At 43.8% G+C, this 288358-nt stretch overlaps 1 pseudogene; it reads left to right on the forward strand.

Moving 5' to 3' along the window:
* Window positions 1-14860: 14860 nt before the first annotated feature.
* LOC124614156 lies at window positions 14861-14978 on the forward strand (annotated as a pseudogene).
* Window positions 14979-288358: the final 273380 nt, after the last annotated feature.

Consider the following 288358-nt stretch of genomic DNA (forward strand, 5'->3'; position numbering starts at 1 on the left):
GTGCACAAATGCTGCGCAGCTAGCGCCATTCGACGGCCAACACTGCGGTTCCTGGTGTGTCCGCTGTGCCGTGCGTGTGATCATTGCTTGTACAGCCCTCTCGCAGTGTCCGGAGCAAGTGTGGTGGGTCTGACACACCGGTGTCAATGTGTTCTTTTTTCCATTTCCAGGAGTGTATTATACATGTGGTGTCTGTTCTTTCGAACATGTCCAAAAGAACAGACACTAACGTGCTTCTGCAGCCACTATGAATTAAGTCACAAAGGAGTTAATGACTTCAGATGCATGTGGGAACTGATTTAAATCAATGGGAAAAGCTGAAAATTTGTGCCGGACCAGGAATCAAACCCAGGTCTCCTGCTTAGTAGACAGATGCGCTGACCCCTTCTTTTCTTAATCTCATTTTCTTCGTTATTGTTCGTTGCATTTGTTCGGAACGTACGTCCCATGACACCTGTTCAAGTTCACCGTTGATTCATTCACAGAGTTTTTTTTTCTTCAGAGGGCAGCTGACCCTGTGACCGAACGTGCTGAGCTACCGTGCCGGCGACGACTGAACGATCCAGACACAGTGATCATCGCAACTGCACGAACTACACTAGCACGCCTCCCGTGAGACTCAAACTTTCATCTTATCCAAACACTACTGATGTTGTCCCACTTGCCCGTTATTGGACATTCCGAAAGAACTGACACCACATACGTCATTAACGCAAGGACGACCAATGGTCTCTTCAAACCGGTTGCACACCACGCTCAAACTCTTACGGGAATCGGCAAAATGCCGCGAGTAATGAGGATAAGGGGCAAGGGGGATCAGCTGTGTGTGTATAAGTTGAGAATTTGAGTCTGACGGGAGGCGTGCTAGGGTATTTCGTGCAGTGGAGGATGACCACTGTTTCCGGATGGAGTGGTAAGCGCATCTGCCTAGTAGGTAAGAGACCTAGGCTTCGATTCCCAGTCGAGCACAAATTTTCAACTACTCCGTTGATTTAAATCAGTGCCCACTGGCAGCTACTGTCATTAATTTCTTTGTGTCTTAACACTGTATACTGTCGACAACGAGACCTGATTTTAAAAGAAAATTAATATTGTGGGACGAGTCGGAAGCTTCGTGTTTGCTGCCGCACTCTTTGTTTTAGTTCCATCAGTTTAGTTGCAGTGTCCTCTTCGTTCGTAAGCACACATTCTTTTCCCTTATCTCTGAAAATTTGCTGCCGGATACCCATCCTGCCAGTGCAGTTACCTTACCTAACGCGGAGACGTTGTGTGCTCCACCTGTCTCTGAATATGTAACTTTGATTATGTATGTGATCGCACTTCAATTGTTGGTGTATCGTATTTTATGATGCAGACATTGCGACTTAGTCCAGTATTTGCCTGAACGAGCGTAAATCCATACTCATACTCGCCAGTGCATCACGCACGGTCGTTAATCTGGTGTGCATGTTCGGTCCGGATTTTGCTAATCTTCCTCTCCCGACAGCTAGCGCGCTGCGAGTAATGCTAAACGAGTAGGTCAAACATCTTTTTCCTAGTAAAACAAATGTTTCACTGAATATAATACGGAGACCAGGATCCCAAGGCACAACTAAGTATTCCAGGAGAATATGAGCGGCCAGAATGACAAGTTGGTGAAACTGGAGTAGACTTAGCCCATGCCTGGAAAGAGGAGAGATGGAGTGCTACAATATCATAATTTACTATCTTAATTACAGCAACTCGTAGTTTCCACAATTTACTTAGGAGGGCAGTAGCAAGTTCAGTCTTATATTCAGGCAGTAAGTATTGTGAGGCTCTTACATTGACTCACAGCGTCCTAATGGATGTAGTTTGCCCGTTTTCTGCCTGGTACGACATCGTATCAAATCATAACAATGTAAATGTATATTACATCAACAACTGTGTAATGAATGTTTGTCCACAACTGTGTTACAGAATGAAATGAAGACAGACGCTGGATCTCAGTGGCCTGACGTACCTACGCAAATAGCTTGTTTCTACAGTAGCATACGCACGCAATTCATGTGACACAATGAAGTGTTTCGCAATTTAACGCAGGATGTTGGTGCTTTGGCGATAAAGAACTTTCCATGACCATTAACGCTCGCTTTCCTTATTATACGCTGGAGACGAACGTTCTTTCCGCCTCCAGAACTCGAATTTGTCAACACCAGATGCGACATAACTTATGTACGTTAATGAGTTAGCTTTCGAAACTTGTTTTAAAACTACTCCCGAACAGACCATGAAGGCCCTAAGGGGCATCGACCGGCTGCCGTGTCATCCTCAGCCCATACGCGTCACTGGATGCGGATATGGCGGGGCATGTGGTCAGCACACCGCTCTCCCGGCCGTATGTCAGTTTCCGAGACCGGAGCCGCTACTTCTCAATCAAGTAGCTCCTCAGTTTGCCTCACAACGGTTGAGTGCACCTCGCTTGCCAACAGCGCTCGGCAGACCGGATGTTCACTCATCCAAGTGCTAGCTTCGGTAATCTGACGGGAACCGCTGTTACCACTGCGGCAAGGCCGTTAGCTAACTTGTTTTAAGATTAAGGTCAAACAATATCGGGAGGGATAAGGGGCGATCAAAAACTTTCTTTTCGAAGGCCGTGCAGTCCAGAAACAGTACGCCAGTGGGGCGAAAACGCCGCGAGTACTGAGGCACTCATCCCACTGATGCAGCAAGTTGAAGCTACCCTTCAGCTAAAACACCGTATCCTGTTGCGTGAAGAAGTCCCCAACTCGCTGCTGCACATCTTCATCCGACAGGAATCGTCGACCCTTCAAGTCGAAAGCGTGGTAATCGTGTGGGGAGAGATCAGAACTATAGGTGGGGGGGGGGGGGGGGGGGGTGCTCGGGTGCCTCCCACTTGAGTTGGTGTAGCTTTTGCGTTACGACACCTGCAGTATGGGACTTGCGTTATCACGAAGCAGCAGCACTCCATGTTCACAACAGTGGTTTTCGACAGACATGCTGCCTCATGCGTATTCTTCATTCTCCGATGAACGTCTGCCCACGTTTGTCCATCGCCAGCCAAGAAAAGAATAACTCCAAGTTGGTCGCATTTGGACGGATTTGGTAACAGCGTTACCATTTAGTTCACATTTCCGCATTTACAGCACGCTCGTCTGAAAGAGATGAATGCCACACTAATCCCTTCCTTACATGTCGGTGCTTACATACGCGCTTCGGAGTAGCGCTACGTTGCAAATACGCTGCAGCAACGCCCTCAAACCAACTTTATGATCGCTCCTTATACATCCAGCTAAACAACAAATAAAATGTGTACCACTTGCCAGTAGAAGTAGTCGCGTGATGCATACTGAAGTAGTTTTGTTAACATCTCTGTCTTCACAAAGTATTCAAATACTGTTAACTGCATCTTCCGTCGGTTTTTGACAGAACAACGTTATAACAAATGAAAAGCACTAGTTTGCTTTTGTCCTACAGTATTAGTTTTATCGTGTTAACCGGTTTTCGGCTTACAAGGCCATCTTCAAATATTGTAACTTCCATGGTGTCAATACTCAGTAAATGTCTGAAGATGGGCTTGTAAGCCGAAAACCGGTTAAAGCAATAAAACTAATGCTGTAGAACAAAAGCTGCTTCAATCACCTCCGAGTAACTTCTGCAACCTACTACAATCACTTGAACGCGCAGATTGTCGTTTCGAGGAGATCAGACATGTTTGACAAACACAGTTGAGACTGCGGTTTATAGTTCCGCAGAGCTGTTCCTCGCGTTGGTCGGAGTCACGTCACTGCCTGGCGAATGTGGAATCGGTGAGTTACTAAGGACCATACTGAAAGATAAGCTGGATCTTGCTGATCTTACGCGATTATCACCCCATAGGACAGACACACTGTTCGCTCGGTCGTGCAGAATAGTACAGTAGTATCACGTACCTGGAGTAACGATGTGGGATTGGTTGTAGCAAGACGTGTAATGAGGTCTGGAGCACCTCTATAAAAGCCGTGTGGCTGGGTCCTCCCGTCGGGTACACCGTTCGCCTGGTGCAAATCTTTCGGGTTGACGCCACTTCGGCGACTTGGGTGTCGATGGGGATTAAATGATGATAAGGACAACACAACACCCAGTCCCCGACCCAGCCGGGAATCGAACCCGGACCGTTAGGCATGACATTCCGTCGCGCTGGCCACTCAGATACCAGGGGCGGACGGAGTACCACTGAGTCAGCAGGACAACTGTTGTTGTGGCCTGGCGAGACAGCAAAAGAGAGTTTCTCAACTATAATTTTTACAGGTGGTCGATTCCACACTTGATAATTAAACACTTGTATGATAGGGCGTACTGCAACATAAATATAGCAACACAATACGAAATAGTAAATAATATTTATCAACAGTAATAAAATGCTGTTTAACTTTGTTAAAATCTGATGTGTGACATTTGATGTCCTAAGCCTAATACAATGAAATCCAAGAAACTTTTCTGTCTCTCGTCAGTCTATGATTGTCACTATAATTAACAGTAGTGTGTGGACACTCTGTTAATGACCAACCGGCCGCGATGGCCGAGCGGTTCTAAGCGGTTCAGTCCGGAACCGCGTGACTGCTACGGTCGCAGGTTCGAATCCTGCCTCGGGCATGGATGTGTGTAATATCCTTAGGTTAGTTAGGTTTAAGTAGTTCTAAGTTCTAGGGGACTGATGACCTCAGATGTTAAGTCTCATAGTGCTCAGAGCCATTTGAACCATTTTGTTAATGACCCCAGTTGCTCGTAAACAGCGACTGCTGAGTGGGAAAGTAGTCTTCAGAATACTGTATAAGCCGATTGCAAGCACTCAATGGAACTGTCTAACTGCTGGTTCGTAACTGTCTCAATACCCGTTGTGTATTGTGTTTTGGTGCTTGCCAATGGGAGGGTTTCAAATGGTTCAAATGGCTCTGAGCACTATGGGACTTAACACCTATGGTCATCAGTCCCCTAGAACTTAGAACTACTTAAACCTAACTAACGTAAGGACATCACACAACACCCAGCCATCACGAGGCAGAGAAAATCCCTGACCCCGCCGGGAATCGAACCCGGGAACCCGGGCGTGGGAAGCGAGAAGCTACCGCACGACCACGTGATGCGGGCTGGGAGGGTTTCTATGGAGTTTCAGTACAAGGTGAAAGCAGTGTGGTTCGTGTGTGGCAGCACTCTCTGTTGACGGCTGTCCACACTATCGGCGGACGTATACAAGGCGCTGAAGGAAGTGATGCGGAAGCAGGGAGAGATCAGGGTTTGTGAGAACCGTCTGGAGGCTGCTGCCGGGATCTGAGAGACGCCACGCGAGTGACTGTGCCAGTGTGGTGGCAGCCTCTCGCGGTGTTTGTTCTCCAACCCCTTGCTCGAGACACAACGCAATTTAATACATTAAATGTATTCGCAATTGCGAATATGGGCGACAGTGAAAATCTGTGCCAGACGGGGGACTCGAAACCGGGTTTCCCGCTTATCGCGAGCGGTCGCCTTACAATTTGGCCATCCGAGCACGGCCCACGGCCACGTCGAAGCATCGATATGTCTTCAACCATGTGTCTACAGCCTCTAGCTGTGCATACATTATGTACAGGGGTCACATTTTATATGTAATTCGCTTGCCCGGTGTCGGCGGATAAATTCTATATTGCCATGTCTGTATTACTCTGAATTAGGGCGCAATGTTTCTTCGGACATGCATGCAAGTACAGGGTGATTCAAAAAGAATACCACAACTTTAGGAATTCAAAACTCTGCAACGACAAAAGGCAGAGCTAAGCACTATCTGTCGGCGAATTAAGGGAGCTATAAAGTTTCATTTAGTTGTACATTTGTTCGTCATTTCAGCCAATAAAGTTTTTGGTCCCTTTTTCTTCGAAGGTGCTACTGTAACTGGACTACAGTATCTGGAGATGTTAGAGAATTGGCTGTTCCCTCAGCTCGAACAAGAAGCACAACAATTCATATTTCAACAGGATGGAGCGCCACCACATTGGCACTTATCTGTCCGTAACTACCTGAACGTGAACTACCCGAGGCGATGGATCGGCCGCCAGGCAGCCCGTGACAGAGCACGTCATCACTGGCCTCCAAGAAACCCTGATCTTACCCCCTGCGATTTTTTCTTATGGGGGTATGTTAAGGATATGGTGTTTCGGCCACCTCTCCCAGCCACCATTGATGATTTGAAACGAGAAATAACAGCAGCTATCCAAACTGTTACGCCTGATATGCTACAGAGAGTGTGGAACGAGTTGGAGTATCGGGTTGATATTGCTCGTGTGTCTGGAGGGGGCCATATTGAACATCTCTGAACTTGTTTTTGAGTAAAAAAAAACATTTTAAAATACTCTTTGTAATGATGTATAACAGAAGGTTATATTATGTTTCTTTCATTAAATACACATTTTTAAAGTTGTGGTATTCTTTTTGAATCACCCTGTATAATGTCTCCCCTGTCCGGGGACATATATAAAAGATGTACGCGTACAGGTTGTAGACACATGGTGGACGACATAAAAAAAAAACTGACTGAAAGGATCAAGAACGAACTTCAATGGATGTCATGTGAACTCCGCCACGACCAAATACAACGAACACACAAACATACACACACACAATGGTAAGGCGACCGCTCACGATATGCGGGAAATCCGGGTTCGAATCCCCGACTGGCACAGATTTTCACTGTCGTCATTCCATTCTACAGGTGATGGTCGTCCATATTCGCAATTGCAAATACATTTAACGCATTTCAGAACGGCTATAGCCGCCGCAGTGCCTATTCCTTTCGACATTGTTATTTATTTATTGCCAAATTATAGACCTGTTATCTGATGTTGTAATATAGATTGTACATCTTACAATTTTCGTTTTTCATCTTTTCAGTTTTCTTTTCTTTTATTTTAGCCGCGCGGGATTAGCCGAGCGGTCTCTGGCGCTGCAGTCATGGACTGTGCGGCTGATCCCGGCGGAGGTTCGAGTCCTCCCTCGGGCATGGATGTGTGTGTTTGTCCTTAGGATAATTTAGGTTAAGTAGTGTGTAAGCTTAAGGACTGATGACCTTAGCAGCTAAGTCCCATAAGATTTCGCACACATTTGAACATCTTTTTAAATTTTATTCATAGCATTTAGAGGGCGCACGATATCGCGTTCCGCATCATCAACAATCAGCCGCGCCGCGACGGTTACGCGCACGCTCGTACAACTGAAGAACTGTGAACTGTAAATTTAACCCTGTGAACAGTGATAAAATTTATCACTAGTGTCCAGGACGACTAGTACCAAATATCTGTGTATGCGTGAGGAGCGTAAGAACTTTCGTGCGACCATTCGGCTTCCTCTTCATCAACAATCATCCGCGCCGTGTTCGGTACGCGTACGCTCGTCCAACTGGACAGATAATCATCAAGAGTGCCAGTTGGGATAAACATTTACGACTTATAGTGTAAACAGTGCAACCTGTGATTTCCATATCGTCTCAGAATATAGACGTTCACACCAGATGTAGAACAGTGTTGTGCTTAACGTTCGATAAATAATTTCAGGCAAGCCAACAGCAGTTTGGAGCAGAACAGTACGACCGCCGCGGGATTACGTGGTGTGGACAGGGCGCACGGTCAAGAAACGGTCACGAAACGAGAAGTCAGTTTAAAAGCACCCCCCACCCATTAGTACACCCGGGCGTGTTACAATATTCCTTTGGACATGCATGCAATAGTGAAAATAAGGGTAATTACAGTCGGAACACTAAGCAGACTCTCTGGGCGGATTCTCTGTTGTAAACAGAGTATCGCCGCTTAAGGTCCCTTTTTTGTGGACGGTTGCGCCGTGCTTGCTACAGAGGACGTGCGAATTTATGTGGTTGCGCCGCTGTTAGGAAGCCCACGACGTCCCCAGGGGCACTTTCAATTAATTTCACGCCGCCCGGATCGTCGCGAATCGCAGATCCTGCCGCTGCCCCCTCCCCTTCGTCACAAGGGGAGCTCCGAGCGGTGATGCGACAGGCGATACGCGGCGCGCCGGCCCGGCCCGTCTCTAGGGCACGTCTCTGCGGATACCGGCGTGCGGCGCTCTGCTCACAGGAGCCGCCCTCTTACACATACGAGGCTGTGCTTGTGTATGGCACTGCTAAACGGGGAACCGAACTACATCGCACAAGAGCGGCAATGGGGCACGTCGCTGTGCATGACACGAGATACTCCTTACCAGCATTACCTGCTTTCTATCTTACTACATTGGCGAAATGATCGAGGGAAAAGTTACTGTCTACATGCCACTGTACGCATGCAACCCTCTCATATCTTATTTCCATCATTCCTGCGCAAGATGTAAGAAGGTGGCAGCGTAGTGGACGAGCATGTCTTCATTGAATGCAGGTGATTTAAATTTACCAAGCAGGGTTTCCCAAAAACTACATAGTCCTCTTCACGTGAGATATACCAAATACATAGAATACACTGCACATAGAGAGGCTGTGCCACGTTATTTAGCTCTCCCTGCAGTGCCACGCTGTACTACTGGCAGCCCTGTTGTGCAACGGCATTCTGCGGTCCATCTGAAAGCTAGAGAGTATACTTGCGAACTTGTAACATAAGCAACTGCCGAATTTCTTTAAGGAATCATGCCTACTGTTCGCGCGACGTGTAGCTGCACGCACGGGAGCAGCAGAACTACAAGTAGTTCTTATTCCAAGCGAATACTGTATCAAAGTATTATCTGTTAGTGATTTTGTACATTAGTCTTGCACACCAGCACAGAAAGAACTTTCACTTGTTTATCTTGAAGTGAGTACATGAATTTATTATTTTATCCTAGGTTTCCGCTGAAAACCAGGCTACTGACGAAGAAATCCGACTATTGCGATGAGAAGAGAAAATTGGTTTCCGATAAAACAGGCTCGTAATTGTCCTTTACATTTTGAAAAAAAATTTACGTGTGAAGTGAATGAGAGAAGACCACTGTATATCAGTGTTGTGTCTAGTATTTCCAAGTAATTTGGAAAAAAGTGATGTGCAGATACGGTCACCTGCAGAAAGAGCGTCAAACCAAAGGTGTTTGCAGGAAACTCACGCCAAGGTAAATATCTGTACATCGAAAGCATTGTCAACATCAACCTTATGTTGTAAGTAAAATAGTTTTGTATCCGTAGGTTTTTATAAATGGCTGCCACATTTTAATGCTGATATGTGTTCGTCAAATTGGCAGAATGGATCAAAGCATTAGAAACTTAGTCCTTCGCTCGTTACATATTCAGTTCTGCACAGCTAGAGGCACTACACCAATGACAAGTGTAACACATGCCGAGAAAATAATAAGTAGGATTGAAACTTCAAAATTCTTATGTATCCATATTGATGAAAATTTAAATTGGAAAAAGCACATTTTGGGACTTCTAAAACAACTTAGTTCAGCCACGTTTGCTCTTAGAATCACTGTAAATCTTGGGGAGAGATAAAGCAGTAAGTTGAATTATTTTGTATTTTCATTCAATAACGACGTACAGATTAATGTTTAGGGATAACTCATCTTTAAGCAAGAAAGTCTTCATTGCTCAAAAACGTGCTTCAAAAATAATGAGTGGTGCTCGCCCACGATCATTTCATGGACTTCTGCCTAAGGACTTAGGCATTATGACTACTACTTCGCAGTACATTTATTCCCTTATGAAGTATGTTGTAAGTAATCTGGTACAGTTCAAAAGGAACAGTGATGTGCATAATTACAATACTATAAGGAAAAATGATATTAATTACTCCTCATTAAGGTTGTCTTTATCATAAAAAGGGCGGTACAATGTCGCAGCTAAGACTTTTGATCACTTTCCCGGTGTTACAAAATGTCTGGCAGACAGCAAAGTAATATATGAAAACAAATTGAAAAATTTTTTCTTGACAACTCCTTCTATGCCGTAGAACAATTTCTGTGGTTGTATGGTTGTAATGTGTAAAAGGTGGTGGGTAGGAGCTACTAACTCACATGTGTATATTTAGTACTACTACTACTGTTACTAATAGCAATAATTATAATACAAAATACTTATAACTGTTCAGCGTGTAGCCAAATTTACACGCTAATTTGTGATGTGAATGTAAAACGACTTGTTGCACAACATTACGATTTTTCGTGAAATTGATCCCATACTAAATTTTCCGTAGCGTGTCTTCTACTTGCAAATGCTCCGCTACTGATCGTCTGGGGTTACAGGAGAACTACTGACACTGCCGAGAGACGAAGCATATAGTGTTTCATTGCGCTGTACTTTTAGACAGGTAATATTGTTTCTGGCTGTAATATTGATAAGCGCTAACATTAAAAGTTTTTTCCTGTTTTCCTTATGCGCTATCATGTGTCACGCTCAATTCTTTTTCCTTCACAAAACATTATGGAGAGTTGTTCAATCCGCTTCACTCTGGTCTCGGTGTTGCCTTTATGGTACTCTAACTAAACAGACCTGTTATGATCCTGGTAGTGCGGCTGTGAATTGTAGTGCCTTCATGATAATGATGTGAAGAGCTCAACACGTCCACTACTAATCTTGAAATCTAATACTTTTTCTTTCGGTAGGCGTTGCCCTGCATTTAACCACGGTTAAATGCCGTTCATTACATGCAGAGGCAATTTGTGCATCACACGAATGGCTTTTCTTAAATCCATGCTGGGTCCCTGAGAGAAATTTGTTTTCTACCAGGAATGTCTCACAAGGGAACCTCCCCATCGCACCCCTCTCAGATTTAGTTATAAGTTGGCACAGTGGATAGGCTTTGAAAAACTGAACACAGATCAATTGAGAAAACAGGAAGAAGTTGTGTGGAACTGTGAAAAAAATAAGCAAAATATACAAACTGAGTAGTTCATGGGAAGATAAGCAACATCAAGGGGACAAGGAACGTAGGAGCGCCGTGGTCTCGCGGTAACGTGAGCAGCTGGGGAATGAAAGGTCCTTGGTTCAAATCTTCCATAGAGTGAAAAGTTTACTTTTTTATTTTCAGTTTATGTGACAAACTTATGTTTTCATCACTTTTTTGGGAGTGATTATCACATCCACAAGAAAACCTAAATCGGGCAAGGTAGAAGAATCTTTTTACCATTCGCCAAGTGTACAAGTTAGGTGGGTCGAAAATATATTCCTGTCATGTGACGCACATGCCGTCACCAGTGTCTTATAGAATATATCAGATGTGTTGACCTATGACCTTGCGATCAAATGTTTTCGGTTCCCATTGGAGAGGCACGTCCTTTCGTCTACTAATCGCGCGGTTTTGCGATGCGGTCGCAAAACACAGACACTAAACTTATTACAGTGAACAGAGACGTCAATGAACGAACGGACAGATAATAACTATGCAAAAATAAAGAAAGTAAAATATTTACTGCAGGGAAGACTTGAACCAAGGACCTCTCCTTCTGTTGCTGCTCACGCTACCACGAGACCACGGCGCGCTCCTGCGCTGACGTTCTCCATGATGTTGCCTACGTGCCCCATGGACTACTGAGTTTGTATATTTTGCTTATTTTTTCACAGTTTCACACAACTTCTTCCTGTTTTCTCAATTGATCTGTGTTCAGTTTATCAAGGCCTATCCACTGTGCCAACTTATAACTAAATCTGAGGGGGGTGCGGTGGGGAGGTTCCCTTGTCAGTATCAAGAGGTTAGAACATGCTCTGTAAGGTTCCTGCAACAGTGGTCAGCGATACGGTCGGTAATTTTTTACACCTCTCTAAAGAGGAATGACCTGCGCACTTTGATAATCACAATATGGTCCTCGCTGAGCAAGAGGATAAATAATAGCCAGAGAAGGACGTAATTCCTGAGCGTAAATGCAAAATCTAAACGTACAGGCGTGCTTGTTTCTCCTATTTGATTGATACCCCTGGTCTTGTTGATACCCATGCGTTTTCCTAACTCTTTTTCTGATGTACGAAGTAAGTGCTTTATGAAGATATCAGATTTATGCACTGCGGATTATATCATATGTAGGAGATACAAATATGAAAAAACTTGCAAACTTCGCTTACTTTCATTCTATTATATCATATGGGATCATATTCTGGGCTAACTTGTCAAACCAAGCAAAAGCTTTTAGATTCCAAAAGCATTTAATAAGACTCATTTGCAGTTTAAACATAAGACATCGTGTAGAGACCTGTTCGAGGATCTGGGTATTCTAACAACTGCTTCTTCGTATATTTATTCCTTAACGAAATTTGTTGCAAATAGTATGTCTCTATTTCCAAACAATAGCTCAATACATAATCTACATAAAGACTTAAAATCCCTTACCTTGGTCCAAAAAGGAGTCCAATATTCAGGAACATACATTTTCAATAAATTGCCAGCAACCATCAAAAACTTGGTTTCAGGTAAAGCATAATTTAAAGAGAATTAAAAGACTTTTTGGTAGACAACTCCTTCGCCTCTATAGATTAGTGTCTTAACAGGGACTATTGGACCAGTTAAAGTAAAAATGTGTGTTAGATTGCAGTTTTGACAGCACTTGGTCACAACAGTCAAGATTAGGTATTTTGTGTACGATAATGTTATTAAAATTACATAATTATGTTTCATTCTGGCAGTATATTAATTCTGAAAATACTAGCAGTTCCAATTTACTGTAACATATTCACATATCTTGACAATATCCTGACAAACGGTCAGGGACGTGAGTATTATATTCAAATGTTCTATGCTTTTTATGTTATGCTTTCTGACTTGTTCAAACCCACAGAATAATCTCATTTTTTAGTCTATGGAACGAAATTTGTATCTAATCTAATCTAATATAGATGACGAAAGTGCTACAAATTTGATGGAATTACATATCAACTTTTCTCATAACTTCTCGCTGGCCGAGAAGTTAGTACTGTGTCCTGTGCTACACGTACGTGACAGCAAAATACGGTCACTCTCTTTGTGGAGGTATCATTGGATGTAGCTGATCAACTCAGAAGGAATGTACCTGACACCACCAGTCTTTTCATCTTTAATAGTATTTCTGAGATGTCTACCAAAAATTCGTTATTAGGGGTTGGCTCCATGGTTCCAAGTATCATATGGATCGCTGAATGATGGGACATCTACCGTATACAAAACCTATTTTGGTTTTTAGCCGTATACGGCTGTGGTGGCTTCTAGAGTGTATTTGTGACACATAGCGAGATTTTTTTCACCCCCACATGGGGCAGTTGACTTATTATATGAGCGTACTTTAGGAAGCTATTTATGTGGTATTGTTCTTTTACGTTATATAGCTTGAGAAGGTAATTTCCATTAATTTCATTTATTAATTATAAACAAAGCAATTAATGCACCATTTGAAATCAGTAGAAATAAACGGAATAGGTGCTCCACTAAAAGGAATAAAATTAAGACCCACTTATTTTTATATGAAACTGATCGATGTAAGTTAGTCGTCACGAAGCTGCTTACACTTGTAGTTTACTCTGAAGTGTTTGAAGCAAAACAATGAAAATCTTTCCATCACAAAGGATAGGCCTACATTAATATTCCTATTCTTTCAATGATAATCTCAGGATTGCCTTCCTGGCTATTAGTTATCACTTTAAAACAAAAGAAATATTGACCGGCGACCGAAAGTGACTTGTGTCTTTCAAGGTGCACTTAAAGGACGGAAGAATGTCAGGGTATGGGGCTTCTTGTGGGAAAGGTGCTGTCAGATTTCTGTGACTCGTGTGTCTTTGAGCAATAACTGGTTGACTGTCATTTACGCTCATTACCGAAGTTTTGAGCGATCTATCAGCAGTAGCTGAAATGCTTCACTAGCCAATTAAGATACTTTGTGCTACAATTCGAATTATTTATTAGCAACTTTCGTTGTTCTCGAGTTACATTTTCTTTTTTCTCAGGCTAGAGCAAACGAACAATTGCCAAGAAAAATTCCTTCTAAAGGGATTTGGGAATAATGCTTAATTTGGTAATATCTCGCTCATAATATGCATTTTCATTGTCCTGTTTTGCTGTCCAACGATTAATAGCTCCAATGTGCTTTTCATCTTGAACTACAGATGAAATAATCGAGAGTACTATACGATAAATACTACGGGCAGGCTTGACATAGTATCATTGTCTGGCGAGGTGGCTTCTTTCCCGAGTCTTTGCCCCTCCCCCATTCATGTACGGACATATCACAATCTTGTAATTTTTGATTGTTTGGTCGGTTCTTGGTAGAATATTTTATACATTATGGAATCAAAACACAGACGACACTGGTGTAATATTCTACAATATTTATTATTTCTTTCACCAACCGGCTTTCGGCTGATACGCCATCTTTAGGTACAAAGATAAAAATGAAGCTGATGATGGCATAACAGCAGAAAACCGGTTTGTGAAATCAACAATGAATATTCAGTTATATTACACCGATATTGTGTGTGTTTTCTTCCATAAAATTCACAAAATAATAATTCATATATCATGTCATTGATTCTCAGGCCGTCTCCTGTGGGCAAATGACTATCGATTCCATTGAAAAGGTTAGCTAAAAAGGCATAAAATAGTTGATGACGTGTTTCTGGTTTTTTAGCTGAGGTGAAGATTCCATTTCTGTCCACGATATTCTGACAACTTACATGGTCGTCTTCTAAGTGTACTCCGAACAATGAGCTTAAATGTTTTCGCTATCACTACTCCAAATACTGACGGTACACCATTATAATCAGGACTGGTTTGAGGCCAACGAGACCCGAGCCTCCGCTTGGGGCGCCGAGCTGAGAGGGGCGGCAAGGGTACTACAAATGTGAGATTTCTGTACTGGCCGTTTCACAATTAATAGTGGCCGATTGGAACGCCATGCTGAGAGTGGCGCCCGGACACAAGATTTGTTTGTAGTATGTATCAAAACTGCCAACGGCCTTGCCGCAGTGGTAACACCGGTTCCCGTCAGATCACCGAAGTTAAGCGCTGTCGGGCTGGGGTAGCACTTGTATGGGTGACCATCCGATCTGCCGAGCGCTGTTGGCAAGCGGGGTGTTCTCAGCCCTTGTGAGGCAAGCTGAGGAGCTACATGACTGAGAAGCAGCGGCTCCAGTCTCGGAAACTGACATACGGCCGGGAGAGCGGTGTGGTGACCACATGCCCCTCCATATTCGCATCCAGTGACGCCCGTGGGCTGAGGATGACACGGCGGCCGGTTGGTACCGTTGGGCCTTCATGGCCTGTTCGGGAGGAGCTCAGAGTTCGTGTATCAAAACTAGTAGCAAAAACTGACACTGGTGGTAGGTTTTACACCTGGCTGATGAGCCGGTACAGTTACGGTAACAGATCACTCCTCAGGAGCCAGTTCTGATTAATAAAATTCCGCAACAGAATTTAATAAAAACGATGTCTGTTATGGGGCTCTGAGAACTGTATCCTGAGTGGTTCGCACTGAACTTTCTGTTACTTAAATCTATGGACATGGGATTCAGTGGTCACGAAAGTAAAATAACTGAGTAAAAGAAATTCAGAATTTATTTCACAAATGACATAATATTAAATCTTCAAGGGTTTAACATTCATTACTAACAGTTTCAATCCAAATAGTACATAGATGGTCACATTAATGGCGGTCACAGGTTGCTCGAAACATTCTGAGATGGATGGGGCCGGCTTACGATGATTCACTATCAGCGTTATTAAATTGCTAAGTTATGTTATAGGTATGAAGTGATTGATTGTAAGGCGTGAGGCTGACAGTGAATGAAGTCAAATATCCTACTGGGGCAGAGCTATCGTTAGAGAGATCACTGCTTCCATCCAAATTAACAAGTTATTGCGCCAATCCGTTCAATGCTGATGCTGCAATGTAGTCTTACCATAAATACCTATGGTCAACGTCAAATTTTATTGCCATAACTCGAGGGGGCCCTCCATCTCTGCCAGTCATTTGTACGCTCTCTGAGTATGCCTGTCTGCTAATCACAAGATCAAAGTCTGACACAAAATATTCCACTTGAATCTCACTCATCGAATCCTCGGACCCAAATGTTTCTACTCCAACACCAAAAACACAAATGTTTAGAAAGTGCCCTCCTTCACGCCTAGCGTCAGTTTTGTGTCCACGTAAAATCTTCTAGCCAATCACCCAATTTACCACCAACACTGGCCAATGGCATGATTTTGTAATGTCTTTTCACTCTCCTTCCAGCTGCTCAGTAAAAACTCTTCTCCTAATCAACTTCTTTACCATCCTTCTCTATCTAGAAGGTGAACTCAGGACTTACCAGTAACAGACGGTACTTTTCCCACCACAGCGGTTCCCCCAATACAGGAAAAGAAGAAGAATAAAACGGTCGGTTCTTTTGACGTGATCGTGGCGGGCCACCAGCCAAGCAACAAACTCACAGTCAGTGGCGTCTTTTGATAGGCTTTCTAAAGATGTTATCTGCGGCTAGAACTTACGCTTCTGCAGGCCCAGAATAAGATTTCCGTGAAGTCCTTCACAACATCAACAAGTTTTTCTCGTGCGTCTCAGGGCGCGCTATGTGGCCCACAGGTTAAACTCGGGGGGAAAATTGCGTGCTGTCCTTTTGTCTTAGCCCTTGCCGGTCTGTGACACGGCGCTGGCCTGTCGACTGTCCGTGCGCCTGCACAAACCCTGTTCTCCAGCTTTTCCTCATCCATGTGTTCACAGTCCAGCTTGTTAAAAGACACCGCTGACTGCGTCTCAAGGGAACGACGCCTGTGGCGGTCCCTCGCCCCCTATCGCTCGCCAACTCTGGGTGGCACAGTGTCCACCTCCAGGAATTTTGATATGACACGGATGAAATCCCAACAGAAAAAAAGCACAGGAAGTTAATACTGTCCGTGCAATCACTGCCATGTGCCTCCTTACGATTTTAAGTGCAATTGTCCCATTATAACCGTCGTTAGCATGCTACTCCGTTCCATCTCCACTTACACGGATGAAATGTGGTTAGTTGAGAGGGTTAGCCACCTCTAAAAGTGTACGAGGGAAGAGTGAGGGAGGGGGTGCCAAATGATAACTTGCTTGTGTGGAAAAGTGTTCGCAAACTGGCCCTGCTTATTTTGTGACATTCTACGAGTTCCTAAACAGGAGCTAATTGTATACTTCCATCTGTGTGCTTGAGTTTCTGCTCGTTAGTTTCCTACCTAAGAGACACAGTTCTCGAGTTTTCGTTTGTGTCGGAAAGTAAACCGATTTTTTGACCTATTTAAACTTCTTAATAAGGAGCGAATTACTAAGTCTCACCTGAGCGCTTTGTTAGTTCAGTTTTTGAATCTCTGCGCGTTAAACTAATTTGTTAGACACGGTTTATGTGTTTTCGTCAGTATCTACAGTAGAGCTCGTAGCGCGTCTTAATAGTCCTTTTTTTGTCTACGTAGTGTAGTTTACAAGATCTTTACTATGGACAGGGGCTGTGATTGCTGTGGGCGGATGCGAGCTGAGTTGGTGACTTTTCGCTCTCAGCTCCACGCTGTGATTTCTTCGATTACACAGCTTGAAGCTGTGTAACCACGGATGTAGGCTGGCCACGGGGATCCAACGGACGTCCAGCACGTCTGAGTCCACTGATCGGTCTGCACTGATGGCCAGACCAGTTACTGCTTTCACTCAGGTTGAATCCTAACACGTGGACGAGTGGGAGGTCGACTCGCGGCGTGGCAGGCAGCGAAAGACTTCCCAGGGGGCCGCACGTAAGGCCTCCCCAATAAGACAAACAGGTTCCAGGTGCTGTCAGTGGCTGACACTGTCCCTCAGCCAGATGTAGTCGCTTGTCCTGCTTTAGAGGAAACCTTTCAGCCTGCATGATCCAGGCAGTCACAGAGGGTGGGAGTATTGATAGTTGGGAGCTCCAACGTTAAGCGTGTTATGTGTGCCCTTAGGGACATGGCTGCCAAGGAGGGAAAGAAAACCAATGTGCTCTCCGTGTGCATACCGAGCGGAGTCATTCCAGAAGTAGAAAGGATCCTTCTAGATGTCATGAAGAGCACACGGTACAGCCAACTGCAGGTGGTGGCCCATGTCATGATGTGTATCACTTTGGATCGGAACAGATTCTCTCTCGTCTAGAGCGGCTAACAAAGTGGTAAAGCTGCCATTCTTGCTTGCAAGATGAATGCAGAGCTCACGATTTGTAGCATAGTCGACAGGACCGATTGCGGACCTCTGATACAGAGACGAGTAGAGGGTCTGAATCAGAGGCTCAGAGGGTTCTGCAACCATGTAGGCTGCAGATTCCTTGACTTGGGCCATAGGGTGGTTGGGTTTCGGGTTCTGCTGAATAGGTCAGAATAGACTACACGCAGGAGGCGGCTACAAGGGTAACAGGGACTGTGTGGTGTGGACTGGGTGGTATTTTTTTAGGTTGGAGGGTCTCAAGGAAACACAAAAAGGACATCAGTCTCAAAGGATGCAGGCCAGACACAGGAAGAATGCAGATACAGGAACCATTTGTATAACAGTTGTAAACTGGTGTAGCTGTGTTGGCAAAGCACCAGAGCCGGTCGCAGTGGCCAAGCGGTTCTAGGCGCTTCAGTCCGGAACCGCGTGCCTGCTAGGTCGCAGGTTCGAATCCTGCCTCGGGCATGGATGCGTGTGACGTCCTTAGGTTAGTTAGCTTTAAGTATTTCTAACTTCTAGGGGACTGATGACCTCAGATGTTAAGTCCCATAGTGCTCAGAGCCATTTGAACCAAAGCACCAGACTTCCAAGCGCTAATAGAAAGCACTGATGTTCAAAACGTTATAGGTGCCGAAAGCTGAATAAAGCCAATGATACATTCAGCCGAAATTTTTGCAAAGAACTTAATGGCGTTCCGAAAGAATAGGCTAAACACAATTAGTGGAGGCGTGTTTGTTGCAGTTAGAAGTACTTTATCAGTAGCGAAATTGAAGTAGATAGGTCCTGTGAGCTAGTATGGGCATAGGTCATTCTTGGCAACCAGAATAAAATAATAACTGGATCTTTTTGTTACTGACGTCCTAACTCAGCTGATGTTGTGGTGTTCAGTCCAAAGACTGGTTTGATTCAGCTCTCCACGCTGTTCTATCTTGTGCGGGCCTCTCCATCTCTGAGTAACTGCTGCAACCTAAAGCCTTCTGAATCTGCTTACTGTAAGTATTGGGACAAGAGCTATGCTACCCCAAAGTACCGTTATCCAAGAAGGCAGCGATTACATCATCCAAGATGGCGTCTGTGACATCATCCAAAATGGCAGTTTTTGGCGGGAAGTTTGAATTTTGGCGGGAAAATAGGTCTCAAAATTAACCCCCCTCCCCTGCCCCCGAAAAATTGCGGGAAGTTCAAATTCCATCAGGATAATGCATCACACCATGGTTATTTCTACTAACCTAAGAAAATCGAGGGTAGATAGATCACTTGGGCTACCCCTACTAACCTAAGTCACCTGACCGCCACCTTTTCCTGGGAACTGGCGCCAAGTTCTAATTTTGGTGGTAAAGAAAGGTCAATTCACGTATCTACTAAGATAAGAAAATGGCGCAAAAGAAAGGACACTTGTACTATCTCCACTAATCTAGGTCACCCAATCGCCACCTCCTCCTAGGAACTGGCGCCAAGTTTGAACTTTGGTGGTAAAGAAAGATCACTTGGGGTTTCTCTACTAAGCTAAGAAAATGGCGCGAAAGAAAGGACACTTGGACTACCTCCACTAACCTAAGTCATCCGACCACCACCTCTTCCTAGGGATTGGTGAGAAAAGGACAGCCTGCACTGGGCTGGTGGAGAGAGGAACAATTTATTTAGGGATGGAGAATATTTATTACACTGATACAAAACACACACTCTGACATGCCTGGGGTCACATCACACAGCCTACAAACATGTGAACCACTAAGTGACTCTGCAAGCATGCTTGTAATTGTCAACTGTCGAAATCATGCACCAGTCTTTATTTAAACAATTTGTGCCACTACCACAATCCAGTGTGTTCACCTTGAGGTCCAGAGCCACCACCAGAGGACACTGTCGTCCGTTCTGTGATGTAATCCAAGATGGCAGCTATGACACCAGCTGTTGACCCAAGTACCATTATCCAAGATGGCGGCAAACGATCTGTTCACCACGAGGTCTAGACCTAGTACACAGTACCACCACCAGAGAGTGCTGTCATCCATTCAGTGATGTAATCCAAGATGGTGGGGGAAATGGCTGGAAAATGACTGTGCTTGTGCTGGACATAAGTCTTTACTTTGCAGGCAATGTCTCCATCACAAGATCTAGACTCCAACTGACTTAGTACACAATACTGCCACCAGAGGGTGCTGTCATCCCTGTTGTGGCCTAATCCAAGATGGTGGTCTGGAGGGGGAAAATGGCGCGAAAATGACTCAGCCTGCGCTGGGCTGCTGGGGAGAGTAAGGAGGGAGTGTACTCTATTTATTTTGAAACATTTTATAAAGGGATGGAGTGTATTTACCGCACTGACACAAAACATTCGCCCTGATGTGCTTGGGGTCACAGTACACAATCTGCAGACCTGTAAACTACTCCTAAATAGCACTCTGCGGACACGCAAACAGCTCCTAATTTACCGAAATAATTTCAGTACAGACCTGCAAACTGCTCCTAAATAATGCAGCACAGTAATGTGTAGACACGCTCAGTACTCACAAACTGTCCAAATGAAGCATAGTGCAGCCTACAGACCTGCCTGCAAAATAATGCAACAGACACGCAATCAACACGCACAAGCACTGCCCCCCTCCCACACCCTGTCCAGTAGAGCGCATAGGAGGCTAGTGACAGCTCCTGCGAAGTGACGTGGCTGTCAGCTGTCAAACCATGTACAGTTGCCCTCAAGCATAATATGGCGACATCCCTTTCCTACTTGGTACCTGAGAAATTCCTCTCGAAATATGTGATAACCTAGGTGCCGTTGACAAGCGACTGGACAGGAGCACGGGCGCTCCAGAGATGCACGCACCGTCACAGCCGTGAGCTGCCACCGGACGCAGGTGAAAGTTGCCTGTATTTTCGGGTGTACAATCAGTTTTATACTGACGTCACAGAACTCTAAGGCGCACTCACGCAGCTCTCATATACAAGACACCTGTGGGCAGCACTTGTCTTTACCGTTGATGACAGAGTAGCACAGGGCGCATTGTTCCTATTGCAACATTAGAGACGTGTCTAAGAGCACTTAACCGCACAGCGTGTCTGACGCTATGCCGCAAAGTGCGCGGAAATTCTTACCCTAACAGAACCTGTTTACGAAAATAGCGTGGAATAACGCCAAATTCAGTCTTCCTCGCGGGTCTAACGTGGTACCCAGTCCATCATATGTTACCCTTCCTGCTTTCAACACACACAAACGTTCCTTCCGCTATGTAGAGGCTCCTATATCCCAGCACAAAAGATGTGAATGAATTGAGCATTATGATTGGCTCTTATCGAATTTACCCACCGAATTACTGATGTTGTCGGTATCATAGCACTGTCTGCCTTTTTTCCTTCTGCAGACGAGACATTCTGCAGTTATTTTACACAGATCGCCATATTGCACTGGCATAAAATCTTACTAACTACCATACATATAGTCAAATACGGAAATACTCCCACTCAATTACACTGCTCTCCTACCGAGGACAGGAGCTTGAATATTAGAACATGAAAACGACCTGCAGCTCATCAATATATCATTGCGTACCCAACATAACATCAAATACGGAAAGACTCCCACTCAATTACACTGCTCTCCCACCGAGGACAGGAGCTTGAACATTAGTGCGGAAAACCAATCTCCAACTGAGCAATACATCACCGTGTACCATGTCGATGTAGTAAACATACAACTGGTATCCTGAACCAAACAAAATCATCCCTTTTATATTTTTAGTGCATATACCACGAAGACAGACAGTACCATATATACACTCCTCACAGCATTAGATATTTTCCCGCAGCTGACGATCACAAATCACAAATCATCCAGCGCATGATCAGTGCACCTCCAGCGGACCGAAGTCGCTCTCAGAACTGTTCTACAAATTGGGGATTGTTTCCCCTCAGCACAAACACGATGATGTTTCTGCTCCAAACCTGCTTCCTTGCTTGCTCGCTTTTCTACACATGTCTTCAGACTCGGGGATTACAAGAACACACGCATTTTCGCATGGTTCGCCATAATATTATACCATTTTCGCGGTACTTCTCGATATCAAGCACTGGGCAGCATCCTACCGATCGCTCACGCAACATAATTCCGAAGATACAGACTGGGAATTATTTCTATACAAACCCGAAACTTTAGCTAGGTGGAGGGTGCTCTAGACCACTGAGTAACTTGAAACAAACAGACGAAAAATGATATTTACACCTGCGAATACCGATCTCGGTGCTGTAAGAGATTCGAAATCATCCCAACAATTTACAAGGTCAACTAAGGTGTTTCTCATGTGTCTTCCACATGCTAGATGCACGTCCCACAATCGATCTTCTCTCAACTAAGTAAAGGCGCGAAATGTGCAGAAGCAGTCAACCGAACAATATACATGGGAGGGAATAACGGTCCAGCACAAACGCACCTCCATACACAATCTTCTCAAATTTCCACTTGATCACGAAAGCCGCTCAACACATACTAAGTATTATTTCGCTATTCGGTCGTCTAGAGGATGGCAAAGGTAACTCAGATACATTCCTACACTTCAACAGGCCTCTGCATTCGGACGGCTGCTGCCGTTAATGGGAAACGTGAATCATTCACGCACAGGTCACCGGCGCTGCAGGCCGAGCATGCACAGGTAGAATCAACCATCCTAAGAAATCGATCACATATATATTTTACCCCTGTACTTACAAGTAAATATTACGATCGCGGTCTCAATTGAATGACATTAGACAATGAGCGAAGTGTTGGAAATACACCCTGCTGAAGGCTGTGGCTCTGGTAATGGAAATATCTGTACCTTCCTTACGACTGCACATAGTCATTTCCTTTACACAAGTCGGAACACAAACACATACATTATAAGCCTCATGAACAAATGCGAACATATCACGCACCCCCCACTACTACTATAATACTTGACCAATAAATGATTCCACACAGTGCAAAATAATACTGACCGAAAATGAATGATGGGTGGACATTTCTCTCAGGTTTTTCTTGCGAGTGCTACTACTGTGTCTTAGAAAGAGAGACATAATCGGCCAGATGTTAAAAAATCGAGATCGCAACAACTACTGTATGCTACTGTCACAAGCAGATGCACACAAGTAAGCATGTTAAAAGCTATACCCGCTTTACAACTCGTGGTACGAGCTGGTTTTTTCTGGACTATACCGTGACGGTGAACATAGGAATGTCTATTATCAGACCAATACGTAGCCCACAATGCAGCCTCGTGATAAAATTAGCACATTTTGAAAGTGATTCGGCTAAGGAACGTGGTATGTAAGCATTATTTGCGACTCCCTCACACCGCCCCAGCTAGACAATTCTATTGTATTTGTAGCTCATTCTGTCTTGATACCATATCAGAGGTTCCGCAATATATCCACTGAGTTATAGGCGATGACTGGTTGAGAAGGAACATAAACAGTAGTAGTAGATGATGTGCTGATTGAGGTCGTAGGAAAATGTACACTAGCTTGCTTCTCAGATATCTAGTGTTATGCTATCCGCTATAAATGATGTCCATGATTTCGAATCAGGTCTTTCCCGAATCAGGTCTTTCCATTCAAGCACATACCTGCGTTGGATACTACTGACAACTCCTTTAATGATTACAACCACTACTCAGTCATATTTCTGGTATTCTCATATCTCGCAACGAGTCACCTGCCTCGAACATGTCTGCTACAGTAAAATTACAACCTGGCTTTAGTCAGTCCCTAAGCATCTTGCAACTGCTCCCATTTCTACAGCTTTGCGCATGTGATCGTTCCACTTTAAGTCAGAACTGAGCAGAAGTCGGAGAAAACCATATCCACCACCTTCTGCAACCCGTGTAGAAACAGAGCGACCTGAGTTAGTGCGACAGGAGCATGTTTTGACTATTAGGTGGAAATGTGCGCATTGTGGTGCGTCCCCATACTACATACAAGTACTACAGATCCACGTCCATTCAAATCTATCAGCCTAACATGCTATCATCGTTATTCTCTACCACCAAACAGAGAAAAATTAAGAACTATAGAAGCTCCACTAACTTCATCCAATATAGAAGCCACCCAGACACCGATGCTGGCGCAATGGCGCATAGCTGCGGTGCGGTCCAGCGCGGAGAAAGAGATTTCGCAATGCTCCCCAGAATAGCATTCCTAACGGTATACCCGTCCCTCACCGAATTTAAACCTCAAACTTCTGCTGCTACTGCTGCCTGTGTGGCACGATCCTATTAAATATACAGGCACTACAAAGGTCACTTAAAAGTTTGATCACCTATACCTTAGGCGAATGATGTATCCCACAGACTATACTAAATCGCAAGAGACGCTCCCTCTCGTCCTGTTTAGATGTTTGAAACACAGTTTTCTAACACGCTTTTGTACAATGCCAAACATTTCGTGTTTCTGCCACAACTTCTAGGAATGTGCCAGGCTCTAAATTGACATTAAGAAGTACTGTTCCACGGCGGCCTTTGACAGGAAACTAGGCGTTGCGCGGTGTAAGTCATGTTCTTATGGTGGATAACATAACACGCCATACATTGGCTGATTTTAAATAAAAGACAGTTACAACATAATCAAACTGGAAGAGTTTTATGGGGTTGGCGTAGGTTTCCAAACTACAGTCAGAAGGTGATTCACGAGCTCTACATTTAGACTCTCACACTGATGGAATAGCTGGTGGCTCTGCATTCCCTTTCGACTGATTCCTCATATTGCACTCACATACGCCATCAGTGTTTCGGTGCTATCCACCCCAGAAGGTGCTTTCCATCCACCAAAACTCTTTCCCCAACTCAAACAAGCGATATCAGTCAATCATTATGTGGTAACCAACAGCGTGTCAGTGCACGGATGGGATGGAAAAGACACCATCGATGTACTCTAATAATAAGCATCACAGTTGATAGCGCGAACAATTTTAGCAGTTTTACAGTAACTTCAACACCGGCCAATGATGTGACAGCACGTTTTCCCAATTTCAGTATCATAGCTAAACCACCCCTTCTCCACTTTGCAAGTATCATTGTGAACATGGACAGATGACTGTGCAGTATGTCCATTCAGTGTTAATTCCAGAACACATAAATCATCAAAGTATACCAGGCAGCACCCCACATATTTCTATCACCTCGAGAATAGTGCTTAATTTACGATCTATGTCTCTGCGTACGGGAGTCACAGAGCATTCTCGCTGCCTTAGGGCAAAACTAGAGAGTGAAAGACCCTCCTCACACTGTCATTGACCAACCCACCCTGCAGCACCGTTACCGATTTAATCTGCGTCCGACCAGAAATAGACCGCTACATTCCACATCTCGCGAATGAACGGAACTTACCGAGTCCTCACCCATCCAAGTGCTCAAGATTCCTCGAGATGCGCCCATGTCGAGGAGCTTTGCACTCCTTATCGATGTATAGCAACATTTCAGTGTCGTGATGTAATAGCAGACGGTTAAGAAGAACAATAAACGACTGATTTTTATGCGCGATGGAGCTCCAGGCGGATGGAGCTCGACGCATTTTTACGTAAATCAACGAAGCTATCAACTCTAAAGTATTGTTATAGAGTCTAGGATCAGTACCTGGAAGGTATTGGTAAGAGAGAACATAAACACATACACTCCTAAGGTTACTACGTTCTGCACTGAAAACGGGCTACAATGTTAGATCGCCTGCGCTTCCGACCTATCAGTTATATGGAATGTAGCACTGTTAATATTCCAATGTAAGAAATATATTTCAAGCGCATGACATACATCCTTCTTCCCGGTTTCTCTACGATAAACAACGGTATCGATCCGTAAAACGAGAAAACTACTTCCTTAAAACACTGGCTATGCGTGAAACATGCACAATATAGTTTTCCAGAGATGTATTGTGTCCACTGTTCAAATCCGATCACGGTTCAGAAATTATACAATGCCTGCATCAGGACTATATAAAATGATCTTTAGTAGAGGCGGATACCTCCTACAAGGAACCACATAAACACTTAGCAACAGTGTCCGACATGTGAAAATTACAAATGAAGCTGAATTCTCGATTTTACACCCAAGATGCGACAGGGGGGATAGAGTACATCGTATAAATCAAAGTTCGTTTAGAGAAATGTGTCAAGTTTCATCACACATAAGATGGAAGTCTTCTGATGACCTTGAGGTTTACCGTTAACGACCGCAAGTTGACAGTGTGTAACCTCCCCCTCACCTATCGACCTTAATGACAGTGAAAAATTAAACCGCGTCACTCAGCACACCTGCTCCACCGCCCTTTTCCAGCCAGACTCTCTCTGCCCGCGCTCTATGCGGCAGAGTTCACTACCAAAGATCCTAAACACTTTGGTTCTCCACACGACCTATCGATGTAATCGTTCGAGAGCATAGTTTTCCCTAGGCCAGACCCAGCGTAAAAATACAAATAATATTTACAAAACAAACCAAGTATACATCGACACAAAGGGAGACGAAAATTTAATAGTCATGGGTGACTGGAATTCGACAGTAGGAAAAGGAAGAGAAGGAAACGTAGTAGGTGAATATGGACTGGGGGTAAGAAATGAAAGAGGAAGCGCCCGGTAGAGTTTTGCACAGAGCATAACTTAATCGTAGCTAACACTTGGTTCAAGAATCATGACAGAAGGTTGTATACATGGAAGAATCCTGGAGATACTAGAAGGTATCAGATAGATTATATAATGGTAAGACAGAGATTTAGGAACCAGGTTTTAAATTGTAAGACATTTCCAGGGGCAGATGTGGACTCTGAGCACAATCTGTTGGTTGTGACCTGTAGATTAAAACCGAAGAAACTGCAAAAAGGTGGGAATTTAAGGAGATGGGACCTGGATAAACTGAAAGAACCAGAGGTTGTACAGAGTTCCAGGGAGAGCATAAGGGAACAACTGACAGGTATGGGGGAAAGAAGTCCAGTAGAAGAAGAATGGGTAGCTCTGAGGGATGAAGTAGTGAAGGCAGCAGAGGATCAAGTAGGTAAAAAGACGAGGGCTAGTAGAACTCCTTGGCTAACAGAAGAAATATTGAACTTAATTGACGAAAGGAGAAAGTATAAAAATGCAGTAAATGAAGCAGGCAAAAAGGAATACAAACGTCTCAAAAATTAGATCGACAGGAAGTGCAAAATGGCTAAGCAGGGATGGCTAGAGGACAAATGTAAGGATGTAGAGGCTTATCTCACTAGGGGTAAGATAGATACTGCCTACAGGAAACTTAAAGAGGCCTTTGGAGAAAAGAGAACCACTTGTATGAATATCAAGAGCTCAGATGGAAACCCAGTTCTAAGCAAAGAAGGGAAAGCAGAAAGGTGGAAGGAGTATATAGAGGGTCTATACAAGGGCGATGTTCTTGAGGACAATATTACGGAAATGGAAGAGGATGTAGATGAAGATGAAATGGGAGATACGATACTGCGTGAAGAGTTTGACAGAGCACTGAAAGACCTGAGTCGAAACAAGGCCCCGGGAGTAGACAACATTCCATTAGCACTACTGACGGCCTTGGGAGAGCCAGTCCTGACAAAACTCTACCATCTGGTGAGCAAGATGTATGAGACAGGCAAAATACCCTCAGACTTCAAGAAGAATATAATAATTCCAATCCCAAAGAAAGCAGTTTAATAAGTCACAACTGCAAAATACTAATGCGAATTCTTTACAGACGAATGGAAAAACTAGTAGAAGCCGACCTCGGGGAAGATCAGTTTGGATTCCGTAGAAGTATTGGAACACGTGAGGCAATACTGACCTTACGACTTATCTTAGAAGAAAGATTAAGGAAAGGCAAACCTACGTTTCTAGCATTTGTAGACTTAGAGAAAGCTTTTGACAATGTTGACTGGAATACTCTCTTTCAAATTCTAAAGGTGGCAGGGGTAAAATACCGGGAGCGAAAGGCTATTTACGATTTGTACAGAAAGCAGATGGCAGTTATAAGAGTCGAGGGGCATGAAAGGGAAGCAGTGGTTGGGAAGGGAGTGAGACAGGGTTGTCGCCTCTCCCCGATGTTATTCAATCTGTATATTGAGCAAGCAGTAAAGGAAACAAAAGAAAAATTCGGAGTAGGTATTAAAATCCATGGAGAAGAAATAAAAACTTTGAGGTTCGCCGATGACATTGTAATTCTGTCAGAGACAACAAAGGACTTGGAGGAGCAGTTGAACGGAATGGACAGTGTCTTGAAAGGAGGATATAAGATGAACATCAACAAAAGCAAAACGAGGATAATGGAATGTGGTCGACTTAAGTAGGGTGATGGTGAGGGAATTAGATTAGGAAATGAGGCACTTAAAGTAGTAAAGGAGTTTTGCTGTTTGGGGAGCAAAATAACTGCTGATGGTCGAAGTAGAGAAGATATAAAATGTAGACTGGCAATGGCAAGGAAAGTGTTTCTGAAGAAGAGAAATTTGTTAACATCGAGTATAGATTTAAGTGTCAGGAAGTCGTTTCTGAAAATATTTGTATGGAGTGTAGCCATGTATGGAAGTGAAACATGGACGATAAATAGTTTGGACAAGAAGAGAATAGAAGCTTTCGAAATGTGGTGCTACAGAAGAATGCTGAAGATTAGATGGGTAGATCACATAACTAATGATGATGTATTGAATAGAATTGAGGAGAAGAGGAGTATGTGGCACAACTTGACAAAAAGAAGGGACCGGTTAGTAGGACATGTTCTGAGGCATCAAGGGATCACAAATTTAGCATTGGAGGGCAGCGTGGAGGTTAAAAATCATAGAGGGAGACCAAGAGATGAATATACTAAGCAGATTCAGAAGGATGTGGGTTGCGGTAAGTACTGGGAGATGAAGAAGCTTGCACAGGATAGAGTAGCATGGAGAGTTGCATCAAACCAGTCTCCGGACTGAAGACCACAGCAGCAGCATATATACAAACAGTAAAACAATTACAATATATAAAGGCACAGAAATGTCATATCTTGAGGTAACAAAACAAGGAAAAAAATTATAGTACAATAGATGGAAGTAAGAGGATATGCATTTCCGGCGTTACAAGTGCTTGAAACCACATACAGAGCACGCGGCTGTAGACGAGTAGAACTCAGGCTATGTCACACGACTGATGCATTCGGACAGAACACTGGAAAAACTGACCTGCAGCAACTTCTCCTTCTCTAGAATGCATCAGTCAACCATTAAATCGTACATCATTACAGCTCCATCTCAATCAACAATTTGTGGTCCTTTAACGCAGATGCAAGTAAGTTTAGAGGTGAATGGTTATCTCTCTTACTGAAAAGCATCAAATACAGTAGTCAACTCGCGTGTATCACTGGTGCCTCAATAGACGTACAGTATAATGCTGCCTCGATGGAAAAAAAATAGACTGCCTCCCTGTTTCCCTTCGCTTCGAAGTCGACGTTTTCTCTGATTCCTCTTGTTGCCGCATACTTGTTCCCATGTACAAATTGTTCGGCGCGAACCAGAAGATATGCAAGTACTTCATCAAATTCCCCACATTTCGGTGTATATTCGGTCAATTTATATCTATTCCCTCGTCATTTTTCGAGATTCTACCGATTTTATGTCAGATCTATCCGTGCGATCATGACATAACCTCTAGTTGTGTGTTCTAAAATTGCTTGTAAATGTAGCACAGCTGCCAACACCTAGCCCAAATGCACTGGTCGGGAGGCGTAATATAGGACTGTCCGCGACTTTGTCCAGTCACTTCCACATTTGGAGAGCGTTTGCTCTGTTTTCTGTATGTCTGAATATGCATGCCTCGCAGAAGGCTCCCAGGACCTGCAATAGACCCGAGTTAGCGTTCGAATGTGGATCCGCCGCGCGTTATATCCGGAGCGATGTTGAGATGCGGATCTACAATATGCCACTCACGGGATAGGGTTTGGAGGTGGATCCGCTACGTGCACTGTACGAAGCGGTGTTTGGATGCAGATCCACAATATACCACATCCGAGTTAGCGTACGAGTGTGTATCTGCTGTAGACTATATATCCAGCGGAGTTCAATACTTTTACGAACACTCAGGGAGTCGGACACGATTAATATATTCAAGAAGGAAGCAGAAGACACAAACTTAATTGCTTCCAAAATTGCCATAGTCTCTGCTATAAAAATTGAAGCACTTTTAGACAGTTTGTAGGCCTTATTGATTTGGATCTGAGGGCATGGAAAAGCACATCCAGTACATTCCTCTTGTGGAATTTTGGATCCATCAGCATATATACCGATATAACCAGGCTACTGAGCTTCAATGAGACAATTAAATCTGAAATTTTCTGTCACACTCGGCGAGGTTGCCATATTATAATAGTAGACTGAAATGTGGCAGCTGAGAATGTCAAGATCATATTCAAATAAACGAAAAGGTGAAGAGCATCGCATAGAACGTGTGACAGGATACCAAGAGTCAAAGCTTATGCAGATGGCCGGAATTATAGTTCTTCTGTTGGAGACATTTCGTAATTGGTAAATGCGGTCTTGTGTAGACAGGACTTTCCATGAAAGCCATTACTTGAATGAAAAATTAATGTGACAGCATTTGACGTCTAATGCTTACGGACATCTCTCCTGCCTCCACCGAAAGAGCATTTGTGGGTGTCGAATACTTGGCACCAAGGCAGGTACGAATGGCTCTGAACTGAAGAGTATCCGATTTGGAGGCGTAAGTCTTAGGAGCATTGTGATACAGCACACAACCACAGTATAGTCTAGATCGACTAATCCCTCGATACATCATTAGAAGAACACTTTGATCTGCTCCCCACCACACACGAATGAGAGAGCGCTTTACACTGAATCCATTCTCGCATTTATCAACTATAGATTGTATGTAAGGTGCCCAACTGAGCCCAAATGACATACCGAGGAATCGAGCGCGAGATTTTATCTGGAAAGCATACTATCGGTATGTGGCGTGATCAACAATGCAAACAGTGTTCGATTTATAAAAATGTACGACCACCGATTTCTGAGCCGAAATCTCTAACCCATTGTTTGCCAGCCCTTCTTCGATGTGTTCTGTAGCAGTGGGTAAATCCGTTTTAGCCTGAACATATGAGTCTGCAACTGAAGAAACACAAACATCGTCTGAATATTGTAAATTTTTTGTCGACAGAGTGATTACCCTTTGTAAATCATAAGTGTACAGAGTATACAAGAGGGGGCTTAAAACTGCGCCCTGGGGCAGATCCTGAGAGACAAGAAACGGATCGAAGATGATTCCTTTAAACGTGATATAGACTGAGCGACCAGATATGTGACTCCATGTATAATCCTCGAAGGAATACCAAGCTCCGTCAGCCTGTTGAAGAGAATCGGTGTCTGCCTGTGATCATAAGGTGCCTTAACATCAAGAAAAGCGACCACAACGTTTTTTCTTCGTATGAAAGACTGAGATGACGTCCATTGCAAGCAAATACAAGTTGTCAATAGTCCCTTTGGATTTCCTAGTGTTTTCCCAATAAACCAAAGACGACCATTTCCTCCCCTACTGCAATCCTCATATGCTCATTCCATTTCATACTGTTTTGCAACGTTACGCCATGGTATTTAATCGGCTGACTGTGTCAAGCAGCACACTGCTAATGTTGTACTTATACGTTATGAATTTGTTTCTCCTACTCTTCCCCTTGCATTTAGAGCTAGCTGCCATTCGTTAGACCAACTAGAAATTTTGTATAAGTCATCTTGTATCCTACAACAATCACTCAAAGGCGACACCCTCCCATACACCACAGCATCATCACCAGACAGCCGCAGACTGCTGTTTACCCTGTCCACCAGATGATTTATGTACACAGAAAATAACAGCGGTCCCATCACACTGCCCTGGGGCATTCTTGACGGTACCCTTGTCTCTGATAAACACTCACCGTCACGGACAACAGGCTGGGTTCCGTTACTCAAGAAGTCTTCGAGCCTCTCACATTCATTGGGAAGGAGCGCCTGGTGCCGGCACGAATCAGGCCGGCGGACTTGTGTCGAGGTATGGTGAGCCGGCCAGTCTGTGGATGGTTTTTAGGCTGTTTTCCATCTACCTCGGCGAATGCGGGCTGGTTCCCCTTATTCCACCTCAGCTATACTATGTCGGCGATTGCTGCGCAAACAAGTTCTCCACGTACGCGTACACCACCATTACTCTACCACGCAAACATAAGGGCTACACCCGTCTGGTGTGAGACGTTCCCTGGGGGGAGGGGGGGGGGGGTTCCACCGGGGACGAACCGCACAATAACCCTGAAAGAGTAGTTCGGTGTGGGGTGGCGGAGGGGTGAAGTGGACTGCGGTAGTGGCTCTGAGCACTATGCGACTTAACTTCTGAGGTCATCAGTCGCCTAGAACTTAGAACTAATTAAACCTAACTAACCTAAGGACATCACACACATCCATGCCCGAGGCAGGATTCGAACCTGCGACCGTAGCGGTCACGCGGTTCCAGACTGAAGCGCCTTTAACCGCACGGCCACACCGGCCGGCACTGCGGTAGTCATCGTGGGTTTGTGGACCACTGCGGCTGCTGCAGCGGCAGGGACGGAGCCTCTCCGTCGTTTCTAGGCCCCCGGTTGACATACTGTACAATACAATACAATATTCTGTATGCTTGTGCCTTCGTCAACGGTCGGCAGTGTGGTACCGTGTCAAATGCTTTAAGGAAATCTAGGAATATGGAACCCACCCTTTGCCCTTGTAACGTCTCCTGGAAAACATTAGTGCAAAATATAAGTGAACTGTGTCAAAATGACGTAAGAAACACAGATACAGGAAATAGGAATTTTATCGGAGTTTGCAAATGGATACACAAATCGCATCGCTGATGCAACTAAACCAAAGAATACTTAAAGAAAATTGTTTCTTTTGTAATGCAAGAGACTATGTTCTTGCTTGTGATCATTCTACTTTGTCTCTTATCGCTTATTTATTTCTCTCGGCTGATAAAAGGTCTGTGCTGGAGGAAAGTATGTCTTTGTTATCTTTAAAATATAACTTTGTTTGTTGAAATGATATGGATTTTATTTATGCAAAGTTAACATCCTCTCCCCAAGTATTGCCAGAATTGATTTCAGATGGAGGTATTCATTGTTGACGGCCATTACTGCCTGGATTACTAATTTGTTTAAATACGGATGCAGTGGACAGCTTATTCAGAGAATAACTACGTCGTTACTCACGAAGAGTTATTACGCAAGTACTACTATCCATATTTTCCAGAATGTCAGTAAATTTTAGGTGCAGTAGACTGCAGACTAACGAGTATGTTTCAGCACTGACGCAGCTGACACTTTTCCCTTCTGTCAAAAGTATTAAACATTCTCTTTAGGTTTAAACAAAGCTACATTATGTCAGCAACGCATATAAAAAACCGTATTTTCCTGTAAATAAGAGAACTGTAAGCTCACGACAGAAAAACTGCTGTTATGTGAAGAGAGCAACGTCTCACTTATAATAGATCATTGCTAGCCATTCTTTAGGAAATCATCCTTACCGTGAGACGAACAATATTATATTAAGAATTGATATAACAGTGTTGTGATTGTATCTCTCATGTAACTAAGCGGTCGTAGACTGTTGGCGCTTCTTGTTTAAAAGCATACATCTACAAATAACGTTAAACTACACGAGGAATATCTTTTTATATTATAACATTGGTAAAAGCATTTTTAGAATTACGCCCTTCATCCATGATTTTCACAGCCTATTGTGAGTAAAGGGCAAGCTGAGTTTCGCACGACCGGTACTTCTTTACGCCGTGCTTATTTCTGAACAGAAACTTTTCTCTCAAGGAATTTTTTTGTATTCAAACTGAGAATATGTTCAAGGATTCTGTAAGAAACCATGTTAAAGAAATTGGTCAGTAATTTTACGCGTCCGTTCTTTTACCCTCCTTATACACAGGAATGAACTGCGTTTCTTCCAGTAGCTTGGGACTTTGCACTGGACAAGAGATTCGATAAATGCAAACTAAGTAAGGGGCCAACGCTGTAGAGTAATCTTTGTAAAACCCAATAGGGATTCCATCAGGATTTGATGACTTCTTTGCTTTCTACTCTTTCAGCTGGCCTCCATACGTCAGTCTGTGCGATAGCCAAATGACGGTAGGTTTCTACGTTTCTCCTGCGTGATCGATTTCTTAAATGCGAAATTTAAAACTTCGGCTGAACTTTTGCGATCTCTACTGCGATACCGGACAGGTCAGTGAGGGACTGGATAGAAGCCTTAGATCCGCTTAGCGATTTTACGTGGAATCAGAATTTTCTCCATTTCTCGGTAAGCTCCTTTGCTAAGGTATGACGGTGGTAGCTGTAAGCTTCGCGCATCGATATTTTTACAGTTGCAGGAATTTCTATTAACTTTTGCCTGTTGTCATTTGCACGTGCTCTTTCGAACCGAGATTGTGACTGCCTTTGCTTCCTCAGCATTTTTCGAATTTCGTTGTTAAGCCACAGTCGGTCTTTTCCGCCCTTAATCCACTTAATCGGCACATACGTCTCCATAGTATAATTTACAGTCCGTTTAATCCTTCCCCATTATTTTATCGCAATGGAACTAATTCATGTCAGCTGTCTAAGTGAAATGCTAACAACTGCCATTCTGCTCTTTCCAGCAGAAGAACTCGTCTAGTATTCTTGATTGATTTATTAACATTAGTAACTGTTGTGGCGTAACAAGACAGCCACGCCACTCGGAAGTAGCCGAAAGGCACGCGTTAACTCACGCAGGCTAGAGATAGGTCTGAAACAGGATACGTAATGAATGCTATAAAGAAAAGTACGTAGCTTCTGGAATACTTAACTTTAATCCATCATTTGTATACATCGTTCTTGATGAGACATGCTTCATACGATAACTATCAACTGCTATGGCGCCTTGCTAGGTCGTAGCCATTGACTTAGCTGAAGGCTATTCTAACTATCTGCTCTGCAAATGAGCGAGGCTTCGTCAGTGTGCATCGCTAGCTACTTCGTCCGTACAACTGGGGCGAGTGCTAGTACGTCTCTCTAGACCTGCCGTGTCGTGGCGCTCGGTCTGCTATCACTGAAAGTGGCGACACGCGGGCCCGACATGTACTAATGGACCGCGGCCGATTTAAAGCTACCACCTAGCAAGTGTGGTGTCTGGCGGTGACACCACAGTAACTAAAGTAGCTATGATGACATTAAGGTCACTAATCCCTGTCTCTATATTGACGCCGTCAATTAGGTCACCCCTGTTCGCAGATAAAATATTTCCATTGCTGCGGGCTGTCGAACTAACTGCTCAAGACTGTTTTCGGAAAACATGTTCAACAGAACTTCGCCGTGCAATGAATCGATAGACGTGCCAGTCTATACTCGGTAGGTTAAAGTTAAATCTAACAAGTATTGCATGGATTGGGTATTTCCGCACTACTAACCTTAACTTTCTGTCGTTGACTCTGACCTGTCACAGTGGAATCTGGTTGCCGGTAAAAACATCCAACTTGATTTCACCTAGAGCTGTTGTACACAATCAGATAACTTCAGTGTCACACTCAAATTCGACCTCAGCAGAGACAATAATGCTGTCAATTGCACCATTACAGAGGGAAGGTTGCAGGCACCTTTGAGCCAAATTTCAAACTTACGTGTCACAATGGGAGACAACTACAAGGTTTCGAAAAAGTGATCCGTTAATTTTGTTGCACAGTGTAACTGCTTTCTGCAGTCACGTCACTGTGAACTACCTTCTTTCGTCAGACCGACAATGCTACTACATTTATTTGCGCATTCTCAAAATACTTCATTCAGTTTTCATATTCGGTGATGGTTGTATCAAAGTTGAGGTCTGTGAATTTTGTGTCAAAATAGGATTCGTTATAATTTACACACACTTTTTAATCGCAATGGCAGAGAAATCTGGACGATAAGAAACCGCTATCTCGGTCAAAATGAATATGGAGCTCCTTAACGTACTTAAATGAAATACGATGGTCAAAAACGCAAGTGTGTAAAGAGTTGTTAAGTCTACATTGTCGACGATTGTTGAAAATATGTATCAAGCAACGGCAGTTTTTGAGTGGCGTCTGTTGAAGACAGTGAGAAAATGAATAGGGATGACTAAACACGAAACTCGGAGATTCTGTAGTTTGTTTGGTTCAAACGTTGAGTTAAAACAAGCTAAATCTCAGAGTGCTGGAATGGGCTGATGAACTTGCAAAACAAATGGCTATAGAATTTTCTGCAAGTCCTGGATGGTGGTTGTAACGTTTGAAGTAAAGGATTGGCGTAGTATTAAAAGATGTTTCCGCTGAACCTAAACACCTTTTGCAGATTGTGGTTAGGATTGGTCGTACTTTAAATTGTCTTCAGTAATTGAACTACATGACGCATTCTTACCCAGTAAAACTTATATATTTATATACTTGCATCATCTGCAAAAAGGCCGAAATTTCAAGTTCAGAGAATCTAAGTGGAAGATCATTTACGCGTGTCGCGTGCAGCAGAGAACCCAAAATAGGAATCTGTAGTATATAATCTCTGACTGCTTCAGATTCTGAGTGCCTCTTGCTAACTGATGGACACGACATTGATACACTCTACCTTGCTCGTGCAAATAAGTTAGAAAACCATGAACTACCTGTGTCCAGTGTTTCATAATATTTTAGCAGTTGTATGAGGACGTTGTGTTTCAACCAAGCCTTGGCCGAGTCACCAAATCTTAACTGGCATACAAAAGTGCCATCATGGAAGTTAGCGCAACCCGTGGGACCGTTCCGTAAACTCTTTTGTGGTTGGGCTGGTGATTTGTGAGAGTGTTGTAACACTTCTCCCTGTTCACTATATTGAGTTGTTAATTCAGTGGTCGTAAATTTCAGTTAAAGCCATCGGAAACTACTTAGTTGGTACTGAGGAAGTTACACATACGTGAATAAGAGAAGGTTAAGAGCCTTGATAACCTGTTACCAATCCCGCACCGCTATTTCGATCTTTTGATATACACTCATGCTCATAAATTAAGGGTAATGCTGATACATGGTGAAACAACGCTCTGGTGGGCGGTTTGCGGGTTTAAATCACCTCGGGGTAAGTCCATGCGATGTATCTGACTTGCGGTCGTCGCACGGTGGCGCTGGCAGCAGTCCACATACACAGAGGTGTGTTGGTGCATGTCAGAGTATGGCACAGCGAGTAAATGTGCAGACATTATCAGCCGTGTTAATGGTGACTGTGAGTTGAAAATGGCTCAAAGAACACATATTGATAACGTTATGAGGGGTAGAATACTAGGGCGACTGGAGGCTGGTCAAACACAGCAGGTCGTAGCACGGGCCCACCGTGTGCCACAAAGTGTGATCTCAAGATTATGACAACGATTCCACCAGACAGGAAACGTGTCCAGGCTCTACAGTACGGGACGCCCACAGTGTGCAACACCACAAGAAGACCGCTATCTCACCATCAGTGCCCGCAGACGGCTACGGAGTACTGCAGGTGGCCTTGCTCGGGACCTTACCGCAGCCAATGGAACAGTTGTCTCCAGACACACAGTCTACAGACGACTGAGCACGCCTGGTTTATTCGTCCGGAGACCTGCAAGGTGCATTCCACTCACCCCTGGTTACAGGAAAGCCTGTAAAGCCTGGTGTCAAGAACACAGTACATAGTCATTGGAACAGTAGTCCCAGGTTATGTTCACGGACGAGTCCAGGTATAGTCTGAACAGTAATTCTCGCCGGGTTTCATCTGGCGTGAACCAGGAACCAAATACCAACCCCGTGAAAGGGACCTGTATGGAGGTCGTAGTTTGATGGTGTGAGGTGGGATTATGATTGGTGCACGTACACCCCTGCATGTCTTTGATAGAGGAACTGTTACAGGTCAGGTGTATCGGGACGTGATTTTACACTAGTATGTCCGCCTTTTCAGGGTTGCAGTGGGTCCCACTTCCCTCCTGATGAATGATAACACACTGCCCACCGAGCTGCCATCATGCAGGAGTACCTTGAAACAGAGGATATTAGGCGAATGGAGTGGCCTGCCTGTTTTCCAGACGTAGACCCCATCGAGCACATCTGGGATGCTCTCGGTCGACGCATCGCTGCACGTCTTCAAACCGCTACGACACTTCAGGAGCTCCGACAGGCAATGGTGCAAGAATGGGAGGCTATACCCCAGCAGCTGCTCGACCACCTGATCCAGAGTATGCCAACCCGTTGTGCGGCCTGTGTACGTGTGTATGGTGATCATATCCCATATTTATGTCGGGGTGCATGCGCAGGAAACAGTGGCGTTTTGTAGCACATGTATTTCGGGACGGTTTTCACAACTTATCACCAATACCGTGGACTTACAGATCTGTGTCATGTGCCTTCCCTATGTGCCTATGCCATTAGCGCCAGTTTTGTGTAGTGCCACGTTGTGTGGCACCACATTCTGCAAGTATCCTTAATTTATGAGCACGAGTGTAGTTTGCAGCATTGCTCATTGTAATTTTATAGGCTTGAATTAATTTCATAAATAATATAAAGTACTTGTACTTAATATCACTGCTTAGTTTTCTCATTGTAAGTTTTATCATAAATTTTCAAAAATTGAAACTGATATTTGTAGCTGTGAGGGAAGGGAGGGGGTTATGATCGTTGAGATACGTTCAGGCACGCAAAATCTTAGAAATCAAGTACTATTTTTAAGAACAACAATATTCAATCAAATTTTCTCTCACTCATTATTCAGCTTCCTCTCGCTTCACATTTCTATACTCGACCCTCGGTTAACTCTCTCGCAGCTACTACTGTATCCGCCCACACGCTCAAGGCGAGAAAATGGCGTTGTCGATACAATGGTCACCGAATGTACATGGTACCCCTGGTCGACAAGGTACTCTCACCGTGTGCGAACATCTGCCCTGAGCTTAATGCAAGCAGAGGAATTCCCGAGTCCTCGTAGGGCGTCAGGGTATTTGGCGACGCATTAGCCTGAATAATTTAATTAAATTGAAAGAATAAATGCGGCACACCCAGACGAAACGACGCAAGGAGAAAGCTGTCAGAGTCCATGTCACTTGTTAGAGACCGTTAGCGCGGGGCCGCCCTCGCGGTTCATTTGCGCTCAAATAGAGCTTGCAGCGTCGCCCGCCGGTGGCGGCAATGTCTCGCTCCGCCGCTTCCCAATGGGCGGCGCCCGTGTCGCAGGGGGAATCCCCGTGGCAGTGGTTGGCGGGACCAGGGGTGGGGAGAGCCGACGGCGCGTGCGCGCGCGGCTTTAATAGCGGTTTCGCACTTTACAATGTCTGAACGCGGTGCGAGCACGGCTTTAAAAGGCTCTTCCCTTATCAGCGCGCGCCAGAATGGGAATTTTATGCAGACGTGATTGGCTGCTTTGAATCTGTTCCATTTTACACCCCTCTTTCTCTTTCGCGCGCTGACTGTGAAATTGCGCGGCGCGTCTTTTATCGGGGCGGGCGCGGCGGCCCTCGCACGGGGCGCCTTATCAACCCTCCCACCCCCGTCCGCCCCCACACCGCGCGCTGCGGCCGCTCCGCCACACGACCGCATGCAATCCTCGCCCCCTGTCTTCTCATTTACCGGGACTGCAATACAATCGTGGCGCGCAGACCCGTGCAATCTGCAGCGCCTAAACATTGCAGCGCCTCTGCCGGCGGACTAAATCCAGAACAGGGGCGCTTCGCACGCCGTGTAGCAGCGCGCTGATAAAACAGAAACACTCTATCGCCCCTCGCTGCTCACTTCCGCTCGACGATGGCTGCATCTCTGATTTGTTTAGGAAATTGTCCTTACAGTTGTAAGCTGTTGCTCATGAAATGACCTAGTAGATAACGAATCTTCAAGTGACAGTAAATGAAGAGAGGAACTTCTCTCTTAATACACTTAACAACGTATCTATAAAGGTCGCAACTTTTCGCCTAACTCGAACGCCGCGTGCTGCTGTTACCGTTCGATTACACTCACATGCTATAAAGTATTGTGTCACGGCATTCGTAAATTCGTTGTGCTAATCCAACAGGGTAAACTGAAGCAGTTTTCAGGAGTGCTAGACCTGCAAGGTTCGCAGGAGAGCTTTTGTTAAGTTTGGAAGGTAGGAGACGAGAGACGGGCAGAAGTAAAGCTCTGAGGACGGGGCGTGAGTCGCTACAGTATAGTTCATATGGTAATCAAAAGAAATACACAATGGCCGGCCGAAGTGGCCGTGCGGTTAAAGGCGCTGCAGTCTGGAACCGCAAGACCGCTACGGTCGCAGGTTCGAATCCTGCCTCGGGCATGGATGTTTGTGATGTCCTTAGGTTAGTTAGGTTTAACTAGTTCTAAGTTCTAGGGGACTAATGACCTCAGCAGTTGAGTCCCATAGTGCTCAGAGCCATTTGAACCATTTGAAATACACAATGAAACCAACACAAATGACACTTTTATCAATTGCCAATAATTACATTGTAGACCCCTGGACATTACAAAAGGCGGGACATAGTCATTAATACGGTGTGTCACCGGCCACCACGGACGGCAATGCGTGCTCTGTAATATGCTCCAATGTTGGCCACGAGGTAGGTAAGCTAAGCAGTTCTTGTGGTAGCGCACTCTATTTCTCCACCAGTGGTGTTGACACTTGCTGGAATGTCGTTGGTGCATGTGGACGTGGTGAAATATACCTCTCCAACGCATTCCACAAATACTCGATGGGATTCAAGTCGGGGGAACGGGCAGAGCTCCTCCAACTGCGCTGATCGATTAGGTCTGGAGACATCCCCCAGGCTGTGGCTAAGCGACATTTCCGCAATATTCTTTCTTGCAGGAGTGCTAGTCCCGCAATTTTCGCAGGAGAACTGTGAAATTTGCAGGGTGGGAGATGAGGTACTGGCGGAAATAAAGCTAGAGGAGGGGTCTACAGTCGCGCTTAGGTAGCTCAGACGGTAGAGCACTTGCCCGTGAAAGGCAAAGTTCCCGATTCCGACTGTCGCTCCCGGCCACAGTTTTCACCCGCCAGGAAGTTTTGTCCGTTAGTTTGTTACGCAAACAGCAAAATTCGTCTACTACTTTTGGTGTCTCATATCCTAATCTAATGTCTTCAACATCAGTTGATTTAAGTAAATTGTAATAACCATGTTTGTTTCATGTTCATAATACACTACTGGCCATTACAGTTGCCACACCAAGAAGAAATGCAGATGATAAACGGGTATTCATTGGACAAATATATCATACTAGATCTGACATGTGATTACATTTTCGAGCAATTTGGGTGCATAGATCCTGAGAAATCAGTACCCACGACAACCACCTCTGGCCGTAGTAACAGCCTTGATACCCCTGGGCATTGAGTCAAACAGAGCTTGGATGGCGTGTACAGGTACAGCTGCCCATGCAGCTTCAACACGATACCACAGTTCATCAAGAATAGTGACTGGCGTATTATGACGAGCCAGTTGCTCGGCCACCATTGACCAGACGTTTTCAGTTGGTGAGAGACCTGGAGAATGTCGCGCTTAGGTAGCTCAGACGGTGTTGCCCTAACAGACGAACACTTTTAGTATCCAGTAAGGCCCGTACAGGACCTGCAACATGCGGTCGTGCATTATCTTGCTGAAATGTAGGGTTTCGCAGGGATCGAATGAAGGGTAGAGCCACGGGTCGTAACACATCTGAAATGTTACGTCCACAGTTCAAAGTGCCGTCAGTGCGAACAAGAGGTGACCGAGACGCGTAACCAATGGCAACCCATACCATCACGCCGGGTGATGCGCCAGTATGGCGATTACGAATACGCGCTTCCAATGTGCGTTCACCGCGATGTCGCCAGACACGGATGCAACCATCATGATACTGTAAACAGAACCTGGATTCATCCGAAAAAATGACATTTTGCCATTCGTGTAGCCAGGTTCGTCGTTGAGTACACCATCGCAGGCGCTCCTGTCTGTGATGCAGCGTCAAGGGTAGCCGCAGCCATGGTCTCCGAGCTGACAGTCCATGCTGCTGCAAACGTCGTCCAACTGCTCGTGCAGATGGTTGTTGTCTTGCAAACGTCCCCATCTGTTGACTCAGGGATCGAGACGTGGCTGCACGATCCGTTACAGCCTTGCGGATAAGTTGCCCGTCATCTCGACTGCTAGTGATACGAAGCCGTTGGGATCCAGCACGGCGTTCCGTATTACCCTCCTGAACCCACCGATTCCATATTCTGCTAATATTTATTGCATCTCGACCAACGCGAGCAGCAGTGTCGCGATACGATAAACCGCAATCGCGATAGGCTACAATCCGACCTTTATCTAAGCCAGAAACGCTATGGTACGCATCTCTCCTCCTTATACGTGACATCACAACAACGTTTCACCAGGCAACGCCAGTCAACTGCTGTTTGTGTATGAGAAATCTGTTGGAAACTTTCCTCATGTCAGCAAGTTGTAGGTGTCGCCACCGGCGCCAACCTTGTGTGAATACTCTGTAAAGCTAATCATTTGCATATCACAGCATCTTCTTCCTGTCGGTTAAATTTCGTGTCTGTAGCACGTCATCTTCGTGGTGTAGCAATTTTAATGGTCAGTAGTGTATAAGTTCTTTTCAAGACACTGTCCATTCCACTAAACTGCTAATCCAAGTCCTTCGCTGTATCTGACAGATATTACAATGTCATCGCAAACCACAATATTTCTATTTCTTCTCCCTGCAATTTAACTCCTATTCCAATTTTTTTTTACTTCTTCTCCATGACTTTCAATTTCCTTTTCAAATTTCTCCTCTGTCTCTTCTACAGCTTGCTGAATGTACAGAATGAATAATGTTACGGAGAGACTGCAAACTTGTCTCATCCCCTTTTGATTTACTGCTTCGCTTTGATGTCCTTCACCTCTTATAACAGCAGTTCGGTTTCTTTACAAGTTGCAAATAACCATTCACTCCCTGTATGTTATTACTGCAATTTTCAGAATATCAAAGAATGGATTCCAGTTACAATATTGTCGAAAGCCTTCTATAAATCTAAAAAAATTTTAAAAGTGAATTTGTCATTCTTTGACCAGTATTCTGAGCTAGGTCGTAGGTTCAATATTGCTTCGCTTGTTTCTGTGTTTCCCCAGGACGCAAATTGCGTTTCACCAGGGTCGGACTCTACCAATTTTTCACCTTTCTGTAAAAAATTCGTGTCAATATTTTGATTGAATGACTCATCGAACTGATGGTTCAGTAGTACTCATGAGTATCAGTACCTGTCTTCTTTGGAATTGGAATAATTACATTCTTCTTGAAATCTGAGGGTATTATACCCGTCTCATATATCTCGGGCATCAGCTGGAATAGTTTTGATATGGGTGGCTCTATCAAGAATTTCAATAGTTCTGAGGGAGTGTTGTCCACTCCAAGGATCTTGTTTCGATTTAAGTCATTCAGTGGTCTGTCAAATGTTTTTCGCGGTACCATATCTCCCCTCTCATCTTCACCTACTTCCTCTACTCTCTTTATAACATTGTCCCCAAGTATTTTTCCATATACAGACACATTCCATTGTTGGCGTAGTACTGGTCTGTCATGTCGACTCTTAAAATTAATTTTGTTTACGAAGATAAAGTATTATGCCAATTGAAGAAGGACTAAAGTCCAAAACGCGTCTTAGCGTAAATAAAACTGAACAAGTGACTGGTTGCTCTATTTCTTCAAGTAAAGCAAAACTTAAAGTAACCAGAATATGTATAACAACTTTAAGAACGTAAGACTGGACATTAAACAGCAGAATGTTAATGCATTCAGAACATATTTCAGCTTGAAACATTTAACCACATGACATACGCTCTCCAGAAAATCGAAACTCAAGGCATACGAGTATAACTCATTAGTAGTTCCAGAGGCGTTACACGGAACAGATAACTTTAGTAGCACAAAAACGGCTTATGTGAAACAGGATCTCAACAAAAAATCTTGAGGAAGGCATTTGGCCAGCTGCAAGATGCGGATGGCTGGAGATCAAGGAAGAAACATGACGTGTGCGAAATGATACAGCACGCAAAATGAAGACACGATTACTTCGGCTGGCAGGAAATGTAGCTCGGATGCCTGAACTCCGCAGAGCCAAAGCAGTGTTGGTGCGAAGACATGAACGAAATCTTGAAAGACCTACGATAGACATAGGTTGAATTTGATTTAATGCAAACAGTTCAAGAAAGCAATCACTAGAGGTAGGTAGCCAAATGACCTGCAACGTGAACAAATTCTATAATGTTACTTAAAATCCGTCTTGATTGCAAATTTTTTTAAATTCATATGACCGGTTTCGGTTCATTCAGAACCATCTTCAGATCTGATATTACAGTTACAGGAGTAACCCGTCCAAATCCAGCAACTTTCACATATGTGACGTAGCATGTGAAAGTTGCTGGATTTGGACGGGTTACTCCTGTAACTGAAATATCAGATCTGAAGATGGTTCTGAATGAACCGAAACCGGTCATACGAATAAAAAAAAAATTGCAATCAAGACGGATTTTAAGTAACATTATAAAATCACTGATTGCTGTTATCCCATAAGACATTATGTCTGTTTTTGCAAAATGAACAAATTCTGGTAAATAAATACTTATACGTAACACTGCTGTTCGTGTCTGTCAGTATTAGTAGTGTGTCACTTTTGGACCAAATTGTATTCACTGTTATATGACGATACGAAATGTCAAGTAATGGAAGTTGTTTCGGGAAACAACTGGTAACAATTACCGTTGCCAGAGACACAGAGCACAAGCTCGGGACAAGACAGGCAATCAGCTTCGGACTTTTAGGGAAACCACGCGAAACACACCTCAGGATGAGCTTACAGAGATTTAAAACTCATTCAAGTCTATTTTCGAAGCACTACAGCACATCACTGTGTCTTCATGGTTTTAATGTTAGTGGGCGCGATTGGAAATGCTATGTACTCTGAACGGCAAGACAAGATTCTGTTTTTGCAAGCAGAAGGTGTTATGCCATGTCACATCCATAAATCACTTGTTTATTTCTGCAGCGAATGTGCTACGAATCTGATGAGTGTTAGGAAGCGTTGCTTGATGTTTAAACGTTAAACTCGACTGACAGACGGTGATGACAACGCGAGATCTGGGTGACCCTTCGTCGTCACGGAAGCACTATGAGAAAATGCCGATCTCATTACATCACCTTTCTACGATGGACTCATCCGGCTGGTATATATTTTGTGGATGATAAGTACCTGTAGACCTCTTCGGACGAGAAACCGCTTGAACTAGTAGCTACCTCTGAAACTTACCTCAATCTTCAAGCCAATAACGCTGAAAAATGTCACGCGATAAATGACGTTATTCTAAATACTATGGTGTGATACGTGTAGTAATGTTGTATTGTTAAATTGTATATTTGTGAGGGGAAATTTTTTTCAAAAAAATGGTTCAAATAGCTCTGAGCACTATGGGACTTAACTACTGTGGTCATCAGTCCCCTAGAACTTAGAACTACTTAAACCTAACTAACCTAAGGACATCACACACATCCACGCCCGAGGCAGGATTTGAACCTGCGACAACTTAGAACTACTTAAACCTAACTAACCTAAGGACATCACACACATCCACGCCCGAGGCAGGATTTGAACCTGCGACCGTAGCGGTCACGCGGTTCCAGACTGTAGCGCCTATAACCGCACGGCAACTCCGGCCGGCAAATGTTTTTCCTTTCTTGAGTAACAAACTCTTCAAAAAAAAAATAAAAAGCGAACGTGTGTGGACTTAGATTCAAGTGGAGGAAAGAATGAAAGAACAAACCTAATGAAACTTAAAGAAAGACCTTACTGCCAAATGAAAACGAAACATTAAACAAGATACACGGATTGTGTTGGAAATTAAAATGCTTGCACATCTACAAAATCAAAATCTGCAGTTGTATAACATTCAGTAAGAGAGAGAATTGTACGTTGGTACGCGCAACCGAATTTCGCCTCTAGAAGTTAAATATATTCTCAGTTTCATTTTAAAACGATGGCATTCACTTTTTAAGTGCTGCTGTCTATTCCTGAAAGAACAAAAATTACCCTGGAAAATTAAGGTTTTCCACACGTGAAAACATGTTCCGAGGTACGACATGAGCATACACCTAAGAACAAATATTCTATTGAATATTAAAAGAGTTGTCAATACCGTATTTATTCGTCTATCTGTTGCATTATTACTCGACTACACACACATAATCATCAAGAGAAATAAAATTAAAAAGAAACATTATCAAAAACCATTTACAAGTTAAATACTTTTTCATACAGAAAACACAAATTTCCATGTTCAAGAAAGGTAAATTTGCTAATACGTTAAAGAAACTCCGCTCATTTGGAAATATCAAATGTTTCCCTGGTAAAAGCCCTTATCTTTTAAGGTACAAGATGAGGCACGACGGATGAAGTATGGCCTAACTGCCCATATGGTATGTAAACGTTTCTAAAAATGGATAGCATTTTACTCATCAGAAAATTTTGTAACTGAAAATATAACTATCTATTCCAAAGAGGTTTAATATATTATATAGCCCTTAAATATGTAGAACGCGAAATTATTTACAAATGCTGTATAATACACAGCCTCATGTCTGACAACAGAAACTGTATAACATGGCGCAAGTTGCTTATGGCCGTATCTAGTGCGCCCTCTTTCACGTGATTCTAAAATCACCCAGCAGACTGAAGTCCCAACCAAAAAACAACATGTCTTGCTCGGTACACAATCCTATAGGTACAAGACTTTCCCCTAACGTTTAATGGAAGACCTTCTGGTATTTACCATAGGTTGTACCCATAAAATACCTTTATTTCATTGGAGCTCGAACAGTTTTTAGCCCCAAGTGCGTTCCATATTGTCAACCACATCAAGAACAATTACTATAGCCAAGTAACACGAATCAGTCACGAGACTAGGTAACAGTCATTTTACTTTGTACCTGATACTGACAGAGAAGATCGAGACCGTTTGTGCTCTAATGAAATACAAAAGTTTTGTGTGTACAGCCTATGATGTATCTGCAGAAAAACCTTCCTGGCAGATTGAAACAGTGTGCCGGACCAAGACTCGAACTCGGGACCTTTGACCGCGAAAGGCAAAGGTCCCCAGTTCGAGTCTCGGTCTGGCACACAGTTTTAATCTGCCAGGGAGCTACTTATCAGTGCACACTCCGCTGCAGAGTGAAAATCTCATTCTGGTATCTGCAGAATGTCTTTCATTAAAAGCATTATGACTGGTAGAGAGTGCTGTCATGAAACTTTTAACTCAATACTGCTTTAATCCCACTCGTTCGTTGTAATGTCGACATTCTGTGTAATACTATACACAAGGTAGCGGAGATGATGACTCTCAGATGTGTTCCAGCCTTTCATGGGGGCTCTCGTGAGGGGGACAAGTGTATGCGATGCGATGATGCGCTGCAAGCGCCAACAGATAGCGCAAGCCACTGCCTCTACGTGTGGTGTACTCTTCTTGAAAAACTATCCTACAGCAAAGTGCTGACTGAAGGACTGGACACTAGGTCGGAGGAACCCTTCCAAACGCTGCAGAGCACTGAATTTGTCATTTGTAGCGATAAGAGGCGCCCGACATCCGTACACGATGCTGGACAAAAACGTAACTGTCGGCAAGGGAAATTGGCAGAAATGGCGGGCCCCACCGTGATCTCCGAAACGGATTTGCCCCCTCGGCCGCGTCCGCAAGCCACACTGTCCCTACCACAATTGGAGAAACAGTGGAGCGTGGGTGGTGGGCACTGGAACATGCTGGATGTTTTTATTGGACAATGTTACGAACTATCATTTATTAATAAACGTAATAATCATGTTACATTTGGTGACAAGAGCATTTTACAACCATAAATCGTGACCACACTGAACCGACATTTGCATCTGGTCACCTTAGCGAATAAGTGAAACAATTTTGTGATATTGGGAATAACCAAAAACATTCATCTTAGCGGTTCATGCTTTTAGCAAAAAACTTTTCAGTACCCTTATTAAAACATATGAAACGCCCGCTAAGCCCGCTGGGCAGAACAGGTGATTAGGATTGTGGAAAGGGTCAAAATTGTAATTTATTGTAACTTAATAACACTCTACACCAAAACGGCACATAGCTGAACCTTTAGAACCACAAGTTTCAAAAAGGCAATTATTTCACGGCTGAAGGCGTCCAAACAAGAAATCTTAAAGCCACAAGATAAATCTCATGTGGTAAAATGCAATACAGCGAGGCTGAGAGCCTCAAGGCAAGGTTCAAAAATGGGTACAAATGGCTCTGAGCACTATGGGACTTAACTTTTGAGGTCATCAGTCCCCTAGAACTCAGAACTACTTAAACCTAACTAACCTAAGGACATCACACACATGCATGCCCGAGGCAGGATTCGAACCTGCGACCGTAGCGGTCGCGCGGTTTCAGACTGTAGCGCCTAGAACCGCTCTGCCACTTCGGCCGGCTCTCAAGGCAAGGGTGAATAGACGAACATAAACAAGATGCATTACAAACGGCTGAAGGCCCACAATAAAATTTTCAAGATTTTATGATAAATTACCGTAACCTTTCAAAGGCAGAAGGCTGCATTTTTGTAAAGAATAATTGGCTGTGATAGACAATTAAACACTGGCGAGAGGACAATAAAGAAAGCGGCCCTCAGAAGCCTCCAGGGAGGTCGGTCTGCCCTCGTTCACTTAGGTGCGATAGATGGTGAGCCCAGCTACACTTGATCCGTCAGAACCCAACCAGAGGACGGCCACGGACCGACCGATAAAACGACTTGCTTGCCACCAATCGGTACACGAGAACTCAAACACAAAAGGTTACGAACGTGATTATCCGCAATGAAATATGTATTAGCTGTCAAAACTACACACCATGTTGGACAGCGACAACAGGTGAGGAAAGGACACTGTCTGAAATTACGTTAGTGGTCAGGGCAGGTAACCGGAATACTAACGGCCACAAGGCAGAAAATTCCGCTGGTGCACTTGAATTGTAGTCAACCAATATAGCTAATTGAGCCACATGGTGGCTAAATTTCAGCAATAGAAACACTTGGTGTTGCTCACAGGAAAACCTCCCCAACAGCGAACCACCGAAACGAACCACACTCAACCACTACTCAACTTTGACGTCCTGGGTTGGTGAACCACGAAGCTCGTAGCGATCGGACAGCTCCACACTGGCTCCGACACTGTGCAGAGACCACCAGTGGACCCAGCCGACCGCACCGCGCGGAGATAACTTGCCTGGTCCGCAGCAACCGAGCGACTGACTGCAGGCCCCCTAGCCGGAAACCATTTGCACAAAACCAAAGATGGTACATGGTGCAAATATCGATACACGTCGCTGCTGGCACATGTAGAAGGAAGAAGAAACACGACGTAACCGCAACAAGTGCGGAAAACCAAACACAGATAGACAGTGAAGTTCACGAAAACGCATGGTTGGGAGTGAGCACGGCTCAACATACATTAGAAAAAAACTATGTCAAATTACTTCGCACAAACGCTTCACATTGCAAACAGTCTAAAAACTTAAAAGAAGCAGATGACTAAAAATAAAACATAATAACTATGTTACATCTGGTGACAAGAGGATTTGACAACCATGAAACCTGACCACATTTAACTGACATTTGCAACTGGTCATCAAATTAAACTTTGAATCGATAGCATTCTCATATATGTGCTACCATCTGTATCCATTCTCCGCCCTACCAGAGTACACAACACTTTCAAACAACCAACTAGAAACTGCGTCCACTATGCAAAAACGTCAGAATTACTTACGTCATCCCAAACATACATAATGAATGAAAGAGGAGCTGAACTTAATATTAATTAAAATTGGGGATGGACGAGGAAAGGTCTCGTCATTACAAAGAACGCCACACTTGCGCTAGACACAATTCCTGTAACATACATAATTAAAAAGACGCGAATCGACAGTAGAAAAGAACTTCAACGCAACGATTACTTAACACCAACGTGATAAAACGACACTACTGACAAGGACAACAAGACAATTTAAAACCATGTCACTCGCACACTGACGAACCGAAGTACGTTTCAAGCAACGTGAGCCGGCCGGTGTGGTCGTGCGGTTCTAGGCGCTTCAGTCTGGAACCGCGTGATCGCTACGGTCGCAGGTTCGAATCCTGCACCGGCATGGATGTGTGTGATGTCGTTAGGTTAGTTAGGTTTAAGTAGTTCTAAGTTCTAGGGGACTGATGACCACAGATGTTAAGTCCCACAGTGTTCAGAGCCCTTTGAACCATTTGAACCAAGCAACGTGACTCAACACTGCACCACAATAATTACCCACAACAATGCTTAAACACTGTTACCACTTACTTCAAGCACACGGCACACTGCTGCAGCAGCATGCAGTGGTAAAGACGAACACATACAAGTAAACTCTCGCTGAAGATACGCCGGATGCAGCACAACAAACTGAACATGAAGTCACTCTGACGATCACTGGCATTGATTGGCGACTCCATGGCGTGTTTTGTGCATGTAATATCTCTTTATATTCGATGAATTATTCTGATACAATTCTACCCTTGAATGACGTTTACAAATTTTCTATCTTCATACTCGCAGAATCAATGCGAGAAGTAGTTCATACAATAGCTATGCCATGAGCGCATAAGTATTCTTTGTAGTACTCTCTCTGGTGGTTGTTAGAAATAAAAGAACGAGAGGTAACTAATCTGAAGAGAGATTCGGTGCCCATAGTAAAAGATTGCTGATACCAAGAAACGATTTCAACTATTGGAAAACACCGAGACTACAGAACAAGGCCAGAGAAATCTAATTTTTTTATCCTGTAGTTAAAATAGTTTGAAATCAATTTAGAAAGAACTTTTTTCCAGATAGTAGTTAGATTGTAGAACTGTATATTGTGTGATTTTCGTATCTGGACATTGAACTTTATGCCATCTGTGAAGTAATTTGAAAGTTAAGTGTGTCTACGACAGACAAATGTCATATCAAAGAGGAGTAACAGAAGCGAATCCGAGCTGCAACTCGAATGGGAATGGCAGTAATGGTAGCAGTAACAATAATCATAACCAACTACACTCTCCGAGGAGACTTAGAAATGGACAAAATGCAAACAATAATTATTACCATAATGGAAACTTTAGTAATGGTGCAGCGAGGGGCTATTTTAGGAACAATAGTAATTTTAATCGGTATAATCCAATGTATGGCAACACAGGACAGTTCTACCAACACCAGCAAAACAACAACAATAATTACACGAATCAAGCAAGGCAATATAGTCAGAATTCACCACAACAACCGATAATCACTGAAGTAGCTGAAGAGACAAATACCAATCAGACCAATAATCAGTCAAACTAAAAGTGACCGCATCGTGCCCCAGAGGAGCGGTCAGGGGATCTGTTAGGGGCGAAACTGTAAAATTACAATTGTTAAGATATAATGATGGTGAGCTGTTGACTGAAGAGTTAACAAAGGATTTAATAACGTGTCATAATGACAGATCGAGTGTTCCGGTATCGGAAGTATGTGTTGAAATAGAGGAAGTTCCAACGAATGTGATATTGGACACCGCCGCTTCCGCCAATGTCATCTCAGGCGCTCTTTTTCGGAGAATTATTAGGAAGAAGAAGGTACCAATTTTGCCAGTACAGAACTGCAAAATCATCGGAGCTGTTGGAGCACGCTCTCCCAATGTCAAAATACAAACACAATTAGAGATGAAAATGGGAAATGTAGCGATAAAATGCACGTTCCTTGTAGTGGAGAAGTTATTAGTGGACTGTATTCTTGGTATTGGGAGTATGCAGGAGTACGATTGTCAGATAGATATTTTGGAAAGGATTTTTGCTGTTTTCAAGAAAACCGGAATTACAGTAAACTTACTAAAGTCTGATTTTGCTTTATCACAAATTAAGTTCTTAGGACATATGATAGATGCGAAAGGTATCCTGCCTACCGAGAAGAAGATAAGTGCAATTCGCAATTTTCCATCACCACGGAATAAAAGACAGCTGAAGGGATTTATAGGTATGGCATCGTTCTTCCGTCGTTTCATAAAGACTCAAGCCAAGAAATTCTGAGGCATTAAACCGGCTTCTACGGAAGGATGTGCCATGGCAATGGACTGAAGAATGTGAACTAGCTTTTCGAGACATTAAAGACCAACTCGTTAACGCATCCTTATTATATCACCCTGATATGAATTGTGAGATCTGTCTGTCCACAGATTCATCGGATCTTGGATTAGGTGCTTGTCTCTTCCAAATAAGGAAAATAAAAGGGGTACCAACATTCTGTCCGATAGCATTTGCTAGTCGAGTGTTATCGCCCTGTGAAAGAGCCTATACGACCACAGAACTTGAAGCACTTGCGGTTATCTGGGCATTCAAGAAGTTTAACTATTATTTATATGGTTCGAAAACGATTGTGTATTGTGACCATCAATCACTAACCTTTTTGCAAACATGTAAATTATTACATCCTAGACTGTCACGTTGGACAATGACACTACAACAGTACCAATTTAAAATTATTCATGTGTCTGGCAAAGAAAATATTATTGCGGATGCGCTGTCAAGATCCCCAGAAGGTTTAACGCCGGAAATAGAATCAGTAAATACTTCGGATTTTCCAGTATTACTGTTGCAGGACAATATCTACAAGACTTATTATGTACATCTTTGTAGAGATATGGGAAATTTACAACGAAAAGACCGTCGATGGAAGAAGATAATTCAGCTAAAGGAACAACAAAATTCAAGGGCTAATTTAGATCATTATAAATTAGTAAATGGAGTATTATTCTTCAGACGTGGGAAGGACAACAATCCACGGTGGTGTGTATGTATCCCGAAGGAATATGAGGAAAAATTAATTTGGTTTACCCACTTATCATGGGGACATTTTGGTGTAATTAAATGTGCCAATAAAATAGGAGCATACTGTTATTTTCCGAATATTCGGAGAAAAGTGCACCAAACAATACAAAACTGTTTACTCTGTCAAAAGGCAAAACCGGATAATAGAGGTAGTAAGCATGTTCTGCATTCAATTATTCCACGAGAGCCAAGGGCGTTAATTTCGTGTGATATCTGCGGCCCTCTCCCACGATCAAGAGGAGGAGTAAAATTCATTGTTGGATTCTTTGACGTCTTTACAAAATATGTAAAACTATACCCATTAAAGTGTGCTACTGCCAGAGCTGTTGTAGTGAGATTGGTGCGTGACTATCTTCCGCATGTAGGTTTACCGAAATCCATAATTACAGATAATGCCAGAATTTTTACTGGATTTAAATGGAAGCAAACACTAACACAACTTGGTATTCAACAAATTTTGACATCATGTTACCATCCACAAGGTAGTCCAATAGAACGAGTTTTTCGAGAATTAAACCGATTTATGCGTACATACTGTCACAGTAAATAAACATCATGGGCTGATTATTTGTCAGAATTTGAACAAATATTTAATAATCTGACACATACCTCAACTAACTTTACTCCAACAGAGCTTATGTTTAGTCAGACTGAAAAGAACTTCTGGATAAACCATCTGCCAAAGTATGAAGACCAGAATTTAAAATGGGAGGAAAAGATTCGACTCGCACTTGTCAATTTAACTAAAAAGGCAATACAACGGAAATTGACATATGATAAACGGATTCACCGGATTCAGACGTTTCATCTTGGAGAAAAGGTTTTATTGAGGCGACACATCCATTCCTCGAAACTGATGAAGAACATAAAGAAATGGAATCTTATTTATACCGGACCATATGTTATTGTACATATACCAAATCCTGGATCATACTTGTTGGCATATCCCGAATCGAAAAGGATAAAGGGATTATTCCCGCATAATGATATTAAGAAATTTAGTGAAGGATCGTAGATCTGTGATACCAAATATGGAGAAGAATTTAGTGTGGAATTTGACTATGAGTCGAATGTATATATAAATATCAAGAAGTTTATGTTGTCTAGAGGTTAAGAGACAGTGAGATTGCTCTTGTGGTAGGTTAAGAGACTCTTGTGGTAGGTTAAGAGACAGTGAGATTACTCCTGTGATAGGTTAAGAGACAGTGAGATTACTCCTGTGATAGGTTAAGAGACAGTGAGATTACTCCTGTGATAGTTTAGCACAAAATTTTTAAGATAGGTAGAAGAATTTGTTAATTACTAGTGTTTGTAAGTGTGGACTATGAGCAGAAGCCACAGTGATATACAATGAAAGTGCATCTACATTTCCTCAAGACACGGCACTTATGTGAGAATTGCGTGTGAAACTTGAACAGTGTGTATGATGTGCGCTGTTCGCGCAAGAAAACAAATGAACTGTGAATTGAAGCAACAGTCGATAATGTCACTGTTGCAAACAATTGAAGAAACTCTCTGGTTGCGCGAGAGAAAATTATTATAATATTTAGATTTTTTCATTATGCCTTCTTTACCAGGAGAACTAATTTAAGAATATTAATTAACTTTTTAAGAATAGCAGTTTGTGTGTTTCATATTATGGACATAATTGTTGAAATATATTTCCATAAATGTTCATGAGAGGATGAAGAAGATTCTGCGATTGGATGATTTGTTAAATGAACATACATCATCATTAATGATATTTATTTGCAAGTGGATCTATAAATCAATTAATTATAAGAATAATGAAAATTTTTCAAATTATTCCTTTTGTGGAGTCAGTGTCATATGCCTATGTTTAAAATTTTTCATCAGGTGTAAACTTAAATTTTATCCATAATTTCGTAATTGAAAGCAAACCTCGGACAGATTCAATGCTCTACTTCCACCTGCACTATAACAAAACGAAGATTTCATTAAAAAATTTTTTGAGAGGAATACATTCGATATGAGCTACAACAAAATTTAAATGCCCACGGTCTATATGGCAATGTTTTGGACAATCAGCAACTTTGGTATTGAGGACTATAAAAAAAAAATTCGCGATTGTCAGGACTGATGGATGTTCCAGTCTAGTACAGATGGAAGAATGTAGGGATCCACTCCGATTTTGAGTTCAACGATGAAATATGGACTTCGTTGCCTTAATCCACTCTCTTCCATGGATTTATTCAGTCAGAACCATTTCTTATTCCACATTAAACCTGTTTCATGTTCACGTCCCGGGCCATCTGTTCCTGAGATCATCTTCCTGTTTCTACGGCACATTACCAGCTTCTATCCTGTACCATCGCCTGTCCTCTGTACCGCCTCCACCAAACGCTGTACGTCGCCTACCCGGTGTCCGTACCCAGTGTTCCTGTTCCATCGACTTCACAACGAGATCGCCGGCTACATCGTCGAAAGAAGAATTTTGAAAATTTTTTTTGAGCAATATTGTAAAATTTTTTTTGGCTATGAGGCACTTTTCCTTCGATCTAATCTATAGAGCTTCTATATATTTCAAAATTACTGGATTTAGGTTTTCCTATCTTCTTTAATACCTGAGCTGGGGTCTATTCTTCCGGGTTTTCCAGGGTTTCCCTGTGAAGGCCAGTTCCCAAATGGGTAGACCTTTTTCGTAATTACACCAATCTACATCTTCCCTGGTTATGTACTCGGGATGCGGGTATACCCCGGTACATGTAAAAGCTACAGCTTAGGTATTCCCGTAACTTATTGTCTTAACATGTTACCCATACTCTCTACAGTAAAATTCTACTAATTCAAAATATTCCTCTTTTGAATAAACAACCCAACAAATTTTTTCTGTTAGCTCGCAAAGTGTATTATCATTAACTTTGCTCGCTGCGAGGGGCAATTGTAATATCTCTTTATATTCGATGAATTATTCTGATACAATTCTACCCTTGAATGACGTTTACAAATTTTCTATCTTCATACTCGCAGAATCCATGCGAAAAGTAGTTCATACAATAGCTATGCCATGAGCGCATAAGTATTCTTTGTAGTACTCTCTCTGGTGGTTGTTAGAAAAAAAGAAAGGGAGCTTCCGAGTTTGTCTTCGTGCCGATTAGCCGGAGCTTGGTTTGGAAGAACTGTAATCTGATTATTGAGATTTATGACAGAAGATAACTGAGACGAAACTGTACGATTAAAAAGGAAATATATATAGATTGCTCCTTCAAATAAAAGGTGTGTATTGGAAATTTGAGAATTAATGATATTTATCGATATATTGCGTAGTTCTCGTTATTTATCAAATTTATTTCGAGTGACACTTATGAGAAATTCGTTGAGGAGCATGCTGGTGTGAGACCATTTCGTCGTAATGATGGCAGTATTAGCAATGTCCAAATCGTGCCTTCGGGATACGGAGTGAGAACCGTCAGGGTATTTAATGTGCCACCTGAGTGCCCTAATGACCTGATAGCACGTTCTCTGTCACTGTACGGCGTTGTTTTGTCAGTTACCAATGAAAAATGGTCGAGTGCATATCGCTACCAAGTTAACAGCGGGGTGCGAAGTGTACGTGTGGACTTAAAAAAGCATATACCTTCGTATGTTGCCATTGGCGGCTGTCATGCACAGGTAACTTACATTGGACAACCCCCTACCTGTTCGATCTGCCATTCAACAGAACATCTGCGGATGAACTGTACACGTCGACGTCCATTTCAACTTCCACGGGAACATCCTGCAGACGGTAGTGAAAAGCTTGTTCCGCTATTGAGTGAGGTAGTCGCGGGGACGGTACCACCACCTCGGCAGCCGGAACGTGTTAGCGAGGCGGAGATGCCAGTTCAGATGGAATGCAGTGACCAAGACATTTGCGGTAGGACGGACGTCGATCCGGCACCGTCATCCTCACCGGGGCAGTTACCGCTGGATAACAACGATGCGCCAGCCACCTCTGAAACTAAGTCGTGTGAGATACAGGAGCGGGTGCAGATCAGTTTGCCTGAACCGCCCCTATCGGTAGAGACTGCAGCAGAAACGAAGAAAGGCCGCCGCAGGAGAAGCAAAGGGAATAGTAGCAAAGAGGAAAAGTCGGATGATTTGAAACCCGTACACATGTCAGAAAGTGGCAGCGAGACTGAACCTCAATCTTCTTGCTCCGTGCGCTGCGAGGACACCGCGAGGCAAGAACGCATTCGTGAACAGACCAAACACCTGAAGGCACTACTGAGCGCTGAGAGGGAACCGAGCACCCTAACGGCTAAGAGGAAGAGCGAACAGAGTAGCGAGCAGCTGCAGCAGCGCTCCCGCAGGAACTCGCTGACGTCAGTCGCAGCCCCGCGTGGTGGCCAGGCGGATGCGACCACGTTGACAGACTCAGCCGGCGGTGGCGGGCAGGGCGGCGCGCGCACCGCGAAGCACCCCGACAGCAATGAGCCGTGGTGGCAGCAGGACGAGGAGATGCAGCAGTAGCTGCTCTCGCGCATGACCATCGCGCTGCGACATTTCCACTCCCTGAGTACTCCAGACGTTCCCAACGAGTTTGATTCATAGACGTCGAGAAGGACGATCCAACACAGAGCTCATTGTCCTCTGAACCATCATGTGCGATAGCCAAACCTACAACGTTACCACACTTAACGTCAACAGAATTCAAAGTGCGGTGAAACTTCCGTTCGCTAACTGATTTCTTGTATGGTACCAGCGTTGACATTGCCCTCCTACAGGAGGTAGTCACAGTCTTAGAAGTGCCCGGTTACGTTCTCATTGATAACATCAATCTCCAGGATGCTGTAGGCACTGCCATACTTCTGCGCGACGGTATACCATTTACGGATGTGCAGCGGCTGCCTAGTGGTCGTGGCATTTCTCGTCGAGTGAATGGTGTGCAGATTGTTAACGTGTACGCTCCCTCAGGTAGCACTCATAAGAGAGATCGCTCAACATTTTATAAAAACGAGGTTCCCATTCTTCTTAGCGCTTATCGTGCACATCTCATCCTCGGTGGTGACTTCAGTTGTGTGCTTAACGACAGAGACCAAACTCCTAACACGAACAGATGTATCGAACTTGAACATTTAATTCATGGCATGCGTCTTCACGATACATGGCAACAACTGCACGGTGAACGGGTAGCGTACACCTTCGTAACCAGTCATTCTGCCAGTCGGCTGGATAGGATCTATGTGTCCGAGGCCCTCCAGCGACACGCTGTGAACTGTGACATAGCTCCTGTCAACATCTCCGACCATTGTGCGTATCAGTGTTACCTTAACCTACGCCGCCAGCAAATATACCGCGGGGAAGGCTACTGGAAATTGAATGTCAGCCTTCTGCAGGATGCCCAACTTGAAGAGGAGGTGAACATAACGTGGCAACAGCTCCAGCGGCAACGACGTCGTTACGATAGCGTTCTCCAGTGGTGGACTCAGTGTGCTAAGCCTAAATTACGCCTCACCCTCATGAGTTACGCCCGACAAAAAAGCTTTTGGCAAAAACAGACTATTGAGTTTTATTATCGCTGTTTGAGAGAACTGCACAGTCGCGCTAACAATCCTTCTCGCGATATCGACATAAAGATCACACGATATAAAGCGAAAATCACGGCGATACAACGCCAACGAATGCAAGGCATCATAGTGCGAGCCCACCCCAAGGACGTTGCCGCCGAAGAACGGGCCTCTCTGTACCACATCCTGAGAACGACGAAACGGTGTAAAGCCATGTTGATTGAAGCCGTCGTTGATGACGCTTAGAATGCCATCACGAAGCAACGTGACATCATCTCGCACGTCTACGACTATTATAGTCAACTTTACAAGAAGCAAGCCGTTGATGAACACTCGTGCGACGATTTTCTTAGGACCTTGAGCTGTCGCTTGTCTCAACAGGATACTGCAAATCTGGAATCTCTTTTCACAGAGGACGAAATCCGACTGGCGGTCCACAGTGCAAAGAAAGGGAAGTCACCAGGACCCGACGGTCTCAGCGCTGAGTTTTACCAGCGTTACTGGAACCTCCTCGGTCCGACACTCCTCGAGATAGCGAATGAACTCTGGCACCTGGAAGTTATACCCAAGGCATTTACGGAAGGTATCATCCTGCCCTTACCGAAAAAAGGGAACAGCAGGAAGGTCGAAAACATGCGACCCATCACACTCCTGAATGCCGATTTCAAAATCATCACCAGATCGATTAAGTTAAGGATGCAAACCGTTATGTACAAGGTTTTGGGCAGTTACCAGTACAGTGCAGTGCAAGGCCGAAGTGCAATCTCAGCAGCCTGCGATTTGAGGGACATCATCTGTTTGTATGCTGAAACCAAAGGACAGGGCGCTCTGATCTTTCTAGATTTTGAGAAGGCTTATGACCGTGTACGTCATGACTTCCTCTTTAAAAGCATGAAGAAACTGGGTTTTGGACTTCATCTCATAGAATTAATTCGCAAACTCACTACAAACGCCTCTTCACGGATTCTCATTAATGGCCACTTTACAAAAGAAGTTTCCATTGAGCAATCCGTCCGCCAAGGATGTCCTCTGTCAATGATTTTGTACGCCATTGCAGTGGAGCCCCTACTGAACAACTTGGCGCATAGCGGGATCGGACTTAGCGTCGAGTCTGTCACTATCCCATGCATTGCGTATGCTGACGATGTATGCGTAACTGTGTCATCATCGCAACAACTTCTGTCAGCGGAAACTCTTTTACAAACATTCACGTTTCTTTCAGGAGCAATACTCAATAGAACTAAAACCACAGCTTTGCAGATCGGTGGCGGTATCGGAGACATATCCCATGTTACTTGGTGCAAGGTCAAGGAATCTCACACAACCCTCGGTGTTACTTTTGAGGCCAAACCAGACAAATTCCTCACGAAGAACTGGTCACACATGCTTAATAAATTACGTGCTGCTTTGATACTTCATTCCGACCGTGACTTGAACATACTACAGAAAGTTAAGACCATCGAGACGCCATTATGAGCAAGATGACTTATTTGGCGCAAATTCTTCCAATCTCCGACCATCTAGCCAAGAGTATACAACAAGCGTTATGTTGGTTTCTTTTTCGGGGGCACATTTTCAAAGTTCAATTCGATACCTTAACCTTACCTTCGTTCAAAGGTGGCCTTAACCTCATTAAAGTACACAAAAAATGTGTCACCCTGCTCCTAAATCGCATCAGGAAGGAGTTCCGTACCCGGAGGACCAGTATCATCACAAACCTCATTCAGCGGTGGAAACCTCATAGCCTTGACCCACCCGTTCATATCGCCGGCATTCCACTTTCTTACGGACATGTGCGACTGTACTACATGGAAATGAGCTACATTCGACACAACATCGTCGATAACGGAAGCCTGACGAACAGGAAGCTTTATGGCCTTCTCACGACAACAAACCACAGGAATCGTCTCGAAGAAAAACATCCACTTACACATTGGAGTATAGTATGGCGGAATGTGCACAGCGACGTGTTGCCGTCACGCGTCATAGCCGACTGGTATCTAACAGTCAATGATAAAGTAGCAACGAATGAAAAGCTACATAAAATTGGCCTTCATCCAACGCCCAACTGTGACGCATGCGGAAGGGTCGATACGCTTCTTCATAGGTTCACGTGCGGACATGCAAAAGAAATTACTACATTTCTTCGTCAACAATTGTCGGTGATAGACCGTACGACACCCTGTGGTGTAGATCTTTTAGAGATCATTCAGCCACAAAAACTGAGATATCCACGAGCAAAAAACAACGCTGCAATGTGGATCATGGGCCACACAGCATCGTTTGTTATGCAGAATAGGCATGCTACTTTCCTCGACTATTATTCCTACATAGAAATTGAACACTTTAAAATGAGACAACACTGTGACTACAGGAGGATATTTGGAAATATGCTGAATATCATAATTAACGGTTAAATGCTTCAAATACAATATTTCGGATCGCAGAGGTTGCCAGTGACCTGTATGTATGAATCCCATTTGCTTCCTGGGACTTTAGTACTTGTCGGAATTTTACGATACTATTCAGATGCTCACCAATGCAGAAGGCATTGTTTCTTTCCCGTTTTCGCTTTCACATTTCCCTTCTCTCGCAGAGCGGTGGAGCAACCTTCCTTCAATTATGGAGTGATAGTCTTTTGTGCACCATAAAAATTTCTGTTTACTACTTGGACAAAAAAAAAAAAAAAAAAACCCTCAAGAAGACATTTCATTTCTAATATTGCGCTACGGCAGCCTAGCAATGATATACACTTTGTTCATTCTCTTCTTATTACAATTTGGCGCAAATGTCAAAAAAAAAAAAAGTTGGTAGAGCACTTGCCCACAAAAAAAAAAATGGTCTAGGGGTAAAAACTAAAAAAAAAAACAAAAAAAGTGGTCTAGGGAAAAAAAGTGGTCAAGAGGTAGCGTCTTTGATTCATAAACAAAACGTCTTCGGTCCCGGGTTCGATCCCCGCCGCTTCCAAAATTTTGATAAATAATCAGCATTGGCGGCCGAAGACTTCCGGCATAAGAAGTCAGCCTCATTCTGCCAACGGCCTTGTCAAAGAGGGCGGAGGAGCGGATAGAGGTTCAGGGCACTCTCTTGTCCTAGGGGTGAGAAATTGCCCCTAAAGGCGGAAGAATCAGCAATGATCAACGACATGAGGATACAGAAGGCAATGGAAACCACTGCATTAAAGACACGTAACGTGTATCCACAGGACATGTGGCCTGTAATTGAAGAAGTGTCATGATGATCTCTCCATTGGCAAAAGATTCCGGAATAGTCCCCCATTCGGATTTCCGGGAGGGGAATGCCAAGGGGGAGAAAAAGATTGAATAATCAGCGAAAGGATAACGTTCTACGAGTCGGGGCGTGGAATTCAGAAGCTTGAACGTGGTAGGGAAACTAGAAAATCTGAAAAGGGAAATGCAAAGGCTCAATCTAGATATAGTAGGGGTCAGTGAAGTGAAGTGGAAGAAAGACAAGGATATCTGGTCAGATGAGTATCGGGTAATATCAACAGCAGCAGAAAATGGTATAGCAGGTGTAGGATTCGTTATGAATAGGAAGGTAGGGCAGAGGGTGTGTTACTGTGAACAGTTCAGTGACCGGGTTGTTCTAATCAGAATCGACAGCAGACCAACACCGACAACGATAGTTCAGGTATACATGCCGACGTCGCAAGCTGAAGATGAACAGATAGAGAAAGTGTATGAGGATATTGAAAGGGTAATGCAGTATGTAAAGGGGGACGAAAATCTAATAGTCATGGACGACTGGAATGCAGTTGTAGGGGAAGGAGTAAAAGAAAAGGTTACAGGAGAATATGGGCTTGGGACAAGGAATGAAAGAGGAGAAAGACTAATTGAGTTCTGTAACAAGTTTCAGCTAGTAATAGCGAATACCCTGTTCACGAATCACAAGAGGAGGAGGTATGCTTGGAAAAGGCCGGGAGATACGGGAAGATTTCAATTAGATTACATCATGGTCAGACAGAGATTCCGAAATCAGATACTGGATTGTAAGGCGTACCCAGGAGCAGATATAGACTCAGTTCACAATATAGTAGTAATGAAGAGTAGGCTGAAGTTCAAGACATTAGAAAGAATCAATACGTAAAGAAGTGGGATCCGGAAGTACTAAGGAATGACGAGATACGTTTGAAGTTCTCTAACGCTATAGATATAGCAATAAGGAATAGCGCAGTAGGCAGTACAGTTGAAGAGGAATGGACATCTCTAAAAAGGGCCATCACAGAAGTTGGGAAGGAAAACATAGGTACAAAGAAGGTAGCTGCGAAGAAACCATGGGTAACAGAAGAAACACTTCAGTTGATTGATGAAAGGAGGAAGTACAAACATGTTCCGGGAAAATCAGGAATACAGAAATACAAGTCGCTGAGGAATGGAATAAATAGGAAGTGCAGGGAAGCTAAGACGAAATGGCTGCAGGAAAAATGTGAAGACATCGAAAAAGATATGATTGTCGGAAGGACAGACTCAGCATACAGGAAAGTCAAAACAACCTTTGGTGACATTAAAAGCAACGGTGGTAACATCAAGAGTGCAACGGGAATTCCACTGTTAAATGCAGAGGAGAGAGCAGATAGGTGGAAAGAATATATTGAAAGCCTCTATGAGGGGGAAGATTTGTCTGATGTGATAGAAGAAGAAACAGGAGTCGATTTAGAAGAGATAGGGGATCCAGTATTAGAATCGGAATTTAAAAGAGCTTTGGAGGACTTACGGTCAAATAAGGCAGATGGGATAGATAACATTCCATCAGAATTTCTAAAATCATTGGGGGAAGTGGCAACAAAACGACTATTCACGTTGGTGTGTAGAATATATGAGTCTGGCGACATACCATCTGACTTTCGGAAAAGCATCATCCACACAATTCCGAAGACAGCAAGAGCTGACATGTGCGAGAATTATCGCACAATCAACTTAACAGCTCATGCATCGAAGCTGCTTACAAGAATAATATACAGAAGAATGGAAAAGAAAATTGAGAATGCGCTAGGTGACGATCAGTTTGGCTTTAGGAAAAGTAAAGGGACGAGAGAGGCAATTCCGACGTTACGGCTAATAATGGAAGCAAGGCTAAAGAAAAATCAAGACACTTTCATAGGATTTGTCGACCTGGAAAAAGCGTTCGACAATATAAAATGGTGCAAGCTGTTCGAGATTCTGAAAAAAGTAGGGGTAAGCTATAGGGAGAGACGGGTCGTATACAATATGTACAACAACCAAGAGACAATAATAAGAGTGGACGATCAAGAAAGAAGTGCTCGTATTAAGAAGGGTGTAAGACAAGGCTGTAGCCTTTCGCCCCTACTCCTCAATCTGTACATCGAGGAAGCAATGATGGAAATAAAAGAAAGGTTCAGGAATGGAATAAAAATACAAGGTGAAAGGATATCAACGTTACGATTCGCTGATGACATTGCTATCCTGAGTGAAAGTGAAGAAGAATTAAATGAACTGCTGAACAGAATGAACAGTCTAATGAGTACACAGTATGGTTTGAGAGTAAATCGGAGAAAGACGAAGGTAATGAGAAGTAGTAGAAATGAGAACAGCGAGAAACTTAACATCAGGATTGATGGTCACGAAGTCAATGAAGTTAAGGAATTTTGCTACCTAAGCAGTAAAATAACCAATGACGGACGGAGCAAGGAGGACATCAAAAGCAGACTCGCTATGGCAAAAAAAGGTATTTCTGGCCAAGAGAAGTCTACTAGTATCAAATACCGGCCTTAATTTGAGGAAGAAATTTCTGAGGATGTACGTTTGGAGTACAGCATTGTATGGTAGTGAAACATGGACTGTGGGAAAACCGGAACAGAAGAGAATCGAAGCATTTGAGATGTGGTGCTATAGACGAATGTTGAAAATTAGGTGGACTGATAAGGTAAGGAATGAGGAGGTTCTACGCAGAATCGGAGAGGAAAGGAATATGTGGAAAACACTGATAAGGAGAAGGGACAGGATGATAGGACATTTGCTAAGACATGAGGGAATGACTTCCATGGTACTAGACGGAGGCTGTAGAGGGCAAAAACTGTAGAGGAAGACAGAGATTGGAATACGTCAAGCAAATAATTGAGGACGTAGGTTGCAAGTGCTACTCTGAGATGAAGAGGTTAGCACAGGAAAGGAATTCGTGGCATCAAACCAGTCAGTAGACTGATGACAAAAAAAAAAAAAAGAGAGTAATAGATAGCACAAAGCACATCTGATGTGTCTTTCACTATTGTTATTCTGACGACAGATGACTTCGAGATGAGCTTACTCAGCTTACAAACTCCCAGGGTCCAAGATGACACAGGACCCGTGAACCAAGGTACAAAGTACCCCTTCACATTTAGCCGGATCGAGACAACTATCAGCCTGCAGATACAAGTCGGAGTGAGTAAGCTTCCTACACACAGCATGTTCCAATGTATCGTCAACCTTCCTCCTGACCCACACATCAGGGAACGGAAGACAGCCGTCCTATTCCACCTCCGTCATGAAACAGATATTCTAATGGATTGACTTTAGGTATTCTAAAAAGTTGTTTCATGTTGGAGGTGGAAAAGTATGGTTGTCTTCCCTTCCCTGATGTGTTGGTTAGGAGGAAGGCTGATGATGCGGTGGAAAATGCTGTGCGTAGGAAGCTTACTCACTCCGACTTGTATCTGCAGGTCGATAGTTGTCTCGATCCAGCTCAATGTGAAGGGGTTCTTCGTACCTTGGTTCACAGCACCGATGTCATCTTGGATCCTGAGAGTTGTCAGCTGAGTTAGCCCATCTCGAAGTCATCTGTCGTCAGAACAGTGATAGTGAAAGACACACCAGACGTGCGTTGCGCTATCCAATATTCGTATACCGGGTTCCGCAAAAGATGATCTTAGTTTGTTTAAGGCCGATGTCTACCGTATTCCTTGCAGTTGTGGTTTGTCATATTATGGTCACATCCTCAGGTCTTTGGAGGACCGGTGCACTGAGCATAAGCGGCAAACACGCTTACAACAGCAGAGTAAATTCGCCGTTCCAGGTCATTGTCCTGGCACCGGTCATCCTCTGGAATAGAACGACTCGGATATTCTGTGCCACACTTCCTTCTATTGGGATAGTATTGCTAAGAAAGTTGTTGAAATTAAATTAGCAAGTGGCCTTATAAATAGAGATGGTGATTTTTGTTTAAATTCTGCATCGAATTCTGCTCTCTCTCCCTTCTCAGAAAACAGAGTGGCAGAGTTAATGCTACCTCGCCCGTTGATAATTAATTTTACCAACGATAACTTCTTACTTCTGTTACTCTTGATTTGTGATGGAACGAGCATTTAGTGTGTGTGTGTGTGTGTGTGTGTGTGTGTGTGTGTAATCTTTCTCCTTTCTCCGAAAACCTCAACTCAGCCCAGCCGAGCATGTTCTTCCTAATCCGTAGGCTAACTATGACTGACGGTCTGCACTAGGCAAGGCTGCTCCACTTACGCCTGGGCCACTATGCAGTCGACAAGCGTGACGCGAAACGTTTTTCAGCAGTTCGTGTACTTTCGGCATTTACGCTTTTTTTTGGTCAAACCCCGGAAACTGGAGTTATCTATGAGGGGCGTGAATTCGAAGATTGGAGCCCCTCAGCAAACCTGCTGAACGCTGTTTGGGATACGCCTTGGGTTTGTACATTTGGGACACTAAAATTGTGTCATCTCCGCCGTCTTTCGTCTGTCTCGCTCATTTTGTTTAACATCGTCACTGCCAAGAGCGCTCATCTCTAGTTCATCACATCTCAATTCTTCCTTGCCTTTCCGGCGAGCACTGTTATTCGTATCCGACCGATCAGCTACTGCTGTCGCTGATCCGTCGTCTATGCAGTCACCTCCAACGCAAAGACGGCACTCGCTTTCCATTCCACCATCGTGTATGATCGTAACTGTCTGCCTTTTTTTTCTCAGCGGACTTCGGTACGCACCTCGGTACTAGGAATGGCGGATATCGCTGAAACAGCCGGTTTTCAGTTATAGCTGCTTTTCTCCACGACAATATTACTGTTAAACCGCTCAGAATCACCAGTTTCTGAAGTAACCGCGTTTCAGTTTTTTATTCCTTTTGTTTCCTGTAACACACGTAGAAATCGAATAAAGACTGAAAAATTTTGGCTCACTCAGTTTCAAGATATACAGAATCAAAATATTGAATTAAAGAAAACTCAGTCTGTCCACCGCTCGCCACTTTTCTAGAAAAGTGATTAGTGGTTGAAAACTACAAATAATCACCAGTACTCCCCTACTGCTTCTAATGTTGTGAAACTCCGCTCTAAAATCTTGCAGTAATTGGGGATCATACCGCTGTTTGGCGTTACGAATACTCAATGCTAAAGAGAGAAAACTGAGGTTGAAGAACTGTTTTTCATGTTAACTTCTCCGTTCTCAAGGGCTACAAGCCGATGAAGAGTAGAAACAGGCAGCTGATCAACTACTTTACATTTTCATTGTGTACTATGAACGATTTGTTGTTAAGTTTTTAATTTATCATTCTTGCATACTGTTACCTTCCTCGTTTACTATTTCATAGGAATGGCGGACATATCTTTAATCCTTTAAAGCAAATGAAGCATTGCACTTCATTGCTACGTCACTACGTAAAAATATTTTCAGACTAGGGTTGGTGCCATTCTACAGCGCAATTGATGTCCAACGACAACGGCGAGAAACTACCGTATAAACGGCAGCAACTACAGGCACGACACACATCAACAAGGACATTATTATGTAAGTCTGAAGCCTTTCGTGGCCGTTGTCACTGAAGTTAAAATCTTCTGGGTTGTTAGCTCGCGTCATATTTCTTCAAACAATCGACGTTTCGACCCCTCTGCTGGGATCTTCTTCAGGATCTTGTGGAGTCTACTGCAGATTGAACACTCTACACTGGCCACCACAAGATCCCGAAGAAGATCCCAACAGAGGTCTCGAAATGTCGATCTTTGGAAGAAATATGACGCGGCCTGACAACCCAGAAGATTTTAACCTCAGGGATATCGTTGTCTCAGCTATGCTGTACCAGTTGTTATGCCATGTATTAGTTGCTCGTTTCAGTCAGCATTGTTATTAAAATAGCAGTGGGTGCTTTTCTTGTTTTGACTAATAACGCAAAATTTCAATGTAATGCAAATTTTACGAATGAAAATCACTCCTTTTTAAAGAAAGGCTTACTTAAAAGCGAAAAATTTTAGCACTGCTGCTATGGCTAATTGATAATTTCGTTTTATTAGTAAAAAACTCCTTTTCTAACCGAGGATAAATAAATACCGAAAAATACCGGTTATTCAGAACTAAAATGCAGGAATCGGTTTTAACCGACCGGTTTTTTCCATGCCTTCTCAGCATCCTCGTATTTTCTGCTCTTGCCATCTGCCATTATTTCTACCACCCCTGCTTCATCAGAGACACCAGCGGAACAATATCCACCTAGACAGTTAATCACTGCCGTAGTTTCACGGACCACGGCGTCACTGTTGAAACTGCCACACACCGACGCTCTGATATTTCAGCCGCCCTGCGGCCTCCCCCTCACCCACCCATCAATACTTACGTATTATCTTCTTCTGTCCGGGCGTGTACATCTAAACTCTCTTCCTCCAAAACTCTGCAGGTTTAATTACCTTCCCATTGCACAATAATAGATCTTCCGCTGTGCAAAGAAATTCCATCCGTGGGCACATGAAGAAATCTTCTGTGGTTCTCCACATTCACGATGGTCATCTTGAAAGCAGCCCCACTTAACCATGTTTAGTTTGCATTTAGCGACTCCGGTTCTTAATCTATTCAGCGCTCTCCGTATACCATGTTATGTCATGTTATGTTAATCGGGGACCTAGAAACGATGGAGAGGCTCCGTCCCCGCCGCAGCCGCAGTGGTCCGCAACCGCACGACGACTACCGCAGTCCACTTCACCCCTCCGCCACCCCACACCGAACCCAGGGTTACTGTGCGGTTCGGCCCCCTGTGGACCACCCAGGGAACGTCTCACACCAGACGAGTGTAACCCCTATGTTTGAGTGGTAGAGTAATGGTGGTGTACGCGTACGTGGAGAACTTATTTGCGCAGCAATTGTCGACATAGTGTAGCTGAGGCGGAATAAGGGGAACCAGCCTGCATTCGCCGAGGCAGATGGAAAACCGCCTAAAAACCATCCGCAGACTGGCCAACTCACCGGACCTCGATACAAATCCGCCGGGCGGATTCGTGCCGGGGGCCGGCGCTACTTCCCGCCCGGAAAGCCGTGCGTTAGACCGCACAGCCAACCAGGCGGGCTTCCGTATACCATACTGCAGTTGCTGTCCTTGTGTGTTATTTTTTTTCGGGGTGCAGGTCTCAGTAGGCTTTCTAGCGGTACTGTTCGTTGGATAATGCTCTTCCTTGACTTGGACGAGTTGGAACTGTTTAGTGATTGTACATTAAGCTCCGCGGATCGATTTACCCATTTTTCTATCTATTTCAGTGGCTACTTTGCGTCTGGTATTTGGTGATGCTGTGGCCGTAAGTGGGTAAATTTTGTGGACAGGTGTAGGCATCAGGCATTTGGTGACAATCGAGACAATCTCATTTAGAGCGACGCCTACTTGTCTGGAGTCGCTAGACGCCTCCCACACTAGTGCCGCATATTCTCCGGCTGCAAAAGAGTGTCCCACTGCTGATGATCGAAGAACCTTAGGCTGTTAGGCGATGCTCGCCATATTGGACCAGTCAGTTTACGTATAGTGTTGTTCGTTGCACATATTTCTTCTGTCTAGAACAGTGCCGTGTTCTTCAAAGTACGGTGCACAGTCTAGGGAGATTCCTAAGTATTTTTATTTGGTGCAGTCTAACCCCCCTCCACTAAATTACAACTATCTTGAGGCTTCTTTATTACACAGGTGGAATGCGCATATTTGTGTTTATTCTGGATTAGGCCGCAGATGATTTTTTTCATTGTAATTCCCCAAGGTATGCAAAGCCTCTGTCAGTTTGCTTTCAAAGCCTCTTTCATTCAACTTTAAATCTCTTCAAATATTATTTCTTGAACAATAAGGGCAACGTTGAAACTTCCTGGCAGATTAAAACTGTGTACCCGACCGAGACTCGAACTCGGGACCTTTGCCTTTCGCGGGCAAGTGCTCTACCATCTGAGCTACCGAAGCACGACTCACGCCCGGTACTCACAGCTTTACTTCTGCCAGTATCTCGTCTCCTACCTTCCAAACTTTACAGAAGTTCTTCTGCGAACCTTGCAGAACTAGCACTCCTGAAAGAAAGGATACTGCGGAGACATGGCTTAGCCACAGCCTGGGGGATGTTTCCAGAATGAGATTTTCACTCTGCAGCGGAGTGTGCGCTGATATGAAACTTTCTGGCAGATTAAAACTGTGTGCCCGACCGAGACTCGAACTCGGGACCTTTGCCTTTCGCGGGCAACTGCTCTACCATCTGAGCTACCGAAGCAGGACTCACGCCCGGTACTCACAGCTTTACTTCTGCCAGTATCTCGTCTCCTACCTTCCAAACTTTACATAAGTTCTTCTGCGAACCTTGCAGAACTAGCACTCCTGAAAGAAAGGATACTGCGGAGACATGGCTTAGCCACAGCCTGGGGGATGTTTCCAGAATGAGATTTTCACTCTGCAGCGGAGTGTGCGCTGATATGAAACTTCCTGGCAGATTAAAACTGTGTGCCCGACCGAGACTCGAACTCGGACCTTTGCCTTTCGCGGGCAACTGCTCTACCATCTGAGCTACCGAAGCACGACTCACGCCCGGTACTCACAGCTTTACTTCTGCCAGTATCTCGTCTCCTACCTTCTTCAAGGGCAACGTTGTCTCTATATATGAATCTTTTTATTTCCAGCTGGTGTGGCACATCACTTTTATACATATTGTACAAAATAGAGGACAGAGCAGTGAACACTCCCTTGTGGTAAGCAATTCTTTTGGTTTCTCCATGTACTTTTCATCCCTTGAAGGGTTACGAAGAATCTTCGATTCTTCAACACGCGTCGTTAACATTTAACTCAGATGAATGTCCTTTGTTATTTCGTACATCTTAATGAAATGTCGTTGGTGGTTTATGGTATCACACACAGAAGAAAGGTTAACAAAGACAGTAGCAATTGTCAGTTTCCGTTAAACATCCTCACTAGCCGTTCATTAATTTTGGTCCAAACTGCTTTATTTGTTCATCTCGTGTGTCATAAGGACCTGCGGCTTTATTTTCTTTCAGTTCTTGCACTGGTCTTCCCAATTCTTCAGGTGAGAATGGAGCATCTAGAGGTTCGCTATCTCCTTCTATATTTCACTCGAGATATCAACCTAGACGCCTTCTGTCATGTTTTTCCGTTCAGTAGCAGCTGATGAACAATTCCATCGATAAGAAATACGATAAGCGCCACAACATTGTTGTCAAGTCATAGGCTCAAAGAAGCAATATACAAATAAATGGCTGGCAGTTCAGAACATAAAGCCACTACACTTTCTTCTCAGACCTACTCTACTGGATACCGTCAGAATAAAAACTCTCAGGTTCGTCTCAACACCCAAATCCTTCAGAAAATGCCTCATATTATGACTGCTCCTAGCGCAAATTCAAACTCTTTTTACAGATGCTTGTACTAATCAATCCCATCGTTCATGCCGGCCGCGGTGGTCTAGCGGTTCTAGGCGCGCAGTCCGGAACCGCGCGACTGCTACCGTCGCAGGTTCGAATCCTGCCTCGGGCATGGATGTGTGTGATGTCCTTAGGTTAGTTAGGTTTAAGTAGTTCTAAGTTCTAGGGGACTGATGACCACAGATGTTAAGTCCCATAGTGCTCAGAGCCCATCGTTCACATTGTCACGCTAGCCTCACAACTGATTAAATGTACACACGCCAACGTAGCTGCAGAAGCAGGCGGATTCTGATTCGAAATCCCAGTCCAAAATTAAATAAATTCAAACTTCGTACCAAACTAACTAGTACGAATATCCACAGAATCTTCGTCCACAATATTTCGCTCGATAGTTCATAATGCCCCGATATATTACCACATATATTAGCCACATCTTACAAATACCATTGCTCCCACTGAAAAAATACGTCACATATAGGAGTCAACTGACAATCTCCATCTACATCCATACTCTGCAAGCCACCTAACGGTGTGTGGCGGAGGGTACCTTGAGTACCTCTATCGGTTCTCCCTTCTGTTCCAGTCTCGTACTGTTCGTGGAAAGAAAGATTGTCGGTATGCCTCTGTGTGGGCTCTAATCTCTCTGATTTTATCCTCGTGGTCTTTTCGCGAGATATACATAGGAGGGAGCAATATACTGCTTGACTCCTCGGTGAAGGTACGTTCTCGAAACTTCAGCAAAAGCCCGTACCGAGCTACTCAGGGTCTCTCTTGCAGAGTCTTCCACTGGAGTTTATCTGTCATCTCCATAACGCTTTCGCGATTACTAAATGATCCTGAAACAAAGCGCGCTGCTCTCCGTTGGATCTTCTCTATCTCTTCTATCAACCCTATCCGGTACTGATCCCACACCGGTGAGTAGTATTCAAGCAGTTGGCGAACAAGTGTACTGTAACCTACTTTCGTTGTTTTCGTATTGCATTTCCTTAGGATTCTTCCAATGAATCTCAATTTGGAATCAGCTTTACCGACGATTAATTTTATATGGTCATTGCATTTTAAATCACTCTTAATACGTACTCCCAGATAATTTATGGATTTAACTGCTTCCAGTTGCTGACCTGCTATTTTGTAGCTACATGATAAGGGATCTATCTTTCTATGTATTCGCAGCACAACACACTTGTCTACATTGACACTCAATTGCCATTCCCTGCACCATGCGTCAATTCGTTGCAGATCCTCTGCATTTCAGTACAATTTTCCATTGTTACAACCTCTCGATATACTACAGCGTCATCCGCAAAAAGCCTCAGTGAACTTCCGATGTTATCCACAAGGTAATTTATATATATTGTGAATAGCAACGGTCCTACGACACTCCCCTGCGGCACACCTGAAATCACTCTTACTTCGGAAGACTTCTCTCCATTGAGAATGACATGCTGCGTTGTTATCTATCACACAATTGGTCTGATAGTCCATATGCTCTTACTTTGTTTATTAAACGACTGTGGGGAACTGTATCAAACGCCTTGCGGAAGTCAAGAAACACTGCATCTACCTGTGAACCCGTGTCTATGGCCCTCTGAGTCTCGTGGACGAATAGCGCGAGCTGGGTTTCACACGATCGTCTTTTTCGAAATCCATGCTGATTCCTACAGAGTAGATTTCTAGTCTCCAGAGAATTCTACAACTGATCGACGTTAGAGATAAAGGTCTATAGTTCTGCACATCTGTTCGACATCCCTTCTTGAAAACGGGGATGACCTGTGCCCTTTTCCAATCTTTTGGAACGCTACGGTCTTCTAGAGACCTACGGTACACCGCTGTAAGAAGGGGGGCAAGTTCCTTCGCCTACTCTGTGTAAAATCGAACTGGTATCCCATCAGGTCCAGCGGCCTTTCCTCTTTTAGCGATTTTAGTTGCTTTGCTAACCTTCTGTCATCTATTTAAATACCTACCATTTTGTCATCTGTGCGACAATCTAGGGAAGGAACTATAATGCATCTGTGAAACAGCTTTGTAAAAAGACATATTTAGTATTTCGGCTTTTAGTCTGTCTGTAGAACCACTCTCATCAACTCCCCCCCCCCCCCCGCCGCACTATTCAGTGACTGCCTAAAACAACGCCACAGTCTCACCTCTCCCCCTCAACCTTACATTTAGATCTGGCGTATTTCTCAAAATTTGTGTGCAGAAACCCCATTAGCCAAACCAGAACTAATAGCTGACGGAGGATGTAAGGCAACATGCATGACTGCCTATGCTTTACAATGTTTGTAGAATTCCAGAGATGTAGAGATCCAGGCAAAACACAGAAAATTAGGTTGGGACAATGAGACATTGTAGGTAAGCATAATAGCAGAAGGATGTAAACAGAAGGTGCGGTCTGTTAATGCACTGCTTGGGAAAAAAAAATATACACCGTTTTAGACTCAGGATCTACACCACTGGCCATTAAAATTGCTATACCAAGAAGAAGTGCAGATGACAAACGGGTATTCATTGGAGAAATATATTATACTAGAACTGGCATGTGATTACATTTTCACGCAATTTGGGTGCATAGATCCTGAGAAATCAGTACCCACGACAACCACCTCCGGCCGTAGTAACAGCCTTGATACCCCTGGGCATTGAGTCAAACAGAGCTTGGATGGCGTGTACAGGTACAGCTGCCCATGAAGCTTCAACACGATACCACAGTCCATCAAGAGTAGTGACTGGCGTATTATGACGAGCCAGTTGCTCGGCCACCATTGACCAGACGTTTTCAGTTGGTGAGAGACCTGGAGAATGTGCTGGCCAGGGCAGCAGTCGAACATTTTCTATATCCAGAAAGGCCCGTACAGGACCTGCAACATGCGGTCGTGCATTATCTTGCTGAAATGTAGGGTTTCGCAGGGATCGAATGAAGGGCAGAGCCACGGGTCGTAACACATCTGAAATGTAACGTCCATTGTTCAAAGTGCCGTCAATGCGAACAAGAGGTGACCGAGACGTGTAACCAATGGTACCCCATACCACCACGCAGGGTGGTACGCCAGTATGGCGATGACGAATACACGCTTCCAATGTGCGTTCACCGCGATGTCGCCAAACACGGATACAACCATCATGATGCTGTAAACAGAACCTGGATTCATCCGAAAAAATTACATTTTGCCATTCGTGCACCCAGGTTCGTCGTTGAGTACACCATCGCAGGCTCTCCTGTCTGTGATGCAGCGTCAAGGGCAACCGCAACCATGGTCTCCGAGCTGATAGTCCATGCCGCTGCAGACGTCGTCGAACTGCTCGTGCAGATGGTTGTCGTCTTGCAAACGTCTCCATCTGTTGACTCAGGGATCGAGACGTGGCTGCACGATCCGTTACAGCCATGCGGATAAGATGCCTGTCATCTCGACTGCTAGTGATACGAGGCCGTTGGGATCCAGCACAGCGTTCCGTATTACCCTCCTGAACCCACCGATTCCATATTCTGCTAACAGTCATTGGATCTCCACCAACAAGAGCAGCAATGTCGCGATACGATAAACCGCCATCGCGATAGGCTGCAATCCGACGTTTATCAAAGTCGGAAAAGTGATGGTACGCATTTCTCCTCCTTACACGAGGCATCACAACAACGTTTCACCAGGCAACGCCGGTCAACTGCTGTTTGTGTATGAGAAATCAGTTGGAAACTTTCCTCATGTCAGCACGTTGTAGGTGTCGCCACCGGGGCCAACCTTATGTGGATGCTCTGAAAAGCTAATCATTTGCATGTCAGAGCATCTTCTTCCTGTTGGTTAAATTTCGCGTCTGCAGCACGTCATCTTCGTGGTGCGGCAATTTTAATGGCCAGTAGTGTATTTTTGCGACTGCATACGGAGTAGATGAAATGATTACATGATGAATAGCACAAGCGGTTCTGAGGTACCAGGCGTCGACCCATGCTGATACACCCTTATTTGTGCGTGGTGTACCTCCGCCCATGGCAGTGCAGGCGTTGATTCTGGCATCCAGTCGATGGTACAGGTGACGTATACCATTATGCCACGCCTGCTCGACCTGTTCACGTAAGGGTTGTTGGTTGACGAGTCCCACGAGACACTTCTCGTCCCATCATATCCCACACGTGCTCGGATGGAAACAAGTCCAGAGATCGTGCTGGCGAGGGAAGTTGCTGCACGTCTTAGTTTCACGGGCGGTGTATGGGAACAACACATCACCTTCCCGTTGCAAGGACAGCTAAAGAACGAGTCTATCATTCTGTATGTAATGAACGCTGGTTAGCGTCCTCCTCCAGAAACACCGAAGGTGATGGAGAGGTGATGCTTGATTCATCCCAGACCATAATGCTTGGAATGGGGCCAGCGTGTCTTGGAAGAGTGCGCTCTACGAGACAGGGCTCAAAAGCTCTACTTCGTAGGTGCAAAAGACCATCACAGGCGTGCAGGCAGAATCTATTGTCATCACTGAAGACTATGATGTGCCATTCCAAATGATCCTCTGACGGCACCAACAGAGCTGTGCACGTCGATGCTGTGACGTGAGTGGGAGACGAGGTAATATGGTGCGTGCCTACGGGCCGCTGCTAATAACCGGTTCGCAAAATTTCGTATTGACACGTCTGGGCCCACAAGCCCTCTCATCTGTTCTGCGGTAGCTGTACGGTCTGCCACTGCTGCCCTTATAATACGAGGGGCGTTTGAAAAGTCCGTGCAAAAATAAAAACTACTTACGTGTTTGGGGTAAACTTTTTTCGTTTTTCGACATAGACTTATACACTTCGTGTAGCGCTCTTCTAATTTGTTGATCCCTACCGAATAATAAGAACTGTCCCAGTCTGCAAAATAGCTATTAGTTGCTGCAATCACCTCCTCGTCTGAATAAAATCTTTGTCCCACCAGCCATTTCTTCAAATTGGGGAACAAATAGTTGTCCGAGGGATCCACGTCTGGAGAATAGGGGGATGTGAAACGAGTTGAAATCCTATTTCCATTGATTTTACGACCACAACTGCTGAAGTGTGTGCTGGTGCATTGTCGTGATGGAAAAGGACTTTTTTTGCTGTCCAATGCCGGCGTTTTTCTAACAGTTCGGTTTTCAAACGGTCCAGTAACGATGAATGATATGCTCAGTTTTACCCTTTTCCAGATAGTCACTGAGAATTATCCCTTGTGAATCCCAAAAGACAGTCGCCATAACCTTTCCGGCCGAAGGAATGGTCTTCGCCTTTTTTAGTACAGATTCTCCCTTGGTAACCCATTGTTTAGATTGTTGTTTGGTCTCAAGAGAATATTACTGTATCCAGGTTTCGTCCACAGTGACGAAACGACGCTCAAAGTCCTGCGGGTTCTTCCTGAACAGCTGCAGGCAATCCTTGCAACACTTCACACGATTCCGTTTTTGGTCAAGCGTGAGCAATCGCGAAACCCATCTTGCGGATAGCTTTCTCATGCCTAAATTTTTATGCAAAATATTATGTACCCGTTCATTCGAGATCCCCACAGCACTAGCAATCTCACGCACCTTATCTCTTCTACCATCCATCACCATATCATGGATTTTAACAATGATTTCTGGAGTTGTAACCTCCACAGGGGCTCCAGAACGTTCACCATCACTTGTGCCCAACTGACCACTCCGAAAATTTTGAAACCACTACATAAACTGTTCTTAGCGAAGGTGCATTGTCACCGTAATGTTGATCAAGCTTCTCTTTAGTCTTCTGAGGCGTTTTTCCTTTCATAAAGTAATGTTTAATCACCATACGAAATTATTTTTCGTCCATTTTTTTACAATCACTCGACTTCCTTGATTCACACGAATGCCAAACACAAAAAAATAGACCAATATGGCTGAAACTTGGTGTACGTTCTTTCCAAAGACGCTACTACCTAAACATGACCTCGATACGCGCCGGTGGTGCCATCTCTAGGACTTTGCACCGAATTTTCAAACGCCCCTCGTACGACGATACTGGCGGGTGTCCGTGCTGCGTGGACGTCCAGACCCACATCCGCGGGAGTGAGAAAGTTCACGTGACCAGCATCATTGCACAGCTGACGCAGCACGTCAGACTCGTGTGTTAGTTCACCAAAAGGAGCATCCCGCGACTCGGAAGGCCACAATTTGACCCCTTTCAAACTCGCTCAGTTGGCCACAGAAAGTCTGGGCGCGTCTCCGTGGCATGGTTGCCTGCTTGCTACACATGTTTGCGCCACACTGAGCCTTCTAGCTGCGAGTATTCTCTATTAAAGGGTAGACACAAATGGCGATCTGGTTGCTGTTGGTGGACGACGTTGAAACCATTATCAAAATATCTACTATCCATCAGGTGGCATGTATCATCATCGGATCAAAATCGACGTCGTCTTTCAGGTATAATAATTTTTTTCGGGCAGTGTAGTTTTATGCAATGTAGAGATTTATGTTGAAAAGGAGATATGAAATGCAGCTTAAAGATGTGACTGACTTAATGAGGAATCGGTTGGTTGTAGATGGATAAAGCTAAATCGTAGTGGTGGGATCGTAAATGAAAAATCACAGTTGATAGTGTATGTCCCATACAGATTAATCTGTAGTTCTTGGGTGGTACATCACTCAACCAAAAGAACAAGATATGAAGGAGAGTGTCGTGGGACAATTGATGGAGAAGAGCAATGAATAGTTAAACTGGCGGTGTTGCAAAAAAATATGGCGGAGGCAGATGGAAACTGGGTGCTATGTACGTCTGTAGTGAAGAGGCAAGTGCTTCAGGTAAGCGGGTACTGAAGAGTATTAAAGAGAAAACGTAAATAGGCGAACAGCAACTGGGAAAGATATTGTGATCACTTAATAACGAGTCATCGAACAAGTAAGAAGGTGGAACAGGCATTGAATGAAAAACCTATAAACATAGATCACTTTTATACGCATCACATGGGCCATTACAGCAAGACTGTGTCAGACAATGAAACATTTTGCAGCAAAATGGGCGAGTCTTTAATGAGTTAACCAGAAAGTAGCATTTGGATTCCCACCTGTCTTTTAACGATAAGAATAGCAGAATTTTCTTGCGGGAAAGCTATCTTTAAGAGGCGCTTCAGTCTGGATCGCGCGACCGCTACGGTCGCATGTTCAAATCCTGCCTCGGACATGAATGTGTGTGATGTCCTTAGGTTAGTTAGGTTTAAGTAGTTCTAAGTTATAGGGAACTGATGACCTTAGATGTTAAGTCCCATAGTGCTCAGAGCCATTTGAACCATATCTTTAAAAACGTCGTTGTTGGCCGAAGAAATCTGACGCTCACTATCGTCGTCGCAGGACATTTATTAAAACATTCGACCAATCTGACAACCATTTCAGGGTAGTCTACTCTTACAACTGTACCACAGGACGAAACAAGCAATAAACTTACATCTGAGGCGTATGGGTGTACGTCCTATTATTTCTGAACGTTACTGTAGCCGACAAAATGACTTTCCTACAACGGAATGTACGTGCATTGTGCAAAATACCGTTGGCATAAAAAATGATACAACAAGTGGATACCAATTTCGCTTTAAATATCAGATGACACGTGAAATTGCGATGCAGTAGTTATTTAGCGAAAAATATTTGTATTTTAAATAAGCCACGTTGCTCGTTTCGGGTGGATTACTTTGCGTAACACAGAAATTACTTTTTGTTATTGCTTCCCACAATTTTTGAAAATTTTCTGATTAATATGACAACATTTAATTCTTTAATTATGTAAATGTATTTGACATGTACAGCGTGTGACGTTTCAAATATTATTTCCCAGGGAAAAATACACTAAAACCTCTCTAACTTTTAATGCCTCACACTGAATTACATCTGGCATAATTCAATAGACACTGTTTTTAGGACAATAACTCTTTCATGTAAAACACTTGCTGCATATCCAACAAAGTTTCTTGATTGTCAAGTACCACAATGCTGGACGTGACCAGACATCTATGAACGAAGTCATCGTCGAAATATATTAGACTTGACACCTGAGTTATATTACCACGTCTAATATATTTCGACGATGACTTCGTTTATAGATGCCTGAATGCCTGATCATATCCATTATTGTGCTACTTGAAAATGGCCAGACGACGAAATCATGATTGTACAGTAGAACAAACGATATACAATGAAATGGCGGAACTTTCATTTAAAAAGATACTGTCCTCGTTAGCGATGATTACAGGTGTTCGCTGATTACATGGATAATAGGCGATTACATGGAGACGGGGCTAAAAGGCACTGCGCTCGGACATAAATAACTTTCCAGCTGCTGCGGCGTAAGGAAACGCTTAGGGTGTTTCTACGCCGGCGTCTCCGATTCGATGCTGCGTTTGGCAGCGAATGTCTTTACTTGCGGGCACCGTCGTGATGTACAAACATTTGCGTGAGACCTCGTTCCGCGGAGAAAACATTCTGCAGTGACGGTATCAACGAATGTGTCTCTTCGTGGGAGAAGTGTGTTAGTCGACAGGGTGACTATTTTGAGAAATGAATAAGTGGACATGAAAAACAGAGATGTAGAATGTTAATAACGTTTCTTTTATTTATAATTATGTAAGAGTTTCCACATAAAAATTCGGAGGAGTTACTTCTCAGCACGCATTCGTGTAACGCAATCAAGCAGTTATTATCTGGCCCAGGGGTGGGCAACCGGCAGCTCGCCGGCCGCATCCGGCCCCTGATTGGTTTCAGTCCTGCCAGCAGTAGAAATTCGTGGATGCACCTCAGACCAGTAAAAGTTTTGCTTAGTGCCATCTCTCCGCCGCTTGATTTTAACAGTAAAGAGAAACACCTTTCCCGTCTGAACGTGAAATTAGGATGGTATGTTCTAATGTGCGTGCGGAGATTAGGGGAAACAGCTCCTTGCTGAAAAGGGTTGGTGGGGAAGTACGAGATGTGTTCAGTAAGAAACCTTTTCAAATAGTGCGCCAACCGCCAGAGGGAGTACGCTGCGGCTGGTTTAGACAACAAAACAGCTGTTTGCCGCCTTTTACTCTGTCCGTTAAGGCCCCTGTAAGCGGGAAAACTTGTTCGTCAAATTCCCCCTTCTCTAGCAGCGGATTTGACAAAAAGGCGCGTACACGTATAAACAAAGCTCGTCAGTTCGTACTTTGAAGCAGACGCTGTTCGTGAGTATTTTGACAGTAGTGAGAATGGCCAAAAATGCAAAACACTTCTGCCATTGGCTTTGTCATTTTTTTAAAGAAGAAAAAGAAGAGAACAAGACACTGGTCTAGAGATTGGCTTCGAACGAGAGAGAAATTTCCCCGTGAAACTCTACTAAAAGAAATATTTCAGCGCCTGATGGTTATATCAACTTTTTTCGAATGATCAGTGAAACTTTTAATAACTTGTTGAGGCCCTCGTAATAGAGCAAATTTGTTTGTCAGATCCGCCTTTATCTAGCCACGGATGTGACAAACAAGCCCGCACACGTACCAACAAAGATTGTCAATTTATCTTTACTTTTGAAGCACACGCTTTCGGTGTTTTCTGCATTTTGGCACTGATTGGACGGGCTACATACGCAGATAAGATATTTCTGACATTGACTTTGACATTTTGTTTAAAGAACAATAACTAAGCATGACACTGGTCCAGGAAATGGTTTAAAATGAGAGAGAAATATAAACGTGAAAGTCTGCAGCTCGTGGTCGTGCGGTAGCGTTCTCGCTTCCCGCGCCCGGGTTCCCGGGTTCGATTCCCGGCAGGGTCAGGGATTTTCTCTGCCTCGTGATGACTGGGTGTTGTGTGATGTCCTTAGGTTAGTTAGGTTTAAGTAGTTCTAAGTTCTAGGGGACTGATGACCATTGATGTTAAGTCCCATAGTGCTCAGAACCATTTGAACCATTTAAAAACGTGAAAACCTGTTAAAGGAAATGTTACACTCATAATCTGATAATTACATCAACTTTCTGTGGACGACAGCGAAACGTTTAATGACCTGTTTAGAGTTACTTTTCCCCCACAATGAAAAAGAAGAAGCAAGTATGTGAATATTTATTCTGGTGTAATTGGTCCTATAATGGCAGTTCATTAAAAACCACGACTTGGAAACACAAAGCCCACATTGTCCGTGGAAGAACCGGAAATTTCTTTTTATTTCATTCCATTTCCACTTGTATGTTATATGTGGAGTAGTGATTTTCTTCTTAATCTCTTCCTGCATAATACACTGAAGCACCAAAGAAACTGGCATGCGTATCCAAATACAGAGATATGTAAACAGCCAGAACACGGCGCTGCGGTCGGCAACGCCTATATAAGACAACAAGTGTCTGGTGCAGTTGTTCACCCTCGACCGTCGCCTCTCCTGGACTCCCCATCTCCGTACAATCCAAGCCAAGGCACGTTCCCGACTCCATCTCCTCAAGCTCCTTTCCGGCCGTACGTGGGGTCTGGACCCTTCCACAATCCTCCACACCTATAAATCCCTCATCCGCCCTATCCTTTGTTATGCCCATCCAGCCTGGATCTCCGCCCCCCCTACCTTTTATAAATCCCTCCAAATCCTTGAACGCCATGCTCTCCGACTTGCCTATCGCATCCGTCTCCCCTCCCCCACGCGGATCCTGTATGATCTCATCCCCTTCCCCTACCTCCTCCTTTTCCTTGAAAGGATACGGATCCTGTACACCTCCCGTAAACTTGATCCTCCTCACCCACTCGTATCCCCGATCCTCTCCCATCCCCACCCGCTGCCGCGCCTGTATTCCCACGTCCCGCCCGGTCTCCATCTCTCCACCCTCCTTACTCTCTCCCAAGGTGGCTTCCGCCAGCTCCCCCTCCCTGATGATGTCCTCCTCCCCTCCATCTACCCCTCCTATCAACTTTGACCCTGCCCCCCCACGTCCGGTGTCCTTTCCCCTAGGCACCCTCCCTCCCTTCTCTTCCCCTCCCTTCTCTTTCCTTTTCCCCCGTCCCCTCCCTCCACCCCTCTTCCCCCGGGCTTCCCCTCCCCTTCTTCTCTCCCCCCTCTCTCCCCTGCCTGTAGCGTCTCTGCTCTCCCCTCTCGCTCTCCCCCTGCCCCTCCTCCTCCTCTCTTGGCAGGTCCCCGGACTCGCACACGCATTGTGAACATTCGCGCGCCAGAGATCATCGCCCTCGGTTTAGTGTCTGTGCCGTCGTGTTTGTGCATCAGTGTTTTTCGCCGTCCACGCTCCTTCGTTCACATGTGTCGTCTAACTCGTCAGTGTTTGTGCATAGTGCCGACAGTTTTCTTGTTTGTTTCGTCGAGTGTGAACAGCTTCATGTTTTTTAATTATTGTATCTACTGTTTTTTAAGCCGCCAGTCTGTTACTTTTCTGTCTCCATTTCACTTTAATTGTACTACTTATGGCTGAAGAGCGGAGTACACTTTTCCGCTGCCAGCCCACCTTGTATGGGGTGTTCAAATTACAATAAAGAAAAAAAAATGGTGCAGTTGTTAGATCGTTTACTGCTACTACTGCGGCAGGTTATCAAGATTTAACGGAGTTTGAACGTGGTGTTATAGTTGGCGCACGAGCGATGGGATATAGCGTCTCCGAGCTAGCGATGATGTGGGGACTTTCCCGTACGACCATTTAAAGAGTGTATTATGAATACCAGCAAACCAGTGAAACATCAATGTCCGACATCTCTGCGCCCGAAAGAAGATCCTGAAAGAACGGGACCATCGACGGCTGAAGACATTCGTTCGACGTGACAGAAGTGCAACCCTTCTGTAAATTGCTGCAGATTTCAATGCTGCGCCATCAGCTAGTGTCAGCGTGCGAACCATTCAAGGAAACATCATCAATATGGGCTTTTGGAGCCGAAGGCCCACTATGTACCCTTGCTGACTGCACGACACAAAGCCTTACGTCTCGCCTGCGCCTGTCAACACCGACATTTGACTGTTGATGACTAGAAACATGTTGCCTCGTCGGACGAGTCTCGTTTGAAGTTGTATCGAGCGGATGTGTACGGTTATGGAGACAACCTCACGAATCCATGGATCCTGCTGCATGTCGCGTTAAAGCTGGTGGAGGCTCTGTAATGGTGTGAGGCGTGTGCAGTTGGAGTGGTATTTGACCCCTGATACGTCTAGATACCACTCTCATAAGTGACATGCACGTAAGCATCCTGTCTGATTACCTGCATCCATCCATGTCCATTGTGCATTCCGGCGGACTTGGGCAATTCCAGCAGGCGACGCCCCACACGCCCAGAATTGCTACATAGTGCCTCCCGGAACACTCTTCTGAATTTAAACACTTAGCGCTGGCCACCAAATTCCCCAGACATGAATATTATTGAGCATATCTTGGATGCCTTGCAACGTGTTGCTCAGAAGCGATCTCCACCCTCTCGTACTTTTACGGATTTATGGAAAACCCTACAGGATTCATGCTGTCAGTTGCCTCCAACACTACTCCAAACATTAGTCGAGTCCATGCCACGTTGTGTTGCGGCAATTCTGCGTGGTGTTGAGGGGTGGGAGGAGCTACACGGTATTAGGCAGGTGTACCAGTTTCTTTGGCTCATCATTGTACACTCCTGGAAATTGAAATAAGAACACCGTGAATTCATTGTCCCAGGAAGGGGAAACTTTATTGACACATTCCTGGGGTCAGATACATCACATGATCACACTGACAGAACCACAGGCACACAGAGACAGGCAACAGAGCATGCACAATGTCGGCACTAGTACAGTGTATATCCACCTTTCGCAGCAATGCAGGCTGCTATTCTCCCATGGAGACGATCGTAGAGATGCTGGATGTAGTCCTGTGGAACGGCTTGCCATGCCATTTCCACCTGGCGCCTCAGTTGGACCAGCGTTCGTGCTGGACGTGCAGACCGCGTGAGACGACGCTTCATCCAGTCCCAAACATGCTCAATGGGGACAGATCCGGAGATCTTGCTGGCCAGGGTAGTTGACTTACACCTTCTAGAGCACGTTGGGTGGCACGGGATACATGCGGACGTGCATTGTCCTGTTGGAACAGCAAGTTCCCTTCCCGGTCTAGGAATGGCAGAACGATGGGTTCGATGACGGTTTGGATGTACCGTGCACTATTCAGTGTCCCCTCGACGATCACCAGTGGTGTACGGCCAGTGTAGGAGATCGCTCCCCACACCATGATGCCGGGTGTTGGCCCTGTGTGCCTCGGGCGTATGCAGTCCTGATTGTGGCGCTCACCTGCACGGCGCCAAACACGCATACGACCATCATTGGCACCAAGGCAGAAGCGACTCTCATCGCTGAAGACGACACGTCTCCATTCGTCCCTCCATTCACGCCTGTCGCGACACCACTGGAGGCGGGCTGCACGATGTTGGGGCGTGAGCGGAAGACGGCCTAACGGTGTGCGGGACCGTAGCCCAGCTTCATGGAGACGGTTGCGAATGGTCCTCGCCGATACCCCAGGAGCAACAGTGTCCCTAATTTGCTGGGAAGTGGCGGTGCGGTCCCCTACGGCACTACGTAGGATCCTACGGTCTTGGCGTGCATCCGTGCGTCGCTGCGGTCCGGTCCCAGGTCGACGGGCACGTGCACCTTCCGCCGACCACTGGCGACAACATCGATGTACTGTGGAGACCTCACGCCCCACGTGTTGAGCAATTCGGCGGTACGTCCACCCGGCCTCCCGCATGCCCACTATATGCCCTCGCTCAAAGTCCGTCAACTGCACATACGGTTCACGTCCACGCTGTCGCGGCATGCTACCAGTGTTAAAGACTGCGATGGAGCTCCGTATGCCACGGCAAACTGGCTGACACTGACGGCGGCGGTGCACAAATGTTGCGCAGCTAGCGCCATTCGACGGCCAACACCGCGGTTCCTGGTGTGTCCGCTGTGCCGTGCGTGTGATCATTGCTTGTACAACCCTCTCGCAGTGTCCGGAGCAAGTATGGTGGGTCTGACACACCGGTGTCAATGTGTTCTTTTTTCCATTTCCAGGAGTGTATATGGCAGGGAAAGATGCGTCACCTCTACCGTTTTGGTAAATGCCACTGATATTTTGTTTATATCATAGATCGTAGTTTCCGTAGTTGTGGAAACTCGCGATACAATCAGATAAATTGTAAGAAAACTATTTCTCGCTAAACATATGCGCCGGAAACATCCACACAAAAGACGCCCAGTATCTTGTCAAACTTTCTGACAGTTAAAATTTCTCGCAAACGCGGCAAAAACGATCTAAGCTTGACAAGCACGTCAAACAGCACCGTACAATGTCAGATGTCTGGCAAACGTAGTAAAATTGGAGGAAATGTTTGATCGTGTGGGGGGTCTTTAGTAAGCGAGCAACTGCCGCTGAAGTGAGTATGAGCACAAGCTGCTCGTCGGATTAGTGTTAAAATGATAATGGGAGAATATTAAGAACAAAGTGTACGTTTGAAAGCCAAACATACCGGGAGGACTGCATGAGTCGCACGCCGTGTTATGAATGGTTAAGCGTTTTCACCAGGGCAGAGTGTCGGTCGGTGTCGATCGCAAGCCTCGACCTTCCACATCAACAGATGTAGAGCAGTTTGTACGAAGTGATCAGATGGTAAGCAAGAAAGTCTATCAGGGAATCCTTGCGAGCGTGAGAGGTGTCGTGTGCAGGAAGAGCCCTGAATTGTGGGAAAACCAGTCTTGGATATCACATCACAACAGCGTGCCGGCTCACGCGTCACTCCTTATCCGCAGCTATCTAGCAAAACATCACATTCACGTCGTGCCCCGTCCACTTTATTCTCCGGACCTAGTTCCAGCAGACTCTTTCCTCTTTCCCAAACTTAAAACCACACATTCAAGACACTGCAACAAGAGACCTCGGCGCCGCCCCAGAAATTGCGTTCCAGGAGGCTTTACAAGTGGAAGAAACTGTGCATTGCCAGTAGAGGGAACTGTTTTTAGGGAGACAGTGCTTAAAATGTACAATAAGCAAGAACGGAATTGTAGCGGAAGTTCGATTTCTTTGTGAACATACCTCGTATTTTCGCCTCTGTATTAGTACTGACAACACGAACGCTTTATTTATTGCTTACTACGACTTGCTTCTCATTGATAGATCACAAACGTAGTCGACAATGGGACGAAAATTGCCCTGTAGGTACTCGCCAAATGTGCCTAATTGAACGACGACAGCAGGGGCCATAATTTGGTGAAAAAATTAGTTATTTGCTGTCGGTCCACGCGTGAAGTTCTGTGTTAGTTATTTGTTAATTTCGTGCAAGGGTTTCTGTGCGTCTTTGCTGAGTTAATTCGAGAAACGTTTGACATTAAAATAAGAAAAGTAGATGCTGAGTGTTGTCAGTTTCAGGAGAAATGGACGGAGCGGTATTTCACTACCAAGTACAACGATGAATCGTTTTGATTTGTGAAGGAGTATAATATAAAGGCACTTCTCTACGAAACACATTGTTCAACAACAGCTTACTGGACAACTGCAGAATAACAGAGTTAAAGTATTAATTTTCAATTTTGACAGTCAGCAGAAAATTTTGACAAACCGATGTTACAGTGCGAAAATTCGGTTAAGGCAAGTTTTGTAATAAATTGAACAACAGCGGATCGTTAAAGCTTTCTGCTGAAAAAGTATTTGTAAAGGAGTGTCTCTTGGACACCGCAGATGCACTATGAGCCCTTAGAGAAAAAAAAATCGAGACGAACATTTATTCGACGTATTGTTGTGATGACTGTCTGATCGTGCTGACACATTCGAAGCATTTGAAACCCGTTTGGACGAGAGCACTGATTTGTCACACACAGCTGTTAGTAATTTGCTTTCATGGTGTAGATGTGGAGTGCAGTGTAACAGTAGAATTAATAGCATTACAGCCATTAAAAGAAGCCACTTCCGGTGAAGATATTTTTGAAGAAGTGAGAAAATCATCGAAATGTCCGTCTGCAGTGAAGTGAACCCTCTGGAGTTTGTTCTGATGCAGCACCTACCACGGTCGGTTATCGAAAACGTTTTATTAGCGTATTAAATGCAAAATCTGCTTAATTAGATACTGAGAAACCCAATTTAACAGTTCTTCACTGCCTCATTCACCAACAATTTTCGTGCGCGGCCTGCGGGTGTAAGGAAATACGTGGATCAGGCCCGCGGCTGATATAAGGCTGCCCATACCGGGGCTATAGCCGATCATTCCAGTCGCAGGTTAAACTAATATAAATGTCATAACGAATGGAATAATTCTCTCAATTATCCCGACGACCCCTCATGTCATAAAAATGCAGTAACCAACGATATTTTGCGTAAATTTGGCTTCCGTATTTCACGTGGATACCCACTTCCATATACGTTCCTAGAGAGTGGTCTCGATTTGAATGCGCTAGCATAAACGTCAGACAGAATATTGGATATGTACCCGGTAACGCAACGGTAACTGCTAAAGTGGGAAATTCAATATTAGTATTACATGCAGAAGTACGAGATTAGCTGTTGTAAGTTTACAGACGAAACCACCGAGCTCACCGCACGTACTACGACAACTGCATAAAACGTGTATTAGGTGCACGAGTTTGCTTCCGTTGTTTTGCAATAAATGGCAGTAGTGGCAAGTGCTGGTGCCGGTGGTAGGTCGCAAGTAAGCTAAGGCATAAAAAAACTAGTCGATTTACGTTGTAATCATAAAGTTATATTCGATTGAATATGGCAGCTTACGATCCCAGTTCACGTCATTTGCGGGAATTTTTAATTTTCTGCTTAAACACGAAAAAATATGCAGCTGAGGTTCATGAAATGTTGGGTAATACCTATGGTGAGGCGCATATTACTGAAAGAGTATGCAGAGAATGCTTTCAACGCTACATGAACAGTGTCTTTGACGTCGAAGGCAGACAGTTTTCTCGAAGCTGCTGAAACAGACGGAAATAATCACAGGAAGTCGGAAGCAACTGATGCGTTTGAGCCGATCACTGAAAGAAAACCGACCATCATACAGCGATAGACATGCAACGGTGATTTTGCAACGTGATAATGCTCGATCCCATGTCGCAGAACCATAAAAACATATCTGGGAACGTTGAAATGGGAAGTCCTAACCCAGCCGCCGTATTCTACAGATATTGCTCCCTCTATCACCTTTTTCGATCAATGGCGCACTGCCTGGATGAATAAGTACAACATTCGATCGATTCATGGGTCTCAAAAGACGCCCACCTCTTCCGTCGCGGGGTTCCTATGCTGTCTGGAAGATAGCAGAAAGTAGAGGCCAACATGGCCGAAACTTGCATCGGAAACTTTTTGTAAGTTTTTCACAATGTAACCTCGAATTTTGAGAAAAAAGGGTAGAAGCAAAGTTGTAGACCTAATATGTTGATACCACAAAAGATTTAGCAACAAGCAACTCAGTAGGACAGCCGTCGAAGGTTTATGACAGGTCGTATTTTAAATACACCGCTTCTGATGGACACGGGTAAAGACGCATAAGTGTGCTCTGGACCTGAACCAAAGGAAATTCACTTGCAGTTGTTTCCAGTATGAACTTTCATTCTGCAGCAGACTTTGTGGTGATTTGAAACCTCACGACAGATTAGAGCTGTGTGTCTGGGACCTCTGCCTCTCGCGGGCTCTACCGACTCATGACATCTCCCAAATTACGATGAGAACCTTACTAACTTGTTTTATTACAGAGGGAAACCAGTCCCCTGACCTAATACGGCGAGCTGTCGCACCAGCACCAACTTACGACCCGCGGTCCCTCACAGTTTTCACTTCCGTCGGTACTGCAACACTTCTCCTATCTTCCAAACTTCACACAAGTTCTCCTGTATGCACTGCGCGACTAGCACTCTTAAGAGAAAGGATATAGCAGAGAACTGGTTTAGCCACGAGATTGGGGATTGTTTCCAGAACGAATTTTCATTATGCAGCGGCGTGTAACATAGGTCCCAGTTTTAATCTGCCATGAAGCCGTAGGTCCATTTTTTAACTTGCCACGAAGCTTCACCTGCTATCGTCGCAACAAACACCAACATAATATTTCACACGAGAGATGGTTTACGCGTTGGGTTCAAACCCAGATATTATTGACTCTAAAGGGGAAATACTGGTGCTATAAATAAATGCCTTGTGGCCAGGGCCTCACGTCGGGTAGACCGTTCGCTTGGTGCAAGTCTTTCGAGTTGACGCCACTTCGGCGTCTTGCGTGTCGATGGGGATGAAATGATGATGATAAGGACAACAAAACACCCAGTCCCTGAGCGAATAAAATCTTCGAACTAGCTGGGAATCGAACACAGATCCTTAAGTACGATATTCCGTCGCGCTGACCACTCAGTTACCAGCGTCGGACAAATACTGGGGCTGACATTTTATAATTCGTTTTCTAATATCGAACTTCTTCGATATAGGGGAGAATTGCCTGTGTTGTACCGGCTCTTAATTTGTACCACTGCTATAAAATTCATACCTCATGTACTGTCCGACATTTAGCGAGGTCATCGTGAACTATGTGCTTCTTGGAGCCTCATTATAAGCTATGAGTTCTGCATGTTGAGTAACAGATAATCTCAAGAAAGCATTGAATTTAGTGGTGTTTTCACCTAATTTTTTGTGTACGTGGGAAAGAGAATTACTGTTAGAAGATACGTGGCAACATAATGTTTTATTTATGGGTGAATATACATTAAATAACCTTAGTTTTCTGACAGTCATGAATCCATATTCGTTGTGGTTTGTTTATAGGAAACTGACAAAGAGAAAATGCCTGTAATGTACCGCTATGAGTTACCCATATTGTACCAGTACAATTTAAGAAACTTTCTAGTATTATGAGCTTTAAAAATGCATTTCGCTTTTATTAGTGCAGCATAAGGTTTTGAAGTGATGTAAATTTCCTTATGGGTTCTTTATCCTAAGTTATTAATTAAATAATTATTTTGTATTACATTACGGCAAAAGAAAGGCGTAATGGAAAGTGGAGCACAGATGGATTGCATTTAGCTGTAAGAGTATATCTAAATGAGGAGCATAGATTAAATTAATGTGCATGTATATAAAATGTACGTAAGCAAATAATTAATTATTATGCTGAAAATAAAAACAAAAACTTTAAGAACGATACAAAAACTTTTAGGTTCATTAAAGTTTATTTCAACGAAGCTGAAAACGAACTGCAAGAGCATATTCTTACATCCAAGAGACTATGTTCGTTTTAAGCACGTCGGACGTAAGAAAACTTAAGTGTAACATCGCTGAAGAAAACAGAGTACCCCATAATTTCGACGCAGAAGAAGTCATGGCAGGCACAAGGTGGGATGGTATCCAACCAAGAAATATCACCGAATATGAAACAAATGTTGAAAGCTCCATGTGAAACGTGAAGGCCTAATCCTGGGGGCAGGCGAATAATGCCTATAAATAAAACCTAACAAGCCAAAGGAGAAGAAATCTGGAACAATAGCTCCACCTGAGAAAAGGAAGTGTTTTGGAAACTCAGCGGGGAGTAAAAGAAAGAACGGTATAGAGATCTGTGCGAGGAACATCGTATAGAAAAAATGATTACATGTCTGAAGTACAAAATGTGGATTCATACAAAGTTTACACGGGTGGGTTATGAAGGAATAAGTTGTATTGCACGCCTGCAGATAGTAGTACATATATTTAAGCTCGGGGGAAAGTTTATGGGGGTGGTACAATTTACGCATCCTCTGATACAAATTAGGAAACCAGATTCCTAACTTGCATCACTTGCAGATCTTTAGCAAATTACGTGTGTTGTGTTTATTTTCCTCAAATTTTCGTTTCCTTAAGTCAGTTGAGGAAGGTTTTGCTTAAATAATTTTCTAACTTACTGTTTAGCCTATAATAAATAAAATCTCAAAAGTGGAACAACTTAGGCAACTTTCCCCCACTCTTTGGCTTTTTGTCCTCCTTCTGTTTACCTTCTGTGTTTAAATAAAGATTCTTTTTTCTCTTATTTATGAATTGCAATGTATAGCAGTATTTAATTTTGAAATTAAATAATCGCTCTGACTATTTTGTAAATCCCAATGCAGCTACGCTTACTTTACTAGATTTCGTCATCGTATATACGCTGCTACGTTTCCTGGCAACCGCCGGGGTTGGGAAGCCTCGGGTAAATAGCTGCGTTAGTGATGTTGTCGAATGAGTAATACGGCAAGCTCAAATAACGCTGGTCAGAGGAAATATTGACCCGGTGCAGCGCGGTGGTAAATCTTCGGGTAAGCCGACAACGCAATGAATGGCTAAAGAGAGGCAGCATACCTCGCGACTCACAGAGGTCGTCTGGTCAGAACGCAGCGAAACGTTAACGAACAGGAGAAGGGCTTTGGTTCACTGTTCGATCTGCGGAGAGAAAGAGTCCATTAATGCCGTTAAGATTCCGGCTTATTGACAAGCTGCCTCAGCGTTGTGAACTTCTGAAATGTGTTTTATTGTTTTATTTAGTGATTTAGTTTGTGCGCGGAACTAGTGATATTTAAGTAAATTCTATGGCAGGGGGACGTTGTGGTATAACTACGAGGATGGAAAATCACGAACTGTGATATCCTACGTCCATTACACCACCAACCCACTCCCTTTTTCTAAAATCGTTAAAACGACATACGACCCCCGTTTTCTATTCGATTCAACCATTTTTATTGTGAAAAGAGTCCATAGCCGCCAATACTCGTTCCACGTTTAATGTACTTTTCGTTATAAATAGGCGAATTTGTTACACAGAACAGGAATCTTTGATGATTGTTTTGGTTGATATTATGTAAATATGCCCTGTCTAAACCATGAAAACTAAAAGGGGACCGGAGCGAGAGAGGGGCCACAAAGTAATTCTTATCAACGCACTTGAAATCCACAGTCAATGTTACTCTTGTTCAATTATTTTGCAAGATCTCATAACATTTAATAACAGACATCTTACTTCAAATTAAATAACACGGAACTAGTTCACGAAGAATCATTTGTAGAAACACATGAGTAAGCAGAAAAAACTGACTACCAGTATATTTCTCATAATGAACGAGCAAGGATCTCAAGGCAAATAAATACTAGTACTTCATAAGACCGATATGGAAATCACAGGCCGCCGGCCTGTGCACAGCTCTGGCAGCTGATAAACCCATCCTATTGGCAGGTCTAAGGTAGCAGGTCAAGTCCGACCTCACTGCTTGTTCTGAGGAATATTTATCAGTGTTGGGTAATAAGTATACTCTGCTGATAACCTCGTCAAGCACACTATTCTTTAAGAGAAACGGTTTTCATGCGTACATCTAAATGTCATGTACAGTCTACCGAAGATGACAAAAAAGTTGTGACAATATTCGAGAGGTGATATAACTGCAGGTACTGAGAGTACTGTCTAAATATCTGTTATAAAATCCGTACTGCGGACACAGGCAAGTTTGCAGATTGTGCGGCGTTGAGTTCGGTGCACGTTTGGTGGCTATCAAGGAGTTTTGACATTACCTGATATGTCTTTGCGTTTCTTAGTGATGTGTGTGAGTGTCTCGATCATGAATGTATAGTAATAAATTACATGAGACAGTATTTGTGGAGAACAGACAGAGCAGTTATATTCTATACATGTCCATGTGCACTCCACAAGCCAGTTTGCAGTGATGCCAAAGAGTACCACACGTAAACATTAGCCATTCTCTTGTCTACTCAGTTCACGTTTGGAACAAGGGAAATATGACTTACTGTATGTCTGCACATGTATTCTATTTCCTCTTATCGTATTTTCATGTGTCCTACGCAGGATACACGAAGGAGTATTTACAATTTTTGCACGATCTGTCCTCAGTGCTGTTTTTATTACTTAATTCGACTTTGTGGAAACAGCGTAGTCTTTCTTTAAGAGACTCCCCTTTCAGTGGCAGACTCTGTAAGAGAGGCGCTCTGCATCGCGGTGTAGCTTGCTGTCCAGGTTTCGAGAGGGTGCGTTTCTGGATGAGGTATCGAATATATTGCGAATATATTGCTTCCCCCTACTTATACCTCCCGAGGATATCACGAATGTAAAATTAGAGAGATTCGAGCGCGCATGCAGGCTTTCCGGCAGTCGTTCTTCCCACGAACCATACGCGACTGGAACCATCAAGGGAGGTAATGACAGTGGCACGTAAAGTGCCCTCCGCCACACACCGTTGGGTGGCTTGCGGAGTATAATTGTAGATGTAGTAAAGGCTATGACATCCTGTTTCTATTATACGTTGAATCCTATCAACGTATGTTGTCGGGCCTAACTTGACAAGGACCCACAAATATTCAAGCAGTACTCAACAACAATTCGCAGTAGCGTCTTACGTGCTGTTTCGAGCAATAATACACTGTACTTTCCTAAAATCCTACCTATAGATCTTAGTACTGCATTTGTCTTCCATACTACTGATTTCATGCGCTCGACACATTTCATATTGCTATGTAGTGTTGCCTCTAGGAATCTAAACAATGTCACGGGTTCCAGACTTCTATCACTAGTAATGCAATCAAATACATATCATAGCATTTTTCTCTTGTTATGGTCACGATTTTACATTGATAAAGGTTTAGAAAGATCTTTCTTTCACCACATCAGGTGCAGATACAGTCCAAGTCGTTCTGCATTCACTTAAAATTATCAAACAACGATTCACACAACAGTGTCGTCAGCAAGCAGATTGAGATGGCGTTTATGAATACTGAGGCCATTAGCGTCTTTCGTTTTCTTGCAGCATATTTGATGCTATTTTGTTTCTGTTTCAAATTAGCTACGTGACGCTTATGTACTGGGTTCTGCTAGTCAAAAATACGTAAAAGTCAATCACGTATTTGTAAATACACTCCTGGAAATTGAAATAAGAACACCGTGAATTCATTGTCCCAGGAAGTGGAAACTTTATTGACACATTCCTGGGGTCAGATACATCACATGATCACACTGACAGAACCACAGGCACATAGACACAGGCAACAGAGCATGCACAATGTCGGCACTAGTACAGTGTATATCCACCTTTCGCAGCAATGCAGGCTGCTATTCTCCCATGGAGACGATCGTAGAGATGCTGGATGTAGTCCTGTGGAACGGCTTGCCATGCCATTTCCACCTGGCGCCTCAGTTGGACCAGCGTTCGTGCTGGACGTGCAGACCGCGTGAGACGACGCTTCATCCAGTGCCAAACATGCTCAATGGGGGACAGATCCGGAGATCTTGCTGGGCAGGGTAGTTGACTTACACCTTCTAGAGCACGTTGGGTGGCACGGCATACATGCGGACGTGCATTGTCCTGTTGGAACAGCAAGTTCCCTTGCCGGTCTAGGAATGGTAGAACGATGGGTTCGATGACGGTTTGGATGTACAGTGCACTATTCAGTGTCCCCTCGACGATCATCAGTGGTGTACGGCCAGTGTAGGAGATCGCTCCCCACACCATGATGCCGGGTGTTGGCCCTGTGTGCCTCGGTCGTATGCAGTCCTGATTGTGGCGCTCACCTGCACGGCGCCAAACACGCATACGACCATCATTGGCACCAAGGCAGGAGCGACTCTCATCGCTGAAGACGACACGTCTCCATTCGTCCCTCCATTCACGCCTGTCGCGACACCACTGGAGGCGGGCTGCACGATGTTGGGGCGTGAGCGGAAGACGGCCTAACGGTGTGTGGGACCCTAGCCCAGCTTCATGGAGACGGTTGCGAATGGTCCTCGCCGATACCCCAGGAGCAACAGTGTCCCTAATTTGCTGGGAAGTGGCGGTGCGGTCCCCTACGGCACTGCGTAGGATCCTACGGTCTTGGCGTGCATCCGTGCGTCGCTGCGGTCCGGTCCCAGGTCGACGGGCACGTGCACCTTCCGCCGACCACTGGCGACAACATCGATGTACTGTGGAGACCTCACGCCCCACGTGTTGAGCAATTCGGTGGTACGTCCACCCGGCCTCCCGCATGCCCACTATACGCCCTCGTTCAAAGTCCGTCAACTGCACATACGGTTCACGTCCACGCTGTCGCGGCATGCTACCAGTGTTAAAAACTGCGATGGAGCTCCGTATGCCACGGCAAACTGGCTGACACTGACGGCGGCGGTGCACAAATGCTGCGCAGCTAGCGCCATTCGACGGCCAACACCGCGGTTCCTGGTGTGTCCGCTGTGCCGTGCGTGTGATCATTGCTTGTACAGCCCTCTCGCAGTGTCCGGAGCAAGTATGGTGGGTCTGACACACCGGTGTCAATGTGTTCTTTTTTCCATTTCCAGGAGTGTATTTGAGGGCTGAGTTTTAGGATGTTACAAAAATAGTTAAAGAAAAACATAGTTTGGCACAAAACGTTTTGTTGATTCTCAAAATTTTTTTTCATGTACCGATACTGATTTCTCTTGCGCAGAATCCTTTTCTTTAGAAATATCATGATGTTCGAACTTAGAATGTATCGTACGATTCGGTAATACACACATGTTATAGATATTGGTCTGTAATTCTGTGCATATTTTTATCCTTTTTGTTAACAGCACATCATTGAGGAACAACAGCCGTTGTACTTAATACTTCAATGAAAAGCAATCCAGATCGAAAAAAAGTTTTATTTTTAATTCTGGTTACCGCTTTTAGTCTATAATACCGTTCCTAGACCAAGGCCTCAGATGATATGAGGACCCAGTATGCAGTTCCGGCTGGTACTTGTAACAAACTTTGTGTTCTGGTTGGTTAGCTGTGGTTTTCGCTTTACAGTCTCGGGGGTAGTTGCGATGGATTATGCTCATGCGGCAGACTTCACAGCGGTGCTGTGCGCGTCATCTGGAGTCTTGGTCTGAGGATGCTCTTACAGACCAAGACAGGTAACCAGAATTAAAAGTAAAACATTATTGTGATCTGAGCCACTTTTTGTTAAAATAAAAAAAAATTATTGACAGGAATGACCCGCTCACTTTTCCATTAATGCAGTAGTATTCTCTACAAATAAGAGCTCGGTTGGAGACTAATTCCGCACAGTATCCGGTGCAACATTTAAAAGAAATTCTGTCTGGATCTAGCACCAAGCTCTCTTTGTGCCTGTAATTCCTCGATATCAATACAGTCGCGATATCGGAAGGTTAAGGATTGGCTAGCGTTGTCGGTATTAACCCTACGAGGACCAGTGGTACCCAACTGATACCACTATTTTATTTAGATTTTCCTGAAGTACCAATGCCTTTTGCATAGAACCAGTAGAACCACTGATGATACTGAAAGACATAGACATCTAGTGACACACTGAGGTACACTATCTGGTCAAAAGTATCCGGACACGGCCAAAAATATATGTTCTTCATATTAGGTGCATTGTGCTGCCACCTACTGCCAGGTACTCCATATCAGCGACCTCAGTAGTCATTAGACATCGTGAGAGAGCAGAATGGGCGCTCTGCGCAACTCACGGACTTCGAACATGGCCACGTGACTGGGTGTCACTTGTGTAATACGTCTGTAAGCAAGATTTCCACACTCCTAAACATCCCTAGGTCCACTGTTTCCGATGTAACACTAAAGTGGAAACGTGAAGGGACACATACAGCACAAAAGCGTACAGGCCGACCTCGTTTGTTGACTGACAGTGACCGCCGACAGTTGAAGAGGGTCGTAATGCGTAATAAGCAGACATCTATCCAGACCATCAAACAGGAATTCCAGACTGCATCAGAATCCACTGCAAGCACTATGACAGTTAGGCGGGATGTGAGAAAGCTTGGATTTCATGGTCGAGCAGCTGCTCATAAGCCACACATTACGCCGGTAAATGCCAAACGATGCCTCGTTTGGTGTAAGGAGCGTAACCATTGGACGATTGAACAGTGGAAAAACGTTGTGTGGAGTGACGAATCACGGTACAAAACGTGGCGATCCGATGGCAGGGTGTGGGTGTGGCGAATTCCCGGTCAACGTCAACTGCCAGTGTGTGTAATGCCAACAGTAAAATTCAGAGGCGGTGGTGATATGGTGTGCTTGTGTTTTTCATGGAGGGGGCTTGCAACCATTGTTGTTTTGTGTGGCACTGTAACACCACATGCCTACATGTCTTTCTTACAAGGGAACCTCCCCATCGCACCCCCGTCAGACTTAGTTATAAGTTGGAACAGTGGATAGGCCTTGAAAAACTGAACACAGATCAATCGAGAAAACAGGAAGAAGTTGTGTAGAACTCTGAAAAATTAAGCAAAATATACAAACTGAGTAATCCATGCGAATGATATGCAACATCTGGGAGCGACTGAACTCATGAGCTACGTGGTCCCGTGGTTAGCGTGAGCAGCTGCGGAGCAAGAGATCCTTGGTTCAAGTCTTCCTTCGACCGAAAATTTTAATTTTTTATTTTCAGACAATTATCAAAGTTCAGGTACTCACACATAATCAACTTCGCTCTCCAAAATTCCAGGACATGTTCAGATTTGCTTGGACATATGCAGTATTTGTCGGTCTACACACGGAAAAATTTGAAAACGTTAAAAACATATGTTTTGATAGAGCACAAGGAAAAGTGAGGGACTGTGAAACTGTTGGATTCATTTGTTACAGTTTATGTGACAAACTCTTATATTTTCATCACTTTTTTGGGAGTAATTATTATATCCACAAGAAAACCTAAATCGGGCAACGTAGGAGAACGTTTTTACCCATTCGCCAAGTGTACAAGTTATGTGGGTGGACAACATATTCCTGTCATGTGACGCACATACCGTCACCAGTGTCGTATAGAATATATCAGACGTGTTTTCCTGTGGAGGAATCGGTTGACCTATGACCTTGCGATCAAATGTTTTCGGTTCTCATTGAAGAGTCACGTCCTTTCGTCTACTAATCGCACGGTTTTGCGGTGCGGTCGAAAACACAAACACTAAACTTATTTCAGTGAACAGAGACGTCAATGAACAAATGGACAGATCATAACTTTGCGAAAATAAAGAAAATTTTTCGCTCTAGGGAGACTTGAACCAAGAACCTCTCGTTCCGCAGTTGCTCACGCTAACCACGGGACCACGGCGCTCCTGAGATCAGGTTGTGCTTGATGTTGACTATCTTCGCTTGGACTACTCAGTTTGTATATTTTGCTTATTTTTTCATAGTTCCACACAACTTCTTCCTGTTTTATCGATTGATCTGTGTTCAGTTTTTCAAGGCCTATCCACTGTGCCAACTTATAACGAAATCTGAGGGGGGTGCGATGGGGAGGTTCCCTTGTTAGCACCTTCTTGCTTCCCACTGTTGAAGAGCAATGGCGATTGCATCTTTCAACACGATCGAGCACCTGTTCGTAATGCATGGCCTGTGGCGCAGTGATTACACGACAATAACATCCCTGTAATGGATTGGTCTGCACAGAGTCCTGAACTGGATCCTATAGAAACCTTTGAGATGTTTTGGAACGCCGACTTCGTGCCAGGCCTCACCGACCGACGTCGATACCTCTCCTCAGTGCAGTACTTCGTGAAGAATCGGCTACCATGTCCCAAGAAACTTCCAGCACTTGCTTGAACGTATGCCTGCGAGAGTGGAAGTTGTCATCAAGGCTAAGGGTGGGCCAACACCATATTAAATTCCAGCATTATCGATAGAGGGCACCACGAACTTGTAAGTCATTTTCAGCCAGGTGTCCGGATACTTTTGATCACATAGTATACATTTACGAATGTGGTGCATTGTAGCAGTTTGCTTACAGCTTTAAAAACAACAGTCTTCGCGGAGATTGTTCTACGTCATAATAGGCAATTGTGGCATGTGGTTTTTTGCATAATGATCATATTGAGAAGATCACTGACGGTGAAAATAGGTACATCTGAAGTTACTGAAACGATAAATTTGAGTTTGTACTACTGCGTTTATGAGTAGTTTCGAAATTAAAGTGCTGCGGCAGTATGTACCTTTAACACGAATTTATTAAATTTTAAGCCTATTTGGGAGACTGGACCGGACAGTGAGGTCATGGGTCCCATAGGATTAGGGAAGGATGGGGAAGGAAGTCGGCCGTGCCCTTTCAAAGAAACCATTCCGGCATTCACCTAAAGCGATTTAGGGAAATCACGTAAAACGTAAGTCAGGATGGCCGGAAGCGAGTATGAACCGTCGTCCTCCTGAATGCTGGTCCAGTGTGCTAACCACTACGCCACCTCGCTCGGTCCTAAATAAAAGTGAAACGCGCCGTCGGGAAGTAATACAAAAGTTTTAACACTGCAACCAAGACTCTTTGGTTGTTCATACCGTTTTCCTTATAACTTAGGACTATAATTTGTTTCAGGCATTATGAGTTCATGGAAGATTCGAGATGTGGAGTTGTGTCAGGATAAATGTGAAACTGCTTTCAAATATATCTTATGAAATGATGTGAGGCTGAAAATCATACGTGCGAGTGCTTTCAAAGTATAGCCACCTTCTTAAAACAATTGATTGTTTACGTTTTGCCAATTTTTTCTTGTATTAGTTGCTTGCTATAATGACAAAGATCAATTTCGATAAAAATTTTAAATTAAAATTTTTTATTAATGGGGCGTAAAGGGTTAAGGATTACCGGCAGGAGTTTGTCTGTGCAGGAGTTTTGTTGGTTGAGTTTTGGTCAGACATCAGTTCTGTTAGGAGAAATGTATTGGTATTAAGTGTGGAGGCGCTAACATAGATGAAAATGGTTGGGCTATATGAACGAGTAAGTCATAAGGGATTGGACGAATGCGTCAGGTATCAACAGAATCGCAGGTAATGGTAAAATAGCAGAAGAAAAGTTCACAGGTGAGCCGGTGAATACGAATTTAATTTAAACCTGTTGAAGAGTTCAAATACGCAAACACTTGCAGCAATGAGAAGCAACACGATGCCTATCGATCTCTTCCCACTTCTGCGGGCCGGCCGGTGTGGCCGTGCGGTTCTAGGCGTTACAGTCTGGAACCGCGCGACCGCTACGGTCGCAGGTTCGAATCCTGCTTCGGGCATGAATGTGTGTGATGTTCTTAGGTTAGTTAGGTTTAAGTAGTTCTAAGTTCTAGGGGACTGATGACCTTAGAAGTTAAGTCCCATAGTGCTCAGAGCCATTTGAACCATTTCACAGGTGAGGGGCTCGGTAGATGTACTATAAGAATGCAGTGGCCCTTTGAAAATGATGTTGTGGTAGCCAACTGTAGCTCTGCTTTGTGCCTTAAGGAGAGGATAATCTGTCCGTTTTAAGATTTAGCGATAGGTTCGGATGATGTAATAGGCTTATATGAAGGTTTCATTCAGACCAAATTATAGACATGTCCGCCTCCGTAACTGTGTGGTCGATGTAGCTGACTGCAATGCAAGGGGCACGGGTTCGATTCGCGGCCGGGTAGGAGATTCTCCCTACTCGGGGGCCGAGTGTTGTTTTGTTGTCCTCATCAACGATAAGCAAGTCGCCGAAGAGGCGTAAAATAATAAAAACTTGCTCCCAGTAGCCGAACTCTCTGACAGGAGACTCCTGGCTAGTATGCCATTTGCACATTTGTTATGGACATTATGTTAGGAGAGTGTCTGCAGGCATACCTCATTGGTTGCCGGGGAGCGGATGTTGTGGACTATGATGTAGTACTGTTCTCACATTAAAAAGCCAGGATGTTTTGAATTAGGTGAAGCCCGGTGTGGGCGCGGGGGGATGGGTAAGGGGGAGAATTTAACAAAAGCGTCGACGCAGTTGGAAATGAAATGGGTTTGGTTACAAGGGGTAGGTGGGTGGAATTTTCGGATCAAATATGGCGCGGGCAGCAAATCAGATTTGACTGAGTGAGAAGGCTGCGTTTTAGAACGGATGAGCATTATCACTAATAGCAGTGAGGAAGTTTACAAATTATTATGAGGTAAAAGGCTGAGACAGGGAGCTGTTACGATAATAACATATGAACGGATCAGACGGGGAAGGGTGTTCTGGTTTGTAAGCTGTGGTTTCTGATTCACACTTTCAGAAGTAGGAGTAGGCTCACGTGTTACATGTAGGAAGTAAGAGAGATTGGGGTATTGTTTAAACAAACAGACGAGTTTAGAGTGGTGGCTGTTATTCAACCTTAATTCCTTGTATTCGTAGCTTGAAGATATTCTGACGTCAATTGCCGGTAGAGAGATAAGATTCACACACTAACAGATAGATACTGTTGGTGATACGTGCAAAATATCCAGACATGTGTCCTGAACGGCCGACAGACTGCCAGCAATCTTAATAAATTTGCGGAGCTAATCTACCGACATCGGTCCGTCAGATACGCAGTGCTGGAAATGAGTACCCTACTGCTGTAGCACCCCATACGACGGCTGCACGCTTTATTGCTGTCAGCTTGTGCTATCTGGCAGAACATCAACCCGGACGCAACCGCGAAAAGACCAACGCAATTACACACAGACTTTAATTCAGCCTGTCATTCAGTAACTAAGTTCTGAAAGAATGTAAACGAGGGAAAAACTGAGTAGGGGGAGTTGTACCTGGGGGATGGTGTACATAGGAACACATTGTTTGGTTTTTGGTGTTTCAGTTTTGCAACCGGGTTTAGAATCACATTAAGGAATGGACATCAGAAATTACCATACGCAGTTTCCGGCATTTTATTTTGTTTTTGTTGTTCTGAGATACGAGGCTTCGTTTCGTGAAACTCTTGTAAATATTTTGATTTCTATATACGTATGTAAGGGCTGTGTAACACATTAAAGCTATTTGTAATTCTTTACTTGCACAATGTTATGGTGAGAAAAAAAGAACTATATATTATTAAAAGAAAATATATGATGTGTGGACGGTTAAGTCATATTTCGTCAGTCGTGCACCATCTTGTACCATGGAACGGAAGAAGGTCTTATAATGTGGATGGTATGGTATTTCCAAATCAAATTAGTTTCCTTGAAACCTTTGTATTAGTTTCCAGAAGATTCTGTTAAAAAACCTATTAAACTTACAATAGGTTTCTGACAATATATCTATTTAATTTGATTTTGCTTACTGTTTATTGGTGGGTTGTAGAGTAATAATGTTACAGATTGACTGCTAAATACAATGACAACATTTTCTCGATAATTGCAGTGTTTTTAAATTTCAGTAGAATATTGGTTCCTAGGTACATGACCGTATTGTGCCTTCGGACATCTTTTCACATTTGGAAAAATTTAATTTTTCAAAGTAATTTTTTTAATGACAGGAAAAAAACTGCAGTGTACAAAAAGTGAATGCTGTGATTTAAAAAATGAAATAAGAAAGTATATTAAACTTCTATTACAGGGCTAGCTGGCGGCTAAAGTTTAAAAAGTGTTCCAAGGTAAAATACTTTCCACTACCTACCTATTTGTGATGTAGGCTGGCGAAGTCGTGATGATTTGGGCGACGTTCCTTCTTTTGTGAAAGTCTAGACAACTATATCGATGAAGGCGCATTAATGAAACAAGAGAAACGGAGAAAAAGAGATTGTAAGAAATAATTTCAAAGTTTTCAAACGTAAAATGATCAAAAATGTTCAAATGTGTGTGAAATCTTATGGGAGTTAACTGCTAAGGTCATCAGTCCCTAAGCTAACACACTACTTAACCTAAATTATCCTAAGGACAAACACACACACCCATGCCCGACGGAGGACTCGAACTCCCGCCGGGACCAGCCGCACAGTCCATGACTGAAGCGTAACAGACCGCTCGGCTAATCCCGCGCGGCAATGGTACATCACTAACTGCGACTTCATTAACAGAATCATTAGAATAATACTGTTGGTTATGGGGTAAGACTGTACTAAAAAAAATGGGGTAAGGTCACACATAGCTGCATGATTTTACTGATGGTTAAAGTGAATTTAAACGCTGCCAAAGTTATGCAACATGATAGCTTACGTGTTACAAAATGAAAATATGCGGAATTACTATTCGATTTTTGGCATATACGGCCTTTCCTTGATCTGGGACTTCTATTTAATACAATTTTCATTCACATATTACATAATTGTGGGTAAAAGTCCTTAGTTTTTTGTTCTCTCTTCTGGGATCCATTCATTTATTCACGCAAAACTGTTGGGAATTGAAACTCAGTCTTTTCGAACTATCTTTTTAGCTCATTCTGGCAAAAACAGACAATGAAATTAGATAGAGCGGCATTACTTACCACACATTGTGAGTTTTTTGCCAGTATTGACCACCACCAACGCCTAATTCACACTCTCAGCTAGTGAATTTACCTATTGAAACTCGAGAGACATAACCCTCCCTTCCAGTTTCATTAGTGCGCTTCGTGCATATAGGTGCCCACAGCACAGAGGGGTGCGCCTGCTCTAGTGAGTGTTTCACAAAACTTTTTCCAAGATTATTTTTTCTTTGCAAAAAAAAAACAGTTTCGCAGCGGCGGCCATCTTTTTGTGTTCGAGAAAATTCCCCTAGATACTGTCAATTAGCTTTCGTTTAGCAACTTGTCTTGAGCGATCCTGATTCGCCGCGCGGAGTGACCGCGCGGTTTGAGGCACCATGTCACGGACTGCGCGACCCGTCCCGCCGGACATTCGAGTCCTCGCTCGGGCATGGGTGTGTGTGTGTTTGTCCTTAGGATAAGTTAGTAAGTAGTGTGTAAGTCTAGGAACCGATGACCTCAGCAGTTCGGTCCCTTAAGAATTCACATGCAGTCATGGACTGTGCGGCTGGTCCCGGCGGAGGTTCGAGTCCTCCCTCGGGCATGTGTGTGTGTGTGAGTGTGTGTGTGTGTATTTGTTCTTAGGATAATTTAGGTTTAGTAGTGTGTAAGCTTAGGGACTGATGACCTTAGCAGTTAAATCCCATAGGATTTCACACACATTTGAACATTTTTGAAGAATTCACACATTTGAACATTTGATCCTGATTCCACCATGTAACTGAAACACCTTTCGGCCTTTGGATCGGTTTGAGTTGGCATTTGGAAAATACGGCCGCCTTATTTATTATGGAAATGAACGGATTGTAACGCTCCTCTGTGGGCCCTTGCAATAAACCTGCGTGACGGTTTTTCTTGATATATGTTTTATACGCCTCCCAGTCTGCTTTGCGCATGTCGGCGTGTATGGACCGGGATCACTCTCATTTATCTTAGTTATTCGAATGGCAAAATGACCCAAGCGGGTAGGGGCAGGCCCCCCACTTAAATTCTTGGGAGCTATTCGAAGCACACAGGGCGATGTCTATTAAAGAAGAGCGTCTTCCAGGCGCCGGGATGAGAGTTAGGCAACAGTTGTTCAGAATAAATAAACTAAATTCATCTGTGATGTCCAAAACAGCTGCTCCATATCTGTCGTTCATCTCTCATCCCCAGGTCGTATGGTGCGCACTGAAGTCTCCAGAAAACAGGAAACGGGGATCGAGCTGATTAACCAATGTATGCCACTCATCAGTTTCGATTTTTGTTCTTGGAGGGCAGTATAGAGGAGAGGTCTAAAGCCTTGAAGCGAGTGCGCACGCTACAGCCTGAAAGCCTCTTATGTGTGTGTGTGTGTGTGTGTGTGTGTGTGTGTGTGTGTGTGTATCTGGGTAGTCGACGTATCTGGCAGAAACAAGAACTGATGATCTAACGAACAATGCACCTCCTCCTTTTCCATCGTGTCTGTCTTCCCGAGAAATGTGAAAACCTGGGAGAGAGAGGAATGAATGTGGTTTAAACTAAGTTTCTGAAATAGCTGCAATGTGCATGTGTCTTGTGAAAGTAATTCTCTTTCCAGGGTTTCTCCGTTCGAAATGACCAATCTGGCGTTCCACTGTAGAACTTAAATCGCTATTTTCCTGAGTCAGAGTTTTCAGTAACATCTGGCGTATCGCTGTGGAACTGCCTAGTCCTTGTGATGCCGTTTGGATTTCGTAAGTGACCTGTATGATAAGATTAAAAAGTTTGTATTGCAATGTGAGAGAACCCGAAACGGACGGTCTGCCTGCTTCAATCTCCGGAGTGGAACTTCCGTTACAAGAGTTGTTCAGCGACATAGAGATGTAGTGTTGCGGCGGTGGATACAGGTTGCGACGGTTGCGTGTGTGTGTGTGTGTGTGTGTGTGTGTGTGTGTGTGTGTGTGTGTGTGTGATTTCCTAAGGGAGCAAACTGCTAAGGTCATCGGTTCCTAGACTTACACTCTACTTTAACTTCTGCTAAGAACAACACACACACACACATGTTCGAGGAAGGACTGGAACCTCCGGCGGGAGGGGCCGCTCAATCCGTGACGGGGCGCGGCGGATCGGTCGCAGTGGCAGGGTGTTCGGGTGTTCGGGTGTTCGGGTGCAGGGGTGGTGGTCACGTCCACTGCGGTGTGGGCGCCGAGCGGGCGGCCTGGCGTCGCTGCTTTGTGACTGAATATCTGTGCGGATGAGTCGGCAGAGCTGGGAAAGGGCGTTGATCACGCAGGGGTGGAGGAGACTGCTTCGGCATACGGACTCTGTGAGATAGCCGTCTTTCCACGAAAGTGACACCTTGCCTAGCAGCGACTTCCGTAACGTATCTCTGGTGCGCGTACTCTGGACACTCCAGGTTTACTGCCTCATGCGCCTGTTTGCAGTGTACACTCCGTGGCCGAGTGGAGGGGCAGTCTACACGCGCATGGTTTCCACTACATTTGGCGCATCGTAAACCAGAGCGGCACCGGCTGCTTGCCTGATTGAATATGAGACAGTTAAAACATTGCCGCGCAGAAGGTACATGTATATCCAATGAGCAACACACCCCGTAAATTGAAGCAAAGTCTAGTAGTACTTGCGAAGCAAACTGACCCACACACGAGCCAACTGGTGTAGTAGTGGCAATTCCGTCCTCCATCACCTATTTTGAGATGAACCTAACATTCAAGACGGTATAGGATCAAGCTACCGCATGTAAGAGTTCTTCCTCATTTAAGCTGGTGTCAACTTACCTGAGTACACCCTGGCGCGTAACGTGGTGACTTGATATATACGCCTCCTGTTGATGAACTGAAAATACCAGGATCTCTAACAGTAAGTTAGGTGCTTTGGGAGAGTCACGTAGAATTTTGATTCTGTTCCGTCCTATTGATAAGGTCTGTATAGTGTCTTGCCTGCACTGTGAATTCGCTGTGCGGTTCTAGGCCCTTCAGTCTGGAACCGCGCGACCGCTGCTGTCGCAGGTCCGAATCCTGCCTCGGGCATGAATGTGTGTGATATCCTTAGGTTAGTTAGGTTTAAGTAGTTCTAAATTCTAGGCGACTGATGACCTCAGAAGTTGAGTCCCAAAGTGCTCAGAGCCATTTGAACCATTTGAACACAAGCTTTCTAATTGCCATGGGATGCAACCTACCAACGTTTCCTGCATGTCCTTCCGCATACACACAGAACGGGCCAATGTCAGTGTCTCGATAATGGTTATTTTCATTCAATTCATAAGCTGATCAACCGGAGCGAACAACATTGTTTGTATCACGAGTTGATGCAACACTAGAAGAGCTTGGCAAGAGCAGATTGAGGAATGGATCTACAGCTGCAGGGGTCTCTAATGGCAAAGCCGTATCTACGCGCTGCTACAAAAAGCTGGCTACTTCCCTTTTTTGGTTGTCATACTGCTCCACGGCGAGTGCTACTTGTTTGTCGCTCTTCCGTTCTTCCTCATGCTCCAATGTGCACTTTTGTACGGCACCCGAAGCACCGATGAAGGATGAATTGGTGGTGTCATATCTGTGATAATCGCTGAGAACTTTCATGGTCTCCGCAACCGCTGAGTGGAGTGGCCACGGCTACCGGCCTTCCCCGTAGGGCCCGCTGTCCATGCTTAGTATTACTTTACGTGGCTCATGTGCTAACAATTGTACCCTATTAGGATGTTGCAACAAGAAGAGTTTCGGTCTGCCTCACACGCGTAGCAGGAATACATGTGTCTGAGTGACATTACATATTTCCGGCCGGGGTAGTCGAGCAGTTCTAGGCGCTACAGTCTGGAACCGCGCGACCGCTATGGTCTTAGGTTCGAATCCTGCCTCGGACATGGATGTGTGTGATGTCCTTAGGTTAGTTAGGTTTAAGTAGTTCTAAGTTCTAGGGGACTGATGACCTCAGATGTTGAGTCCCATAGTGCTCAGAGCCATTTGAACCATTTTTTTTTAACTCTGTTGCCCACGGGCCTCCGCAGCAGGCGCCTGTTTCATTCATCTGTTCGTCGGCGACGATAGCTGGAATTTCCACGCCAATGCCACTACGTAGCGACTAGTGGGATTTCCACATGAATCACGGCGTGAAAAGTCTGGAAGCAAACACCGTGCAACAATCGTCAGGAAGAGGAAGCGTAATGGTTTGGGGAACGTTTTCGTGACACTCCCTGGGTGATTTCGTCGTTCTGGAACGCACAAGGCATCAACACAAGTATGCATCTATCCTTGGCGACCGTGTCAACCTCAACATGCAGTTTATGTTTTCTCGGCACAATGTCATCTACCAGCAGGACAGTGCAGCGTGTCCACAGCTCCCAGTATAGTACGTAGCTCGTCGAGCACCAGGATGAACTTACCGTACTCCCCCGGCCACCAAACTCCCCGAATGCAAAACCAATCGATAATCTGGGAGACCAACTCGATCGGGCTGTTCGCGACACGGATACTCAACGGAGAAACCTAAAGAGCTGGCAACGACGCTGGAGTCGGCATGGCTCCACATCCCTGTCGCTACCTTCCACTGACTCTCTTCCTGCATGTCTAGCAACGGTCCGCGCTGCAGAAGGTTGTTATTCAGGCCTTAGAAGAGTGGTCACATTAAAGTGACTGGACAGTGTATGTAACAATAATTTCGAGGTTGGTTTCTTTTGTGTTTGGAAAGTATTACTGCTTTTGACGCTTCAAATCACGCCTGTGTGATCTTCTCTTCAGCTACAGTTGTGGTTTTTTATTTGGCGCATTAAATAATGTAGACACTGCTTTCCATACCAGTCTCCTATTTTCCGTATTCATCAAATGGTTTGGATTCGAGTACAGCGATTAAAAATTCGCGTTATTAAGTAGATGTACGTCGTCTTCCCGCAGCAAGTCAGGCATTCTGCTGTTTACTAGCTATTTCTTGTTCTCGTAGGAAACGATACTCTTCATTAAACATCTGTAGCCGGCAGCTGTGATCGAGCGGTTCTAGGCGCTTCAGTCCGGAACCACGCGGCTGCTACGGTCGCAGGTTCGAACCCTGCCTCGGGCATGGATGTGTGTGATGTCCTTAGGTTAGTTACGTTTAAGTAGTTCTAAGTTCTAGGGGACTGATGACTTCAGATGTTAAGTCCGATAGTGCTTGGGGCCATTTGAACCATTTTTTGAAACATCTGTAGGTTACAAGAGAATCGTAAATAAACTGCCCTGTAATGTGCCCCATCTGCATGGCGTGCCTGAGGGAACTTCTGGTACCACAGATTCCCCTCCCTGTTACATTCGCGAATGGCGTTTGGGAAGGATGATTGTCGGTAAACCCCTGCATTAGCTCTAATTTATCGAATTTTCTCGTTTTGGTTATTTCGTGAGACGTAGGTAGGAGGAAAGTAATATGTTGTCCGACTCTTCCCGAAATGTACTCTTTCGGAATTGTACTAGCAAATCTCTCTGTGAAGCACAAGACGTCTCTCGTAGACTCTGCCACTGGAGTTTGTTGAGTATTTCTGTAAAGCTCTCGCGTCGCCTTGACGATTCGGTATCGAATGGCACCGCTCCTCGTCAGATCTCCGCTATCTCTTCTATTAATCCCATCTGTTACGAGTCTCAGACTGACGAGCAATACTCAAGAATCTGTCGAACAAGAGCCCTCTGTGCGACTTCCTTTGTGGATGACTCTCATTTCCGTAACATTCTTCCTACGCCTCTCATACTGGCGCCTGCTTTTCCTGCTATTTGTTTTATGTGGTCATCCCATTTAAGATCGCTCCGTATGGTTATTCCTAGACATCGGGCAGCAATACCCTATTTACCAACAAGATCTACATTAAATGCGATGGCGTTACGCCACGTTACTATGATGGTCTGTATGCCCATATATTTATTACCACTCTACTGGTCAAACTCGGTGCCAACGTCTTGTTGCGTCAATAACCTCCCCTCATCCACGTATTGCTTCCCGCGGAAGTTTTTAAGGTACTGCTTGTGTCTACATTCTGTATGTTCGTTTAGTATTGTTTGTGGATATTTTCTCATGTACCGGGTGATCAAAAAGTCAGTATAAATTTGAAAACTTAATAAACTACGGAATAAGGTAGATAGAGAGGTAAAAATTGACACACATGCTTGGAATGACATGGGGTTTTATTAGAACAAAAAAAATCACAATATGTCCGGCAGATGGCGCTGGACAGCAAAACTTCAGTGACTGCGCATGACAATCGTTTATAAAAGGAGCTGTAATGAGAGAGAGAATCAGATGCGCCCGCAGTCGCAGCATGTTGACGTTACCTGAAGAGGCTCTTTTAGTGAAGTTGTATTCTCAGCATGGGGAATGTGCTAGTTCAGCGTTACGATCCTATCGCCATAGGAAGGGGATTCGAACGGGTAAAGGTCCGTCGACAAATGCAGTTCGAAGCCACGGATTGTTTAGACGATAGACCCCGTAATGGCCGACCGAGCACAAGGCGTAATGCTGCTGAGACAGTTCAGGAAGAAATGGAGAATGTAGCGGGTTCGTCTATGCACGGGGAAGTCAGCGCTCGTGCAGTCGCACGTCGCACCGGCATTCCATACACTACTGTTTGGTTGGCACTGAGGCGTACCCTCCGATGCTATCCGTACAAAATCCATCCGCATCATGAACTGTTACCTGGCGATTTAGTGAAGCGGAGGGCATTTGCGGTGTGGGCGTTTCAAAAGATGGCGGAAGACGACGATTGGTTGAGTAACGTGTTGTGGACCGACGAAGCTCATTTCACGCTCCGAGGGTCTGTCGACGCCCACAACTGCAGAATTTGGGCTACCGAAAATCGTAGAACTCCGTGGAAACTTCATTGCATGACGAGAAAGTCACGGTATGGGTCGGATTTACCACATTTACCGTTATCGGGCCTTTCTTCTTCGAGGAAATGCGTGATTCTGGTTTTGTAACTGCTACCGTGACGGGTGAGAGGTACGCCGATATGTTATAGAATCGCATCATCCCTAGCCTGGCTGATAAACACCTGCTGGAACGTACGATGTTTATGCAGGATGGCGCTCTACCCCATATTGCTAGACGCGTGAAAGATCTCTTGCGCGCGTCGTTGATCGTGTGCTCAGCCACCACTTCCGTCATGCTTGGCCTCCCAATTCTCCAGACCTCAGTCCGTGCGATTATTGACTTTGGGGTTACCTGAAGTCGCAAGTGTATCGTGATCGACCGACATCTCTAGGATTGCTGGAAGACAACATCCGACGCCAATGCCTCACCATAACTGCGGACATGCTTTACAGTGCTGTTCACAACATTATTCCTCGACTACAGCTATTGTTGAGGAATGATGGTGGACATATTGAGCATTTCCTGTAAAGGACATCATCTTTGCTTTGTCTTACTTCGTTATGCTAATAATTGCTATTCTGATCAAATGAAGCGCCATCTGTCAGACATTTTTTGAACATTTGTATTTTTTTGGTTCTAATAAAACCCCATGTCAATCCAAGCATGTGTGTCAATTTGTACCTCTCTGTCTACATTATTCCGTGATTTATTAAGTTTTCAGATTTATACTGATTTTTTGATCACCCGGTACACGTAAATTTTTAATTCCTCAAGGATGTTCATTGAAAAACCTTTTGGTATTCTGTGCAGAATCTGTAGCGCATTTTCGATCGTGTCAGCAGTGTGATTTTGATTTTTCAAATGTAAAATGGCAAATGGCTCTAAACACTATGGGACTTAACATCAGAGGACATCAATCCCCTAGACTTAGAACTACTGAAACCTAACTAAGGACATCACACACGTTCCTGCCCGAGGCAGGATTCGAACCTGCGACTGTAGCAGCAGCGCAGTTCCGGACTGAAGCGCCTAGAACCGCTCGGTCACAGTGGCCGGCTTTCAAATGAAGAAAGAACCTCGACTGATTACATTCGCTGTCTCAAGTGTGTCCTTTATATCTCACGATGAAAGCAGAGCACAACGCATTGCGAGATATGCCGAACTCTGGGAAACAGCACCGACACAGAAAATAAGATACGTACCAGTAGTCTGCCTCAGTAGAATCTCCAACAGAATTAATGCACTTTTTAAAGCCACAAATATTCAACTAGCCTTTCGACCCAATAACAACCTTTCAACAAAATTAAGTTCCGCCACCACTATACCATCGAAATATGATAACCCAGGCATATACAAAATCACGTGTGGCAGCTGTAATAGCTTTTACATTGGCCATACAGGAAGAAATTTTAACGTGAGTTATAAAGTACACACTACAGAGAGCGAATGTAATCAATCGAGCTTCTTTCTACATTTGAAAATTCAAAATCACACTGATGATACGATCGTAAATGCACTAAAACATCCTTCAGAAATTAGAAATTTACATGTACGTGAGAAAATAACCACAAACAATATTAACCGAACATACAGAATGTAGATACAAGTACTACCTTAAAAACTTTATTGAACTTTTAGAACACGAAAATGGATAAATCGGAAGTAACATATGTAACAACCAAAGATAATCATAAAAAAATTTAGTTAATAAAATACTCGTAATATCGCTGTTCATCTGCACAATCCTTGTAAACATACAGCGTCGTAAGATTGGAACTGTCAAACTGCTGTCACGTCGTAACTAACATTTAATTTCAACATCTTGGTACCATTTACGATCTTAATAAAGCAGTGACAGTTACTAAACAGTCCACTAACGACGCAATATGGACGTCACGTCAATCTAGACTTGAGTGCAAGACAACTAATTTAATATGAATGACATTGGCATCCATACCTCTTCTGACTAAAATTGTAATTGCAGGTACTTGAAAATGGCGATCAAGCCGAAACAGACTGTCGTAAATAAAGATTACTTATTGTAAGCAGCTATTTGGTGAATCTACTCTAACAATCATGTCGTGATCAGACATAGATTATGCTGCTGGCCCTAAAGAAGAAAAAAACCTGGATGGGTATGTTCAAAAGTGTCTGAAATACTTATACTATTTATGATAACAGGTGCACCTTACCTAAGTTGTGTGTAATAGTGGTATATTCAATAGCATCTGAATGCTCTGAATTTTACACCATATTCAAAAGTATCCAAATTGCGTGAAATATTCATAAAAAAGCGTAAAGTAACTTACAGAAATTTTACAAAGGCATTACACCAGTCATGAGGACGAAACAGCTGATCCCAGCACAGTGATTTGTCGGCCATTAAAACGAATGCCGCTGTGACGTAATGGATTCTGCCATCTTGGTTTGTGTCATCATGTGGTCAAGATCAATCAACCTCATGTGACATCATGACGATGTCATAGGAAAAGGAGTGTGGTTTGCGACATCCTGGATGGGGTACTGACCTATGCGTATAACATCACAAATCTAACCTTTTTTGCTTGTTGCGACAAGTCTCGACTTGCTGAAATCGGTAAGTTTCAAACTACTCATTAATCAGTTTTTCTTGTTGGAACAAGCTGCAACTTGTCAGAAAAAAATCTTATCTTCCTTAGTCGGTGATGAATGGAGCAATTTGTTACAATTTTATGTAACAATGGTGGTTTATACGGTGATTTGTCATAATTTCATGTAACAGTGGTGATGTATGCGACTACTTGTTACAATTTCGTAAAACAATGGTGACGTGTGGGGAAATTTATGCAAATTTGATTGATGCTGGGGATAGTTCAAAATGATTCAAATGGCTCTGAGCACTATGGGACTTAACATCTTAGGTCATCAGTCCCCTAGAACTTAGAACTACTTAAACCTAACTAACCTAAGGACATCACACATATCCATGCCCGCTGGGGATAGTATTTGAGAATCAATAGCTGACACCCACTTTCAGGTTATGACACAAACACTGTCTGCTTCTGGAGTTAGAATACACTTTTAAGACCCAGTAGCCGACACCCACTGTCAGGCTACAGCACAAACACACTATGAGCTTCTGGTGTTAGATTACCAGTTGAGATCCAGTAGCTTTCAGCACATTATTTTGCTTGATTGTTGAATATAACCATGTATTCGGGGTAATTATAGTCACCATTTCAGTTCACCATCATTACCCCGATTGTGTTCAGGGTAATGGTAGTCACCATATATCAACAGGACATCATTGCCCCAATACCAGTCAGGGTAAAGATACTCTGTAAATTCATCACCCTGTAAATTGACCATCGTTGCCTCACACTGTAAATTGACTATCATTGTCCCATCCAATAGTATTTGGGTCAAAGGTAGACACCCAGTACACTGGCGATTATTTCCTCATCCTGTAAACTGACCATCATTGTCCCATCCAATAGTACCCAGGTAAAGGTAGACCACCTGTACATTCACAGTCATTGCCCAACCCTGTAAACTGACCATCATTGTCTCATCCAACAGTATATGAGATAAAAGTAGAGAGCCTGTGCTTTAACAATCATTTCCCAGCGGTAATGGCCGTTGCCCTGTAAGAAGGCCATTATTACCCTTCCCTGCAAGCTGGCAATTATTGCCTCACCCTGTAAACTGACCATCACTGCCCCACCCTGTAAACCGACCGTCATTGCCTCAACCTTCTAACTTGTAAGGGGTACGTCTTTTTGCTCCCATTTATATTTCTTCTTTTTCATGCTTTACTAAAGTCTTAAGAATCTTCGTTTTGGCTCTCTTATCGAGCATTTGTCGGCACTTGGGAAAGGATTACGATGAAATGCTTGTTTTATTTCTTTTAAGATCAGCAGTCTCTTATTGTCTTTTGCAAAACCTGACTACAGCAATTTCTGTATGGCGTAAATGTGTAGGTGAGCGTTTACATATGTACCAGCGAAGGCCAGAAAAGTTTCTTTTTCTCAGAGCATAGTAATACCAACCTTCATGGATCCATTCCAAACATGCCCAGTTACAAACCATGCTGCTAACTCTAATATTTTCTCACTATTTTCATCCGCTCTATTGGAAAGGTCTATGTAACGGCACCATTTCCTTCCACTTAAAAAAAGAGGACCTGTCTCTCATGGCCGTCCGGGAGCTGCTTTTTAAGTCATACTTGCTGCGCAATCGAGTTGTATGTCTGTACTTCAGAACATGATTGTTGTAGGTTCACATTGACTGTGTAGGCTAGATAACAGATAGATACTTAGGAACCAATGTGTTTACATTCAGTTTAGTAATCATGAAAGATTTTGGCGAGAATCGTGATTTATTTACTATCAAATTCGCGTGTAATGCGTGAAACAGTCATTGTGCTTTGTCTCCAGCTGGAATGAGACCACGTGCCAACAGTACATTCGCTTTTGTTAAATTCCGTGTTCCCCCAAGCCCTATAAGTTGACGCATGCGACTTCAAGGAGTATTAAATTGCTGCAGTGGGTAGTTTAAATGAATGATCAAGAGTACGGACTTCTAGTCTACCAGTAATATGCTTAAACTTTTCTATGTTTTTCCATAGTTTAGTACTTAAACTCCGTGTATGTTTTTGTGTTTAAGAGGTTTTAACAACTATAAAGTGTAGACTCGCGCATTCTGTAGCGCAGTTCTCATTTGTTTTGAACGGACAGCTACACCGTTCAGTAGGCATCAGCCTCCATAAGGCTGCATATATGAGACTCTCTGTGTGCGTTTATAAGCTACTGCTCATTTTAGTCATACGAGGATGGATAGGATATATTCATGGTGTGTGCGGACAGGAGAAGCTTGCCACAGATCGGGAACAGCTGAAGATGCTTTTGGCCATGGACAGCGGTCATCAGGCTGCTGCGTAGGGTTGTACATGTGATGGAGAGCCTAGCGTGTCCTATGGGAAACCTCATGTGCTACTTGTTTCGCCCATGGGCTTTGCTGCCAAGGCACTTTGCAGTGTACCCGACGCGGTGAATCTACCCTCACCGCAGGTTGGGTTGCGGATGGTAGCAATTTCGCATCGTTCGAAGCAGAGGGTCACTGAACGCTGGCCATCTGCTCTCGCCCATTCACCCCCCTGAATAATGAACATTCCTCCTGAGACACCCTATATATGTCATTAACACATCAATAATGTCCTAGTTGACAAGCACACTTCGTTTGCAATAAGTATTAATGTTACAAAAATACTAGCACTGGCAACAGCACCAATATGTCATTTTGTATAATGTTCCTGCAACACAGTACCTCAGTCCATCAAAGATTCGACTTTTGACCATTACCCCACTTTTCAAAATAGCATTTACATTAACTGTTCACAGGAATATTGATGGTCACTATTCATAAGAAAGTACTCCATGCTGCTTGACATCATTCACAGCTCTAAATCAAATTTATCCCCTGAAGTTCACTGTTCAATATAAGCTTTGCCACACATAAAACTCAACGCACAAAATTATTTTTATCAAACCAGAAGTTATTTTGATTAGCGCCAAATCTAACATGGGATTCCTTGTTATCTGTCGGCACTCTGTACTCTCGTAGCTTCCCCACACTCCCTGTCCATATGGCATGACCACCTGTTATGTGCGGATTGGACAACTTCTCATTATCATCAGGTCGCACAAGCACAACAGTGTAAGCTGTTAGAAAGATTACAAGAGTCGGGCACAAGGTTACTCTGGGGCGACATCGATGAGTTCCACGAAACCCAGAAGGTAATAGACGCCGTAATTTCTGCATGAGGCACAACCCGGGAGTAGTGAACTCGTGGTATCAAAAACAAAACAAAATTAAAATAAAATAAAAACTAAGATCGCAAGGTATGGATGGAACGGAAAAAGTGGATCTCTTATGGACTATATTTTGACTGAGAAACAACTGCAAAGTATATTGTTGGATGTTGAAGTGATCAACAGGTCAATGTAATGGACAGTGACGTGAAAGGACTAGACATGAACGTCAAGAAAAACAAAAAAAGGATAGTGGAATGTAGTAGAATTAAACCAGGTGTTGTTGAGGGAATTATGTTAGGAAATGAGACAATTAAAGCAGTAGATGAGTTTTATTACTGAGGCAGAAAAATAGCTGATGACGACCGACGTAGAGAGAATATAAAATGTACACTATAAATGCCAAGAAAAGCGTTTCTGAAGAAGAGAAATTTTGCGACATCGAATATAGACTTAAGTGTTAGGAAGAACTTTCTAAAGGTATTTATATGGAGTTTAGCCATGTGTAGAACTGAATCATGGACGATAAACAGTTTAGACAAAAAGTGATTGGAAGCGTTTGAAATGTAGTACTACAGAAGAATGCTGAGGATTAGATGGGTAGATCATGTAGCTAATGAGGAGGTATTGCCTAGAATTGGGGAGACAAGAAATTTGTGGCAGAACTTGACTAAAAGAAGGGATAGGTTGATAGCATTCATTCTGAGACATCAAGGGACTACCAGTTTAGTACTGGAGGAAAATGTGGGTGGTCAAAATAGTAGAGGGAGGACAATAGATGAAGATGAATGTAGTAAGCAGATTCAGAAGAATGTATGTTGCAGTAGCTATTGGGAGAAGAAGAGGCTTGCACAGGATAGAGTAGCACAGAGAGCTGCATCGAACCAGTCTCCGGCCTAAAGACCACCAGAATAACAATATGAAATGTGAGATTTAATATTTTCCCGTCGAATTAAATGTTCGAATATGTTTCGGAGTTGCAGCCGGTCGTCGTAAGCTTCACTCCCAGATATTTCGACTGGACACCTGCCAGTCTTTTTCATGTTAGCCGTCAAAGGGGCAACAACATGGGATGATGACAAATATAAAAAGAGTTAAGAAAACATTGCAAGCATATTGGGCGGCCAAAAAGTTTTCTTTTGAGGTTGTTGCTGCAGCGTTTATGCAACGTAGCCCGACTCCGATGCGGGTATACAAGCACTGACAGGGTAGGGATTAATGTAGCATTAGCATCTTTCTAGCGTGCGTGTGGTAAATGCGAAAAACGTGAGCTGTGGCGACGTTATCACCAAATGCTTCCAAATATGGCCAACGTGCTGTTATTATTTTCTTAGCTGTCGAAGTACAAACACCGGTACACATCCATTGGGAAATGAAGAATGTGTATGGGACAGCAAGTCTGTCAAAACCACGTTTTTGGAATGGTGCGCGAAGTTCCATGTTGGTCGCGATTCGACACAGGATGCAGTCGATCTGGAAAAGTTCAGAAGTTACACCAACTCAAGTGAGAGACATTCGAGCACGGACCCGATAATCCTTACCTCTCCCCATGCGATTATCATGCTTTGGTCCCTTTTAAAAACGCCTTGAAATGTCGAAGATTTCTATCGGAGGAGGATTTGCAGCAGGCAGTTACGGAATTCTTCAGGTAGCAGGACATAGTGTTTTATCAAACCTGGTGCGTCGGTCGGCTGATTGCTTCAATGCTCACGGCGGTTTTGCCTCATTCGCATACCGATACTGGACTGTACGGCCTTCGAAAGGAAATCTTTTTGGTGGTCTCTTATACCTAACAGACGATAGTGAAAATCTTATCAAGGATCACGATAATACTAAACAAACTAGAAAGTATATTTTGATGAGTTGTTAAACGTAAATTATATACCGCATACACAAGAAGACGTTGTATCACATCCGTTCGACTCAGATAATGCTACAGACATAACACGCAAAATATGCCTGGAAATACTTTGAAATTGGAAAACTGGTGGTGTTAATGATGTAACTGGAGAAATGGTCAAAGGCACGGGAGTTATTGGAGAGCAATGATCCATGGACTCCCTTGTAAAATAGGGAAAGAAAGGAAGCTTAATGGTGACTGGAAAATTGTCATCATAATCCCAATCACTTCAAAATCTCAAGAGGATAAACTTTTTTAAATAACTGTTCAAATGAGTCTGAGCACTGTGGGACTTAACTTCTGAGGTCATCCGTCCCCTAGAACTTAGAACTACTTAAACCTAGCTAACCTAAGGACATCACACACATTCATGCCCGAGGCAGTATTCGAACCTGCGACCGTAACGGTAGCGCGGTTCCGGACTGAAGCACCTAGAACCGCTCGGCCACAACGGCCGGTTGAAATAACTGTATAGCGTAAGATCAGATCCCTCGTTGAAGAAGATCTCATGGAAGGACAGTATAGGTTCAGGAAAGAAAGGTGAAAAACTTCCAAGATGCTACTCCAGGTGGGTGTAAAATGAATGTAACGGAAAATACTGAACGCTAAAATCAAGATTTGGCCCTGTCTGACTACCCCCTGAACCAGATCTTAGGATCTCTTAATTGTAATATCATTTCATCCCTCTTGCTCTGTAACATATGATAAACGTTGTTTCTGTTTATACATTTATTGTAGATTAAAAACCCTTTATATTACAAATATTTATATTTCCTAACTAAAATTACTGATCAATTGCCCGAATCTGCCCCTTTTTAAGGCTACGCGATCTAATATAAATAACGCGAAATGATTGACATCATCTACGTACCAAACACTAGAAGACACTACTTTCAAAGATGATCTACAGTGGTGTGCACCCTCGGTGGAAATAAAATTTACATGATCATAGCTGTTTAGCTTTATAGCCCTAATAAGCCGAAGCAATTAGCAATATCACCGTATGTACAGCGTCCAGTGCGTCGGAGTGATGGTTCTCGTACACGTCTGCGACGATGGGAGGACCCCAGCCAAAAAAAATAAAACTCTTTCAAACACTAGGACGGCAGAAGGTGGTCCTCTGAGTATTACAGCCTAATACTGTCTTCTCCTCACTGTGTTCTAGAGATAACAAACGCAAACTCCCAGCCACAAGGACGGAACTCAGATACCGTTGAGAGGCACCCACATGCCTTGCTCATGCTGTGGCATCAAGCAGTCAGGCCTGCAAGATGACTGGTCTGCCAAGCGAGTGGATTCATTCTTATTTATTGAGTAACATGAACTCTCGTACTCACAATTAAGTTACAAATTATCCTCCTATATGAATAATACGCAACGGAAACGCACTCTGACTATCAGTAATTTACAGATCTCTGACTGTTCACTACGCGCTGGCAATATCACATTTTCTTTTTCTTTTTTTTATTTAACGGCTTTTATCAACACGTGGCCATCGCACTGAATATGAGTGGCGCACACATTATAAATTCTGGATATTATGACAACATACAATTCGAAGGAAAGGGCCACCAATCTTTTTCTTTTCACTATCTTATTTATTCCGATAAATTCTATAACCTAAACACACAAATTCTATAACCTACAACAATAACACATGAGAAATTCCGCCCAGTGGGCATGGCTTTACATTGGTGATTCTCTATCTTATGGTCTCGTAATTATTTAACGCTACAGTGCACTTTCTGGATAGGATGGTGGATCTTTTTCTATATCTCACACCTCGACTCTCACAACCATCGCACGAAACTTTCCTCCAGACCGAGCGGTACAAAAGGAACACGCATAACCCACTACCTCTGAAACTACCTTGCTACTCTCCCATGCAAACCACACATACTTAAATTACATGACATACGCCACACTACAACATGAAATACAACACAGGGAATAGTCACAACATTATCACTTTCAGCTTTCCCACATGCAATTAATATTTATCCCAGTTTCACACGACACTGCCCCACTTCGTAATTCTACTTTCCTACTATGAACTCTGGAGATATACGCACGTCTTCCTGTGGAATGCAAGCCAAGTGGCGTTGCTGGATAGACGGCTGACTCACCTTGCTTCTCTCTCAGAGTATGAATCAAGCGTCACACGGAAACATATCACGCGAAGTAATATTAAGAACATATTCATCACACACGCGAGTCCTCAACTGATACCATGAACGAGTACTCCTCTTTATCCTTTGTCTCATACACAGATTGAGACTCACACAGTACTCACCACGTGGAAGTACTCGTCTCTAATTTCAAGTCCTGCACACGCCATTTCTTAAATATTTCAACTTATAGTACACACGCTAGAAATTCAGCTTAACTTAAGCACACGGAAGTATTTCAACTTATTGCTACACGTGGTTTCATTGTGACTGTTGGTCACTTCCGAAGATTACTACGATCCCATTAATATTACCTGCCTGACATTTAATTCTCCCCACAAAAGTTCCTGAAATAGAGAAATTATTATTTCAAACTACTCTTAAATATTCCACATACATACCATGTCTCCACTCTTTTGTCTTTACGGAGCACACCTAAGACAGGTCTTAACAGCACAAGATCCAGCGGCAGAGTGCTGAAACATGGCCGTTCTTCAGGTTCTCTCACACCTCTGCCGAAGTGGGGGAGCACCTTGCTACCGTACTGGTCAGCCACATTTCAGGCGCTCAGAGCTCAGGTAAATTTCATCTCTTTGGTCCCACCAAAGGTTGCCAAAGGATCGTCTCAAAGATGATCATCTATTCACATTCACTATCTGCGGTTAGCAGACGACCATACATTCATTCATTTCACAGATCTCACCAAACTGGATGTAGGGATTTATTTTGTGGGAGTGCACATGTGATCAGTTAAATAAATAAATTGTCATTCTTTCCCACACTGGTATCCGGCTTCGCTGTATTAATTGAAATTGAGTTATTTTTACAAAAAATGTGTTGTTCTGACAAGAATAATGAAGTATGTTGTACCTATTTTCAATGTCAGGCAGTACTGTACCCTTTCAACGTCTCTAAGTGAGTATAGACACAGGAAGTGCTCTCAATCACTGAACGCTGCGTACTCAACGACGACTCCCTATCTGGAGACGAAGTCCAGAATCGTATAAGTTCGCAACAGCACAGTGCCTAACGGTTCTAACTATAAAATCTCCTGAGATCAAGAACAGTAAGTCCCTGTACCAACAAAAGCTGATACTGAGCGACCATCAAACCCAGGCGCTCAAAACGAAAGTCCTCTTCTCTCCACCGCTGGCTTCCCAGCAAAGCTCAGCTCCCTTTCCTCGTAACTCAGAAGGCGAATCTTATTCTCGCAACAACGGAATATTCTTCCTCTCTACAGATTCTTTCGAACGCCGACCAACCATATTTTAGTCTTTTGTCGTCCAGCGCGGAAAGTTTGCGAGGAAATACCTATACTCATACAATGGTACGCTTCTCAGAGTAAAAATCCTAGGAAATAACCCAGCCTGTTATTTACGAGGTAACGTTTCCTCGTTCCTCTCGGCTGCGTCCAAGATTTTCAGTTTTCGAAGTATTATCCAGTTATCCAAACGGCCCCACTACCACACCGGCCGGCCGCCGCTGTATTGTGCTTCCGCGCTCAGGTGCCCAGACCGTCCGTCTTGGCACTTCCTGTGTGAAGCAGGACCAACACCTGTGCGGGCTTTTCCACCCAGGGCTTGAGCTACGCCTGCTGTTTCATTTCCACTGGCGTTCCAACCTCTACTAGTATAGGCAATCATTCATTATGCCGTTTTGATAATAAAGACACTGCGTCACCTTTCAAGCAATAAGCGTTAGCAACTATTTGCAAGGTGTATGTGACAACGTCAGTCTTCTTTAAATATTCATATATACGATATACAACCTGTTAAATGATACCTTATTGCGGTTGTGAATCATGGAAAAGTATGTAAATGAGTCCTTGTAGGCTGCGAAATTATAGCCATCTTTCAAACTTATTTAATTTTTGCTCTCCCCCAGTTAATGGGTTAATGCTACGAACACAACTGAGAGCTGCGGCTAGCTTTTTTGGATATAAAGAATGCGTTTGATGCTGTGAAAGGGGAAGATGTGTGGGAAACAGTGAAGAAAACTGCAATAGCGAATGACATGTCACATACAGTATTTGTATGAAGAACCTCACAGTAAAGTCAAACCACCCATACGAATGACTGAAACCTTTGACGTGAAATCTGGGTTAAGGCAAGGTGAAGCTACTCCTTTTTTCATTACTGTAATGAGGGAGATCGAAATAAGAGTACACTAAACCATCGGAAGTGAAAAAATAGAAACATATTCTTCACTCATCATGTATGTCTGTCAGGTGACCAAGAAGGCATTCAGGATCAAATAAACACCTGGGCAGAAGCTGCTTAAGTATACGGTCTCATCTTGAGCCGGAAAAAAGCGAGGCTCTGTTCATGAAAAGATGTGGGCAACCAATGGGATATGCTGAAATGGTGGAGAAGCAGCTACCGATGACCTGTCGTTTCAGATTGTTGTCTCGGATACTCGTTCTATAGACAAAGATATCACTCACAGAATTCAAGCCGGTAGTAAGTTCTATCGCATAGCTGATGGCCTAATGTGGAACAAGAAAGTACCTCTAAAATGTAAGAGAATCATCTCGACTATAAAGGCCTGCTTCACGCAGTATATTAAATAGCGAAGATTAAAATCTCGGCAAGACCAGAACTCAAACCTAGAACCTTAGGCAACGCTTCTACTGACTGAGCTACCCAAACACGACTAACACCCGTCAAGCATTTTGTTGCCACTATGCCAGTGTGGTAGATGGTAGTCGAACTGTCTAACATTTTTATTCAGTAACAATCAGTTTTAAGGTTGTTTAGTAGCAACAAGCAGGTAACAGGCCCTATGAATTTTGATACCTTTTGCAACATACTACTTAAGCGTGGTAGGCCTTTCAGCATTGGCAGTCGTCAACACGAACTGTAGATCGCGAATGAATATGGAGTAATAGATGCATTAACACATGCAGTTATCTTCGGATCTTCGGGTGACCCTTCCTCGCTCCCTCCGCCCCCCCCCCCCCCCCCCAATCCCCCCTACCTGGCATTCAAAATATTGCGTTCTACCTGCTAGAAAGTACTCAGAAGTTTATCACGCCTATACATCAGCACAGATTTTATCCAAAGTTGTAGAATACGCAAGGCTTCTCAGAAAATAAAAATGAAAGAAGTGGGATCTCCAAACTGCCAAGACTTCAGAAAAATAGCAATTTTGGCGAGCGTCGAGAGGTCTTGTTCCGAAGCAGAAACTTTTTTATTTTCAATTTTTACATTACAAAACTGCTAATAAACCTAAATAATACTCAATACATTGCATTTATTAATATTTTCGTATCATGCATGAAAAGGAAAGGCGAAAGACAACAGACGACCGTTTTCACAAAACTCAACATCTAGTAAAAGAAATTTTGCAGGAAACGCACTTTATTGATTTACTTGAACGGTATAAATTGGTAATGTCTCTCAAAATCAGCCTACATTTTACATATCAGAACGGTGGAGAAACATTTCTATCAGCTTCCGTTTGCAAATAATAAAAAAATGTAAAAACATGAATTTTTCCCAAAAATGAACATCTACAGATTAATTATTTTATAGCAGGAATGTTCTAATTTATTTTAATCTACAAAACACATAACACTTTAATAAAATTCTTTATGGTACTGTACTTCATGATTTTCATTGTCTTTTTCATCTCAACACTCTGGAGCAGGGCCGCACAAACACGGAAAGCCGCACGCGTGCAAAGCGAGGTGCAGCGAGTGCCTGCACAGTGCATCGGTTCAACTCGGCATACTTGGCCTCAACTCGGCTTGCTAGGTGAGGCCGACGCTGTGCGCTGCCGAATGCGCTGCCAGACGGCTTAGTCAACATTGGAAGACGTAAGCGCAAGACAATTACCGGAATAATGGAACCATCTGCTCCAAAAAAAGGGAAAATTGGCGAAAGTCAATTTAAACCGGAATGGGAACTCTCCTACTTTTTTGTGCGTTGTGACGATAAAGCCAAATGTCTAATCTGCGATACACTAATTACGTTTGTCAGAAAATCGTCTATTGAAAGGCACTACAGCAAATTGCATTCAGAAAAGTATAATGATATAACAGGGGATGCCAGAGAGGAAGAATTACGGAAGTTGCAAACTCTTGCAGAAGAGAATTCTGTATCTACAAGCGAGGTTTGTTGCAAGTACTTTAGCATGTATATTTTGGTTAAAGGTCATGCGAAACGAAATAGAATTTGTTTAGATTCCTTAATTTTCGTTTCCGCATAAATTATTTCTAACATATCTTTTTCTTCTCTACTTTAGGGTGAAGAAGGTGAGGGGTGTTGCGTAACGACTCTCAGAGCTAGTTACAAAGTTGCTCTACGTTTAGCAAGAGCTGGGAGGCCATTTATGGACGGGCTATTAACAAAAAACATTATGTTGGACGTAGTAGAGACAATGAATCCCACATTAGCTCCCGCGTACAGCAGAATACCACTTTCCAGAATGACAATACATCGGAGGATCAACGACATTGCTGAGAATTTGCGTGAACAACCAGCAGCCAAAATTGAAAACCTCCTAGCGTACTCCATCAAACTTGATGAGTCCACGGATATTAACGACACGGCTTAGTTAGCAATATTTTTGCGTGGCGTGGACGACGACCTACATGTAACGGAAGAGCTCCTGGATGTGATTTCGTTGAAGGACACTATTACAGGGGCGGATATTTTAGCAGCTGTTGAAGTGGCAGCTGGAGGAATAGGACTCCCTTGGGAAAAGCTGTTTTCCGTAACCACAGACGGGGCACCAGCAATGTGCGGTAAAGCAAAAGGGTTTATTGGCCTACTGCGGAAAAACTTAACATGCCGAATTTACCTTCCGTTCATTGTTTTGCACACCAAGAGGCTCTTTGTGCGAAAGTTATCGGTCTTCAAGATGTGATGAAGGTAGTGGTGCGTATCGTGACCTACATTCGTTCTCATGGACTCACTCATCGTCAATTCAAAGAATTTTTGATTTCCTTTGAAGAGGAGTATCCAGATATTCCCTAGCACGCTGAGGTGCGCTGGCTGAGCAAAGGGAAAGTGATTTCCCGAATTTTTCGGCTACGCCACACTGTGGCTCAGTTTTTGGAGAGCAAAGGACGTCCGGAGCCACTTTTTCATGACCCTGAATGGGTAGCTGATTTACGATTTTTAGCAGACATTATGGCTCTCCTAAATGATTTACGTCTGAAACTCAAAAAAGAAAACAATCTCATCAACGATATGATCAGCAAAATAAACGCTTTCCAGTATAAACTGAAGCTCCTCAAAAACAACCTTTCAGAGAAAAATACGCAACACTTTCCTGAACTAGGTAAGCGAGATATAAATTGTACCTTTATTAAAACAGCCTTATTTTTATAACCGCTCTAATCAAAACGGTACTATGTTTTTGTTTGACAGCATCTGTGCAGGAAGGAGCGCGCTTTGAAAAGTACGTCGAGGTGCTACAATCCCTTGAAAATGCGTTTAACGACCGATTCCAGGTAATGTGCCGGTATATGACATACAGCTAAATAAAGGAGATCGCGCTACATATGCAAGTGTAACATTACATTAAACCAATAGTACACATTACATGTTTATTAAAACCTATCGCATTTTAGTACTTCGAAACAACGGCTTACATTACTTTCATTTATTAACATTGGCTGTGTTATTGTTTCAGGAAATTACCTGCCTGCAGCCAATTCTCGATGTTTTTGTGAAACCTTTTTCGATGGATATTGAAAGTGCGCCATCAGATTTACATTTCGAAATAATTGATTTGCAAAGCGATGTCCACCGAAAGGATGCGTTTTACAATACAAAAGGTTTGCTCCAATTCTACCAGAATTTGCCGAAGGAAGAATTCCCCAAGTTACACAGAGAAGCAGCGAAGATTATTTCTATGTTTGGTTCCACTTGTGTATGTGAAAGGTTTTTTTGTTTTGTCTTGTACACAAACTAGATCGCGTGCGAGTATTTCTAATTGTAACTTAAAAAATTCTCTCAGAATTGCTGTCAGCCAGTCTCTTGTTCAGATCTTAGTAGCATAATTAAAATAAAGAGCACATAGGGAGATACATTTATGTTGAAACCAAATTTAAAATTGTTACCATTACAGTTATTATATAAATCTCTTTTGTACCGGTACACCAAACTAAGCTCTCCACCTAGTGTACATTAGTGTTTGGCAGTGACGAAGACAACAGGGAGAAAGCTTTGAAACAGGTCGAGACAGGCGGCGCGAGCGACACAAGCTAAGGAAGTGAGAGGCATCGCTGTTGCGCAAAGCCGAGGAGTGGGGGGTCTGCACCGTCGTCAACATAGCGCAGCCGTCTTCTGCACTCCGCACTGTGCGATGCACCGGTGCATGCACCTTGTGCGGCCCTGCTCTGGAGCCTTCCCATAGAACTCTCGGGCTTCTTGTGATGATGTAATAAAAATTCCCTGTAGTTTCTCTACATCGTCAGTTTTATTGTACTCGCCTGGTTTCTAGATTTAGTTACAGCTAACTGATCATTGTCCTTGAAACTTTATTAATTTTCTCCACTTCAGCAATGATCAGAGGGAAAGTACTCATATGTTGTTTCGACTTTACAGAATAAGAGCTCTGGTTTCAGAGATTTTGAATGGTAGCTTCTTTTGTATTAATTTATTAGCAGTGGTCTTGAAATCCATCCTAGACATATGAGTCCTTGTCCAGAACCACACAGGTGCTATAGTAGCTCTAAACCTGCTGATAGTGGTATAGTAAGGTTATGGTTTTAAGATCACTCAATTACTATTTAATGGTATCAAATGCCCTATCATGGGACATGTAACTGTGACCCCTTACTGGAAAGTAGTGAGATACTTTGTCAAAAACTAGTAATAAATGTCTATCAGAAGCAGTAGATGTGCGTATTTGGCAAACCTCGTTTTCTGTAGATATCGAGTGTAGAGAAATTTAACAGCGTTGTGCACAAGGATAAGCAGACAAATAGTAAGTCTTCATAATATCCTTGTACTACCACAGATTCTTTTCATTTAGAGTTGAACGAACACGTATATAACTCTTTTTTGTAAATTTTGTAGTTGTTGAGTTTTGTGAACAAGGTCCTCATTTTGAGATTTCAAATAAATGTCCAGGAAGGGATTGTAAGGCGTACACGAAAACTTCGTATTTAAGATTAGATACTTTTATTATTTTATAGTTGATGATATACGCATGCTGGGAAGATATTCATAGCAAAAACAGGGGAAGCAGTAATTTTCTCGGCATTTTGCAGACGTTATGAAAGCCGCATTTTTGTAATTGCATGATAATTTTAATGTTTCTGTAAAATAACAGACTTGCTTTACATTCATAAAAGGTTATCCCTCACCGCATCATTGCAGTAAACCACGCTCAAAGCATCATTTCTCCAAATATTGTGGACGATATAATTAACTTGTTTTGATGAAGTCTGCTAGGGATGTGATTTCTTTTTCCGTCTCGATGAGATAAAAGCAGATTTGAAGGTTTTTGCTCAAATTATGTACCTGACGATAAAAAGCGCTGCAGGATTGCATTAGCTCGTGAGGGCTACCCGAAGGTCAAGATTAAACTAAAGGAATACGAAAATGTATTTGTAATCTCAGATTTTCTTCTGCCTGTACTTTTCATGTCTTACATGTAAGTATTAATAAATAAAATATATGGACCATTACTTTCGTCATTTATGGTGTAATTAACGTAAAAATTGAAAAGTTTCCGCATAGGAACTTGGTCACCCAAACCTCGGATTACCGTTCTTCGCACTTCCCGCTGCGGCACCCGCTGCCCGAGAACTATACTGATGTAAATGGCTCATGTCCCGCCCCGACCTGCGCCAAAAACTCTGTTTTCTTCTAAAAGCTTGGTCATCTATAGCTCCCACATGTGCCACTTCCAGTTGTGGCTAAAACCTGCATGCACTACAAATTTGGACGAAGTCTGTGATGGTGAGTACTAGTGCTTCCCTTGCCAGTCCAGTTATTGGCATCTTTCGTGACTCATGTGAACATCCTTTGATTAGCAGATGCCGGTATCGTAGTAACTGAACGCATTTTCGAAAGTTAAGAAGCTACGTACACAGAAATTACAAGAATCTATGAGGACTTCAAAGTGTTTCTCGATTTCACCTTGGCTGCATTGCGTTATTACATGTATGAGTTAACTTTCTCTGCAATCCCATGTTCAAAGAAAACATTCACTTTACAATACCATAACGAGACCCGTATACAGCGTAAAACACATGTCACGAAACACAAATGAACAAGTATGAGCTACGTACTGGAATTACCGTCCCCTCATGCGGACGCGTGCAAAACCAGAAAACCGCGAATAAATTCAGTGGCAGCTTTAGGCGACAGTATCCGTCATTTAAATGAGAGCCGGCATTTTTCCGTAACGTAATGGCACGTCCAGCAGTGCGAGTCTCCAGCGTTGTCCAATTTGTGCATATGCGCCCACTAAGCTATCTGCACTCTTTGGAATTAAATAATTTCGAAATACTGATTATACTGATTTATAATTCGTGTTGTTTATTGGCATCGTTTTCTGTCGCGATCCAATTAAAATTTTAATTTCGCTCACTTTAAATGGCACGCGAGTGCCAGTTATTCGTTTTTATAATTACTCCTGTGTTTATCTATCGGCGTCTGCCCTCAGCAACCAGGGTCCGCGGCAGTTAAGCCTTATCATGTGGAGCGCGGCTGGGGGGGAGCAATCTGGATGGAAGCCCGTTTCTTATCGGCGCACAACAGGTAGTCCGGACTAAATCCCGCCGTCTGGTACATGAAATACGCGCCTCGCCTGAGCTAGGCAGCCGGTGTGTGCTACCATCTGGTGTGTGTATAGGACGAAGACAAGGCTCGTGGTCGTTATGAGTGTACCTCCTGAAAATAATGACTGCTCAGCCCATCTGCAAGAGCAGGATGAAATAGAATAAGTAACAGCGACAGAAACAATGATACGGGGCTTCAAATATTTTGGGTTCACGACTCCCTTGACATGAATGTAAACACCTGTGACTCCTTTTTCACATGACTTTCGACTCGAAGTGTTGGCTAAATAAACTTAAGGTTTGAAAAGAAATGAATAAGAGAAGTTATTAATGTATTAAATATTGAAACACATTTAATGAACTTTTAATGTTATTACATCTTATTCTTCCCACGAAATCATTGGGGAGGATGAATTTGTTTCTTATACGTCTGCATCTACGTGGATACACTGCAAATCACACTTAAGTGCCTGGCCGTTTTTCAGATATCGGCACAAGATTGGAAACTGCGACTTGAATCTATTTCCAGGCTATTCATATAATGCATGAATGACTTTGTCAAGAATATTACTTGGGACCGCAGAGCGATTTTCTATAACGAAGTGTCACAGCACAGTGTCACAAAATTATCATTTTCAGTGTGTCTGTATATTACGAACACAGTTATGACGTAATCTTTGGGCTTAGAATGGATTAAACTGTTACATTTTTGGATGTGAATTTTCTTTTTCTATCCAAAGCTACTGTAAGTTTTTTCTCATGGCGTAATCAATCTCAGAATATCAAACCACATCATCAAAACCAATACTCAGACATACACGAGACCAGTGGGTGTGTTTGTGTTCATTTGCGAATGGGATTGGACACTCCCAAACCGGTGTGCAATGAGAAACGATTAAAATTAAGTATATTTCATATCCAATAATCGTGGAGTTGCAGACCCAATATTCACTTCACGAAGATTAAGTGATGCTACAGTTCAACATTGTGTTGACTTCCAGGTCATTCAAGGCAGAAAGCAAGCGAAACCGCCCTTTTTGATGGAACTATCCCAACCATCACCCAATGTGGTTTAGTGCAACTGTGAGAAACCTAAAATCAGTATGGATAAATGGACACTTGAACCGCGCCTCCTCTTTTCTACTGTTTATTATTATCTTATGCTTAATCAGACTGCTGGGTACAGGATTCATAAGAAGATGACAACTTTCCCCACGTATCAAACGGGATCACTTCATGTGCGAAACCACTGTCTCACAGTGCTACAATCTGGAAACCTCGCTCGATAATGATTCCATCAGATATTGCGCTTCTTCAGTATGAATAATATAAGCAAGACGATTCCGTGGTGGTGTTACAAACTTTGAGGAATGATGGAGAAGTGTAAATATATCAATCTGAGGTAACGAACCCTAATCCTGAAACGTCCGAGTCTAAAGGTATAAGCGAAAATCTACTGAAGTTACGCCTCAGCTTTGCACAGAGATCAAACTAAGTGCCCCATCTTCTGAACCCTGATCATGACGAATTCCCAATGAATACTCCCCAAGAACGTCAGAAAATTTTCCTTGTTGATGGACTAGTAACAGCACATGTAACTTGATGTCTGATAATAATGAATTCCGTATACCTGCACAAGCTTCACAAGTTGCTGCATTTGCTCAAAATGGCGTCCTCCAGAGTCAATGCAGGCATGGAATTGTAGGATGAAATTTTTCGTAACCATTCTAATATCCTTGGTGTCATTGGAACAGAGTTACAGCAAAGAAAACTCTTGCCAGAAGATCCTCTTCAGTCTCGACAGGTGTTTCTTACCCAAGACTTTTCACATGGAGCCACAAGTAGTAATCAGCTGGGATGAGGTCAAGTAAACGTGCTGACCACGAAAATAGGATTTCCTACTCGTATCTACTTCTTAGGGAGTATCTGATTCAGGTGTTCATGAACCCTCAGTCCATAGCATTGAAACCATATCCGTTGATGGATAGGAACCTGGGCAGTATGTCTCTCATAAACACATTGTACACTGGTGCGTTTAAGCGGGGAGGAAGACGATACTGGCTAAGTACGTTATCATTGACTGTGCTTGCCCATACATTGGCTGATAATCTTTGTTGATGGTTCTTCAAGGCTGCTGCGTGGAGATTCTCATTGGCCCAAACATGACGATTTAGCATTCCGTCTGAGTTGAAACATGCTTCATGCGTGAAAAGTACATACGCAGGAAACAGACGATCGACTGTAAAGCGCTGCCACATCCACTGGCTGAACACGACACGAGATCCAAAGCAGAAGTCGAAGCATGCACTTCCTGTGGATGGTAAGGTTATAGCTGCATTTCCCGCCACACAGTACTCTGCGAAACATTCATTTCACGTACAGCTGATCGACTGTTGATTGCAGGCGCCTCATCCACACGGGCAAACACTGCATCATCCAAGTTGGGAATACGTGTACTTCGTCGGCCTTGGCCGTTGTATTGTGGTACCACCTGGCCAGTTTCGCTTAATCATTGTAACAGTCTTGGAAACATGGTGTGAGCCGGATGTCTTCTACACGGACAAACATGATCGCTTTTCTGCTGCTTCCATATGCTTGCCTATATACGAAAACTCATGTTTGTAGTTTCCTTCACCGGATACAACTACATTTTGTTGGGGTGATCTGCGTTAGTACGGGGTAGCCGCGTGGTCTGGGGCGACTCGTCACGGTCCGTGCGGCTCCACCCGTTGGAGGTTCGAGTCCTCCCTCGGGCATGGGTGTGTGTGTTGTCCATAGCGTAAGTTAGTTTAACTTAGATTAAGTAATGTATAGGCTTAGGGACCGATGATCTCAGCAGTTTGGTCTAATAAGACCTTACCACAAATTTCGAATTTTTTACTTCAGCTTGTAAACACAGTCTGCAGTCTTCTACAGTACAGACACAGTGTTCCAGGATCGCTCATGTTAGTGGAGCACGCCATATGCATTGGATTAGTTATTACCGCCACCCCTGCACGTAAGCGCTCCTCGGGATTGGCTACAATGCACTAGTAACAACAAGAGAACCAGGGTTCCTTACCTCAAATTGATACGTTTGTCCCTCTCCACCATCCATAAAAGTCTGTAACATGACCACTGAATCACCCTATATGAGCTGCGTACTTGAAAATTATTGCGTTGGAGAATGATTACTTCTTCTTCTACTTCCTCGAAACGTGAAGGAACCATAGCTAGCACGTAACAATCTGTGCCTCTGTCACAAAAGAAATTAATCAAGACTGCATGTTGAAAAGTAACGCCTCCGAATTCTTTATGTGAAAAATCTTAAAGCTTTTTAGGTAAAACAGACATTGTTAACATTCTACATCTTTCTTCTTCAAGTCTACACACGCTACCGGAAAACAAAATTAGTACACCCTTTTAGAGGTCTGCAACTCACTCAAAATTTATTGTAGCAACGATGCATGCGAGGTACATGAAATGATTACATTTGCAGATCCATAGCACAAGCACTCATTCTGAAACATCAAATTAGTACGTGGTGTGGGCCTCCACGGACGTCAATGCAGGCACTGTCTCTGGCATTCAGTCGATCGCACGGATTGCATATATAGTCCTGAGATAAGTTATGCCACGCCTGATCGACCTGTTCACGTAATTCTGTAAGAGTTATTGGTTGACGAGTCGCACGAGCCACTTCTCGCACCATCATATCCCACACGTGGTCGGTTGGAGGCAAATCCGGAGATGATGCTGGCCAAGAAAGTTACTACACGTCTAGCAGAGCACATTGTCTCATGGGCAGTGTGTTTGCGAGCATTACCCTGTTATAACAAAACATCACCTTCCCATTGGTTCAAATGGTTCAAATGGCTCTGAGCACTATGGGACTTGAATTCTGTGATCATCAGTCCCCTACAACTTAGAACTACTTAAACCTAACTAACCTAAGGACATCAGACACATCCATGCCCGAGGCAGGATACCAACCTGCGACCGTAGCAGTCGCGCGGTTCCGGACTGAGCGCCTTAACCGCGAGACCACCGCGGCCGGCTCCTTCCCATTGGAAGAACGGCAAAAGAACGGGTCTAAAAACATTCTGCATGTATCGAGCGCTGGTCAGCGTCCTCTCTGGAAACACCACAGTTGAACTAGAGTGGTAGCTTATCACACCCCAGACCATAATGCCAGGGAGGAGCCAATGTGTCTTGCACGAATGCACTCTACGAGACAGCGGTCACCAGTTCTGCGCAAAAGACGATCACTTGCATGCAGGCAGGATCTGATTTCATAGCTGACGACCACTGCGCGCCATCCCATCTTCCAAATGATCCTCTGACGTCACCAGTCGGGCCGTGCACGTCGATGCTGTGACGTGAGTGGAAGACGGAATAGAGGTGTGCGTGCCGCAATTCCACTGCTGCTACCCGATTCACAACATTTTTTGTTGACACTTCCGGGCTCCCAAGCCCTCATATATGTACTGCGGTGGCTGTACGATCTGCCACCGTTGCCCTTAAAATACGACAATCCTGGCTGGTATCTGTGCAGCATGGACGTCCAGAACCTTTCCTATGGATGTGTGAATGTTCACGTGATCATTGACAGAACCATCGTTGCACAACTTCAGCAACACGTCCGACTTATGAAGGAAATCTCTGGGAGGATCATCCCGCCACTCGGAAGGCCACAATTTGACCCCTCCAATCTCGCTCAGTGGGCTGTAAGAAGCATGAGTACATCTCCGTGGTGGGGTTGCCTGCTTGCTTCACACCTTTGCACCACACTAAATGTTGTGGCTGTGAGCATTCCCTATTAACGGGTAGACACGGATGGCACTCCGGTAGCTATGCCACTACGCTATCTGTTGGCAGTCGAAGATGAAAACATTATCCCTCAAGTGACATAGGCTCTCATCACGTCAAAATCGAAGTCGCCATTCCAGGTGTACTAATTTTTTGCGGCAGTGTAAAACTGTATAAATAGGGTACCTGCTCGAAAGGAAACTCATGCTCTCCTTGAACTTTTCAGCAGCTATAGCATCTGCGTCGGGGGTCTTGTATAACATCTGTCCAAATAAATTCACAGCAACTATCTGCTACCAAAAAGGACGATATTATAGTCATTTCAGGCATTTGCTGCCAAGTTATACAACAGTTTCAAGAACATCCACATCACACCACACAAGACCATCCAGCGCATGAAACTCAATCAAACATGGAAAATAAATAATTTAATTCCACATATGTTAAAATAAAGGTCATAAAAATCATTGGCAGCACAAAGAAGGGAATATTTTGGAGAAGAGCCTTGGTTGAAGAACGAAATCAAATAGCCTTACACCAAGAAATTTATGCGGAGTTCTAGAGTTCTTAGCATTTATTAAAAACCCAAAAATGATGATCAGAATCATACAGAAAACTGAACACATCAGAGCAAAAACACTGAAATATACACAGAACAAACATATTCGCAAAATTAAAACACTCACTAACAACGACAGCCTGCAGACAAGCACAGCAAAAATACAACACACACATCACCACACATTTCACCTGAAGCTAATAAATCCCACAGATACAAAACTAAAACTGAAAGAAATACAGCTGAAGATAACCACGAGATACAAAATTTGATTGTAGAAACAGAAATCATCCTGACAGAGGGAGGAAAACATATCAGTAGCAACGTAAAGGTAGGGCTAACACGAGGACTGATCCCCAGTGAGGTGAACAATATAATCATGTAAAATACGGAGCAGACAGGAAACCTCAATTAGACAACAACACGCAAAAAATTAAAAGAAAAAGTACATCACAGTAACATCACAATCACATGAGTCACTAAACAGGACACAACAGTACTGATCAGTGGAGGACATTACACAGAAAAAACGAAGACTTCATCTTCTCAAACAACATCACAGAATTGAAATCCGATCCAGTGGCACCTTTCTAGACATACACACATGAAAAAACAACCTCAAGAACACCAAGCATATATTCAAAAACAGAATCATCATACAAAAGAATCGAAAAGCACCAACACTCAGAAGCCATACCAAGATTCACAAACCAAATGCCTATTCTTATGAGATCTGCCACAAATTTCATGAATGCATCATGTTACATTGCAAACACACAAACAAAATCATAATACAGCATTATGAAGAACAACAGAACAGCGAGAAACACCAAGGAACTTATAACGCAAACAAAAAGAACCTAAACATACCACAAACAAATACCTTATCTCTTTTGACAGAGAATATGTACACCTCAATACCAACTTCAGGCACACTAATTGAAGAGAACCTACTGACATACAACGAAATACCCTCAGATAATATTAGACAAAAAACCACAATCCTTAAAGTAATCACATATCAAAATTACTTCCATTTTGGAAATCAATATTACTGTACTCACAAAAATATGTCTTTCCAGTGGGAACACAATATTACGAACAATGGCAAACATTTTCTTCAGAAAATGCAATCTTAGATATAATAATCACAAAGAAAGGTTACAATATGTTTTACACATACTGGTTTGTGGCTGATATAATCTGTATGGTAGAAAAACCAATAGAGGAAGTAAATCAACTTCATGCAGACATAAAGAGCATTCCAGAAATATACGATCCACTTCAGCAAAAGAAACACAAAAACAAATACACTTCTTGGATACAACAATAAAGAGTGATGACAGTAAGTATTTTTAAAGAAAGCCAACATCAACAGACACAATTATACGTGCCATATAAACCACCCACAAAAGAACAAACTAGCAGCTTCCCAACACATGATGTACGGACTGAATAAAATATCAAATAGCAGAGCAAACTGTGTGTAAAAGTATGAAGGCTTTCACGACCGGATGACATATCTTCTGGTAAACCTGGTAAAAGAGTCGGCAAGACTCACCGGAGGAGAAACACCCCTCTGAAGATGTCCAGCGCAGCTCTGGACGAAACGTTAGGAGCTGAAGAGTTTCATGGACCACGACCTTATATCCCGGAAGGTTTACCAGAAGATATGTGTGTAAAAGAATTTGAAACAATACGGATCATAGTAAAAAACAGTGGATATGACACTCCATTTAAGACGAGTGTCATAACTCCTTTCTCCAAATGAGGTTCAATCTTGCGAACATTGTATTAGACATCCCGAAGGCAGAAGCAGCATGTTAGCCAGTGACGTACAGGCATCACATGCCTTAAATGGAGAGTTTTAGCGGGCTTTCGAATTATTTGAAATTCATTTCCGTTTTTCTTTAAATACTAAAATTCATGAGGAAAGAAAGCATGTTACAAGCATAAAATAGCATTAATAACCATTTAAGACGATTTCACTTACCCTATTATGTAGTGTTTATTGGATTGGGCTTGCTCTGAGCACTATGGGACTTAACATCTGTGGTCATCACTCCCCTAGAACTCATAACTACTTAAACCTAACTAACCTAAGGACATCACACACATCCATGCCCTAGGCAGGATTCGAACCTGCGACCGTAGCAGTCGCGCGGTTCCTGACTGAGCGCCTAGAACCGGTAGACCACCGCGGCCGGCTTATTGGATTGGGCTATGAGTCATGACGATGTAAGGGACTTGTGCAGAAAGTTCATAGCTGGCAGTGTAAATGTGCATCTTAGAAGTGATTGAGGAAGACATTCGGATGTGACTGATGAACTTGTGCAACGTGTTGACGAAATTGTGCGTGCGAGATGTCAGTTCATAATTTCGGAACCCTCTGTAGACCTTCCTCAGTCGCAGTATGTGAACTCTGAAACTGAGGTACACTCTAAATTGTGTAATCAGTCTCATTCTCCCAATTAGGCCGAAAAGTGGAAGCAGAAGCTGTCAAACCGCAGGACGATGATTATTATTTATTTGGGAGCCCTAAGAAATTTTTGGAACAAATTTCATGAGAGTGACGAGTGAGTACACTGTGATATTACAGGTTTATTGCGAGACTCTTACGAAACTGTGAAGTACATTCCAAGAACAAGGGCGTGCGATGATGGCCGAAAGAATCATTCCGCTTCACGACAAAGTGTGGCCTCGTATTGCCAACATGTGAAACACCCAGAAGTTTTCGCAGATAGATTTATCAGCATCCTCCCTACAGTCTGGACTTGGCACCAAGTGACGTCCACCTCTTCACCAAGTTGAATGCCTGGCTGGCTACTCAGCACTTCATTGTGAAGCGTATCATATAAAAAGATGTTTTATTTTGTATTACTTTTACGAAGAAACCATCACCTGTAAGAAACTGTTAATCACAAAGCGTAGGTGTACTATCAATGATAGAAGAACAGATGTTAATTAAAAGTCGCAGACAATATGCGTAAGGCATAATATGCAACCTCTGTACTGCATTCTTTTTTTGTGAAAAACAAACGATGTATTAGGGAACTGAGGCCCCCTCTTCTTGCTACTCACTTACGTTTCAAATCTCTATTTGTTAGGAGGTATGTATTGTTAACTCTGCGCCATATCTGATTTATCGAATAATAGTTATTTTATCCATAATTAATCGTGTCTGTAATACTGTAGAAACCTTTGTCATTACCATATTAATTTTATTTAATAGTCTCATATGTTTCATGCAGATGTATCAGGAAACCGTGCATGCACTGTTTGAAGGCAGAACAACCGATAGCTTACCGCTTCGCTTCATTTAAGCATTGTATTCTCCACAAGTCGAACCTGCACTAAGTCTGAATTAATATGCATTATCTCTTTTTACGTTGAAAGCCAATACACTACTTCTATGGCCAACGGGACTTCAAACAATTTTTCGTCCTAAAATTATGAGCTGTGTCTGTGTCGTGGTGTAACGTACGTTTACAACAGCAAGGTGTAAGGAAGGGACCTCTAGGCGTATGTATATCCTGTTTGTTCTTCTCAAGTATCACATGTTACAAACGGCGCCAAAGAGGACTTCCTGCTAGCAACTCCAGATGCAGTGCGCTGGATTGAAGGACTGGATATTCAGTTGTAAAGACAAACTTAAGTTTCTTGTGTGTCAATATGTATATATGCATACGTAATTTCATGATATGTCTGTATTAGCCATACGCTAAATAAATAAAAAAACCACATGTTATGACTCTGGGGTTCCGTTCTTGGAAATTTTGACCTTGAATTCCTTTATTGTAACATGCCCCACAGCCGTTTATTTGTTGTTTTCATTTCTGTGAGAGGTTTTTATGGGATTTCGCCTGATCTAACTATTCATCACACTTACTTGCGACAGTAATATATTCTTAGCACATGGCTCATATTCTATAACCATTATACAACGTGACAATGCCAAGACTACAGAAGGAGAACAGACACGTCAGCGACCAGAAGGGCAATTTATAATTATGTGAAAAATAAAAGGAAGGGGGGATTTGAAGACGGATTTCTCCGTTTGCAGTCCAATACCGTGATCACACAATCACGACTCATGGTTGCTCCAACTCGTTCGAGGTTGCACGTCGTGAGCTTCTATTCTGCTTATTTTTCCTCAGTTCCATGCACCCTCTTCGTGTTTTCAAGTTTGATCTGTGTTCAGTTTTCAACTGGGCCGTCTTACCAACCACTAAATATAAGGGGGATGCGATGGGGAGTTTCCATTGCCAGTAGCCATCAGGGCATGACATCTAAAGATCACGACGCGCGATGGCATAGTTATTTGAATGACTGTCATTTGGTACAGTAGAAAGATGATAATATGTCGACGTGTGTCATATTATTAACCACATCGTGCCATCGCATTTGTAGCGTCTCATTCCCGAGGCAAACAGTTGTTCATGACTTGCATATTTTTATCGAAGTTTAAATATGTCTTTCACTTTTACCTGCCGGAAAGGAAAAATATGTTAGAATTGGCAGACAATGAACTGAAGGATTCTGTCAACAACTGGCCGAAGTAGCAGGTAGCACTGCACGACGTATCTTTTAGTTAGGGTAGAGATTATGTGCAGAAGTAATGTCAACATCAAAGTACACCTACAGTGAAAATGTACTTAATTCATTAAATAACAAGTGACAAGCAGCAATTAGTTTCTGTGATTTGTCAAAGGCATTCGATTGTGTGAACCACAACATCCTTTTTAATAAATTAGAATTTTATGGTGTCACAGGCAGTGCTGCAAAATGGTTCAAGTCATACCTCGCTAACAGGAAACAAAGGGTGTCAGTGCAAGGGACTAGTCAATTAAGTCCAAACTATTTACCGTCCATGTTTCACTTCCATACATGGCTACACTCCATACAAATACTTTCAGAAATAACTTTCTGACACTTAAATCTATACTCGATGTTAACAAATTTCTCTTCTTCAGAAACGCTTTCCTTGCCATTGCCAGTCTACATTTTATATCCTCTCTACTTCGTCCATCATCAGTTATTTTGCTCCCCAAATAGCAAAACTCCTTTACTACTTTAAGTGTCTCATTTCCTAATCTAATACCCTCAGCATCACCCGACTTAGCCCGACTACATTCCATTATCCTCGTTTTGCTTTTGTTGATGTTCATCTTATATTCTCCCTTCAAGACACCATCCATTCCGTTCAACTGCCCTTCCAAAACCTTTGCTGTCTCTGACAGAATTACAATGTCATCGGCGAACCTCAAAGTTTTTATTTCTTCTCCATGGATTTTAATACCTACTCCAAATTTTTCTTTTGTTTCCTTTACTGCTTGCACAATATAGAGATTGAATAACATCGGGGAGAGGCTACAACCCTGTCTTACTCCCTTCCCAACCACTGCTTCCCTTTCATGTCCCTCAACTCTTATAACTGCCATCTGGTTTCTGTACAAGTTGTAAATAGCCTTTCGCTCCCTGTATTTTACCCCTGCCACCTTTATAATTTGAAAGAGAGTATTCCAGTCAACATTGTCAAAAGCTTTCTCTAAGTCTACAAATGCTAGAAACGTAGGTTTGCCTTTCCTTAATCTTTCTTCTAAGATAAGTCGTAAGGTCAGTATTGCCTCACGTGTTCCAGTATTTCTACGGAATCCAAACTGATCTTCCCCGAGGTCGGCTTCTACTAGTTTTTCCATTCGTCTGTAAAGAATTCGTGTACAGCTGTGGCTTATTAAACTGATTGTTCGGTAATTTTCACATCTGTCAACACCTGCTTTCTTTGGGATTGGAATTATTATATTCTTCTTGAAGTCTGAGGGTATTTCGCCTGTTTCATACATTTTGCTCACCAGATGGTAGAGTTTTGTCAGGACTGACTCTCCCAAGGCCGTCAGTAGTTCCAATGGAATGTTGTCTACTCCGGGGGCCATGTTTCGACTCAGGTCCTTCAGTGCTCTGTCAAACTCTTCACGCAGTATCGTATCTCCCATTTCATCTTCATCTACATCCTCTTCCATTTCCATAATATTGTCCTCAATTGCATCGCCCTTGTATAGACTCTCTATATACTCCTTCCACCTTTCTGCTTTCCCTTCTTTGCTTGGAAATGGGTTTCCATCTGAGCTCTTGATGTTCATACATGTGGTTCTCTCATCTCCAAAGGTCTCTTTAATTTTCCTGTAGGCAGTATCTATCTTACCCCTAGTGAGATAAGCCTCTACATCCTTACATTTGTCCTCTAGCCATCCCTGCTTAGCCATTTTGCACTTCCTGTCGATTTCATTTTTGAGACGTTTGTATTCCTTTTTGCCTGCTTCATTTACTGCATTTTTATATTTTCTCCTTTCATCAATTAAATTCAATATTTCTTCTGTTACCCAAGGATTTCTACTAACCCTCTTCTTTTTACCTACTTGATCGTCTGCTGCCTTCACTACTTCATCCCTCAGAGCTACCCATTCTTCTTCTACTGTATTTTTTTCCCCCATTCCTTTCAATTGTTCCCTTATGCTCTCCCTGAAACTCTGTACAACCTCTGGTTCTTTCAGTTTATCCAGGTCCCATCTCCTTAAATTCCCACCTTTTTGCAGTTTCTTCAGTTTTAATCTACAGGTCATAACCAATAGATTGTGGTCAGAGTCCACATCTGCCCCTGGAAATGTCTTACAATTTAAAATCTGGTTCCTAAATCTCTGTCTTACCATTATATAATCTATCTGATACCTTTTAGTATCTCCAGGGTTCTTCCATGTATACAACCTTCTATCATGATTCTTAAACCAAGTGTTAGCTATGATTAAGTTGTGCTCTGTGCAAAATTCTACCAGGCGGCTTCCTCTTTCATTTCTTAGCCCCAATCCATATTCACCTACTATGTTTCCTTCTCTCCCTTTTCCTACACTCGAATTCCAGTCACCCATGACTATTCAATTTTCGTCTCCCTTCACTATCTGAATAATTTCTTTTATTTCATCATACATTTCTTCAATTTCTTCGTCATCTGCAGAGCTAGTTGGCATATAAACTTGTACTACTGTAGTAGGTGTGGGCTTCGTATCTATCTTGGCCACAATAATGCGTTCACTATGCTGTTTGTAGTAGCTTACCCGCATTCCTATTTTCCTATTCATTATTAAACCTACTCCTGCATTACCCCTATTTGACTTTGTGTTTATAACCCTGTAGTCACCTGACCAGAAGTCTTGTTCCTCCTGCCACAGAACTTCACTAATTCACACAATATCTAACTTTAACCTATCCATTTCCCTTTTTAAATTTTCTAACCTACCTGCCCGATTAAGGGATCTGTCATTCCACGCTCCGATCCGTAGAACATCCGTTTTCTTTCTCCTGAGAACGACATCCTCTTGAGTAGTCCCCGCCCGGAGATCCGAATGGGGGACTATTTTACCTCCGGAATATTTTACCCAAGAGGACGCCATCATTATTTAATCATACAGTAAAGCTGCATGCCCTCGGGAAAAATTACGGCTGTAGTTTCCCCTTGCTTTCAGCCGTTGGCAGTACCAGCACAGCAAGGCCGTTTTGGTTATTGTTACAAGGCCAGATCAGTCAATCATCCAGACTGTTGCCCTTGCAACTACTGAAAAGGCTGCTGCCCCTCTTCAGGAACCACACGTTTGTCTGGCCTCTCAACAGATACCCCTCCGTTGTGGTTGTACCTACAGCACGGCTAACTGTATCGCTGAGGCACGCAAGCCTCCCCACCAACGGCAAGGTCCATGGTGCATGGGGGGGGGGGGGGGGGGGGGGAACGAAAAACAAATGTAATCTAATGTAGATGGTTTGTAATAACATTTTTTACTTATTTAATCTTTTTTTTTTAATGTCCAATCGAATGTAAATTTACGAGTAACCCTCGTAATGGGAAAGTAAATCGAAGCGAAGCTTGGAACGTCAGCGACCGGCGGGCACTCAGTCGCAGCCTGGAAATGGCCAACTACGTCTGCAGCGGATTTGGCCATCTGGCTCGGCGCACTGATACAGTGCGTGGAGCGCTCAGGTAGCATCATGAAGCGAGCGGCGTGGCGGCCGTTACTTGTCGCCAAGGGCGGCCATTATTCCTTTGTGGCTGCGACTGAAAGCCGATTCCGGCCGAAAAGTCGCGCGCTGCCCTTTGTGGCGAGTGCGAGGGCCGGCTTACGACGGATCAGGACCGACTCGCGATGCTGGGGGGGAAACTGATACTCCTCGGCACAACCACCACCACCAGTCTAGCGCTGGGGCCAGCAAATCTCATTACCAGCGTGTGGCTCTTACAGATAGACGTGAACACAATGGGACACCTTCGCACTAGAGGTCATCATTTTTGTAATCTTATTCATTTTGTCGAGCTTCCAGGAGTGCGTTAACCGCACATGATGCTGAAATAAAGAGCCAACAGACATTGTTTTATAAAATTGCTTTCTTTATTCAGGCCATGTCGGATTTCATGTAAACGCAAGAGCTTTCCTACCGACGGTAAGGAGCTGGTAACTTCCTCCCTACAGTGACAAAATTTTCTTTTATGATTTAATTTTAGGTCATCAACTAATATTTTCTTTTATGATAAAAAAGAGACTCACGTAATATACCCTGAAATGCTTAAGCTTTTCACCTACACTTGAACATGATATCCTGCCTTATTCAAAGAGACACACATGTAGACATGCTGGTTATCGGTGATGTACTGTCTTCAATAGCCTTTTAGTCTTGCCGTACGTATCGGACGTCTCAAGGGATGATCTTTGATTTGCGGAGGCCCAACATTTGCTTGCCGCTATAATTCGCTTTGAACTCGCATAGTATTGTGACTCCAGTTACTCGTTATTTTTTTCTTATTCTTTCCTCGGTTTTGCCCCGCATGCGATTTCAGGTTGCTGGAAATCTTTTTATGAGATCACTACATGGTACCGGTTTAATCAAAGCATTGCAAACGTACGCTGAAGCGCCGAAGAATCTGGTGTAGACTTGTGTATTCAAATACAGAGTTATGTAAACAGGCAGAATAGGAAGCTGCGGCCGGCAACGCCTACAAAAGACAACAATTGTCTGTCTGGCGCAGTTGTTACATCGGTTACTGCTGCTACAAAGGCAGGTTATCAAGATTTAAGTGAGTTTGAACGTGATGTTATAGCAGGCGCACGAACGATGGGACACAGCATCTCCGAGGTAGCGTTGAAATGGGGATTTTCCCTATGACCATTTCACGAATATACCGTGAATATAAGAATATACCGTAAATATAAGGAATCCGTTAAAGCATCAAATCTCCGACATCGCTGCGGTCCGAAAAAGATCCTGCAACAGCGAGGCCAACGACAACTAAAGAGAATCGTTCAACGCAACGGAAGTGCAACCCTTCCGCCAATTTCTGCAATTTCAATGCTGGGCCGTCAACAAGTGTCAGCTTGCGAACCACTCAACGAAACGTCATCGTTATGGGCTTTCGGAGCCGAAGGCACGACGCAAAGCCTTACGCCTCGCCTGGGCCCATCAGTACTGACACTGGACTGTTGACGACTGGAAACACGTTGCCTTGTTGGACGAGTCTCGATTCAAATTGTATCGAGCGGATGGACGGGTTGGAGGTAGCCTCATGAATCCATGAACCCTGAATGTCAGCAGGGGTCTGTTCAAGCTGGTGGAGGCTCTGTAATGGTGTGGGGCACGTGCAGCTGGAGTGATATGGGACCCCTGACACGTCTACATACGATTCTGACAGGTGACACTTACGTGAGCATCCTGTCTGATCACCTGCATCCATTCATGTCCATTTTGCATTCCGACTGACTTGAGCAATTCCATGTGACACCCCACACGTCCAGAATTGCTTCAGAGTGGTTCCAGGAAACCGCTTGTGAGTTTAAACGCTTCCGCTGGCCACCAGACTACACATACATGTACATTATTGAGCTTATCTGGGATGCCTTGCAATGTGCAGTTCTGAAGAGAACTCCATACCCTTGTACTCTTACAGATTTATGGACAGTCCTGCAGGATTCATGATGGCATTTCGCTCCAGCATTACTTCAGACGTTAGTCGACTCCATGCTACATCGTGTTGCACCACTTTTGCATGCTCGCGGGGGCCCTACCCGATATTAGGCAGGTGTACCAGTTTCTTTGGCTCTTCAGTGTAATTGATTACATTGTTGTAGGACGCAGTTGCTTTTCTGATGTCACGATTAGGCACGGTAAATCTTTCACTTTTGGCATTCTGAGTGAAGAAACTTAACTATTTAAGAATGGGTTTGAGTGGTATGTCCATTTGGCGGTCTCTTTGTTACGGACGAAGAGGCGCACGCCTGTGTACAATGATGGCTCCATAAGCAACCGAAAATATTTTTCTTGAAGGCACTGACTGTCTTGTCTCACAAGGGGCCTGCCCCCAAAAATGAAGATAACACATAGCTTTTTGCTGCTTATACAGTACATGATCCGTTGGCGATCAGTTGCCGAATCCGATGAATTTCAGTACAGCACGGATTTCAATACACATATCCGAAGGAATCACACGTAACGTGAATACCTTAAACAACAGTACAAACAGCAATGATCTGCAGACGAAAGCGACTTATGTTATTACGTAACTTGTATCAGTGAGAAAGAAGGCAATTCATTGTGCAGGACGCGTAACGAGTTTGGGAATATCTTAGAGTTCATAACAAAGATTTATTCTGATTTTTTTTTTTCCTTGTGCCTTCACCCAAGCTACCAATGTGAGCCCACAGGCCTACGTGCCAAGCTAGACTGTCTTTCATTCCGGTAAGAGTCGCTCTCAGGGTACGCTTTACGGTGTTCTGCTGAATAAATCAATCTTAAGCGTCCGTAGGCAGCCAACAAGAGGCATGAGAAAGGAGTTGTTGCTCGCCGTGTCATGGCAGCGGACACTGTCGAGTCGCCCTCTGATGATCCACCTTTCAGAGCGACCAGACGACTTCCTGCCGTCTGTCTCTCCTCTTTTCTCCTCAACGGCTCACCAGCTAGCTCGAAAGTAACCCGTTCCTCCTCTCCTCTATTCTGTTAATTATCACTCAGAATGTTTCCCGCCCTCACAGTCTGGCCCGAAGGAGCCCCCGAGCATCCCCAGTACTAAGCGCACAGTCGAAATTTGCTCACATCCATGCTTTCTCGGGCCACCACATCTGTGCAACTGAATGTTATATTGATCTATCTGTATGTCATAGATGGCTATTCCCAACCAGTTTCTCTGAGATTTTGACTTGACCAGTGACTGCCTATTGCGGTGGCGGGGTACCAAAAGCTCTGCTATAGCGTGCGAGAGAGTTGGTGGTTAAACTTTCGATTCTCCCTGAATCACGAGGAACACCGTGACGGTTCGTTAAATAGGTCACTCTCATTTCATTTCTCTAGCCTGCTCGACAGTAGCCGGCCGGTGTGGCCGAGCGGTTCTAGGCGCTTCAGTCTGAAGCCGCGCGACCGTTACGGTCGCAGGCTCGAATCCTGCCTCGGGCATGGATGTGTGTGATGTCCCTAGGTTGGTTAGGTTTAAGTAGTTCTAAGTTCTAGGGGACTGATGACCTCAGATGTTAAGTCCCATAGTGCTCAGAGCCATTTGAACCATTTTTTGTTTGACAGTAGATGTTGTGCCCCGTTTCCTTTCATCCTGAAGTCGATTAATAGCTGCACACAAATTAACTTGTGTGATGAAACTTCCTGGCAGATTAAAACTGTGTGCTGGACCGAGACTCGAACTCGGGACCTTTGCCTTTTTCGGGCAAGTGCTCTACCATCTGAACTACCCAAGCACAACTCACGCCCCGTCCTCACAGCACACACACTCCGCTGCAGAGTGAAATCTCATTCTGGAATCATCCCCCAGGCTGTGGCTAATCCATGTCTCCGCAATATCCTTTCTTTCAGGAGCACTAGTTCTGCAAGGTTCAAAAAATAGCTCTGAGCACTATGGGACTTGACTTCTAAGGTCATCAGTCCCCTAGAACTTAGAACTACTTAAATTAACTAACCTAAAGACATCACATACATCCATGACAGAGGCAGGATTCGAACCTGCGACCATAGCGGTCGCGCGGTTCCAGACTGTAGCGCCTAGAACCGCTCGGCCACCTCGGCTGGCTGTAAGGTTCGCAGGAGGGATTCTGTAAAGTTTGGAAGGTAGGAGGAGACGAGGTACTGGCAGAAGTAAAGCTGTGAGGCCGGGGCGTGAGTCGTGCTTGGGTAGCTAAGATGGTAGAGCACTTGCCCGCGAAAGGCAAAGGTCCCGAGTTCGAGTCTCCGTTCGGCACAGAGTTTTAATCTGCCAGGAAGTTTCATATCAGCGCACACTCCGTTGCAGAGTGAAATCTGCTTCTGGGAACTTGTGTGATGCCTGATATACAGACCGAGCGAGGTGGCGCAGTGGTTAGACACTGGACTCGCATTCGGGAGGACGACGGTTCAATCCCGCGTCCGGCCATCCTGATTTAGGTTTTCCGTGATTTCCCTAAATCACTCCAGGCAAATGCCGGGATGGTTCCTCTGAAAGGGCACGGCCGACTTCCTTCCCCATCCTTCCCTAATCCGATGAGACCGATGACCACGCTGTCTGGTCTCCTTCCCCAACCCAACCAACCAACCAACCTGATATACAGTACTGGCAATTGAAACTGGGACACCTTGAAGGTGGCATCCAACAAACCTCAAATTAGCTTGAAATGCACTACATGGTTGGATGCACTAATGATTAGCATAATAGTGCTACCCATAACGTATATAGGAGTAAAGTCATCTACAATCTGTATGCAAGAAAGAAAATGCACTGGGTTACTGATTCATAAATCGCATTTGAGTGACGTTTGTTTGCGAAAATATGCCTCGCGTTCGAATGCAACTTCTGAGGATGAGGCCTATCGATACCTCAGTTTATTGATCCACGGTTTTGCTGCTCGGTACTGATCGGACCACACGCAACTAGCGCCAGAGAGGCTGCTGTTCGCTTGACCGTGGATGATGTTACAGTCACGTCATGTACCTTGAGTGAGAAAGTGGTTTGCCTGCAACAAGGCGAACACCCATATGGGCAGTGCGGCGACGTCTCGAGTTCCACAGATTGTCAGCATGGCGACCGCTGTTGCAGCTTCCCTCAACGTAGTGACAGAGAGATGCACGACGACCATTGTGGACCGAAAGACAGCAGTGGACACAGTAGTCGTATTTTCAAACAGTCTTGATATTGCTACAGCATCATGATGGACGCATCCTTGTGTGAACACTCCGAGGATAATGAACTTTGTCAATCGCATTCGATATCGATACAAGCCATGTACGTGGTGTGATGGCACTATATGCCACTGGGTGCACAACACGATGACCTCTGGCTGCCATAGCAAGTGTAACATTTCTCAAGTGTGAAGTCCGTTGGCTGTGCTCTATCTTTGAGGTCTCCGAGTCCCTACCGTAAACGTGAACGCCATTCACAGATCACGGTTTAGGCCTGTTGCGACTGGCCGACTGCTGCTTGCAGGGCCGTGCGGCAGGCGATTTATATCGAGGGATATGTGATCAGCATGTCACATCTTTTTCGGCTATTACTGCCAGTAGCTGAATCCTGACGATACCGCTACTTCTTTATTCGAACAGTTCCTCCGTTGGCCTCACGAGGCTGGGTGTACAGCGTTCCAGATCTCCTGATCTCTGAAAAATCTGAGGAGGTACCGGAAATCGAAACCGGATGGCTTCGGAAGCGGCGACGCTATTTTTCCACAAAATAACACAAGATCGCATACTGCGCGTGGTGTGCTGACCTACGTCGATAGAGAGGGTATTCGACTGTTTTCCTGACTAGTACTTCCTTCAGATGTCTCAGCCACTTGAAAAATTTGGTCATTTGTTAATGAGAGACTGGCCCGTTAGCACTCGCCATCCACTACGATTAATGAACGCTGACATACAGTTGCAGCATCATGGAATTGCGTATCCGTAGTTCTATTCGAAGCTAACCCGCCAGGGTAGCCGAGAGCGCTAACGCGGTGCTTCCTGGACTCGGGTAGACGCTACGGCCCAGGATCGAATCCGCCCGGCGGATTACCGACGAGGGCCGGTGTGCCGGCTGGCCTGGATGTGGTTTTTAGGCGGTTTTCCACATCTCGCTAGGTGAATACCGGACTGGTCCCCACGTTCCGCCTCAGTTACCCGCGTCGCAGACATTTGAAACACGTTCGAAATATTTCACGATTTACACGAGATGCAGACAGCTGGGGTACACTGATTCCATCCCTGGGGGTACGGGGTGGTGGCAGGAAGGGCATCCGGCCATCCCTAAAACTAACCTTGCCAAATCCGTTGTCACCACGCCGACCCTGAGATTACTGCGGGACTATGGCGTAAGCGAAAGAAAGTTGTATTTGAAGCTTCTTTCGGGTCTTTGTCAGCCAGGTCCGTGACAATACTGCTGTCAGCTTGTATGCTGCCAAATCACCAACAAATTTAATCATTTCTTGTTCCTACGTTACGGTTGAGAAAGCCATATGCACATGTAGAGATGGCGGTAGTATAGCGTACACAAGGTATAAAATGACAGGAAAGTGTCGTTGTTTGTACTCAGCTGATTCATGTTAAAAGATGTCCGACGTGATTATGGCCGCACGGCGGGAATCAGGAGATCTTTGAACACGGAATGGTAGTTGGAACTAGATGCATTAGACATTGCGTTTCGGAAATCGTCAGGGAATTTAGTATTCCGAGATCCACAGTGTCAAGAGTATGCTGAGAATACCAAATTTCACCTCTCACTACGGACAACGCAGTAGCTGTCGTCCTGCACTTAACGAGCGACAGCAGCTGCGTTTGCATCGAGTTGCCAGGGGTAACAAACAAGCAATATTGCGTGGAATTATAACAGAAATGAATGTGGGACAACGGCAAAAGTGTCTGTTAGGACAGTGCGATGAAATATGACGTTAATGGCCTACAGCAGCAAACGACCGCCTCGAGTACGTTTGGTAACAGCACGATATCGTCTACAGTGCCTCTCCGGTGTCATGACCGTATCGGATGCACCCCAGACAACTTGAAAAATGTGCCCTGAGTCTGGGTTGTAATTGGTGAGATCTGATTGTATGGCTGAGTGTGAAGCAGACACCATGAAGCTACGGACCCAAGTTGTCCACAAGGCACTGTGTAAGCTAGTGGCTCCATAATGGTGTGGGCTGTGTTTACATAGAAGGGATCCTTTGGTCCAACTGAAACGGTCATTGACTGAAATAGTATTTTCCGGCTACTTGGAGACCATTTGCAGTCAGTCATTCATGGACTTCATGTTTCCAAACAAGGATGTAATATTTGTGAATGACAATGCTCCTTGGTTTGAAAAACACTCTGGACAGTTCGAGCGAATGATTTGGCCATTTAGATCGCCCGACACGGTAAGGTGACTATAATTTCGCATCTTACAAGCACTCATCCACATACTTTGCCGCGATCTAAACCACATTAGGTATTATTTGATAGTTAGTACATCGTATATATGAATACACTCCTGGAAATGGAAAAAAGAACACATTGACACCGGTGTGTCAGACCCACCATACTTGCTCCGGACACTGCGAGAGGGCTGTACAAGCAATGATCACACGCACGGCACAGCGGACACACCAGGAACCGCGGTGTTAGCCGTCGAATGGCGCTAGCTGCGCAGCATTTGTGCACCGCCGCCGTCAGTGTCAGCCAGTTTGCCGTGGCATACGGAGCTCCATCGCAGTCTTTAACACTGATAGCATGCCGCGACAGCGTGGACGTGAACCGTATGTGCAGTTGACGGACTTTGAGCGAGGGCGTATAGTGGGCATGCGGGAACCCGGGTGGACGTACCGCCGAATTGCTCAACACGTGGGGCGTGAGGTCTCCACAGTACATCGATGTTGTCGCCAGTGGTCGGCGGAAGGTGCACGTGCCCGTCGACCTGGGACCGGACCGCAGCGACGCACGAATGCACGCCAAGACCGTAGGATCCTACGCAGTGCCGTAGGGGACCGCACCGCCACTTCCCAGCAAATTAGGGACACTGTTGCTCCTGGGGTATCGGCGAGGACCATTCGCAACCGTCTCCATGAAGCTGGGCTACGGTCCCGCACACCGTTAGGCCGTCTTCCGCTCACGCCCCAACATCGTGCAGCCCGCCTCCAGTGGTGTCGCGACAGGCGTGAATGGAGGGACGAATGGAGACGTGTCGTCTTCAGCGATGAGAGTCGCTTCTGCCTTGGTGCCAATGATGGTCGTATGCGTGTTTGGCGCCGTGCAGGTGAGCGCCACAATCAGGACTGCATACGACCGAGGCACACAGGGCCAACACCCGGCATCATGGTGTGGGGAGCGATCTCCTACACTGGCCGTACACCACTGGTGATCGTCGAGGGGACACTGAATAGTGCACGGTACATCCAAACCGTCATCGAACCCATCGTTCTACCATTCCTAGACCGGCAAGGAAACTTGCTGTTCCAACAGGACAATGCACGTCCGCATGTATCCCGTGCCACCCAACGTGCTCTAGAAGGTGTAAGTCAACTACCCTGGCCAGCAAGATCTCCGGATCTGTCCCCCATTGAGCATGTTTGGGACTGGATGAAGCGTCGTCTCACTCGGTCTGCACGTCCAGCACGAACGCTGGTCCAACTGAGGCGACAGGTGGAAATGGCATGGCAAGCCGTTCCACAGGACTACATCCAGCATCTCTACGATCGTCTCCATGGGAGAATAGCAGCCTGCATTGCTGCGAAAGGTGGATATACACTGTATTAGTGCCGACATTGTGCATGCTCTGTTGCCTGTGTCTATGTGCCTGTGGTTCTGTCAGTGTGATCATGTGATGTATCTGACCCCAGGAATGTGTCAATAAAGTTTCCCCTTCCTGGGACAATGAATTCACGGTGTTCTTATTTCAATTTCCAGGAGTGTATTTAAAGGAGACTGACATTGTCACATACGCCTTGTAAATCTTTGTTAACGCTTATTGCATGAAAGGTGACGCAGTGTCTTTATTATCATACTAGAAGAGGTTGGAACGACAGTGGAAATGAAACGGATGGCGGAACTGAAGCCCTGTGTGGAAGGCCCACACAGGTGTGTTGGTCCTGCTTAAACACAGGAAATAGCAAGACGGACGTCATAGCACCTAAGCACTGGAGCACAATGGAGTCGCGACCGGCCGGTTTTTTAACTCAACCAGAAGGATTATACTTCGTAAACTACGAAAACCTTTGACGCAGGTGAGAGGAACGAAGAAGCAGCACCTCAAAAACCTCGCAGGCTGTGTTATTTACAAGGATTTTTACTCAGAAGCGCACCATTGTACGAGTATAGTTTTTTCCTTGCAAACGTTCTGCGCTGGACGACAAAAGACTAAAATATTGTTGGTCGGCGTTCGGAAGAATCTGTAGAGCGGGAGAATATTCCGTGGTTCCTTGCTGGGAGGCCAGTGGTGGAGAGGTCTTCCATTTAGAGCTCACGTGTGTGACAGTCGTTCAGTATCAGCTTCCTGTTGGTACGGACGGACTTGCTGTCTTTGCTCTCGCGAGATTTTATTGTTAGAACGGTTAGGCACTGTACTGTTTTGAACTTACACGATTCTGGACTTCGCCTGCGGGTTAGAAGTCGTCGTTGAGTACGCAGCGTGCAGTGATTGAGAGCACTTTTTCTGCCTATACTAACGTTGAGACGTTATCTGAACTCCGTCCTTGTGGCTGGGAGTTCGCGCTTCTCGTCTGTAGAACAGAGAGGAGCTGATAGTATTAGGGTATAGTAGTCGGAGGACCGCCTTCAGCCGCCCTGCTCTTTGTAAGAGTTTATTTTGTGGCTGGAGTTCTTCCATCGTCGCAGACGTGTACGAGAACCATCGCTTCGACACACCGGACGCAGTACATACGGTAATATTGCTTATTGCTTTGGCTTATTACGGGCTATAAGGCTAAACAGCTGTGAACACGTAGGATTTATTTCCAGCTGGCAGCAGTGGCCATGCGGTTCTAGGCGCTTCAGTCTGGAACCGGGCGACCGCTACGGTCGCAGGTTCGAATCCTGGCTCGGGCATGGACGTGTGTGACGTCCTTAGGTTAGTTAGGTTTAATCAGTTCCAAGTTCTACGGGACTGATGACTTCAGATGTTAAGTCCCATAGTGCTCAGAGCCATTTGAACCATTTTTTTTATTTATTTCCACTGAAGTTGTACTACATTGTAGGTCATATTTAAAAGTAGTGTCTTGTTGTGTTTGGCAAATAGATGATGTCAGTCATTTCGCTTTATTTATATTTAGATCGCGCAATCATAATAAAAGGGCAGAGTTGTTCAATGGATCAATAATTTTAGTTAGGAAATATAAACATTTGTAATAAAGATTGTTTTTAATATACAATAAATGTATAAGCAGGAACAACGTTTATCATTTAGTAGGATTAGTTGCCTTCATCATTTATGTTTAGATTATAATTTATAGAATTAAGAGATCCTAAGATCTGCTTCAGAGGGTAGTCAGGCCCAAATCTTCATTTTTGCGTTTATTGTTTTCCGTTGCGCACAGTCAGTTTACACCCTCTTGGAGTAGCATCTTGGAAAACGACACCCATCAAACATTTATGGGACATAACTGAGAGGTCAGTTCGTGTGCAAAATCCTGCACTGGCAATATTTACACAATTATGGATAGCTAGAGAGGCAACAAGGCTCAATATTGCTGCAGGACATTTCCAGTGAGCTGCTGAGATCATTTCACTTCGAGGTGCTGCACTACCCCGGGCCAGAGGAGGTCGGACACGATATTAGGAGGCATTCCATCACTTTCCTCACCTCACTGCATATGCACAGAAGCGATGAGCGTATAGTACCCTGTAGCAGAGAGCAGCTACTGGTGTGTGCACTACGCGTATATTAGGATCTTTCGGTGAGAGCTGGCGTCGGCCGCGCGCTGATAAGCGGGCACGGCGGGGCAGCCATCTGGCAGCCCACGGCCGCACACAGCCCACCACAATACGTGTCGACCGTGTCGCGTCCCCCGCCGCAGACGTTAATTAAAAGTCCTCCAGCCGCAATGATTACAAGCGAGCACGCCCTGATAGCGCGCCGACACTGGCATATGGCACGGCTTAGCGACCGCCGGCCCTCCTTACAGCTACACACACACACACACACACACACACACACACACACACACACACACACCACATAGAAACACTGCGACCGGGGCCAAACGTGTGCTCGTTACTTCACTCACTCGCAAGCATTAACCCCGAAAGCCGACGTAGGGACCGCAAACTCTGAAACCTGATTAATAACATCTGTGTGAAACAGGGAAGTCTGTAAAATGGTAATCATTGTGACAGAGACATATTTTTAACATTCAGGATGGAATGCGGGGACAGATCCCTTAGAACACCATTTCTCAACCTCTTTATAGTGACACATTGATGTGCAGCGAGTACATGTCAGGTACGTCGCGAGATTTTTTTATGTCTTCTAGTCTACCGCAGGCAACGGCCTTGCCACAGTGGATACACCGGTTCCCGTCATATCACCGAAGTTAAGTGCTGTCGGGCGTGGCCGGCACTTGGATGGGTGACCATCCGGCAGACATGTGCTGCTGTCGTTTTTCGAGGTGCACTCAGCCTCACGATGCCAACTGAGGGCCGAGTAGTAGCGGCTCCGGTCAAAGAAAACCATCATAGCGACCGGGAGAGCGGCGTGCTGACCACATGCCCCTCCTATCCGCATTCTCAACTGAGGATGATACGGCGGTCGGATGGTCCTGGTGGGTCACATGTGGCCTGATGACGGAGTGCTTTTTTAGTCTTCCGTAGATGAAATATCAATAACACAAAAATAATTATAGTCAAATCGTTTCTTGCAGTAGCCGAATGTGCAAGAATTTGTCCATCATTATGTGGGTACGTGATTATGCGCATAACAATAATAAAATGTGTTTTGTTTTTTGCATCTACGAAAAAAAGTCCCATGTGGGGCTGTCACGAAAGTCTGAAAAATACTTTAGAAGGGGCCTGAAGAAAAAAAGAGCTGAGGTACGCGGCTTTACAGTAATAAGAAATATATGCTCCGAGATGTACGGTTTCCCTGCTAAATGTCATTCTGTTCATACGCTGCAGCAGCTTGCACGGTATGTTCTGGTGAATCTCGACAAACTCTACAACATCGGAGTACGGACGCAAGCACCAAATTACCCGCGTCGCTGGCCAGGGAATTACCCAGTTTTTCAGCGTTTGCGCATCAACTTGTAGTACTGAGCATGTCACTAGACGTGATGCAACACTCCTTTACTAAACCTGGTGTAGAGTATAAGTGTCCTAAACCCAAACATTGGTTTTAACAGCGTAATGCTTTATTAGCTACGATCCTATTTGAGCTGGTATACCCTTGCCTACCTGCGACCTTTGACCTGACACAACCAGCCAGTTGAAGGAGGATTTCAGTTTAAAGTGGACTCCGAACCACCGTGCTTTTCGGCATTTTCAGATTAACAAACATTTACAGAGTTGAAACAACTGATAATTGACTGATAAAAATCCTAGGATTTACTTGGAAACGCACCCTTATTTTTATGCCAGCATGTAGAGAATCTTAAAAATGTACTCACACCAGTTTCCTGTAAATTCAAATGTATAGTTTTCCAGTTACTCTTACTACTGCAAACTTCGTAATGGCTCACGCGTTTAGCGATGCAAAGTTGAGATATAGCCAATATATATATATGTATGTTTTTTTTTTTTTTTTTTTTTTTTTTGAGCAAGCACATTCCTGAAAGCCGTTATGTGGTACTACCAAGCGAGGAGGACCAGTGGTGAGCAAATTCGATCGGAGTCGGCAGGATGACAGTTCAACTCCGCGTCCTACCTTTCAGATTTACATTTTCCGTGATTTTCCTGAATCGCTTCAGACGAATTTCTGGATGTTTCCTTTGAAAAGGGCACAGTCGTTTTCTGTCCCCATCCTTAACCAATCTGAGTTTCTGATCCGTCTCTGATCACCTCGTTGTCACTGAGGCGTTAAACCCTAATCTTCCTTTCATTTTTCTATTTTGTAATATTGTCAAGCATTCGTAAGTTATAGTTTTTCAGTCTTTACAATCACAATAAATGGAGTCTAAGTAAGAGACAACCATCGGAATCATATCAGTGCATCTCCAGATTTTGCCTTACGGCCTTGTCCCTTACGTTGCTGGCCCTATAGCAATTCGGGGCATGCTGTTAGGAGTACTATCAGTATTCCTTACCAGATTACAACCCTGTGCAAATTTCTTAGCTGGTTATTCCTATAATGATGCTAGACATGTCATCTTTTGGAAATATTTTTATTTTTTATTTTTTAATGACTATTGGGCATCATCCATACAGCCAGCCTCAGATCCATAGAACGAAGATACCTGTTACATCCACTTAAACTGAACTTAAATCAATGATTTAAGGAAATTAACATTTTTACTATATAATAACGTAAAACAATTCTCTACATTCTTATTTGATCATTTGTTATAAAATCATGTAGGAGCTTCTACACACTTCTCTCTTCTGTTGCTGAAAGAGATTTAATGCTTGTTGGTAAAGCATAGGTAAAATATTAGTTTCACAGTTTCCTGATGCGTTCTGTGGCAGCCGAAAAGTTACACATGTCGTTCCACGCTAACACCAGTGCGCAACAAGAGTGGCATATTCTCAGGAGAGAGTACATATTCCTCGTTTCCTGCAGATACAGTTCTGCTGCGGTACGCCTAACACGTGCGTTGCAGTTTTTGAGTGAAATGGTGCGGCAACAGGAAACTCACTCCAAAGTTGAAGTGCTTAGGACAGTACGATTTTTGTAGGCAAATCTGTAAATTTCACACAGTTTTATCAGGAAATTCTGACAGTATACGGACAATTGAACTGCATCGTCCAGCCGTAGTGGCATGGCGCCAGCAATTTGACCAAGGCCGCACGACGAGGGTCATCCTAACCGGGAAGTCCAGATGTTTCACCATGCTGTTTTCATCTTTTCGGAAAGGTGAAAGAACATCTGAGGAAATAGATTTTTCCGATAGTGAGAACTTTGAGACAGCTGCTCTCGAATAGCTCAGTGCCTAAGGAGCGGATATCTATCGTCGAGTAACTGAACGATTGGTAGAACGTTGCGACTGTTTTCTACAGATTCTTAGTGACTATGGTGAAAAATAGTGTTATGTACGTGTCACTTCGCAGTGTAGTGCAGTATTCAGTAAAAGTTATTTGGCCTGCCATAATAAATTATAGCTTACTTTTTAAAATTCCCTTGCAGACGCGTGCAAGTAATTACTTAACGGGTCTAGTTTGACAAGGATGTTTTCATTGTGCGCTAAACTCTTTTGTACATACGTTACTAAAACAATTTAGCTTAAAATGCCTAAACTAATGTTACACCATTCATTCACATTGACCCTACACTGCACTCATGGCACTCTTGACGATGACGTGAAAAATTACGCGACCTATAGCTCCGCAAATTTACCCGGAAACGGTTATTAGTGGACCTGGATTAACTCTCTGCACTGCTACACTATCGATTCAAATGAAACTATAGAGTTCCAGAGACCCCTTCAAATCTCAAACAGCCGGCCGGTGTGACCGGGCGGTTCTAGGCGATTCAGTCCGGAACCGCGCGACTGCTACGGTCGCAGTCTCGAATCCTGCCTCAGGCATGGATGTGTGTGATGTCCTTAGGTTAGTTAGCTTTAAGTAGTTCTAAGTTCTAGGGGACTGATGACCTCAGATGTTAAGTCCCATAGTGCTCAGAGCCATTTGAACCATTTGAAATTTCAAACATCTGTGATGCATATACGCAGACTGAAATGACGAATGAAAGTTTGTACCAAGACGAGGATTCGAACCCGGGTCTCTGTTAACTAGGCAGATGCGCCAACCACTACACCACCCTAGCACAGTGGCTTTCACAACTGTCCAGACTACCCTAGCACGCCTCTGTCCTCACGCCAAATTCCCATTCACGCCTCAACCCACTTGGTACTGTCCCTAAACTCGAATAGCAATGTGGAAGCTCACCAACTATGTATATTGGAATAGCACATCAGCATCGAAACAAATGGGGGATCCTGCCTGAAACTCAGCAGGGGTCGAGTACAAATTTTCATTCTTCGCTTTAGTCTGCATATATACATCATGGATGAGTGAGACTAGTAAAGGTCTCTGGAACCATACAGTTTCACTTGACTGAAGCACCTTTACATGTGTTTCAGGCAGGATTCCCCCGTTTCTTTGGATGCTGAGGTGCTATTCCAATACAGTTGCAGAGCCTCTGTAGTACTGTTCTAATTTAGAGGGGATACCAAGCGGGCTGAAGCGTGAAAGGGAGTTTCGACTGTGGGGGGAGACACGCTAGGGTAGAATGTACAATTGTGCAAAGCCACTGTGCCTGGGTGGCGTTGTGGTTAGCACATCTGCATAGTTAGCAGGAGACACGTGTTCGAATCCTGGCCTTGGTACAAATTATCATTCGTCGCTTTAGTCTGCATACATACTATCAAATAAGTCTAAATAATGGTCACCACTTTGACCCACGAGATAGGATTAAAATTGTCACTACACATATACTACTCACAAATGCCCTATAGTAATTTAATTGCTTTCAGAACAACTCCCACATCGGACCACTATATCGGTAAACATATACCATTTTAATTCTCTACACCGGCTCCAATTGTCTTCTTTTAACTCCTGCCGATAGTTTTCATCCAAAAGAAAAAAGGGTAACAGCTCAAAATCAAAAAAGGAAAAACTGCACACATCAAGTTTCAACGAAATTTCTTCTCTTCAATTATCCCTCGTCACGTCCATCTCGTTCATTAACTACCATCTCCAGCTGACTAATATCTCCACGCTGTGCTATGCGGCCTCCCCCTAACGAGAATGTTCATGTTTAATAAATTGCAACACTCCCCTAGAAAACCGACAGATTAAACAGATTTGCACGCCATTGCACGGTGACACATTTGCGAGCTCTACCAAAGCTTTATATATTGGCAGAACAACTTTGTTGGTCTCTGAGGATCACTCACTCCCAACCTGATACTCATTACCCTTAGAACCTGGTCTTCGCCCCACAGGTTCCACGACTCGCCAGCTACACTCACAACGACTGAGGTCGGACTCCTCTGTTTCGCCAGTTACGAGAAGATGTACGAAATTGTTTTGATATTTCGGTATTTCAGCAGTTCAACCTCGGGGGCAGAATCCAGGCGATTGGTCATTTTCTGCTCCCAGTAACAGCACTCCTCTGCAATGTGCTGCTTCCTGGCGAGACTTTTCAAAGTTTATTTCCAAGAGATGCAGGAATATTATTTATCGCAGCCTCTCACTTCTTGCTCAAATATAAATTTATTGCTGATCAGAATATTGAAAAATTTGGAGCTGAGACATATAGGACTGGACAGTTGGTTGGTGTTCACACAGACTGCATCTACATCTCTCGATAAACATTTGTCAGGAAAGGGGACTTGGCATACAAATGTAAGTTATTTACATCATACTTTAAATCATATAGCTTCTTTAGTTAATTTATGAAAAAACAAAGTAAAAAATAAAAACATGAAAAAAAGAAATTACAATGATTCTTAAAAATCATCATTTACAAGGCAAGAGAAAATCAATGCCAAATCAATGTAGTGCACCTGACCTCTCCCATAATATTACTCTTTCTGTTAAATACGACAAAAAAAAATGACGCGACAAGAAGGAATTACACGAATATAAGGGAAATTGGTAGATGTGATGTACATGTCAAATCATTACATTTTCAGAAAAACTGGATAATTTATTGAAGAGAAATAGCTTCACAAACTGTGCAAGTCAATAACGCGTTGGTTCACCGCTGACCCTTATGCAAGCAGTCAGTTCATTTGGCATTGATTGATACGGTTGTTGGATGCCCTCTTGAGGGATATCGTGGCAGATTCTGTCCAATGGGCGCGTTGAAATCCCAAACTGTTTTGTACGGTCGTGTCCATAACGATCCAAGCATTCTTCATTTGGTTGAGATCCAGTGATTTTGCTGGCAAAGGCAGGATTGGCACGCGCAAAGACAAGCGGTAGGACCTTCGCCGTATACGGGCAGGCATCGTCTTGCTGAAATATAAGCCCAGGTTGGCTTGCCATGAGGAGCAACAAAACGGATCGTAGAATATCGTGGACGTACCGGTATGCTGTAAAAGTGCTGCGAACGACGACGAAAGTGGTCCTGCTATGAAATGAAATGGCACCCCAAACCATCACTCCTGATGTCGTGCCTTAAGGCGGGCGACAGTCAGGTAGGTATCCTACCGCTATCCAGGACATCTCCAAATACATCTTTGCAGTTTATCGGGGCTCCGTTTGAAGCGTGACTCATTACTGAACACAACTGTACTCCAATCAGTGCGATTCCAGGCCGAAGATGTAATGTAAGTACAGCATTGAGACGCGTACATTACGTAGGAACGGCTGGTGAACTTAAAAATTTAATGCGTCGAGACCACGGCAAGATAATCCTGACCTCAAAAACCGTGATAGGGCGCCAATAAAAGTGATAACTGACCCTTTGGCACCTACAATCTACAGACGACAGACAACAACGCAATTACGCGTTTCTAGTAACAGATGGTACACAGTATACGTTTTTGTTGTAGTCTTCAGTCCAGATACTGGTTTGATGCAGCTCTCCATGCTACTGTATCCTGGAGTTTTCGGTTTGCTGCAGAATCCATGAACATATTCGCAGGTCGAATATACTCGTAATAAACTTTCTTGAGACTGAGAAGCTCTCGTCTACGAATGAGTGTGGTTTTAGAAAACATCACTCGTGCAAAATTCAGCTCGCCCTTTTGTCACGCGACATACTGCGAATTACGTATGAAGGGTAACAGGCAGATTTCAGAAAAGCATTTTACACGGTGCCCCATTACAGGCTGTTAACGAAGGTACGAGCATTAGAATAAGTTCACAGATATGTGAGTGGCTCGAAGGCTTCTTAATTAATAGAAGCCAGTATGCTGTCCTCGAAGGCGAGTGTTCATCACACACAAGGGTATCGTCAGGAGAGAAGACAACTTAGAGAAAATTTCCAGATGGTGTAATGAATGGCAGCTAGCTCTAAATGTGGGAAAATGTGAATTAATGCGGATGAGCAGGGAAAACAAACCTCTAATGTTGGGAAACAGTATTACTAGTGTCCTGCTTGACACATATGAAATGGAACGAGCATGTGAGAAATACGGTAGCCAAGGCGAATGGTCGACTGCCGTTTGCTAGGAGAACTTTAGAAAAGAGTGGTTTATTTGTAAAGGAGACGGCATGTAGGATGCTGATGCAACCTGTTCTTGAGTACTGCGCGAGTGTTTGGGATATGTACCAGGTCGGATTGAAAGAAGACATCGAAGCAATTCAGAGGCGGGCTGCTAGGATTTGTTACCGGTAGATTCGAACATCACGTAAATGGTACGGAGATCGTTCGGGAACTCAAATGGGAATCCTTAGAGGGAAGGCGATGTTCTTTTCGAGGAAAAATATTGACGAAATTTAGAATACCGACATTTGAAGCTGACTGCCACAAGATTCTGCTGTCGCTAACATATATTGAGCGTAAAGACCACGAAGATAAGATACGAAAATTTAGGGCTCATACGGCGTAGGCATGTAGACAGTCGTTTTTCCCTCGCTCTGTTAGTGAGTGGAATACGAGCGGAAATAACTAGAAGTGGTAAGGGTACCCTCCACCACACAGCGTACGGCGGCTTGTGGAATATCTATGTAGATGTAACGCAATAAAATTGGTACAAACTCACCATGACGTAAGTATAAGTTAACTCCACCTTTTTGTCAGTTTTTTGTATCTAATGTAAATGACTGCCTCGGAAAAGTTTCAAGTCTTGCCAGTCGCTTGCCATATATTCTGACGTAAGTGAACTGTGTAATCTACTCCATGCCCTCGGGCATCACGGGTCTGCACGACTCTTCATTAGTTAGTGGGAGGGGGGTACCGCTACTCTAACTTTAAATTCTACACACTACTTTTGTACAATACTGTAAAAAATAATTATGCACTGATAAAACACGTGGCTGGAAGGAGGTTAACTGAGCAAGTAGTTGTGTTCGCAGGTGAACCTAGTTAGGGTTATACAGCTCTACAGAACAACTCAACAAACGAATACTATGTGCTTCTATGTTCTGAAATGCTTATACTCACATATTTGTGAACACTGTTTTCCAATCTTAAACAAATATTGGAAGTAGGGTCAATGGTATAGCCAAAATATACCATTCCTTGACTTGCAATAAAGTCTCTAAAATGTAGCCTTTACCTGGGAAAGTAGGAGGAGGAGGAGGAGATTAGTGTTTAACGTCCCGTCGACGACGAGGTCATTAGAGACGGAGCGTAGCTCGGGTGAGGGAAGGATGGGGAAGGAAATCGGCCGTGCCCTTTCAAAGGAACCATCCCGGCATTTGCCTGAAGCGATGTAGGGAAATCACGGAAAACCTAAATCAGGATGGCCGGAGACGGGATTGAACCGTCGTCCTCCCGAATGCGAGTCCAGTGTGCTAACCACCTGGGAAAGTGTCATGAACTGTTTTAACTACACTGTAGTGTAGTGTCTGTATTGTACTATATAATCGGAAGCAATGTTCCTTCGGACATGCATGTTTGTGTGTCAAACTTCGCGGGAAATACTGTAGTATAGATCGAACATTGGGGAATGTAGACACTAAGACAAATGGAAGTTTGGGTAGCTATTGGAAGCGTGCTCAGGTAACCGAAGTTGCTGAAGTGGGTAAGGCGACTACTCACGACAAGCGTGAAACTCTGGTTTGATTCTCGGTCCAGCAGAAATTTTCGTTTGTTCTGAAATATTCTTCAATTGATGCGGATCCGCAATCGTAATTTGCGACTCATTTCGGAACTGTTATATCTTTTGTGAGCTCATTCCACTCTGGCTGCCAAGGTATTAAACAGCCTTCGTCAGTTATTCTTGAACCTGTAATTTCATATAGTCTGCTAACGGCTTTTCGCCGTAGCCAGCAGCCTCATACCCTGGTAAGCCAAGACATTATTACCACTGCCCACCGCGAGACTAAATGACTACGAGCACGTGACGCAGTGGATGGACACCATCGGGGAAACATTCCAACGATGATATGGGCTGCAAATGGGGAAATCTACCGATACAAACGACTTTGACAAAGGACATGTGAAGGGGCGGTACTTGGGAGCGACATCTCGGAAACGGTGACGCTCGTCGATTGTTCGCGTGCTGCTTTGGAAATTGGATGAAGGACTGTAAAACCACAAATAGCCAACAAAGTGCTGAGCATGCACGTGTCATCACAAACGTGGAGATCTGAAGCTTGCCCACTCTGTAAAGTAGTACTATCGTCAATCGTAGAGAGGTGATTTGTAATTTGCAGAACTGACACGGGCTATTTGTGTATAAATCTGACTGCCTTCTGCGGAATTCTGACTTTAAGCTTTAGAAAAATAGATACCTACATACAGTATTTTTTGAAAGATATGCTAAGCTACCTCACATTTAGATTATTCATATTGGAAATCCCATTATTAAGAAGCAAAAACGAAATTTTTTTGCACACAGCGCACCTGTACGACAGCATTATTCACTGTCTCCTCTGGAGACAGCAGTCATCACAATGACGATTTCATCAGCGTAGGCTACTGCTCTGTTCGCAGTGTTTACCTCACCTAAAAATTCCAGGATAGTGTTTATCGTTAGTTCGTAGAATACAGGGTTGCAAATAGACCCCCGATGACAAATTTTGGAGACTTCGTTTTGATTGTCTTACGCTGTCCAGCAAAGTATTTTATTCAACCTCTGCAACCATCTTCAAAGCTGTTGAGAATTATTTTGGGACCCGAAAACCATTAAGACGTGCTAAAACCGCATGCTACCGTCGTAAGACATATCTACACGCCATAACTCCGTCAATTGTCGGTGGTGTCATATCAAGTTCTAGAGCTATCCCCAATTGCGTGAATGTGTAAGCTGGCTGTCAATATCGTGTTCGCAAGGGTACGGTCCCTCCTAAAAACTGAATTAAATTAGCCTTACCACTGACAACCTGCAACCGCGAATAATATTCGTTTCCCAAGTTGTGATAATACTCCATCCTAGTTTAATCAGGCTCGATATTTGGAGTCTAATGCCAGGAAAAGTAGAACAACTAGGTAATGATATATTATAAAAACGACTATCAAAGAAAAATATGCGACATGAACAAGTGTAGGTACAGAACATTAACTCTTACTCATTAATCTAAATTTGAGGCTGGCAAGCCGGCCGGGGTGGACGAACGGTTCTATGCGCTACAGTCTGGAACCGCGCGATCGCTACGGTCGCAGGTTCGAATCCTACTCGGGAATGGATGTGTGTGATGTCCTTAAGTTAGTTAGGTTTAAGTAGTTCTAAGTTCTAGGGGACTGATGACCACAGCAGTTAAGTGCCATAGTGCTCAGAGCCATTTGAACCATTTGAGACTGTCTTGACTCGAAGTCGCACCCTCATTTATAGGACGGAGACACTATGTGGTCGATACTGGTCAACAACGAAGTTAAAAAAAAGCCACCACCCCGACCGGAACTAAAACTAAAGTGCTCTGCGATCAAACAAATGGAACTTAACGCATTTACTGCTAAAGATTCCCTACTGCCGAGCCGCAAGGCTTGTATCACCGAGTGTAGTGGTAGGTCAGTTCTGCAGCGCTGACCAGCTCTGTGCTGCCGTCTGCCGTGCCGACGAAGTGCGCCGCGTAGGTAAAAATTCTGACTACACAGAGGACGCGGAACAGCGCCCGCAATCTCCTAGGGTCGAAGCAACTTCCATACAATTCCGGACACAAACCAAGAATTTGTCATTCATAGCCATCCGCTGTCACTTCAGTTCGGAACTGCGCTGCTGCTGCGGTCGCAGGTTCGAATCCTGCCTCGGGCATGGATGTGTGTGATGTCCTTAGGTTAGTTAGGTTTAAGTAGTTCTAAGTCTAGGGGACTGATGACCTCAGATGTTAAGTCCCTTAGCGCTCAGAGCCATTTGAACCTTTTTTTTTTTTTTTTGTCGCCCACAAGCAGGGACCAGAGAATTGACTCAAGTATGCACTCTTAAAGAAGCACTTCGTAATACCTCATTCTTCACAAAAAAAAAAGCAAGGAATGAGCCCGTTCCTAGTGGCGAAATCAGCACTTTCGAATCTAATGGTGAGGCTGTTCAGTGAAGCCTTTCCAGGAATGTCTCAAAACGCTATCCAACAAAGCGTGTCCTATCGACTCCGGCCAGAGAGTACCCTCGCCACGGAATACTCAGTCTGCAGCAAACTTCGCCTTGTTATCGTCAACTCACCTTGCAGCCAATCACCGTGCCCGTTACAGACGGAATGCCTCCCACCCTACGAGTCACGAAGCTGGCAACTAACCGTCTTCAGCTCATACTCAGCCTGATAGAATCTTCTAGTGCAAATCGTGAGTCCTCCTCTTTCTACAATCCAGCCAACCAGACACGTTTCTGTGTCTTTTTGTGGGAATAAGCACTGGCACCTGGCATGACAATTTCTGTGATTGTTAGATCACATCTGTGGTATGCATTCATCGTGCATTCCTTCGTGTTAAAAAAGTTCTGGTAGCGGTGCTTGTATGAGTCATTTTCCGCCTGCTTCTCGACGAGTGACACAGCGACGGTAGTGAACGCTCGTCGTCGTCTTTTCAGAGCCATAAACTGCCCTGTCTGCAATCCTTGTTCCGTGTTGCTCACGGAGACCACAAAGGCGCACGTTCACCCTGCTGCCAGAACCAGAGCGAAATTACACTCGAAGCATGCACCTCTACAGAAATTTTAGTATGACGCTGCCCATTATCAACCAATATATTGATTAATAATTCGATAACCTAACTAAAATGCAATTCCTTACTAAGTAAATGATTTATAGTGACAAAATCTCGCTCCCTCTTAACGTATGCACCTAGCAGCCTGTCTCATGTGGCAAACTCTTAAATTACTGTAGTTCTTTTCTAACAGCTGACAAAGATACACTACTGGCCATTAAAATTGCTACACCAAGAAGAAATGCAGATGACAAACGGGTATTCATTGGACAAATATTTTATACTAGAACTGACATGTGATTGCATTTTCACGCAATTTGGGTGCATAGATCCTGAGAAATCAGTACCCAGAACAACTACCTCTGGCCGTAATAACGGCCTTGATACGCCTGGGCATTGAGTCAGAGCTTGGATGGCGTGTACAGGTACAGCTGCCCGTGCAGCTTCAACACGATACCACAGTTCATCAAGAGTAGTGACTGGCGTATTGTGACGAGCCAATTGCTCGGCCACCATTGACCAGACGTTTTCAGTTGGTGAGAGATCTGGAGAATGTGCTGGCCAGTACAGCAGTCGCACATTTTCTGTATCCAGAAAGGCCCGTACAGGACCTGCAACATGCGGTCGTGCATTATCCTGCTGAAATGTATCGTTTCGCAGGGATCGAATGAAGGGTAGAGCCTCGGGTCGTAACACATCTGAAATGTAACGTCCAATGTCCAAAGTGCCGTCAATGCGAACAAGAGATGACCGAGACGTGTAACCAATGGCACCCCATACCATCACGCCGGGTGATACGCCAGTACGGCGATGACAAATACACGCTTCCAATGTGCGTTCACCGCGATGACATCGACGCGCAAGCCGCCGAAGTGGCGTCAAATCGAAAGACTTTCACCAGGCGAGCGGTCTACCCGACGGGAGACCCTCGTCATACGCCACCGCGATGACGCCAAACACGGATGCGACAATCATGATGCTGTAAACAGAACCTGGATTCATCCGAAAAAATGACGTTTTGCCATTCGTGCACCCAGGTTCGTCGTTGAGTACACCATCGCAGGCGCTCCTGTCTGTGATGCAGCGTCAAGGGTAACCGCAGCAATGAGCTGATAGTCCGTGCTGTTGCGAACGCCGTCGAACTGTTCGTGCACATGGTTGTTGCCTTGCAAACGTCCCCATCTGTTGACTCAGGGATCGAGACGTGACTGCACGATCCGTTACAGCCATGCGGATAAGATTCCTATCATCTCGACTGCTAGTGATACGAGGCCGTTGGGATCGAGCACGGCGTTCCGTATTACCCTCCTGAACCCACCGATTTCATATTCTGCTAACAGTCATTGGATCTCGAACAACGCGAGCAGCAATATCTCGAGAAGATAAACCGCAATCGCGATAGGCTACAATCCGACCTTTATCAGAGTCGGAAACGTGATGGTACGCATTTCTCCTGCTTATACGAGGCATCGCGACAACGTTTCACCAGGCAACGCCGGTGAACTGCTGTTTGTGTATTAGAAATCGGTTGGAAAATTTCCTCAAGTCAGCATGTTGTAGGTGTCGCCACCGGCGCCCACCTTATGTGAATGCTTTGAAAAGCTAATCATTTGCATATCACAGCATCTTCTTCCTGTCGGTTAAATTTCGTGTCTGTAGCACGTCATCTTCGTGGTGCATCAATTTTAATGGCCAGTAGTGTACCTGGTTGATCCTAGACGTACCTGTATTTCCAAGTCTTCTGACACCACTTTCAAACTTTCGAAAAGGTTCCTCCGCGGGGCCGAAGTTTTTTTTCCGCACAGCAGTGCAGTTTGTATCGGCAGCTGTATTCTCGAGGATTCTCAGCGGGCTGAGTCAGGCGGTCTGTGATAAACGGGCCTCTGTGGCTGCCGCGGAATATGAGGTGCCGGCTGTCGGGGGCGGAGGGACCCAGGAGGCGGTTGGGGCGGAGGCGGGGGGGCGGCGTTGGGGGCCGCCGCGGCGCGCCGGATAATGAGGCCCGGTGTCGCCGCCGCATCTGCGTCCGATGCGTGATTTACGCCGACGTGTTTGCAAAGCCGTCTTGTAAATTATGACGGGGGCTCCGCCGCCGCAGCCGCGCCTCCGCGTGATCGATAGCGCGGCCGGCCCGTCACAGCCGTCACATTGACTCCCGGGCGTCCCCCCCCCCCCCCCCCTGTTTATGTACGTGGGCCCCATCCCCCGGGGCACTCACTGCACCTCTTCCTCTGCCCCTTTTTTACGTACTTTCTGCAGGTCTCGCTGCTCCCCATTGCGAGGTCCCCTTAATCATCGGTTAATGCAGACAATCGCTCGCAGGGGAGTACTGTGGAGGTGTCGACCGCGCGCTAGCCGCCGGGCTGATACGGATGCGACGCTGAACAGGTGCAGCCTCTACTGTCAGTGAGGCGAGATCCCAGGACTGACAAGTTCTAGATTCGAACTTCCTCTTGAGAACTGATGTCTAGTGTTCGAATACCACATTTGAGAACAAGAGCTCCTGTTTCACGATGGGGATCGGCTCGAGTCGGCAGTTCTAGAGTCCAGGACGAGAAGAGTTGTAGATGATTCTCGTGAAAGCGTCGTTTATTGGAGCATAGTAATGTATATAACTGCAACCAATATGGAAAAATAGGCTGATTATTATGAAGCGGTGGAGTGTAAAAGGCGAAATAATAATTTTTAATATAATAGTTTTAACATTCTTCCATGGCTTCTTGGTAGAACTACTTCATAATTACGAGGGAGGATCGGAAAGTAATGCACAATAATTTTTTACTCCCCTGGTATTGCAGTGGGGGTGTTGTTATTGCACGACAATATATCTATATCTACATGGATACTCTGCAAATCACATTTAAGTGCCTGGCAGAGGGTTCATCGAACCACCTTAACAATTCTCTATTATTCCAATCTTGTATAGCGCGCGGAAAGAATGAACACCTATATCTTTCCGTACGAGCTCTGATTTCCCTTATTTTATCGTGGTGATCAATCCGCCCTATGTAGGTCGGTGTCAACAAAATATTTTCGCATTCAGAGGAGAAAATTAGTGATTGGAATTTCGTGAGGAGATTTAGTCGCAACAAAAAACGCCTTTCTTTTAATGATTTCCAGCCCAAATCCTGTATCATTTCTGTGGCACTCTCTCCCATATTTCAGGATAATACAAAACGTGCTGCATTTCTTTGAACTTTTTCGATGTACTCCGTCAGTCCTATCTGGTAAGCATCCCACACCGCGCAGCAGTATTCTAAAAGAGGACGGACAAGCGTAGTGTAGGCAGTCTCCTTAGTATGTCTGTTACATTTTCTAAGTGTCCTGCCAATAAAACGCAGCCTTTGGTTAGCCTTCTCCACAAAATTTTCTATGTGTTCTTTCCAATTTAAGTTGTTCTTAACTGTTATACGTAGGTATTTAGTAGAATTTACGGCTTTTAGATTAGACTGACTTATCGTGTAACCGAAGTTTAACGAGTTCCTTTTAGAACTCATGTTGATGACCTCACACTTTTCGTTATTTAAGGTTAACTGCCACTTTCCGCACCATTCAGATATTTTTTTAAATCGTTTTTCAGTTTGTTTTGATCTTCTGATGACTTTATAAGTCGATAAACCACAGCGTCATCTGCAAACAACTGAAGACGGCTGCTCAGACTGTCTCCCAAATCGTTTATATAGATAAGGAACAGCAAAGGCCCTACAACACTACCTTGGGGAACGCCTGAGGTTTGCTCTGCAAAGGGCATTTTGTTTTCGTGCGCACCTCTACCGACAGAATTCTGAACTCCGAAACAAACATGGCTCGCATGTTATTGTCGTCAACTTGTGAAGAGCAGCGAAGTGTGAAAGATGGGCATGTCGTTTTGATTTTTGCAAGTTATCAATGTGCACTTCAGAGAGAGAACACGTTATGTTACCGTTAAACAATCTTTGGTCTTGTTGTGGCACAGTCATTGCCTCTGCGCAGTCTGATACAGTCCTAGTTGAAGGATGGTAGGTGATGCACGTGTTCAGTAGCGCTGTATTAACTTGTGATTGTATCTGTTAAATGAAGGAATCTTACTGTGAAGGACAGCAAGCATGAATACGGTGTATATATTGGAAGACGAAACGAATATAAATTTTGAATAAAGTTTTTATTTTTTAAAGAGAAGAAGTTTGAGGTAAGACTGCAGCTCTGTGCAGATAGTCGGAATGATTGTCAGGTAGTTAACTTGCCCAGAGCAGAGAGAGAGACCAACCCACTTCCCTGAGTCATGTATTATGATATCAACTCATTAAGCTGTTTGACTTTTTATTCTCTGTCAACATTGTACCCCTTTCAAATAATTTTTCACTTTTTTAAACTTAGTATTGATCAGACCAGTGTTATGTGTGAAGATCACTCGAAATTTTAGTCTGCCTTTTTGAACACAAGGTGACAATTATTGAACAATATTTAAAAAAAACATAATTAGTTACAAACTACGGCGTGCACACATTTTATCCAAAATGTAAATGTCACTATAAACAGTCGGATTTAAGTTATGACATGTTCGATGTGCCTGCCACCATTGGCGATGATGTGGTGCAGACGAATAGCGAAATTCTGCATGACCCGCTGAAGTGCCGGAACATCAATGCTGTCAATGACCTCCTGAATGGCTGTTTTCAGCTCAGAAATGGTTTCTGGGTTATTGCTGGACACCATGCCTTTAATGTAGCCCCACAAAATGAGTCCCATATGTTCAGATCTGGAGAATATGGCGGCCAATCAAGGCCCATGCCAGTGACCTCTCGGTGCCCCAGAGTCAGCATGCGGTCCCCAATGTGCTCCTCCACGACATGAAACATTCTGCTTCGATGGGGTCGAGTTACATCTTGCATGAACCACATCTTATCGAAAGCATGAGTACTTTGGATGATAGGGATGAAATCATCTTCAAAACCCTTCACGTACCGTTCGGTAGTCACCGTGCTATCAAGGAATATCGCACCGATTATTCCGTGACTTGACATTGCACACCACACTGTCACTCGTTGAGGGTGAAGAGACTTCTCGATCGCGAAATGCGGATTATCAGTCCCCCAAAAGCACCAATTTTGCTTCTTGACGAATCCATCCAAATGAAAGTGGGCTTCGTCGCTAAACCAAACCATGCGTGCGAATACTAATTCCCATCATGTCCCGCGGCCAACCGTGCAGTTTGAACGCCCTAACGCAAACTGTTCAAAGTTTATGATGATTTTCTTTCATATAGGTCATTAATTTTCATCCTGTACATACTTTATTCTACAATCGTTGTCTTGGCTTGCACTTCATAGGAATAGTTATTTTCCCCATTTCACTGTTAAAGAAGGTTTATCATTATCCACTGCCACATGGTACCATGTGCTATGCAACAGTTAGAATATTTATTTAGAAACAGAAATCTAGCTTAACCGCTGCCTGTTTGCTGTTATACTTTAGAGAAATCTGCAACAATGTTGTTAAGACGCGAGGTAAGTGGAAATTTTGATTAGGGCCAGATAACTGTTATGTCTTAGTTGCACATTTAATATGAAAACAAACTGTATTCGGACCGGTCACAGTTGACAGGTGACAAGTGTAGTTCGATATTTGTGGACTAAAGGGCGTGTTGTTGTTGTAGTCTTCAGTGCAGAGACTGGTTTGATGCAGCTCTCCATGCTACTCTATCCTGTGCAAGCTTCTTCATCTCCCAGTGCCTACTGCAACCTACATCCTTCTGAATCTGTTTAGTGTATTCATCTTTTGGTCTCCCTCTACGATTTTTACCCTCCACGCTGCCCTCCAATACTAAATTGGTGATCCCTTGATGCCTCAGAACATGTCCTACTAACCGATCCCTTCTTCTAGTCAAGTTGTGCCACAAACTTCTCTTCTCCCCCAATCCTATTCAATACCTCCTCATAAGTTATATGATCTACCCATATAATCTTCAGCATTCTTCTGTAGCATCACATTTCGAAACCTGCTATTATCTTCTTGTCCAAACTAGTTATCGTCCATGTTTCACTTCCACACATGGCTACGCTCCATACAAATACTTTCAGAAACGACTTCCTGATACTTAAATCTATACTCGATGTTAACAAATTTCTCTTCTTCAGAAACGCTTTCCTTGCCATTGCCAGTCTACTTTATATCCTCTCTACTTCGACCATCATCAGTTATTTTGCTCCCCAAATAGCAAAACTCCTTTACTACTTTAAGTGTCTCATTTCCTAATCTAATTCCCTCAGCATCATCCGACTTAATTCGACTACATTCCATTATCCTCATTTTGTTTTTGTTGATGTTCATCTTATATCCTCGTTTCAAGACACTGCCCATTCCGTTCGACTGCTCTTCCAAGTCCTTTGCTGTCTCTGACAGAATTACAATGTCATCGGCGAACCTCAAAGTTTTTATTTCTTCTCCATGGATTTTAATACCTACTCCGAATTTTTCTTTTGTTTCCTTCACTGCTTGTTCAATATACAGATTGAATAACATCGGGGATAGGCTACAACCCTGTCTCACTCCCTTCCCAACCACTGCTTCCCTTTCGTGTCCCCTCGACTCTTATAACTGCGATCTGGTTTCTGTACAAATTGTAAATAGCCTTTCGCTCCCTGTCTTTTATCACTGCCACCTTCAGAATTTGAAAGAGTGTATTCCAGTAAACATTGTCAAAAGCTTTCTCTAAGTCTACAAATGCTAGAAACGTAGGTTTGCCTTTCCTTAATCTAGCTCTAAGACACGCCGTAGGGTCAGTATTGCCTCACGTGTTCCAATATTTCTACGGAATCCAAACTGATCTTCCCCAAGGTCGGCTTCTACTAGTTTTTCCATTCGACTGTAAAGAATTCGCGTGAGTATTTTGCATCCGTGACTTATTAAACTGATAGTTCGGTAATTTTCACATCTGTCAGCACCTCCTTTATTTGGGATTGGAATTATTATATTCTTCTTGAAGTCTGAGGGTATTTCGCCTGTCCCATACATCTTGCGCACCAGATGGCAGAGTTTTGTCAGGAATGGCTCTCCCAAGGCTGTCAGTAGTCCTAATGGAGTGTTGTATACTCCCGGGGCCTTGTTTCGACTCAGGTCTTTCAGTGCTCTGTCAAGCTCTTCACGCAGTATCGTATCTCCCATTTCATCTTCATCTACATCCTCTTCCATTTCCATAATATTGTCCTCAAGTACATTGCCCTTGTATAGACTCTCTATATACTCCTTCCATCTTTCTGCTTTCCCTTCTTCCCTTCTTCTGTAGCACCACATTTCGAAAGCTTCTATTCTCTTCTTGTCCAAACTAGTTATCGTCCATGTTTCACTTCCATACATGGCTACACTCCATACAAATACTTTCAGAAACGACTTCCTGATACTTAAATCTATACTCGATGTTTACAAATTTCTCTTCTTCAGAAACGCTTTCCTTGCCATTGCCAGTCTGCATTTTGTATCCTCTCCACTTCGACCGTCATCAGATATTATGCTCCCCAAATAGCAAAACTCCTTTACTACTTTAAGTGCCTCATTTCCTAATCTAATTCCCTTAGCATCGCCCGACTTAATTCGACTACATTCCATTATCCTCGTTTTGCTTTTGTTGATGTGCATCTTATACCCTCCTTTCAAGACACTGCCCATTCCGTTCGACTGCTCTTCCAAGTCCTTTGCTGTCTCTGACAGAATTACAATGTCATCGGCAAACCTCGAAGTTTTTATTTCTTCTCCATGGTTTTTAATACCTACTCCGAATTTTTCTTTAGTTTCCTACACTGCTTGCTCAATATACAGATTGAATAACATCGGGGATAGGCTACAACCCTGTCTCACTCCCTTCCCAACCACTGCTTCCCTTTCGTGTCCCCTCGACTCTTATAACTGCGATCTGGTTTCTGTACAAATTGTAAATAGCCTTTTGCTCCCTGTATTTTACCCCTGCCACCTTCAGAATTTGAAAGAGAGTATTCCAGTCAACATTGTCAAAAGCTTTCTCTAAGTCTACAAATGCTAGAAACGTAGGTTTGCCTTTCCTTAATCTAGCGTCTAAGATAAGTCGTAGGGTCAGTATTGCCTCACGTATTCCAATATTTCTACGGAATCCAAACTGATCTTCCCCGAGGTCGGCTTCTACCAGTTTTTCCATTCGTCTGTAAAGAATTCGCGTTAGTATTTTGCATCCGTGACTTATTAAACTTATAGTTCGATAATTTTCACATCTGTCAACACCTGCTTTCTTTGGGATTGGAATTATTATATTCTTCTTTAAGTCTGAGGGTATTTCGCCTGTTTCATACATATTGCTCACCATATGGTAGAGTTTTGACAGGACTGGCTCTCCCAATGCCGTCAGTAGTTCTAATGGAATGCTGTCTACTCCCGGGGCCTTGTTTCGACTCAGGTCTTTCACTGCTCTGTCAAGCTCTTCACGCAGTATCGTATCTCCCATTTCATCTTCATCTACATCCTCTTCCATTTCCATAATATTGTCCTCAAGTACATTGCCCTTGTATAGACTCTCTATATACTCCTTCCACCTTTCTGCTTTCCCTTCTTTGCTTAGAACTGGGTTTCCATCTGAGCTCTTGACATTCATACAATTGGTTCTCTTTTCTCCAAAGGTCTGTCTAATTTACCTGTAGCCAGTATCTATCTTACCACTAGTGAGATAAGCCTCTACATCCTTACATTTGTGCTCTAGCCATGCCTGCTTAGCTATTGTGCACTTCCTGTCAGTCTCATTTTTGAGACGTTTGTATTCCTTTTTGTCTGCTTCATTTACTCCATTTTTATATTTTTTACTTTCATCAATTAAATTCAATATTTCTTCTGTTACCCAAGGATTTCTACTAGCCCTCGTCTTTTTACCTACTACATCCTCTGCTGCCTTCACTACTTCATCTCTCAAAGCTACCCATTCTTCCTCTACCATATCTCTTTCCCACATTCCTGTCAATTGTTCCCTTATGCTCTCCCTGAAACTCTGTAAAACCTCTGGTTCTTTCAGTTTATCCAGGTCCCATCTCCTTAAATTCCCACCTTTTTGCAGTTTCTTCAGTTTTAATCTACAGGTCATAACCAATAGATTGTGGTCAGAGTCCACATCTGCCCCTGGAACAATTTAAAACCCGGTTCCTAAATCTCTGTCTTATCATTATATAATCTATATGAAACCTGTCAGTATCTGCAGGCTTCTTCCACGTATACAACCTTCTTTTATGATTCTTGAACCAAGTGCTAGCTATGATTAAGTTGTGCTCTGTGCAAAATTCTATCAGGCGGCTTCCTCTTTCATTTCTTAGCCCCAATCCATATTCACCTACTACGTTTCCTTCTCTCCCTTTTCGTACTACCGAATTCCAGTCACCCATGACTATTCAATTTTCGTCTCCCTTCACTATCTGAATAATTTCTTTTATTTCATCATACATTTCTTCGATTTCTTCGTCATCTGCAGAGCTAGTTGGCATGCAGACTTGTACTACTGTAGTAGACGTGAGCTTCGTGTCTATCTTGGCCACAATAATGCGTTCACTATGCTGTTTGTAGTAGCTTACCCGCACTCTTATTTTTTTTATTCATTATTAAACCGACTCCTGCATTACCCCTATTTGATTTTGTATTTATAACCGTGTATTCGCTTGACCAAAAGTCTTGTTCCTCCTGCCACCGAACTTCACTAATTCCTACTATATCTAACTTTAACCTATCCATTTCCCTTTTTAAATTTTCTAACCTACCTGCTCGATTAAGGGAGCTGACATTCCACGCTCCGATCCGTAGAACGCCAGTTTTCTTTCTCCTGATAACGACGTCGTCCTGAGTAGTCCCCGCCCGGAGATCCGAATGGGAACTATTTTACCTCCGGAATATTTTACCCAAGAGGACGCCATCTTCATTTAACCATACAGTAAAGCTGCATGCCCTCGAGAAAAATAACGGCTGTAGTTTTCCCCTGCTTTCAGCCGTTCGCAGTACCAGCACAGCAAGGCCGTTTTGGTTAGTGTTACAAGGCCAGATCAGTCAGTCATCCAGATTGTTGCCCCTGCAACTAATGAAAAGGCTGCTGCCCCTCTTCAGGAACCATACGTTTGTCTGCCCTCTCAACAGATAACCCTCGGTTGTGGTTGCACCTACGGTACGGCTATCTGTATCGCTGAGGCACGCAAGCCTCCCCATGAACGGCATGGTCCATGGTTCTTGGGAGGGGGGGGGGGGGGGGGGGAGGGGGGGCTAAAGGTCGTAAGCCGGGTGAAATTCACAGGGACATGAGTGGCGTGTGTGGGGGTGACAGTATGGACCGTAGCAATGTCTCCAAGTGGCGTGCATTCTCTCACGAGAGCCCTGTGAAACTGAATGATTCGCCACGCTCCGGGCAATCGGTAACATCTGCAACCGCCCACAATGTCGGAGCCATTGAGACAGCAATTTTGAACAGCCAGCGTGTGCAACTGCGAACCTTATTGCAGCAGTTCAATATTTCCTATGTTGCAGTGCACGATACTGTTCATGACACCTTGAAATTTCGTGACGTTGGATCTCGCTGGGTGCCTAAGAACCTGACAGATAACCGCAACGCCACCGGAGGATGGCAAGCTTGTACCACTTAACGGGTTACGCCGCAGAAGCGCATAACTTCCTGGAAGGAAACGTTACTGGTGATGAGTCGTGGGTGTACCACTACACGCCCTAAACCAAAGAGGCCTCTACGTAGTGGAAATACGCTGGTTCCCCAGTAAGATAAAAAATTCAAAGTGTCCTAATCTGCTAGGTAAGTGCTTGTGACAGTGTTCTGGGATATCCGTGGTGTGTTGTTGGTGGACTTCGCTGAACGGGGGACGACTGTGAATGTTGCAGCCTACGTTAAAACTTTGTTTAAGATGCATCATGCCCTTCATGACAAAAGCCACCACATTAACGCTGATGGTGTCAAACTTCTTCAGGACAACGCTTGCCCTCACGCTGCTGCTCCTATTTGTGAGCAAATTGCCAAATTTTGGTGGGAGATGCTCCAGCGTTCACCATGCAGTCCGGTACTTGCACCGCCGGACTTTTATGTGTTTGGTTCCATGAAAAAATTTATGGGCGGCCAACGCCCGGCCGTCACTACACTCATCACCCAGCTCATGAGCGCCGAACCCGGGCAATACTGGGCTGTCACACACACTGGCATCACAACACTCTTTCACACTCTTATATGAATAATATACCACACCCGGCCCGTAACGCAAACCCACGCACACTATCACAGATACTGTTCTGGAATGCAGACTCAATCCACAAAAAAAGGGCAGAATTTGTCGCGTTCATGGAGCGCAAGGGAATCCTTGTCGCGCTACTGAGCGAGCCTAAGTTTAAACCGCACAAACAATTAAACTTTCCTGGCTACAGCGTCTATCGTACCGACCGACCGGGCGATGCCGAGGCAGGTGGAACTGCAATCGTCATACACAAAGACATTGAACACACAAACATAGAGCTCCCTGAACTGGAAAAAATTTAGGCTACGGCCGTCAGAGTCAAGTTCAACGGAGCCCACACCACACTGATATCGATATACAACAGCCCTGTAGGCATTTCAACACGCGATATCAGCACACTACTCAACATTTCACCGCGAGTAATAGTCGCTGGAGATCTGAACGCAAAACACCCAGAATGGAATTCACGCATACGAAATCCCAACGGCAAAAAACTGTACGAACATTCACTAGGCAGAAACTACATTATACTAGCGCCGACTGAACCGACGCACATTCCCTATCAGAGGGGACACAGGCCAGACGTGGTAGACATGGCCCTCATCAAGGGCATTACATCGACACTCAACGTTGCCGTTGAAAACGATCTGCCCTCAAACCACCAACCTGTAATACTATACACTGAGGAAACACTGCAGCACATGGAACAACGCAAGATGTTGGACTACGGGCGTGCGAATTGGACATTGTTCAAGGAAACGCTCGATAGCCACATCCCACCATACACGAAATTAATGAAACAGCACAAATTGACGAGGCAGTAGAAATCCTCACTAACGCCGTCCAGGACGCAATGGCAGGCACCATACCTGATCGCACCTCACAACAACACAGTGCGGCCCTGCCCCAGGAAATCCTGGGCCTAATCTCAATGAGGAATCGCCTCAGGAGACAATGGCAGCGCACCAGGCGTCAGTACTTCAAACGGCACATTAACATAAAATACAAACACATAGAACACAACACTTGAACCAAAAACTCGAAGGGCTGGACACCGCACGACCTGGCGTGTGGCAACTAGCCCGACACTTCACCAGGGAGAAAATATACACCCCAACGCTTCAAGGGTCTGACGGACCTGCATACTCAGCGGAAGAGAAAGCAGAACTAATGGCCCGCACACTCGCAGCGTCATTCACACCGAACCTGGTATCATCAGATCCAGTGTTCACACTTGCTACTCACCAAGAGGTTACACGCATTCTAGCCCAACCATCGCGCGACGACATTCGACATGCTAGCACAGCCGAAGTCTCCTGGGCTATAATGCATTCCGCTGCTAGGAAAGCACCTGGTCATGATGACATTCAAAACCGTGTCCTCCAGGAGTTCACGGATAAAGCAACTGAGTACCTAACACACATAACGAATGCCATACTAAAACACCAACACTTCCCCGCCTTTTGGAAGACGGCCAAGGTCCTGATGTTCAGAAAGCCGGGGAAAGACCACAGCCTCCCACAAAATTACCGACCCATCAGCCTTCTGAGCTCGCTCAGTAAGATTGTTGAGAAAGTGATTCTCAAACGCATCACTAGGCACTGCATAACAAATGACATCCTGAGACCGGAGCAATTCGGCTTCAGGAGTCACCACTCCACAACACAACTCTTACGGGTCGTTGAACATATAACATATGACTTCAACATAAACAAAGCTACAGGGGCGGTGTTCCTGGACACCGAAAAGGCTTTCGACCGTCTATGGCACAACGGTCTCATTCGAAAACTCAGCGACGCGGGATCCCCCGACGGGCTGGTGCGTCTAATACACTCATACCTCACAGAAAGGAGTTTCAACACTGACGTGCAGGGAAAACAATCAACACGACACGGTATACACGCGGGAGTACCCCAGGGAAGCAGGGCCCCTACTGTTTAACCTCTACATAAACGATCTCCCAACCACACACAACACAACCATGACAATCTACGCGGATGACACAGCCATCCTCGCTCAAGATTGGAAACCATCAAACATTACGTCACGCCTACAGGCTGCACTCAGAGTGGCTGAGCCTTGGTTGGAGAAATGGCGTGTTAGAGTAAACGTCGACAAGTGCGAAGCCGTTCTGTTCACTAGAAGACCGAAGCAACTGCGCAAACACCGCTACTGCAGACGAATAACTCTACATGCACGCCCAATACGTTTCCACGAGAAAGTCAAATACCTCGGTGTCTGGCTGGACCGGAAATTACTCTGGGGGGACCACATACAACACATGACCAACCGAGCTAGCGCGAGGCTCAAATAGCTCTACCCTATGCTCAACAGGCGTAGCATACTGAACAGAAGGGTGTCGAGGGCCATGTACACGACACTTATCCGACCCCTACTGACGTACGCAGCTCCTGTCTGGGGATACGCTGCACCTACACGCCTGCGCCGTCTGCAGCTCATACCAAACAAAGTACTCAAAATCATAAGCAATGCTCCACGATACACACGCATCGCGGACCTTCACCGGGAATACCGACGTGAGACTCTCACGGAGGTAATCCACAAACTCACCACAAGACTATACAGAAACTCCAGACATTCGCAGAACCCGTTTATTCTGAATCTGGGGAACTACGACCACAACCATAGATGGAAACATAAAAGACCAAAAGACGTACTTGTAAGGACCTAACATCTATGGCCAAGCATACGCAAATATAACGGCACAGGCGAGCCCCTGTTAATCAGACGCCATTACGGGATATCCAGCTGGAATACACTGCCGAATAACTGGCACCGCCCAGGGAAGCCGTACCGTACACTGCATGCAGACAAGCTCCACACATCCCCCACACAGTGAGATGATCTATGGCCGATCTCCCACTACTGTATAACGATCTTGATTGTTCCAGGAATGTAGCGGCTGCAGCAACTGGGATACATCGCCATCGCTTGGCACGGTAATGATGCATGATACCCATATTAACAAATCCAACCTTGCATGAACTATCGCAGCTAGTAAGCCACTACTGCTCTTACTACCCATCCCACTGTCGCAGAGGTTTTTTTCCCACGGCACGAGCCATGGCACTTTTTTTCTCTTGCTCTTCAAATCGCTACCCTCACTCGCGTTTCGTTCACTACCTATCACCTGATGGACCGTGTTAATGCGTAGTCTTACCCAGACCCACGGATAACATCGCAGCCCAGCATCCGGTGATCCACTTACTAGATAACTAACATGTTTACGGAGGCGACAGTAGAACTTTTTGGTTTGGTCACCGCGTTGGTGCGGGCGTGGAGGGGCCCCATCTCTTTTAGGCGGCCAACGCTTCGCGTCAGACGCGCAAATGAAATCAGCAATATGCAGATGGCTATACTCCAACCAAACGGACTTCTGCTAAGATGGCATATTGGAACTGGTTCGCTCGTGGTCGTGCGGTAGCGTTCTCGCTTCCCGCACCCGGGTTCCCGGGTTCGATTCCCGGCGGGGTCAGGGATTTTCTCTGCCTCGTGATGACTGGGTGTTGTGTGCTGTCCTTAGGTTAGGTAGGTTTAAGTAGTTCTAAGTTCTAGGGGACTGATGACCATAGATGTTAAGTCCCATAGTGCTCAGAGCCATTTGAATCATTTTTTTGAAACTGGTTCCACGATGGCAGAAATGTGTTGAGAACGTTGGTGACTACGTAGAAAAGAAGGTAAAAGATGTAAGTTCATTTGTGATTCTTTTTGTTTTGTTGCCTCTTGAACTTTTTGGTGATAAAATTATTGTGCCTTACTTTCCGATCTTCCCTCGCATAAATGATATGCTCAATTTTGTGTATGTTGTACGGCATTAGTCTGATTTTGGTAACCGGTTGAATGTTAATGTTTTTCTGATTTGTTATCTGTATGCAAAATGGCTAAGCAGGGATGGCTAGAGGACAAATTTAAGGATGTAGAGGCTTATCTCACTAGGGGTAAGATAGATACTGCGTACAGGAAAATTAAAGAGACCTTTGGAGAAAAGAGAGCCACTTGCATGAATATCAAGACCTCAGATGGAAACCCAGCTCTAAGCAAAGAAGGGAAAGCAGAAAAGTGGAAGGAGTATATAGAAGGTCTATACGAGGGCAATATTCTTGAGGACAATATTATGGAAATGGAAGAGAATGTAGATGAAGATGAAATGGGAGATACGATACTGCGTGAAGAGTTTGACAGAGCACAGAAAAACCTGAGTCGAAACTAGGCTCCGGGAGTAGACAACATTCCATTAGAACTACTGACGGCATTGGGAGAGCCAGTCCTGACAAAACTCTACCATCTGGTGAGCAAGATGTATCAGACAGGCGAAATACCCTCAGACTTCAAGAAGAATAAAATAATTCCAATCCCAAAGAAAGCAGGTGCTGACAGATGTGAAAATACCGAACTATCAGTTTAATAACTCACAGCTGCAAAATACTATCGCGAATTCTTTACAGACGAATGGAAAAACTGGTAGAAGCCGACCTCGGGGAAGATCAGTTTGGATTCCGTAGAAATGTTGGAACACTTGAGGCAATATTGACCCTACGAATTATCTTAGAAAATACAGTAGATTAAGGAAAGGCAAACCTACGTTTCTAGCATCTATAAACTTAGAGAAAGCTTTTGATAATGTTGACCGGAATACTCTCTTTCAAATTCTAAAGGTGGCAGGGTTAAAATACAGGGAGCGAAAGGCTATTCACAATTTGTACAGAATCCAGATGACAGTTATAAGAGTCGGGGGGGGGGGGGGGGCAAGAAAGGGAAGCAGTGGTTGGGAAGGGAGTGAGACAGGGTTGTAGCCTCTCCACGATGTTATTCAATCTACATATTGTGCAAGCAGTAAAGGAAACAAAAGAAAAATTCGGAGTAGGTATTAAAATCCATGGAGAAGAAATAAAAACTTTGAGGTTCGCCGATGACATTGTAATTCTGTCAGAGATAGCAAAGGACTTGGAAGAGCAGTCGAACGGAATGGGCAGTGTCTTGAAAGGAGGATATAGGATGAACATCAACAAAAGCAAAACGAGGATAATGGAATGTAGTCGAATTAAGTCGGGCGATGCTGAGGGAATTAGATTAGGAAATGAGACACTTAAAGTAGTAAAGGAGTTTTGCTATTTGGGGAGCAAAATAACTGATGATGGTCGAAGTGGAGAGGATACAAAATGTAGACTGGCAATGGCAAGGAAAGCGTTTCTCAAGAAGAGAAATTTGTTAACATCGAGTACAGATTTAAGTATCAGGAAGCCGTTTCTGAAAGTTTTTGTATGGAGTGTAGCCATGTATGGAAGTGAAATATGGACGATAACTAGTTTGGACAAGAAGAGAATAGAAGCTTTCGAAATGTGGTGCTACAGAAGAATGCTGAAGATTAGATGGGTAGATCACATAACTAATGAGGAGATATTGAATAGAATTGGGGAGAAGAGAAGTTTGTGGCACAGCTTGACAAGAAGAAGGATGTAGGTTGCAGTAAGTGCTGGGAGATCAAGAAGCTTGCACAGGAAAGAGTAGCCTGGAGAGCTGCATCAAACCAGTCCCCGGACTGAAGACCACAACACAACATCTGTTTGTTTATTGAGTGTTTCACATTTTAATTGCATCACCCCTGCACTGTCAAAGATGACATTTTCTCTTTGTACTCGTACCTCCATATTCCCTTCTGATATTGTACCTTCTTTGGCGATGATCATGGCCTTGTAAGCCGAAAACTGTTAACAAAAATAAATTAATACGTACATTCTTAGTATTGTGAATTCATTTACAATTTTAATAGTTGCCTTAAAATCGTGCGAGAAAGGCTCCACAGTGAAGAATACACGACCTAACAAGTTTTTTTTTCTTTATTTTCGCTCAGAAAGGAAATGCTGTCCGAAAAACTAACGTAAGAAATGAATGAAGCTTTATTTCATTACATAAAAATACTTTTATGGTTAAATCTTACATTTAAATTAATAATCAACCTCTGTTAATAATTTTATTTGTTAAGAACAAATGGCGTCGCTACCTATTTTTGTAACAACTGGCCAGTATCTCACCATGCCAATTTTTGACAATATAACATACTGGCTTCTGTCTCGGGTTCTTCGGCCGACGTTCATGTAATGATTTTTCTGACGTTTCGCCAGCACGAGTGGCTGGCATTGTCAAAGCTTCACCCTCCATTGCCGGTGGTGAACTGAGGGAGGGTGAAGCTTTGACAATGCCAGCCACTCGTGCTGGCGAAACGTCAGAAAAATCATTAGATGAACGTCGGCCGAAGAACCCGAGACAGAAGCCAGTAGGCAGTTTGTCAACAAGTGGCCACGAAAGCCTCAACAATTTTGTAATATAGCATAGAACACTTTTTTGTATAGGATCAGAAGACGACATGAGTTCTCGATTCTCCGACGGCCCAACACTGCCTCAGATACAAATACGAGGAAGTTACTGCCATAGCCGGGTGTGTGGCCGATACGCACTGTACCCTAACAGGTTGGTTGTACTCGTCAAAATTCTCGATTTTCACTTCTCGGCCATTTATTCGGCTCCTGTTGGCTATCGAGAACAAAGTTTTTGATTCCTTGAATTTATAGGTTCTGACGATCATTAGTCGATATAGTCTTGAATTAAAATGAAATGCTCTGACGCCGCCAACATTGGCTGTAGTAGAAACAGTGACGCAAATAGTGCTGCCAAATCCTCTGTTCATCCAGAAGTTTCCGGACGCTCCAACGAAATTTCTGTGTTTCACGTTAACCAGTGCATATTACTATACAGTTTTTGAAAACATAAACTTCGACACGTTCCTGTCTGATCGAGTCTGTCAGTGTATAATCGATCTGTTACATTAGGATAAATGGTGCAATGTTGTTGTTCTTGGTTTGGTTTTCATTCCGAAAATTAGTTTGTTGCATGTCTCCACGCTACTCTAACCTGTGCATGCCTCTTCATCTCTGCATAAATATATCCACGTCCGGCAATCCAGGATTAGGTTTTCCGTGATTTCCCTAAACCGCTCCAGGGAAATGCCAGGACGGTGCCTTTGAAAAGGGCACGGCCGATTGTCTTCCTCATCCTTGACACAGTCTGAGCTTTTGCTCCGTCTCTATCGACCTCGATATCGACGGGACGTTGAATCCAATCTTCCTTCCTTCTGCATACATCCTGCAACCCCTTAAACCTGGTTACTATATTCGAGCCTTGGTCTCTCCCTACAATTTCTGCCCCCCACATTTCTCTACATTACTGATAATCCCCTCTAAATTGACTATTCCTTGATGGCTCAGAATCTAACCTATGAACTATTCCCTTCTTTTATTCAATCCGTGACAAATTTTGATCCTAGTTCATTTCAATATCTCCTCATAAGTTATCCGATCTACCCATCTAACATTCAACACTCTTCTGTCGAACTACAATTCGAGGTTAAGACATCTCGGCTTTTCAGAAATGATTTCTTGCTATTGCCAATCTGCACTTTATATTCAGATTTTTCTGTCTAAGTAGCAAAACTCATCGAATATTTTTAGTGTATCATTCCTGCTGTAACTCACTCAGCATCATATGAGTTAAATCGATTGGAAACTGTCACCGTTGTTTCACTTCTGTTCATGTTCACCTGCCGGCCAGGATGGTCGAACGGTTCTAGGCGCTGCAGTGTGGAACCGCGCGACCGCTCCGATCGCAGGTTCGAATGCTGCCTCGGGCATGGATGTGTGTGATGTCCTTAGGTTAGTTAGGTTTAAGTAGTTCTAAGTTCTAGGGGACTGATGACCTCACATGTTAAGTCCCATGTGCTCAGAGCCATTTTTGAACCATGTTCATCTGATAACATTTTAAAGACACTATACATTCCATTCAACTGCTCTTCCAAGTCAGCTGCCGTCGGTGAGAGAATTGCAATTTAATCAGAGAACCGCTAAGTTCTCATTTCTTGTCCCTGATCTGTTAGCCTTTCTAAATTTCTCCTTAGATCCTTTAACTGCTTGCTCATTCTATAGACTGAACAGCATTGGAGAGAGGCTACATCTCTGTCTCACTCCCTTCTCAGCTCTTGCTTCCCCTTCACGCAATTTGATTCTTGAAGCTGCCCATTCCTGTATTTTATTCCTACTACATTCAGTAGTTCAAAGAGTATAGTCAGGTAAACATTGCCATAATACTTCTCTATAAATACAAACGTTATAAAGGTAGTTATGGGGATTATTTTACAAAAATGTGATTCTGTTGTAAGTTACTTTTAAAGACACTGTGATGACAAATTTATCAGCTTCTGCTAAAATAAGTTGACAATAAGAGCGGAATAGTAGTCTACCGCCAGAAAGAAGGTCCAATTCAGTCAGTGTTTCGTGTGGTCTGGCACGTGCGAAGAATGGCAATGTGTTGACAGCCAGTTTATGCCGTCGTGTGTTAAGGCCGCACTGAAAAAAATGTAACAAAGTATCTTGAATGCGGATATGTGCATGTTAATTTTTATAATAAATATTTATAACGCTAAACACAATGAGATCAAGTATCACGAAAATTGTTTACAACAACTCTAAATATGGCATTAACAGACTAGTGTGGAAGGGAAAAAGATCATAATTTAAAACAAAATTAAAACAGCCAAGATATGCAAACAGCATAGTGCTCTAAAATAATAGTGTATATGAACCATAGAAGATGCTAGAACAACGAAGTGAGTCAAAAAGCTACCCTACATATTAACCTATCAGAAACAAAGGTCATGACTACGACTTGGAAGAAATTCTGATACTTGTGAATAGCACCCAAGTTGAGCACACACAGCAGCGCACATACCTCGAACAAGTAACAATCAGAAGTTGAAAACTGATATTCGCCTAAGAATACGGGGAAAACATATTGGATATTATCTCTACGTCTAAGAAGAAAGGAATTCCATAAGTGAATCAGTTTTACTCTCAGATATGATTCTCCGACTGGACGCCTCATATCTAAACAGGAAAATCACCGAGACAGAGAGTGAACTCGAAAACTTTATGATGAATGCTATTAAGAAAGAGTTAATATACAGTACTAAGCCATTCGCCAACACCATGTGAAACATTAAAATAGCAATGGTCAGTATCATATAATAAAAAAGAATTATTATTACTTTTTTATAAGTAAATCTTCTGCTACCAGTCACGATTTTTCTTTATTTACTTTTCGTACGACGCGTTTCGGGAAGTGCACTTGAAAATGGGAATCATTTCCAGAAACGCGTCGTGCGAAAAGCGAATAAAGAAAACTCGTGACTGGTGGCAGAAGATTTATTTATAAACAAACCTATTGTTTTCACAGTCGCAGGCTTTCAAAAACCATTTAGAGTGGATCAAATCATATCATTAATTGTTTTCTCGCAATCACAAAAATCTAGTTCTTATCAATTCCACCATCTGCTATACACACTTCATTTCTTTTTCCTGGTTGCTGATAATTCTTTTTAACGTACAATAGTATCAAGCTATCGGTGTTTCTTAAAATGGCGTAAGCAACCCAAAATTTTCGTCGTCTCACCGCTGTATTATGCAAATCTGACGTAAAGGTCGAATGCGCTTCTGGTTTGCGCGCCGCGCGGGGTAGCCGTGCGGTCTAGGGCGTCTGGTACGGTTCGCGCAGCTCATGGACTATGCGGCTGGTCCCGGCGGAGGTTCGAGTCCCCCTCCGGCACGGGTGTGTGTGTCTGTCCTTAGGATAATTTAGATTAAGTAGTGTGTAAGCTTAAGGACTCATAACCTTAGCAGTTAAAGCCCATAAGATTTCACACACATCTGAACAACATTTAATTTCATTTCTAGATATGAAGATGATAATTAAGTGTGATCGAAACGAGTTATCAAGTGTGATTAATTGCAAATGAGACTGTTATAATAAATCATTCTTTAAAGTAATGTCATGTTGATCACTTACATGACATCTTTAACACTACTCTTAAGTTATATTTAATTTTTTTCATGTCGATTTGAGCCTTAGCAATCTCCCCGTACCTTCTTTCTCTCTCTCTCTCTCTCCCTCTCTAGCTCCTGATTTAGGTTTTCGTGATCTCTTTAAATCGCTTAAGGTAAATACGGGATGACTCCTTAGAAAGGGCTTAGACGGTGTTCTTCCCTGTCCTTGCCGAATCTGAGCTTGCGCTACATCTGTAATGACCTCATCGTAAACACGATATAAACCCCAATATTCCTTCCTTACTTCATCTGCCTCTCATGCTTTATGGTCTGGAAGGAGTTGCCAACCACATATAATAACCGCTTGTGTTTGATGTTAAGTAACTAATGCAAATAAAGGTAAGATTACTGCGTAAGTGGTCAAATATTCTTATAGTGGTAAGCCTCACTATTTTCTGTGTCACGCAATTGGCTGAGGGTTGAATAGGGCAAGTTACTTCTCCTAATATTTATGAATATTCCAATTGCTTTCGAACTGATTTACTATATTCACAGCACTGAGAAGATCTGATGACCGATACGGAAAACTGACTATAGCTCGGGTGCCCTTACGAAGAAAAACAAAAAGAAGAGGACAGAGAAGCTGGCGCGTTGACCTGCGATCATATTCAGGAACGTTATAGCCAATAATAGCATAGGACAGAGATAAGTGGAAAAAGCTCAGAGTAAAGAACTTTGCCAGCATTACGGTCAATGACAGCTAAGAGGACTACAATAAAAAATTAATAAAAATGTAAGCGGTAATGGAAATTATTTCTCGAAACACCTACTGGCCGTAATAAGTAGGAGCAAATGCTTTGATGTTAAAAATTAAGTGGTTGTTTTGATAGTTGCAAATCAGAGAATGGTTTATATTGAGGTAAAGAAGAAATAGAGGAAAGGTACCGAGCTTTCCTCGGGCGTTCTCGGCAATTTTTCACTTTGGTTTTGCCGGAGCGAAGAAGACGGGCAGGAGAGAACTACGTAGATTTCCCGCCGCCGGCTTTTCCTCCTTGACTGTTGTTCAGTACTAGGCTGGCAATAAATCACGCTCATCGAAATAAATACGAGAACGTATAGTGCAGCGTGAAGGGGAGAAAAATATTGCAGCGGCAAACAGATGTATCCGGAGCATTACGCAGGCGAGGCGAAAAATGTCTTGCCGCTTTTTCTCGAGTCGCTATAAGCAGGTTCTCATCACTCAAACTACAAGAGCTTCGGAAGTGTTAAAGGTAATGATAGCTATTTAGAAAGCGATGGAGTTTTGTAGCGAGCATTTTTCAAGCCTAACGCTTCCCGGATGAAATGATTAAGCATCATTAGCGAAAATGTCTCGGAGATGAATTGAATATATAGCCGAGTTCCGCACGGGGCTGCGAGGAGGAGGGGGATTAAACCAGGAAATCATACGGGCGTTCCAATTTCAGGCAGAAATAACGAACCATCTGCTGCTTTTGCCGAGCAAACAATTTCTCACAACGACAGCACCGAAACGGCTGCAGGCAAATTTTTAGACAGTCTCATTTATAACGCGGCGCTTTTATGGCGGGTGTGTGCGTGTGTATATATACGCTAAGGAATGATGGGCTTAAAGGAGGGAGGAAGGCGCGCAATGAAAGTAAAAAGAGACCTTGTAAAGTTTCTTCATCCCGCTATTTGTCAACAGCGCCCTGATGGATGCAGGGGATGAACAGCCATTTCAACGCGCTCCCTTCATTCTTACGTGCTCCTGCCCGTCCCGGTTCGTCCTAATCCGCGATGACTTTTTTGATGATGATGACGCCAATTTCGCACGCGCTGGCGTTCTTCGGGCCTTCCCCTTTCTCCGTTTGTTCTGCGTTTCTTTCGTGCTGTACGTGTGTATATATAAATTACCGGAACGCAAATCCGTCGGCGATTGTTTCGCGCGCGGCAGAGGAAAACACAGGTGGCCGAGAGGCGGGGCGCTGACGAAATGCGCCTGCGCGTATACCGCCCGCATAACTCTGCTCCCGCACCGGGGAAGGAATATTTCTCACGTTACAACGCCAGAAAGTGTTTTCGCCTTCCGGGCGCGCTATGGCATCTTTTTCTTGTTCCCCCTTCCTTCTCTTCATTTCGCATAAAGAACCGCTCGTATTACTCGCGTGAAAAGGTAAACGACAGTAATATCTCGTTCTTACTCCCATTTGGAATTCTTTGCATGTTCCGCGACGGATTGGGGGGTTTGAGCAGAAGGGGCAGGTACTTTGTCGGCAACGAAACAACGCTCTGCGATGCACATGATCTGCTTTCCTGATTCCAAGCCGCCTGTGAAGCATGAAACATGCAGCGATACACTGACACTGAAACATGGAAGCGATCTAATGCGCGACAGGCAGGTCTCTTAATTCCTTTTTTTATATATATATATATATAGTGGTTTTTGGAGAACACGCCATGCACCCAGCAATTAAAACAATTGTGTGAGCGCACACAGAGTACATGATAAGAGATCGTCTCTAATAACCTTGGCGTAAACGGGATTTTAAATCCCAAACACATATTCTTATCACAGATAACAAATATAGTTGTTCAGGATTGTTGAGGGGGAGAAAGATAAGCAATAGATAAATACAGCAATTCCTTGCGCATTTGTACGTAATCTAGTAATGCAATGGTTTGCGTAAGATAAAGATTAAACAATGCAAATATACAGTGCAAAAAAACTACAAATACAGGATTTTATAGTATTGAGTGGACATAAAAACAAACACTTTCCTACGCAACAAAAATGTCATAGGTGCACCGTTTTCCAGCAATGGGTCCGTTAAGGTTTAGACTCTACTGATGTTGACAGGGTGCTCAAAGTGTAGTGCAAAGCATATTGGCTGGCCGGAGTGGCCGTGCGGATCTAGGCGCTACAGTCTGGAGCCGAGCGTCCGCTAGGGTTGCAGGTTCGAACCCTGCCTCGGGCATGGATGTGTGTGATGTCCTTAGATTAGTTAGGTTTAATTATTTCTAAGTTCTAGGCGACTGATGACCTCAGAAGTTAAGTTGCATAGTGCTCAGAGCCATTTGAACTAAAGCATATTGTTTTAGAAACTTTGCTGACATCCTGTGCATTTTCTTTTGTGGGGAGGGTAAGAAATCAGAAGTGTCTATAGCTGCCTGACAGCTATAGACACTCCAGAACAGTTGGTTGCCCGTTTGACTGAAGCTGCAGTCATTATTCATGAAACAACTGCTTGTTTTGGGCGTGTTAGACAATCGTTAGCAATCCGATGCCAGTTGGGTATGGACAACATTTTCAGCAACGTACCTAAAACAACAGTTGCCATGTTATCCTCTTTGAATCCGAGCGAGGTGGCGCTGTGATTAGTACACCGGAGTCGCATTCGGAAGGACGAAAGTTCAAATCTGGGTCCGGCTCTCCAGATTTAGCTTTCCCGTCGTCTCCCTGAATCACACCAGGCAAATGCCGGAATGATTCCTTTGAAATGGCACGCCCGATTTACTTCCTCATCCTATAAACATTCCGACCCTGTGTTCCGTCTCTAATGACTTCGATGTCGACGGGACGCTAACCGTAATCTTATTTCCTCCTTTAGTCTCTGAACATCACTAGCGTAAAATCTTCTTGGACCCCTAGCTGGAAAACTGTACAACTATGACATTTTTGCCACGCAAGGAAAATGTGTTGTTTTTTATCTCCTTTAAACACAGATTTTGTATGCGCTGCTTTTTTACACTTTGTACTCTGAATATGATACTATCGCTTGACAAACAGTCCATCTGATGATACACAAAAGCTACAGGGGAATAAATCCGCAATTGTTTGTACAAGCTACAATATGTTGAAAAGTCAATAATGACTCTGTAAGCTGAGATACTTTCTGTTGTAAATGGTGATCTGTATAACAGATTAAGCAATTCGGAACACCACAGTGACCTGCTAGTCGTAGTGACCACACACGGTAACGTGATTTAAATCACTTTCTGATGTAGAGTCGCACGAACACTATAAGAAGCATCTCACGCCTGTCATGTATAGGGGACTAGGGACGTTGCTGTGACAGAAGGAGGGTGGGTCAGGTTTTTGCGTCAAGCTCCGACTGGGAAAGAATATCGCTCCTGCATATTTCAAAGGAACCATACATTTGCCTTAAGCGATTTAGGGAAACCACAGAAAAACTGTGTCTGTACGTCCAGAGTTGGATTTAAACTGCTGTCTGCCCGAATGCCAGTCAGATGACTTACCACTATGACACCCTCTCGATGCTGTGATGAAAACAGTTCCTTATCGTCAGAGATGCCAAAATTTTCTTATGTATCTCTATAGTGACTTTTCCAGTAACGTCGCTGCTACGATTTATCGGAGGTAAATAATAAAAACATTTTCGACAGATAGAATACGTTGTATAGAGTTTCAGAAGTTTGATACATAGAAATGGGGGGTCTTATTTCTCTGCTGATGTAGTGAGAAGAACACAATTTTTGAGAAGAAAAAGTGTATGTGAAGTTCCTAGACTGTCAAGAAATATAAACGAAGTCAGTAAGATAATAATAAAGCATCTACCATACAGATGAGTTGAGATGTCATATCAATGTGTTACTAGAAATTCTTACTGGCTCTTCGTTCTCTTAAGTTTATTTCACAGAATGTGTAAATGGCAGTGATTACTTGTGTCCAATTCCCAGTAAAAGTACATAGAAAATATAATTACGGAAGCTCGAAATGATGGGAAAATGGATCGATACTATCTATAGATCTCGACAAAAAGTCAATATTTCCGATACATCGCAGCCACAACTGTCTGTTATGAACATTAAGTTCCTTGTTCACTTAGTCATATTCGACACGACATAAATTTCTGAAAGATGCTTATGTACCTGAGGAACGATGTGTATCACTTCTGTTCTATCTTAACAGCTTCATAGCCGGCAGCTTTCTTGGTCGTTCTAGGATGTTAGATAACTGTGAAATATTGAAACCACCGAAACTCACCATCAGCTCTCAGCTCGGCGGGTACCGAAGAGGAGTACTGAGTACCAGCCTAATGAAAGGAGATGTGGATGCATTGCCAATGTAAAGATGGAATATAACGTCTACATTTTATATGTAAAACTAAACTCCGTCCGAAGGCCGAACGGTACCGACCGGCCGCCGTGTCATCCTCATCCACAGGTGTCACTGAATGCGGATATGGAGGGGCATGTGGTCAGCACACCGCTCTCCTGGCTGTATGTCAGTTTACGCTACTTCTCAATCAAGTAGCTTCTCGGTTTGCCTCAGAAGGGTTGAGTGCACTTCGCTTGCCAACAGCGCTAGGCAGACCGGATGGCCACCAACCCAAGTGCTAGCCCAGCCCGACAGCGGTTAACTTCGGCAATCTGTGGGGAACCGTTGTTACCACTGCGGCAAGGCCGTTGGCGACATTTTATATGTAATGGAAAATAATTTGTCACGCACAACTTGTAGTACGTAATATCATAAATGTGCTTGAAAATAACAAGTCGTAGAAATCACATGATTTAAAAAAGGTCGTTTACATTACAGCCTACTGTGGACCGTGTTTCCTTTCATTAACGATACAAGGGAGATGTGAGACTACAGCTTTCTTCGAAAATGTCCGTGAATGTTGTCACAAAACGAAGAAAACACAGGAGCCACCCTGATAACTTTTCAGACCGGTTTCTACGGCTATCTTGCCTGGCTGTGACGTATCATTTACTAGATCATAGGAGCATGTATACGTCAAGGATTATACGTGGGGTGTAATTTTCGTGGTAGTAAAATGAGCGTAGGAATATCACCGAGTTTCAGAAGACGTGGCCGGACAGCCTCTACCTGGGCTGCTCCCTGAGCCGACGAGATTGATTTGCTATGAGGTCAATGTATCTTGTTGGCACAATGTTACGATTACTAGCAGCACAGAGATACTATCGGAATGAATTATTCTGTAGTGGAAATGAGCGTTTGGCGTCATTGGCCGGGAGGCCCCTCGCGGGGCAGGTCCGGCCGCCATATCGCAGGTCTTATTACATTCGGCGCCACATTGGGCGACCTGCACGCCGGATGGGGATGAAATGATGATGAACACAACACAACACCCAGTCCCTGAGCGGAGAAAATCTCCGACCCAGCCGGGAATCGAACCCGGGCCCAGAGGACGGCAATCCGTCACGCTGACCACTCAGCTACTGGGGCGGACATTCTGTAGTAAACTGCTACTACTAACGAAAGGGGGGGGGGGGGCAGTAGTATGACGTGACTGCGGCAAAACACAATAACACTGTGGTAGCAGTGCTGATTGACTGAAGGACATGAATGTTAAACAATATCTTCCACGTTAAGTGTGCAGCTGTTGAATAAACATGTGAACATCCGGCTGAAAGAAGGTCACCCACGTTCTTCAAGGGAAATGCATAAGTGACCTCTGCCAAAGCGGCGCAGCTGAGGACTACGCGACAGCGAAATTAAATCACATGTGTTTTCTTATATAAGGAACGATGAAAATGTTTCCGTTCGAATGCCGTACAGTCCAGAATCAGTATACGTTCAGTCAGAATCGCCGTGAGCATTGAGACAAACATCTCACTGACGCACCAAGCTGAAGATACGCGTTTGGGGAACACCGTGTCCTGCTGCGTGGAGAAGTCTGCAACTGCTTTCTGCAGACCCTCACCTGACAGGAACAGTTGATTCTTCAAGGCCTTGTTTAAGCGGCCTAAGGGGTGATAATCGCATGGGCAGAATCAGGACTACAGGGCAGGTGTCTTCCACTTGAGTTGTCGTAACACCTGCGTTACGAAATTTTCGGTATTGGGACGTGCATCATCATGAAGCAGCAGCACCGTTTGTCGCACCATTCCACAACGGGGGTTTTCGACAGACATGCTGCCCGATACACATTCTCGATTCCTCGATGGATACCTGCCGGCAACAAGGAAAAAGATAACAGCACGTTGCTCCTGTTTAGACCCATTTGGTAATAACATCGTCAAACTCAAGTTTCCGCATTTACTGCACGCACGTCGGGAAGACACGAATATCACGTAATCCCTTGCCTACGTGTCACTGCTTATCTACCCGCATTCGGGTCGAGCTACGTCGCATGTACTGTGCAGCAACGCTCTCAAACTGAAACTTTATGATCGCTTGTCACAATATTATGTGGGTCGTTGAATAAGTAATGCCCCACTTTTTTTCTCAGAACAAATTTATTGTTAAGAGTTAGAATTTGGTGACAATGTACACTAACATGTCTTGTCAAAGTCCTATTTTTCTAAGTAGTCTCCACCACGTTCTAAGGCCGTACGCCAGCGTTGTGGAAAGCATGTATTCCCTGCTGGTGAAAGTTCTTGTCCTGTAGGCGTAGCCATGTTTTCACTGCATGACTGACGCTCTCGTCATCTTCAAAGTGTGTTCCCCGTAGAGAATCTTTAAGCGGTCCAAAGAGATGCACGATTCAGCATGTCTGAAGCAGTGGTTGTGACAAGACATCCCGAGCGTGACTGACCATGGAACTCTATTTCTGCATTTCCTGAGGCTGTAACTGTCTTTACCCGTTTCCCAACTGTAGTCCTATCAACTGCAGCATCGCCATACAGAGGAAGCAAACGTGGATGTTCACCACGGTTTCTTTTTCTGCACACAAGGACTTAATAACAGCACGCTGCTTGTAACGCGAGTCGTATGTAGATGCCACTTTGACGCTGTCCTACGGCTCTGCCATCTGCCGGAACGGTTCGAAACTTCACCGGCGCACAGAACAAACATCAAATGTGAAGCACCAACAAGGAAGTTTTTCTATGTATATCAATGGCTTTTTTTAAAAAAAAATGTGTATCATTACTTATTGAACGACCCTCGTATAACACGCGAAGGCCAGGTTTGTGATTTGATAGAAATAAGACTCCAAGATGAAAGTTGATCATATACCCTGATGAGCAAAAACATTGCGACCACTGGTCACCGCGGGACTGAATGCTAGGTTTTGGCCTCGCAGTCACGCGACGCGGAAAGGAAAATACACAAGCGGAACAGAAATCAATAGAGAATCACTCTGACAACGATACGGGGTGCAAGTGGTGACACACACTGACGTAAGATGGGTGGTTGGTTAATTTGGGGCAGGGACCATACAGCGAGGTCATTGGTCCCATTGGATTCGGAAATGTTGGGGAAGGAAGCCGGCAGTGCCCTTTTAAAGGAACCATACTATAATTTTACCTGAAGAAATTTAGGGAAATCACGGAAAACCTGAAAGAGGATGGCCGCCCTTCCGAATGCGAGTCCAGTGTGCTAACCATTGCGCCACCTCGCTCGGTGACGTAAGGGACTTCGACAAAGGGCAGATTGTTGTGACCCAGACCTGGGAACGAACACCTCAGAAACGGAGAAGCTGGTCAGCTGTTCTACTGTTCTGTGTTACAGTCACGAGCGCCTGTGGAAGGTGGAGAAACCGCGAGTAGGTGTAGAAGTTTTGGACGTCCACGCCGCACCTCAAAATGTGGAGGTAGAAAATTTACCGTATCTGTAAAGAAGATAAGCAGCAACCTATATCACATCTGACGACAGTGTACATAAGATGCTGGTACAGGTACAAGTGTTTCGGTGCACAGCCCTCGGCACACACTGTAAACATTGGGCTCCACAGTGGACAACCCCTACGTACTTCCAAGGAGACCCAACAACATTGTCAATTACGGTTGAGTGGGCACCGAATCATCAAGACTGGACCTTAGATCAATGGAAACGTACCGTCTGGGTGTATGAATCACGTTTCTTGTAACCCCAGGTCGATGATCGTAGCCGGCCGATGTGGCCGAGCGGTCCTAGGCGCTACAGTCTGAAACCGCGCGACCGCTACGGTCGCAGGTTCGAATCCTGCCTCGGGCATGGATGTGTGTGATGTCCTTAGGTTTAAGTAGTTATAAGTTCTAGGGGACTGATGACCTCGGAAGTTAAGTCCCATAGTGCTCAGAGCCATTTTTTTTCGATGATCGTCTCGGGATACGCCATAATCGACCGAGTCACGCACGCAGGCCGGTGTGGGCAGCATCTTGGTATGGGGGACATCCACCGTGGCCTCCATGGGACCAGTGGTAGTGTCCGAAAGAACTGTGACAATTGTGGAATACGTGAAGATAATTAGAGACCACCTGCATCCCTGTCAGCTTGATATCCTTCCCGACGGCAATGGCATCTTCCTAAGAAGTAAACTGTCTGTGTCGCAATCTTTAAAATCTTTCTGCATGACGTTTCATAGCAAATTTGCCATACCCGTCGATTATGCGACTGGATAACAGACATTGAGAATTCTTATCCTTATCTTCTGTCATTCCCATTCATTTTCAAAGGCTTGTAACGATAAATCCTTCCATGCAAGCAGGTACTGGACTTGTGAACTTATTTTATACCACGAACAAAAAGCGAAGGGTAAAAAGTCTGACACCACGACTCTGCCGAATTGAAGGAAGTCAGTCGTGTCGAGCGGAAAATACTGCAGCAGAATGCTAAATCGAACGTCACGCCATACCGAATACTTCCGAGAAGTACCGAACTAAGCCGATATGGAACGAGTCTCGACTAGCACGCGGCCCGCATATCGCACTCGTGTGCAGTTTGCCCGTAATGTCTAATCAGATCTTCGCGACACCTACAGGCACGATACGCAATTGTTTTAGTGCATGCCTAGATTCTTTGTTTGATGCTGGTTCTTGAAACTTTTTAGAGCTGTTTCCACGGAAAATCAAGCGTCTATCTTGAAATGTCAGACAGTTCAAGGTTTTCAGCATCTCCTGACGATCTCACACTGGTCCAGCGAACCTATGTGATCTTGCTTCAATGACTCCATGATGCCTGCCACTGATAATGGAAACGTAACGACACCTAAAGCTAAATCAACAATTTTGCCATCGCAAACATTTTTATGATGAAAGAGCGAAGATATTACATCCAGAAGAAGATATTACATCCAGAGTAACTTACAGTGCTTAGTCATTGACTTTAACTAAAAATGATGTATTGATAGATGAAAAATCTTTTAACAGGGTACTTCAAACTAGCCTAAAACTGTACAACGTAAAATAAATAAGTTGCAGGCATGCTGGAGTCATTGAAAACATTCAAAGCAACCAGGATAAAAAAAGCATCAAATCTGTGACCATTTATATTGCACTTCTTTGATTACGTTCAAAACAACATGTTACTCCTGTCTGATATCGGTGGCACACAATGCAGCAATACTCCATACGGGTCATACGTGTGATTTGTAGTAAATTACCTTTGTAGACTAAATTTCCTCAGTACCCTGAAATGAACCAAAATATGCCAGCTGCTTTGACCACGACTGAGCCTATGTGAGTCATCTGAAAAATAAATGAGGTCAATATTAACACTGGCTGCCATGTCATTGATACATAAGATGAAGAACAGGGCTCCTATCATTCTTCAGTGGGGTGGGGTACACCTTAACTTTATTTTAAATATGTTGATATTCGTGAAAGATTACAATCCGAGTCTACCCTTGCAAGATATTCTTAATACACTCGTACTCCCGTTATAGTGATACGAAAGTAAGAAGATGGTAGTGGCAACGGCCCGTGTATACGTGACCCAAGAGCCGTTGGCGTCATTCTGTCGTGACTGTCCGAATCGGGCCCTTCGATGTGCGGTTAAAACATCTAGCATGATTGTCACGTTAGGTTGGATATCGTGAAGATGCTTAGCCATTGGAGTATTCATTCCAGGTAGCATAATGCATGGGTTTCCAAACTGTGTGTCGCTGGCCCCAGAGACGTCGCCTTCTTATAGTACGGGCGTCATTGTGATTTCGTAAACATGATGATCTGATTTACTTGCTTTCTGAGTAAAGGAACAAGGTTTGCCAAGGACGTATCCAGGATTTTGTCTAAAGAAGGGTGTGGGTTTCAGATTCGTTAAGGAGGACCTTAAAAAGACTCGAGTTTTTCATTTATTCTTAAAATTTCCATAAAAAACGACAAACGATTTTATTAAAAAACGATTTCGGAGTTTCCACCAATCAGGGATATAATTTCGCTAAATTTTGGCAAACCACTCACTTCACACACTCTTCTTCTTTCAGTCTGGATTTGAGCTGAGGAAGTGATCAAGAACGGCCAAGAGCTAATTTTTTGGGGCACCGTAATTATCACTGAGAGAACTTTTGGAATAAAAAGATCTCTGTTCGACAGAGAACCTATAACAATTTTTGGTGGCGAAAATGCAAAGGACCCAGCGTTATTCAGTACTACACTCTCCAAAATCTTGCAGTGTAAGAAATATCATTTTCTGTGTTAAAGAATGTCCCGGGAGACAAATGCGTGAGCCTAAATAAGGAGAATTTTGATTGTTACTTATTTATCATACGGTTTTGAGTTCCGGGAGTCTCTAAAGAGATGCTCGACTCGCCTTCGATGCAGCTCTTTTCATTTAAGCAAAGTCTCTGCATCTTTAAGAGAGTTGGAATCTTTAAGGAAAGAAAGGTATTCGGAAGAAATTGGATGTGACCTATCGTAAGGAACCAACCACGGCATTTGTCTAAATTGAAAATGAGACATTAAAGAAAACCATTTTCAAGGCTGCTGCGGATGGATTCAAACCACCTTGCCTCCCGAATCTAGGGACTGCTAGCTGAGCGGACCGATACGCAGAGCTACCCTAAGTCGGTGGAGAATTTGGAAAAAAATTGTTGTTGTAAACTGTTTTTCCTTTAATTGTGCATGTTTAGTCATTTGATAGTACATGAATGCATGCACATTTTAAGATTTAATTTACGTGGGACTGTTGGCTTCAGTTATTACAGTATCATGAATTCAAGTGGCCCGCCTGTCATCACATACCCCTTGCGCTCTCCACAACCCTCCCACCCATCCCCCATCATTCCGTATCGGAACTGGTTTTCGTAACTAAGTACCGCCCCAGTGACCAGATTGGGCGACATTTTGCCATTTGGAGTACTAATGATAGAACATTGAGTAAATTTTTTAAAGAAACGCAACAATCGTCGTTTGGGCGATATTTTTATTGACGGACGTAATTTTTGGGAGACGCAGACAAACCCAAGTGTATTTTTATGCACTGATTTTAATTTAATGTTATTTGTAATGATTTTTACCGCTCCGCTCCCTTACGAAATACTGAAATAATGCAACCTCAAAGTTCTACCAGCCTCCAAATAAGGAATCCAGTGCTAACATTAAACTGCTATTGGTAGGTAATTCGGCTATTATAGTAGTGCGTACATATATTCAACTTACCATAACGCCATCGGATGAATCAAAATCGGTTTTCCTCTTCTTTCTTGTTACAAAATTATCCACAGTTATAGACTGTCACAATAGCACAAAACAATAAACAGTAGCACTTACATTAAATTCAACTGCAAGTAAGAACCGAACTGATTAACAAAACGACAGCAGGTCTCAAGCAAGGCCAACAATAGGTCTTGGCTAAAATAGGAATGAGCGATAGCCGATTGTGTTATGGATGTACTGTATATTGAACCGAGGACCTAGAAACGATGGAGAGGCTTCGTCCCGCTGTAGCCCTCAGTGGTTCAAAACCCCACAACAGGCCACAGCAGTCCACCCACCCCACCGCCGCCCCACACCGAACCCAGGGTTATTGTGATGTTCGGCCCCCAGTGGACCCTCCGTCTCGTACCAGATGAGTGTAAGCCCCAAATGTTTGCGTGGTAGAGTAATTATGGTGTACGCGTACGTGGAGAATGTTTGCGCGGCAATCGCCGACGCAGTGTAACTGAGGCGGACTAAGGGGAACCAGCCCGCATTCGCCGAGGAAGATGGTAAACCGCCTTAAAAACCATCCACAGGCTGGCTACCTGGCACACCAGACATCGACACTAATTCGCCGGGCGGACTCGTGCCGGGGACCAGTACGCCTTCCCGCTCGGGAAGCAGCACGTTAGACCGCGCGGCTAGCTGTGCGAGCTGCTACGAATGTATGCTTGTAGATAGCTTAAATCTATCGTTGGCCTTGCTCACTATCGATAGGCCTATTCATTTTTCGTCGTATGATTGAAAATCAAAATATGTTTCAATTTCACTACACGGCAACTAGATTGTGTGTTGTTTCCCCACCTCTTTGGCTAAGGCATTGCATGAGTGGTAGCAGCGACATCTAGCAAGCCAGCAAGTAAGTGTCGTTACTATGGCAGTGTGGTAGGTGGCAGTCGAATCGTATTTCGTGTCTCATTTGTTTTCATTCAGTAACAATCAGTTCGAGCGTTAGTTTTGTCGAATCCAGAGTGTTTTGAACTATTGTCAGTCTTCTGTGATTTACGATTGTCTGTCAGCATGGGTTATTTCAAATGTAATTACCAAACGTTATGCTTCAAATGTAACAAGCAGTTCTGAAGACATGAATAGAGGAAAATGTAGAAAGCCGATGACAGTTACGTGAATTTCGATTTTACGTGTATTGCTACCGGAAATGAAGAGTGACCACAGTCGTAGGTACTGAAAGCATGCTTCTTAATAAAATGAAACGACGTTTGGGGTCAAATCACAGTAGTGTGGTAAACAATTCACGAGAATACCTTTCCCCCAGTTAAAAGAAAGTACAGAGAAAAAAACTTGTTTAATGGAAGTTATAATTACTACAAAGAATTTTCTTTCATCTTTCTAAGTTGCCTACCGCGTAACAAGGAGCAGCAAACCTCGAATCATAGGGGAACGCCTTATTTTACCAGCTGCTCTGGAGATGATATCTGTTATGATGAGTGAATCTGCTATCAAGCAACTGGAAAGTGTGCCGTTGTCAGACAACACTATCAGCTTGTGCGGCGGCGGGTTTAAATAGGGCAATGGTTGGTTACAGTAAGCCGTCTTTCTCAGGCGAGCCTGGCAACTAATTTCGTGGTCAGCCAGAAAGCGAAGTTTCCAGTCTGCAGGGCCACATTCTGATCCAGCCCACCGAAAGAAATGTTTCTATTCTCCTTATACTTAGCGGGATCAGGACTATGGTTTTAAATGAAAGTATAATATTCTAGTTTATACATATATTGAGTAAAGTCTCTCATGTACAACATTTTGAAATTCACTATGTTTAGTTGACAGTAAATCTTTCTATCACAAATAGCACGACTTTGGCAGTTCAGAGGTGACCTCTACGGTACGTACCTACCAGATTGTCTTTCGCCCTGCCTAATAATACTCAAAAGAATGTCTGAAATAAATGCTCGCCACAAAAGTGGAAATAGTAGTCGCCACTTGCCACGCGGATTTATAATTATCACGGACGGCACACTAACACTTACTTTGGCGAGTTCTAAGCGATCCAGGACTGTGTACAGTCCTCGCGAGTTCGCTACACGTTTTTACCGCAAATACACGATTTGTCACAGTTCATCTCTGACGTCACCCGAGGTGGAACGCTATCCGATGTTTAACAGACTGAACCTTACTACTGCCTTTTTTTTTCACTTCTCATTCCCTTCCCTTATGGGCTGTATGAGTGTCTGCAATCCTCTTTTCAGTCTTTTTGGATGTATCAGGATACATTTTATCATTCTGTTACATTTTATTTGTTGCATCAGTGCAAATTTGGCATTACTTACAATCAGTTTTTCAACTTTACTTTTACAATTTTACATGTTAGTTTGTTTTTCAATTTTATATTTACAATTTTACATTTACAAAGTTACTTATTTTACATGATCTAGTTATACTATATTGAAAGAGAAAGAGAAGGATGAAGATGAGGAGAAGGAAGGAAAGATAACCCGTTGATTGTATTGGTTGTGAGTTACATTAGTTGTATTAGGTGTTAGTTATTGGTAATATTTGGTAAATTTAATATATTTAATACAGACATAGGCTATTGTATTTGTGAGGGTAGCTACCTACTGGACTTTGAGGTGGTTGTGTTGGTTATGTCTTTTGGGCACTTAAGTCTTGAGTTTTACGTTGTTCCTTTTTTCTGATTGAACAGTTAGGCAGTTTTTGAGACACATTAAAATTTAGAGTGACTGTAAAGTGAAGTGAGAATAAATATAATATATTTAATATACTAGATGATGGTGGTGGTTAGTGTTTAACGTCCCGTCGACAGCGAGGTCATTAGAGACGGAGCGCAAGTTCGGGTTAGGGAAGGATTGGGAAGGAAATCGGCCGTGTCCTTTCAAAGGAACCATCCCGGCATTTGCCTGAAACGATTTAGGGAAATCACGGAAAACCTAAATCAGGATGACTGGAGACGGGATTGAACCGTCGTCCTCCCGAATGCGAGTCCAGTGTGCTGACCACTGCGCCACCTCGCTCGGTTTTAATATACTAGAGTTACAGGATTATATAGTAAAGTAAAGTAATTTTGGAGTACTGGTGGCTTTTGCTGACATCTGTATCTGGTTGTCAGAGCATACAGTTGTTGTCGTTTATGAGGGTAGGTTGCGTGCTTAACATATTTTATAATTGGTATTTGTCAGTGGTGCCTTTTGCATTAGAATTGTACAGTTTCCCTCTTTTTAACATTTGCCACCTTCATCCTCTTATGGTGCTTATTGTGTTTACAGCCTACTTCCTATAATTAACTATAATTAGAATTAACTTAGTGCTAGGGTGTGTGGGTGTGGGAGCAGGTGTGGGTGTGGGAGCGAGTGTATGTGTAGGCGCTCGACAGTTTGTGTGTGTGTGTTTTGAGTGTGATGATTGGCTCTCTGTGATGTGTGTTTGGTCTTATTGATCTGTCTGCGGTCCAGGTGAGGGAGGAGTGGGATTTCTGGGATTAAGGGTTCCATAGTGGGGGCCAGGTCCGGCAATTCTCTGCTGGTGTTGTGGACTACTGTACGTGCTGGTTGGGGGTATTTGTACTTGGGTCGTCTGGTAGGTCGTCTTCTAGTCGTTAAGATGTCTCCCATGTCTGGTCGCTTAGTTAATATGTGCTGTCCGTATCTTGCCTGAGTTGACGAGTCGGGATTGTAGAGGCTCCACTTCACTGATGCCGTATACTTCGACACTGGGTGTGAGTCTTGGTAGTCTGCAGATGCTGCCCAAAAGTCGTCTTTTAGTCGAATAGAGTCGCTCCGCGATAGGTCTGTGTATGCCTCCGAGTGCAGCTGCAGCATATTCTGTGACAGTCTGATGTACGTCTTGTAGGTGTGTATGGTCATCACATCCGTGAAGTCGTCCTTGTACTTGTCTGATTAGGTTTTGTCTTTTTCGTGTTTCGTTTAGTAGGTACGTGAGGTGAGTTTTCCAATTTAACTGTTTGTTTAGGTACACACCAAGGTACCTGGCAGTATTGCCAAGTCTCAGTGGTGTGTCCCAGAGCGTCAGTTGTATGTCGTCTGGATTTTGGTATCTCGTTTTGGTCAGGTGTCTGTGTTGAAATAGGATTGTTTGTGTTTTGGATGGTTTGCCTCTCGGGCTGCATTTATATAGGTGCCGCAGCGGACGGCCGAGGTGACGTCTGTTGTCTACTGGCTAACATACCGCAGCAGCCTCAGAACGACGGCTTTCTCGGCCACATAATCTTTAATAACCGAGTTATGAATTAATTTAGAACCTTCTTGATTTTTGCGTGTATTTAGGTAAGTTGTTTGAAAGCACAGAAAGTTTCAGCTCGCCTGAATAAAAACTTTGCCTTCTAGAATTTGTATCGTGGAACTAACGGTAGATCGTTACCTCTGAACCATACCTTTACTAGAACTTGTATTGGCTGTTATTAATACTACAACTCTAAAATTTGGTATAGCTCCATTATTTAGTAGGTTTTATCATCTGCTTTAACCACAATTTTCTGTCATTAAAATTACAGGTACTTAATCCACTATAAATGGGTATATTTTAGTTACAAATCTGGTTTTTATTAAATTACTCATAAACTATACGAGGTAGCTTAACGTGGTCTATTAGTTATGATTTTTAGGGTGAACTGAAGCATAAAACAAATTTTTACGTTTGTAAGTCCAGTTTGTAGCGCTTTCCATTTTTCTTAAAAACTTGGATTCTGGGTGTAATTTTCGTTCTTTAGCTTTGAAACTTGGCCTACTTATTTATGAGCTCCATAGGCACATTCTGGCCAAATTCTGGCTTTCTAGCTTTATTATTTAGCGCCACTTATTTTTTTTCTTAAAACTGCATTTTTACAGAAACTACTAAGCCTAGGTACATAAAGACTTGATATTTGAAACGTTATTACAATAAAATATATGATAACCAAGTTTTAAACGTAAAATTTGACTTTTAATTCATACTTATTGTGGTGCAATGCTTGAGCACTACGCGCAGACGCGTTAAGGTGACGTGGCGCCACTAGCAGTGAACTGGCGTTAAGACCGGGCACAGTCGCTCGCGTCTGTATCTCACACACGATATAACATTTGTTTTGCTTCAGGCTGACGACATTAATGATCATTTGGTTGAAAACTAAAAGGTAATGGTGATTCAACTGGATGAATATACAGAGAACCACAACGAAGTGCAACTAATTTGTTATTTGCGGCCTGTACATAACAACAAATTTCATGAAGATCTTTTCTGTAGGAAAATAACTCTCAGGAAAAAAACCAAAGGACCTTTCTGAAATACTATACTCTTTCGTATAAGAAAACAGCATTAACAGGGAAAATTGTGTAGTTGTGTGTACAGATGGAAGCCTCAGTATGGCTGGATGATACGCCGAATTGCAAGCTGTGATCCGTGAAGAGACTCTTAATGCTATTTGGACATAGTGGCTTATTCACAGAGAAGGCCTGTCTTCAAAATCAAGAACCCTGTCTTTCATGAAATTCTTCACTCGGTGGCCTAAATGGTGAACTGCATTAAAAGTTGCATGCTTAAGTGGACACGTTTCCAACAAATGTGCGTTGATACGGAGACTAAAAACAGCTCGCTAATTTACTACAGTAAGTCTCCCTTACTTTCAAGTTGTAGCGTCTCGAAAAGGGTCTGTGAACACAGGTGTGAAATCTACTCTCACCTTGCTCAAGAGAAATATACGAGTTCGTAGAAGTTCGTATACATTGACTTCGTTTTGACGTTGGCGTGCCTTTGTCACATTTTGAAAAGTTCAGTTCCTTTAATGTATCCCAATACTCTGCACCAGTCGGACAAAATTTTAGCTTTCGGAAAGTAACTAACGCTGGAGGAGAGAAAGTTGGATGATAAAAATGTACATTACGTTCTCTCCTCTCTCTACACGGATTTAGAAGACAATGACTTTCAGTTAAGAATGCAGGTCTGTGTTAGCGGGGCATTTATCTGAACTCAGTGATTACTTTCTGAACTACTTTCTCTAGTGAGTTGATCAATACAACTGCGTCAAAGATACTTTCAGAATAAAAATTCCAACAACGTTCACCGCTGAAGAACGAGCAATTTATTAATATTTCTTCAGACCCCACATTGAAATCAAAGTTCGCTTCCTCATCACTGCAGATTGGACGCTTTCTGGAACAGCAGTATCTGTAAGTAGGTATCAAGGTGTTAGAGGGTTTGATACCTTTTGCAACAGCCGACTTATGTAACACGAAATACCGTCAACACGATAACGAATGAATGTGGAGAAAGAGATGCGATTCACTATTTCTAGTCTTGTTCTGTGATTTCAAGAACCGATGAATGAAGAGGCAGGCTCATCGTTCCAGTTGATTTCACTGCAAGAATAAAATGTAACAGCGAAGTGTGCGCTGATATGAAACTTCCTGGCAGATTGAAATTGTGTGTCGGACCGAGACTCAAACTCGGGACCTTTGCCTTTCGCGGTCAAGTGCTCTACCAATTGAGATACCCAAGCACGACTCACGCCCCGTCTTCACAGCTTTAATTCCGCCAGTACCTCGTCTCCTAGAGCACTTGCCCGCGAAAGGCAAAGGTCCCGAGTTTGAGTCTCAGACTGGCACTCAGTTTAAATCTGCCAGGAAGTTTCAACTTAAAAGTTGATTAAACTGTGTTATGTCAACAGTTAATAAGGAAATAACTCATTCCCTTTTTTTTTCGATACTTTAGTTTCCTTACCCCACGCTCCGAATCGGGCGTCACCCGTGAAAGAAGCTACTGGTATTTATTTCTACATAAGGGGAACCGTGGACCCAAACAGTCTGAAAAGCATTGGCATGATGCATATACGGCAAGGATTACATTAAGAAGGGACAACAGTAGTTTCCCTAACACCCACCCATCCACACACACACACACACACACACACATATATATATATATATATATATATATATATATATATATATATATATATATATATATGCTCTCTTGCTTTTTCTTCACTGGGTTCAGAGTGATTCCCTTCCGTGCAAGCTCAACCTCGATATTTTTTTGAATTCAATTTCTCAACCATAGACAGCGGATACCCACTAAGCGCGGCAGTATACTTAAAAAATCTTAAGGATCCCCTCCATTAACTTTTAACACAAAGTTTTCATTATTACAGTTTACTCCAGAAGATGGAAATTAAGTATCGAATCCTGCCTCGGGCATGGATGTGTGTGATGTCCTTCGGTTAGTTAGGTTTTAATAGTTCTACGTTCTAGGGGACTGATGACCTCCGATGTTAAGTCCCATAAATGCTCAGAGCCATTTGAACCATTTAAACGTTGTTTACACTTAAAGAGAAAGAGAAAGAGAGAGAGAGAGAGAGAGAGAGAGAGAGAGAGAGAGAGAGAGAGAGCATCACAAGCAGAAACAGAGGCACAGTGTGGCGCCTACACTGCAGTCGGTTTCCAGTGTAAGCAACGTTTAAATGGTTCAAATGGCTCTGAGGACTTATGGGACTTAACATCGGAGGTCATCAGTCCCCTAGAACGTAGAACTACTAAAACATAACCAACCTAAGGACATCACACACATCCATGCCCGAGGCAGGATTCGAACCTGTGACGGTGTAAGCAACGGCTGGAGAATGTAATGTTGGACAGAGACGTCACCTCTCCACCTGCCTTCTTACTCGTAGATCAATGTAATAAGCATAGCCTTCTCCTTGTGGGGCAGCCGCAACAGTAAAAATCCATTTTGTAAAATCAAGGAACCACACAACAGTTGCCGAATCATTTCCATCTTCTGGAGTAAACTATAATAATGAAAATTTTGTGTTAAAAGTTAATGGAGGGGATCCTTAAGATTTTTTAAGTATATTGCCGCGCTTAGTGGGTATCCGCTGTCTATGGTTGAGAAATTGGATTCAAAAAAATATGGAGGTTGAGCTTGCACGGAAGGGAATCACTCTGAACCCAGTGAAGAAAAAGCAAGAGAGCAAGTTTTGTAAGACTCCATATCAAGAATTCATATGAAGACGTCTGGAAAGAAACATAGTTCCGGCATTTTTCATATCAAAAAACTTGGGCGATAGGTTAAGGAACCGTGAAGTTTTCAAAAAGAAGTTTTTCTCCTCTCCTGGCATGTATCATACTGAGTAGGATACAAACCGGATGTACAAGAGCAGACAGGTAGGAATTTTGATACAGGGTTTAAAGAACAGAAAGACCTGGCCACTTCCAGGTCAGCTTTGGCAATGTATTTCATTGACAAACAATACCGGCTGCAGCAGGATATCGATCCCTGTCTTATTCACAGAAGAGAAAGGTCGGATACTAAATGTCCTGGAAGGAACTGAAAACTTACGAAGTCCCCACTCCCGTGGTCTTGATACCATTAATGAACTCACTGTCCTGTATCACAAAAATATTTTAGCTAATGAGAAATTTATGTAATGCAACATTTTTCCTTGTTTTTATATGTACAGGTTCTCTTCCCTCCTAACGTTTTGATGGTTCCGCCTCCCTTCTGCTGTCACTTCCCGCTTTTCCGGTTCAAACAGTTTACCAGTCACATATCTGATCCATATCGGGCCTGTGCTGTGCGTCGGGTGTGTCACCAACACTCGCGGCTGGTGAGTATTTATTACTGCTTAGTGTCGCTGTTAGTGTTCCCGGTCGGTGCAGCATAGGAGAACGAATCTTATGGAATTTAACTAAGTAATTGGCTCAAATGGTTCAAATGGCTCTGAGCACTATGGGACTTAACTTCTGAGATCATCAGTCCCCTAGAACTTAGAACTACTTAAACCTAACTAACCTAAGGACATCACACACAGCCATGCCTGAGGCTGGATTCCAACCTGCGACCGTAGTGGTCGCGGGGTTCCAGACTGTAGCGCCTAGAACCGCTCGGCCACCCCGGCCGGCAACTAAGTAATTCCTCACAGTATGTATTTTAGCTTTCTGTTTTTATAGCATCTCACACGTTTTATGATTCTGATGGCTTTCGTGTCCGGTAGCGATGTAGGTTTTTTCTTCGGTTCCCCTTTTTAATCTTTGTACACTGAACTTTTGTTCCATGATAACACCGCGGAGAGGATGACGTCAGGTGATTTTGCAACGTCTTGTTCTCTCTTGCATTTTATTTTAGTAATTTTAACTGTATAGTTCTGTGTCTGAGGTTTTTCTTTTTCTTTTCTTTTTTTTTTTTTAATTGAGCGCAAGACTCCCCACCCCTCATCCCCAGCCCCAGTTGCCTTACAGGTAATATTTTTCATTATTTCAGTTCACACAAGATGGTCGAACGTCAAGAGTTCCGAAACCGGTCGTGTAGGCAATAAAACATTGTTGATTGAATAACTGTTATACCGTTTCTTCGTTCTACAAAACGTAGTTAGTGTTGATTTGGTACTGAGACGAATGCTTTTCGGAAGTCAAAAAATACTGCAGCTACCTCAATGCCTCGATCTTGGGCTTTCAGGAAGTCAAGTGGTCCGGCGACCACTTTGAGTGGGAGAATGGACTGAAGAACAGCAATACAAGAGAACACAGACGGCTGGCAGAATCGACGTCGACCTGGACGCTAAGTAGCCAGGAGCGTGTCAAGTGGTCTCGGCTGGGGATGGGGATTCAGTGTACGAGCGAGCAGCGGTCTCAGCAGCCAGCATTCCTGCCGCGGAGCCACTGAGGCGGTGGGCGGTGCCTCGTGCATTCCGCGGCGCACAGAATTAGCGGGCCAGCTATTCTACAGCTGTGAATGAAGCAAGCACAGGTGTCCGCTCGCTTTCTGGCCTGAATGGCGGCCCGGGCAAACTTCCGGTCCGTAATCCTCCGCTGAAAGCGAGCCCCGCCGTCAATGGGCAGCGCGCCAGTGTATGAACGGGCCGCCACAATGGCCGCTGTTGTCGGGGCGGCCAAAGTCAGCAAGTCGCTGCGAGGGGCGGGCCCAGAGGCTGCGAGCGCGGGAGGTTCCCTCGCGGCGCGATCAGCAGAGGTTTAGCGCTTAAGATACACCCTCACTGCATTTCCAACTTAAGAGATACCAGATTGAGCAAAACTTTACTCGGCTTGGAAGCGGAAGACTTACAAAGTGACATATTCGCTTTTTAAGTCACTCAATTCTCTCCAGGTTTCCTTCAAGTAGTAGATTCAGTCTCTGAGATGCAGTTCTTCAGTTATACAAAGTACCCATATATGAAGCTTCCTGACAGTTTCAAACTGTGTACCGGGCGGTTGTAATTACAGTGCAGTAACTTGCACAGGTTCGGTGTGGGCTGCAATTATCGTACGGTGGCGTAACTTGGTAGATATTTCAATGTGTTAATGTACAACCGATTCACTCTGAGACAAAGATTAGTTCCAGTTTTGGGTACCAGGTCCAAATCTGGCGCTGGGAATACAAACAAGACATGGACAGAAAAGATCAAACAAAGTGAGAAAGGCAAAATGTTGATTTTATTACTAACTGTTGTTTACACAAGTTGTCCAGTATGAATATCGGAAACGTCGTCGAGATGCTGCATCCGTAAAACGACGTCATCAACAGTTGCTAGCAGCAGTTCCGGCGGAATCCGACCAACGTGTTCCTATACACTGGCCCTCATATCACGTAGAGACAGATCGCGTTCTTTTAGATATTCCCAGAGCCAAAAGTCACATGTAGTCAGATCAGGTGATCTTGCAGGCCGTGCATCTGGAACGCCTCTGGAGATATCTCGTTCGTGGGAGGTTGCATTAAGCAGATCTTTCACTGGCCGAAGACATGACGTGCTGCTCTGTCTTGCACATCTTGCACGGGAACAGTGGTCTCCATACAGTTGCGCTCTTCCAAAGCAGGACTCACATGCTGTACAAGAAATTCTCGACAACGTACCGACATCACGGTATACGTGACAGTCCATCTGGGAGTATTCTCTTCAAAGAAAGCCGGACGAGAATAAAGATACTTTTGAATTCACACTCACCGTCACATATGACAAATGCAGTGATTCTTCGTGCACAGTACGCGGTTTAACAGTACCCAAAACTCGGCAATTATGTGTATTCACTGCATACAGTAGTGTAAAGTGTGTTTCGTCACGCCATAGAATATTGCCCTGTACATGTCATCAACTTCGATTGGTGCGAGAAACCGAAGAGAAAATTCACGATGGTGCTGCGGATCATGAGATTCCAATTGCAGCGCCATCTAGGTCTTCCACGGCTACCAATGTAATATATACCGCAAACCTTTCTGTACTGTTGACTCTTCTCGTGTTCGAATCCTGCCTCGGGCATGGATGTGTGTGATGTCCTTAGGTTAGTTAGGTTTAAGTAGTTCTAAGTTCTAGGGGACTGATGACCTCAGATGTTAAGTCCCATAGTGCTCAGAGCCATTTGAACCATTTTGAACTCCTCTCGACACCCATACTGTTCACTCACGTTATGGCTCGTCAAATGACAGCGTACATGCCATACCGTCATTCAAAACGCGTACAGCGCCAGATTTGCGCCTAGTATTGAAAGCTGGAACTAATTTTCTTTTCAGTGTAAATTGCGTAATTCGGTTCCCATTAACGTGTTAGCATATCTGCCAAGTTCCGCTGCCATAGGATAATTCCAGTCAACTCTGAACCTCCGTGAGTATCTGCTATTTAATTAAAACCGCCCGGTACTAGCAATAGAATTAGAATTTGGGATGCTTGCCTCTCTTACAGGAAGTGTTCTATCGACTTAGTTATCCAGTCGCGACTCATTCCGGGAGTATGCAGGAGTACTTCGGAGAAGTCTGGGAGGCAGGATAGAAGCGAAAGGTAAAGTTCCTACGATCGAGTCCCGGTCCAGCAAGCAATTTCAGTCCGCCAGGAGCTTTCAAATCAGCATATACGACACTACAGAGTGAAAAATCATTCTAGGTGCCTACACATGGTTGCCATTAGCAATTCATTGGACTCCAGACAAATATTTCTATAAGCTCATCTCTTTGTGTCTTGACTGTGGTATCCTTTTTGAGTTTTATTTTATTATATTTAGGCTCAGCTTGGTCACGTTTGAAACTGTTATCTGAGTCTTTACAGCCTCTGCTGATACCTCCAGCATTAGGAGACGAAAAGCTGCTAAAGGATTCCTCGGTTTCCAGCCTGATTCACACGAAACAAAATTCACCAAAGATACAAATACTAGTCTGAAGTCATTGAGTGTGGTACTTATTAGGAAAAATTAATAAAATTCGTACTTGCCACAGTGCCCTTTATTACAGGCTAACAGCTCTGTGTAACTGATTTTTCTTCAGGCATTTGACCGTCTACAATTACAACCATGAGAGTTACTAGCCTGCGAGTATGTAATGTTGTAATTATGAATGGCCAAATGTCTGAAGGAAAATTAATATTATGAAAACTGAATCCATTAATAATGGACGACTTTGCAGAGATGAACTCTATTTACTGTACCAAATTTCTTTAGTTGAGGGAATAGGTCGATGTCTTAAGATTCAGAATTTTGGAAGAGAGTGGCTGTTCCAACTGTTCTTACTTCTGTTTCTTTAGTCTCCAATTCATAAAGCACATTCATGGACAGGTGCAGTATCCTCAAGGATATCTTTCTCCATTTCGTAATCAAAGACTTTTCTTGCACATTTTTTCTCTTCAGATTTACTGCATGGACCCGAAATCCACCGACAAAATTTCTGAGGTTTTCGGAGCTGTTTTCTGCACTGGTACAAGGGACTCCTGTTGTAATTTATAGAATAACTGCATTTCGTTTGATTACTTGCCCTTCACCCCCAAACACCCTCATTTATTTTTGTATGCGTATTGCCCTGTAAAGATTTGCAGAACAGTGCCTAGGACGCTCTGCGTTTCTCGTTGGGCTCACCCGCGATACTTGTTGCTGACAACAGAACGCCCAATTTACCCTTCGTCTTCACGCCTAAATACTACTTGGCTCTGTGCAGGGTTTGTTTTTCCGGCAGTGTCAATTGTACGTAACTGCGATACACAGCAGTACGGATACATTTATTTATGAAGAGAAGGCTGATACGAATCTCGAGTGTGGGTCACTGTACGTAAACGTAAAAGTGGCACGAGGACACTGTGCTGAGCTGTTCCCGTAGCGGCAGCAACAACAGTATCACAATACTTTTGCATCTGAACGCTGTCTTGACTGCTTTAGTATTTGCATAATATTACCGGCTTATTCACTATTTTGAAGGTATTTGCACTGAAACAGAAGTAATGATCTTTCCTCCCTGGGGGACCACAGTCACATACATTTTTTTGAAAGAAATTGCCACCAGTTGACTGCTAATTGTTCATTTATTTTACACGCTCATGATTTCGGCTTTGTATCCATTTTCAAGTGCATGTTGAAATGTTAAAATATATTTGATCTGTCTGACATGTCATCGTCGAAAAAACATATTTGTGGTCTTATAGACCAGTTGTCGTATTACAGGACACGAGTACATATCGAAGATACGCGTACGTAACTCAGACATTGTGCACAATGTACTTACAGATAATATATTCCCGTGTCCTGTATTCATCGCTTCTGTTCACCAACTGACTGAGACGGCCTTACGCCACTTCACTGGAAGAGCCTACATGCCCGCATGGTACACTGTACTGGTCGACGACTGAGCCCATGTCTTTCTGCATCAGTATCCTCCCAATCATTCCACATACTGCTCCCTGCGGTGTGCATCCTTTATTGGGCCAAACAGATGGAAGTCGGAAAGTGCGGGATCCCGACTGATTTTGTAAACGTCTCTATGGCAACGCCTCTGCATAGCTCTGTAAACGGTTTTCATTTTCAAATCAAATGACTCTGAGCACTATGGGACTTAACTTCTGAGGTCATCAGTCCCCTAGAACTTAGAACTACTTAAACCTAACTAACCTAAGGACATCACACACATCCATGCCCGAGGCAGGATTCGAACCTGCGACCGCAGTGGTCGCGCGGTTCCAGACTGTAGCGCCTAGAACCGCTCGGCCACCTCGGCCGGCTACCATACTGTCGCTAGTTGTGTTTTTTATCACGTGCGAACAGAAACCAGACTGTCGGCGTGTTCTTTTAAATTGTGCCTGTCTACTTACTATGTGTCTTCATCCGCATCGTCAACGCCGTGTTTTTTATGTTATCAGCTCCACAACTCTCCGCTATTTTACAGTTTTTTACAATGTCACAGTTTTATCGCTGTTTTCCTTGTTTGTTTATATTCTCATTACGTTTTTATCTTCTCTGTAGGCTGTAGAGCAGCATATTACGTTGCTGCCAGCCCGCCCCGCACCCCCCTCCCCCCATCTCCGTCCCGGGGAGGAGGGGGGCGGGGGGAATCGAAATGAAAAAAAACAGCTGTCAGGAATTTCCTTAATTTAAATCGACTATAGGAATGTGTCAGAAGTAAACAACAAATGTATAAGAACTTCATCCATGACACTTTTTTTTTCTTTTTAAATATTCAGTGTTTATGACGTCATATCTCCTGATCTATTTATCATACAACGATATGATTTTGTACATACATTCAGCGGCATATGTGGATACTCTGCGCAAAATGTGTTGCGAATACCGTTCATTAGTGGCCAGAAGCAATAAATTGCAACGTCATGTATGATGCGGCATTTTTTCACTCGTTTTATTGTTTATGTCTTCATATATCCTGAACTATGGTAGGCGGGTGCTTCTTACCACCACAGCAATTGTTGCTTGACAATAAGGGATACGTGCACGAAGTTTGGTTGAAATCAGTCCTGTGGTTTACGGAGAGATGTGGAACGTACACACACACATACATACATTTTTAAAATATTTAGTTCTTTTTAATTTTTAAGTGTGAACTTAATGTTATTGATATTTACATGAAAATATCTTTTGCTTCTAGCACGTTGGATACACTGTATTTGAACATTTGAGTACGAACTTTCGGGTAGTTAGTTGAGAAAGGTATCGTCAAGAACCATATTAATAAAATAAAAACTTTTGCAGGTGCGACTAGGACTCACACACTGAGGGTTCTGTACAAACCTAATGATCTTTATAGGCAGTTTATCCATTCCGGGAATCGAAGATTTCAACGCTTTTTGCCTGTTCGACATTGCTACTGGCAAGATGTCAGTCCAAGGGACTTAAAGACTTCAAGAATGTCGGATAACAAACCACTCCGACTGTCAATACACTCACGTATCAGTTGTTTGCAGTAGATGCTGGGAAGTTCCATTACAGCCGCTGGTTTGGTAGAAGCGTGACCGCGACTGGAGGGGACAGGAAGGCCGGGTGCACAAGTGTAGGCGGCGAGGCGTTTATCTCCAGCGCGGCGCCGCGCTATCTTACGGTCCGCGTAATCCTAGGAGGCCCTCGCGCCTGCGCCCGGGGCTCCATTGTATGGGGATTAATGCGCAAGTTGGCCGCCTCGTTATATAGTGCGGCGGAGTTTTTAAAGCTCGCAATCCCGGGCCATTAAGGCCGGCACAACAACTGTCGCCCGGCGCGGCCGCCTGCGCTGCTGCCATCTGCCGCCGGAAGCCACAAAACTCGCATTAAAGGAAGTCACGCAAAAATGTCGTGAGTTAGAGCGGCCGCCTTGTTTATAAAGGCATCAAAGTGCATTTGCACGCCCGCCGGCGCCAGCGGCTGCGAGCTGTAAGCCGCAGTGAGACCGTTCCCGCCAGCTGCGCCGCGCCGTGCCGCGCCGCGCCGACCTCTGCTGTCTGCAATCCTGCGCCAACGCGCTAATTTACACGAATATCCCATTGCACTTGCTTCATAGCCCGTGCTGTCGCGTACGCGTGCTGCTCGTGCGTCAAAGATACCACATGAAAGTAGCACATTTTTCTTTTCAGTGCCTAAGCTATCCGCGATAGTCTCCTTTGCAAGCCTCTTCATCTCTATATACCTACAGTTATTGGACTAGTGCTTAAGTTCGTGGCGCTCGTCCACTATTTTAATAAACATAACAGAGACACATAACAGAAACTTTAGTCATCAATAATATGTTGTTTTTTTTTCAATATTTTCAACAGTCTGCCACCGCTGGAGTAACTCTTCGAGTCCGCGACTGTTGAAATCACCTGGCGTTGAGGCGAAGAACTCGTCGAGCAATGTTCGAAGCGTGTTTTCATTCGGGAAGAAAGTTTCTCGAAGGTTGTTAGGTAAAGAGGGGACAAGGTGAAGGTGCAAGATCGGGTGAATAAGGTGGGTGCTGCATTTCACAACCCAACTCCTTTATAGTGTTATTTGTCAGTCTAGCAGAATGCAGGCAGGCGTCATCGTTGAGTGGTATCACTTCACTCAGTCGTCCTGGTCGTGATTGGTTGGTTTAAGAGGTGGTGAGGGGGGGGGGGGGGGACCAAACTGAGAAGTCATCGGTCCATTGTTCCCGATAAAATAACTACACAAGGGAAAGAAGAAAAGAAAGGAGACGCACAGAACAGTAGAAAGGAGGAACCGGAAGAACGACAGGACAACCAACATTACTATGGACAAAACTGGAAAAGAAAAACCACAGAGAGTAGCAAGAAACAGGTAGAAGGGGTAAAAACAAGAAAGCAGATGACTGTGGCTCGGCGACCACGAGAATATAAAGTATTGGTCGTTGTTCTTGGACTGCTTCTCCAAGACGTCTCATTTGTTGACAATAAAAGTCAGCATTGGTGGTTACATCTCGGGAAAACAATTCGAAGTACATCACACCGTCACTGTTCCACCAGATGCATAATGTTGCCTTTTAGATGGCCGCAGGTCTTTGTACGGGGAGCTGCTGCTTTGATTGGGCTCCATTATTCCTTTCTTTTCTTTATGTTAGCATAAAGACATCGACACAGAATAGGAACGATCGATGCTGTTCGCGAGCCTATTGATGACAAGCAAGCAAGGGATGTACATATGGCCAGTCGCTGATATTTGTGATTTTGGCTTAGACCATGGGCTAATCATAAACCCAATTTTTGAACCTTCCCCACTTCATGCAGATGTCACACGAAGGTGAAATGATCATTGTTCATCACATCTGCCAGTCCTCGAGTGCAGTGTCTGGGATCATAGTGGATTCATGCATTTAAACGATCTTCATCAAATGCTGGGCGTGGAAAGTCAGCCTTAGCCGCGGGGGGTTTGCCGAGCGGTCACAGGCGCTGTAGTTATGGATGGTGCGGCTGGTCCCGGCGGAGGTTCGAGTCCTCCCTCGGGCGTGTGTGTGTGTGTGTGTGTGTGTGTGTGTGTTTGTCCTTAGGATAATTTAGGTTAAGTAGTGTGTAAGCTTAGGGACTGATGACCTTAGCAGTTAAGTCCCATAAGATTTCACACACATTTGAACAATTTGATCCGCCTTAAAATGGGAAAGCCATTTTTTTGTCTTGTATCAAATGGCATTATCGCCAAACGCGGCGCAAAGTTTCTGGCTGCCTCTGCTACTGTCACCCCTGTATTGCGGATTTCCCCATTGGCTTTCCATTTTCTAGCGTTCACAGCGCCACTCATTATCTCCAAATCACAAAATGACAACATATTAACTCAAATAGTAACCGTGAACTACAAATTAAAAAAATGACAATCCATAAATAAACCCATAGCAACCGGAATACAAACGCGCTTAACAAAAACGCTACGAATTTATACACCGTCCTAATGCATACACAGACTTGAACCTGTTGACAATAGTCACGTCTAGGTATCCCTCTATAATTTTTATGCCTCCCACACCTCACTCCTTTACCAAGCAGGTAATTCGTTAATGTCTCATGATGTGTCTAGTCAACGGAACCCTTCTTCTAACCAAATTATGACATAAAATTGTTTTTTTCCAAACTAGGTTCACTCTCAAGTTTGGTGACATTGTCAACCAGAAGGTACGCGATCAGTTGTAAATTTTTTATTTATGTTAGGGATTGAAAACCCATGAAGTCAAGGTCGCAGGCTAACATAAATAAATAAAAAGAATAATAAAAAACAGATTCACTACTTCCTCGTTACTCATTTATTCTATCCGCCTAATGTTAAGCATTCTCTTGCAGTACCACATTTCAAAATCTCCTACGAACTTACTGTCTGAACAGTTTATTGTTCACGTTCCTCTTCCGTACAATATTGCACTCCAGACAGATACCTTCAGAAACGGCTTTCTCACACTGAAATTTATTTTCGGTCTTAACAATTTCGTTTTTCTCAGAAACGCTTTTCCTGCTATTGACAGAGTGCATTTTATATCCTCTCTACTTCCGCCATCACCGGTTATTCTGCTGTCCAAACATCAAAACTCATCTCCTATTTTTAATGTGTCTTTTTCTAATCTAGTTCTGTCAGCACCACCTGATTTAATAACCCCCTTGTTTTACATTTGTTGATAGGCATAAAATATTTTCAAGGCACTATCTATTCCGTATAAACACTGTTACAAACACTTTGCTGTCTCTGATAGAATTACAGTGACATCAGCAGACTGCAAAGTTTTGATTTCTTCTCCCTGAGCTTTAACTATCCTCCCAGATGTCTCCTTGGTTTCGTTTATTGATAGCTTAATGTACAGATTGAACTACACCAGGGAGATTCTACAAGCTTCTCGCACTTACGTCTCAACTACTGCTTCCCTTTCATGTCCTTCGACTCTGTGGTTTTGTTTCTGAACCTGTAGTACATAATTGTACAGATCCTGTGTTTTACCCCTTTTACCTCCAGAATTTCGAATGATGTATTCCAGTCAACACTCTCAAAAACTTTATCTAAATCTGAAAATACTACATGTAAAGGTTTGCTTTCTTTTTTTCAATCCATCCTCTAGGATAAATTGTAAGATCATTTTTGCTCCTATATTTCCCCGGAACCCAAATTGATCTTTTTCAATACGGGCTTATACTAGTTTTCCCATTTCTCTGTATATAATTCATGGCAACATTTTGCAACAATGACTTATTAAATTGATGGTTCGATAACATTTGCATCTGCCAGCTGCGGCTTTCATTGTATTTAAAATCATTACACTTTTCTTGGGTCTGAAGATACTTCGCCTCTTTCTTACATGGTGCGCACCAGGTGAAATAATTTTACTATGGCTGGGTCTCCCAGAGAACTCAATAATTCTGATGTAATTCGTCTACTCCAGGGTCCTTGTTGCGACTTAGGTTTTTCAGTGCTCTGTCAAATTCTTCTCGCAGTATCGTATCCGCCAACTCATCTTCGTCTCTTTCTCTTTCTTTCCTAAATATTACCTTCAAGTTAATTTCTCTTGTATAGCCGTTCTATATAATCCTTCCCTCATCCAGTTTAACCTTCTTCGCTTGGCCCTGGCTTGCCATCTTAGCTCGTGATATTTATACAGCTCTTTCTCTTTTCTCCATAGGCGTCTTTAAATTTCTTATAGGTGGCTTCCACCTTTCCCCTAGTTTTTCATGCTTCTGCAGCCATACATTTGTCAGCTAGCTATTCCTTCTAGTCACTTTGTACTTCCTGTCAGCTTCATTTTTTATGTACCTGTAATCCCATTTGCCTGCTTCATTTGCAGTTATCTTAGTATCCCCTGTGTTAACCAAGAATTTCTAATCTTCGTCGTTTTATCTATTTAATCCTCCTCTGCCCTCAGTATTTCATATCTCAAAGCTATCTATTTATCTTCCATTGTGTTCCATTTCCCTCCTTGAGTCAATCGTTGTCTAATGCTCCCTCTGAAGTTCTAAAAACAATCTCTGGTTCTTTCAGTTTTGTAGGTACACTGTGTGATCAAAAGTAATCGGACACCTGGCTGAAAATGACTTACGCGTTCGTGGAGCCCTTCATTGGTAATGCTGGACTTCAATATGGTGTTGGCCCACCCTTAGCCTTGATGACATTTGCCATTCTCGCAGGCAAACTTTCAATCAGGTGCTGGAAGTTTCTCGGGGAATTGCAACCCATTCTTCACGAAGCGCTGCACTGGGGAGAGGTATCGATGTCGATCGATAAGGCTTGGCACGAAGTCGGCGTTCAATAACATCTCAAAGGTGTTGTATAGGATTCAGGTCAGGACTATGTGCAGGCCAGAACATTACAGGGATGTTATTGTCGTGTAACAACTCCGCCACAGGCCGTGCATTATGAACAGGTGCTCGACCGTGTTGAATGATGCAATCGCCATGCCCGAATGGCTTTTCAATAGTAGGAAGCAAGAAGGTGCTTAAAACATGGCCGTGTTGAATGACGCAATCGCCATGCCCGAGTTGCTTTTCAACAGTAGGAAGCAAGAAGGTGTTTAAAACTTCAATGTAGGCCTGTGCTGTGATAGTGCCACGCAAAACAAGGAGTGCAAGCCCCCTTCATGAAAAACACGACCACACCATAACACCACCGCCTCCGAATTTCACTGTTGGCACTACACACGCTGGCTGATGAAGTTCACTGGGTATTCCCCATACCCACACCTTGCCATCGGATAGCCACATTGTGTGCCGTGATTCTCCACACCACACAAAGTTTTTTCGCTGTTCAATCGTCCAATGTTTACGCTCCTTACAACATACGAGGCGTCATTTGGCATTTACCGGCTTGATGTGCGGCTTATGAGCAGCCGCTCGACCATGAAATCCAAGCTTTCTAACCTCCCACCTAACTGCCATAGTACCTGCAGTGGATCCTGATGTAGTTTGGAATTCCTGTGTGATGGTCTGGATAGATGTCTGCCTATTACACATTATGATCCTCTTCAACTGTCGGCGGTCTCTGTCACTCAACAGACGAGGTCGGCCTGTACATTTTTGTGCTGTACGTGTTCCTTCACGTTTTTACTTCACTATCACATTGGAAACAGTGGATCTAGGGATATTTAGGAGTGTGGAAATATCGCATACAGACGTATGACACAAGTGACACCCAATCACCTGACCACATTTGAAGTCCGTGAGTTTCACAGAACGCCCCATTCTGCTCTCTCACGATGTCTAATGACTACTGAGGTCTCTTATGTAGAGTACCTGGCTGTAGGTGGCACCAAAATGCACCTAATATGAAAAACGTAACTTTTTGTGGGTGTCCGGATACTTTTATCATATAGTGTGAAAGTTAACGCTGGTGGGGACTGTTTAAGTGATTGAGAACGTAGGCAAAAATTAGTGTACTAACAACATTTATTTTCCCAAAACAAGTCATAAATTATACTAAACAAGTTATTGACTGAATACCCTTAACAACTAATAGGTGGTTTAAGACTACAATGGAGAAGAATCCTGGGTGGCTGAAGTGAGTCAAGTACTCTGGCCCTAAAAGTGTGGATAACGCCATCTGAATTAATCTGACACTGAGCAGACTTTTATTCATCAAATATACTGTAGTTTCTCTACTTGGCTGCAGCTGAGAGCAAGTAGTGATTAAGATCTGTACGTTCTGAAAATGCCGAAGCGGCATTACGTTACGCTGTTTGCTTCATGCGGCGATGTAACTTGCAGCTGGTGAAATGTGTGCGGCGGAGGTGAGACATGAGGCGGCACCTGTGAATCGATCGCGGCTACGGAAGAACTGCAAAAATCTCACGGTCTAGTGATCAGGCAGACGGATCGCAATTTACTCTCTACCAGAGCCCTGAAATCACAGTAGATTTCTGTGTGTGACACACCCGTTCGCTGGTCGTACCAAGGACCAATCTGGTTCACTTATACGACAGAGCACACAAGGACACCAAACGTCAAGACTGGTAAACCAAAAACGAATAAGTGTGCCCTCTGCAAACGACTAGTCCAAGACGTTTGAAGTCACACTGTCGGTACAGTAAGATCTTCACCATAGGTTTCCCAGTCTAAAGTATCCGCAAGTGAAGTCAGTCTCAAGACAGGTCCCAAGTACCAACCACACATGCCAGAGCTTCGACCAGAAGTGCTTCCAGACCAAAGTACCACAACAGAGTACCTGGTACCTCTGCAGAAAAAAAATCAGTTTTCCCGCAAAGTGCACAAACGACACTGCCTTCACCCCATCTTGAGCCAATCACAGGGCTCTACAGGCACTAAAGCTCCTCTCCCACACGACAGCACAAACTCATGTTCAACCAGGGCAAGGGTTAAGAAACCTGCATCCCTGAAAAAAAAAGGAAACTGTCAATTACTGGCTTTTTTAAGTTTTCACAGAGTGGAAAGATGGTTTTCTCTGAAGTTGTGTCACTTCCCACGGCAACAAGCGAACAGATACAATCTGAAACGCCTTTACCTGAATCACCTGTGCCTTGGAGCTTGTTAGTCCTAGCTATGAGGTGTAATAAATATTCTATCTCTAAATGTTAATCAGATGCCGGAGTTTCTTATACAGCCAAGGCGGCCGATGGAAGTGGTTCTCAGGCCTATTTGCAGTATCGGCAAACACTAAAACTTGTGAATTTTTATTACGTGGCTCTGCACACAATTACAATGCCTGGTTTACGACTCCACTGTGTAGACGCATCCCTTGAGACCGTAGCCACCCAGACCGCTTCAGCTCGCGCCATGGCAGGTATCACGGCATTGTTCTGCTGGAGACCTGTCTCAACAAGGGGCTGCTCTGTCTGCCCTGTATGGCTGTGGGCCTGTCTGGCAAGATTTACTGAGGGTTGGGCTCGCCGCCAATTGCTCAACTTCCAACGTGCCATTTCAATGAGCTAAGAACCATAAAAATATCTTACACTTTTAGCGCCCTACCAGGCTCCATCAATGTCTGCTCAAGCCGTTAACTTTCTAGAGTCTTGCTCAAGGTGCATCAGGTTGTAATGAAATCTTTAATAATTTTCAGTATATGAAAAATAGGTGAGAGAGTAACGTGTCCTCTCTCAAGTGTACCATCTCCCTACTTTCCTACCTTTCTGAAACTGCTTCAGTTTTAACTAGCAATTACGGTATCACAGATTAAAAATTGGTTTTGAGGTCTCTGTCTTACCGTTATGCAAATAATGTGAAACCTTCCAGTGTGTCCAGTTCTCCTCCATGTATACAAACTAATTATATGATTCTTAAGCCAAATTGATTAAATTATGTTCCACCAGTAGACTTAGCCATTCATCTGGTCCCCCAGTTCATGTTTTCCTTCTCTTCCTTTTCCTATTATCGAATTCAAGTCCCCCATTACAATTAAATTTTCGCCTCTCTTAGCTATATGAATGATTCCTCTTATCTCATCACACATTCTTTCAATCTCTTCAACGTATGTAGAGCTATGGGTATGTAAATTTGTACTATTGACGTGGGTGATGACTTCGTTTCTACCTTTGTTACGATGTTGCATTAACTATGCTGTTCATAATAGCTTACCTGCATTCCTATGTATTATTCATTACTAGACCTACTCCTGCATGACCCCTACTTAATTTTGTGTTTATAATCCCTTTCTCGCCTTACTATAAGTCCTGTTCTACCTGCCATCATACTTCACTAATTTCCATTATATTCAGCTTTAACCTATCAGTTTCCCTTTTAAATTCTCTAACATACCTATGCGAATAATCTTTCTGACATCCTTCGCTCCGATACGTAAGACGCCAGTGATGTTTCTCTTCAATTTTTCCCCAGCTACATTGGCACACAAACGTGACAGAAGTAAAATGTATAGAAAGATAAGCATCATGTAGGTCACTTTTTTGTTGTATTGGATACTTGTTTTCGGTCCTTTTTTTGGTCATTCTCAGATCCATTAATTACGAATTACCGTGAAGCGCAGGGCATCAGTTGGCGAAGATTCAGTTATAACTCAACATTAAAAAAATCTAACACACTAACGTAACAAAATAAAGGAAGTGACATAGACAGCGTTTTTCTTGCTATTACTGGAAGTGGTCACGGTGCTCTGTGGATATTATATTTTCAGTTGCAACGAAGAATATTCCATATTTTTACTTCTGTCACTGCAAATTTCACGTTGATGTGCAAGAATGTTGGTATTAAATTAATATTTGTCCGCCGCAAGGCATGAAACATATAAGATATATTTGGTAAGGTTTAGGAGTCAGTTTTAGTTGAGCACGTTCATTGAGTAGAGCTGATATTAACCATATCAAGATACTTCATCTTTCAAGGTGGCAATATGGGCCCTCACATGGCTGAAAATGGTCGTCATTTGTTTGATGAGCAAGAGAATAAATCATAACTCCTATACTTGCAACATTCGAATGTTATAGAGCACATGGACTATATTATAAAAAATAATTATAGCGCCATAACTCTGTTCCAGTATTGGAATAACTCTCGTGCTATAAACAGTAAATAATTTTAATTATAACAGAGACGTGACTCACATTGACCTGCAGGAAGTCCCGAGGCTGTTTCGGATCCCAAACGTGGCCCCACACCGTTTCAGGTGGGCAATTGTGCAACTGATAGCAAAAGATGTATTTGCAGCTCTCTTCTGTTGTGGAAATCGAGTTCTCTTCGCTCCTGCTGAACACGTTCCTTCAGGAGAGATTCACTGCCTCGCATGTGAATGCCTCTTGGTCTTGGGATCAATTCATCCACATAAAATTTGGCGAAATATCTAGCCAGCAAATTAAGACCTCTAGTTGGCAAAACGGAAGTGAATAGCTCGACACACTTTATAGAACACGTAAAGGAGAATACAGTTTTACTCACAGACATCATGGTCAGTTTCGACGTAAAGTCAACTTATTTCAAAAGATGAGGAAAATACTAGAAGCAGGGTAACGGCGTAGCAGTGGATTCTCACATTAGAAGTAGGCATATTCATGAAGACTGTAAGGCAGCAAGTTATTACGAGATGACATTCGTTGCAGTGAGGCATGCAGCCGTCTAGTGTGGTGGCTGCAGGTTGGCTATGATTCTTGTCGCCTTGCTTGCAGCACAGGTGATGCTGCCTGCCATGAGAACTGCATAGCGTAACATTCAGTCGATACGAAGATTCATACCCTCTACGAATCTAAATAATCCATATTATTTATTATCCGATTTCGTTCAAATTTGGTACACAGCCTTTTGTTATTAATGGAATGATGCTGTCAAAACTTTAGATTTTTATTTATTATAGTTCTGGAGATAAAGAGAATTACCTAAAACTCCTAAAACCTACGCTTGTTTTTTAAAACCAAGTTAGGAACAATAACAGATGGACTCATTATCATTTGAAGCCATTCCAAAGATATCAGTGCATAAAATTCAATTAATTATAATTTTCTTTTTTGAAATGTAGTCATTGTGCATTACGTAATACGAAAATCGGTCAAAATTATTATTTGATCATATTTTACAGTGGGAGTGCGTGAGAAATGCAGATGATAAACGGGTATTCATTGGACAAATATATTATACTAGAACTGACATATGATTACATTTTCACGCAATTTGGGTGCATAGATCCTGAGAAATCAGTACCCAGAACAACCACCTCTGGCCGTAATAACAGCCTTGATACGCCAGGTACAGCTACCCATGCAGCTTCAACACGATACCACAGTTCATCAAGAGTAGTGATTGGCGTATTGTGACGAGCCAGTTGCTCGGCCACCATTGACCAGACGTTTGCAGTTGGTGAGAGATCTGGAGAATGTGCTGGCCAGGGCAGCAGTCGAACATTTTCTGTATCCAGAAAGGCCCGTGCAGGACCTGCAACATGTGGTTGTGCATTATCCTGCTGAAATGTAGGGTTTCGCAGGGATTGAATGAAGGGTAGAGCTACGGATCGTAACACATCTGAAATGTAACGTCCACTGTTCAAAGTGCCGTCAGTGCGAACAAGATGTGACCGAGACGTGTAACCAATGGCACCCCATACCATCACGCTGGGTGATACGCCAGTATGGCGATGACGAATACATGCTTCCAATGGATCAGGGAGCGAACACCACAGAAATAACGAACTCGGTCAATCACAACAAGTTCGAGGAGTCCTGAGCTTTCCTGAGAAAAGCTTTGCTGGATAATTTCGCAATAATCAAGAACTGGAAGTACGAGGGTTGCAACTTAATGGTGGCAACTATTTATTCACAGCCGATACAAAAGGGTAACATGTTTGCACGTGTTACTGTCCTTCAAAGTATTCATCAGCGTTGTGTAGAACCCGTTGCCAGCGATTTGGAAGGTGTAGTATGTCATTAGCAGAGCCTGTTCTGATGATGGTGTGAATGGAGCAGGCTACTGCCTGTCGAATCTCTGGAACAGTTCTGAAGCGAATGCCACGAAGTGGTTTCCTTCATCTTCGGAATCAAATCAGTCACAAGGATTTAAGTCCGGGGAGTATGGTGGATGGTACAGTACATCCCAGTCTCATCGACCGAACAGAGCAGCCACAGCTTGCGCTTTATGCGCCCGCGCATTGTCGTGCAAAATGATGTGTGGGTTGCGCCGCTTCTTTCGCAAAGCTGATCGCAGGTGATGCTCGAAAAACGAACAGTAATACTGTGCATTACGGTCTGATCTTGATCCAACACCGTTGATCCAGTTCCGAAAACATAGTGACACCGTTACATTAGACCGCTCGCTCACAAGTGACTGTGTTTCCCTCGATTGTGCGCACACCGGTGACTTGGGACGGGCGAGTCAATTTGCTCGGAGGTAAGGTAGGTAGTAACAACGGGTGCTATCAGCGACAATAGTAGATTCCATTGCGTAGTGTATCCACAGCAGAGTTGCCACTATTTAAGTTCCAACCTACGTATAAATGTTTGTACACGTTCTTTTTCAGGTCAAGACAGAAGATCTTTTTATATTTTCTAGGGCACGGAGAGACGCTGACCCCTTCCTTGCACACTGCAGTTACGTGCTCAGTCCATCATCTGTTATTATTCCTAGACTCTTCGCTGAAGTAGAGAAATTGACGTTTGTCCCTTTTAGGCTTAAATATGGTAGGGATTCTCAATATTTCGGGCTAATGAACCTAGAATGACCAACCAGTACCGCTTGGCTTTTGGATGAATTGGGCTTTAACCCAATATCTTTCGCCTATTTTTATAGTGCGCACAGGTCATTTACTGAGATTTTCGATAGCTGTCCTCAGCTTTATTGGTTTGGCACTAAGATACAACTGAAGGTCATCAGAGTACATGTCGTATTTACAGTAGGACAGAACGGATGACACACCAGTTACGTACAGTTAGAAGAGTAGAATATAATACCGAACTCTGGGGGACGCCTGGTACTACGTGGCTCCATTCTGTCCTGACGTGACGAACTGCTGGCACAGACTGCAGGTATGAGCGAAATTTGGCGAGAAATTTGGCCTGCTAAGTTTAGCAAGTAAAATGTCATAGCCGACAGTGTCAAAGGCTTTGCTGAAGTCTAAGAAGCATATGTTAGTTGCATCTAGTGCCCATGGCAAGCTTCAGGTCATTTGTTATCTTGATTAAGGCAGGCGTTGTGCTGCGATGGCCGGCCACTGTACCGAGCGGTTCTACGCGCTTCAGTCCGGAACCGCGCTGCTGCTGCTGCTGCTGCGGTCGCAGGTTCGAATCCTGCCTCGGGCATGGATGTGTGTGATGTCCTTAGGTTAGTTAGGTTTAAGTAGTTCTAAATCTAGGGGACTGATGACCTCAGATGTTAAGTTTCATAGTGCTCAGAGCCATTGGAACCATTTTTTTGTGCTGCGATGTTTACGGAAACCTACTAAGTTGTTTGCAGTTAAGTAGTTTGTTAGCTGGATGCGGACTATACATTTTAGAGCGTCGGGTAGCACAGGTGAATGCAAATAGGTCGGTAGAGGGCACTGTGGCAATGTCGTTTTTAGGTCGATGGATATCTATATCCTGTTCCCTGACCTCTGGAAAAACACTTGTGGTTAAGGAGTGATTGAAGATATCGTTTATAATGAGCAGTAGTGGCTGAATGATAGGCTTCATCATTTTGACTGTGATGCCATCGTGTCCAGTAGATGCAGCTCCGATAGACATGATGACTTTTTTGGACGGTGTTACAAGTAACAAGCTTTACATAGAATTTTTCGTGGTTACAGTCGTTTGCCCCCCCAGCGTTTTTTAAAACTGTGGCGTAATTTCAAGCGCAGTGAGACCCATGACAAAATATAAGTGACTGTAGACTCAGAACACACCAGTAGACCCAAATTCGGGCCATTGTAACCTTGGGCAAAACGTTGGTTTTACCAGTAATACACATTTTGATCCAATGATGCGATATGTCAGTTGGAAGATAGATGTACTGATAATGGTTTCGAAGTCGTTCGCAAACAGATAGCGTTATGGCATTTCTACCGGAGAGTCATATGTGTCTATCCTTTAATTGGGAATGCTCACAGCCACAAGGCTAAGTGTTGAGCAAACGTATGGAGCAATGAGGTAACCATGCCACAGGGACACACTCGTGCTCCTTGCAGCAAGTGAGCGATTTTGGAAGGGGGGGGGGGCAGGGGCAGTTCTTTCGGAGAGTTGCCAAACAAGTTGGGCCTCCTGCATCAGTTGTGCAACGATACTGGTGTAAGTGGGCATGTGAACAATCTTGCACCCGTAGATGAGTCTGGACGACCACGCATCCCACCAGGATCGTCGCATTGTAAGGAAGGTCGGACAGCTACTACAGCACAGATAAGAAGGCTTGTGAGCCCAGACGTGTCAACACGAACTGTTGTGAACCATTTATTAGCAGTGGGACTATAGGCACGTACACTTCTAGCCCGACTTCTACTCACGCCGCAGCATCGACGTGCTCTGTTCGACTGGTTCCATCAGAGGACCACTTACAACATGCAGTGGCGCGCCATTATCTTCAGAATGAAAGTGGATACTGCCTGCATGCAAGCGATGGTCGTTTGCGCGTACAATGACCCGGTGAGTGCTGTTTCGTGGAGTGCATTAGTCCGAGACACAACGAACCTCTCCCCTCATCCCAAGCCTTATGGTCTGCGGTGCGATATGCGACAGCTCTCGTTCACCTTTGGTGTATCTGGAGGGCACGCTAACCAGTACTCGGTACGTGCAGAATCTTGTTAGACCCATTCTTTTGCTATTCTTGCAACAGGACGGTGATGTGTTTTACCAACAGGATAATGCTTGCTCACACACTGCCTGTGAAACTCTATGTGCTCTGGAACTCGTGCAGGAACTTCCCTACTGCAGACTTGTCCCCAATCGAGCTCGTGTGGGGATATGATGGGACGTGAGACTTGACAATCAACAACTCTTAGAGCGTGAATAGATCGAGCAGGCACGGCATAACGTGTCCCAGGAAAGTATTCACCATCTGTATGATCGACTGGATGCCAGAATCAGCGTCTGCACTATCGCCCATTGAGGCTGAACCATGTAGTAATATGAGTGTTTCAGCAGGTGGATGATACCTGGTACCTCAGAACTGCTTGTGCTACTGATTTGTAAATGTAATCATTTCATGTACTCTGTATGCAACGTTAATTAGCAATTACGATATCACCCCTAAAAAGATGCCCTCGTTTTTTCCTTTTTTATTTATTTATTTACACGTCAAGTTCCATAGGACCAAATTGAGGAGCAACTCTCCAAGGTCATGGAACGTGTTAGTACATGAAATTACAACATAAAAGCAATAACAGATAAAAACAAATGTTCATGAACCTGGAAAAAGTCAGTCCATAACCTTAAGCAAACGCTATCAGCAGTACAAAAAGAATCAGCTTAATTTTTCAAGGAGCTGCTCGACAGAATAGGAGTGCCCCATGAGGAAACTCTTCAGTTTAGATTTGAAAGCGCGTGGATTACTGCTAAGATTTTTGAATTCGAGTGGCAGCTTACTGAAAATGGATGCAACGGTATACTGCACACCTTTTTGCACAAGAGTTAAGGAAGTCCGATCCAAATGCAGGTTTGATTTCTGCCGAGTATTAACCGAGTGAAAGCTGCTTATTCTTGGGAATAAACTAATATTGGTAACAAGAAACGACAATAAGGAATATACATATTGAGAGGCCAATGTCAAAATACCCCGACTCGTGAACAGGGGTCGACAAGAGGTTCGTGAACTTACACCACTTATTGCCCGAACCGCCCGTTTCTGAGCCAAAAATATCTTTGTAGAATGGGAAGAGTTACCCCAAAGTATAACACCATACGACAAAAGCGAATGAAAATAAGCAAAGTAGACTAATTTTCGTGTAGAAGTATCACTCACTTCTGATACCGTTCGAATAGTAAAAATGGCAGTATTAAGTCTTTGAACAAGATCCTGAACGTGGGCTTTCCACCACAGCTTCTAACATTCTGCGTGGTGTCTGTTTGTTCTAAGTCGTGTCTCCCTACCACTTTCGCGCAACGACGCTCTGCGCGTGTTTTTTAGGGAATTGACTAGTTTGAACCTGGGACTTGTAACTGGTAAGGAGACGCCAGACCACACATGACATGTAGAGTTCAGAAGAGTTCGGTGAGACTAGCGATGATATAATCAAATACTTAATGATTTAACGTCAGCTCCACTGCACTCCCTGTAAAAGAATCTTAATACTAACAGAATTTAGTGGAAGGGGTTCAAGGCTTTCCTATCTTTAGTTAGCTGGTAAAATAACATCGAGAAAGTAGTTACGTTTACCATTGGAATTTTTATTCTACTCACAAAACATTGTTTATAAATTGCACTATGGATAAAAGGAAATATTTTAATACAGGATGATAAAAACCAGCTGCATTCAACAAAAATGTCAACGAATATTCCCTGAATGGGTTTCCAAGTTCTACAATGGATCGAAGGATGATCTATGCCATATCACATCTATAATCTAGGTTTAAATTAAGTCTCATTAAAAAGAAAACTATCAAAAATGGTTTACAGTGACCCTCAATTATCTTCAATTATCTATTTAACTTGTCGTAAATTATAGTGGCTGATGTGGCTTCTCAATAATTATATAACAGAAAAATCATCGCGTTTCAGATTTTTAACTTCTAATAGCAAATGTGAATACCATGAGCTTCAATTGACGATCGACACTAGTATTACGTAAAAAGGGGTTGTAACAGATGAGTCTTCTGCAGTTCTGAGTGAAGCCTTATGCGCGCTGTTAATGCGGCATCGAGTGCGTTCATTACCTTGTCGGTGTTTAGGCAGCGTCAGGGGGCGGCGGGCGGCGCAGCTCCACACACCTCGCCGTCTTGGAAGCAACTCCCTCTAACTTCTCCTTACTACAATTTACCGAAGTTGGTTTAAGAAAAGCTATCTGGCTGTGCTTTCAACTGACCAATCAGCATCTCAATGTTAACCTTAAGCTCCGCCTACAAAAATTCTGTCTATCCAATGAGAAACGTTATACTTTTCGTGGTGGGGCAATGTTTTTAATGTTTGCTACGTAACAGAGACGCGAAAAAGTCTCACGCTAAAACTTGCAGATGGTGTGGCCCTTTTAGTGTTATCGTAAGATCTATACTGTTCTTGAGGGCTCTATCTTTTAACATGGGCTGGGGGGGTGGTTTTGGCGGTCAGCTGGCGGCGTGTGTGTCCGTCCCTTATCGTAGGGCCTCCTAGCCTACACGACTCTGTTCTCGGCTTCTGTTCTCATTTCTCCCCTCGGAAATGCTTCTGTTTCACGGTGGGAAGGTATGACATGCATTTAGGTGTTCTTGTGTTAGTCCGTGGTATTCCATTTGCTCACTTGTTGATCGTATTACTTTGGTTACTTTAATGTCAGGATTTATTCGGAACTATGTGACATACTGTCGGATTTGCTATCATGTCAGGGTTTCCATGGAAGGTGTTGGATTTGCCTGACACCTTACAAGCTTACTATCTATCTGAACACCTAGAAATTTGAACTGTTCAGTTTCACTAATCATATGCCCGTTCTGTGAAATTAAAACGTCAGGTTTTGTTGAATTGCCGCGCGGGATTAGCCGAGCGGTCTGGGGCACTGCAGTCATGGACTGTGCGGCTTGTCCCGGCGGAGGTTCGAGTCCTCCCTCGGGCATGGGTGTGTGTGTTTGTCCTTAGGTTAATTTAGGTTAAGTAATGTGTAAGCTTACGGACTGATGACCTTAGCAGTTAAGTCTCATAAGATTTCACACACATTTGAACAATTTGATCCGCCTTAAAATGGGAAAGCCATTTTTTTGTCTTGTATCAAATGGCATTATCGCCAAACACGGCGCAAAGTTTCTGGCTGCCTCTGCTACTGTCACCCCTGTATGCGGATTTCTCCATTGGCTCTCCATTTTCTAGCGTTCACAGCGCCACTCATTATCTCCAAATCACAAAATGACAACATATTAACTCAAATAGTAACCGTGAACTACAAATTAAAAAAATGACAATCCATAAATAAACCCATAGCAACCGGAATACCAACGCGCTTAACAAAAACGCTACGAATTTATACACCGTCCTAATGGATACACAGACTTGAACCTGTTTACAATAGTCACGTCTAGGTATCCCTCTATAATTTTATGCCTCCCACACCACACTCCTTTACCAAGCAGGTAATTCGTTAATGTCTCATGATGTGTCTAGTCAACCGAACTCTTCTTTTAACCAAATTATGACATAAAATTGTTTTTTCCCAAACTAGATTCACTCTCAAGTTTAGTGACATTGTCAACCAGAAGGTACGCGATCAGTTGTTAATTTTTTATTTATGTTAGGGATTGAAAACCCATGAAGTCAAGGTCGCGGGCTAACATAAATAAATAAAAAGAATAATAAAAAACAGATTCACTACTTCCTCGTTACTCATTTATTCTATCCGCCTAATGTTAAGCATTCTCTTGCAGTACCACATTTCAAAATCTCCTACGAACTTACTGTCTGAACAGTTTATTGTTCACGTTCCTCTTCCATACAAGATTGCACTCCAGACAGATACCTTCAGAAACGGCTTTCTCACACTGAAATTTATTTTCGGTCTTAACAAATTCGTTTTTCTCAGAAACGCTTTTCCTGCTATTGACAGAGTGCATTTTATATCCTCTCTACTTCCGCCATCACCGGTTATTCTGCTGTCCAAACATCAAAACTCATCTCCTATTTTTAATGTGTCTTTTTCTAATCTAGTTCTGTCAGCACCACCTGATTTAATAACCCCCTTGTTTTACATTTGTTGATAGGCATAAAATATTTTCAAGGCACTATCTATTCCGTACAAACACTGTTACAAACACTTTGCTGTCTCTGATAGAATTACAGTGACATCAGCAGACTGCAAAGTTTTGATTTCTTCTCCCTGAGCTTTAACTATCCTCCCATATGTCTCCTTGTTTTCGTTTATTGATAGCTTAATGTACAGATTGAACTACACCAGGAAGATTCTACAAGCTTCTCGCACTTACGTCTCAACTACTGCTTCCCTTTCATGTCCTTCGACTCTGTGGTTTTGTTTCTGAACCAGTAGTACATAATTGTACAGATCCTGTGTTTTACCCCTTTTACCTTCAGAATTTCGAATGATGTATTCCAGTCAACACTCTCAAAAACTTTATCTAAATCTGAAAATACTACATGTAAAGGTTTGCTTTCTTTTTTTCAATCCATCCTTTAGGATAAATTGTAAGATCATTATTGCTCCTATATTTCCCCGGAACCCAAATTGATCTTTTTCAATACGGGCTTATACTAGTTTTCCCATTTCTCAGTATATAATTCATTGCAACATTTTGCAACAATGACTTATTAAAAAAAATGGTTCAAATGGCTCTGAGCACTATGGGACTCAACTGCTGTGGTCATAAGTCCCCTAGAACTTAGAACTAACTAAACCTAACTAACCTAAGGACATCACACACATCCATGCCCGAGGCAGGATTCGAACCTGAGACCGTAGCAGCCCCGCGGTTCCGGACTGCGCGCCTAGAACCACTAGACCACCGCGGCCGGCAATGACTTATTAAATTGATGGTTCGATAACATTTGCATCTGCCAGCAGCGGCTTTCAATGTATTTAAAATCATTACACTTTTCTTGGGTCTGAAGATATTTCACCTCTTTCTTACATGGTGCGCACTAGGTGAAATAATTTTACTATGGCTGGGTCTCCCAGAGAACTCAATAATTCTGATGTAATGTCGTCTACTCCAGGGTCCTTGTTGCGACTTAGGTTTGCAGTGCGCTGTCAAATTCTTCTCGCAGTATCATATCCGCCAACTCATCTTCGCCTCTTTCTCTTTCTTTCCTAAATATTACCTTCAAGTTAATTTCTCTTGTATAGCAATTCTATATAATCCTTCCCTCATCCAGTTTAACCTTCTTCGCTTGGCCCTGGCTTGCCATCTTAGCTCGTGATATTTATACAGCTCTTTCTCTTTTCTCCATAGGCGTCTTTAAATTTCTTATAGGTGGCTTCTACCTTTCCCCTAGTTTTTCATGCTTCTGCAGCCATACATTTGTCAGCTAGCTATTCCTTCTAGTCACTTTGTACTTCGTGTCAGTTTAATTTTTTATGTACCTGTAATCCCTTTTGCCTGCTTCATTTGCAGTTATCTTAGTATCCCCTGTGTTAACCAAGAATTTCTAATCTTCGTCGTTTTATCTATTTAATCCTCCTCTGCCCTCAGTATTTCATATCTCAAAGCTATCTATTTATCTTCCATTGTGTTCCATTTCCCTCCTTGAGTCAATCGTTGTCTAATGCTCCCTCTGAAGTTCTAAAAACAATCTCTGGTTCTTTCAGTTTTGTAGGTACACTATGTGATCAAAAGTAATCGGACACCTGGCTGAAAATGACTTACGCGTTCGTGGAGCCCTTCATCGGTAATGCTGGACTTCAGTATGGTGTTGGCCCACCCTTAGCCTTGATGACATTTTCCATTCTCGCAGGCAAACTTTCAATCAGGTGCTGGAAGTTTCTCGGGGAATTGCAACCCATTCTTCACGAAGCGCTGCACTGAGGAGAGGTATCGATGTCGATCGATAAGGCTTGGCACGAAGTCGGCGTTCAATAACATCTGAAAGGTGTAGTATAGGATTCAGGTCAGGACTATGTGCAGGCCAGAACATTACAGGGATGTTATTGTCGTGTAACAACTCCGCCACAGGCCGTGCATTATGAACAGGTGCTTGACCGTGTTGAATGATGCAATCGCCATGCCCGAATTGCTTTTCAACAGTAGGAAGCAAGAAGGTGCTTAAAACATGGCCGAGTTGAATGACGCAATCGCCATGCCCGAATTGCTTTTCAACAGTAGGAAGCAAGAAGGTGCTTAAAACATCAATGTAGGCCTGTGCTGTGATAGTGCCACGCAAAACAAGGAGTGCAAGCCCCCTTCATGAAAAACACGACCACACCATAACACCACCGCCTCCGAATTTCACTGTTGGCACTACACACGCTGGCTGATGAAGTTCACTGGGTATTCCCCATACCCACACCTTGCCATCGGATAGCCACATTGTGTGCCGTGATTCTCCACACCACACAAAGTTTTTTCGCTGTTCAATCGTCCAATGTTTACGCTCCTTACAACAGACGAGGCGTCATTTGGCATTTACCGGCTTGATGTGTGGCTTATGAGCAGCCGCTCGACCATGAAATCCAAGCTTTCTAACCTCCCACCTAACTGCCATAGTACCTGCAGTGGATCCTGATGCAGTTTGGAATTCCTGTGTGATGGTCTGGATAGATGTCTGCCTATTACACATTATGATCCTCTTCAACTGTCGGCGGTCTCTGTCACTCAACAGACGAGGTCGGCCTGTACACTTTTGTGCTGTACGTCTTCCTTCGCGTTTCCACTTCACTATCACACCGGAAACAGTGGATCTAGGGATATTTAGGAGTGTGGAAATATCGCGTACAGACGTATGACACAAGTGACACCCAATCACCTGACCACATTTGAAGTCCGTGAGTTTCACAGAACGCCCCATTCTGCTCTCTCACGATGTCTAATGGCTACTGAGGTCTCTTATATAGAGTACCTGGCAGTAAGTGGCACCAAAATGCACCTAATATGAAAAACGTAACTTTTTGTGGGTGTCCGGATACTTTTATCATATAGTGTGAAAGTTAACGCTGGTGGGGACTGTTTAAGTGATTGAGAACGTAGGCAAAAGTTAGTGTACTAACAACATTTATTTTCCCAAAACAAGTCATAAATTATACTAAACAAGTAATTGACTGAATACCCTAAACAACTAATAGGTGGTTTAAGTCTACAATGGAGAAGAATCCTGGGTGGCTGAAGTGAGTCAAGTACTCTGGCCCTAAAAGTGTGGATAACGCCATCTGAATTAATCTGACACTGAGCAGACTTTTATTCATCAAATATACTGTAGTTTCTCTACTTGGCTACAGCTGAGAGCAAGTAGCGATTAAGATCTGTACGTTCTGAAAATGCCGAAGCGGCATTACGTTACGCTGTTTGCTTCATGCGGCGATGTAACTTGCAGCTGGTGAAATGTGTGCGGCGGAGGTGAGACATGAGGCGGCACCTGTGAATCGATCGCGGCTACGGAAGAACTGCAAAAATCTCACGGTCTAGTGATCAGGCAGACGGATCGCAATTTACTCTCTACCAGAGCCCTGAAATCACAGTAGATTTCTGTGTGTGACACACCCGTTCGCTGGTCGTACCAAGGACCAATCTGGTTCACTTATACGACAGAGCACACAAGGACACCAAACGTCAAGACTGGTAAACCAAAAACGAATAAGTGTGCCCTCTGCAAACGACTAGTCCAAGATGTTTGAAGTCACACTGTCGGTACAGTAAGATCTTCACCATAGGTTTCCCAGTCTAAAGTACCCGCAAGTGAAGTCAGTCTCAAGACAGGTCCCAAGTACCAACCACACATGCCAGAGCTTCGACCAGAAGTGCTTCCAGACCAAAGTACCACAACAGAGTGCCTGGCACCTCTGCAGAAAAAAATTCCGTTTTCCCGCAAAGTGCACAAACGACACTGCCTTCACCCCATCTTGAGCCAATCACAGGGCTCTACAGGCACTAAAGCTCCTCTCCCACACGACAACACAAACTCATGTTGAACCAGGGCAAGGGTTAAGAAACCTGCATCCCTGAAAAAAAGAGGAAACTGTCAATTACTGGCTTTTTTAAGTTTTCACAGAGTGGAAAGATGATTTTCTCTGAAGTTGTGTCACTTCCCACGGCAACAAGCGAACAGATACAATCTGAAACGCCTCTACCTAAATCATCTGTGCCTTGGAGCTTGTTAGTCCTAGCTATGAGGTGTAATAAAGATTCTGTCTCTAAATGTTAATCAGATGCCGGAGTTCCTTATACAGCCAAGGCGGCCGATGGAAGTGGTTCTCAGGCCTATTTGCAGTATCGGCAAACACTAAAACTTGTGAATTTTTATTACATGGCTCTGCACACAATCACAATGCCTGGTTTACGACTCCACCTGTGTAGACGCATCCCTTGAGACCGTCGTCCCCCAGACCGCTTCAGCTCGCGCCAAGGCAGGTATCACGGCATTGTTCTGCTGGAGACCTGTCTCAACAAGGGGCTGCTCTGTCTGCCCTGTATGGCTGTGGGCCTTTCTGGCAAGATTTACTGATTGTTGGGCTCGCCGCCAATTGCTCAACTTCCAACGTGCCGTTTCTATGAGCTAAGAACCATAAAAATATCTTACACTTTTAGCGCCCTACCAGGCTCCATCAATGTCTGCTCAAGCCGTTAACCTTCTAGAGTCTTGCTCAAGGTGCATCAGGTTGTAATGAAATCCTTAACAATTTTCAGTATATGAAAAATAGGTGAGAGAGTAACGTGTCCTCTCTCAAGTGTACCATCTCCCTACTTTCCTACCTTTCTGAAACTGCTTCAGTTTTAACTAGCAATTACGGTATCACAGATTAAAAATTGGTTTTGAGGTCTCTGTCTTACCGTTATGCAAATAATGTGAAACCTTCCAGTGTGTCCAGTTCTCTTCCATTTATACAAACTAATTATATGATTCTTAAGCCAAATTGATTAAATTATGTTCCACCAGTAGACTTAGCCATTCATCTGGTCCCCCAGTTCGCGTTTTCCCTCTCTTCCTTTTCCTATTATCGAATTCAAGTCCCCCATTACAATTAAATTTTCGTCTCTCTTAGCTATATGAATGATTCCTCTTATCTCATCACACATTCTTTCAATCTCTTCAACGTATGTAGAGCTATTGGTGTGTAAATTTGTACTATTGACGTGGGTGATGACTTCGTTTCTACTTTTGTTACGATATTGCATTAACTATGCTGTTCATAATAGCTTGCCTGCATTCCTATGTATTATTCATTACTAGACCTACTCCTGCGTGACCCCTACTTAATTTTGTGTTTATAATCCCTTTCTCACCTTCCTATAAGTCCTGTTCTACCTGCCATCATACTTCACTAATTTCCATTATATTCAGCTTTAACCTATCAGTTTCCCTTTTAAATTCTCTAACTTACCTATGCGAATAATCTTTCTGACATCCTTCGCTCCGATACGTAAGACGCCAGTGATGTTTCTCTTCCATTTTTCCCCAGCTACATTGGCACACAAACGTGACAGACTTAAAATGTATAGAAAGATAAGCATCATGTAGGTCACTTTTTTGTTGTATTGGATACTTGTTTTCGGTCCTTTTTTTGGTCATTCTCAGATCCATTAATTACGAATTACCGTGAAGCGCAGGGCATCAGTTGGCGAAGATTCAGTTATAACTCAACATTAAAAAAATCTAACACACTAACGTAACAAAATAAAGGAAGTGACATAGACAGCGTTTTTCTTGCTATTACTGGAAGTGGTCACGGTGCTCTGTGGATATTATATTTTCAGTTGCAACGAAGAATACTCCATATTTTTACTTCTGCCACTGCAAATTTCACGTTGATGTGCAAGAATGTTGGTATTAAATTAATATTTGTCCGCCGCAAGGCATGAAACATATTAGACATATTTGGTAAGGTTTAGGAGTCAGTTTTAGTTGAGCACGTTCATTGAGTAGAGCTGATATTAACCATATCAAGATACTTCATCTTTCAAGGTGGCAATATGGGCCCTCACATGGCTGAAAATGGTCGTCATTTGTTTGATGAGCAAGAGAATAAATCATAACTCCTACACTTGCAACATTCGAATGTTATAGAGCACATGGACTATATTGTAAAAAATAATTATAGCGCCATAACTCTGTTCCAGTATTGGAATAACTCACGTGCTATAAACAGTAAATAATTTTAATTATAACAGAGACGTGACTCACATTGACCTGCAGGAAGTCCCGAGGCTGTTTCGGATCCCAAACGTGGCCCCACACCGTTTCAGGTGGGCAATTGTGCAACTGATAGCAAAAGATGTATTTGCAGCTCTCTTCTGTTGTGGAAATCGAGTTCTCTTCGCTCCTGCTGAACACGTTCCTTCAGGAGAGATTCACTGCCTCGCATGTGAATGCCTCTTGGTCTTGGGATCAATTCATCCACATAAAATTTGGCGAAATATCTAGCCAGCAAATTAAGACCTCTAGTTGGCAAAACGGAAGTGAATAGCTCGACACACTTTATAGAACACGTAAAGGAGAATACAGTTTTACTCACAGACATCATGGTCAGTTTCGACGTAAAGTCAACTTATTTCAAAAGATGAGGAAAATATTAGAAGCAGGGTGACGGCGTAGCAGTGGATTCTCACATTAGAAGTAGGCATATTCATGAATACTGTAAGGCAGCAAGTTATTACGAGATGACATTCGTTGCAGTGAGGCATGCAGCCGTCTAGTATGGTGGCTGCAGGATGGCTATGATTCTTGTCGCCTTGCTTGCAGCACAGGTGATGCTGCCTGGCATGAGAACTGCATAGCGTAACATTCAGTCGATGCCAAGATTCATACCCTCTACGAATCTAAATAATCCATATTATTTATTATCCGATTTCGTTCAAATTTGGTACACAGCCTTTTGTTATTAATGGAATGATGCTGTCAAAACTTTAGATTTTTATTTATTATAGTTCTGGAGATAAAGAGAATTACCTAAAACTCCTAAAACCTACGCTTGTTTTTTAAAACCAAGTTAGGAACAATAACAGATGGACTCATTATCATTTGAAGCCATTCCAAAGATATCAGTGCATAAAAATCAATTAATTATAATTTTCTTTTTTCAACTGTAGTCATTGTGCATTACGTAATACGAAAATCGGTCAAAATTATTATTTGAACATATTTTACAGTGTGAGTGCGTGAGAAACGCAGATGATAAACGGGTATTCATTGGACAAATATATTATACTAGAACTGACATGTGATTACATTTTCACGCAATTTGGGTGCATAGATCCTGAGAAATCAGTACCCAGAACGACCACCTCTGGCCGTAATAACAGCCTTGATACGCCAGGTACAGCTACCCATGCAGCTTCAACACGATACCACAGTTCATCAAGAGTAGTGATTGGCGTATTGTGACGAGCCAGTTGCTCGGCCACCATTGACCAGACGTTTGCAGTTGGTGAGAGATCTGGAGAATGTGCTGGCCAGGGCAGCAGTCGAACATTTTCTGTATCCAGAAAGGCCCGTACAGGACCTGCAACATGTGGTTGTGCATTATCCTGCTGAAATGTATGGTTTCGCAGGGATTGAATGAAGGGTAGAGCCACGGATCATAACACATCTGAAATGTAACGTCCACTGTTCAAAGTGCCGTCAGTGCGAACAAGAGGTGACCAAGACGTGTAACCAATGGCACCCCATACCATCAGGCCGGGTGGTACGCCAGTATGGCGATGACGAATACACGCTTCCAATGGATCAGGGAGCGAACATCACAGAAATAACGAACTCGGTCAATCATAACAAGTTCGAGGAGTCCTGAGCTTTCCTGAGAAAAGCTTTGCTGGATAATTTCGCTATAATCAAGAACTGGAAGTACGAGGGTTGCAACTTAATGGTGGTAACTATTTATTCACAGCCGATACAAAAGAGTAACATGTTTGCACGTGTTACTGTCCTTCAAAGTATTCATCAGTGTTGTGTAGAACCCGTTGCCAGCGATTTGGAAGGTGTAGTACGTCATTAGCAGAGCCTGTTCTGATGATGGTGTGAATGGAGCAGGCTACTGCCTGTCGAATCTCTGGAACAGTTCTGAAGCGAATGCCACGAAGTGGTTTCCTTCATCTTCGGAATCAAATCAGTCACAAGGATTTAAGTCCGGGGAGTATGGTGGATGGTACAGTACATCCCAGTCTCATCGACCGAACAGAGCAGCCACAGCTTGCGCTTTATGCGCCCGCGCATTGTCGTGCAAAATGATGTGTGGGTTGCGCCGCTTCTTTCGCAAAGCTGATCGCAGGTGATGCTCGAAAAACGAACAGTAATACTGTGCATTACGGTCTGATCTTGATCCAACACCGTTGATCCAGTTCCGAAAACATAGTGACACCGTTACATTAGACCGCTCGCTCACAAGTGACTGTGTTTCCCTCGATTGTGCGCACACCGGTGACTTGGGACGGGCGAGTCAATTTGCTCGGAGGTAAGGTAGGTAGTAACAACGGGTGCTATCAGCGACAATAGTAGATTCCATTGCGTAGTGTATCCACAGCAGAGTTGCCACTATTTAAGTTCCAACCTACGTATAAATGTTTGTACACGTTCTTTTTCAGGTCAAGACAGAAGATCTTTTTATATTTTCTAGGGCACGGAGAGACGCTGACCCCTTCCTTGCACACTGCAGTTACGTGCTCAGTCCATCATCTGTTATTATTCCTAGACTCTTCGCTGAAGTAGAGAAATTGACGTTTGTCCCTTTCAGGCTTAAATATGGTAGGGATTCTCAATATTTCGGGCTAATGAACCTAGAATGACCAACCAGTACCGCTTGGCTTTTGGATGAATTGGGCTTTAACCCAATATCTTTCGCCTATTTTTATAGTGCGCACAGGTCATTTACTGAGATTTTCGATAGCTGTCCTCAGCTTTATTGGTTTGGCACTAAGATACAACTGGAGGTCATCAGTGTACATGTCGTATTTACAGTAGGACAGAACGGATGACACACCAGTTACGTACAGTTAGAAGAGTAGAATATAATACCGAACTCTGGGGGACGCCTGGTACTACGTGGCTCCATTCTGTCCTGACGTGACGAACTGCTGGCACAGACTGCAGGTATGAGCGAAATTTGGCGAGAAATTTGGCCTGCTAAGTTTAGCAAGTAAAATGTCATAGCCGACAGTGTCAAAGGCTTTGCTGAAGTCTAAGAAGCATATGTTAGTTGCATCTAGTGCCCATGGCAAGCTTCAGGTCATTTGTTATCTTGATTAAGGCAGGCGTTGTGCTGCGATGGCCGGCCACTGTGGCCGAGCGGTTCTACGCGCTTCAGTCCGAAACCGCGCTGCTGCTGCTGCTGCTGCTGCGGTCGCAGGTTCGAATCCTGCCTCGGGCATGGATGTGTGTGATGTCCTTAGGTTAGTTAGGTTTAAGTACACTCCTGGAAATGGAAAAAAGAACACATTGACACCGGTGTGTCAGACCCACCATACTTGCTCCGGACACTGCGAGAGGGCTGTACAAGCAATGATCACACGCACGGCACAGCGGACACACCAGGGACCGCGGTGTTGGCCGTCGAATGGCGCTAGCTGCGCAGCATTTGTGCACCGCCGCCGTCAGTGTCAGCCAGTTTGCCGTGGCATACGGAGCTCCATCGCAGTCTTTAACAATGGTAGCATGCCGCGACAGCGTGGACGTGAAACGTATGTGCAGTTGACGGACTTTGAGCGAGGGCGTATAGTGGGCATGCGGGAGGCCGGGTGGACGTACCGCCGAATTGCTCAACACGTGGGGCGTGAGGTCTCCACAGTACATCGATGTTGTCGCCAGTGGTCGGCGGAAGGTGCACGTGCCCGTCGACCTGGGACCGGACCGCAGCGACGCACGGATGCACGCCAAGACCGTAGGATCCTACGCAGTGCCGTAGGGGACCGCACCGCCACTTCCCAGCAAATTAGGGACACTGTTGCTCCTGGGGTATCGGCGAGGACCATTCGCAACCGTCTCCATGAAGCTGGGCTACGGTCCCGCACACCGTTAGGCCGTCTTCCGCTCACGCCCCAACATCGTGCAGCCCGCCTCCAGTGGTGTCGCGACAGGCATGAATGGAGGGACGAATGGAGACGTGTCGTCTTCAGCGATGAGAGTCGCTTCTGCCTTGGTGCCAATGATGGTCGTATGCGTGTTTGGCGCCGCGCAGGTGAGCGCCACAATCAGGACTGCATGCGACCGAGGCAAACAGGGCCAACACCTGGCATCATGGTGTGGGGAGCGATCTCCTACACTGGCCGTACACCACTGGTGATCGTCGAGGGGACACTGAATAGTGCACGGTACATCCAAACCGTCATCGAAACCATCGTTCTACCATTCCTAGACCGGCAAGGGAACTTGCTGTTCCAACAGGACAATGCACGTCCGCATGTATCCCGTGCCACCCAACGTGCTCTAGAAGGAGTAAGTCAACTACCCTAGCCAGCAAGATCTCCGGATCTGTCCCCCATTGAGCATGTTTGGGACTGGATGAAGCGTCGTCTCACGCGGTCTGCACGTCCAGCACGAACGCTGGTCCAACTGAGGCGCCAGGTGGAAATGGCATGGCAAGCCGTTCCACAGGACTACATCCAGCATCTCTACGATCGTCTCCATGGGAGAATAGCAGCCTGCATTGCTGCGAAAGGTGGATATACACTGTACTAGTGCCGACATTGTGCATGCTCTGTTGCCTGTGTCTATGTGCCTGTGGTTCTGTCAGTGTGATCATGTGATGTATCTGACCCCAGGAATGTGTCAATAAAGTTTCCCCTTCCTGGGACAATGAATTCACGGTGTTCTTATTTCAATTTCCAGGAGTGTAGTTCTAAATCTAGGGGACTGATGACCTCAGATGTTAAGTTTCATAGTGCTCAGAGCCATTGGAACCATTTTTTTGTGCTGCGATGTTTACGGAAACCTACTAAGTTGTTTGCAGTTAAGTAGTTTGTTAGCTGGATGCGGACTATACATTTTAGAGCGTCGGGCAGCACAGGTGAATGCAAATAGGTCGGTAGAGGGCACTGTGGCAATGTCGTTTTTAGGTCGATGGATAGCTATATCCTGTTCCCTGACCTCTGGAAAAACACTTGTGGTTAAGGAGTGGTTGAAGATATCGTTTATAATGAGCAGTAGTGGCTGAATAATAGGCTTCATCATTTTGACTGTGATGCCATCGTGTCCAGTAGATGCAGCTTCGATAGACATGATGGCTTTTTTGGACGGTGTTACAAGTAACAAGCTTTACATAGAATTTTTCGTGGTTACAGTCGTTTGCCCCCCAGCGTTTTTTAAAATTGTGGCGTAATTTCAAGCGCAGTGAGACCCATGACAAAATATAAGTGACTGTAGACTCAGAACACACCAGTAGACCCAAATTCGGGCCATTGTAACCTTGGGCAAAACGTTGGTTTTACCAGTAATACACATTTTGATCCAATGATGCCATACGTCAGTTGGAAGATAGATGTACTGATAATGGTTTCGAAGTCGTTCGCAAACAGATAGCGTTATGGCATTTCTACCGGAGAGTCATATGTGTCTATCCTTTAATTGGGAATGCTCACAGCCACAAGGCTAAGTGTTGAGCAAACGTATGGAGCAATGAGGTAACCATGCCACAGGGACACACTCGTGCTCCTTGCAGCAAGTGAGCGATTTTGGAAAGGGGGGGGGGGGCAGTTCTTTCGGAGAGTTGGCAAACAAGTTGGGCCTCCTGCATCAGTTGTGCAACGATACTGGTGTAAGTGGGCATGTGAACATTCTTGCACCCGTAGATGAGTCTGGACGACCACGCATCCCACCAGGATCGTCGCATTGTAAGGAAGGTCGGACAGCTACTACAGCACAGATAAGAAGGCTTGTGAGCCCAGACGTGTCAACACGAACTGTTGTGAACCATTTATTAGCAGTGGGACTATAGGCACGTACACTTCTAGCCCGACTTCTACTCACGCCGCAGCATCGACGTGCTCTGTTCGACTGGTTCCATCAGAGGACCACTTACAACATGCAGTGGCGCGCCATTATCTTCAGAATGAAAGTGGATACTGCCTGCATGCAAGCGATGGTCGTTTGCGCGTACAATGACCCGGTGAGTGCTGTTTCGTGGAGTGCATTAGTCCGAGACACAACGAACCTCTCCCCTCATCCCAAGCCTTATGGTCTGCGGTGCGATATGCGACAGCTCTCGTTCACCTTTGGTGTATCTGGAGGGCACGCTAACCAGTACTCGGTACGTGCAGAATCTTGTTAGACCCATTCTTTTGCTATTCTTGCAACAGGACGGTGATGTGTTTTACCAACAGGATAATGCTTGCTCACACACTGCCTGTGAAACTCTACGTGCTCTGGAACTCGTGCAGGAACTTCCCTACTGCAGACTTGTCCCCAATCGAGCTCGTGTGGGGATTGGATGGGACGTGAGACTTGACAACCAACAACTCTTAGAGCGTGAATAGATCGAGCATGCACGGCATAACGTGTCCCAGGAAAGTATTCACCATCTGTATGATCGACTGGATGCCAGAATCAGCGTCTGCATTATCGCCCATGGAGGCTGAACCATGTAGTAATATGAGTGTTTCAGCAGGTGGATGGCACCTGGTACCTCAGAACTGCTTGTGCTACTGATTTGTAAATGTAATCATTTCATGTACTCTGTATGCAACGTTAATTAGCTATTACGATATCACCCCTAAAAAGATGCCCTCGTTTTTTCCTTTTTTATTTATTTATTTACACGTCAAGTTCCATAGGACCAAATTGAGGAGCAACTCTCCAATGTCATGGAACGTGTTAGTACATGAAATTACAACATAAAAGTAATAACAGATAAAAATAAATGTTCATGAACCTGGAAAAAGTCAGTCCATAACCTTAAGCAAACGCTATCATCAGTACAAAAAGAATCAGCTTAATTTTTCAAGGAGCTGCTCGACAGAATAGGAGTGACCCATGAGGAAACTCTTCAGTTTAGATTTGAAAGCGCGTGGATTACTGCTAAGATTTTTGAATTCGAGTGGCAGCTTACTGAAAATGGATGCAGCGGTATACTGCACACCTTTTTGCACAAGAGTTAAGGAACTCCGATCCAAATGCAGGTTTGATTTCTGCCGAGTATTAACCGAGTGAAAGCTGCTTATTCTTGGGAATAAACTAATATTGGTAACAAGAAACGACGATAAGGAATACACATATTGAGAGGCCAATGTCAAAATACCCCGACTCGTGAACAGGGGTCGACAAGATGTTCGTGAACTTACACCACTTATTGCCCGAACCGCCCGTTTCTGAGCCAAAAGTATCTTTGTAGAATGGGAAGAGTTACCCAAAAATATAACACCATACGACAAAAGCGAATGAAAATAAGCAAAGTAGACTAATTTTCGTGTCGAAGTATCACTCACTTCTGATACCGTTCGAATAGTAAAAATGGCAGTATTAAGTCTTTGAACAAGATCCTGAACGTGGGCTTTCCACCACAGCTTCTAACATTCTGCGTGGTGTCTGTTTGTTCTAAGTCGTGTCTCCCTACCACTTTCGCGCAACGACGCTCTGAGCGTGTTTTTTAGGGAATTGACTAGTTTGAACCTGGGACCTGTTGCTGGTAAGGAGACGCCAGACCACACATGACATGTAGAGTTCAGAAGAGTTTGGTGAGACTAGCGATGATATAATCAAATACTTAATGATTTAATGTCAGCTTCCCTGCACTCCCTGTAAAAGAATCTTAATACTAACAAAATTTAGTGGAAGGGGTTCAAGGCTTTCCTATCTTTAGTTAGCTGGTAAAATAACATCGAGAAAGTAGTTACGTTTACCATTGGAATTTTTATTCTACTCACAAAACATTGTTTATAAATTGCACTATGGATAAAAGGAAATATTTTAATACAGGATGATAAAAACCAGCTGCATTCAACAAAATAGCCAACTAATATTCCCTGAATGGGTTTCCAAGTTCTACAATGGATCGAAGGATGATCTATGCCATATCACATCTATAATCTAGGTTTAAATTAAGTTTCATAAAAGAGAAAACTATCAAAAATGGTCTACAGTGACCCTCATTTATCTTTAATTATTTATTTGACTTGTCGTAGATTATAGTGGCTGATGTGGCTTCTCAATAATTATAAAACAGAAAAATCATCGCGTTTCAGATTTTAAACTTCTAATAGCAAATGTGAATACCATGAGCTTCAATTGACGATCGACACTAGTATTACGTAAAAAGGGGTTGTAACAGATGAGTCTTCTGCAGTTCTGAGTGAAGCCTTATGCGCGCTGTTAATGCGGCATCGAGTGCGTTCATTACCTTGTCGGTGTTTAGGCAGCGTCAGGGGGCGGCGGGCGGCGCAGCTCCACACACCTCGCCATCTTGGAAACAACTCCCTCTAACTTCTCCTTACTACAATTTACCGAAGTTGGTTTAAGAAAAGCTATCAGGCTGTGCTTTCAACTGACCAATCAGCATCTCAATGTTAACCTTAAGCTCCGCCTACAAAAATTCTGTCTATCCAATGAGAAACGTTATACTTTTCGTGGTGGGGCAATGTTTTTAATGTTTGCTACGTAACAGAGACGCGAAAAAGTCTCACGCTAAAACTTGCAGCTGGTGTGGCCCTTTTAGTGTTATCGTAAGATCTATACTGTTCTTCTGGAGGGCTCTATCTTTTAACATGGGCTGGGGGGTGGTTTTGGCGGTCAGCTGGCGACGTGGGTCTCCGTCCCTTATCGTAGGGCCTCCTAGCCTACACGACTCTGTTCTCGGCTTCTGTTCTCATTTCTCCCCTCGGAAATGCTTCTGTTTCACGGTGGGAAGGTATGACATGCATTTAGGTGTTCTTGTGTTAGTCTGTGGTATTCCATTTGCTCACTCGTTGATCGTATTACTTTGGTTACTTTAATGTCAGGATTTATTCGGAACTATGTGACATACTGTCGGATTTGCTATCATGTCAGGGTTTTCATGGAAGGTGTTGGATTTGCCTGACATCTTACAAGCTTACTATCTATCTGAACACCTAGAAATTTGAACTGTTCAGTTTCACTAATCATATGCCCGTTCTGTGAAATTAAAACGTCAGGTTTTGTTGAATTGCCGCGCGGGATTAGCCGAGCGGTCTGGGGCGCTGCAGTCATGGACTGTGCGGCTTGTCCCGGCGGAGGTTCGAGTCCTCGCTCGGGCATGGGTGTATGTGTTTGTCCTTAGGTTAATTTAGGTTAAGTAATGTGTAAGCCTAGGGACTGATGACCTTAGCAGTTAAGTCCCATAAGATTTCACACACATATGAACATTTTTTTTTATTTGTTGAATTGTGTGTTAGAAACAGTAAAAACTGAGTCTTACTGTGATTTAACGTTAGTTTATTTTCTACAAGCCATGAACTGAGGTCATGCATTGAACTATTTGAAGCCGAGCCAATGTTGCACACAACATCCTTTACTACCAAGATAGTGTCGTCAGCAAACAGAAATATTTTAGAGCTACCCGTAATACTAGAGGGCATATCATTTATTTATATATATTTACAAGGAAAAGGAGTGGCGCCAACACTGATCCCTGGGGCACCCACCCCCCCACCCCCGACCCCCGACTTGACAGTACCACACTCAGATCCCACATCACAGCCGTTATCAACATTGTGAATAATGACCTTTTGCTGCCTGTTGCTGGAGTAGTAAGAGGTGAACCAATTGTGAGCTACTCCCCGTATTCCGTAATGGTCCAACTTCTGGAGCAATATTTTGTGATCAACATAATCAAATGCCTTAGTTAAATAAAAAAAATACGCCAAGTGTCTTTCTTTTTTATAATATCGCGAGTTATCGCATCCAGAAAACTTTCATTTCAGATTACTATTGGTTGTATACCTGATATAAACTACGATTCCTTGTGCGTGGCAGATGATACGGAGGCTGAAGCGCGGCTAGCGGCCCGACTGACGGGGTCCGCCAGCAGCTGAGCGACCCCGGCCAGCACTGAGCCGCGCCGCGGCGGCAGGTGCCCCAGCCCGGCTCCCCAGGGCGGCGTAATGCGCTCTGGCTGCGGCTGCGGCTGCAGCGGCCATTAACAAGCCGATAATGACCGCGCTGATTAGCCGCAGGGCCGCGCCACCCCCGCCCCCACCCCCACCACGGGCCTTTTTACTGCCCGCGGTCAATTATTGCCGATCTGTTTCACCGGCCCCGGCGAAAAGCTCGGCCGGCCGGTCTCCATTGGCGCTTTCGTTTATCTCACTTCTGTGCGGCGGCAGCTCTGTTCGACATTCTCGTCTCTGTCAATACATTCACCACACTCGGTCGTAATGCTGAAGTCCAGCGAAACATTGCGTCTGGTGATCAATTAATTTTGATAACACATTAAACGTGTAATTAAGTGCACTTATACAGGATGCGACAGCCAAGACAGGCCACCCCAAATATAACCAGAATGAATAAATATATGGACATGCGGCTTTCGCCATGTTATAGCGGACAACATGGCGAATTTCCTGACGTTCGCAAGTAATTTTTATCGTTTATAGACGCCGAATCACGACGTCAACTTTGTTTATTTCTAATGGTACGAGGTAGGTTTGAGAAGTCTGGCATAAAAGCGAGAAAAAATGTTTATTTCGTGAATAACCCACGTTACTTCTCGGCGTAGTCTCTCTGGAGAGATATACACTTGGTCTAGCCATCTTCCAGCTTTCTCATCCCGTCGGAAAAATAGGTTGTGTTACACTCCGCAAAATACTCGTTGACTACAATTATCGCTTCCTTATTTGATGAAAATTTCTTCCCAGCAGGCCAAATTTTCAAGTCAGGCCATAGTAAGAAGCACTTGGCGCGAAGTCTCCTGAATAATGTGGATGAGGAACCAATTCAAAGCACCATTCATGCAATTTCGCCATTGTTATCGCTCATGTGGGTGATGGTGCATTATCCTGGTGAAAGAGCACTTTTTACGTACCAGCTTTGGTTTTTTTCTCAGCCAACACTAGTTTCAAACGATCCAACAATGTAGCATAATAGGGTCCAGTAAGGCTCTGCCTTTTTTCCAAGTAATCTATGAAGATTATTCCTTGGGAATCTCAAAAACAGTAGTCATCACCTTACCAGCTGACAAAATGGTCTTCGCTTTCTTCGCTGAAATTTCACCAGCCTTTGTCCATTGTTTTGACTGTCGTTTTCGTTCTAGTGTGTGATGATGGAACCATGTTTCATCAAGTCACAAATCAGCGTAAAAAGTATTGAGGACTGCGTTTGAACATAGCCAGAAATTGTGTTGAAATTTTGTGGCGGCTGTGCTTTTGGTTGGTTGTGAGTAGTCACCTCGTACACGGCTCCTTCATAGCCAATTCTTCGTACAGGATATTAATATGCTCAGGTGAGATGCCTGCGGTCTCAGTAATCTAACGAATTTCTGTTTAGCTGTCTTACATTACCATGTCACGGATTTTGCTGATGGTTCGCTTTCTGGTGACCTCAACTGGATGGCCGGGGGGCTCTTGGGTGCTTGCCCGACCACATTTAAATTCATTAACATAAAAGTAAATGGTTTTCAATGGCGGTGCAGAATCCGCATGAACTGCATCCAATACTTTTTTGATTTCTGTGTCAATCCAAACTTTCAAATGAAAATGTTTAGTAACAACATTACATAACGCTTACCTCCTACATCAATCGCAGTCGACACACTGGTCAATTCAGATGGCTGTCAACAATGAACTGTACTCTGCATATTGTGAAATTATTTATACGATCCTCGGAATAATCAAGCTTACCAACGACGACGGCGCCACAAAAATTTCCATTCTTTCATGGAAATTTACCAAACCTCACTCGTACTTAATGTTTGGCATTTGAAAGAAGCTTCTAAGGAAACTTCATGGACAATATACATACGGGACTTGATCACATAGTATCAACACAACAGCACCGCAAAGCATTGTCCCACCGTCAGGAGAAGAAGTTCCACAAAATATTTCGTTTGTTTATGTGGCCATCTTCCGCAGCAGCTGTTAAAATCTGTTATTATTGGTTATCAGTCATGCAGTTAGTTCGAGACGGATAACTACGGAGTCCCACAAAAGTCTGCCCTATTATACCGGATGTAAGCAAGCAAGTAACCCGGGTACGGTTCGTGTGTTTATAATCACTGCTGTCATATCAAGTGCTCCAAACACTGACCTTCAACACTGCTACACGATATAAAGAGATTCTGGAGAAACAATACCACACTTCGAATTTCATCTGTAGTTAATGGCAGCACTAGTCCGTGTTATAAGGCATTTCCTGTCTTCCAGAGTCGTCAGTGTTTCCTACTAGACCTCTTGCTTTTTAATTTTCGCCCCCAGATAAAAGTACAGAATGTTAAGTTTGGTGAGGGTACAGATCATTTTGCGTTTCTTGAACGACCATTCCACTGCACTCTCAATATTCTCTTAAGAGGGTATCAAGAGGAATGGAAGGGATATCCGTCAGGTTGGTACCATATTGATTGCCTAATGTCCAGTGCGGTGCATTCGAATAACTGCGGCAGCATTATATATTAGGAACTAAAGATACTAGAGTGTACTTAGAATCCAATCAATGAAACAGAGAACAAAGACACGGTTCTTGAAAAACACGTGCCAAACGTTTAGATATCAAAAGCGTTGTTTTTCCGCTCGTTTGAGTCATCGTAAATTTTCAACTGACAGTGCACATTCCGAAGGTGGACTTGCCCACGGTTTGTAAATGATGCTTCTTCCTTAAAAAGCCGGCCGAAGTGGCCGTGCGGTTAAAGGCGCTGCAGTCTGGAACCGCAAGACCGCTACGGTCGCAGGTTCGAATCCTTCCTCGGGCATGGATGTTTGTGATGTCCTTAGGTTAGTTAGGTTTAACTAGTTCTAAGTTTTAGGGGACTAATGACCTCAGCAGTTGAGTCCCATAGTGCTCAGAGCCATTTTTTGCTTCCTTAAAAAATTTTTGCATTGGTATGCCGCATCACTTTGGCCTTTTCGTAGGAAACATTCAGAGAACTGTAACCAATTGTGGAAGTCATTGCCATGAGGCAGTAGATGCAGCGAAATGTGAAGAAGATGAAATACGATGGAATTTAGTGTTCGCAGAACATTCGTTTAATTGACCCCTTTCGTACTTCCGAGATGCCTCTTTGCATTTTCATTGTGTATTACTGCTGCTAAGATGTTGGTTTCATTTCTTTCATAAGTTGCTCTTCTTTCTCCTTGGCGTATTTAATTCTTCACACTTCCAGTTCCTTGAAATCCTTTTTATAATGTTTGTAAAGACAAATAGTGAGTGCTTGGCACGATGTGGGTACTGTTCATTAAACAGCTGCATCGCTGGTCCAATAGTTTGACGACATTCGCCATAAACGATATTCACTTTTTCGACCGTCATTTAGTTGTGAATGTCTCAATAGCTTTACGAGCAAGTTACCTGACTGCTACAATAGCCGAACACTGACTGATGGGCTTCAAGGGCATAGGTAAGCGCAAGAACCATATCTGAATCACTTGTTTGCATACATTTGGTATAACAGGGTCGACGTTTGCGAAACCCCTTCTCCTAAAGAGCGGGGCAGTGATATGGGACACTTATCTTGATACTATTAGACCAAGTGCCATACATGTTATGTCGTTGAAGTTCTCTTAGAAGCTTCTTTCAAATGCCACAGTAAAAACTGTATATATTTCCATTAGGAAAAAAAAAAAGTCGGTATTTCCATTCAGCGACTACAATTGATAAAAACTGCATGCGAAATTCAGGAAATTCATTATATTGTACGCAAAAACCTCACCTCGATATGTTTATCCGTTCTGGGTGTATTTGGGACGGCCTTTCTTATGTTTCTCACCCTATACACAGGGTGAACCATGTAAAACTCAAAATTATTTCATTTCTTAAACGGTTCAAAATATCGATTCTTCCACGGTTTTACGGAGGAATAAAGATTTTTTAGGCACACTTTTATCATGGATTTCTTGGCAATTGAAGTCCTAGTTTCATACGACCTGAAGATAAACATCCAGGCTATGAAACCGGTCGTCATACAGTGAAAACACATGAAACAGCTTTTACTAAGTACCCGAGATTTGTGAGAAAGTTGAAAGGCAAGGCTGCCAGAATTTATTTATTTTTGAGTCATTTGTCTTCTGACTAGTTTGATGCGGCTTGCCACGAATTCTTATCTGTGCCAACCTTTTCATTTCATAGTAGCACTTGCCACCTACGTCCGCAATGACTTACTGGATGTATTCCACTCTTTGCCTTCCTCTACAGGTTTTACTCTCTACAGCTCCCTCTAGTACCGTGAAAAGTTTTTTCTGATGCCTTAGCGGATCATCCTGTCCCTCCTTCTTGTCAGTGGGCTTTCCAGATATTCTTTTCCTCGCCGATTCTGCGGAGAAGCTCCTCATTTCTTCCCTTATCAGTGCGCCTAATTCTCTGCATTCTTCTGTAGCACCACATATCAAATGTTTCTATTCTCTTCTGTTCAAGTTTTTCCACAGTCCATGTCTATCGCGGTGTAAACTCCCCCCCCCCCCCCCCCTTCCACCACCATGTGGGCCTCGCATGCCAGGCGTCGTCCTTATATGCAGCAAGACGACAGTCCTATGCCACTAAGATGAAATGTATTTCCTCTTGGCACTACTTTACACGAGACAGAAACAGTTCAGCTACGGTTGTTGCGAATGGAGCTATACCCTAAATTCTAGCGTATCAGAAGGGGTACAGCGAATCTGATTTTAGATGTTTGTACATGTGCATGTTGAAGTGAACAAGTTTTGTAGAAACAATTAAACAGTCCAAAGGCTTGATATTAGCGGAGCCTTGCGTAAGACCTCACTTGGAGGTGTTAATATCGCAATAGCCGATTCTCTTGATACTTTTACGAAATGTCTCAATACCAGTACGAAAAAATGTTATATCAGAGTTCTCGTTTCTTAAGAGGTTTAGAGTGCCATCATAAAAAGTACATCATACCAGTACAAAAAAATATATACTTTCTTCAGTGTCTCCGTTTATACAGGAATAAAGATTATTACCCATACAACAAAATTACGTGCCCCTCTGTGTAACCTCGTTTCTTTATATCTCGTCGTCTGCTGCTTAGAGTTGCTGCCCTTGAGCTCTAGGGTCCTGGTTCGATTCCCGGTCGGGCCGGAGATTCACTCTACTCGGTGACTGTGATGTGTGTCCCTCATCATCATCGTATTATCGCCGACGCGCGAGTCGGCGAAGAGGTGTAAAATGGAAATATGTGCACCAGGCGATCGAACTACCGCAGGCGTGGTGTTCTGGCCAGTAATTCCATTCGATCTTTTTTCTCTTTTTGCCATTCACGAAACAAAATGGTGCAACTATTAAATGATTAGCCCTGTGTAAGTACTTTTCACTTCTAAATGAGGCCACGCAGAATTCAGTGATTGCTACCTTCTCGGCTAGTTATCTCCTGACATGGTCACTGATTTATGCAGTCGTACAGTGCAGCACTGCACAGTAATATGTGTAAAGTACCTTTGAGATAACGAACTATTTCAACTACATAAATCGGTAGAGTGTTCTTTGGAAGTGTTGTGTTTAGAAATTAGTTATTTAGCCTGTAAACTTTTTCGAGATATTCAGGGCAGTATCTTTTGCAGTTAAGATATATGAAATTATATAATTACTACCATTACTATGAGGAACGACGCATTAGACTTGATATTGCTTAAAATCAAAATATGAACTTCTTTTGTTTTATTTCCCGACACAGGGATTTGCCACAGAAAACTTCTGCGAGGTTTAGTCGAAGTTTTAATGACCGCTTCGAAGAAATAAAACTGTTTGTTTCCATGTACCTGTCTGCAGTCCTCGTACACACTGAAATATCTACGCAACAGTACCGTAGCACGCCGCTAGAGGTACCATGACAAAATAGCGCAGCCCATTTCCACTTTATAAAAGTGCTGCGCCATGCGCCACTTTGTATTGCAAACAAACAAACAAAAAATCTATTACGTAACTATTTTTTCGAAATGATAATTAAAACTGTGCGAATACCCGTTACATTGCACTTATTGACAGGTTATGTAAATTTTCATACCATTATTTTAAGGTGAGGCTGACACACCATTTCTCAGTTTCACTGTGAGGAGACAACTTTCGGGGAAAATTTTATTCATGGTTCAAGTGGCTCTGAGCACTATGGGACTTAACATCTGAGGTCATCAGTCGCCTAGAACTTAGAACTACTTAAACCTAACTAACCTAAGGACATCACACACATCCATGCCCGACGCAGGATTCGAACCTGCGACCATAGCAGCAGCGCGGTTCCGGACTGAAGCGCCTAGAACCGCACGGCCACAACGGCCGGCATTTATTCATGGCAGGATATACTCGAAATGGGCTGCTAGATGAAATGTGGTTTCTTTTCAGAAGGCGATGATGTCGGATCAAAAATATTAAACTAGTGCCCTACAGAGTGTTTCAGATGGTTTCCAAAGATGACAGTTATTAAAGTTTGGTTTAGTTTTCCGCAATTTTCACCCTAAAGTTTGTGACACCCTTTACGCTTTGGAGCCATAAAAGTGCAGTGAAGGTATCTGAGGTTCAGTACGATGAGAAGAGTACACACTCCCTCCTCTGCTGACGTTAACTACAGATTACCTGCGACGGATTATTTAATGGATACGGAATTTTATTTCCAGTATAGTTGATGTTGTAACCACGCGTCGCCAAGCTGTGGGTGCAAACCGTAGTCTAACCAAGATTCAGACGAAGCCGAATGACTCATCACACAAGTAAAACCTTCTTGTGTTAATTACAGTTTTTCAACATTAGATCCTTTTCTCTAACAAGGAGCTGTACCATGGATAATTTGGACGTAGAGTGTTATGTTCGTGAGTAAAAGTTTGTGGTTTAGTAAAACAAACGAAGTCTCAATACATCTTTTACAACAATCCCTCGCCTCTCCCCCCCCCCCCCCACCCCCATCCCCCCCATCCGACCCCGAGCTGAGAGGATGTAATATGTCAGAACGTCCGAGAGGTATGGTTTAGGAGAGAGGGGTGACTCACGCCGAAACGTGCAGAGGAGCGCCTCTGACGTAGTTTCTCTAGAGGATACAAATGGAATACTCTTAATAACTACCAAGTCAGCTTTCGTCAGCCCGCTTTGGGCCCTACACACAGGTCATAGGCGCTGTTGTACCTGCAATATATGGGTTCTGCACAGCACGTCAGAGTGCCCTGTGCTACCCTGATTACTTCACACTTGTATACAGTGCCCGCCGGGCCGGTCCTTTTCCCCTACACGCGGTGTCTACTTCGCAGAATCGTTTGCTAAATATCAACATTGCCCGCACCTGCCATCCAATGTGACAATAAGTCCCTTAACTACTACCTCCCAGCCATAGCTGGCTGTGCGTAATTTACAAGAATTCCCGAAATCCACGCCTTTACTTATTCGTGATGCATCGATATTCCAACAATTCGATAAACTTTGGTGTCAATGTCTTCTTTCATACACTTTTATAATAAAAGTATCTCATGATAAGCCTTTCTTGAGCACATAAAAGTTGGAATAGGTCCCTTAATTAAAATCGCAAGCTGAACTTCGTCAATATACACTCCTGGAAATGGAAAAAAGAACACATTGACACCGGTGTGTCAGACCCACCATACTTGCTTCGGACACTGCGAGAGGGCTGTACAAGCAATGATCACACGCACGGCACAGCAGACACACCGGGAACCGCGGTGTTGGCCGTCGAATGGCGCTAGCTGCGCAGCATTTGTGCACCGCCGCCGTCAGTGTCAGCCAGTTTGCCGTAGCATACGGAGCTCCATCGCAGTCTTTAACACTGGTAGCATGCCGCGACAGCGTGGACGTGAACCGTATGTGCAGTTGACGGACTTTGAGCGAGGGCGTATAGTGGGCATGCGGGAGGCCGGGTGGACGTACCGCCGAATTGCTCAACACGTGGGGCGTGAGGTCTCCACAGTACATCGATGTTGTCGCCAGTGGTCGGCGGAAGGTGCACGTGCCCGTCGACCTGGGACCGGACCGCAGCGACGCACGGATGCACGCCAAGACCGTAGGATCCTACGCAGTGCCGTAGGGGACCGCACCGCCACTTCCCAGCAAATTAGGGACACTGTTGCTCCTGGGGTATCGGCGAGGCCCATTCGCAACCGTCTCCATGAAGCTGGGCTACGGTCCCGCACACCGTTAGGCCGTCTTCCGCTCACGCCCCAACATCGTGCAGCCCGCCTCCAGTGGTGTCGCGACAGGCGTGAATGGAGGGACGAATGGAGACGTGTCGTCTTCAGCGATGAGAGTCGCTTCTGCCTTGGTGCCAACGATGGTCGTATGCGTGTTTGGCGCCGTGCAGGTGAGCGCCACAATCAGGACTGCATACGACCGAGGCACACAGGGCCAACACCCGGCATCATGGTGTGTGGAGCGATCTCCTACACTGGCCGTACACCACTGGTGATCGTCGAGGGGACACTGAATAGTGCACGGTACATCCAAACCGTCATCGAACCCATCGTTCTACCATTCCTAGACCGGCAAGGGAACTTGCTGTTCCAACAGGACAATGCACGTCCGCATGTATCCCGTGCCACCCAACGTGCTCTAGAAGGTGTAAGTCAACTACCCTGGCCAGCAAGATCTCCGGATCTGTCCCTCATTGAGCATGTTTGGGACTGGATGAAGCGTCGTCTCACGCGGTCTGCACGTCCAGCACGAACGCTGGTCCAACTGAGCCGCCAGGTGGAAACGGCATGGCAAGCGGTTCCACAGGACTACATCCAGTATCTCTACGATCGTCTCCATGGGAGAATACCAGCCTGCATTGCTGCGAAAGGTGGATATACACTGTACTAGTGCCGACATTGTGCATGCTCTGTTGCCTGTGTCTATGTGCCTGTGGTTCTGTCAGTGTGATCATGTGATGTATCTGATCCCAGGAATGTGTCAATAAAGTTTCCCCTTCCTGGGACAATGAATTCATGGTGTTCTTATTTCAATTTCCAGGAGTGTAGTTTAAATTTCAGTGTTCGCGTCAGCTATGAATCGCAGTCAGAGATAACACTCTCACCAAGATTCTGAATAATCCGTGACAAAATATCATTCCGATATTCGTTATAGTTGGCTTGTAAGACACCATTACATATTTAATAGTCACAGTTGGATCGTAAAAATTCTTTAACAAAGCCTAATTGACTCTGATAGGTGTATTTAGCGCCCTTGGACTGGCCCACATACAGTGAATTCTCTACTCTGATAATACAGATCGTTGATTTCCATTGAACTATCAAATCACTATTTAACCTAGTTAGACGAGCACTAATAATTCGTAAGGCATCAAGTTTAGTAAGTGCATGAATACTGAAGGGCAAAGTAATCAGTCAAAATAGTCTGACTATTAACCGTCAGAGATAATGTTATTATTCCGATCCTGTACAATGCGCAACAACATGTTCTGTCCTGATAAATTTCAATTTAAACTTCCATTAAGTTCCTCTGAGCTGTAAGAATTTCTATTGAAGTGGCTTACCACATCATCCCGCAACTCGAAACCCTCATAGTAAATGTCTTCGTATAGTATTTCTCCTACTGAAATATCTTAATATTTCTTCTGAGTGTTTCTTACGTACAATGAATCATCCACAGACACACATCTACATCTACATCTACATGCATACTCCGCAAGCCACCTGACGGTGTGTGGCGGAGGGTACTTTCAGTACCTCTATCGGTTCTCCCTTGTATTCCAGTCTCGTATTGTTCGTGGAAAGAAAGATTGTCGGTATGCCTCTGTGTGGGATCTAATCTCTCTGATTGTATCCGAATGGTCTCTTCGCGAAATATACGTAGGAGGGAGCAATATACTGCTTGACTCCTCGGTGAAGTTATGTTCTCGAAACTTCAACAAAAGCCCGTACCGAGCTGCTGAGCGTCTCTCCTGCAGAGTCTTCCACTGGAGTTTATCGATCACCTCCGTAACACTTTCACGATTACTAAATGATCCTGTAACGAAGCGCGCTGCTCTCCGTTGGATCTTCTCTATCTCTTCTATCAACCCTATCTGGTTCGGATACCACACTGGTGAGCAATATTCAAGCAGTGGGCGAACAAGTGTACTGTAACCTACTTCCTTTGTTTTCGGATTGCATCTCCTTAGGATTGTTCCAATTAATCTCAGTCTGGAATCTACTTTATCGACGATCAACTGTATATGATCATTCCATTTTAAATCACTCCTAATGCGTATCCCACATAATTTATGGAATTAACTGCTTCCAGTTTCTGACCTGCTATAATGTAGCTAAATGATAAAGGATCTTTCTTTTTATGTATTCGCAGCACATTACACTTGTCTACATTGAGATTCAATTGCCATTCCCTGCACCATAGGTCAATTCGTTGCAGATCCTCCTGCATTTCAGTACAATTTTCCATTATTACAACCTCTCGATATACTACAGCATCATCCGCAAAAAGCCTCAGTGAACTTCCGACGCCTGCCAGGGTGGGCGAGCGGTTCTAGGCGCTACGGTCTGGAACCGCGCGATCGCATTTGAACCATTTGAACTTCCGATGTTATCCACAAGGTCATTTATGTATATCGTGAATAGCAACGGTCCTACTACACTCCCCTGCCTACACCTGAAATCACTCTTACTTCGGAAGACTTCTCTCCATTGAGAATGACATGCTGCGTTCTGTTATCTAGGACCTCTTCAATCCAATCACACAATTGGTCTGATAGTCCATATGCTCTTACTTTGTTTATTAAACGACTGTGGGGAACTGTATCGAACGCCTTGTGGAAGTCAAGAAACACGGCATCTACCTGGGAACCCGTGCCTATGGCCCTCTGAGTCTCGTGGACGAATAGCGCGAGCTGGGTTTCACACGATCGTCTTTTTCGAAACCCATGCTGTTTCCTACACAACACGTGTTCCAAAATTCTACAACTGAACGACGTTAGAAATATAGGTCTATAGTTCTGCGCATCTGTTCGACGTCCTTCTTGAAAACGGGGATGACCTGTGCCCTTTTCCAATCCTTTGGAACACTACGCTCTTCTAGGGACCTACGGTACACAGCTGCAAGAAGGGGGCAAGTTCCTTCACGTACTCTGTGTAAAATCGAACTATTATCCCATCAGGTCCAGCGGCCTTTCCTCTTTTGAGGAATTTTAATTGTTTTTCTATGCCTCTGTCATCTAATTCGATATCTACCATTTTGTCATCTGTGCGACGATCTAGAGAAGGAACTACAGTGCAGTCTCCCTCTGTGAAACAACTTTGGAAAAAGACATTTAGTATTTCGGCCTTTAGTCTGTCGTCCTCTGTTACAGTACCATTTTGGTCACAGAGTGTCTGGACATTTTGTTTTGATCCACCTACCGCTTTGACATAAGACCAAAATTTCTCAGGATTTTCTGCCAAGTCAGTAATAGAACTTTACTTTCAAATTCATTGAACGCCTCTCGCATAGCCTTCTCACACTACATTTCGCTTCGCGTAATTTTTGTTTGTCTGCAGAGCTTTGGCTATGTTTATGTTTGCTGTGAAGTTCCCTTTGCTTCCGCAGCAATTTTCTAACTCTGTTGTTTTACGACGGTGGCTCTTTTCCATCCCTTACGGTCTTGCTTGGCACATACTCATCTAATGCATATTGTACGATGGTTTTAAACTTTGTAGACTGATCCTCAACACTATCTGTACTTGAGACAAAACTGTTGTGTTGAGCTGTCAAGTACTGTGAAATTTGCTTTTTGTCACTTCTGCTAAACAGAAAAATCTTCCTACCTTTTTTTTAATATTTCTATATAAGGCTGAAATCATCGATGCCGTAACCGCTTTATGGTCGCTGATTCCCTGTTCTGCTCACTTCCCACGCCCGGGTTCCCGGGTTCGATTCCCGGCGGGGTTAGGGATTTTCTCTGCCTCGTGATGACTGGGTGTTGTGTGATGTCCTTAGGTTAGTTAGGTTTAAGTAGTTCTAAGTTCTAGGGGACTGATGACCATAGATGTTAAATCCCATAGTGCTCAGAGCCATTTGAACCCTGTTCTGCGTTAACTGTTTCAAATAGTTCGGGTCTGTTTGTCACCAGAAGGTCTAATATGTTATCGCCACGAGTCGGTTCCCTGTTTAACTGCTCAAGGTAGTTTTCAGATAATGCACTTTTAAAAAATTCACTGGATTCTTGTCCCTGCCACCCGTTTGAGTCTCTCAGTGTACACCCGGCAAATTAAAATCTCCACCCAGAACTATAACATGGTCGGGAAATCTACTCGAAATATTTTCCAAATTTTCCTTCAGGTGCTCTGCCACAACGGTTGCTGATGCAGGGGGCCTATAGAGACACCCAATTACCATGTTTATGTCTGCTTTAACCGCGACCTTCACCCCAATTATTTCACATTTCGGATCTCCGTCAATTTCCTTCGATACTATTGCACTTTTTATCGCTATGAACACACCTCCCCCTTCACTGTCCAGCCTGTCTCTGCGGTATACATTCCAAACTGAGTTTAGAATTTCATTACTGTTTACATCTGGTTTCAGCCAACTTTCTGTCCCTAGTACTATGTGGGCACTGTGACCGTTTATTAATGAGACCTGTTCTGGGACCTTTCTATAGACTCTTCTGCAGTTTACTATTACCACATTAATATTGTTATTCCCTGTTGCGTTTTGCTTACTACTACCTTGTCGCGTCTCAGGAGGCGTCTTGTCGGGCCTAGGGAGGGAATTCTCTAACCTAAAAAATCGGGGTTTGCAGAGCAAAGGCCACTCTCCCAGCTAAGAATGCCGGGCTACAGCTCGTGATTGGCTTGTGAGACAGTGGGGGGAGTCTAAAATGTAAATGTGTTTGGTACCGAGCTGAGAGGAAGCGAGCAGAAAGGAAGAAGTCACTTTTGTACTGGCGCTTCGCTAGTAAAGAACTGCAGGTCTCTACCTAAACGGTGAGACTTGTGTCCTTTGCTAGTGTGCCACGTAGAACCTGTACCAGTCACCATCTGAACCATCAGAGTTACTGCTAATATCATCACGCTCACAACGAGTGAAGCGTGGGTGTACTTATTTGTCTTGAGTCGGCCGTCTAAACATTTGCAATATTCCGTCACGCACAGTCGTGGCACGGAGTCAAATTGGTTTGGCAGACCAGCAAACGGGTCCACCTGCACACTGGAATCCACCGGAGTTTCAGAGGCTCATAGGAAAGTACCTACATTCCGAATTAACCAAACTCGAGACCGCATACTTACATTTTTCGGGAACACACCATTAATAACAGATTGCCGCCGTCCACGACTTCAGTGGCCGAACGCATCGTGGTGTGCCGCCATGATCAGCAGGAGCGTAAAGTATTTGCTGCTGCGGCGTAGGGCTCTAATATATGTTTCTCAGCACGCTGTTCTTTCGAACTATATTTTTCTTTTTTGAATAGTACAGTATAGATGCTTGGTGGTGGCGTAGTTTTGTGCCATTACCTGGGTTCACGATTAGTGTTCTGGTTAGTGTCGTGCGTCGATCCCCAGGTGATCACTTTGTACACTATAGACACAATGTTAGTGAAATCGTTAGATAAATAAAAAATGTTTGTGGAATGTTTATTTCGTAATTTTTGCTGTCTTGTAATGTTAAGAATGAATAAATCTACTGTCATTTAGATCACAGCTTCTCCCTGAGTTCTGATTAACAGTTCCTTCCCATTTTATTATTACAGTCTAGATTATAAACATAAGTAGAAGCTTTTCATTTGGCGTCCCCTGCCAGTATCTCATACTTTATTAAAGATAGTCTTTCATCCTTTCCAGATGAAAATGCGCTCGGAAGATGGTTCGGCGAGTTCTTCGTCTCAAAACCCGTGATTTCTACAGTCGCAGAATCGAAAAGTTTCCCCAGCTCTGGCAGACTGTTGTAAACAGCGGAGAGAATATATTATTGATGGAAGTCTGTGTTATGTGTGTCTGTTGTGTCCATTAAACTTACGGAAAAAAGCTACGAACTTATGCATAAACGATATACCTTCGAACATTAACTCGTAGACATGAGTAATTAAAAGTTATGACTGATTCCAGTGACTGGTGGTCGATAGTGGGACAAAACGACATTGGGTCACTTATCCTAACCACGCCCATTACTTTACCTTTATTTGTATTAAGAGCCAACTGTCAGTTGTTACACCAGGCGCTGATCATTTGCCAAACGTGTTCCGTAACTCCTCGGATATTCTGTAAGACTGTACTGAGTTTATAAAAGGCAGCGAGTAACTATCTTAAGTCATTCTGGATTTTAAAAATGACATCAGACTGAGTCTGCTATCTGCTGTATTCGGGATCTCACAAACGGACTGAGTAACATATGTTCAGCACGATGGATACTTGCAGAGTGTTATTTCGTACGTAAGAGTTTCTCCGTTTCCATCAAAGTCGTCATAAGGAAGTTAAATATATGCTCAGTAAGAAAGCGACATTAGTGACATACATGTATGGTTCTGGATCTCTTGCGTAAAATGGAGTGAGCACCAACTCTTGCACTGAAACCGACTTCGACGCATGTTTTCTTCAGGTCACCAAAGATGTGAAAATCAAACGGTGAAAGATTCTGGTTGTATAGAGGACGTCGCAGTATTTCCCAACGAAATCGTCGAAGCGTAGCCTTCGTCCTATTAGCAGTCTGGGGTGGGGATTATCGTGCAACAGGATGATTCCAGGACGCCTTGACTTTGCAGTTTATGCGAAGTGTCTTCCTGGTGCTTCGCACTGATTGCGGTTCCCCGCTCGAGGAACTAGACGAATAGAGAGCCCCTCTCTATGGAGGAGGTTATCATGACCTTACCGGAACTTGTGTGAACAGCTTTAGATTTCTTTGGCGGGGGAGATACGAGATGTTTACACTTCTGCCTTTGCCGTTTGCCCCCGGGCTGTCGGAATGCTGTCGGTCGCAGTCATCCTCTCGCACGATAACGACCGCTCCCACACTGCCAATCGGACGAATGCTACGCTTCAGCAGTGTGGTTGGGAAACGCTGCAGTATACTGTATACAGCCAGTGTGAGCAGCATTCTTCCGCATATAGCCTAGATCTTTCACCGTGAGAGTTTCACATCTCTGGCGATCTGAAGAGCGTGGACATCGGTTTCAGTCAAACGAGGAAGTGCAAGAATGGATGCGACTGTGGATCCGTCAGAGGCCGACCACGTTCTACCAAACAGGAGCTGATCGTCTCATCTCCCTGTGGGATAAACGTTTGCACATGTGTGGTGATTACTTTTGAATGGAAGCATTCCATGGCCCCATTGTGGCGAGTGTTCGCTTTTCATTTGGCAACCTCTGATAAGTACAGGGTTATTACAAATGATTGAAGCGATTTCACAGCTCTACAATAACTTTATTATTTGAGATATTTTCACAATGCTTTACACACACATACAAAAACTCAAAAAGTTTTTTTAGGCATTCACAAATGTTCGATATGTGCCCCTTTAGTGATTCGGCAGACATCAAGCCGATAATCAAGTTCCTCCCACACTCAGCGCAGCATGTCCCCATCAATAAGTTCGAAAGCATCGTTGATGCGAGCTCGCAGTTCTGGCGCGTTTCTTGGTAGAGGAGGTTTAAACACTGAATCTTTCACATAACCCCATAGAAAGAATTCGCATGGGGTTAAGTCGGGAGAGCGTGGAGGCCATGACATGAATTGATGATCATGAACTCCACCACGACCGATCCATCGGTTTTCCAATCTCCTGTTTAAGAAATGCCGAACATCATGATGGAAGTGCGGTGGAGCACCATCCTGTTGAAAGATGAAGTCGGCGCTGTCGGTCTCCAGTTGTGGCATGAGCCAATTTTCCAGCATGTCCAGATACACGTGTCCTGTAACGTTTTTTTTCGCAGAAGAAAAAGGGGCCGTAAACTTTAAACCGTGAGATTGCACAAAACACGTTAACTTTTGGTGAATTGCGAATTTGCTGCACGAATGCTTGAGGATTCTCTACCGCCCAGATTCGCGCATTGTGTCTGTTCACTTCACCATTAAGAAAAAATGTTGCTTCATCACTGAAAACAAGTTTCGCACTGAACGCATCCTCTTCCATGAGCTGTTGCAACCGTGCCGAAAATACAAAGCGTTTGACTTTGTCATCTGGTGTCAGGGCTTGTAGCAATTGTAAACGGTAAGGCTTCTGCTTTAGCCTTTTCCGTAAGATTTTCCAAACCGTCGGCTGTGGTATGTTTAGCTCCCTGCTTGCTTTATTCGTCGACTTCCGCGGGCTACGCGTGAAACTTGCCCGCACGCGTTCAACCGTTTCTTCGCTCACTGCAGGCCGACCCGTTGATTTCCCCTCACAGAGGCATCCAGAAGCTTTAAACTGCGCATACCATCGCCGAATGGAGTTAGCAGTTGGTGGATCTTTGTTGAACTTCGTCCTGAAGTGTCGTTGCACTGTTATGACTGACTGATGTGAGTGCATTTCAAGCACGACATACGCTTTCTCGGCTCCTGTCGCCATTTGGTCTCAACTGCGCTCCCGAGCGCTCTGGCGGCAGAAACCTGAAGTGCGGCTTCAGCCGAACTAAACTTTATGAGTTTTTCTACGTATCTGTAGTGTGTCGTGACCATATGTCGATGAATGGAGCTACAGTGAATTTATGAAATCGCTTCAATCATTTGTAATAGCCCTGTATAAATATATACTTCAAGATATACATACATACCTATATACATACGCATACACATAAATATATAAATATGTACGTACATACTTACAACTTTACATATAAACAGAACAATCTTCACTGCGACTTGATTGGTCAATGGATAAATAGTCACCGCCATGTCCAACTCTATGGTGTGTAGCGGGAATGCCTTCGCTCTCCTTTCTACGCTGTAGTCCGCTTGTACCCTATAAACGACTCAAGTGACGGATTTTTAAATAAATGAGCAGCGGTGGGCACTGGCGAGTCGAGATTCCGAGAACATTGAGATGGCGAGATTGAAGATGGCGTCATAGGACCCGCTAGCGAGTTTATAGCGCATATGAACACCCTATTTTTGATCTCCATTCTTGGCACCCACCTCATGGATTTAAACGAGTTATATTAGTGTATTTTGGTTCTGCTGAGTGTTTCATTAAAATTTTAGCCTTACCGGAAGATGGTGCTATCTCTTAATTTCTTGAATCCTATTTACTAAATATGGTCGAAACCAGCTTTAGCTACGCCTCTAATTCCTAATGATTCTCGCTTATTCAGTAGACCTGGTCAACAGTATCAAAAGTCTTCGAAAGTCTACATGTTCGAGCATCTAGTACCACTTACGTGAATGCTACTGTGCCTGATTCTGTACTATCGCTTCGAAAACCAAACTGTGATTTACCTGGAAGGTTAGATTTGTAACTAATTACATTGCTTTTAAGAATGATGGTCACAGGGAAATGGGCAGGAAGTTTTCTGTATCTTCTGCACTACCTTTCGTTAGCAAAGCCACAACTCTGGAAAGTTCCCTGAGCCTGCCGATTTTTCTTTGTTTTTAGAGTTTGTGCAATATTACTTTGTTCATGTTCTGTGGATAGTAATAATACCATTGCAATTAGTGCACAATTGTTTGTTTTTGGAAACTGTTGCTGCAATTTCTCTGCAATACCTGAAAATCCTGTCATACAGGTTGCTAGGTCCTGTGAATCATTTATTATTTTGTTCCTCATACTTGTCGGTATGTTATTCTGCATTTGTTTGTGTCACTGTCTCCTGTTTAATGACATCCCTAGTTTGATGTTATCCACTTGTTTTTGTGCGGTATTACTAATAATGTGCGTACTTCTGGGAAAGTTTTTTCAAAGTACAGTTTAAATGATGTTGAGAACTTAAAGAATTTTGCATTTACATGGCTTGTAGGTTTCCGTACTTCGAGTCGACAAAAATGAGACCCTACAGAATTGCTATTTTGTCTGTCTGTTGTCTGTCTGTCCGTCCGACTGTTAAAAACCCTTTTTCACAGGAACGGGTAGAAGTATCAACTTAAAATTTATGTCATTTACTAAACTTATGCTTCGAAGTCAGTGCAATCAAAAGATACGGCTCTTTATGTCACTTATTTTGGCGTCAGTAAACTCAATCAACAAAACCTATAGCGTAATTACTTTTGACCCTTTTGACCTAGATCGTGAAATTTGGTAAGCAGCAAGGTTTCACAGTAAAAGTACAGGGAAAGATGTTAAAATTTAATTTCTAATTATATCACACGAAAGTTTTTTTTATCATTTTTCGTCCGATTGTCTCCCTGTTCGTCCATCGTTTTTCTCATGATTAGACGGACGTATGAAGCTGACATTTATGTCGCATAGTAAGATCTATAGTTCCTTGATGCTGTAAACTATTGAAGCTTATAAGTCAATGCAATAAAAATATACGGCCATTTACGTCACGTAGTTTGATATTCGAAAACTCACTCATCGAAACGTGTGGGGTACTTCCCGTTGACCAAGAATCATGAAATTAGGTAAGAAATAAGGTTTAACAGTAAAACTAATCGAAAAATCAGAGAAGTGTTGGTTTGTAATTCATCACACGAAAAAATATTTCGGTTGCCATTTGTTATCCGATTTCAAACTTAAAATTAAAACAATCTCTAAAGTTTCAGAATTCTCGGAACCGATATCTTGCCAGTACCACTATCGATAACAGGCAAAAATAGTCCAGATTCTTCTGGGATGGATTAGCTGTCTATGTACATAACCAAGTTTGTAGGGAACCCTCAAAGTGTTAGGCCTACTCGTACCTACGTCTCTATATACGTCATATATTTTGTGTACTGCGTAGATCAATTTGAAGTGTACTGAATCTTAAAGGATCGTTTTTCTTTCTTTTCTTGATATACTGATATACTGCGTCCGAGTAAATGATCAGGTATTACTTTTTCAAAATCCATTCCATAATGAGAACCGTTTGAATCGTGATGTAACTTTACATCCAAAGAAAATTCTAACAGTCAGCTCTTCGTCTGAGTTTCATAAGCTACCGAAGTGTGCTGACTAACTTTTTCCTCAAAGAATATTCGAGAAAAGGACAGCGTTGGACCAAAGAAGAGTTGTGCAATGGAGTCATGACTCGTGATACTCAGGTCTAGTCTTCCAAAGCATAACCGCAGCGCCCGGTCCGTGTTATTAATGACGCCGCGTCAATCCGCAGCCGTAAACGGGAGGAGGCATCCATCCGGACTTATACCTTCCTCTTTTTTCTTGTAACCCATTTACTTGCGAGGCACGGTAATACTGCAAAGAGGAACGCCGTAACTCAGGGCAGAGATTTACACCACTCCCTTTTAATGGGGCTCCGCGTAAATGGAGACGCAACGACGGGGGCTTTTAACTATGACCAGTTAAGTGCTGCGAGGGCGGCGAGTAAATTCTTGGGGTGATATATTTTTATTTAGTATTTATGTCATTTTAGGCGTCGCAGCACGCGAGAACAATTGGGCGCGCTTTCAGGGCCCGTAAAGAATGCGGGAGGGGCGTTATTTACAGGCCCTAAGGGCGCAGCCGGCGGCACCGCCACATCTCAATCGAGCCGTAAACGTTAATGAGAATCAAAACATCGCGCCATCTCTCTCCACGGGAGCCGCCTTTCACAAAAGGGAAAACTCCTCGTGTTTCGTAACGTCCTCAGAATGGTCGTTCCGGGAAGCAATGTACTGTCACTACTGTCTGGTGGGACGAATGTCTGGAAACACCAGCTTCATTCCACTAGAGGTGCAGCCTGGCCAGAAATGTTCTACGGCTCAGCTCTGTTCAAAATTGTACGCGAAATATGAAACTTCTCTCTCCGTCGGTTAACATTATCTCCTGAAAATCGGCGAAAGCAGAAACAGCCAAGCTGCGTAGAAACTAAGACGGATGCCTCGTTCTACCGTTTGCTGCAACTTTCATTCTCTACGCGTCTTCGGGCCAGCTCTCACCTGCGCCAGAGAGCTGGCTGATCTGTTGCATTTTGGATGACTATGCGACGTTTGTGGGATAATCCTCATTCTTACCGCCAGAAACCGCATCTGTTCAGTTACCGACAGCAAAAGCAGGGTCTAAAATGGCTCTGAGCACTATGGGACTTAACTTCTTTGGTCATCAGTCCCCTAGAACTTAGAACTACTTAAACATAACTAACCTAAGGACATCACACACATCCATGCCCGAGGCAGGATTAGAACCTGCGACCGTAGCGGTCTCGCGGTTCCCGACTGTAGCGCCTAGAACAGCTCGGCCACTCCGGCCGGCTTGGAGCAGGGTCTGATTAGACACATAATGTTTCCGTGGATTATCGCTGCTTACGATTGCACGTATCCGGACAAACAAAAACTTGTAAGCGAACTGAAGATCAGATAAAATGACAGTAAAAATGTAAAACGTGGAAGATCAACTTTTCAGGCCAGAAATCCGTTTGTGAATGGTCTTTTGGACTTGTTACGTCAGCTGATCAATCGCGTTAATTATTGCTGCTGTGGCCAGTACAAAAAGACGTTGGGTTGTTGTTGTTGTTGTTGTTGTTTTTGGGGAAGGAGACCAGACAGCGAGGTCATCGGTCTCATCGGATTAGGGAAGGACGGGGAAGGAAGTCGGCCGTGCCCTTTCAAAGGAACAATCCCGGCATTTACCTGGAGCGATTTAGGGAAATCACGGAAAACCTAAATCAGGATGGCCGGACGCGGGATTGAACCGTCGTCTTTCCGAATGCGAGTCCAGTACTTTATTCCGTAAAATTTGTTTACATGGAGTACAGCTTGCGCTAGTTACATTAGCTACTTTTTCTATTCCACTGACGAATAATGAATAGGAAGAAACGTTACTCTGACCAATTCTTTATAGCCCAAAGTGTCAGTCCATATCATACCGTTCATTTCGCAATACGTATGTATGGGATTGCTACAGAAGAATGCTGAAGATTAGATGGGTAGATCACATAACTAATGAGGAGGTATTGAATAGAATTGGGGAGAAGAGGAGTTTGTGGCTCAGAAGGATGTTGGTTGCAGTAAGCACTGGGAGATTAAGAAGCTTGCACAGGATAGAGTAGCATGGAGAGCTGCATCAAACCAGTCCCAGAACTGAAGAAAACAACAACAATATATGGGATAGCGGCAGTATGCTCATTAACTGCAGCTGTAGTGGACCAGTGCTCCTACCGTGAGTGTTATTTATATATTATTAGCTTTTTACTGCTACCGACCACAATAATAACGTGGCAAAACAAATAATTTATTCATAGTAGTGACGGTGTCTACACTGAGTCACTAAGGCCACAGCAACTTTCTACACTACTGGCCATTAAAACTGCTACACCAAGAAGAAATTCAGATGATAAACTAGTATTCATTGGACAAATATATTATACTAGAACTGACATGAGATTAAATTTTCACGCAGTTCGGGTGCATGGATCCTGAGAAATCAGTAACCAGAACAATCACCTCTGGCCGTAATAACGGCCTTGATACACCTGGGCATTGAGTCAAACAGAGCTTGGATGGCATGTACAAGGTATAGCTGCCCATGCAGCATCAATACGATACCATAGTTCATCAAGAATAGTGATTGGCGTATTGTGACGAGCCAGTTGCTCGGCCGCCATTGACCAGACGTTTTCAATTGGTGAGAGATTTGGAGAATGTGCTGGCCAGGGCAGCAGTCTAACATTTTCTGTATCCAGAAAGGCCCGTACAGGACCTGCACATGCGGTCGTGCATTATCCTGCTGAAATGTAGGGTTTCGCAGGGATCGAATGAAGGGTAGAGTCACGGGTCGTAACACATCTGAAATGTAACGTCCACTGTTCAAAGTGCCGTCAATGCAAACAAGAGGTGACCGAGACGAGTAACCATTGGCACCTCATACCATCACGCAGGGTGATACGCCAGTATGGCGATGACGAATACACGTTTCCAGTGTGCGTTCACCACGATGTCGCCAACACGGATGGGACCATCATGATGCTGTAAACAGAACCTGGATTGATCCGAAAAAATGATGTTTTTGCCATTCGTGCACCCAGGTTCGTCGTTGAGTACACCATCGCAGGCGCTCCTGTCTGTGATGCAGCATCAAGGGTAACTGCAGCCATGGTCTCCGAGCTGATAGTCCATGCTGCTGCAAACGTCGTCGAACTGTTCGTGTAGATGGTTGTTGTCTTGCAAACGTCCCCATCTGTTGACTCAGGGATCGAGACGTGGCTGCACGATCCGTTACAGCCATGCGGATAAGATTCCTGTCATCTCGACTGGTAGTGATACGAGGCCGTTGGGATCCAGCACGGCGTTCCGTATTCTGCTAACAGTCATTGGATCTCGACCAACGCGAGCAGCAATGTCGCGTTACGATAAACCGCAATCGCAGTAGGCTACAATCCGACCCTTATGCAAGTCGGAAATGTGATGGTATGCATTTCTCCTCCTTACACGAGGCATCACAACAACGTTTCACCAGGCAACGCCGGTGAACTGCTGTTTGTGTATGAGAAATCCGTTGGAAACTTTCCTCATGTCAGCACGTTGTAGGTGTCGCCACCGGCGCCAACCTTGTGTGAATGCTCTGAAAAGGCAATAAAGGTAATCATTTGCATATCACAGCATCTTCTTCCTGTCGGTTAAATTTCGCGTCTGTAGCACTTCAAGTTCGTGGTGTAGCAATTTTAATGGCCAGTAGTGTACATTCTTATAGAGTAGTTACACAAACTACCTCCATTGCCCTACGCTGACGGGTGATCACCAATTTCTAGAAGTGTGCATCTATATCGGAACATTTTCTTCAAATGCATCTTCTTTGAAAACAATATACCCCTCAAACGTTGGAGAAATAATCTTCCATGCGTTTAACAGAACTTTGACTTTAGAAGAGCGGAAATCTCAGACGGCGTAAATCCCAAATTTGTCACGGGAATAGGGGAATATGTGCCGCTTTAAGTAATGAGATCTGTCCTGATATGAGAACCGATCTCTTTAAATAATGAGACACATTCGAAATTAAATAATTTAGTAAGAATGTTGGAAGCAAAATGACCCATGATGGACGAAACGACGACGTTGTAAAAGGCAGGCTAGCACAGACAAAGATGGCATTCCTGACCAAAGGAATTCTACTGGCATCAAATACAGGGCTTAGTTTGTGGAAGAATCTTCTGAGAACGTACGTTTGGAGCGCAGCATTGTATGGCGCTGAGGCATAGATCGTGGCAAAACCGGAACAGAAGAGAACCGAAGCGTTTGAGATGTGATGCTACAAACGAATGTCGAAAATTGGGTGGACTCATAAGGTAAGGATTGAGGAATTTCTCCGCAGAATCACCGAAAAAAGGAACATACGAAAAACACTGACAATAAAAAGGGACAGGATTATATGAAATGTGTTAAGACATCAGGCAATAATCCCCACGTTACTAGAGGGTAAAAACGGCAGGGAAATGCAGTGGCACTGATACATTCTATAGTCCGCAGCCATTGCTTGCAAACGTAATTACTGTTATAGTGTAGTTACGGTGCTCAACAAGTCACTTGCGTATTTGCCAGCGAGAAAGAGCACTGCAAACCACAGTCTTCTCCGAGTCAGATAAATGAAATTGCGTTCCAAATTGTTAGAAGTTTTGGTTGACGTTTAAGTCTGAGGTTGCTGGTTTGGATGTGAAGTTTATAACTGTGAAATATTTTTCTATATTGTTGAAGCAGACACCAAATTGAAAATGATTCCGCGAAAACGTAAACTTGGAACTATATTCCATTCATGATGAGAATAAACCTGATCAACACAAACACAAACGCGATGATTGGTCAGAACCCGTAGCACATCTACACGCTCTTGGAAATAGGTCCTACTTATGTATTATTAGGTATGTTATTACTAAGTTAGTTAAACGAAACTTTAAGATATTCAAATGTATTAACAGCCACCAAGGTTTTTCTTAATGACGTTTAGCTATGTCGTTTTTATTTCAGAAGCCATGTACGGTCACAGCCTCTGCAGTGTTGTGCTCTGACTGTCACGCTCTTAATACCGCAGTATGAAAATGGCTGGGGCTGCTTCCTGTTCCGTAGTGAAACAAGCGCGTGGAACACGGTTAAAAAGTGCCGAGAAATAGGTTGTTCTTAATGTTTGTCAGGGATAATCGGCTCTGAAGTTTTTCAAGGGCCTGCATTAGATACAGGCGTCCATAACTGCACATTCGAGTTATATCGGAATCGGTAGATTAGTAATTTGTCAATTCATTGCATAGCATGGTGCACAGGTTCAAGTCTTGCCTGTGTTAATTTTTTTTGTTGTTCAATTTGAAATACCTACATCTCGTAATTGTAAAATTCATCATCATTTTTTATGGATATACACGTCTTCTTATTTTTAATTATATATTGCATGCGAAATTCCTGTTTTCATATCAAATATAAATTCTCAGTTACCGATATTTTATGAAAGACTGTTAATAAAGGTTGCTTAAATTAAGAAAACATAACAATTTAATTTTTAAGGCAAGGATGAGAGACCAAATACTCTTTATCTGGACTATGTCCAAAGTTTTATACCACAGATGTAGATATGCGTCGTAGAGACATGGAAAAACAATCATTTTCACAGCATCGAGCTAACCATGCAAATGCCAGATTTTTACATTTGCCACTGTACCATTGCAATATGAACCTAACAGAACTGATGTGTAGTCAAGTTAAGAGATTTGGCCCGAGAAATAACAAGACCGTTAAGCTGCCAGACGTGCTGGAACTAAAGCATACAGCTTTTCCGCATGTCATTGCCGAACGCTGGCGACACGTCACAAAAGAAGAGAAGAGAATGTGGCACCTGGGTGGCTTCGTGGATTCTGTTGTTGATCGACTGTTATCAACGTAGCAGATGACAGTCCCAGAACCGAAATGTATTTCTCGGTTTCGGATAAGAAAAGAGCCAAGAGGTTACCAGACAACTGACAGTAATTATTAATACCTTCAATGGCTTCAGTATTCAACTGTACAGTGAAATCCCTGCAGCATGCTTTTGCATCGCATATAGCTCGCTCAGAAAAATTACCCTTGTGTTTAAGTTTGGAAGTTTCATCACTCTTGTTTGTAATTAGAATACCGTGTCAGATGAAAACGAGAGCATTTTATGCTTTCCGTCTGGTCACCTAAGAAGGGCGCGGTAGTGCAGGAGTTTAGCCGAATATTATTTCATTCTCTTTAAAAATTAAATGACGTTCGAAGCTATATTGTTTCTTTGCCCTTCCCCTTTTACTTCTGAACTGCAACTGCTCACATCATTGCAGGTTAGTTGGACCGTTGGTTGGCCAGTGCTGTCCAAGTTCAATCCGCCGGTAAAGCTGTTGTCTCGCACATTATCGTTCAGTGCATAAAACGTATCCCTACGATCGTACTTGACTGTACTGGTCACAGCTTTGCTTCGGTTACACGTGTAAGGAAGTTCAATGAGATTCAAACGCGGAAGAAATACATGGGGTAATGTTTACATCAGGTTTATTCTTATGATGAACAGAGTATAGTGGAGTGCTAAGAGAAGTACAAATAAATGAAGTAATTCAGGGTGAAATCTGCTATCAAGTAACATCTTCTTCAATAAATTTAGTTTCAATGAAATCAAAGAATAATTGGAGATGTCCGATATGAATTCCAGAAGAATCCCTTAGATGGGGATATAACTGAATATCTGTTTTTGGGCAATTGCTTCTAAAAATGACAAAAGAGCGTTAAATGCTGTTTGGAAGTACTCCTGTAGTAGCAGGCGAATGAAGAGTATGACGGTAATAATCGAAGTAATTGGTAACTTCATACTCTGCAATCGCATTTCTCGAGCTAAGAATTCGTTGGAATACTGAAAATTTCTAAACGGCTGCGAGTCGGAGCTACGACGGCAAGAAGAAGCTAAACATTACGATGACAGAAGACAAGCACAATTTACGTGTCCAAACTCGCTGATAAAAGAGAGCTACAGGTAATAGACAAGTGGATTTTTAAGCTCTCAAAAGGATTCAGAAATTAATCGTATCCTATTAGTGGTGGCAAAACCACATAAAAACTGGTTTCGACTGTTACTTCAATATGATACAAAATAGTATTGAACTGCCGGATTTGTGGAGGCGCAGCTTGTCTAAAGCACGCACTGAGTAAGCGAGGTAGCTGGTGAATGGAATGAGGTCGAACAAGATTACTACAGAGTAGGGAAATGAATTAAGAGAACGGGCTGGAATCCAACTCCAGGAAGCCAGGGAGAACGCTCATACAGCGTGGTATATCTTCCGTTACAACGTAATAATGACCCTGCCGTCTGTGGACTTCAGGGGTCAAGTGGACTGACGCCAATTTCGTATGCGCAAGGTATGGGTTAGATTCTCAGTTTTGGAGTCCATTTTTAACACGCATGAACGGACCTCTTTCAGCTCTGGTAACGCCACTGAAAAAAAAAAGACCCTTCGCAATAGACTGGACTATAGGTGGCTTAGGTTGGACCATAACAATGGCGGAAGTCATGACAGACAGAAACTTTATCACCAGTAAGTTTTCTTGCACTAGAAATTTTATTTTGTTTAACTCGTTGACTGCCACCAGGACGCCGGCGGCCATAAGAGACCGTCGCGCATGACGCAGTGTCCTGGACTGGCGGTGAAACATCCATCACTATGCGTGCTGCAGTCAACGTGTTAGTGAACAATCGTCATGTGAAGTCGCACTGCACTTATGACTTATTTTACTTGAACTTCGGGCGTTAAAAATCTTTAATGTTTCCGTAAGGTGAGGTTCAAAACCCGTAAAGTATTTTATAAAATGTTTTTTAACCATCAGCTGTTTATTGTCCCATTAGTCATCTACCGGTTACGGTTATTAACCGTCATCATGGATGTACGTCAAAATAGATTAATTAAAAACATCCCATATTCTTTTGAAACTGAACTACATCGAAATTATCCACAAGTGTACAACAAATTTGTACAGTTGTGGATAATTTCCATATGATTCAGCTTGGATATTATTCTGGAGACCAAAAATCTGCTTTGTAGGAATCAACATGGGTTCCGAAAACAACGGCCGTGTGAAACCCAGCTCTTCCTCTGTTAGTCTACGTGACCAAGAAGAAACAGTCACCTAAGTGGATGCCGCGTTCCTTGACCTTTGGAATATGGTTCCACGCTGCCGCCTAATGAAGAATATACGAGCGTACGGAATATCAGACCAACTGAGTGAATATATTGAAGAGTTTCTAGCAAATAGCGTGTCATTCTGAACGGTGAAACGTGTTCGTATTCATTACCAGCGATGGCGAGGCATGACAGAATCTCTGACCAGAGAGTTATTTATCGTTGCTAGTCTGCGCTTGACCGCGCGAGTGTTCAGTTGCGAGTAGTCAGTTGCGAGTGGCACTCTGTCGGCAGTAGTAGTCTGGGGCAGTTGCGAGTTGCACTCAGTCTGCAGTAGTAGTCAGTCGGAAGTAATTGTAGCGAGTGGACGGTTGTACTGAGCGGCCGTCGGCATGCGTCGGCGGCATGCTCTCCTTCCATCTCTGGTCACGATTCAGGACGAGGTATATTGTTTTAGAAGGTAATGAAGCAGCATTGCGCTCAGCTAATAACATATGTTAATTGTAATTAATTTGTTCAAGAATTGCCCCAATAATAATTTTCTTATAAAGTAACTGTTTTAAAGAAAATGATTCATTTCAAGTTAAATAATACTTCCTATGCATTCCCTCCAAGAATCAAAATTAAATATGGGCCAGCATTGCACGGAGCTGTGCCGAAAAATAAGAGCAGATATAGATGCAGTTTTACTGAGGTAAGAATTTATCAGGTTTAATTATTTCACAGGGCCGAAGGTCAGCGCCGCTGCCCTTATAAAATTTGTCAGGTTTAATTATTTGTGTTCAGATGTTACACATAGTTTATGCTTCATTATTTAATTAATTTTACTGTGGGTTTAATGAGCAATCTTCATTAGTTAATGTTTGTGAGGAGTTTACATTTGGGCCAGTATTATTCTTAATTTTGCAAGCAGGTTACGCTTGGTTCATTTTTATTATGCAGTTTTGTGGGAATATAACATTTCACTTAACATTGACTTTTATATTCTTGTGGGAATATTACAATTTCACATTTATTGACTTTTAAGATTTTTTTGTGCGGGGAGGTTACAACGGAGAGAAGTCTTCAGACGTAAAAGTAACTTGAGGCGTGCTCCAGAGGAGTGTTGTACAACCATTATTTTTTACATTATACAATAAATGACTTAATAGATAACATAATAAGTTCCATGAGGCTTTACACGGATGATTCTGTTGTATAAACAGAAATCGCTATTTTTAACAATTGCTTCATGAGCCCACTCGAAGCGTAAATGGTTGCGAAAGCATACCTGACCTCTTAGCAACAAATAATCAGGGACAAACAGGGAGTATCATGACCGATACAGGGATTAGCGACCACAAGGCAGTTGCTGCTAGGTTGGATACCGTAACACCCACAACAATCAGAAAGGAACGCAAAGTACATCTATTTAAAAAAGCTCATAAAAATGCTCTTGACGCCTTTTTCAGAGACGGTCTCCACTCCTTCCGATGTGATCATGTAAGCGTAGAAAAGATGTGGAATGGCTGCAAAGTGATAGTATCGATGGCAATTGAGAGATATGTACCACATAAATTAATAAGTGATGATATTGATCTCCCACGGTACACAAAACGGGTTAGGTCGCTGTTGCAGAAGCAACGAAAAAAACATGCCAAATTTAAAAGAACGCAAAATCCCCAAGATTGACAAAGTTTTGCAACAGTTCGAAATATAGCGCGTACTTCAATGCGAGGTGCTTTTAATAATTTCCGCAACGAAACTCTGTCTCTGGATATGGCAGAAAACCGAAAGAGATTCTGGTGACACCAAAGCATACCGGTGGCAAGACGCAATCAATATCTTCATTCCGCGATAACAACGGTGAAGTCTCTCATGACAGTGGCACTAAAGCAGAGTTATTAAACACGGTTTTCCGAAACTCCGTCACCAACGAAGACAAAGTAAATATTCCTGAATTCCAGTCAAGAACAACTGCCAAGATGAGAAACATAGAAGCAGATATCCTCGGTGTAGCAAAGCAGCTTAAATCATTTAATAAAGGCAAGGCCTCCGGTCCCGACTGTATACTAGTCAGGTTCCTTTCAGAGTATGCTGATACAATAGCTCCATATTCAGCAATTATATACAACCGCTCGCTCACAGAAAGATCCATACCTAAAGACTGGAAAATTGCTCAAGTCATACCAATACCCAAAAATGGAAATAGGAGTAATCACTAACGTCGATTTGAGTTGGTTTTTTGAACATGTGTTAGAACATTATCAATTACCCCGAAGAAAACGATTTATTGACACATAGCATGGATTCAGAAAATATCGTTCTTGTGAAATAGAAGTAGCTCTTTATATTGATGAAGTAATGAGTGCTATCAACAGAGGATGTCAAACTGATTCCATATTTTTAAATTTCCAGAAGGCTTTCGACGCCGTTCTTCACAAGCGTCTTCTAAACAAACTGCATCCCTATGGAATATCGCCTCAGTTGTGCGTTTGGATTCGTGATTTCCTGTCAGAAAGGTCACAGTTAGTAGCAAAAGACGGAAAGTCATCGAGTAAAACAGAAGTGATATCCGACGTTCCCCAAGGAAATGTTATAGGCCCTCTACTGTTCCTGATCTATATTAACGACATAGGAGACAATCTGAGTAGCCCTCTTATATTGCCGGCCAGAGTGGCTAAAGTCTGGAACCGCGCGACCGCTACGGTCGCTGGCTCGAATCCTGCCTCGGCCATGGATGTGTGTGATGTCCTTATGTTAGTTAGGTTTCAGTAGTTCTAAGTTCTAGGGGACTGATGACCTGAGAAATTAAGTCTCATAGTACTCAGAGCCATTTGAACCTCTTATATTGTTTGCAGATGATGCTGTCATTTACCGTCTTGTAAAGTCATCAAGTCGCGCGGTTCCAGACTGTAGCGCCAAGAACCGCTCGACCACCATGACCGGCAATACAAGAGGGCTACTCAGATTGTCTCCTATGTCATTTATACAGATCAGGAACAAAGAATTACAAAATGATTTAGATAAGATATCTGTATGGTGCGAAAAGTGGCAAATGACCCTGAATAAAGGAAAGTGTGAAGTTATTCACATGAGTACTAAAATAAAACCGTTAAATTCCGATTACGCGATAAGTCACACAAATCTGAAGGCTGTAAATTCAACTAAATACTTAGGGATTAAAATTAAAAATAGCCTAAATTGGAACGATCACATAGATAATGTTGTGGGTAGAGCAAACCAAAGACTGCAATCCACTGGCAGAACACTTAGAAGGTGCAACAGGTCTACTAAAGAGACTGCTTACAGCACGCTTGTCCGCCGTATTCTGGAGTATTCCTGTGCGGTGTGGGATCGGTATCAGGTGGGACAGACGGATGACATCGAAAAAGTTCAAAGAAGAGGAGCACGTTTTGTATTATCGCAAAATAGGGGAGATAGTGCCACAGACATGATACGTGAATTGGAGTGTCAATCATTAAAACAAAGGCGTTTTTCGTTGCGACCGGATCTTCTCATGAAATTTCAATCACCAGTTTTCTCCTCCGATTGTGAAGACATTCTGTTGGCACCCACCTACATAGGGAGAAATGATCATCATGATAAAATAAGAGAAATCGGGGCTCGCACAGAAAAATTTAAGTGCTCGGTTTTCCCACGTGCCGTTCGAGAGTGGAACGGTAGAGAGACAACTTGAAGGTAGTTCATTGAACCCTCTGCCAGGACCTTTATTGTGAATGGCAGAGTAATTAAGTAGATGTAGAAAATTGTAGTGAAGTGCAGGAAGAGCTACTGAGGATCGACACTCGGTGCAGTTGACTCTCAGCATAAACAAACGAAACGTATTGCGAATACATGGACAGAAAGAACCTTATTGAACGATTACACGATTGCAGAAGAATCACTGGAAGCAGTTGTTCCCAGAAACTATCGAGTAGTATACGTACGGAATGGACTGAAGTGGACGACCATATAAAATTAATCGCGAGTAAGGTGGATGCCAGATTGCGATTCTTTGGAAGAATCCTCAGGAAATGTAGTACATCAACAAAGGAAGTAGCTTACAAAAGTCTCGTTCGACCAATACTTGAATATTGCTCGTCAATACGGGATCCGTAGCAGATAACGTTGATACAGAAAGTAGAGAGGGTCCAAAAAAAAAGTAACACGTTTCGTTACAGGTTCATTTAGTAAGCGTGAAAGCTTCACGGAGATTTTCAGACATCTCCAGTGGCAGACGACTCAAGATAGGCGTTCTGCATCCTACTGTTACAGTTACGTGAGTGTATGTTTCTGGAAGAGACAACCAGTATTTTGCTATGCATACCTGGCAAAGAATCCAAGAAGATAGAATCAGAGAGATTCGAACCCACACAGAGGCTTACCACCAATTCTTCTTCCCACGCACCATACGCGACTAGAACAAGGAAATGGGGAACTGACATTGGTACACAAAGTACACAGCGCCACACACCGTAAGGTGCTTGCGGAGGGTAGATGTAGATGTACGTACTGCAGCTTCTCCACATGTACCAACGCCATACAATAGTTGTCAACCGCTCAGGTGGAGGAATGTAACGCCGTACCACAAGAACTTTGTACCACACTTGTGGCTAGCAAGGAAGCGCGTTGCAGCGCACGCATTGCCGTCCGTGGTAAACATACACCCCATTAACAACCATGATACGCCGTTTGACATGTCCAAGAGGCTACGGTAAATCGCGATGAGTTCACCGTAATACCTGTCTTTGAATAAAAGTGTCATTTTTGTTCTTCTCGTTGCGTATTTCTTTCATTTATCTTCTGTACTATATTGTAGCAGCACTTCGTTTAGTGCAAGTTTCATCGAGCTATCTTACTATTCCCTGACACGTCATGCAAAAGTTACTTTCATCCTTAAGTTTTGCACACTAGTGTGTAACATACTCCTGACACAATTCACGTTTTTTAGAAACGTCTATATCTCCATCTATACTCTGCAGGCCACCTTCTGTGTAGGGTTCCGGTACCACTGTCCCTCGCGACAATTGTAGTCGGCAAAGCTCTGTATGACATCTGATTCCTCTCAGTTTTCCCGTAGTGATCATTTCATCATTTCGCGAGAGATGTGTAAGAGTAGGTAGTTCGTTGCCCATCTCTTCTTTGAACGTAAGCTCTAGAAATTACAACAGTATATCTCTCCATGATGCACAAAACATCTTTTGCAGCTTGTGCGTCTGAAGATACTCAAGCATCAGCCTAATATTCTCGTTCCGAGTTAACGATCCCGTGACGAACCGTACTTCCATGAATCTTCTTTACCTTTTCTTTTAATCCCGCTTGGTAAAGGTCCCAGACTGACGCAAAATACTCAGGAATTGGTAGAATTTTTTTTAAAGCCATTTCTTCATGAATCTGCAGCTGTAGTGGCCCAGTGGTGCTACCGTGAGTGTTATTAATATTACTTTTCTACTGTTAAAAAAAGCGGTTCAAATGACTCTGAGCACTATGGGACTTAAGATCTACTAGAATGTAGAACTACTTAAACTTCACGAACCTAAGGACATCACATAGATCCATGCCCGAGGCAGGATTCGAACCTGCGACCGTAGCGGTCGCGCGGTTCCAGACTTTTAACGTAAGATTCTTCCAATGAATCTCAAAGTGCCGTTTGCTTTTCCTACTGTTTGTCGTCATTCCACTTCAGATCGCTCCGGGTGGCTACTGAGCCGTGCCAGTACGTCTCCGACCATCGACAGCAGGGTGGTTCGCCGCGAGTACGCTGTGGTGCTGATGATCTTTGTCCGGCACAGAAATAGAGGAGCGTCGGTTGGCGCCCTGCACTGTCGCGAATCTGCCCACAGAGGAGGAAGCATAATCATGGTCCGCTGCAGCGCCTTGGGTAGCGTCAGGCCTCGTGTTTGTGTAGTGGCTGCGACCGGTGAGCACGGTGGACACACTGTTTGCTTGTCTGCTACTTCTTGGTGTCACGCAGGGAGGACCGGTGCGCAAGGACGTTGAGAGGTAACAGACATCAGGTGCAGGCTGTTGGTCCGCTGTTACCTCAATGCCGTGTCAGAAAATGGCGCCCAGATGGATGCTTGGACGCTGTGGATTCGCCAGCAACGGGTGTAATTGTTTGCTTGCCAATTTCTAGCTACTGCCTGTGGCTTGAGTATGGTGCCAGAAGTATATCACGATGGTGCTCAACGGAGGCTGCTACAGGTCGACCATGCGTATTAGCCGGCCGAAGTGGCCGTGCGGTTCTAGGCGCTGCAGTCTGGAACCGCAAGTCTGCTACGGTCGCAGGTTCGAATCCTGCCTCGGGCATGGATGTGTGTGATGTGCTTAGGTTAGTTAGGTTTAACTAGTTTTAAGTTCTAGGGGACTAATGACCTCAGAAGTTGAGTCCCATAGTGCTCAGAGCCATTTGAACCATGCGTATTAGCGACTTTGTTTTGTCGCGTTTGGGGTTCGTATGGCATGCTGTTGTTTTTTTCTGGTATCTTTGATGTTACGTTTCTCCAGTTCATTGAGGTGTGTTACTGCTGCCTCCCGCACCTGATAGCGTTCTTGTTAAATCGTGTATCTCACTGCATATGAGGTCTGGTAGAAGTACGTGGTCTGTTATCGAATACTAAATCTTTTTCTTGTTTTCCCCAATTGGCTGAATTTGGTGATTAGCTTCAAAGGACAGTCATTCTTTGTTCATGTTTTATTCAAGCCTTTCGTTATTTCCATAACGTTTATTGCGTTGGTAGCTTGTAGATTGTCTATTAGATGGTTTCACAAAAGCAGCGTACACACTAGCCCAACGACGGCCAACCGTTTCGTTGGACGAGATATGCTTACTGTTTGTGGGGGGGGGGGGGGGGCAAATCAGAGCCAACGAAGCGGTTGGCCTTGGTTGTGGTTCGGTCTGCTGGTGATAACATCAAAGCGTTGGCAGTTGGGCAGTTGGTTGGCGTTGGAACCATCTGCTAGTGTTGACGCCGGGTTGAATGTTCATTGGTTCAGTAGCAATTTGTTGTATCTCTACAACGGTTATGTATTTTGGTTTTTAGGATAGCCACAAGTAACATTTAGTATGTTTTGTTCAGTGGTTTCGCTCTTTCATTTAAGAAAAGAATCGTCAAAAACTCCGTAATTTACTGTTTAAAGGAAAGTAATTGGCTGCTAAAGAGTGGAATTAGTCAATAAAAGATAAAGAGCGCGACTTGTGACTGTCCTGAAAAACTTAATTTCAACAGTCGCTGTTTCTCTCTTTGCTAAGGGTGTGTTTTTATTGTGCTAAAAAATACTGGAGTCTAGAGCTGTAATATGGAGAGGGCGTTCAAGCTGATAGTTTTATCGTGAACGGGAATGTTTATGGGCCCCTACGAACTGCGATTACAAAAACAAACTGAAAAGACTAGACGCTTGGAGAGAAATAATCAGCTGTTAAAAAGCTATATTTACGACGTGAGAAAGAAAATGGAGTCTTTATTGACATCCTTCGGCCGTGAACCCCAAAGGAAAACAAACAAAACTGGGAGTGACTGCTAACTTCCTGTTGCAGATACAGCTCTCTTAAAAGAGAGGTTATCTTTGGAAATTTTAGGGCCTACATAGTCCAATAACAATTCGAAATCTGTAGCTTTAATTAAGGAAAAATTATGAAGTAGCTCATATTCCAATTCAGCTTTAAGGTAGACATTAATTCTGTCTCACCACACTCCTCACTGTGTTTTAAAAAGGAGGTCGTCCACCAGCGTCGTTTCTTCTTTTCCTGATGATCAGCTTCTTGCAGTAAAATAAATGTTGCACATGCGAAGACTGCTAAAACCTCTTCTTGCCTCAAAATACCGGCCGGTGAAACTGTAATTAATACACTCATTTATAACGGCAACAAAACGGCAGCAACATCGGCGAGTTATCGGAGCCAACAGCGATTCCATGCCCTTCGCTTGGTGTGGACGAGAAGTCGAACGCCAATGCACTGGCGACAAACATTCGGACGAATCCAGTCTTTGTCGTTCGTTGGCATAGTCTGCACGCGGCTGTAGGTGAAGCTATTGATCTCGGGTTGTTACAGTTAGATTCTATAACGCCTAGGGCGCCAGTTGCGCGAAGGGTTTTTACACGTGTCAGTTGATATACATGCCTTGTGCGCTTCTTTCTTCAGTTTTGTTGGTCATTTAATTTTGAAATCGTCTAATCTGTTTGTAAATGTGTTATCGCGTGATCCTGATAAGTTTAGTGCACCAATGGCAATACGGTTAATCTGGTTGATGTATGTGACTATTTATTTTAAAGAATTTGATGATTGCTTGAAAATGTCTTTCACGCTTCACAAGCAGAGAGTATCACTGATTACGAAGTCACAGTAACTGTAAATTTAAATATTCGTCGTGACAGTCTTGCTTTTTAGTGTTGATCATTTGCATTCAGTTTTGCCAGCACTTTTGGTGAAGCATTGAGCCTTAAAAGAATGCGTGTCTGAGTTTTGTTATGTTTTCTATGTAGTGTGCATGAGACATCGTGGCCGTAAGTACTTTGCTACCACTTTGAAGACCCAACATTCATTTTCTTACGATTAAATGTCATTAAGAATATTTCGACTTGGAGTTACACTGCTAATATTTTATATCTGACAGCCAGATGTAATAAATATAATTTGAGATCTAACTGTTGTGGTCAGTCACTGTGAATTCTCTCTTGCAGTAGTGTATCAAGTTCAGTTTTGATTTCTATTAATAAATTATGAAGTTAAAATTATTCAGTAAAACCACCAGCAGCTTCCACTTCCACACTTCACCCCCTCTGACTTTTCTTCTAAGTAATTAAGGTAGTTACTGAGTTCTGTGATTTATTGCCAAGAATGCAGTCGAACAAGAGTGAATCTCTTTCCCTCATTACGTGCAGTACGTTACATTTACTTACGTTCAGGGTCAATTGTTAGTTCCTACATTAATCACAGAGCCTTTGTAGGTATTCCTGTATTTCCCCACTGTTCTCTGCAGTTTCAACCTTCGTGTAAACAGTGTCTTCTGCGAATAACCTCATGGAGCCTCCTGTAGTGTCCACTAGAACATTAATATATACTGTAAACATCTGTCGATTTTATTCCGTTAAAAAAGACGTGTTAAACGCCTCTGCAAAGACGTCCCGTATACAGTCACAAATTTGATCCGATACTCGATAAGCTCGTACTTTATTCGCTAAACGTCACTGCGGTACTGTATCGGACACTTTCCGGAAATTAACGAGCACGGATTCAGTCTGAGCGTCCTTGTCTACGGAGTTGTAGATTTCAGGAACGAAGCAGCGTGCTGAGTTTCGCAGAATCCATTTTTGCGGAGACCACGTTGGTTTTTATAGGGGGGATATTCGTTGTTCAAGACCATCGTGATGCGTAAGCATAAAGAAGTTCTATAATTCTACAACAGACTGACAGCGATATAGGACAATTATTTTGCGCGTCTGTTTTGGAAATTTGTGGTACGTCCCTATGGGACCTAGCTGCTGAGGTCATCGGTCCCTAGGCTTACACACTACTTAAACTAACTTAAACTGTCTTACGCTAAGGACAATACACACACCCTTGCCCGAAGGACGACTCGACCCTCCGACGGGGGAAGCCGCGGAACCGTGGCAAGGCGCCTGAGACCGCGCGGCTATCACGCGCAGCGCGCCTATACGACGACCTTTCTTAAAAACTGGAAGACGTGCTCTTTTTTTTTCAATCGTTAAGCGCCCTTATGTTGTACCAGTGGCCTACAATAAACGACTGCTAGAAGTGGCGCAAGTTCTTTTGTATGATCTCCGTACAGCCTCGCTTCATCCGAACCTGCTACCTCAAATACAGCTGATTCTCTATTACGCTATCACTTGTTAATTTCTGTTAGCATTCTTATGTTCATTGAAAGAAAGAATCGTAATATGGCCTCTGACGGTGAAATGATTTGGAAAGGCCGAATTCAGTATTTCGGCATGGTCTGAAATATTTCATTTCGGAGGCAGTGTGATGACTGAGCGACTGTATAGATGATTTCGGTCCACTTATTGAATTTACACGAGACGAAAACTTATCAGGGTCTTAAATCGGACCGATTGGCCACTTTTTACTTTGGGATTCACTAGATGCTTCTCGCCTTGCTCTCCTCACGCTCATTTTGGCTCCATTCAACTTCTGTTGTCTACCAAGTTTCGCTTAAATAGGCGATGAAGCTCTCTTTGCTTTCGAGGCAACTTTCTAACATGGCAATTGAACCACGATGGGTCTTTTCCATCCCTCACAACCTTGATCGATATATACTTGTCTAAGACATATTGCACAATTCTGTTGCGTTTTACCTGCCCCCTTCACATCTTTTCCTTTCATTCATTTATTTTCCCAAGTTTTCATTTTCTCTGTCTTTCAGAGGAGTTTCGAACGAATTGTCCGTTAGCAGTGTTCAGGTGGATTAGTTACATGAGAACTGCCAATGAAAGGTCGTGTCAGGCATTGGATGCGCGGGAGATGCTCTGCTGACATTCTCTGTTTAATTCGTGCAGATCAGCGGTGATTTAAGTCATTAGGTTTTACCCCATGCCGCGCGGGATTAGCCGAGCGGTCTACGGCGCTGCAGTCATGGGCTGTCCGGCTGGTCCCGGCGGAGGTTCGAGTCCTCCTTCGGGCATGGGTGTGTGTGTTTGTCCTTAGGATAATTTAGGTTAAGTAGTGTGTGAGCTAAGGGCTGATGACCTTAGCAGTTAAGTCCCATAAGATTTCACACACACATTACCCCAGGCCCACTCTGGCGTCTCCAGACACCGCTTTCAGGATGTCATCAACGTACACGGGTACTCCTCTCACAATATCCACATTCCTTGACTCGGTGCCCCACTGCAGACTCCTAACTAAGATGCGAGCATATGGGATTGGTTCCCAAGTATGTGAGTGGCTCGAAAACTTCTTAAGTAAAAGAACACTCTACGTTGTCCTCAATGGTGAGTGTTCATCGGAGGTGAGGGTATCATCTGGAGTGCCCCAGGGAAGTGTGGTAGGTCCGCTGTTGTTTTCTATCTACATAAATGATCTTTTGCATAGGGTAGATAGCAATGTGCTGCTGTTTGCTGATGATGCTGTGGTGTACGGGAATGAGTCGCCGTTGAGTGACTGTAGGAGGATACAAGATGACTTGGACAGGATTTGTGATTGATGTAAAGAATGGAAGCTAACTCTAAATATAGGTAAATGCAAATTAATGCAGATGAATAGGAAAAAGAATCCCGTAATGTTTAAATACTCCATTAGTAGCGTAGCGCTTGACACAGTCACGCCTATTAAATATTTGGGCGTAACATTGCAGACCGATGTGAAGTGGGACAAGCATGTAATGGCAGTTGTGGGGAAGGCGGATAGTCGTCTTCGGTTCATTGGTAGAATTTTTGGAAGATGTGGTTCATCTGTAAAGGAGACCGCTTATAAAACACTAATACGACCTATTCTTGAGTACTGCTTGAGCGTTTGGGATCCCTATCAGGTCGGATTGAGGGAGGACATAGAAGCAATTCAGAGGCGGGCTGCTAGATTTGTTACTGGTAGGTTTGATCATCACGCGAGTGTTACGGAAATGCTTCAGGAACTCGGGTGGGAGTCTCTAGAGGAAAGGAGGCGTTCTTTTCGTGAATCGCTACTAAGGAAATTTAGAGAACCAGCATTTGAGACTGACTGCAGTACAATTTTACTGCCGCCAACTTACAATTCGCGGAAAGACCACAAACATAAGATAAGAGAGATTAGAGCTCGTACAGAGGCATATAGGCAGTCATTTTTCCCTCGTTCTGTTTGGGAGTGAAACAGGGAGAGAAGATGCTAGTTGTGGTACGAGGTACGCTCCGCCACGCACCGTATGGTGGATTGCGGATTATGTATGTAGATGTAGATATCCTCCCCTCATACATCGCTCCTTCTTTCTCGTGGACATCGGGAAAGGACTGTTTGAAATAACCAGTGGAAAGCACGCCGTCCTGACGTCGACACCTTTATGACAGAGGAGTGAGTCCCGATTAAAATCTCCACCGCCCATGCCCCTGTGTGCAGCCGGAGCAGTGGCGGGCGAGCTTCCATTAGTATACAGCCGGCGTGTCCTCTGATGGCGGCGGCCGACCTTTGATGAGGATCACGCCCGCTAATGCTCCGGGGTGCATGGGCGCAGGAATCTGTCTGCCCGCTGCGGCCACTACAGACAGCTCTGTCTGCGTTTTGTGGACGTACGACTGCGGCATTTTGTAAGCTTCCGACTCTGGATATTTCATACAATTTTTTATTTCTTTTTTCTATTTTACACTTCTACTTCCGTAGAGCAAGAGGAACAAATCTCCATGGCCATGGAACTATCAGTACATAAAATTACAACAGAAAAGTAATAACAGATAAAATAAAATGTTCATGAATCCTAAAAAGACGACAAGCTATAAGTTTACGTAAACGCATTCAACAATATAACACAAGATTCAGCGTAATTTTTGAAGGAACTTCGCGACAGAATAGAAAAAGTGACCTATGGTAACTCTTCAGCTTCGATCTGAAAGCGCATGGATCACTGCTAAGATATTTGAATTCTTGTGGTAGCTTATTGAAAATGGATGCAGCAGTACACAGCACACCTTCCTGCACAAGAGCTAAGGAAGTGTGTTCCAAATGCAGATAGGATTTCGGTCTAGAATTAACTCAGTGAAAGCAGCTAATTCTTGCGAATAAGCTGATATGGTTAACAAGGAACGACATTAAAGAATATATATATTGAGAAGCCAATGTCTGAATTCCCAGACTACTGAACAGGGGTCGCCAAGAGATTTGCGAACTGACGCCACATATTACTCGAACCGCCAGTTTCTTACACAAAAATTCCCTTTTTTAATCAGAAGAGTTACCTCAAAAAATACTATACATCATAAGCGAATAAAAATAAGCAAATTAGACTACTCTTGATGTTGAACTACAGTTATTTCAGATACTGTTGTAATGGTATACACAGCAGCATTTAGTTTATGAACAAGATCCTGAACATGGGCTTTCTATGACAACTTACTATCTACCTGAACACCTAGAAGTTTGAAGTGTTCAGTCTCACTAACCATATGACCGTTCTGTGTAATTAAAACGTGAATTTTTGTTGAACTGTGAGTTAGAAACTGTAAAAACTGAGTCTTACTGCAGTTTAGCGTTAGTTTATTTTCTACAAGCCATGAACTTATGTTTTGGACTGCACTATTTGAAAAAGTGCGAATGTTGCACACAACATCTTTTATTACCAAGCTAGTGTCATCAGCAAACATAAATATTTTAGACTCATCCGTAATATTAGAAGGTATATCATTTACATAAATAAGGAACTGGAGTGACCCCAGCACTGATCCCTTGGACACCTCCCATTTAAATGGGCCCCAATCGGACCCCACATCATAGCCAGTCTACATATTGTGGAGAGTGACCTTTTGCCGTCTGTTCATACAGAAAGAGGTGAACCAATTGTGAGCTACGCCCCGCGTTCAATAATGGTCCAACTTCTGGAGAAATATTTTGTGACTAACACAATTAAACGCCTTACTTAAATCAAAAAGATGCCTAGCGTTCGAAACCTTTTTTTTAATCCATCCACTACCTCACAGAGAAAAGAGGATATAGAATTTTCAGTTGTTAAACCGCTTCTAAGACCAAACTGTACAATTGACAGCAAATTATGTGAAATGAAATGATCAATTATCTTACGTACACAGCTTTTTCAAAAACTTTAGCAAACGCTGATGGCATATAAATAGGTCTAAAGATGTCTGCATTATCCTCTTCTCCCTTTTTATACAGCGGCTCTAAGCTGGTCGTAGGTTGTGTTTCAAAAATGAACAGCATAGAGACAGAAGTGATGACACTTTCTGCGGGACCTGACCATCATTTTGCAGGATATTGCTCAAGCACGTATAGGGCAAGCTGTTACTGATTTGTTTGACTGATGGGGTTGCTAAGTGCTATACCACCTACTGCACTCCCCAGACTTAAGCCCTTGTAAATTCAACTAGATTTCTAAACTGAAGGAAACACTTAACGGCGTTCGCTTCAGAACTGCTACAAATTCGTCGGGCAACAGACCGCACCGCTCGACATGTCAACATAACTGGCACTGCTAAGAGTACCCTACGACTTCCACATCGCTGGCAGCGGGTTATACACAATGCTGGTGACTACTCTGAAGGTCAGTAAAATTTTGAAACACGTATCTACTTTGTACGAGCTGTAAATAAATAGTTGACACTATTAAAGTTCCAACCCTGGAATGAATCCCTGTAGAAACTAAGTTTTTATTTTTAATTCCCCAGCTATATACAGAAAGTTATTGCTAAACACCGTACAAGTATCTGACATATCTGTAACAGAAGCATTTTTACTACGTACTGACTTTATA

The sequence above is a fragment of the Schistocerca americana genome, chromosome 4 (assembly GCF_021461395.2).
Source record: "Schistocerca americana isolate TAMUIC-IGC-003095 chromosome 4, iqSchAmer2.1, whole genome shotgun sequence".
In the NCBI taxonomy this organism is placed as follows: domain Eukaryota; kingdom Metazoa; phylum Arthropoda; class Insecta; order Orthoptera; family Acrididae; genus Schistocerca; species Schistocerca americana.